The sequence below is a fragment of the Cucurbita pepo genome, chromosome 1 (assembly GCF_057944985.1).
Source record: "Cucurbita pepo subsp. pepo isolate OVF chromosome 1, ASM5794498v1, whole genome shotgun sequence".
Taxonomy (NCBI): domain Eukaryota; kingdom Viridiplantae; phylum Streptophyta; class Magnoliopsida; order Cucurbitales; family Cucurbitaceae; genus Cucurbita; species Cucurbita pepo.
This window is the reverse complement of record NC_141798.1, coordinates 19,238,393-19,448,729: the sequence shown is the minus strand read 5'-3', so window position 1 is coordinate 19,448,729 and position 210,337 is coordinate 19,238,393. Positions and strand designations below refer to the sequence as shown.

At 36.0% G+C, this 210,337-nt stretch overlaps 42 protein-coding genes and 16 non-coding genes across 89 annotated transcripts; 18 read left to right on the top strand and 40 right to left on the bottom strand.

The window, feature by feature from the left end:
- Nucleotides 1–1,648: 1,648 nt before the first annotated feature.
- On the top strand, nucleotides 1,649–4,319 carry FZR3 (FIZZY-related 3). The gene is made up of 10 exons (XM_023686593.2): nucleotides 1,649–2,299; nucleotides 2,384–2,506; nucleotides 2,590–2,694; nucleotides 2,786–2,965; nucleotides 3,053–3,115; nucleotides 3,209–3,403; nucleotides 3,498–3,599; nucleotides 3,684–3,746; nucleotides 3,824–3,892; nucleotides 3,998–4,319. The coding sequence occupies exons 1-10, from the start codon at nucleotides 1,835–1,837 to the stop codon at nucleotides 4,049–4,051; spliced, it is 1,419 nt and encodes a 472-aa protein (XP_023542361.2). The 5' UTR covers nucleotides 1,649–1,834; the 3' UTR covers nucleotides 4,052–4,319.
- Nucleotides 4,293–6,274, bottom strand: LOC111802921 (FtsJ-like methyltransferase family protein). The gene is made up of 6 exons (XM_023687581.2): nucleotides 6,112–6,274; nucleotides 5,941–6,027; nucleotides 5,780–5,842; nucleotides 5,570–5,671; nucleotides 4,893–5,160; nucleotides 4,293–4,810 (listed from the first exon to the last, which is right to left on the bottom strand). Exons 1-6 carry the CDS (start codon nucleotides 6,187–6,189, stop codon nucleotides 4,692–4,694), a joined length of 717 nt encoding a protein of 238 aa, XP_023543349.2. The 5' UTR covers nucleotides 6,190–6,274; the 3' UTR covers nucleotides 4,293–4,691.
- A 637-nt stretch (nucleotides 6,275–6,911) lies between these two features.
- On the top strand, nucleotides 6,912–8,101 carry LOC111791651 (expansin-A4). Its single transcript, XM_023673079.2, has 3 exons — nucleotides 6,912–7,101; nucleotides 7,181–7,499; nucleotides 7,699–8,101. The coding sequence occupies exons 1-3, from the start codon at nucleotides 6,948–6,950 to the stop codon at nucleotides 8,006–8,008; spliced, it is 783 nt and encodes a 260-aa protein (XP_023528847.2). The 5' UTR covers nucleotides 6,912–6,947; the 3' UTR covers nucleotides 8,009–8,101.
- A 795-nt stretch (nucleotides 8,102–8,896) lies between these two features.
- Nucleotides 8,897–11,624, top strand: TAF7 (TBP-associated factor 7). Of its 4 annotated transcripts, none has more exons than XM_087118477.1 (6): nucleotides 8,897–9,138; nucleotides 9,352–9,491; nucleotides 9,703–9,836; nucleotides 9,928–10,047; nucleotides 10,400–10,471; nucleotides 11,223–11,624. In XM_087118477.1, exons 2-6 carry the CDS (start codon nucleotides 9,377–9,379, stop codon nucleotides 11,385–11,387), a joined length of 606 nt encoding a protein of 201 aa, XP_086974603.1. In that variant the 5' UTR covers nucleotides 8,897–9,138; nucleotides 9,352–9,376; the 3' UTR covers nucleotides 11,388–11,624. The 4 variants fall into 4 exon arrangements, with proteins under 4 accessions (XP_086974603.1, XP_086974596.1, XP_086974599.1 ...); XM_087118470.1 differs by having other exon boundaries at nucleotides 9,349–9,491; XM_087118473.1 differs by having other exon boundaries at nucleotides 8,897–9,235.
- Nucleotides 11,625–11,743: 119 nt separating this feature from the next.
- Nucleotides 11,744–14,193, bottom strand: LOC111780480 (uncharacterized). Of its 6 annotated transcripts, XM_023660905.2 has the most exons (8): nucleotides 13,788–14,188; nucleotides 13,596–13,712; nucleotides 12,806–13,524; nucleotides 12,627–12,726; nucleotides 12,485–12,544; nucleotides 12,329–12,412; nucleotides 12,137–12,241; nucleotides 11,744–12,052 (listed from the first exon to the last, which is right to left on the bottom strand). In XM_023660905.2, the coding sequence occupies exons 1-8, from the start codon at nucleotides 14,034–14,036 to the stop codon at nucleotides 11,744–11,746; spliced, it is 1,743 nt and encodes a 580-aa protein (XP_023516673.2). In that variant the 5' UTR covers nucleotides 14,037–14,188. The 6 variants fall into 6 exon arrangements, with proteins under 6 accessions (XP_023516673.2, XP_086974586.1, XP_086974581.1 ...); XM_087118460.1 differs by having other exon boundaries at nucleotides 12,329–12,544; nucleotides 12,806–13,518; nucleotides 13,788–14,192; XM_087118455.1 differs by having other exon boundaries at nucleotides 12,329–12,544; nucleotides 13,788–14,191.
- A 73-nt stretch (nucleotides 14,194–14,266) lies between these two features.
- On the bottom strand, nucleotides 14,267–14,338 carry TRNAK-UUU (transfer RNA lysine (anticodon UUU)). The gene has a single exon. It is a non-coding gene; the product is annotated as a tRNA-Lys (tRNA).
- A 1,877-nt stretch (nucleotides 14,339–16,215) lies between these two features.
- LOC111792130 (16 kDa phloem protein 1) lies at nucleotides 16,216–17,239 on the bottom strand. The gene is made up of 5 exons (XM_023673494.2): nucleotides 17,111–17,239; nucleotides 16,956–17,021; nucleotides 16,737–16,875; nucleotides 16,507–16,642; nucleotides 16,216–16,408 (listed from the first exon to the last, which is right to left on the bottom strand). Exons 1-5 carry the CDS (start codon nucleotides 17,178–17,180, stop codon nucleotides 16,367–16,369), a joined length of 453 nt encoding a protein of 150 aa, XP_023529262.1. The 5' UTR covers nucleotides 17,181–17,239; the 3' UTR covers nucleotides 16,216–16,366.
- A 1,412-nt stretch (nucleotides 17,240–18,651) lies between these two features.
- TRNAK-UUU (transfer RNA lysine (anticodon UUU)) lies at nucleotides 18,652–18,723 on the bottom strand. Its single transcript has one exon. It is a non-coding gene; the product is annotated as a tRNA-Lys (tRNA).
- A 2,339-nt stretch (nucleotides 18,724–21,062) lies between these two features.
- On the bottom strand, nucleotides 21,063–22,075 carry LOC147794931 (16 kDa phloem protein 2-like). The gene is made up of 4 exons (XM_087120970.1): nucleotides 21,923–22,075; nucleotides 21,550–21,688; nucleotides 21,307–21,442; nucleotides 21,063–21,208 (listed from the first exon to the last, which is right to left on the bottom strand). Exons 1-4 carry the CDS (start codon nucleotides 21,990–21,992, stop codon nucleotides 21,203–21,205), a joined length of 351 nt encoding a protein of 116 aa, XP_086977096.1. The 5' UTR covers nucleotides 21,993–22,075; the 3' UTR covers nucleotides 21,063–21,202.
- Nucleotides 22,076–23,602: 1,527 nt separating this feature from the next.
- TRNAK-UUU (transfer RNA lysine (anticodon UUU)) lies at nucleotides 23,603–23,674 on the bottom strand. The gene has a single exon. It is a non-coding gene; the product is annotated as a tRNA-Lys (tRNA).
- A 1,075-nt stretch (nucleotides 23,675–24,749) lies between these two features.
- LOC111792221 (16 kDa phloem protein 2) lies at nucleotides 24,750–25,763 on the bottom strand. Its single transcript, XM_023673607.2, has 5 exons — nucleotides 25,636–25,763; nucleotides 25,481–25,546; nucleotides 25,261–25,399; nucleotides 25,031–25,166; nucleotides 24,750–24,932 (listed from the first exon to the last, which is right to left on the bottom strand). Exons 1-5 carry the CDS (start codon nucleotides 25,703–25,705, stop codon nucleotides 24,927–24,929), a joined length of 417 nt encoding a protein of 138 aa, XP_023529375.2. The 5' UTR covers nucleotides 25,706–25,763; the 3' UTR covers nucleotides 24,750–24,926.
- Nucleotides 25,764–26,689: 926 nt separating this feature from the next.
- Nucleotides 26,690–26,761, bottom strand: TRNAK-UUU (transfer RNA lysine (anticodon UUU)). Its single transcript has one exon. It is a non-coding gene; the product is annotated as a tRNA-Lys (tRNA).
- Nucleotides 26,762–27,669: 908 nt separating this feature from the next.
- LOC111806697 (16 kDa phloem protein 1) lies at nucleotides 27,670–28,606 on the bottom strand. Of its 2 annotated transcripts, none has more exons than XM_023692112.2 (4): nucleotides 28,451–28,606; nucleotides 28,261–28,326; nucleotides 28,035–28,173; nucleotides 27,670–27,955 (listed from the first exon to the last, which is right to left on the bottom strand). In XM_023692112.2, the coding sequence occupies exons 1-4, from the start codon at nucleotides 28,515–28,517 to the stop codon at nucleotides 27,811–27,813; spliced, it is 417 nt and encodes a 138-aa protein (XP_023547880.1). In that variant the 5' UTR covers nucleotides 28,518–28,606; the 3' UTR covers nucleotides 27,670–27,810. The 2 variants fall into 2 exon arrangements, with proteins under 2 accessions (XP_023547880.1, XP_023547890.1); XM_023692122.2 differs by having other exon boundaries at nucleotides 28,035–28,167.
- Nucleotides 28,607–29,454: 848 nt separating this feature from the next.
- On the bottom strand, nucleotides 29,455–32,030 carry LOC111779154 (receptor-like cytoplasmic kinase 176). 2 transcript variants are annotated; one of them, XM_023659258.2, is made up of 6 exons: nucleotides 31,879–32,030; nucleotides 31,302–31,624; nucleotides 31,070–31,205; nucleotides 30,852–30,994; nucleotides 30,642–30,765; nucleotides 29,455–30,175 (listed from the first exon to the last, which is right to left on the bottom strand). In XM_023659258.2, the coding sequence occupies exons 1-6, from the start codon at nucleotides 31,928–31,930 to the stop codon at nucleotides 29,742–29,744; spliced, it is 1,212 nt and encodes a 403-aa protein (XP_023515026.2). In that variant the 5' UTR covers nucleotides 31,931–32,030; the 3' UTR covers nucleotides 29,455–29,741. The 2 variants fall into 2 exon arrangements, with proteins under 2 accessions (XP_023515026.2, XP_023515009.2); XM_023659241.2 differs by having other exon boundaries at nucleotides 30,852–31,205.
- Nucleotides 32,031–35,004: 2,974 nt separating this feature from the next.
- On the bottom strand, nucleotides 35,005–36,916 carry LOC111809027 (putative serine/threonine-protein kinase PBL10). The gene is given in 7 exon segments (XM_023695346.2): nucleotides 35,005–35,211; nucleotides 35,214–35,515; nucleotides 35,594–35,717; nucleotides 35,787–35,923; nucleotides 36,013–36,148; nucleotides 36,224–36,543; nucleotides 36,760–36,916. Coding segments are annotated over 7 exon segments (1,167 nt in total). The 5' UTR covers nucleotides 36,809–36,916; the 3' UTR covers nucleotides 35,005–35,112.
- Nucleotides 36,917–43,806: 6,890 nt separating this feature from the next.
- Nucleotides 43,807–46,042, top strand: LOC111788641 (uncharacterized). Its single transcript, XM_023669064.2, has 3 exons — nucleotides 43,807–44,353; nucleotides 44,841–45,057; nucleotides 45,199–46,042. The coding sequence occupies exons 1-3, from the start codon at nucleotides 44,132–44,134 to the stop codon at nucleotides 45,681–45,683; spliced, it is 924 nt and encodes a 307-aa protein (XP_023524832.2). The 5' UTR covers nucleotides 43,807–44,131; the 3' UTR covers nucleotides 45,684–46,042.
- A 2,625-nt stretch (nucleotides 46,043–48,667) lies between these two features.
- On the top strand, nucleotides 48,668–49,775 carry LOC111792157 (uncharacterized). The gene has a single exon (XM_023673495.2). The coding sequence runs from the start codon at nucleotides 48,718–48,720 to the stop codon at nucleotides 49,468–49,470; it is 753 nt and encodes a 250-aa protein (XP_023529263.2). The 5' UTR covers nucleotides 48,668–48,717; the 3' UTR covers nucleotides 49,471–49,775.
- Nucleotides 49,776–51,298: 1,523 nt separating this feature from the next.
- TRNAK-CUU (transfer RNA lysine (anticodon CUU)) lies at nucleotides 51,299–51,371 on the bottom strand. The gene has a single exon. It is a non-coding gene; the product is annotated as a tRNA-Lys (tRNA).
- A 211-nt stretch (nucleotides 51,372–51,582) lies between these two features.
- TRNAK-CUU (transfer RNA lysine (anticodon CUU)) lies at nucleotides 51,583–51,655 on the bottom strand. The gene has a single exon. It is a non-coding gene; the product is annotated as a tRNA-Lys (tRNA).
- A 211-nt stretch (nucleotides 51,656–51,866) lies between these two features.
- On the bottom strand, nucleotides 51,867–51,939 carry TRNAK-CUU (transfer RNA lysine (anticodon CUU)). Its single transcript has one exon. It is a non-coding gene; the product is annotated as a tRNA-Lys (tRNA).
- Nucleotides 51,940–52,148: 209 nt separating this feature from the next.
- On the bottom strand, nucleotides 52,149–52,221 carry TRNAK-CUU (transfer RNA lysine (anticodon CUU)). The gene has a single exon. It is a non-coding gene; the product is annotated as a tRNA-Lys (tRNA).
- A 211-nt stretch (nucleotides 52,222–52,432) lies between these two features.
- On the bottom strand, nucleotides 52,433–52,505 carry TRNAK-CUU (transfer RNA lysine (anticodon CUU)). Its single transcript has one exon. It is a non-coding gene; the product is annotated as a tRNA-Lys (tRNA).
- A 208-nt stretch (nucleotides 52,506–52,713) lies between these two features.
- Nucleotides 52,714–52,786, bottom strand: TRNAK-CUU (transfer RNA lysine (anticodon CUU)). Its single transcript has one exon. It is a non-coding gene; the product is annotated as a tRNA-Lys (tRNA).
- A 211-nt stretch (nucleotides 52,787–52,997) lies between these two features.
- On the bottom strand, nucleotides 52,998–53,070 carry TRNAK-CUU (transfer RNA lysine (anticodon CUU)). Its single transcript has one exon. It is a non-coding gene; the product is annotated as a tRNA-Lys (tRNA).
- Nucleotides 53,071–53,281: 211 nt separating this feature from the next.
- Nucleotides 53,282–53,354, bottom strand: TRNAK-CUU (transfer RNA lysine (anticodon CUU)). Its single transcript has one exon. It is a non-coding gene; the product is annotated as a tRNA-Lys (tRNA).
- A 267-nt stretch (nucleotides 53,355–53,621) lies between these two features.
- LOC111807415 (uncharacterized) lies at nucleotides 53,622–59,321 on the top strand. Of its 4 annotated transcripts, none has more exons than XM_087122032.1 (10): nucleotides 53,622–53,806; nucleotides 53,918–53,966; nucleotides 56,499–56,605; nucleotides 56,908–56,953; nucleotides 57,691–57,825; nucleotides 57,947–58,036; nucleotides 58,132–58,251; nucleotides 58,338–58,421; nucleotides 58,532–58,596; nucleotides 58,860–59,321. In XM_087122032.1, exons 1-10 carry the CDS (start codon nucleotides 53,694–53,696, stop codon nucleotides 59,044–59,046), a joined length of 996 nt encoding a protein of 331 aa, XP_086978158.1. In that variant the 5' UTR covers nucleotides 53,622–53,693; the 3' UTR covers nucleotides 59,047–59,321. The 4 variants fall into 4 exon arrangements, with proteins under 4 accessions (XP_086978158.1, XP_086978164.1, XP_086978167.1 ...); XM_087122038.1 differs by having other exon boundaries at nucleotides 58,752–58,997; XM_087122041.1 differs by having other exon boundaries at nucleotides 58,719–58,997.
- Nucleotides 59,322–60,185: 864 nt separating this feature from the next.
- LOC111787537 (actin) lies at nucleotides 60,186–62,422 on the bottom strand. Its single transcript, XM_023667563.2, has 5 exons — nucleotides 62,221–62,422; nucleotides 61,695–61,765; nucleotides 61,203–61,596; nucleotides 60,508–61,121; nucleotides 60,186–60,438 (listed from the first exon to the last, which is right to left on the bottom strand). Exons 2-5 carry the CDS (start codon nucleotides 61,752–61,754, stop codon nucleotides 60,373–60,375), a joined length of 1,134 nt encoding a protein of 377 aa, XP_023523331.1. The 5' UTR covers nucleotides 61,755–61,765; nucleotides 62,221–62,422; the 3' UTR covers nucleotides 60,186–60,372.
- An 855-nt stretch (nucleotides 62,423–63,277) lies between these two features.
- Nucleotides 63,278–66,055, bottom strand: LOC111778892 (very-long-chain enoyl-CoA reductase). Its single transcript, XM_023658896.2, has 4 exons — nucleotides 65,704–66,055; nucleotides 65,477–65,516; nucleotides 63,770–64,524; nucleotides 63,278–63,547 (listed from the first exon to the last, which is right to left on the bottom strand). Exons 1-4 carry the CDS (start codon nucleotides 65,770–65,772, stop codon nucleotides 63,479–63,481), a joined length of 933 nt encoding a protein of 310 aa, XP_023514664.2. The 5' UTR covers nucleotides 65,773–66,055; the 3' UTR covers nucleotides 63,278–63,478.
- A 1,361-nt stretch (nucleotides 66,056–67,416) lies between these two features.
- Nucleotides 67,417–68,587, top strand: LOC111778900 (uncharacterized). Its single transcript, XM_023658905.2, has 2 exons — nucleotides 67,417–68,274; nucleotides 68,367–68,587. Exons 1-2 carry the CDS (start codon nucleotides 67,992–67,994, stop codon nucleotides 68,471–68,473), a joined length of 390 nt encoding a protein of 129 aa, XP_023514673.2. The 5' UTR covers nucleotides 67,417–67,991; the 3' UTR covers nucleotides 68,474–68,587.
- A 37-nt stretch (nucleotides 68,588–68,624) lies between these two features.
- Nucleotides 68,625–69,538, bottom strand: LOC111788777 (CASP-like protein 4D1). Its single transcript, XM_023669281.2, has 3 exons — nucleotides 69,334–69,538; nucleotides 69,134–69,254; nucleotides 68,625–69,059 (listed from the first exon to the last, which is right to left on the bottom strand). Exons 1-3 carry the CDS (start codon nucleotides 69,495–69,497, stop codon nucleotides 68,853–68,855), a joined length of 492 nt encoding a protein of 163 aa, XP_023525049.2. The 5' UTR covers nucleotides 69,498–69,538; the 3' UTR covers nucleotides 68,625–68,852.
- Nucleotides 69,539–70,351: 813 nt separating this feature from the next.
- On the bottom strand, nucleotides 70,352–71,168 carry LOC111803504 (CASP-like protein 4D1). The gene is made up of 3 exons (XM_087118315.1): nucleotides 70,942–71,168; nucleotides 70,738–70,858; nucleotides 70,352–70,657 (listed from the first exon to the last, which is right to left on the bottom strand). The coding sequence occupies exons 1-3, from the start codon at nucleotides 71,103–71,105 to the stop codon at nucleotides 70,451–70,453; spliced, it is 492 nt and encodes a 163-aa protein (XP_086974441.1). The 5' UTR covers nucleotides 71,106–71,168; the 3' UTR covers nucleotides 70,352–70,450.
- A 4,623-nt stretch (nucleotides 71,169–75,791) lies between these two features.
- On the bottom strand, nucleotides 75,792–77,315 carry LOC111805542 (dof zinc finger protein DOF3.6). The gene is made up of 2 exons (XM_023690654.2): nucleotides 77,114–77,315; nucleotides 75,792–76,999 (listed from the first exon to the last, which is right to left on the bottom strand). The coding sequence occupies exons 1-2, from the start codon at nucleotides 77,165–77,167 to the stop codon at nucleotides 76,013–76,015; spliced, it is 1,041 nt and encodes a 346-aa protein (XP_023546422.2). The 5' UTR covers nucleotides 77,168–77,315; the 3' UTR covers nucleotides 75,792–76,012.
- A 3,692-nt stretch (nucleotides 77,316–81,007) lies between these two features.
- LOC111794831 (heat shock 70 kDa protein 4) lies at nucleotides 81,008–83,842 on the top strand. Its single transcript, XM_023676994.2, has 2 exons — nucleotides 81,008–81,459; nucleotides 81,952–83,842. The coding sequence occupies exons 1-2, from the start codon at nucleotides 81,246–81,248 to the stop codon at nucleotides 83,682–83,684; spliced, it is 1,947 nt and encodes a 648-aa protein (XP_023532762.1). The 5' UTR covers nucleotides 81,008–81,245; the 3' UTR covers nucleotides 83,685–83,842.
- Nucleotides 83,829–87,366, bottom strand: LOC111794839 (uncharacterized). 2 transcript variants are annotated; one of them, XM_023677005.2, is made up of 9 exons: nucleotides 87,155–87,366; nucleotides 86,976–87,037; nucleotides 86,745–86,835; nucleotides 85,637–85,723; nucleotides 85,376–85,429; nucleotides 84,634–84,818; nucleotides 84,468–84,550; nucleotides 84,265–84,365; nucleotides 83,829–84,159 (listed from the first exon to the last, which is right to left on the bottom strand). In XM_023677005.2, exons 1-9 carry the CDS (start codon nucleotides 87,203–87,205, stop codon nucleotides 83,944–83,946), a joined length of 930 nt encoding a protein of 309 aa, XP_023532773.2. In that variant the 5' UTR covers nucleotides 87,206–87,366; the 3' UTR covers nucleotides 83,829–83,943. The 2 variants fall into 2 exon arrangements, with proteins under 2 accessions (XP_023532773.2, XP_086983420.1); XM_087127294.1 differs by having other exon boundaries at nucleotides 87,160–87,366.
- A 273-nt stretch (nucleotides 87,367–87,639) lies between these two features.
- PGGT-I (Prenyltransferase family protein) lies at nucleotides 87,640–91,335 on the top strand. The gene is made up of 11 exons (XM_023660720.2): nucleotides 87,640–87,935; nucleotides 88,560–88,635; nucleotides 88,713–88,771; nucleotides 88,962–89,101; nucleotides 89,533–89,588; nucleotides 89,674–89,750; nucleotides 89,852–89,897; nucleotides 90,060–90,184; nucleotides 90,411–90,478; nucleotides 90,562–90,649; nucleotides 90,855–91,335. Exons 1-11 carry the CDS (start codon nucleotides 87,732–87,734, stop codon nucleotides 91,002–91,004), a joined length of 1,089 nt encoding a protein of 362 aa, XP_023516488.2. The 5' UTR covers nucleotides 87,640–87,731; the 3' UTR covers nucleotides 91,005–91,335.
- A 1,078-nt stretch (nucleotides 91,336–92,413) lies between these two features.
- On the bottom strand, nucleotides 92,414–94,590 carry LOC111808574 (Putative membrane lipoprotein). Its single transcript, XM_087128050.1, has one exon. It carries the CDS (start codon nucleotides 93,881–93,883, stop codon nucleotides 93,005–93,007), a length of 879 nt encoding a protein of 292 aa, XP_086984176.1. The 5' UTR covers nucleotides 93,884–94,590; the 3' UTR covers nucleotides 92,414–93,004.
- A 949-nt stretch (nucleotides 94,591–95,539) lies between these two features.
- LOC111801969 (serine/threonine-protein phosphatase 7 inactive homolog) lies at nucleotides 95,540–104,497 on the top strand. Of its 2 annotated transcripts, none has more exons than XM_087124022.1 (14): nucleotides 95,540–95,791; nucleotides 96,363–96,438; nucleotides 98,633–98,790; nucleotides 98,884–98,934; nucleotides 99,009–99,170; nucleotides 99,255–99,800; nucleotides 100,385–100,858; nucleotides 101,046–101,186; nucleotides 102,814–102,918; nucleotides 103,203–103,262; nucleotides 103,607–103,801; nucleotides 103,885–103,956; nucleotides 104,026–104,120; nucleotides 104,219–104,497. In XM_087124022.1, exons 1-13 carry the CDS (start codon nucleotides 95,555–95,557, stop codon nucleotides 104,077–104,079), a joined length of 2,331 nt encoding a protein of 776 aa, XP_086980148.1. In that variant the 5' UTR covers nucleotides 95,540–95,554; the 3' UTR covers nucleotides 104,080–104,120; nucleotides 104,219–104,497. The 2 variants fall into 2 exon arrangements, with proteins under 2 accessions (XP_086980148.1, XP_023541991.2); XM_023686223.2 differs by having other exon boundaries at nucleotides 96,363–96,459.
- A 299-nt stretch (nucleotides 104,498–104,796) lies between these two features.
- Nucleotides 104,797–107,522, bottom strand: LOC111793900 (heat shock cognate 70 kDa protein 2). The gene is made up of 2 exons (XM_023675969.2): nucleotides 107,213–107,522; nucleotides 104,797–106,724 (listed from the first exon to the last, which is right to left on the bottom strand). The coding sequence occupies exons 1-2, from the start codon at nucleotides 107,424–107,426 to the stop codon at nucleotides 104,980–104,982; spliced, it is 1,959 nt and encodes a 652-aa protein (XP_023531737.1). The 5' UTR covers nucleotides 107,427–107,522; the 3' UTR covers nucleotides 104,797–104,979.
- A 1,830-nt stretch (nucleotides 107,523–109,352) lies between these two features.
- On the bottom strand, nucleotides 109,353–110,067 carry LOC111806977 (dolichyl-diphosphooligosaccharide--protein glycosyltransferase subunit 4A). 2 transcript variants are annotated; one of them, XR_015423319.1, is made up of 2 exons: nucleotides 109,873–110,067; nucleotides 109,353–109,637 (listed from the first exon to the last, which is right to left on the bottom strand). XR_015423319.1 is itself a non-coding variant. In XM_087129558.1 (2 exons), exon 2 carries the CDS (start codon nucleotides 109,635–109,637, stop codon nucleotides 109,524–109,526), a length of 114 nt encoding a protein of 37 aa, XP_086985684.1. In that variant the 5' UTR covers nucleotides 109,638–109,671; nucleotides 109,873–109,993; the 3' UTR covers nucleotides 109,353–109,523. The 2 variants fall into 2 exon arrangements, 1 of the variants encoding a protein (XP_086985684.1); XM_087129558.1 differs by having other exon boundaries at nucleotides 109,353–109,671; nucleotides 109,873–109,993.
- An 838-nt stretch (nucleotides 110,068–110,905) lies between these two features.
- On the top strand, nucleotides 110,906–114,569 carry LOC111798947 (UDP-glucuronic acid decarboxylase 6). Of its 2 annotated transcripts, XM_023682313.2 has the most exons (14): nucleotides 110,906–111,095; nucleotides 111,385–111,464; nucleotides 111,623–111,723; nucleotides 112,115–112,201; nucleotides 112,407–112,494; nucleotides 112,585–112,676; nucleotides 112,802–112,866; nucleotides 112,949–113,037; nucleotides 113,232–113,309; nucleotides 113,403–113,496; nucleotides 113,617–113,683; nucleotides 113,793–113,856; nucleotides 113,940–113,980; nucleotides 114,091–114,569. In XM_023682313.2, the coding sequence occupies exons 3-14, from the start codon at nucleotides 111,634–111,636 to the stop codon at nucleotides 114,274–114,276; spliced, it is 1,041 nt and encodes a 346-aa protein (XP_023538081.1). In that variant the 5' UTR covers nucleotides 110,906–111,095; nucleotides 111,385–111,464; nucleotides 111,623–111,633; the 3' UTR covers nucleotides 114,277–114,569. The 2 variants fall into 2 exon arrangements, with proteins under 2 accessions (XP_023538081.1, XP_023538074.1); XM_023682306.2 differs by lacking the exon at nucleotides 111,385–111,464 and having other exon boundaries at nucleotides 110,907–111,095.
- An 88-nt stretch (nucleotides 114,570–114,657) lies between these two features.
- Nucleotides 114,658–119,373, bottom strand: OVA1 (methionyl-tRNA synthetase / methionine-tRNA ligase / MetRS (cpMetRS)). The gene is made up of 12 exons (XM_023682295.2): nucleotides 118,914–119,373; nucleotides 117,933–118,076; nucleotides 117,669–117,818; nucleotides 117,299–117,466; nucleotides 116,878–117,002; nucleotides 116,618–116,711; nucleotides 116,356–116,454; nucleotides 115,895–116,075; nucleotides 115,680–115,795; nucleotides 115,278–115,433; nucleotides 115,022–115,150; nucleotides 114,658–114,928 (listed from the first exon to the last, which is right to left on the bottom strand). Exons 1-12 carry the CDS (start codon nucleotides 119,232–119,234, stop codon nucleotides 114,767–114,769), a joined length of 1,845 nt encoding a protein of 614 aa, XP_023538063.2. The 5' UTR covers nucleotides 119,235–119,373; the 3' UTR covers nucleotides 114,658–114,766.
- Nucleotides 119,374–120,208: 835 nt separating this feature from the next.
- On the top strand, nucleotides 120,209–130,588 carry LOC111776452 (zinc finger C3H1 domain protein). Of its 6 annotated transcripts, none has more exons than XM_087124933.1 (11): nucleotides 120,209–120,437; nucleotides 121,002–121,098; nucleotides 121,631–122,578; nucleotides 122,684–122,811; nucleotides 123,268–123,399; nucleotides 123,498–124,521; nucleotides 125,024–125,530; nucleotides 125,632–125,909; nucleotides 126,777–126,869; nucleotides 126,952–127,077; nucleotides 127,976–130,588. In XM_087124933.1, exons 1-11 carry the CDS (start codon nucleotides 120,303–120,305, stop codon nucleotides 129,752–129,754), a joined length of 5,247 nt encoding a protein of 1,748 aa, XP_086981059.1. In that variant the 5' UTR covers nucleotides 120,209–120,302; the 3' UTR covers nucleotides 129,755–130,588. The 6 variants fall into 6 exon arrangements, with proteins under 6 accessions (XP_086981059.1, XP_023511666.2, XP_023511658.2 ...); XM_023655898.2 differs by having other exon boundaries at nucleotides 120,210–120,437; nucleotides 121,661–122,578; XM_023655890.2 differs by having other exon boundaries at nucleotides 120,210–120,437; nucleotides 121,661–122,578; nucleotides 125,602–125,909.
- Nucleotides 130,589–131,120: 532 nt separating this feature from the next.
- Nucleotides 131,121–131,192, bottom strand: TRNAC-GCA (transfer RNA cysteine (anticodon GCA)). The gene has a single exon. It is a non-coding gene; the product is annotated as a tRNA-Cys (tRNA).
- A 183-nt stretch (nucleotides 131,193–131,375) lies between these two features.
- TRNAC-GCA (transfer RNA cysteine (anticodon GCA)) lies at nucleotides 131,376–131,447 on the bottom strand. The gene has a single exon. It is a non-coding gene; the product is annotated as a tRNA-Tyr (tRNA).
- Nucleotides 131,448–131,824: 377 nt separating this feature from the next.
- Nucleotides 131,825–131,896, bottom strand: TRNAC-GCA (transfer RNA cysteine (anticodon GCA)). Its single transcript has one exon. It is a non-coding gene; the product is annotated as a tRNA-Cys (tRNA).
- Nucleotides 131,897–133,113: 1,217 nt separating this feature from the next.
- Nucleotides 133,114–136,164, bottom strand: LOC111796365 (actin-depolymerizing factor 2). The gene is made up of 3 exons (XM_023679036.2): nucleotides 136,002–136,164; nucleotides 133,663–133,928; nucleotides 133,114–133,581 (listed from the first exon to the last, which is right to left on the bottom strand). Exons 1-3 carry the CDS (start codon nucleotides 136,002–136,004, stop codon nucleotides 133,428–133,430), a joined length of 423 nt encoding a protein of 140 aa, XP_023534804.2. The 5' UTR covers nucleotides 136,005–136,164; the 3' UTR covers nucleotides 133,114–133,427.
- Nucleotides 136,165–136,620: 456 nt separating this feature from the next.
- Nucleotides 136,621–138,053, top strand: LOC111796349 (40S ribosomal protein S15a). Its single transcript, XM_023679035.2, has 4 exons — nucleotides 136,621–136,779; nucleotides 137,278–137,415; nucleotides 137,503–137,663; nucleotides 137,771–138,053. The coding sequence occupies exons 2-4, from the start codon at nucleotides 137,283–137,285 to the stop codon at nucleotides 137,867–137,869; spliced, it is 393 nt and encodes a 130-aa protein (XP_023534803.1). The 5' UTR covers nucleotides 136,621–136,779; nucleotides 137,278–137,282; the 3' UTR covers nucleotides 137,870–138,053.
- A 4,301-nt stretch (nucleotides 138,054–142,354) lies between these two features.
- On the top strand, nucleotides 142,355–148,722 carry LOC111796263 (WAT1-related protein At2g39510). Of its 6 annotated transcripts, none has more exons than XM_087128764.1 (11): nucleotides 142,355–142,501; nucleotides 142,595–142,778; nucleotides 143,538–143,834; nucleotides 144,939–145,028; nucleotides 146,381–146,498; nucleotides 146,582–146,644; nucleotides 146,723–146,839; nucleotides 146,926–147,166; nucleotides 147,250–147,411; nucleotides 147,481–147,632; nucleotides 148,150–148,722. In XM_087128764.1, exons 5-11 carry the CDS (start codon nucleotides 146,383–146,385, stop codon nucleotides 148,334–148,336), a joined length of 1,038 nt encoding a protein of 345 aa, XP_086984890.1. In that variant the 5' UTR covers nucleotides 142,355–142,501; nucleotides 142,595–142,778; nucleotides 143,538–143,834; nucleotides 144,939–145,028; nucleotides 146,381–146,382; the 3' UTR covers nucleotides 148,337–148,722. The 6 variants fall into 6 exon arrangements, with proteins under 6 accessions (XP_086984890.1, XP_086984894.1, XP_086984891.1 ...); XM_087128768.1 differs by having other exon boundaries at nucleotides 142,372–142,501; nucleotides 144,950–145,028; XM_087128765.1 differs by having other exon boundaries at nucleotides 142,372–142,501; nucleotides 144,942–145,028.
- A 3,448-nt stretch (nucleotides 148,723–152,170) lies between these two features.
- On the top strand, nucleotides 152,171–155,519 carry LOC111796252 (WAT1-related protein At2g39510). Of its 2 annotated transcripts, none has more exons than XM_087117052.1 (6): nucleotides 152,171–152,291; nucleotides 152,418–152,494; nucleotides 153,535–153,778; nucleotides 153,848–154,009; nucleotides 154,986–155,137; nucleotides 155,209–155,519. In XM_087117052.1, exons 2-6 carry the CDS (start codon nucleotides 152,445–152,447, stop codon nucleotides 155,339–155,341), a joined length of 741 nt encoding a protein of 246 aa, XP_086973178.1. In that variant the 5' UTR covers nucleotides 152,171–152,291; nucleotides 152,418–152,444; the 3' UTR covers nucleotides 155,342–155,519. The 2 variants fall into 2 exon arrangements, with proteins under 2 accessions (XP_086973178.1, XP_086973175.1); XM_087117049.1 differs by having other exon boundaries at nucleotides 152,378–152,494.
- Nucleotides 155,520–162,403: 6,884 nt separating this feature from the next.
- LOC111796242 (WAT1-related protein At2g39510) lies at nucleotides 162,404–165,236 on the top strand. The gene is made up of 7 exons (XM_023679008.2): nucleotides 162,404–162,637; nucleotides 162,708–162,770; nucleotides 162,859–162,975; nucleotides 163,544–163,784; nucleotides 164,301–164,462; nucleotides 164,538–164,689; nucleotides 164,776–165,236. Exons 1-7 carry the CDS (start codon nucleotides 162,444–162,446, stop codon nucleotides 164,978–164,980), a joined length of 1,134 nt encoding a protein of 377 aa, XP_023534776.2. The 5' UTR covers nucleotides 162,404–162,443; the 3' UTR covers nucleotides 164,981–165,236.
- An 897-nt stretch (nucleotides 165,237–166,133) lies between these two features.
- On the bottom strand, nucleotides 166,134–166,775 carry LOC111796233 (hexose transporter). The gene is made up of 2 exons (XM_023678995.2): nucleotides 166,514–166,775; nucleotides 166,134–166,411 (listed from the first exon to the last, which is right to left on the bottom strand). Exons 1-2 carry the CDS (start codon nucleotides 166,589–166,591, stop codon nucleotides 166,328–166,330), a joined length of 162 nt encoding a protein of 53 aa, XP_023534763.1. The 5' UTR covers nucleotides 166,592–166,775; the 3' UTR covers nucleotides 166,134–166,327.
- Nucleotides 166,776–167,226: 451 nt separating this feature from the next.
- Nucleotides 167,227–169,692, top strand: PNSL1 (PsbP-like protein 2). 2 transcript variants are annotated; one of them, XM_023678986.2, is made up of 8 exons: nucleotides 167,227–167,404; nucleotides 167,471–167,570; nucleotides 168,189–168,272; nucleotides 168,345–168,415; nucleotides 168,510–168,632; nucleotides 168,713–168,784; nucleotides 168,884–168,980; nucleotides 169,427–169,692. In XM_023678986.2, exons 1-8 carry the CDS (start codon nucleotides 167,348–167,350, stop codon nucleotides 169,528–169,530), a joined length of 708 nt encoding a protein of 235 aa, XP_023534754.2. In that variant the 5' UTR covers nucleotides 167,227–167,347; the 3' UTR covers nucleotides 169,531–169,692. The 2 variants fall into 2 exon arrangements, with proteins under 2 accessions (XP_023534754.2, XP_023534746.2); XM_023678978.2 differs by having other exon boundaries at nucleotides 167,229–167,404; nucleotides 168,342–168,415.
- Nucleotides 169,693–169,989: 297 nt separating this feature from the next.
- On the bottom strand, nucleotides 169,990–179,066 carry LOC111796191 (ABC transporter B family member 6). Its single transcript, XM_023678937.2, has 11 exons — nucleotides 178,401–179,066; nucleotides 177,395–177,449; nucleotides 177,123–177,298; nucleotides 176,806–177,006; nucleotides 175,424–175,683; nucleotides 175,028–175,338; nucleotides 174,687–174,907; nucleotides 174,238–174,578; nucleotides 172,812–173,605; nucleotides 172,451–172,692; nucleotides 169,990–171,747 (listed from the first exon to the last, which is right to left on the bottom strand). Exons 1-11 carry the CDS (start codon nucleotides 178,767–178,769, stop codon nucleotides 170,518–170,520), a joined length of 4,200 nt encoding a protein of 1,399 aa, XP_023534705.2. The 5' UTR covers nucleotides 178,770–179,066; the 3' UTR covers nucleotides 169,990–170,517.
- A 1,321-nt stretch (nucleotides 179,067–180,387) lies between these two features.
- Nucleotides 180,388–186,892, bottom strand: LOC111796201 (SET domain-containing protein). The gene is made up of 16 exons (XM_023678949.2): nucleotides 186,712–186,892; nucleotides 186,479–186,608; nucleotides 186,255–186,391; nucleotides 186,100–186,163; nucleotides 185,897–186,007; nucleotides 185,705–185,764; nucleotides 184,847–184,954; nucleotides 184,376–184,445; nucleotides 184,175–184,215; nucleotides 183,936–184,016; nucleotides 183,576–183,611; nucleotides 182,700–182,783; nucleotides 182,297–182,430; nucleotides 181,881–181,969; nucleotides 181,646–181,794; nucleotides 180,388–181,043 (listed from the first exon to the last, which is right to left on the bottom strand). Exons 2-16 carry the CDS (start codon nucleotides 186,590–186,592, stop codon nucleotides 180,903–180,905), a joined length of 1,419 nt encoding a protein of 472 aa, XP_023534717.2. The 5' UTR covers nucleotides 186,593–186,608; nucleotides 186,712–186,892; the 3' UTR covers nucleotides 180,388–180,902.
- A 2,308-nt stretch (nucleotides 186,893–189,200) lies between these two features.
- On the bottom strand, nucleotides 189,201–193,915 carry LOC111796821 (uncharacterized). 3 transcript variants are annotated; one of them, XM_087123182.1, is made up of 4 exons: nucleotides 193,576–193,914; nucleotides 192,693–192,818; nucleotides 190,752–192,586; nucleotides 189,201–190,638 (listed from the first exon to the last, which is right to left on the bottom strand). In XM_087123182.1, the coding sequence occupies exons 2-4, from the start codon at nucleotides 192,717–192,719 to the stop codon at nucleotides 189,486–189,488; spliced, it is 3,015 nt and encodes a 1,004-aa protein (XP_086979308.1). In that variant the 5' UTR covers nucleotides 192,720–192,818; nucleotides 193,576–193,914; the 3' UTR covers nucleotides 189,201–189,485. The 3 variants fall into 3 exon arrangements, with proteins under 3 accessions (XP_086979308.1, XP_023535366.2, XP_086979305.1); XM_023679598.2 differs by having other exon boundaries at nucleotides 192,693–193,915; XM_087123179.1 differs by lacking the exons at nucleotides 192,693–192,818; nucleotides 193,576–193,914 and having other exon boundaries at nucleotides 190,752–192,684.
- Nucleotides 193,916–195,021: 1,106 nt separating this feature from the next.
- Nucleotides 195,022–199,979, bottom strand: LOC111796777 (uncharacterized). Its single transcript, XR_015420654.1, has 2 exons — nucleotides 196,448–199,979; nucleotides 195,022–196,375 (listed from the first exon to the last, which is right to left on the bottom strand). It is a non-coding gene; the product is annotated as an uncharacterized LOC111796777 (transcript).
- A 1,889-nt stretch (nucleotides 199,980–201,868) lies between these two features.
- On the top strand, nucleotides 201,869–204,842 carry LOC111796768 (ABC transporter G family member 6). The gene is made up of 2 exons (XM_023679526.2): nucleotides 201,869–202,200; nucleotides 202,436–204,842. The coding sequence occupies exons 1-2, from the start codon at nucleotides 202,033–202,035 to the stop codon at nucleotides 204,503–204,505; spliced, it is 2,238 nt and encodes a 745-aa protein (XP_023535294.2). The 5' UTR covers nucleotides 201,869–202,032; the 3' UTR covers nucleotides 204,506–204,842.
- An 877-nt stretch (nucleotides 204,843–205,719) lies between these two features.
- LOC111796759 (ankyrin repeat-containing protein ITN1) lies at nucleotides 205,720–208,902 on the bottom strand. Its single transcript, XM_023679517.2, has 4 exons — nucleotides 208,686–208,902; nucleotides 208,043–208,552; nucleotides 207,525–207,934; nucleotides 205,720–206,665 (listed from the first exon to the last, which is right to left on the bottom strand). Exons 1-4 carry the CDS (start codon nucleotides 208,705–208,707, stop codon nucleotides 205,835–205,837), a joined length of 1,773 nt encoding a protein of 590 aa, XP_023535285.1. The 5' UTR covers nucleotides 208,708–208,902; the 3' UTR covers nucleotides 205,720–205,834.
- Between the last annotated feature and the right edge of the window lie 1,435 nt (nucleotides 208,903–210,337).

Below are 210,337 nucleotides of genomic sequence, written 5' to 3'. Positions count from 1 at the left end.
CCAAGTAAATGAGAGATATATGAATAAACTGATATCATATTTGAAAGAGGAGGATGGTAAAAATATAATATCAGATGACATGATTGGCGCCTTACCATCACATGATTTTCTTGGTACAACACGAACACTTTGGTTGTATTTCGTAAAGATATTCATACCCTAACAAAAAGTGTAATCTTTTGAGGTAGAACAACATGATTTATGAAACATTTTTTAATTGAAGTATAGCAAAAAAAAACATATATGTGATAAAGTATGGTCTTAGAAATCTTTGGGCATCATGTCACATGATTTTGTTGTCTTTCTCAAAGATATATTCATTTATAATAAAAGTTGATACCAATATTTTTATTACAGTCAATTTGAACATAGTTTAACTGCTAAAAATATTATATTTGAACTTTTATCGGGTAAATGTAGGAAACCGTCATTCTGGAGTAGGGGACCGTCATTGATGATCTTTATTCATCATCTCACTCTATACCATATTTGGAAATTAAAGATCTTTGAAAATACATTTGGTACCTTTATCTCTTTGGGATGTTATTCGCCTTCCTATTTTAGAGAATAAAGATTTGAAAAATCCCTCTAATTCAACTAAGAATATTCTTTCCGACTCACAAAGTTAAAATTTAAATGGTAAAAATCGCAACACTTTTTTAGATTTAAAGTTGAGCGGATGGAGTTTGAAACTAGATCACCAGTTCTCCCAACACAATTAACAAAACATCATATAATTGCTTGAATTAAGGTTATGTGTCACCCAAATTTTTTTTCACCTAACTAAGGTTGTCAAGTAGCTCTCAAATCAAACTGACAAAAAGAAAAAGAAAAAAAGCAATTATATTTGAATCGTACATGATGCCCTTTACAAGAACACACTATAGAACAATTAAGATTGGAAAAGGAAAAAGAATCATGAACGTATCTGATTGAAAGGATGTAAGTTATTAGAGATGGAACCACCAAATAACCCACCAATCAATAGAGTGAATCGAAACTAAGGAATATTAAATGTTTCGAATTGGTTACAATATTAAACCAAAAGTCGAACATGTCGTGAAATCGTTCTTTTACATTTAATTTAAGTGTTGTTGTACCCTAATGTCCATTTACCAAAAGTTTTAATGAACCAAATCTTGATGACAATTTTCAACCAGTGTCTCAGCTACCATCATTTTATGATGGTATTTGAGTCTGTGGAAACTCAATATCCATTTTTGGGTGGACTTTAACCTTTGCCGGGGCGGTGGAATCCGACAGCCACTGTGCTGGGCGTGGTACAGCCTGTATTAAACCTATATGAATCCACATTTGAATGATTAATTAAGAGTTTATAATAAGATCTAGTAGTTTAAAATGTGGGGAAATGCGATTTTGAAGAATGGGCTTTCCAGCTAGTTTTGGGCCAGACCAGTATCGAAATGGGCTTATTCCATTGGGCCGAAAGCCAAGCTAGCGTACTCTGTACAAAAGCCGATGAAGCCAGCTAAGCGAGAGCTTGGATTATACACATTACCGTTGCGAACTTTCCAAAAAGAACCCCAAATCTTAAAATATTTATGAAATTTTGTATTTTTTTTTTAATTTTTTAATTTTTCCTTTTCAGCCCGCTCCCCCTCTGTATATAATAAATCGTACCAAAATTTGACCGTTATCTCTTCCAAACTGTGATCAGAAACAAAGAAGAAGCCCACTCTGTTTGCAGAGAAGAGAAGAGAAAGAAAAACAGAGGAGACTCCTTATTGGTTTTCTCTGTTGTATTGAAATTATCAGTCCTCTTAGTGATTTTCCCTTTCTTTCTTAGAACGAAGGAAGAAGAAAGGAACAGAAAATGGATTCACCTCAAGCGAAAAAAAGTGGGCTAAATCTTCCAGCTGGAATGGCTGAAAGGTCACTTCGGCTCGAGTCGTCATCGGGTTCCTTTCGAGCGATATCGAGCTTGTCGTCACCTTCGAAAACCTCGACTTGTAGTGATAGATTCATACCGTGTAGATCGTCGTCGAGGCTACACACATTTGGGCTGATTGAAAAGGGTTCCCCTGTGAAAGAAGGCGCAAATGAGGCGTATTCCAGGTTGTTGAAATCGGAGCTTTTTGGATCTGATTTTGGTTCTTTTTCCCCTGCAGGTTCACAAGGCCAAGGGTCGCCTATGAGCCCCAGCAAGAACATGCTGAGGTTCAAGACTGAACATTCTACCCCAAATTCCCCTTCTATTTTCGGTCAAGATGCGGGGTATTCCTCTGAAACCTCAACCCCTCCAAAGCCACCTCGAAAGGTTCCCAAGACCCCACATAAGGTTTCCTTTTGAACTCTTTAAAATCTGCTCTCCTTTGATGTGGAAACAAAGACGTATTCAGGTTCCTCCTTGATTCTGCTGCAGGTTCTGGATGCTCCATCGCTTCAAGATGATTTTTACTTGAATCTTGTGGATTGGTCCTCACAGAATACATTGGCTGTGGGACTTGGAACTTGTGTTTACTTATGGAGTGCATCAAATTGCAAGGTGGGTTTACTTCACAGATCAACTCGTATTATATCAATTTTGTTTACCCATTCTCATGGTGTGTTTGTTTATTCCATTTTCAGGTGACTAAGTTATGTGATTTGGGACCCAATGATGGTGTATGCTCAGTCCAATGGACTAGAGAGGGTTCCTACATATCGATTGGAACCAATCTTGGTCAAGTTCAGGTACATAAAAGAACATAAAGATTGGTGTTTGAGCTCGTGTTTCAGGAAAAAAAAATCATATCTTTTCATATTGTTCCATTGTAATGAATAGATATGGGATGGAAGTCAGTGCAAGAAAGTTAGAACCATGGGAGGACATCAAACAAGAACAGGTGTTTTGTCGTGGAATTCTCGGATTTTAGCATCTGGAAGCAGAGACCGTAACATTCTTCAACATGATCTCCGGGTTTCTAGTGAGTTTGTGAACAAGCTCGTCGGCCATAAATCTGAGGTGAGAATGAGAAAATTTCCCTGCAGATTGAATAACTGGACTAGAAACCTTGGAAGCTTTTATCAATTCCTGTAAGCACTACTGCAGGTTTGTGGACTTAAATGGTCAAATGATGACAGAGAGCTTGCCTCCGGTGGAAATGACAATCAGGTATAGATAGATATATAGATATCCATCCTGCAAAGAGGCCTCTTTCTTTGATCTGATCATTTAATAACGAGATTTCTTGTTGGGTATCAATAGCTTTTGGTATGGAATCAGCATTCTCAGCATCCTGTGTTGAGACTAACTGAGCACACAGCTGCTGTTAAGGCCATTGCTTGGTCACCCCACCAAAGTGGTCTTCTTGCATCAGGTGGTGGAACTGCTGATCGATGCATTCGTTTCTGGAACACTGCAAATGGACACCAGTTGGAGTGTGTCGACACTGGAAGCCAGGTTTTTCCTTGAGCCCTGTGAAGAATTGTAATGATGGGTGTTAGTTTGTTTTTACCACAACTTCAACTTGATAAAATTGTCAAATTTTGTTCAGGTTTGCAATCTGGCATGGAGTAAAAATGTTAATGAACTTGTGAGTACACATGGGTATTCCCAGAACCAGATTATGGTGTGGAAGTATCCATCAATGGGAAAGGTTTGTTTTCTAACATAATTCCAGTATGACAAATGTAAATTCTCAGCCTTAGATATGTTAACTTTTTCCTTCCTCAATCAATAGGTTGCTACACTAACTGGACATACAATGAGGGTGCTGTACCTTGCAATGTCTCCCGACGGTCAGGTATTTGAATATGCTTTTAATGCTACTTGTTTCATATCGATGGCCACTTTTAGAGTCTCATAAATGGCCTCTTGCAGACAATAGTAACAGGTGCAGGAGATGAAACTCTTCGTTTCTGGAATATCTTCCCATCAATGAAAACACAGGTAAATAAGAAGACATGGTTACTTTATTTACAAGAACTTACAGATTCTTCTTTAGCTTGCGCAAACACTTAATGTTGTGTGTCTGTCTCTGGTTTGGTTTTTCAGACACCAGTCAGAGATACGGGCCTGTGGTCTCTGGGACGAACGCAAATTCGGTGACAAAATTCTCACATGGGATGCTAATTTTATTGATTCTCTCATTCATAATTCATATTTGTAAATGCAGTTTGATATGTGATCGTGTGCAGTCTCTGCAATTCTTTCCACGCACGTAAAGTGTATGTGTTGTGTGCAAGAGAGTAGTCTGAGTGACATGTTCAACAGAGAATTATTTTGATTCAGATATGTCTAGAGAGTGTGTGAGAATAAGAGTGTTTATTTTTGTTCTTGATCAACACAATTTCAATGAAGGCCACATTTCTAACTAGAGAGCAGTGAATAAGAGTATTTTTGTTCTTGATCAACACAATTTCAATTCAATGAAAGCCACATTTCTAACTAGAGAGCAGTGCATTGGTTCACCCAATCCCAACAAGTGTTATTATAGCAAACAAACTAATTTACTCAACAAATCTCACAAGTAATTCATTCGCATTGCAACGAGTGAAAAAACGTAGTCACTCCAATGCAAGTCTGGTCGAGGTTTCTATGTATGTGGGTTCAAGAACTCCACTACAAAATCTATAGTTACCTTCTTTGATTGATTGATATTTGGATCTTCGAAGTACTCTGGGATTGGCTCGCATCCCGTATACTAGTTGTAAATGGAGTACGGTTGCAGTCAGCTCAATTTTGAAATTTATGTCTTTGCCTGCAAGCTTTGACATATAAGATAAATCTCTCTTGATGACGATCTAGTAGCCTTAGGCCTCAACCAGGATGCCTTTTTGAAGAGTGGTTTCAACATCCGGCTGAATTCTGGAATAAAGAATGTAAAGATAAACCAACTATGATCTCTACAAACGAACTATAGTCTTCTTATGTGGAAATAAAATTCTACCTTGGGTATCTTCACTCTCCAAAAGTTTTATAACGAGGTGGCCTCCTTTTTGCAGCACGCCATCGTAATCTGAGACTGAAGCTGAATCATCCACATTGTCCTCCTTGTTCTTCCCATGCATAACATCATCTCCATGACTTAATGCAGCTTCTCCGAGAGCCAAATTAACTGCCTGCATCCCTAATTCAACTGATAAACTTGCATCTCTAGTGGTGATTCCCGAAACCGAGGGGCACATATCGGAGAGTATTACGGAGAATCCTTTCTCCTACAGAACCAAGCAATAAACAGAATTTAGATTTCAACAGCGTGACTTGTTTTCTGCAACTTGTAAAGTTTCCTTACCCAGCCACTCCACATTCATACTCCTCGCATACAGGAGTAATATGTTTATGTTTTTTTTTTATCAAACAAACTTCAATTTTCTAAGGTACAGAGCAAATATCATATCCCCTAAGCCATACAATTGTACAATGCTTGCACTTCCATTGAATGCTATCAAAGATGGTTTGTGCAAAAACATAGAGAAGGTGATTGGGTGATATTAATAACGCCATTCAAAGAGGAGATCATGCTTGTACAGGAATATTACCAGTGAACCAATTGAGCTATGTTAATGACATTGGTATAAATAATACTACTATAAGAAATTTCCGATTTTTTATATGTCCAGTTACCTTAGGAGATAGTGCCTTCAATTTGTTTTTGGGAAGGTTCATTACATCAGCACAAACAGTTTGAACCCTTGAGTCACAATGCACATGAGGAACTTTTACCTTCTGCTCTGCAAGACCCACATTTCTTGTTATACATTACTACTATCCGAAAAATAAGATCAGCAGATTGACATCACAATTAAGTAACCCAGAAGAAGATAAACAGTTCACCTTGAGATCAATACCCACGACAGAGCCTCCACTTTTCAGAGGCCCCAGACTCTGGCATGCTACCTAAATTCAAATGGCATAATCAATACATTTCACCCAAAAAAGAAAATATTTGCGAAGTCATTGTGAAATGGATGTGAAGGATGATGCAGTATTGAGACCTGAAGCCAGGCACCGGGAGCACAACCAAGGTCCAAAACGGAGGAGCCTGAAGTAATCAATTTGAATTGCTTCTGAATCTGAAGCAACTGTCGATAAACACATTTAAACAAGATTGGCGAAGCTTGAAGGTTCTAAGGAGGCGGAAAAACAGTGAGACGAAGGGTTTTTACCTTGAAGGCGGATCTTGCGACATAGCCAAGACGTTGAGCTTCTCTGTAGAAGAAATCGGGTGCTCCGGCTCCACTCATTTCTTTCTTCCCCTAATCCTTCCTCCTGGGAAAGCTCAAAAATCTATCTGTATCTAAACCCCTTCTCTAGGGTTTTAGACCTTCTCGGTAGGGCCGACTCGACCAAGGGATGCGGAATTTTAATTTTGCAAATAATAAAATAATCCGAATTTTTTAATTTACAGATAATTTTTAAATTTTTTAATTTTTTAAAATTCATTCACTTTTTTTTTTTTTTTTTTTTTTTTTTTTTTTTTTTTTTATGTCTCTCCATATATATTAATTATTTGCCTTTTGCATTATTTATTTATTTCACGGAATTTGAAATTGCATGTGTAAAGCATAAATAATTTAATTTTCTGGAACAGAAAGAAAGTTTAGGTTTGGGATGGCAAAAATAATTCACATAATCACATGTGGAAGTCAAACTAATCTAGTAGGTTGGTGAATTGTCGTTGGGAAGAAATAAAACTAAAAAGAAAACCCCTTCCCCCTGATGACGTGGACGATCTCATAGATCTTGTTGGTGGATTGATTAAACGGTTTGCCACGTCACTCAATAATCCTTTATGTTAAACCCGTAAAGCGCACCGTCTCGTGCCGTCCCAACCGTGCCCAATTCAACTCCCCCCCCCCCCCCCCCCCCTGCCACCTATTTTGTTCTTTTATTTCTCTTAAAAAAAAAAAAAAAAAAAACACCCATAATTTAATTTCTTCATATAAATACCCCTTCGCCCTCTTCGTTTTCCTCAGAGTAAAATCCTCCACTCCTCTCTGTAATGGCGGCAACTGTTTCAACAGCATTGCTCTCTTTCTTGCTAATAATGTCGTTGGCCGTGGAATGTAGACAACATAACGGAGTTTACGGCGGCGGCCCTTGGCAGAGCGCCCACGCCACATTCTACGGCGGCAATGACGCCTCCGGCACTATGGGTATTCAAAATTCAATTTCTTTTTCAGTTAATTTAATTAATTTTTTTTAATCTTATTAATATTTTAGCTATGGTTACAGGGGGCGCGTGTGGTTACGGCAACTTATACAGCCAGGGGTACGGCGTGAACACGGCAGCGTTGAGCACAGCTCTGTTCAACGACGGGTCCAGCTGTGGAGCTTGTTTCGAAATCAAGTGCGTGAATGACCCACAATGGTGCCACGCTGGAAACCCCTCGATTTTCGTGACAGCCACCAACTTTTGTCCTCCCAATTATGCACTCCCTAATGACAACGGCGGGTGGTGCAATCCTCCTCGCCCTCACTTCGACCTGTCCATGCCCATGTTCCTCAAAATCGCCCAGTACCGCGCCGGGATCGTCCCCATCTCGTTTCGCAGGTAAGTACGGCCAAAACATAAATTTTACCGTCGTTTAGTGACAAATTGTTGATGAGATTATGTATGTTAGATGAACACGACTCTACACAATAGTATAATATTGTCCACTCGTAAAATGCCTCATACTAATAGAGGGAATATTATTTAATTATAAACTCACGATCATTTTATAAATTAATTGATGTATTTATGATTGCAGGGTGGGATGCAGGAGGGAGGGAGGGATGAGGTTTACGATGAATGGGTTCAAATATTTCAATCTGGTACTGATAACCAACGTGGCAGGCGCTGGGGACATTGTGAGTGTGAGCATCAAGGGGTCGAAGACAGGGTGGATGAGCATGACACGTAATTGGGGTCAAAACTGGCAGTCAAACGATGTGTTAGTGGGTCAATCACTGTCGTTTAGTGTTAAAGGCAGCGATGGAAGGGTTTTGACTTCCTCCAACGTTGTTCCTTCTCATTGGCAGTTTGGTCAAACCTTCACTGCCAACAATTTCAGATTCTAATTGCTCCATTTTGGCTCTCAATTTTTCAGAAATTTATAAACTAAAGTATGTATGTATGTATGTGGGTAAGTTTTAATGTTAAGTTTGTGGTAATGATGAAAGAGCTCCATCTCTACTTTACGCATTACCAACTTATTTATCACTACATGATGTATTAAACTTTACTCTAAAAACTTAGTATAAGAATGTTTATATTAATAAAACTAAAATTTAGTTGGTCGTGTTATTTATTATGTGTACTACTATATTGATATGAGCATGATTTCAAATCACTGATTAATGATGATCATTGGATAAAATGAAAAATGATTAATTTAAAAAAAAATTAAGAGATTAGAATACATATTATGAAAATTTATGGATAAAATTTACTGGTAGAGAATAAAAATTAAATTTAAGCCAAACATGTAAGTTTCTATTTACTTACTCAATTTCAAAATACATTTTATTTTATAGTTTTAAGTTTAATTTTGATTTAGTTTATTTTAAAAAAAACATTATGCTGTATTTTATTAGTAATTAAGAGGGAGTGAAAATTAAATAAAAACCAAATTAAGTAATAAGAAATTAATATAAATATTCAAAATAGAGATGTCCACGAGCGGTGACGGGGACGGGGACGGGGACGGAGACGGAAACGGAACGTCTTTCTTGTCCCCCTCCTTGCTACTTATTTTACTTGTACTTCCTTTGAGAACTTGTGGAAATCAAATTCTCATTTTTATCCGTCTATTATTCTTTTTTTAAAGAATATTTATTTTTTAATATAATATTTATTAAAAAATGGTAAAAGAAATCCTAAATTAAAAATTAAAATGGTAATAAAGCAATCAAAGGTAAATTATCTACAAGAAAAAAAAAGAAGAAGGTATTTTTCAGTTTATTAAAATGGTTTAAATAAGATGGAATTTTCTGGATTTTCAGTATCTCTCGACTCTTTCCCCCGCGCTATCGGTACCCCTCGATTTCTCTCTTTCGCAGCTATCCCCTCGATTTCTCCCTCGCCGGCGGCGGCAACCGTCAATTGTGGGGGACGGCTTTTGTATCCTTGATTTTGTACAAGGGCTGTTAAAAGCTCATAGCACAGGATACAAAAAACCTGACACCAACACACCCTTCAAGAATACAAGGTAATCCAAGATTATGTTTTCAAATTGAATCAACCAGATGAATTGAACCAATTTTCGTTTGGAAGCCCATTTCTTTCCAGATTTGATTACCCAAAAGGCACTATTTCTAGAACCCTATTTCTTTTTCATTGCCGAATGATGATTTTGTTTATCAACCTTACAAAGAATAAAAATGGTTTTCGTTTACGATGGTTGATCTTCTTTGTGCAGCAGTTTTATTGATTTGGACTCTGAAGTCATGGAGGAGCAATTTGTACTGAGGGTTCCACCTTCTGTTGCTGAACGAATTGAACGTCTACTGAATGAAAATGCTTCTTCATCTGAAGATACTTCATTGGATTTGTCTTTCTCTGGTAAAACAAACTTATGCACTCATCTTCTGGTCCAATCTCCCTGTTCTGTGCTTTTTTCATTACATTAACTGTGATGTTGGATGAATAGATTAACTTCTAGACTTTTGGACTGATTAGCATTGGAAATAGATGAAACTGTGCAGTATGGTTTTATCTTAATTTTGAGGGTTGGCCTAATTGCCTATTTATGGCCTCTTAAATTGTCACACAGAGGATGGGAGAAGTGGCACTTTTGCCATTGGTGATGACCATTTTCCAGCATCACTTCTGGATCTCCCTTGTGTAGTGGAATCATATAAAACATACGATGATACTGTGCTAATCAAAGCTGCAGACATTGCCCAGGTAAAATTGTATCAAAATCGTTAGACTATACATTTCAGGTGATATCATCTGGCTGTTTCTTAGATTTTATGGGATGCTATCATTTTAACAGATGATTATGGTCAGAGAACCAGGCGACCCTGCGCCAGATTCAACCGAGTATAGACATGGCCTGACCCCTCCTATGAGGGATGCTCGAAAACGTAGATTTCGAAGAGAGCCGGATTTAAATGTATGCCATTCTTATCCCTCTTACTGCTAGCTTGATAGTAAACTGCTGTACGACATGATAATCCATTTAGATTCCTACTTGTAACAAGGAGTAGGTTGTTGAGGACAAATTATTGGATGAATATAGTTTATGCTTGGCGTGTGTGTCTCATATATAAATTCTAAATTAACAATGATCTCTTAAATCTATAGGGAAATAATGATATCTTAAGCGTTTTCATTATACGTGACATATCTTCTCAACAAGAGAATTAGTTCTTTATTTTCTTCTGTTCTTCACATCAAAATTTGTTGCATTTAGAAAGTGTCTTTTGATTGTTACATACTGATTCTTTCTCTCTTCTTTTTGGCAGCCTGAGCTTGTACGACGGGTGGAGAAAGATCTACTAAACATCATGGCAGGAGGAACTACCGAAAATGCAGATATCCTTGATAATTTATGTGTTTGAAACTCATTACCATATTAGTTTATGAAACATGTACCCATCCCGTAACCTGTAACCGCCCAAGTTCATCATTAGCAGATATTGTTCTTTTTGGGCTTCCTCTCAAGGTTTTAAAACGTGTCTGCTAGGGAGAGGTTTCCACACCCTTATAAAGAATGTTTTGTTCTTCTCCTCAACCGATGTGAGATCTCACAATCCGCCTCCTTCGGGGTCTAGCGTCTTCGCTGGCGCTCGTTCCCTTCTCCAATCGATATAGGACCTCCTTACCCCCCCCCCCCCCATCCACCCCTCTTTAGGGTCCAGCGTCCTTGCTGGCACATCGCCTCGTGTCCACCACCCTTCAAGGCTCAGCCTCCTCACTGGCACATCGCCCGGTGTTTGTGTCTAATACCATTTGTAACAGCCCAAGTCCACCATTAACAGATATTGTTTTCTTTGGGCTTCCTCTCAAGGTTGTGTCTGCTAGGGAGAGGTTTCCACATCCTTATAAAGAATATTTTGTTCTCCTCCCCAACCAATGTGGGATCCCACACATCCCCGCATCATAAACATTGTTTACATCTCAAAATTATGGCGGACTGAGACTTATTTTAATTAGCACTCATGAAATTCTTGATTGAAGGGAACTGAAACTGACAATATGCATTTTTGCTCCTCTTCTTCTGACATAAAGTTATGATCTTATGCTACATTTTAACCTTAGAGGTTCCTTAACTGAGCATTCTCACATGTTGGAGTGGCTGAACATCAAGATGATAGACACGAGAATTCTCATCATGCAAGTGCAAAGCCTGCATCCACCCCTGCAGCGAAGCCTGATGTGATGGAAACTGAGACAACTGTTGGGGAGCCTGAAAGGAGCGACTCTGATGACTCTGATCATTCAATTGATTAGGTATATTATTATGCTGTTCAGACCAAACTGTTTGCATCTCTGATGAAAGTTGTATCAACCTGGTTGTATATGAAAAGACATGGAGACTGGTTGTCTGTACCCCAACTCTTTAGTGTTTACAAGTTCATTTATTGTCCCTAGCGTTTAGAAACAGAACACTGGATGATTTCTTTGGTGCATAATTGTAAGAACGATTTGAATAGAGTTTTATCTAATGTGGAAATGCTTTGAACACAATGGGTAAGAGATGGTCATTTGTTTGACATAACAGAAATGAAGATTACATATGGCTGCTAAGCCTTTCCTGAGAGAATGAATAGCAAATCCCCCTCACTTGCATCTGCATACGACTTAGATTAGATGGGCAGCAAGTATCGAAACTTGGATTCATAAGGTTGAATTTCCACCATTTTATGGATGGGAGATTTAGTTTCGCCGTTTAAACACTCCATTATCGACCTCTTCAAGCTTGCAGAGCGAGGAAGTTGGCTATAAATCCACTCCAACAGTGATTCCATATCGTCTGCAAAATCTTTCATGTGCCATTGAAGAAGCTTTGGCACCATTATCTTCTTCTTGCTCGTCATCCCCACCGATGCTTCCAGATACTCGACTTTTGCCATCCCCAACTCGTTCACCACTTCCTCTGGCGTATACACCCTTAACTTCATAAAGTTTCAACAGTCCGTCAATTTCTTTCAAAGATTCATTGATGCTCATAAAATATGCAGAAAAAGTAAGATACTTACTGCAGGAGAAGACCAACTGCCTCTGCAGAGAGCAAATGTCACATTTGGTTCTGGATATCCTAAGCCATAGGCATGTCGAAGCAGCATTTCCTTCTCATCCACAGGCTTCAAAGGGAACAACATATTCAATGAACCATCGTCATGTACTGATAGTAGTTTTGAAGTATAAACTACAAGACAGGTAGCGCTTACATATTTCGTTTCATTTTGATGCCGAAGAATGAAATGTTCAATAGCCAGAGCATTGAGAACTACCCCCCCAACGTTAAGAGCAGCCTGCAGGACAGAAGAATCACATAAAGCTTCAGAGTTGTTTTGGTATTTAGGACTTGGGACATTGGCATATACCTTGTTCATCAAAGCCAAGAGTTTATCAGTTGTCGATGGCAGCCCATGTTCAAGAAATGCCTGAAATTTTGGTGATTACAGTCAGTATATTCAAATAGGATCATAGCTGCAATTCATCCGTGTCTTACATGTCTTACAGTACATGCATTATAGAGGAGTTATAAATGTTTATCCAGAATGCCAACTTCTGTTTGTACGTCAAAAAGGTCAACTCCACATTGCTCAGCTTATGAATAAGAATCCTGCAAAGATCAGGAAGCAAAAGAACAATTTGAAGTTTCAACGCTATGTGGCGATCTGGTTAAGCAGGCTGCTACTCACCTCAACTTTCTGATTGACGTTGAGCACTCGGGCAGTCTACCGATGTCGAAAGACGTTCTCGTAATGTGGATGAAGTTCTTATAAGGGCCAACGTTCCTCACACCGCCTTCTGAGTCAAGCAGCAGTATACTATAAGGATTGGGATTGGACGAGGTATAATCAAAAGACAAGGTGAGCTGAGGCGCTTTGCAACTGAAGCTGGTCTTTGCAATACAGCGCTTTGAGCTGATGCAGGAAAGGCCATGTTTTGGTATATTGGGTGAAGTTTTGCTGGTGTATGAAGGCTGATTTAGATCAACATAAATGCCTATGAGACACTTAATCAACTGCTCTGAAAGCTCATTTGGTGTCTCACTGCAAGTTTCTTTCTCTAATTGGCTCTGCTTTCGGCTTCTCGTTGCATTCTTCCTTGGTGGAAGACACTGGATGTCAGAAGCAGCACTTGAAGAGAATCTCCGCTCACTCAGCATTATATCTTTTCTAAGTTCATCATAATGGTGGGATCTGGATCGCTGGCCAGTAAGAACAGAGCTGTCATTAATTTGAGGTCCATTCAAGAGCAGGTTGTGCCGCCAAAGGCATCTAAGCCTCTGCTGAATTTCCCACTCCTTATTCTGTTCCCTCTCCTTGTACAAGTTCAACTTCAGCTCTTCAACCTTTCTTTCTAGCCGTTCAATCTCTCTCTCCACAACTCCCAATTCTTCCATGAGCAGCTGCATCTACAAAGAACAGAGAATCAAGAAATCCCTTAGGCATTACTATTGCTTAAACCAATGCAAAGTGGACGTACCTGAGGTGGTAAAGAAGAGGAAACATGGGGATGGGACAAGAAAGGGCCGTGAAGAGCCCAATGCAGAGCCTTATTGAGCTGTTGTTCACCATGCAATTGTTCCTCTAACTTGAGAACCTGAAGAAAAACCAGATTAGTGTGTGCTTGTGATTGAAAAGAGAGAGGGAGAGATGGAGAAAGAAAGAATCTCACTTCACCCTGAAGGTCAAGTTTGCGCTGATGAGGTGCGGTTGGGTCCATTAGAAAGTCTTCAAATTTCATGATTTTTGGGATTGAGAGGAACATATAGAAGAAGATAGCAGAAAGTTGAAGAGGGTTGTATTCAAAATGCGAGAAAGGGAGAGGGGTGTGATCGTGGGTGGCATTAAGGATGAAATGGGGGAAGAGTTGACTAAAGATTTGAGCTTTAAAGACAAATTTGAAAGGAAATGAGAGATGCATGAGATTGTTTTTTTGTTTGTGGATGGAAATGGACGGTTGAGATTGGAATTCTCATGAGATTCTTGATGGTGTTCTTGGAAGAAATAAGAATGTGGATTTCATTAATATGAGAGGTGTGGGAGGTGAGGAAGGTGAATTAAATGAATGAATGAATACAGACACAACACAAAGCTTTCTGTTCTAAAAAATTTGACAGAACAAAAAAGTCAATATAAGAAAAACACAATAGACGCCGTCTGTGGGGATCGAACCCACGACCACGTGGTTAAAAGCCACGCGCTCTACCACTGAGCTAAGACGGCTTTGTTACTATAATACAAACAATAATATATTGGTTTAGATTCCTCTATAATTTTTTTAGTTTGATAAATATTCAATTTTTTATTTAATTTTATGTTTTTTTTTTTGTTATTTATCTTTTACGAAAAATAAAAAATAAAAATTTAAGTCAAATTTTGAATATTAAAAAATTAGTTTTATTTTATTTTTTAAATTTGTAAGTACAATAATTTTTTTAAATGAATAATGTTCCAGTCAAATTTAATAAAGTATAATATTCCATTTTCATTTTTGTTATGGTTGATCTAAAATGAAAAGATAAATAAATATCACTCTTTTAATTTATATTCTTTTCTTATATTATCTTAAATACTCATATACATGTGAAGTAAAATTATAAAATACTAAATATATATTTTAATTTTAAGATTATTTTTTGTTTTATTTATTTATTTATTATTATTATTATTATTTTTTTTTTTTTTTTTGCTAATTCCATGAAATATGTCAATTATCATTGAATAATACTTTCAAGTTTTTAATTTTAACCATTCATATTATACATCTTCACATTTTTTTTTTTCGAATTTAATTCTTAATACTACAAAAGTTTAAATTCCATACTATCACCCAAAATTACTTTTACAATTTAGCCCGAAAAATTTAAAATTTTAATTTATTATTTAAAAATATAAAATTTTAACCCATTAAGACAAAATTGGACAAAGAATCCAAAGAAAATGTATATGTAGATATATATATATATTCAACCAAATATAAAATTTGGATATTATCAAAGTAAGGTATACCAATCCAAATAAGAATACAATATGTCCATTTACATGTGGTAGCTTACACCTTTTCTGCTACTCGCAACTCTAATCGTGGGAGCTAGGTCGATCACTCATTTCTACACAATAGATACATGTAATATCTCCTCTTCAATTGTATTGGAATAGATAAGAAACTATTCGTCTTGTGGATGTCCGTGAACAAAATATGTATAATGTGTACTATATTATTGTGATATTTGTACATGTACATTATCAAAAACTAATAAGCAGTTGTAATGGCTATGATCATTTTTATTAAGTCTTTTGTGTGTGAATGTTTGCATAATCCACCACGCCTAAACTGTGAGAAAGTTATCTTATTTATAATAAAATAAATTATAAGAATATGAAAAAAGTAATAAATGAAAATAAGAGAAACCTATGATAGGAAAACAAATATTCATATATTTGCCTTATAATAAAATATGTATATATGGTAAATTATAATTTAGTACTAAATATGTTTAACACTGTGTCATACAAAAATTGACGATAAACGAACTGTTCCATATCTTCCATGGTTAGAAATTTAATTATCTACAACTTTTTCTGCTTTTATAATTTAAAATTAATAAATACACCCAAATTTATTAAGAATATATTCAAATGGGCACATTAAAAAATTTATGTGGGCTTTTTGCTAATATGCTCGTGATAAAAATGAAAATGTTAATTTATAACGTTGTCGATGAAGATCAAACCTACAAAACCACATGGTTAAAATTCGCGTGCTCAATCACTAAACTATATAAACGGTTAACTAAATTTATAAATATGAATAAACTATCCATTAAAATGACTTCATTTCAATTGAAATAGTTAACTAAAAGATATATTTGTATGGATATTCTATACAAATAAATAAAAGAGCGGCGAGGATCATACCCATAACATTTAACCATAAATAAATAGGCGTTATAGTAAATATTATTTCATGTACAAGAAAATTGGTAGTCGTAACGCTGTATATGGGAGTCACAAACCCATGACGATATGGTTAGAGCGATATACTTTATAATTGAGTAAAATCGGGTTGATGTTATAATATCATAAATCAAATTAGATAATTATTTAAAAAGATAGCCTTTATTTTATGTTAATTCATAGTAGTTTGACATTTAGAATCTGAATAACTACCAAAAGAGGTAGGAATTCAAATTGGTTCAAAGCAACAAGTTTGCACACATTTCCCCAATGGTTTTGAAGAAGCCAAGCCACTTAGTTTTCCCATGGGTTACATCCTCCACATCCCCCGCCGCCCTGTTTCACCATTAAATCAAACTAAATAAGCTTAACCTTATATACAAGTGTTTATGTGATTTTGAGATCACATTCAAACGCTAAACATGTTCCATTACCTGCAGCTTGAACGACACTCCAACTTCAATTTCTCCCTTGAAGTGGATTTTGTGTGCTAAGACATGGTACATTCTAGGCGGTATCTCCGACCATCCTTTTCTAACTCCTTCCGCTAATAAATCCTTGACATCTATTCTGCAATCATCATTCAGTTCTATCGTTAGTAAACTTTGAATGTGGTGGTGATAATAATAGTAGTAATTATGTAAGAGAAGATCAATGATCTTACTTGACATCGCCAATGTAATCATCACCATCTATAGCGTCATGGTCCATGACTTTGAATAAGATATGGAAGTCACCACCGCTCCCAGGGTACTCTGCTAGGAATTTAAATTTCTCATCCCATAATGGATTTGGTCCTCCATCTGCGCTATTTAAAATCATACAATCAAGAATATATTAATTTATAAAAATTTTGAAGTTGGAAAGAAAACGAGAGACTAACTTTTAGCAACTCCGCTCATGCGTTCTTGGCCCTTGTAGTTTATATCAACATAAGGGTCAATTGGTTCTGTGAAATGGGGAGAGAATGAATAGGTTAATAAGTAAGTAAGAGCATAGGCGCCATGAGAGCAACAGAAACCGCAGATTGGAGCTTACTATTAAGAGGATCATGGGCTTGAAGTCCTTTACCACTAATCAAGTGGACCTCCAACATTCCCATCCCCATCGCTTTGCCTCTGTCTGTCAACCTTGAAGATGAAGTTGAAGGAATACAATGGTGCAGTGGCTTTAAATATATATATATATATATATATATATATATATATATATAAGGATAATACCGGATCAAATTTAATAAAGTATAATATTCGATTCTCAAAATAAAAAAGAAAAAATATCACTTTAATTGTTATTCTATTTTAGTATTATCTTAAACATGTGTATTAATTTTAAACTATTAAATGTATGATTTAATTCTAATATCATTTTACGCCTATGACTAATGATGTATCTCAATTGTTATTAAATTATGATCACTTTAATATTTTTAATTAATTTTAAGTTTTGATATTTTTATATATATTGATTTTATTTTTATATGTTTCTTTTTGTTTTAGAATCTGGTTCTTCCAATCACATAGTGTCTAACCGTTATTCATAAAAGATGATTCACTGAGAGTTTACGACTGAAAATTACTTGTGACAAAAAAACTTGACCTATTGATAGTGTTATAAAAAAAAAGCATAAAATTAAAAGAATATATTCAGTCAAATATAAAATTTAAGTATTCGTACCAATCAAAGTAAGCAGCCATGAGATATAATATAATAATGAATTAATTAATTATTATTATTATTATTATTTTGGGTAAAAAACAAACAGTTTTATTGAGGCCAATTAAAAAAAGATTACAGGATATTTAGAAAAAATAATAGTTATTTTGGATAGAAGATTATTTACTTTAAATGTCAAACGATGTACATGTTGAGGTAGTTAGTTAGTATTTTTCTTTGTTATTAGTTAGTTTGTTAGTTACCTTTTCTTGTTATTAATTTTTGATGAAATTCTCCTGTAAAAGGGATTGTACCCTATCAATAATAAATGATCATTTTTTGTATCTTTGCAAAGTTATTGAAATTTACAGTACACCACCCTGTAATCTTTTAAATTTTATCTTAATTTGTTTATAAAATAGGTAGACAATAAATTCATATAATTATTGGACTTGACCGTACTTGGATGATTTTTTAACAGTCATGTCACCATCCGTCCTCATTCTTTGTACTTGTGATCATATATTCAAGAGCTACATAGTCATATGTTCCCATTATCCTAGTAGAAACATAGCTTGTTAGAAATTACGACTTCCATAATATGATATTGTTCACTTTGACCATAAACTCAAAATCATTGCTCTTGTTTCTATGCAATTATGCCTGCTCGTAATTTTAGGCGGAACAAACAACCATTATGATATTGTTCACTTTGACCATAAACTCAGGATCATTGCTCTTGTTCCCATGCAATTATGCCTGCTCGTAATTTTAGAACAAACAAACATTTTACTATTTAGATGTTAAAAGCCAACCAGATTTATAAACCCAAATCATTCTTTTATTGGTAACTTTAGGAAGAACCAATTTACTATTTTAGATATTAAAAGCCAACCAGATTGATATTGAAAAACAAAACTAAACGCCGTCTGTGGGGATCGAACCCACGACCACGTGGTTAAAAGCCACGCGCTCTACCACTGAGCTAAGACGGCCTTGACGTTATAACGTATACTGAAGCAGTATAAAACCAATATCTATGGTTGAGGGATGTTTTCGACCCAACTCTCTATTTTCAGGTTGTTAAAATGAAAAAATTAGTTTTTTTTTTTTAAATTATTTACCCATCTTTATAATTATTTATATACAATCTACATAAATTATATTAAAAATTCAAAAACAAATACAAATCAATCTATAATTATTAAAAAAAAATTAATGAAGAACAACAAAAATTGTAACATATTAACATAATACAATATTGTCATAAAATTAAAGACAACTAAATACGGACACTCCTTGAGAATGGGTTAAAGTAAGAAAAATATAACGATAAATCACAAAATTAAAAATATAATAAAAATCATTAGTTTAAAAATACTGTATATAATAATAAAAAAAAAAAATTAGAGAACACTCAATCATTATATATATAAAATATGATATAATAATGTTGCAATAAATAGATAATCAATAATTAAAATTTAGAATTATGAATTTTATAACGGAACTTATAAATCTATGTAAACTAATTTTCAGTGTTTACTCTCAAATCTTATAATAATAAAAAAAAATTCCACTTAAAAAATACTCTTAATAATTGAAATATTTTGGGCAACTTCTCTATTTAAATTTATTTACTTGGTCCAATAATAAATAAAAATGATGTATTTAAATTTATTTACTTGTCCAATGTAAGATGGAGAGTAAAAAAATTCTTTTATGTCTTTGCAAACGCATTTATAGAAATTTGTATTTAAAAAATTCATTTTATATATCGTAACATAAAAGACCACTTACTTCAAAATTGTTCAAATATATATATAATAACATTGAATATTATACGCCTTTGTCTCAAAATAACTAAAATAACCTAAATGTATGTATAAATCATAATTAATAAACTGCCTTTGTTTCAAAATAACCAAAATAACTTAAATGTATGTATAAATCATAATTAATAAACCTCTTTTGTTTCAAAATAACCGAAACATCTTAAATGTATATATAAATCATAATTAATAAATCTGTTATAAACTATATTTTTAAATTAAATGATTGTTTATTAATTTATTATTTATATCCTAAACATATACCTCATCATTAAATCTGTTATAACTATATTCTTAAATTATAAATTAAAGGATTGTTTATTAATTTATTATTTATATCATAGTATAAAAGGTATGAATAGTTATATATTAGTTTATTTATAATATGTTTTAAAATAGTATGAAATATTGAAATATTTTTAATATATATATATATAAATTAAACAAAATAAAAAAAATAATAATGTACTTGATTGCGTTAAACTTGAGCGTGAGAGTCTTTAATTAGATGGAACCACCATTCTAATAAATACATTATTATGATTAATTTATTAATATATTTTATATATTTTTATTTGACTCGGATCAAATCGAAAATTTTGTTCCATGAATATGAATCGAACCATTCAGTTCAGGTTCCAAAAAATGAACCCAATTCAATTCGAAAGGTTAACTCAACCCAACTCAACCTTTATAGTTCGGTTGGATTGATCTGAATTATCGAATTGAATGTACACCACATTTTCAAATGAATTTAAGAAAGGTTGTATGATCATAAATAGGAGCGAGTAAAGACTAAAAACGGTTTTTCACAGACTGAGAATTCGAATTCCTTCGTTTTTATTTATTAAATGTAGAGGAAAAAAAAAACATTTTATTTTTTTTATTTTTTTATTATTGGTCACTCAAATACAATAATAGTATAAGTTAATAGATAGACTTAGAAAGTTAAAAACAATTATATAAAAATGTTTAAATGGGTCCATTACAAAAAAAAAAAAAAAAAAAAAAAAAAAAAAAAAAATTATATATTTAAAATTTTGTTGCCATATTTATTAAATTTGTAATATCAGTAGACTATGAATATTTTTGTTGGTCACTATCAAATTTGTAAATATGAATAAACCATTTATTAAATTTTTTCATACATAAATAAAAATCGACATAATTTCAATTGTCATGATAAGAGTAATTAGAATTTTTGTCGCTAAATGATCATGAAGTTCTATTCAAATAAATAAAAAATGTAATTGAAATTTGGTTTGTGAGAATCATACCCATAACATTTAGCCGAATTATAATAAATATTATTTCACATATAAAAGAATTATTACTCATAATGTTGTATATGAGATTTATGAACTCATGACCACATAGTTAGAGCGATATATTTACCAACTAAGTCGTGTCTTGTGAGTCAAGAGAGATTGAGGTTGGTAAGATTAATTAGACAATTATTAAAAACATAGTTTTTTTTTTTATTTTATTTATGTTAATGCTTAATTTAGAATTTGAATAACATACCAAAAGAGGTAGAAATTCAAATTAGTAACAAGTTTGCATACATTTCGGGAATAGGTTTGAAGAAGGCAAGCCACGTAGTCTTCGCTGTGCTTCCGTCCTCCCACTTATTCTTCCTTGATTACCCCTATTTCACCATTAAATCAAACCAAATAAGCTTAACTTTATACACAAATGTTCATGTCATTTTGAGCTCACATTCGAACACTAAACATGCACCATTACCTGTCGTTGGAAGGACACTCCAACTTCAATTTCTCCCTTGAAGTAAAGATTGAGTAATAAAACCTGGTACATTCTAGGCGATATCTCCGACCATCCTTTTCTAATTCCATCCGCTAATAAATCCTTGACATCTATTCTGCAATAGTCATTTAGTTCCATCCCTTTCGTAAACTTTGAATGTGGTGGTGGATAGTAATAGTAGTAATAGTAGTAATTATTGTAAGAGAAGATCGATAGTCTTACTTGAGTTCGCCAATCAAATCATCATTATCTATAGCGTCATGGTCCATAACTTTAAAGAAGATTTGGAACTCACCACCGCTCTCAGGGTACTGGGCTAGGAATTCAAATTTCTCATCCCATATTGGATTTGGTCCTCCCTCTGAGCCATTTAAAATCACACAATAAAAAATGAGTTTAATTTATAAAATTTAAGAGGTTGGAAAGAAAAAGAGAGACTAACCTTTAGCAACTTTGCTCATGCGTTCTTGGCCCTTGTAGTTTATGTCAACATAAGGGTCAATTAATTCTGCGAAATGAGGCGAAAATGAATAGCTTAACAAGTAAGAGCATAGGGCAGCATGAGAGCAAGTAGAAACCGCAGATTGGAGCTTACCATTAATAGGATCATAGGCTTGAAGTCCTTTACCACTAATCAAATGGACCTCCAACAATCCCATCCCCATTGCTTTGCCTCTGTCTGTCAACCTTGAAGATGAAGTTGAAGGAATACAAAGGCGCAGTGGGTTTATATAGATGACCCGCCACTGCCGCTGCTACTGTCGCACACGCAGCTCCACGACAAAGATGTCTGGCTGCCTTCTACTTGTTGGATGATGGAAGTTCCACATCGACTAATTTAGGGAATGATCATGGGTTTATAAGTGAGGAATGCTAACTCCATTGGTATGAGGCCTTTTGGGAAGCCCAAAGCAAAGCCATGAGAGCTTATGCTCAAAGTGGACAATATCATACCATTGTGGAGAGTCGTGTTCGTCTAACATGGTATCAGAGCCATGCCCTAAACTTAGTCGTGCCAATAAATTGGTAAATCCTCAAATCCTCAAATATCGAACAAAGAACTCCTAAAGAAAAGGAGTCAAGCCCCTCCTCGAAGGCAGTCAAAAATGACTAAGACTCCAAAGGAGTCGAGCCTCGATTAAGGGGAGGCGCACTTTGTTCGAGGGGAGGTGTTGGATGATGGAAGTCCCACATCGACTAATTTAGGGAATGATCATGGGTTTATAAGTGAGGAATGCTAACTCCATTGGTATGAGGCCTTTTGGGAAGCCCAAAGCAAAGCCATGAGAGCTTATGCTCAAAGTGGACAATATCATACCATTGTGGAGAGTCGTGTTCGTCTAACACTACTAACATTTTAATTTAGATTAAAGTTTTTTTACCTGTCTTCTAATAAATATATTCTTTTTTTATAATACATGCATTTAAAAGGAGAAAACCCGATCAAATTTAATAAAGTATAATATTTGATTCTCTTTTAAAATAGAAAACAAAAAATATCACTTTAATTGTTATTCTTTTTTAGTATTATCTTAGACATGTGTATTAATTTTAAATTATTAAATGTATGTCTTAGTTCTAATTTCATTTTTTTAAAATCATAAATATTATTAAATTAGGATAACTTTAATATTTTTAATTTGTTTTAAGTTTGGATGTTAGTATATATTTTGATTTTATTTTAGAATCAAATCTGATTCTTCTTGCACAAAATGTCAAAAGTCATTCATAAAATATGACTTGACCAAGAATTTATGACTGAAAATTACTATTTTACAAAAAAAAAAAAAAAAAAAAAAAAAAAAAAAAAAAAAAAAAAACTTGACCTATATCAAATACTAACCATGTTTTGCATTTAAAAAATTCATAGAATTAAAAGAATATATTTAGTCAAATGTAATTTATGTATAGTATGCATATTTGAAATTATTTTGATACAACTTCTATAGATTTTCAAGTATCAACTCTATTTAATCTGTGGTTGTGTTGTGAAACAGGTTACTAAAGCTGGTTTTTGGAATGCAGCGCTTTGAGTTGATGCAGAGAAAGGCCATGAGCAAAATGGATATACCTGAGGTGGTAAAGAAGAAGAAGAAGGCATGGCGATGGGACAAGAAAGGGCCATGCAGAGTCCGAAATGAGATTCTTTTTTTGTTTTATCAATGGAAATTGACGGCGGACATTGGAATTCTCATGTTCTTATTGGTACTTTTGTCAGAAATAAGAATGTGCATTTCATTAATATTATGAACTGTTTTAATGATAAAAAAACGAACGCCGTCTGTGGGGATCGAACCCACGACCACGTGGTTAAAAGCCACGCGCTCTACCACTGAGCTAAGACGGCCTTGTTGTGTTAATTCATTCTAGAACTAATATAAATAATATATATTATTGGGTTGAGGGATGTTTTTAACCCAACGGTCTATTTTCAAGGTTAGACATTCCCAATAAAAATTGTTTGTTCTTGTTAAAAAAAAAAATAGTTTTTTTTTTAATTTATTTATCCGCCGTTTATAATTATTCATATACAATCTAAAATATATTAAAAGTTCACAAACAACAAAAAATGATAACATATTAACATAATTTAACATTGTCATAAAACTAAATATAAACACTTATTGAGAATAGATTAAAGTAAGAAAAATATAAAGATAAATCATGAAATTAAAAATTTTCTATCTATCTAATTTTGTGTCATTTTAGGTGTTAATTTATAAAATAATTCATAATTTTTTCACTTATAGGAGATGTTGATCCAGAAACTACAGAAAATATTAAAACGATCAGAAACTTTTGATAAAATTCGATAATTAAATTCGTTTACTTGTCATTAATAGGAGTACTAATTTAAGAAATGCAGTATGAACTTAAATAGGAGTGAGTAAACAATAAAAACGGTTTTTCACACTACTCTATACAAAATGAATTCGAATTCCTTGGTTTTTATTTATTTATTTATTTATTTATTAAATCCAGTGAGAAAAAAAACTTCTTTCTATCATTACAGATTGTATACGTTAGAGATAGACTAGAATACAATAATATAAGTTATAGATAGACTTAAAAATGGTCACGGTTTATTTATGATCTCAATATTGTCGAAGTTAAAAACTATTATATAAAAATGTTTAAATGGGCCCATTACAAAACAAAAAATTATATGTTTAAAATTTTGTTGACATATTTATTGATATAGACTTTAAATTTTTAGTGATAATTATTTTTAACACATGCTAATTTACAATGTTCTCAATAGGGATCAAACCCATACAACTACATGATCACTAAATTATCTAATATCAAATTTGTAAATATGAATAAACCATTCATTAAAATAAAAAAATGTAATTGAAATCTAGTTGGTGAGAATTGTTACTCGTAATACCGTATATGGGATTCACGAATCGAGTCAAGACTTAAAAAGATAGGTTTTATTTTATTTATGTTAATTCATAGTTTAGAATCTGAATAACATACCAAAAGAGGTAGAAATTCAAATTATAACAAGTTTGCATACATTAGGGAATACGTTTGAAGAAGGCAAGCCACGTAGTCTTCGCTTTGCTTCCATCCTCCCACTTATTCTTCCTTAATTATCCCTATTTCACCATTAAATCAAACCAAATAAGCTTAACCTTATACACAAATGTTCATGTCATTTTCAGCTCACATTCAAACACTAAACATGCTCCATTACCTGCCGTTGGAAGAACACTCCAACTTCAATTTCTCCCTTGAAGTAAAGTTTGTGTGCTATAACCTGGTACATTCTAGACGGTAACTCCGACCATCCATTTCTAATTCCTTCCGCTAATAAATCTTTGACATCTATTCTGCAATCATCATTCAGTTCTATCGTTAGTAAACTTTGAATGTGGTGGTGATAATAATAGTAGTAATTATGTAAGAGAAGATCAATGATCTTACTTGACATCGCCAATGTAATCATCACCATCTATAGCGTCATGGTCCATGACCTTGAATAAGATATGAAAGTCACCACCGCTCCCAGGGTACTCTGCTAGGAATTTAAATTTCTCATTCCATACTGGATCTGGTCCTGCATCTGCGCCATTTAAAACCACACAAACAAGAATGATATTAATTTATAAAAATTTTGAGGTTGGAAAGAAAAAGAGAGACTAACTTTTAGCAACTTTGCTCATGCGTTCTTGGCCCTTGTAGTTGATCTCAACATAAGGGTCAATTGGTTCTGCGAAATGGGGAGAAAATGAATAGGTTAATAAGTAAGTAAGAGCATAGGCGCCATGAGAGCAACAGAAACCGCAGATTGGAGCTTACTATTAAGAGGATCATGGGCTTGAAGTCCTTTACCACTAATCAAGTGGACCTCCAACATACCCATCCCCATCGCTTTGCCTCTGTCTGTCAACCTTGAAGATGAAGTTGAAGGAATACAATGGTGCAGTGGCTTTAAATATATATATATATATCTATATATAAGGATAATACCGGATCAAATTTAATAAAGTATAATATTCGATTCTCAAAATAAAAAAGAAAAAATATCACTTTAATTGTTATTCTTTTTTAGTATTATCTTAAACATGTGTATTAATTTTAAATTATTAAATGTATGTTTTAGTTCTAATATCATTTTACGCTTATGACTAATGATGTATGTCAATTGTTATTAAATTATGATCACTTTAATATTTTTAATTAATTTTAAGTTTTGATTTTATTTTTATTTAGAATCGGGTTCTTCCAACCACACACAATGTCAAAATCGTTCATAAAACATGACTTGACCAAGAATTTATGACCGATAATTACTTGTGACAACAAAATTTAACCTATATCAACTATACTATTGACAATGTTATAAAAAAAAAAACTATTTAAAAAATTTATAGAATTAAAAGAATATATTCAGTCAAATATAAAATTTAAATATTCGTCCGTATCAAAGTAAGCAGCAACCGGATAGATAATAATGAATTAACTTTTTGCTCTTTTATCTTCGGGTTAAAAATCAAACTTTTACAAGGATGTGATATTGTCCACTTTAACCATAAGCTCTCATGTTTTTACTTTTAGTTTCACCTCATATTAATAGAGATGTTTTTCTTATAAAATCAAGATCATTCTCTAAATTAACCCATGTGGGACTCACTTCCAAAAATCTTGAATTATAATTATAAAAAAAAAAAAAACGAAACTTTAATGCTGGTATCTTGGATTTTGGCTGTGGGTGAAACCTGTAACTGAGGCATAAAAGAAATGAAGATTACATAACGCGAAAAAGAAGGCAAAAGAAGAAGAAGAAGGCATGGGGATGGGGAGAAGAAAGGGGCATGAAAAACAACAATATTGATATTGAAAAATGCAAGAACGCCGTCTGTGGGGATCGAACCCACGACCACGTGGTTAAAAGCCACGCGCTCTACCACTGAGCTAAGACGGCCTTGTTGTAGTAAAACAAACAACAATATATATATTCTAATAATAAAAAAGCTTAAATTATTCTTGTACTTTGAATATGTTGTTTTGGGAACAATAGATTATGGTTTATGACATTAATATTTAACCGAATGAATTTAAGAAAGGCCACATTAACATAAATATGAGTGAGTAAAGACTAAAATCCATTTCTCACACCACTCAAATACTAAAAGAATTCGAATTCCTTCATTTTTTATTTATTTATTAAATTTAGTGAAACTAAACTTTTTTTATTATTATTTTAAGACAAACAAATAATATAGATTTTTTTTTTTTTTTTTTTTAATGTTTGAAAATTAAGTCCATGAATGTCTTTGTTATCTCCATTTTATAAAAATAATATATATATAATTTGGTTAAAATAATAGTTTTTATTTATTTTTAAAATAATTTGGTTAAGGATTCCATGCGTCAATGAGATTAAAAAGAATTATATCATAGTAAATATATAAATATAGTTTTAAGAAAAAAAAAAAACTAAAAACAAGAAATCTAATTTTATCTTGTTGCTAGTTGTTACCGTATTTACTAAAATTGAATTGAATGTAACACCAACTTTTATTTATTGAAATTCTCTGTAAATAATAAAATTGACGCAACTCCAATGATGGTAATAAAGTAATTAGACTTTTTGTCACTAAAAGTTTACGCGTGCCGATGTTCTATATAAATAAATAAATGTTAATTGAAACGCTGTTGGTGAGGATCAAACTCATAACATTTGACCACGAATACAAGAGAAATATTATTTTATGGATCTACTAACCCAAAACCATATAATTAAAGTCATGTGTTTTACCAATGAATTATGACGGGTTGATATTATATTATAATATCTTAAAATTTGAATCACCAAGATGTTCATAAATAAAATTATAAAATACTTAGCTTCTTATTTTACTTAGTTTAGACTATTTTGATTACATTTTATTAAAAGAAAAACAAAACAAAGTACAATTTGGTTAGAGCAGCAAGTTTTCACTTTGGTTCAGATTTTGAGCGTTTTCTTGATCAATGACCTTCAAGGGTGAAGGTCACTCCAACTTTAATTTCTCCATTGTACTTAAGGTTGGCTCCTACAACGCTGTACTTTTGTGGCCACATCTCCGACTTCCCATTTTCAACTCCGAAAGCTAATAAATCCTTGATATATATCCTGCCACAGTCATTTAGTTCTATCTCGTAAATCAGATCATTCAATTCGAATATGAGCGTTCTTATTATAAGGGTCTTACGTGGCTTGACCGATGAAATCATCAGCAGATAAAGTGTCTTTGTCCATGACCTTGAGGATGATCTTGTAGTCACCACCGCTCCCCGGATACTCTGCTTGGAATTTAAACTTCTCATTCCATACCGGACTTTCACCTGCATCTACGCCATTTAAATTCACCCAAATATGCTTCCAAATAATAAATGAACTAATAATTGATGAGCTTTAAAGAAAAAAAAAAGACTAACTTTTAGCAACACTGCTCTTTTGTTCTTGGCCCTTATACTGAATCAGAACATAAGGGTCAATTTTACCTACAAAATGAGAGGAAGATGATTAGCTTAATAGCATAATCAAATTAGCTTAATCACAAAGTAAATCAAATCTAGAAAGAATTTGAAGAAGACAGAGAAGAATGACAGGTAGGATTATTATTACCCAGGATATCTTTGCCTCGAAATCCTTTACCATTTACCAAATTGACCTCCAATATTCCAATCGCCATAGCTTTGTTTCTCTCGCTCAAGCTTGGAGGATTATGAAGCTGCGGTGGGGTTATATAGATGAGCAGCCGCAGCGGCAGCCGCTGCCGAGTCGTCAACATCGATGACTCAACCAACCTCGCAGACACGGGCCCACGTCAAAGAGCCAACATGGGATGCGTGGGGGCTTGGAACAAAGGAAGACGGTTTCAACTCTTGGCGGCATAATTATTATTATTATTATTATTAAAATTTTAAAATTTTATTTACCTGTTTTCTAATAAAAAAACAAAAAAAAAAAAAAAAAAAAAAAAAAAAAAAAAAAATCTTGGTAATATATAATTTATGTATTTAAAAGGATAATGATCCAATCAAATTTAATAAAAGTATATTATTCGATTCTGATTTTTGGTATCGTTGATTAAAAATGAAAAATGACAAATATTATTGTCTAATTTTTATTCTTTTTTTAATATTATCTTAAATGAAATATATACTTTAGTTCTAAAATAATTTTCAAAAAATGATAATATTTTATCCAAGAATTAAAAGAATATATTTAACCAATATAAAGTTCAGATATTTGTACGAGTCAAAGTAAGCAGGCATGTGATATGATATATACGGAATTGATTTCATTTTGATTCTTGAGAGAGCTGCAAACACAATCTCGTTGTAAAGTTCTCTACATCTATTCTTTTTATAATCAAATCTGCCCCAAAAGAAGGATATTTGCATCTTGCATCTATTGTAATTTTTAAACTCAATTCCAACAAATATCTCCGATGAATTACCACTCATATTCCAGCAAAAATAAATGAAAATTTTCACTAGGTGGAGGAGATGGGGACGGAAAAGGCTTCTCCATCTCCGCTCCACCTTGTAGACATAGTAAACTTGGTAGCTACGGTATTGATACATGCACAATGCACAATGCACAATTTTTCTGCTACACTCAACTCTAAAAAACACTATATATTTTCAATTTTGTTAAACCAAATGTTTGAAATAAGCGTTTTAAAAGCTTATAATGCCTCATCTTAGTGGAATCAAATCTTATTCTAATCAAGCCAGAACAGAAAAACACAAAAGGGATGGATGGGGGAACTGATTCTGGGGACAATTGAGCAAAAGGAAACTGTACAGTGTTTCAGTACACAATGAGTTGGTCATCCAAATACCATCTTTACCTTTCGGGTTCGGTCGAAATGTTAGCCGGTTCACCAGACGTTCTTTCGTCTCGGTTTCTATAGATTTAGTATTGAAGCAGATGGTCTAGGATAAGAAACAGCTTTGTTATTTGTGGCGTCACTGCCTTGACTGGATTTGTTTACGGGTTCGGTTATAGGACCCCCCTTGGCTCCACTTGTTTCAATGGAATCCTGAAGTTGTTCCAATGCTTTCACCACTGAGTTCATGTTTGGTCTTAACTTGGGTTCGGTTGATATGCATTGAATCGCAAGTTTAGCTGCTTTCAGTGCTCCTGCAGTAGAATATTGGCCTTCGATGCGTGTATCCAGCATTTGGAGAACTCTTCTTTTGCTAGTGAGGTAAGGTTTGGCCCATTCCACAAGACTGTGTTCTCCCGATGGTCGGTTTTTGTCTATAGCTCGTTTCCCTGATAAGATTTCGAGAAGAACAACTCCAAAACTATACACATCGCTCTTGGCAGTCAAATGACCTTCAAAACAAGAGAATGAATCCAGGCTTGGAAATTTAATAACTAGTACTCAACTCATAGTCACACATCATCATGTTTTTTAACATAACAGCACAAGTAGATAGGCTTGTTGTAACAGCCCAAGGCCATTGCTATTAGATATTGCCCGTTTTGGCCCGTTACGTATCACTGCCAGTCTCACGATTTTAAAACATGTCTACTAGGAAGAGGTCTCCCCACCCTTATAAGGAATGTTTCATTCTCCTCCAACCGATGTGGGATCTCACAATCCACCCCCTTGGGGTCCCAACGTCCTCGCTAGCACATCGTCTAATGTCTGGCTCTGATACCATTTGTAATAACCCAAGGCCACCGCTAGCAGATATTGTCCGCTTTGGTCAATTACGTATCACAGTCAGCCTCACGATTATAAAACGCATCTACTCAAAAGACTGATTTTGAACAAACAAGGCAAAATGAAAGATACCTGTGATCATATATTCAGGAGCTGCATAGCCATATGTTCCCATTACCCGAGTAGAAACATAGCTTCTATCACCGGTAGGCCCATCCTTAGCTAATCCAAAATCAGAGAGTTTTGCATTATAATCCTGTCATTTCAAGGTTCAACACAAATGAGATCAAACACAAATATTTCAGAAACATAGTTTCGAAAAGGTCGAATCGTTTCAGATACCGAATCGAGCAGAATATTCGAGCTTTTGAAGTCCCGATATATTACTTTCGCTTCCTCACTGTGTAGAAAAGCTAGACCTTTAGCAGCACCAAGGGCAACTTTCAATCGGAGGCTCCATGATAGAGGCTGAAAGTGAGCACTCCCTGATACCCCAAACAAATAAAATGAGAATCTAAGTAAACAAGTAGGTATACAAGTAGAATAAGTGAATAGCTTACTCCTAAATAGATGATTTTCTAAGCTGCCCCGAGGCATAAATTCATAAACAAGAAGTCGATGTTCATCCTCTAAGCAAAATCCAATCAATCTCACAAGATTAGGATGATGCAGCTGTCCTAGGTAGTCAATTTCTGTCTGTAAATTCAGACATCCACAAATCAATCCTACATTACAGATGATTGAAGTATAAACCAAAAGCTATAATTTGGTTAGCAGATGAAGTGAACTAACCAGCCATTCTCTGTGACCCTGAAAGCCTTCCTGGTTGAGCCTTTTTACAGCAATGACCAACCCAGTTCCTGGCTTGGTAGCTGCAAAGGACTGCTCGTCAACCCACCCTTTAAAGACAGAACCAAACCCGCCCTCACCCAGGACACTGTCGGGGCGGAAGTTTCGGGTGGCAGTTTTAAGGTCATTGTAGGTGAAGTTTTTCAAGTTGGAGGACTGCAAGATCTCGCCCTCTGTTCGAGGAGTCCGAGGAGTGGAGACAGATGAGGACTTGCTGATTGAATTGCCCTTATCATTTCCATCTCTTGCAGACTTGAAGCTCAACCCTGTGCAGAAGCCATTATTCAAAGCTCTAGTTAGATCTATAAATGATTCCCTCATCAAAGAACACACAATCAACCCAATGCCCACTTTAGTTTTCCATCAGAGAGACATGAAAAGAGAAAAATCCAAATCCGAATCAAACCATTTCAGGAAGTAACCAAATCAAAACCAGAGAGAACCCAGAAATAGAAAACAAAGAAGAACAGAAATTGGAAAACCTAAGTGAAGTAAAAGAAGGAAACAAAAGGATTCAAACCAATGTGAAGAGGGCTCTCGGCTTTAATCCTGGCACTAAGGCAGGACCCCATGAACAGTTAGCTCAAAAGAAGGCCTTCAACTGAGCGGCTGCAGAACAGGGAGAATGGGAATAGGGAAAAGGGGGGGGGGGGGGGGGGGGGGGGATAGAGAGAAAATGGCGAAATGGGGAGGTAGCGGTAGGGAAGTGGATTTGTCTTGCAAGTGTGAAAGGTAGAGGGGTTTCCATGACCAAGCTGTCAAGGAATCCCCAATTTGAATGAGTTGGACCAAAAAAGAAACAAATTCAGATGGGGAAAGGAAAGGAAGACAAAGTTTTGGGGCTTTGGGGAGCGGAATTGAAGTAAAATTTTGGAGTATCCGCGTGGTTTAGCTTTGGGTTATGGGGAAATAGCTTTATTATTGGTTCCCATTAAGAAAGGGGGCAAGGAGGCTAAGCTTAAAGGGGTTGACCTGGCTTTGGCCTACACTCACTGACAGTGTCAATCAACAAGTGGGGAGGGAGTTGCAAGTTGGAAGAAGTAGATTCAAAATGGCATTAACTCCCTGAAACTGAGAGCTATTGGGCGAGCTTTGAGTTATCCTTTTTCTCCCTATGGATTTTAGTACGGTTTGTAAGGAACAATATGCTCCTACAATCCTCAAATGGCTAGTTGGGTGAGTTTGTGGCTATCAGTACACCGAAAATTTAAAGACTAAACCCGATTATGCCCAAAAGAGTTGGCCTAGGCACATTTGTCAACCTCACATGGGGTTAGCCAAAAGTCGATTAGGGTCGACCAATAGGCATAAGTGGTCAACCCCTCAATATCTATTTGTCAATTCGGTTCATCCTTTTGAGAATTTGACCTTAAACAATTTAGCCCCAATCCTTCAAGGGTCATCTTAGTTTGTTCATTCAAACGGTAAGGTTGACCATGACTTTAACCATCTCTCACAAGTCAACTGAGAAACCTTAGAGCTAGACTAATCTTAAAAAATGAGGGAGAAAGCCAAAAGTTAACTGGATTGAATAATTATCCAACGGATTCCATAGAATTTTAATATGCTCAAATATATACATATAAAATATAAATTCCCACCACATTCTAAAAGTACACCACCAATACATATATTTTTTTTTAAGATCTAAGCTTTCTAATAAAATTTGATTCATATTTCTAATTTGACAGATATATTTTTGTTTTAATAATATAAATTAATTATTTTTTTAAAGTGGGAGATTCCAAGTTATGATCTTTTAATAATATTCTTATTTTTAATTAGTTGAAAAAACAGTTACGCAAATTAAACTTTAATTTTAAATAACTATTTCAATTTTCACTTGTGGTTGGGAATTTGTTACATTAATTTCCTAACAATCAATAATTTGAAAAAAAAAAATAATAATAATAATAGATGAGACCCCATTCAATCAATGCATGATATTAATTAATTATTGAGTAAATGAACTAATATGATCGCAATTGTCAATTTTACCCTCTTAAAATAAAACGCTTCCAAAAGTGCGGCCAGTCCCTTAAAAGACGAGAATTGATTATTCAGAATAATTAATTTTTATTTTTAAATATTATAAAACATGACTAATTGCTATTCATTTTTTTTATATATATATAAAATTCAGCCGATAACATTGACCTGTTGACCTATTACCTGTCATGTGGGTTACAGCAGATAGTTTGTTCCAAATAAATAAATAATATACATAAGAAGACAGATTTGTTTTTTTCTTTTTTTCTTTCCCATCTATTTATATAATAATAAATTTCATTTTATTTAATAAAGGAATTATAATTGTGTATTTAATTTTCACCACCGACGAGATTTATTCTTCTTAGTCAACCAATAGCTAAATTTAAGACATTGAAATAAACACAAAGTCAATTCATGTATTATTTAATTTTTTTTAATATTTTAATTCAATCTAAATATCAGTTTATAGCTTCCTAATAATCAAGATTAAATTAATCATGAAGGGTTCCAGTAATATCTTTTGTCTAAACATTACTTTACCTGCAAATGTTTCAATATATAAACTTAATAGTATGAACACAAGAAAAAAATACTATAAATTTGATTATATTCTTTAATTAGGCGTAATTTGTATTATTTTAATATGGTATTTTCCTTTGATAGTCTGACATTTCCAAAAGCGTTACATGATATTTTAGCTGACCATTGGTTGACTTTTAATATCTAAATAATAATTATTTTATTTTATTTTTTTGTTTAGTCAATTGTGGAAAAATAAACTCCCAACAGTATTTAGTTTGGTCATTTATGAATCTTTGACTTCATCAAGACACGATATTTGAGAAATTATATGATATTATTTGAAAATAAAGATCTTTTAAAAAAATCTTGAAATTAGATCATAATCCAAATATTTGAAGACTTGGGTTTCATTATTATTATTATTATTATAGTTTTATGGCGTGCATTTTTTGTCTTTAATGATTAGAAGCTGAGTTTTTTTTTTTTTTTTCTTTTTTGACTTTTGATTTAGAAAAAACTAATTGTTTTTAATTAATTTATATATGTTGCAACCCAACATTATACAGCTATGATCCGCTATACAAATGAGATCTATCTGTTCCAATGGCTAAGCTAGATGTTGTGTTTATGTTGTTGTCTTCATGTTTGGAAGCTAGCATGGTCGAGGTCGTCCGGGATGAGTGGTGTCTCATACGTTTCTTCAATTTGCGTTCCTCTGTAACTACATATGCTCAAGATTCGACACCTAATGCTTCGGACATTCCTCTGGAATATGGTTACGTTACCTACCTCTCGCTTTGAAGAGTGAAAATTATCTCCACGTACCAACAAAAGTCATTTTAACATGTTTTGTTTTAGAATACATGTGAGTGAGAACAAAGTATACTAAAATGACATATGTTGGTCTGTGAGGATAATTTTAATTTTTAGAAGCAAGAAGTAGGTAATGTAACCATGTCGTAAGAGAATGCCGAGGTCATTAGTTGCCGAATCCGTATTTCGAATTCTAGACATGAGTCATTACATTCACTCGAGAAATTAATTATGTATACCAGACATTATAGGAAATTGAATTTGCTTCATTTTATACTATACTATAATGTAATATAATACAAAATGAAAGCTTCAAAAGTAGCATGGAAAAAAGGAAGCAGATATCCATAAATGGAATAAACTGCATGCTCTAAAACACATTTCATCCAGATTTACATGCAATATTTCACATGTTGAACCAAACAAACTAAACAAAAACCAAAAAATGCAGAGAATAATGATATTGTTTCTGCATTTTCATGATGGTGAACGATGATCCTACTCCTTTGCCACCTCCATCGCTCATTCCAAGTCCTGAAGTTCCTCCAAATCCGTCACTACTTCATACATTGAAGGCCTGTGTTTGGGGTCTTCGGACAGGCATTTAAACGCAAGCTTAGCTACTCTAAGTGCCTTCTTCACCTCACACTGCCCCTCTATTCTACCATCCATAATCCTCAATACTCGTCTGTGGTTAACACAAGGCCTTGCCCAATCTACCAAGTTTTGTTCTTTCGGAGGCTTCGTCGAGTCCAACGCTCCTCTACCGCATAAAATCTCAAGTAGAACCGCTCCAAAACTATATACGTCGCTCTTCGGCATCAAATGACCTAATATTCCAAAACCAAACTCAAAGTTTAGAAAACTATACTAGAATAGAATTGAAAGTTCGAAAATCTATTAAATACCTGTGGACATGTATTCTGGCGCTGCATAGCCATAGGTACCCATGCATCGTGTCGAAACGTGGCTTTGGTTGCCTATCGGTCCGTCCTTGGCTAATCCAAAGTCTGAGATTTTCGCGTCGTAGTTCTGTGGATTAAAGTGTTATTAGACAACAACAAAGTTATTGATGTATTGTGTGTATATATATGTTTATACCGCATCAAGCAAGATGTTTGAGGATTTGAAGTCACGATGGATGACTTTTTTGCTATGCAAATATGCCAAACCCCTAGCAGCATCAAGAGCAATTTTCATACGTAGCTTCCATGAAAGAGGTTGAGACCAAGATCCTCCTGAAAATTTTTAATTTTTCCAATTTTCCCATTTAGATTTAAGAAGCTAAACTCAAAATCAAGAAGAATTTAGAAGCTAGAGGACTCACTCCCAAAAAGATGATTGTCCAAGCTGCCACGCGACATGAACTCATAAGCAAGAAGCTGGTCGTCATTCTCCAAGCAATATCCGACAAGTTTCACAAGATTTGGATGATGCAATTGTCCCAAATAGTTGATTTCCGCCTATAATGAATTCCCACAACACTTAATAAAAAAATCAAAACCATATCTAAGCTTTTGTATTAATGAGATACTGACCAACCATTCACTGTGTCCTTGCATGCCATCTTGATTGTGTCTTTTGACAGCAATAGCTATGCCAGTGCCGGACTTGGTGGCGGTGAGCGAGTGGTCATCGATCCAGCCTTTAAACACACTCCCAAAACCTCCCTCTCCCACCATGCTCCTTTGACGGAAATTCCCAGTGGCCCTTTTCAGCTCATTAAAGCAAAACCTCTTCAGATTTGAAGACTGCAAAATCTCATCCTCCGTTCTTGGACTTGGATGAACCGACGCCGACGAACTCGAACCGTTCGATTCATTGCTTCCATTTTTCTCATAATCACTCGAATCCTTCCCTATATACACAAATCCCCAACAGCCAAATTACTCCATATATCCCACACGGATCATCAAAATGATTCCTTTACAATGAAATTCACTCAAAGATTGAACTTTTTAAACACCCTTTTGAGATTAGGCATTAATTTCATGAATTTCAACCAAAACACACAAAAAAAAAAAAAAAAAAAAAACAAAACAAAACAACAGCAAAGAACAAAAGAAGAGCATACCATGATAAGGGCTTCCATTTTCCATGGCAAGACTAACACAAGATCCCATCTTGTTGGTTTGTTTATGAAGGATGAAGAAGAGAAAGTGAAGAGCTCATAAACCCAATAACTAAGGAGGAGAAATATATATAAGACTGAGGGTGAGGGTCTGCAAAAGGGAAGAAACAAAACAGTGGGGAAAACGGGGTTGACTTGCTGAGTCGGCCGCCAGATCATACGTTATATTCAATGTGCAAAAAATCACAGGCGTGTGTTCAAAATCCTACGCATACAAACCACAATCAAATGGCAATTACTCGGCACAATCATACGTCACATCTAAGTTCGCACAATCGCCACGTGGGTCGGTAACAAAAATTCCCTCCACCTAAGCTTCAATAATATAAAATGGACCTTTAATTTATTAAAGCAATAGCAACTTTTTTATTTAAAAAATTAAATTTTATTTAGGTGGGTTCCATGAAAGTATGAGGAAGAAGAGCAGTATGAATAAGGTAATTTCGGTGTAATCTAATACATAGGATATGCTCCATGATTTCATAATCAATAAATTTTGTATGGGTGATATTACACCTAATTATCCGTGGACTTATAATATTGTAAATATTATCCATTTTATTTTCATTATTTTCTCTCAATTTTTTTACCTTTTTACTTTTTTTTATTTTTTTATTTTTTTACTTTTGTGTGAAAGTGGAACTTATGATGGATGTCTAACTAAAGTGTAAATCCCATTTGGGATAATGCTTTCCCTTTTCTCCCTTTTCTGATTTGCCAATCCCCATCATTCCAACTTAGATTTTATCATCTTTTTAATTTCCACAAAAAATTTTAAATTAATTTAGCCATCTATTTAATTTGTTTATAGCAAAAGTTTTTGAAAATTCGAAGAAAAAAACACTTTTGAGTTATATTTATACTGCTAAAAATACTCTTAATTCTATTTTTTATTGTAATTAAATATATTTTATTTAGTTAGGTAGGTTTGGAACATTATTATTTTTTTTTTATAATGATTTTAAAAATATACCATTGGTTGAATTATTTGTGAGATTGAAATATGTTATAATTATTATAATTATTAGGGGGAGAAAATATGTGTGGGAAAGAGAGGAAGAAATTTTTGTCAAAGAAAATTAGTTTGAAAAAGTGCAGATACCTACAGTAATTAGGAAATTAAATGTGTTATATGATTAATATGGGAGATTAAATATCAACTCTCTTTTTAAGAAAAAAAAAACACTAATAAATAAAACTTCTTTCTTTCCCATTTTAGTCCATTCCTTTTTTTTTTTAATTTAATTTTGTTTCTTTTATTATAATTTTTTAAATGTAAAAATTCAAATTTTTTAACTTTTAGTGAAAAATATAATATCTTTCGAACAAAATTAATATAGGAAGAGTGTGATAAAGAGTCTACTCCTTCGAAATGGCCATTCATGCTATTTAGGACCGACAATCGGTTCTGTTTATCATAAATCTCTTTCATTATTTGATTTTTTGTTGTCGTCTTTTAAATATCGATTTTTTTGAAACCACTAAAGTTGTTAGAATAATGTTTTTATTTCTCTAACTACAATATAATTCATAAGCGACAACGAAGCCGGTCATATCATCTTTTCTATATTAAAAACCTTAAAGAATAATGATTTTATCATTCGTTTGTTTTTCCGCTTCAAGTTTTTGAGAAATAAGTGTAAAATTATAAAGGAAAAACTACGATTTAATTATTATTATTTTTTTTTGTTGACTTTACAACAATATTATCCTAAAAATTCATATAATATGGTGATTAAACATAATTGCATTGATTTCATGACTATAATCTTTTTTTTTTTTTCTTAATGTGATTAGGTCATAAACCACCATAGCCTAAGTTCCACTCTTAATTAACATAGTTAGGTGCATCAAGATTGACTTTAATTTTATTTTCAAAAATACATTTTGTTTTAAGCATTTCTTATAAAACCAAAAAACAGTATCTTTACTTATATTTTATTTTTAAATAAATTATATATAAAAAAATTTAATTTGTTCCACGGCTCAAAATGTTTATATTAATGTCAAATTACTAGATCGAATAATTATTATTAATATTAAATACTAGATATCGTTGAAGTGATTATCGGAATAAGGATGCCATTAACAATGATTGTCGATAATAAGTGATGATATTTTAGAGATTTTTGTAGGCTTAAAAATATTTTATAAAATATTTTATAAAATAATTAGAAAGATAGGAGTTAGTTATTTGATATCTTATTATTATTATTAATATCTCAGTTTTGAATATTAAGAAAAGGGTAAGTATGTGATAATCATCATTAATTTACACGACCTCTGTTACTTTTCATATTTTTCAAACACATATTCATGAAGTCATACCAAAATTAAGTAAATTATGTGCAGATCGGATTTGGTAAAATCTTTTATTATTATAGATTAGGTCAGATAATCTTGGAACTCTCAACAATCTTAATTCCACCTATACCCAACTTCTCTAAATTTTATGGATAATATATTATTCAAAACCATAATTAACAATCTTAGACTTAGAATTTGGATTCAGCCCCGGATAGCTCCAATATTTACCTGCTATATAGTCACGTTACTTACTTCACGTAAAACTGTTCAAAACAAAATACGTTTAATTTTGGAGTTTTTATGACTGAGACACGAAAGTGCACATTAGTGTTATGGATAGTATTTTTCAAAATTTTAAGTCTTTTTCAGTCATTTTATTCTTAAGATTACTCTCATTCGTATATGGTCTCGATTCATTCATGTACCCCTCATTTTCCTTGAGTGTCACATACCCACTAGCTTTCACCTTGGTTTGTCCACGAACCACGTCTTACTAGAAATGATATCACTCTAATACCATTTGTAACAACCTATGCCGCACTCAACCACGTCTTCCTCTATTTTTCATATATATATTTAATTCAAAAGAAAAAAAAATCTTGTAATAAGCTATTTCAGTATGATTTTGAAAGAAGAAATTGATTTAGGTGCAATTTGAGACAAATTTGATAAGCTATGAAAGTTTAATTTATTTAGTGAAGTTGGTGTTAAACTTAATATCATTATTATTTAATAAGAGTTAGATATACTTTGCGGGAGGCAATATAATTCCAATCTATCTTTATTATTATTATTTTTTTAAGGTAGTTGACCAATTATTTTCCACATTCGTGGCCACCAGCTCAATCAATTTTGACAACTCGACAAAAAAAGATCATCGTATCTTCAGTTTTATGCATGGAAATAGCTTCCATAAAATCATTTACAAAGCTTTTTAATTGAAAATATTAATCATTTTCCCCAAATCAAAATTATACAACATATTTAGAACAAACCAATTTATAATATTTATGGGCAAAGTGTTTTTTTTTTTATATGGTTTGCGTGCAATCTCGTGTAACACCCTATGTACCTTAAATACTTGTTTTATAGTTTGTTATTGAAAAATTGGGTTCCCTTGGTCGCCGACCATTAGCTCATTTTTCAATTCTTCTATAAACTATTTTTAAAGGGATAAGGGGAACATGCCTAACACATAACCTAATATATCTTGGACTTCACACCCTCCAACCTTTTGTCTTCTCCATTGTCTTCTAATTTTTTTTTTTTTTTTTATATTAAACTTATCGTTTCATTTCTGGTCAGAGCTACACTAATCAATAACTAAATATTATATCGTAGTCGGTACAGAAAATAAATTAAAAAATACAATGTGGAATAAAAGTTGGGTCAACATATAAGGATCGAGCCATAACACAAATGATTATATAAGAATTTGGGTCGAACCCCAACTCAACTCCTTGCCTCTCAAGAAAGCACGAGCTATTTATATCTTGACTTGTGACATCCTGGTTCAGTTTAGTCTAACCATTTAGGCTAAAAAGAAAAAAAGAAAAAAAAGAAAGAAAGTAATAATGAAAGATGGGCTTGGGTGGGGCAAGTGAAGACGTGACCCAAGTGAATCTGAATCCAGGCTCAGTTGGGCCTTTTGGAAACACTGTGTATGAAAAAGCCCAAGCCCACTCCAAACACGGGTAGGAGGAGAGGAATATTTGTTTACGTCACCTGTGGGTGTGTTAATTTTAGTGAAAGCACAATCCTATAGGCTAACAGGCTAAATTTCAAACCCTTCTAATTATTAGGTGGACAGGAGTTTACATTCAGGAACACAAAAAGAAGAGACACTTTCCCATATTCTTGGGATGACAAACTGCTTTTTCCCATAACTCCATAATTCTAACTGCCAGCCTATCAAAATTCCACGTCAGCATACTAATTTTGCTTTCAGAATTACTAATGTTTTTGAATTGGAAGAAAAAGGTTGAAATGTTTTTATTTTTTAATTTTTAATCAATAAATTAGAAAGGCACATGGGGTACATGCAAAGAGAATAATCATTTTGATTAGTTTTAAAAGGTCAGAAAAGGGAATTATTTTCTCCCTATTTACAAAATGAATTAAAATTAAAATGCTGACAACTAGACATAAATAAAATATCATGCAAATTCTTATTCTTTTACATTTTTTTTCTTGTGGGGTCAGATTCCTTATGTACCCATATATATATATATTAACTTCGTGTGCAATAATTAGATTCCCGCATACAAAAAAAAAAAAAAAAAGGTTTAAATTGGATTTTTAAAATAATATGACATAAAATCATTATTAATTACCTTTAAAAATTAGTTTTAACGGGTAAAAAAAATATATCTAGCTTGAATAAACTAAGATTAAAATGATGGACTGAAGTGAAAAAGAAAATAATAATAATAATAAAAATAAATATCCGTGAAAAATATGGAAATGGCAGAGCCACAAATTTAATATCGTTGTTTGGTCCTTTTATTTGAAAATGAAATGAACGGTGGTCCCAAATTTGAGGGGATAAAGCACCACGTGTCACCGCTCCTGAATTGATTGATGACCTGTAGGCTTCAGCGGCTGCGCTCCTCCCTCGCCTTTCTCAATATTAAATTCATAAAAAGTTAATACGAATCATGTGCTTTGCGTGTTTATGTTATTTATTTTCTGAACTGTACTTTTTCTTTTCCCATTACTTTAACCATATATATATATATATATATTAACTTTCAAATATTTACCTGAATTTTAAAAACATGTTCACAAAATATACAACAAAACGTATAATTTTATTTTTATATAAATTAACTAAGGATACACCTCAAACATCATATCGATTCAAATATATATTTTATTATTAGAGGTGGTCGTTTTGAATTTCTCATCTATAAAGTATATACGAGCTTTCAACTTTATAACGCTTGACTTAACTTTTGCAACATCCCTATAATATTATGATGTAAAACTGATTTATGAACACGTGAGATTAGCCTGAACAAAAAAAAAAAAAAAAAAAAAAATCCAAATTCCACTCCTTTTAATGAAAGTTAGTTAGTTTTTTTTTTTTTTTTTCCTGACTGTAAATAAATAAATTTTCAGTCCACTTATTTTAATAAAAATTCTTTTAAATTTGGATAATCTAAAATTAATTAGAAAATAAAATTTTTAAATTTTAAAAATTTTAGCTATGACTTAAATAAAATTTTATTAAAGGTCAGATCAAGATTCAGAATATTTCCTACTATTTGCTTCTAAAACGAAAATTACACTCATACAATAATAGGACTTTGTCTTCGGTAGCATGCATCTCAAAAAAATTCTCATGAGATCACCTAATCAAGAATTGCTTCAAGCCAATCACGTTTGACTAATAACAAAATTCTTATAATTAAGCAACCGAAAATGAATATGTACTTTGTTGGTATAGATAATAATTTTAAATATCAGGCTCATCCGAATAGTTTAGTAGTTTGACAAAATAAAAAAATTTAGAATTAAAATTCATCCATTTTTAGTGTAATTTTTTAAATTATTAATAGTGTAAATATTTGAATAGCGATACACCTGTTTGAATGAACAAATTATTTCTATTATTAAAAAAAAAAAAAAGTATTTGCTATAAAACCTTATTTATTTATTTCAAGTTGCTTAATTGAATTATATAGAAGTTAACGGGTCATACAAATCAAGCAATTTAATTAAATATGGTAAGGAAAAAAGGAAGGATTTTTTGTAATTTGAATGTGACTTGGTCTCCAAGTGTTGATCCGTGCTAAATGACCATGTTGCCCTTAACCTTTGGTACAGATTAGGTGGCCAGGCTTTATTAAATGGAATATCCCATCTTTTCTGCTTCTATTATATTATTATTTAATGCAGAAAAAAAAATGTTTTTGTATTAATTGGCTTCATAATTACTCAATAAAACACGGTGGGAATTTCTTATTCAAAATTGAAAAATTCAAACTACGGAAAAACTTATTGGTCTTCATACATTTTAGTCAAATTTAATAGCGTATTAATTTTTAACTAAATAATTTTATTTCAAATATTCACTTTTCAACTGAACATATATATATAATTTAAATTAATTATGTGGTTAAAATTAGACATTTAATTAATAATATTTTTATATAAAATAAAAAATACCTCAAATTTGAAAAATTAGGATTTGGTGTAATTTTTTAAGACATGTTTGGCATTAATTTTAGTCTCTTTTGTCTTGTCGCATAATTTTTCTATAAATTAACATTTTTTTTAACGAAAAAATGACAAAACCAAAAAGAAAATCTAACTGGTCTAATTTTTTAATGTGCCTATTTTGTTTAACTGAAATTCAAGAATTAAAAAAAAAAAAAAAAAAAAAAAAAAGGAAGATTTAAACGTAAACTACCACAGACCACTGATTTTTATATCCGTAAGAAAACAAAATCTAATTCAGTTTCACACTCCATTTAAAGAAGAAAAGAAAAGAAAAAAAAAAACTGAAATTAGTGAGTAGAATTTGCTTAATTTACTACATTAAGCTAATTAAGTAGGAAATTAATTCTCTTCTTATCCACTTTGCGATATTTCCGCGTAATCGAAGAGATTTACTTGGTCTTGAAGAATATCATAGAATATTTTCGTGTTTTCCCTAGTTGTACGCGCCTTTATATGCACCTTCTTCCCCTTTCTTTGTTCCTTCCGTCCATTATTCTCTTCATCCTTCTGGGTTTTGCACAGAAATTAATAAGAGGGTTCATCTTTTTTCCTCTCCCCCTCTCTCCTTTTGCACCCATTACGACCCTATTTCAATTTATTTCTCCTTAATTCCAATACCCACAATTCAATTCTGCAAATTTTGAAAAACGCCCAAATTTGCGTCGGTCCCTCGTCGAAGACGATGATTTTCGCTCATGGGGTTGGGAATTTGTTGTAATCGGACGGCTGCGGGAGGCAGGTGGAGAGGTATAGAGCCGAAACAGAAGGTCTTTTGGGCGTTTAAATGGACTGCCGGGTATGCGTTGCGGGTGGGGATTTATGGGTCAAGCTAAGCGGAATCGGGGGTAGGGGTCAGATGGGTGGTTTTAGCCATGAAAGCGAGCATGATTTGGCTCTTATGGTCAGCGATTTCTTGGAAAATGGCAGCGGTGGGGCTGAGTCTCGGTGTAGCAGCGATAGCGATTCTGGTGTCTCTGATCTTGCTCATCTTGCCGACAAGATTCTGGTAATTTCCCTCTTCCAATTTGTTTATGGATATAATTGTATGATTTATGTTTCTGACTTGTTGATTGATATGCCTGTTTTATTAATTTAATCTCCATGGATGCAAATTTTGAATGGTTGCGCTTTGTTTGCTTAGAAGGAAATGAGAATTTTGTTCATATACTTGTTATGAAACATGAACAATTGTGAAGGCAAGCCTTTAAGTTTCAAGTGAAACTAAAACCATTTTGGAGGTGTCTAGTTGGGTGTTGGCTCTGTTGTTAAATTCATTGGAAGCTTGTTTTGGCTGGAGTTTCATCTTTTTGCCCGCTGTCTGTTAGTGCCAAGAGATGATTTATTTGTTCGTGTCTATGAAGAACATGTTTTTTGAGACAAGATTGCTATTGTACGATGTCTAATGTTCATATAGCACTGTCCTGCATTGTTGTTATGGTCAAATCAAGTGGAAGATAAGAGATATTAATCAATTTGTTGTCTGTTTTTGCCAGTTCTATAAGAATCCAGTATCCCAATACGAAAGCGATTTACTTTCGGTGGTTCATTCACTGACCTTGTCGATGAACGAGAAGGCCCTGAACGTTAACAAGTCGGGTCCCTGCAATGCCAGTTGCATCCGGTTTGCTTTAGTAAAGCTATTGAGACTCTCTGGTTATGATGCTGCTGTGTGCACAACCAGATGGCAGGGCGCTGGCAAGGTTCCTGGAGGTATCCATCCATCCCCTCCCAACCTTGTTCATTTACTTTTAGCGCTACAGAATTTTCTGCTTTTTTGGTAGTGCTTGAGGGTATAATTCTGGCACCTTTTCTTTATTTGTGCATAAGGGCTTTTGCTTTTACCATCTACAGGAGATTACGAGTACATCGATGTCGTTAACTACACCAATGGAAGCTCAGAGCGACTGATAGTCGATATCGACTTCCGAAGCCACTTTGAAATCGCAAGGGCAGTCGAATCATACGATAGGATATTGGATTCGCTTCCTGTAATCTACGTTGGTTCGTTATCGAGACTTAAGCAGTTCCTTCAAATCATGGTTGAAGCTGGGAAGTCATCGCTTAAGCTAAACTCGATGCCACTCCCTCCATGGAGATCTCTTGCATACTTGCAAGCGAAATGGCAATCACCATGCCAGAGAATGGTTCATCATCCAGAAGAACAGCAGCAGCAGTTGATGTTAAGCCACAAGCAGTGCATGGGACATTTGAAGAGACTTCAATCAGTACTCCAATCAGAAACCGAAATGGATCGGTTTCTGAGGCCGATGAACGGCGATAACATTAGGAAAATAAAGACCGAAAGGCGACGACACTCGTTGTTGAGAGGCATTTGAGATGTTGTAGAAATGAGAGGGAGAAGTTTTGGATTTGATTTGATACACCAGCAACAGACAGAGGGAGGTACTACATAAGTTGTGATGGATGGGAATTCAATTTACAAACAACCAACCATGGAGGAACCACTGCTTGGTTTGGTTGTTTTTTCTAATATATATTATATATATATATCTATATCTATATAAGTATATATATATTTATACAATAGAATTAGAAAGAAATTTTTATTTCCTTTTTCAATTTTCTCTCGGTGCCTGATGTTTTTGTGGGCGTTGGGAACTCTTCATTTTTATCTCATATGTTTGTATTCTAATTTATTATTTTTTATTTATCCATTATGCTCTCAAGTGGGAAATTTATGTTCTTAATTATTGACATTTATTATTATCTTTTTATTATTATTTCATTTGAATAAATAAATACCCAGAATTATTGTGTAATTCCATTTTTAATTCCAATTTTTATCATGATATCAGTAAAAATCTTTTTTTATTTACTGAATAAAATATTTGATTTTGGAGGTAAGCCGAGATTTTTTTTTTCTTTTTTCGAGTAATTTAAAATTTTCAAATTATGGCTAAATTAATAAAAATTTCATAAACTTAAAAAAAAATTAAAAAAAAATATGCTTTCAAATTTAATAATTTATGAAGTTAAAAATATTCTTGTATAAAATTTTTGTTATTATTAATATATAAAGAAAAATCATTTATTTACCCTTCTTTTAGTTTTGTTTATATTATTAATGATATGAGTATTTTTTTTAATTTTTAAAGTTTTTTAACTTTAAAAAAGTCTGACGGTTATGTTTTAAATACTTTCTAAAAGGTATCATTGAAACCGTTTTAAGATTTGGACTCTTTTTTAAAAAAAAAAATCAAGAGTATTATAGACATTTTTAAAAGTTCAAGAATATTTTTTTACGGACATTTTAAAACTATTTTATTACTTTTGTTTTTTATTAATAATTTAAAACCCCACTCTTGTGGAGAAAAAACAAAAAATTTGGAGACTTAGTTTTTACGTTTTAAAAAATGTAAATTTTGAAAAAGTTGTTAGCCAACAACTCAAACTTTATAAATATAAATCATTATCTATAGCCTTTAATTAGATGGAAATTTCATAAAGTTAAAAAAATATATATAATAAAATAATTAAAACAAATTTCCAACATACGAGGAGCATAAGAGCAAACATCTCATTAAAGACATTAAATGTTCAAAAAAAGTCTTGATTATTCAAAATTCAAAAACCAACCTCACCTTCTCACCATTATCATTGTTCAACAAACACCCTTTTGGTTTGGTTTGTGATTGATAATCATTGTTAGGTAATCTGTCTATTGCATACCTTTAAAAATCGTCCTTATTCTCTTTACATGTTTGGTCATAGCTAAAAAGTAGCGTAAGAATCTATAACAGTTCAAGCTTGTCTTCTTTAGTTCGTTATTTATCTTCGTTAGCCTCACAATTTTAAAATGCGTTTATTAGAGAAATATTTCGCTTCACTCTCAAATCGACGTGCAGTCTCAGAAAGTTGAAGAAGTGTTCTAAAGCTATTGTTTATACTCTACAATTAAGATTACGTAATGGGAATGGGATGAATGGGTGAACAAAGTTTTGGTGAGGGGCCATAATGTGTTCCTCCTTGCAAGGGTTAATTTATTAGGTTTTTTTCCTCCTTTTCGCATGATATGATTAAAGGCAACGGTGGCTTTAGAAGGAGACTACCTTTATATTGAAAGGACTAGTAGGTTTGTTCATTTGGTAACCTTCCCTTATCTCTCTCCAATAACATACAACCAAATGTGTTCGATACAATCTTCCTCCGTTTAAGGTTTTTCATTTCTAACGCGTATATACTCAATTCATATATTCTTCAAAATAAACTCATTAACAAAATTATCAAAATTCCGTTGTAATTTAGTCACAAACCTTTTAAAAGGTGAAAGGAGTTAGTTTGAACACCTCCTAAAGTAAGACGTTTCGTTTAATGAAATTAAAATTTTAAGATAAAGTTTGTCTTGTTTAGTTGTATGCACTTTAGACAGCTCCTGATACGATACTGATCGTATTTATTTTTATGATTTATTTCGATCTTACCATTATTTTTTAGAAATCATTTAAAACCTATTCGAGTAAATTAACATGCTGGTTGACCACCTCCTAAAGTACAATGCTTCCAATACTCTAATGGTAATGAAGGTTTTTAGGGTTCCAAGGTTAAGAAGTTGAAGAAATGGGTGTAATTATGAAAGTTGAGAAACAAATGAAGCTCTTGATTCAAGTAATTTTCCTTTTTAGGTTCAAAGTTTTGTGGTCCTCCTCCTCTGTAATTGTGCTCCTTGTAACCATATTTAGAAGTTCATGGGAACCTAAATAACTAGAATCTTCCAATTCTCTAACGCTTACATTTTTTTTAAAGAAAATTTAAGTTTATTTTTTAAAAAAAATAAAAAAAATTAAATTACAAATTTAGTCCACAAAATTTTTAAAACATTCAAAGATTTTAGAGTCTAGTTAGAAAAAAGAGGGTCGGTAGATTTATTGTGCATTACTTTAAATTTGAAGATCAAACAAATAATTTAAACTTCAAACTTGGAGCTGCTAATGGTTAAGATGAAATTCCAAGCAAACAAGATCTTGATAGCGACTTTATCCAAACTTTCTTTCTAGCTTTATGAGTTGTGATGTTTGTGAGTTAACAATTCATTGGTTAAGGATGGAATAGAACTCTTCATCATCATGATCATGAAGCTAAGTGGCTAAATAAGAATAAAGATAGTTACTCAACACCTTATATTATAATCCCCAAACCCAACCACTTTCAAAAATTAATCTTTTGATCATCCCATACCATTCAATTATACTAGAATTAAGTGTATTTTTTAAGAAATTAATCAAAGGGATTAGTGAAATGAGAGAATTTTGGCTTAACTTGAGGAAAATGAAATGATTTTTTTTTAAAACAGTGAACTCTTGAAACGGTGGAGGCCAAATAAAGGAAACATAGCACACAGTTGATCGTACCATGAAAAGCAAAAGAGAGGCAACAAAACCCATCACCGCCTCAACAGAGAAGAAAGAAGAAGACATGGACGAAACAGAGATGAACAAGAACAAGAGCAAGAAGAACAAGATCAAGAAGCAAAAACACCAACACCCAACTGACCAATCCACAAAATCAGCTTCTGATTTCAATTTCAAGCCAAGCTCTGATGTAAAGGGCCTCAGATTCGGCGGTCAGTTCATCGTTAAATCCTTCACAATCCGGCGAGCTAGGCCTTTAGAGCTCCTCCGCCTCCTGTCTTTTCCGGCCACCACCAGAAACTCCGGCAACAAACCGCCGTTCCCATCGGCCACAGCTTTCATTCCCACAAACTTCACAATCCTCGCTCACCATGCCTGGCACACCCTCACTCTAGGCCTTGGCACCAAAAAGTCCAAAGTTGTTCTCTTTGTGTTTGAAAATGAGGCCATGAAAGCAGCTATAGACCGTGTTTGGCCAACAGAAATCCCTCTTGGCGAAGTGAACAAGAAGATGATCAGAGGGCTATGTGGGTGCGAGATGGCTCGGTTCAAATTTAGAAAAGGGTGCATAACTTTTTATGTTTATGCAGTTCGAAGAGAAGGGTGTTTTGGGTTTTCTTGTGCTGATGATTTGAGAACCATTTTGGAATCCGTTGTTGCTCTCAAAGATTTCTTGGATCATACTGCTATGTTGGCTATGCCTCATCAGAGAACCATCAGCTTTGCTGCGCCTCCTGTTGCAATGGCTTATTAGGCTTCTAATTATATTGCTATTCATTTTCCTCTATTCTCATATCACCAAGCACAGAAGATTGATTGGTAATGGTAATTGGTTTATTTGTTCAAACCTTCCTTTTCTTTCTCCAAGATGAACATTTGTCCTGTAGAATGAATAACACTAATCGGACTACTTATACATTGTCTCTGTGCCTAAATCTGTCTTTGTTGTGATTGTGTGCACAGTTTGTTTCGTGAAAGGTGAAATTGAAGAGCTTCCACTCTTCAACTACATGGAATTCTGTGTGTAATAACAGATAAATTATGATGATTTTGCATCTACAGACCAGAAATTCTCTCCCCTTTTCTCCTTTCTACTTATTTTTATCTCCAAATTCTGTTCTTCTTCCTGCAGTTCATTAGTAATTGCTTAAAGATCTCGAATTAGCTATAGATTGCATTGGATGTCAACACAATGTGACTCCAATCCCAGAAGATGCAAAGAATGGAATCTGCAGAGTCCCAGAACTTCATTGTTTTTTCATACCAAGAAGTGTCAAACCCAAAATTGATTCAATCAAACACCAAAACCATACCATCCATTTCATAATTCAGACAGAACCCATTAATGAAATTCGAAAAATCCAACAAATTTTCTCATTTCCCATAATTTTTTTCTGTGCGGCATTTCATCGAACACTTGATGCATGTGAGGGCTGGTACAATTAAAACGGCAGGTCAAAATCTGCACCAACACCGCCACCTCCGACTTTGTGGTCTAAGAAATTAAAGAAAGGGGAAAAAAGAAAGAAAGAAAGAAAGAAGACTTAGCTTTTTGTGATTCCCCGAACGGCCATGGCATTAATCATGTCGAGAGAGAGGGCCCATTTTCAGTCAGCTTTATGACACGAGTCATCATGATCAAGAAGGCTACTACCCCCACTTGAATGAAATGGAAGCCTCTTTCATGTGTATGGTTAACCTTCTTTTGCTGCCATCTTCTTTTATCACTATGGGGTTTCCTGATTTCGCTAAAATATGAAGAATTTTCAATGAATCATGATTTGTCGTATTGATTTGTCTGCTTCAACTTGTTCAAGTTTTTCCCTTTTTGGGTTTGATTCATTATTTGAAGGAGATAAGGAGACAACATTATTTTGAATTGAGAAATGGTAAAGAGATGCTTATCGGAGATGTGTTGTCCATGATCGCATGCCGTTTCCAAACCCTTTGTACATGCTTTCATCTTAGATAGACTTTCACTAAAATTATGTCTACACTTAATAAAACTAAAATGACCAGAAATGTACTTTTGGGATATGACTAATTGTCACTTCTATCTCCTTAACTTATATGTCATTAGAGAGTTGTTATTGTCCACTTGCTTTTAACTTGTAAAATTGTTTTCTTTCAAATTGTTTTTAACCGATTTCTTCACTCACGTTTTCCAAAACATTTCTCTTGAACGTGATTCGAGACTCGAGTATACCCCACGTTGTTTGCAAAATATAAATTTTTCACGAATTCATTGAATTAGAACAAATGTCAAATAGTCATTTTCTTGCTGTCGAAAAGTGAGATTGTGATACTTGGCATGACCATTATCACGTAACATAATATGGAGTTTGGTACTCATTCCATTAGCTAGACGGGCTGGATGTTCAGAGCCTTGCGCTCTACCAACTGAGCTAGACGGGGCTGGGCCGATTGGGCCATAAAAACGGATTGGGCCGATTGTCTACACAGTCCAGAATATGCTTATGGCCTAATATGTAGATCAACTAATTGGGCCATGAAAACGGATTGGGCCGATTTTCTTCGGCCCGCAATTGAAAATTTTCATAAAAGGAGAAAAGGGTTAATCACGCCCACCGTGGGGTTCGAACCCACGACCACAAGGTTAAGAGCCTTGCGCTCTACCAACTGAGCTAGACGGGCTAGATGTTTCATGGCCTAGTATTGGCTCAGGCCTGAATACGAAGATATACTAATTGGGCCGTAAGTGTGGATTGGGCCGATTGTTTACACAGTCCAGAATAGTATTTGGGCCAAATATGTTCATATAGTATTTGGGCCATAAAAAAGGATTGGGCCGATCTTCTCCGGCCCGCACTTGAAAGTTTTCATAAAGGGAGAAAAAAGTTAATCACGCCCACCGTGGGGTTCGAACCCACGACCACAAGGTTAAGAGCCTTGCGCTCTACCAGCTGAGCTAGACGAGCTCGATGTTTCATGGCCCAGTATTTGCTCAGGCCAGAATAGGAAGATATATTAATTGGGCCGTAAGTACGGACTGGGCCGATTGTCTACACAGTCCAGAATAGCATTTGGGCCCAATATGTTGATATAGTATTTGGGCCATAAAAATGGATTGGGCCGATCTTCTTCGGCCCGCACTTGAAAGTTTTCATAAAAGGAGAAAAGAGTTAATCACGCCCACCGTGGGGTTCGAACCCACGACCACAAGGTTAAGAGCCTTGCGCTCTACCAACTGAGCTAGACGGGCTCGATGTTTCATGGCCCAGTATTTGCTCAGGCCTGAATAGGAAGATATATTAATTAGGCCGTAAGTACGGACTGGGCCGATTGTCTACACAGTCCAGAATAGCATTTGGGCCCAATATGTTGATTTAGTATTTGGGCCATAGAAACGGATTGGGCCGATCTTCTTCGGCCCGCACTTGAAAGTTTTCATAAGGAGAAAAGAGTTAAACACGCCCACCGTGGGGTTCGAACCCACGACCACAAGGTTAAGAGCCTTGCGCTCTACCAACTGAGCTAGACGGGCTCGATGTTTCATGGCCCAGTATTTGCTCAGGCCTGAATAGAAAGATATATTAATTGGGCCGTAAGTACGGACTGGGCCGATTGTCTACACAGTCCAGAAAAGCATTTGGGCCCAATATGTTGATTTAGTATTTGGGCCAGAGAAACGGATTGGGCCGATCTTCTTCAGCCCGCACTTGAAAGTTTTCATAAAAGGAGAAAAGAGTTAAACACGCCCACCGTGGGGTTCGAACCCACGACCACAAGGTTAAGTGCCTTGCTCTCTACCAACTGAGCTAGACGGGCTCGATGTTTCATGGCCCAGTATTTGCTCAGGCCTGAACAGGAAGATATATTAATTGGGCCGTAAGTACGGACTGGGCCGATTGTCTACACATTCCAGAATAGCATTTGGGCCCAATATGTTGATTTAGTATTTGGGCCATCAAAACGGATTGGGCCGATCTTCGGCCCGCACTTGAAAGTTTTCATAAAAGGAGAAAAGAATTTATAACGCCCACCGTGGGGTTCGAACCCACGACCACAAGGTTAAGAGCCTTGCGCTCTACCAACTGAGCTAGACGGGCTTGATGTTTCATGGCCCAGTATTGGCTCAGGGTTGAATAAGAAGATATACTAATTGGGCCGTAAAAACGGATTGGGCCGATTATCTGCACAGACCAGAAAAGCCTTTGGGCCCAATAGGTAAATATACTTTTTGGGCCATAAAAACGGATTGGGCCGATTTTTTTCGGCCCGCACATGAAAAGTTTCATAAAAGGAGAAAAGAGCTAATCACGCCCACCGTGGGGTCCGAACCCACGACCACAAGGTTAAGAGCCTTGCGCTCTACCAACTGAGCTAGACGGGCTCGATGTTTCATGGCCCAGTATTTGCTCAGGCCTGAATAGAAAGATATATTAATTGGGCCGTAAGTACGGACTGGGCCGATTGTCTACACAGTCCAGAAAAGCATTTGGGCCCAATATGTTGATTTAGTATTTGGGCCAGAGAAACGGATTGGGCCGATTTTTTTCGGCCCGCACATGAAAAGTTTCATAAAAGGAGAAAAGAGCTAATCACGCCCACCGTGGGGTTCGAACCCACGACCACAAGGTTAAGAGCCTTGCGCTCTACCAACTGAGCTAGACGGGCTCGATGTTTCATGGCCCAGTATTGGCTTAGGCCTGAATATGAAAATATACTAATTGGGCCGATTATCTTCGGCCCGCACTTGAAAATTTTCATAAGAATAGAAAATTATTAACCACGCCCACCGTGGGGCTCGAACCCATGACCTTAAGAGCCTTGCGCTCTACCAACTGAGCTAGACGGACTCGTTTTTCTAAGGTAACATCGTATCTTTATATTTAAATTCGAACATTATTATTATTTTTTTTTTAAAGAAATGATTTCTATGAAGTCCATTTGTTGACTGCTGAAGGACGGAGTAGCGCAAACCTCTCGGCTCCCGCTGCAATTTTGAGCTATACAATGGATTATCCATGGACGATACTGTTCATTTTGATTAGCCTGGCTCTTAGTATTGTAGCAGCTTTGATCTCTGCTATAATCCTTGAAGCTTATAGGAGGAGATTCAATCACGGGTACGCTACGCTACATTCCCCATTGATTTGATATACGATTTTGTTTTCCAAATTGTCATATTTCTGTTTAAATGAGATTTTCGTTGTGCCCATTCGTTTGGTTTGTTTCAGCCACATTGAAGCTCCTGCAATCTTCGAGGACCCAAACTCGTTGAAACGGGTAACTTTTTATCCTTTTTCTTTGAGCTTCTATTTGGAGTTTTATATGTCAGAGGTCACGTTTGATCGCTTGAAAGATTAAACAATACTTTTGTTAATATCGACTCTCGAGCTTGTGAGTATTTCCATCGCTCCAAGATTGTCTTTGAAGAAATATAATTGATAGGCAGCTAGAGGTTTAGTCACACAATTTGGAATTTGATCGTAGAATGTATGTACGTTTGCTATTGTCTTTTTCAACAATTTTATCTCTTATCAAGTGTGAGATATAGCTCTACATCTTTGATCCTTGCATGGTAGACTGGGTGTACGGCCAGCACAAGCACTAGTGATATGACACCAAGAGATAGGAAACGAGTACGGATCAATGTGAAGTTCTTTGAGAATGGACTTCATCCAAGTTTATTCTAGATCGCAGTAGCTAGAGATCTATACTCTTGATTCTTTATTTGACCTAGACACAACACATTTCTTCTTAGATCGCCATGAAACTAGATTTTTAACAAGACAGACAATTTATCTGTTGATTCTTCCAACTTCCTAGCTGTGCTCAATTGGCCTCTAAGAAGCTGGACACAAATGGAGAGTCTCACAAGGTTTTATATAGACGCTTTGATTTTGGGTTCCTCTCAAGTATGAGAGGATTCTCGTGACCCCTTACCGATGATGAGTGTAGTTATTTGGAATGTTAACATCCATGTTATATTGGTTGTCTCATAAGTTAAATTTTTGTTGAGCCCCTATTACATTTCTGAACTTAGCACAGCAGCGGTGAAACAGCCCTTTAAGTGTCGACTGTTGTTCAATTTACTCAAGATATCAGTGACATACTTGCATTGTTATGACTTATAGATAGATCTCTGATTTTACTCTTCTTATAATCCGTACTGCATACCAAGATGATTCAATGCAAAGAGTTTGTTCAAATCTGTAACTAGCTATTTTATCTTTGCTTTGCTATTTTCTATGATTAGTATATCATAGACATGAATGAGATATAGACAAGAGTTATACCTTCTTTGAACACAAATATGGAAGAATTTGATTTGGAGTTATGAAGCCCAAACTTAATAGAAGTCGTTCTTAACTTTTTGAGACTATAAAAGGCCTTGGGTAGCTTGCATTTATGTTTAGGTTTTTTAAGGTTCACGTAATCATCTTCTTTAAACTATCCAACCAAAAAAGAGTTATTTATATCCGATTTCTCTTTTATGAAACGTTTTTTTTTTTTTTTTTTTTTTTGTATTCGGTAGAATGAATGTTGCCAATTGTTTCAAGTCACAGCCTCACTTATTATTAAAAATTAAATAAAATAAAAGAAGAAGAAGAAAGAGAAAGAAAAAAGGTCTCGGCCTCCTTGTTGCTGCATGGTAATTGGTGGGGATGATCCTGACAGTTAAAGTTTTAACCATGGTTAAGCTCCCCATCTTTTGGAGATGCCCTTGGTCTTGTTGAATTCTGTTTGAGGGTACCAACTGTAACCTTTAAGCCCTTCTGAAGTCATTGAATATTTGTGTTGCAACCTCAAAGTAACTTGCTCAACCAAATCAAGGAGAAGTTGATCACTAGCAACCCTCTGATAGTCATAATTACGGATCACCTGAGTTGAGGTTCATTATGCAGTTAATCATGGGCAGTATTTGGTTCCTAGGATTTTGATTCATATTGCTGCCACTGGATGTTCTGTTGTGGATTTTAGTAGCTCCATGATTTACGGGATTTGAGGCGTCTTATGTGCCTGATCGACATTCTGTATGCCTTTGGAAGGCTCTGATACTCAAAAGATAACAAGGGAAGAAAAAATTCTTGAATGTTTTTTTTTATTGAATTATTCTGATAATGAGTACAGTGATATATAGGCATGCAGTCTTACAGTTTTCCAGCTCTAGCAGAAATAGTCTGTCTCATAAATCATCTAAAGCAACCTCAGCTAACCAAACAAACATACTCTATTACAATTTGCAATTACTTAACAACCACTGCCAACACCTACTGGGTTCTCTGCACACCTTCGCAAGCCAATAGTGGTTGAAGACCAGACAATGAGCTTGATTTTTAATTGGTGAAAATTCAACCAGGATAGTGGCTTGGTTAGGATGTTGCAATCTGAGTTGAAGAAGGCAGAGGTTGAACACTGTATTACTTTTCAAGAACTAGATCACTTACAAAGTAAATGTCAATCTCTACATATTTAGTCCAAGAGGTAAAATAGGATTGAAAGTAAAACTCTTCTATTTTATTTGCATCGGGGGGAAATATTTTTTAAGTAAAATTAATAATCAATAGTTTTTCACATTGGAATAAATTGATGGATTATGGGAAAATAAACTTTCATTGAGAAACATGAAAGAAAACACATAAAAAAAAACTGCTGAACAAAAGGAGTCCTAGTAGAAACTGGCTAAACAAGAAGGAACTCCAAAATTGATGGAAATCTTAAGTCATATGATGTTTATGTTTGGAATGTTGGGTCAAAATTGGTACCCAGTGTTATGTAGAATGAATGATATCAAGTTTGTTGAACTTTTTGCAGGTTCCTTGCCCTTCAATTTTTGATCCAGCTGAGAAGTATATGTCCTTGATCGTTCCTGCTTTCAATGAAGAGTACAGGCTTCGTGGAGCTCTCGAGGAAACCATCAAGTAAGCTGAAAAACGTAAAATTTTCATTTTTTCCATATAAATATTTTTACTTGTCTCTTATACCCAATTGCTCTCTTTGACCTTGGTTTTCTCTGTATACCAATCCTCTGTTCCTCTCGACTCAGATTTTCCTAATTCTTGGATTTTTCAATGTTCTCCTCATAGTCTCTACATTGCTAGATATGACGGGCAAAATAAGACCCCAAGAGAATGTTTCTCAACTTTTAAAGGCCACAATCCTTTCCTAATTAATGGTTGAAAAGCTACGAGACAAAGTATAATTTCATTCCTTTGCTTTTTAGTTATCTTCGACAACGTGCAGCAAAGGACAAGTCATTTTCCTATGAGGTATTTCCTTTGTCCATTTGTCCCCTTTCTTCTTGTTCCTGATCATGGGCAACTCTCAAGAAAATTTGTATAGTTGGTTTGTTCTTATGAACTTTATATGCCAATATTTTCTTGCTTGTTAATTGTTATTCCTTGATATAATCTTCTTTATTGTTTTTATAAGAAACCTGGAGATATGAATTAGGAGAGAGAAGAAACCTACGGGCCAGGGGAAAAGGACTTCCCCTCCAAAATATAGCTACTTACAAAAACACCTTCTAATCTTGAAGAATCATGGAATGTAGTTAAAAAAAATTTGCTATAATTATAACATCACAAAGAAGCAGTGAGCTGTACATTGTTCCAAATATTCGGAAATCATTAGACTTAACTTCAAACGTTTTGTTGTTCCATTCCAACCAAATATCCCACATTATGGCACGAGAAGTGAACTTCCAAAAAACCCTTGTTTTTCCTTTCAAATTCCAACCACTGACAGCACAGCCTCATGTCGCCGGTCATCTACTTGTCTAGGTATGCAAATATGAAGGTCAAACAAGTTTATTCTAAAGGGACCATTGTTTTTCCTAACCACTCACTCTTACGGTTTAAGAACAAAGTAGAAACTTATATAAAAGATGTAACTGCTCATTGGTATGTTTGGTGTATGTAATGCATGATGCTGAATCAATCATATACCGACCTGCTTCGGATTCTTTGCCTTCAATGCTTAACATTTAATCATCCGACTTGTACAGGTGATAATAATTGATGACGGGAGTGTGGATGGAACAAAAGGAGTAGCCTTCAATTTTGTTAGGAAGTACTCTGTAGAAAATGTGAGGGTAATACTTCTTGGAAGAAATCATGGAAAAGGGGAAGCTATTAGAAAGGTGAGTTTGGACTTGCCACTTTATTTGTAACACTTGTATGATTATTGTTCTCTCTACACCACTTTATTTGTAACACTTGTATGATTATTGTTCTCACTTTCTAAAATGCATTTTCAAGCAGGGAATGCTTCACTCACGTGGTGAGCTACTTCTGATGCTGGATGCTGATGGAGCAACAAAAATTACTGACCTAGAAAAACTTGAAAACCAGGTTTGGACAAACCCAATCTATTTTCATGTGCAATTTTTTCTATGAAGTTCTAAAAATGTGAAATAGTTATTCAAGACGAATTTTCTCTCCCCCAGATCCATGCAGTAGCAGTTGTTAAGAAGGAAGGTTCAAGAGATCCAAGCATTAGAATATCTGATATTCCAATCACTGCATTTGGTTCTCGCGCTCATCTCGAGGAGAAGGCTCTGGCTACAGTTTAGTGTTGGTCTTGCAATTGTCTCGCTTATTTATTTTAGCTTTTCTTTTTCATAAAAATATGACAGGTTCTTTCACTTTTCAGAGGAAGTGGTACCGCAATTTCTTGATGAAGGGTTTTCATCTTGTGGTTCTTCTAACTGCTGGTCCTGGAATTCGGGATACACAGGTCCTTTTTTAGTTTGTATCACATGCTCCTTCATGTACATGTGCCATACCTCTGTGCAGTAAAAGCTTCAAATTTTAATCCTTATTTTCCATTTCCGTGATCATATGCAGTGTGGTTTTAAGATGTTCACGAGATCTGCTGCAAGGAAGCTGTTTACCAACATTCGTTTGAAGAGGTAAGATCCCCTCTCCAATCCAATATTTTCTCTCTTTGAGGTTTTAATTCGGACAATCTGAGCGCAAAACCATAAGAATTGAAATTTGTTGGCTTATTTTGTTTTCCCATTCTCTTTCATAGTCCTGATGCTTGTCGTCGGTGAACTCTTTTCAGCAATAGTACTTGTTCATCTATGATTTGAGCTTCCATGAATTGCTGAGTATGATCACTGGATCAACTAAGCAACAAGAACCTGACCGACTAAGCATTCACTTCCTGCAGGTGGTGCTTTGATGTCGAGTTGGTTTACCTCTGCAAATATTTTGGGATTTCTATGGTTGAAGTATCCGTGAACTGGTCTGAAATACCCGGATCCAAGCTAAGTCCACGGAGCATTTTAAACATGCTTTGGGAGCTCGCACTCATGTCTGTGGGATACAGAACCGGAATTTGGAGAATTTCAACCTGAGCTTCCTTCTGACTGAATTTCTCAGACACAAAGAATGCGAAAGATGATCAGTTCACGAATACGGTATATATATTTCACCCGCAATAGTTCGTGGTGTGCAAAATTTAGAGCTGAACGAATTTTGAATAATTTTGTATGCCAATGTGATTATTCTGTTTTTTTTTTTTTTTTTTTTTTTTTTTCTTTTAATTATTTTGTATGCCAATGTTTTAACATCTCAGCCATGCATGTGGCTGGCTAAGTTATTCTATTGCAAAAGCTTATTTGGGGGATTACATCTCTGGCAATTTCTTTGAGACCCTCTTGATTATATTGTGCAGGCTGATATACAACAACTCAGCCATGTTTCGGTTCTGTTCATAGATGAAAGCTTTATTTCTTCTTGTTTTAAACACGTCATATTGTGTAGGCAGTGGTGTTTAAAAAACTCGATCACCCAACCTATTTCTTTTCGTTTGGGTTGGTGGGGTATAAACTTATTTAAATTGGATTAAGAAAAAATGAAAACTTTATATAAATTGAGTGAGATTCATGGTTTCTCCTCTCAAATAATAAAAGTCGATTAAATGAGGGGAACTTGATTATTTAAAATAAAGAGCTCGAATAATTGAGTTAAATTTTAAAAATATTATAGTTGAACTCTATTATTTAAAATAAAGAGCTCAAATAATTGGGTTAGATTTAAAAAATATTATAATCCAACTATGTGCCGAGTGGATAACCCAAGATTAGTGCTCTCCTATTCTCACTTCTCCAGAGCCTTCGGTAACACAGGATGGGTTCTCTGCCCGGCACAGCCGAGAGTGATGGGTTCTCTGCCCGGCACAGCCGAGAGTGATGGGTTCTCTGCCCGGCACAGCCAAGAGTGATGGGTTCTCTGCCCGGCACGGCCAAGAATAGAGCGACAGAAGTTTTGAGAAGAGAAGGTCACGACGGGTTTTCTGCCCCTGCGGGGCCGGGGATGGAGCGACAGAATGCTCACGATAGGTAACGATAGGTAAGTGGAAGTGAATTGATGTATGCTGAAGTATAATGCTCACGATAGGTAGGTAAGTGCCTCTATTTTCAGCTCATTTATCCCAACTATTATTAGGCAAACACTTTTTGTAATCAATGATGTTTAGAGTCTTAAATTATGATTAAGAGTCTCGGCAACCAACTCCAGTACCTTCTTGAAATCAATTATTTCAATATTAGAACAATAGCGAAGGACAAAAATGCTAAACAAACAGACAAACAAAAAAAAGGCTACAAAGTTGCCTTTCATTCCGACACATAAAACAGTACACTCCCATATGTCTTGACCCTTCTGCTTCTTCTTGTCTTTTAGAAGCACTTCCTGTGCACAATCGATGGCCCAGACTCATCATACTCTGCCTTTGCAATCCACATCTGCACCAAAAACACAAGGGGCACCCATTAGTAAGAACAAAACTGAATGCTTTTAATAATAATGTCTACCTGCTGGAAGGTACTCAGAGAAGCCAAGATGGAGCCACCAATCCAAACACTGTACTTTCTTTCTGGAGGTGCCACCACCTTGATCTTCATGCTGCTCGGCGCCAATGCAGAGATTTCCTTGCTCATTCTATCGGCAATGCCTGTAAACATGGTCGAACCACCGGAGAGGACGATGTTACCATACAGATCCTTCCTAATATCCACGTCGCACTTCATGATGGAATTATATGTAGTTTCATGAATGCCCGCAGCTTCCATTCCGATCATGGATGGCTGGAAGAGAACTTCCGGGCATCTAAAACGTTCGGCACCGATCGTGATGACTTGTCCATCAGGCAACTCATAGCTCTTTTCAACTGATGAACTGGTCTTAGAAGTTTCAAGTTCCTGCTCATAGTCAAGTGCAATATATGAAAGCTTTTCCTTCATATCCCTCACAATTTCTCGCTCTGCTGTGGTCGTGAATGAGTATCCACGCTCCGTGAGAATTTTCATCAAGTTATCAGTAAGATCACGGCCAGCAAGGTCGAGTCGAAGAATGGCATGTGGGAGAGCATACCCTTCATAAATGGGGACTGTATGACTCACACCATCACCAGAATCCATCACAATTCCTACATAATAGAACAAGAATTCCCTAAGAACTTCAATCTTCATAGTTTTACAGCAATGATGAACTTATAGTGAACTCTTACCAGTTGTTCGACCACTGGCATATAGTGAGAGGACAGCTTGAATAGCTACATACATGGCAGGAGTGTTAAAGGTTTCAAACATGATTTGGGTCATCTTTTCACGGTTAGCTTTGGGGTTAAGAGGGGCCTCAGTTAGGAGAACAGGATGCTCCTCTGGGGCAACACGAAGCTCATTATAGAACGTGTGATGCCAAATCTTTTCCATGTCATCCCAGTTGCTAACAATACCATGCTCAATTGGGTATTTCAGGGTCAAAATACCACGCTTGGATTGAGCTTCATCACCTACATAAGCATCTTTCTGGCCCATGCCGACCATCACGCCGGTGTGACGAGGTCGGCCAACAATGCTAGGGAAAACTGCCCTGGGAGCATCATCACCAGCAAATCCAGCCTAAAACAATGGCACAGGAAGAAATGTTTTAGGCACAGGAAGAAATGCATTAGCCATAGCCATAGCCATACATAAAAATCACAGGAAAGGCAGTCTACCTTAACCATTCCTGTTCCATTATCGCATACAAGAGGCTGGATGTCCTCTCCATCTGCCATCTTTTATATAGGCTGCTAGAAAAGTTGGAATTAGTTGACACAAGCATCATTGGAACTCAAAATCCAATGATCAATATAAATGACACTAACTGAAAAGTACAAACAGGGAAACAAACAATTCTCGGACATTATTTCTGAGTATCAAACTGTGCCATTGCAACAAAATATGCTGTTCTTTCTTGGATTTCATAATTCTTGGTTCATACACTATAATGAAATTGATTGACAATTAGGTATCAGCCTCAGTCTAACGGATCATTATCGAGTAACATGCACTCAAAAAATTGCTTACTGTATTGAATCTTGATAAAACAGCCACGATACAGTGAGATTAAAAAAACAATCAGGTAGAACTTAAGAACAAACAACGATATAATCAAAAAGAAAGAACAAGAATCGACAGAAATGCAGATATAAAGAGATGCATATGAGAAAATAACAAAAATCGATGCTGGGAAACAAGAACCTTTGAGGATTGAAGGTGAGGAGTAGGGGAGAGAGGTAGAGAGAGAGAGAGGGTTCCAAGGGAGGAATGAAAATGGGGAAATATAAAGAAGGAAACTGGATTGTATTCCATTTGGAGCGTCGGAGTTCATCACAGAGAGAAACGGGAGGTTCTTGTGGTACTCACGCACTTGATTTGCGACAGAGAGGGCGACTTCGTTGGGCTGGGCATCCCATTTCGTGGGGGTCGTTATTACTTTTCATTTTCTTTTTCTTTTCTTTTTCTATTTTACCATTTTGCCCTCCCATCTCTTTCTTATTACCAATAAACTCTTCAAATTTTCTTACACCACTCATTTTTATCCCCAAACTTAAATCTTTTTTCTTTCCCCATTTTTAATTACATTCAACAATTTTATATTATAATTTAACTTATTAAAATATTATATAATCGAATATAAACTCGTAAGATCAAGTTAATAAATCAACAATTTGAATTTTACCAAATAAAAATATAATTCAAATTTATAATTTAATCCTAAAAAGACAGCTGGCATGAGTAACAATACACACTTACTCCTCCGTTATTGTCATCTATATTTTACATTTATTATAATAATAATAATAATAATAATAGTAATAATAAACTCTAATCTTAATTTATTTATGAGCCTATAAATAAAATAGCTGAGTTTGATGATATGAAAAATGTAAATTTTGATTTAATTTTTTATGTACGTTAAATTAGATTTTTTAAATTTTATTTTCTAATCAATCTTAATAATTATTCTCGAATAAATGATATAATAAAATTGTATAAATTTTTAATTACAAATATTTAATACAATTTATAATTCAATCGGAATAAATTATATCAAATGAGATGTAAATATAAATCCTATACAATTATAATGATTTATTAATAAAACAATAAAAAGAATTCAAAAAAGATTTATGCATTCACAATGGAATACTTAATTAATTCTTATTAATTATAGCTTATTATTATTATTATTATTATTTACAATTTTAATTTGAATAAATTAATTATACTTCAAAATTATGATATATCAATCAGCTAATAAAAATGTCCCAATAAATAATAATTTATTTTGATTCCCATACAACACAAAGAACAAGGCAAAGTACTGTTAAGACAACCTCATAGAACATCAAATACATTGAGAAAATGATATCTTGTGGTGTTCTTCAAGGGACATTTTAAACTTAGAGCTACCAACTCGGTAAAATATGGATCTGAGGCCGCCCAATCAATCCTTCTACAGAAATGGAGGAAGTATCACCCATCTGCGTGGGTACCTTGGCCTTCCCTCCTTCCCATCAAACAGCTGCACGTAGGGACGGAAAAGTCATTATGTGAAAGAAAAATAAACGTGAGTAAGTAAGGGGTCGATCATAGGTGTATAAGTAAGGAATACTATCTCCATGGGTCTTCTGGAGTAATCAAAAGCAAAACTACATGTTCAAAGTGGACAATATCATACCATTGTGGAGGTTCGTGATTCCTAACCTTAAGAACAACTAAGAGAAATAAGTTAGATATACTATACCTTCTTGAGGCGACGGTGCTTTGCAAGGGCCCAGTTCGTCATGATAAGAGTAGCAACCACAAGAAAGATGTAACCAGCGACAGTCTGTGTAGCTATATTGAAGCCTACCCACTGATATATTTCTGTTGTGTAGTTTGCACATGTCACAATGTTGAACAGAAACCCCTTTGGGATTTGATATCCCCCATTCCCCTCAGGGCTCCGCAGTTTTCTCAGCAAAATATGACAGTAGAAGTTACACACTTGACACAGCAAACCAAATGCAAACCCAATCTTCATTTGAAGGTCACCAACAGGGCTATAAAGTGGGTGATTAACATAATATGCAATATACGAACCAAAAGACCAGTAGTAAGCGCAGTTTCGAAACACATTTGAAAGCGGTGAGGTCGCGTGGCTGAACCTATGCACGAAAAATGTTTCCATGATTCGTTTGAAGTAGTGAAAACACCAGTAGTACATTGCATACGTCTGAACCGGATGGATGACACGTTCGGCCTTGTAGCCAAAGAACTGATAGACAGGGAAGTAGTAAAAGATGGGGTAGAGGATCAAGGGGCCCAAGTATTCAAAAAAGAAGAGAGTACGATAAGAAACTTGTGGACCCAAGTCCTTGAAGACAACAGTTATGTTGTCTGAGTTGTTGCTACAATACTCTCTGAGGCTTTTCTTGTAGTTAAGAACAGTAGGCCTCTCCTTTGAACCAGGTTGAACTGGAAGAGTTAACCGCTGCCTAGCAGGGTAGAACTTTTTGGCTGTTTCAATGAAACAACGAAATCAGGTAGCTGCACTTTACATAACAATTGATATCGACTTACATGTATGCATGCTAAAAGACTACCAATTTGCTACTGCTTAAGAACCATTTAACCATTTTACAGTAATGAAAGAACTAATTTTCAGGAAGGATAAGATAGAAATACTTTATTATGAAGTAGTGAAACATATTTTGATTCCTCACCTGTCAGCCGTGCAGTTTTTGCAAAACATTCTTTATAAAAGAGTAGAAACCTCTTCCTAGTCGATGCGTCTTAAAACTTTGAAGGGAAGCTTTGAAGGAAAAGTCCAAAGAGGACAATATCCAGTAGGTTTGGACTGTTACAAATAGTATTAAAGCCAGACACCAGGGCGATGCGCCAGTGAGGAGGTTGAGCTCCGAAGGGGGGTGGAAACGAGGCGGTCTTCCAGCAAGGACGTCGGGCCCCATAGAGGGTGGATTGGGGTCTCTCATCTATTGGAGAAGGGAAAGAATGTCAACAAAGACGTTGAGCCTTGAAGGGGGGTGGATTGTGAGATTCCACATCGGTTGGGGAGGAAAACGGAGGTGGATTGTAAGATTCGTTGGCCCAAATGGGGGTGAATTGTGAGATCGCACATTGGTTGGAAGGAGAACGAAGCATTCTTTATAAGGATGTGAAAACCTCTCCCTAGCCGACACGTTTAAAACCTTGAGCCAAAGCCCGAAAAGTGAAGCTCAAAGAGGACATGACAATATGTCTGCATAGCTGTTACAGTTTCACACCCAAAAGCTTAAACTATTGTGCTAGGCTAAACTTAATCTTTAGATTCATCCGTTTAACAACAAGTCCAGTTCTATCACTCACTCCAACAAAAATGTCAAATCTAAGCTAAGATTTCTAACAATTCTAAGCTAAAAAGAACATGTATGCAACAATTAAAGAAAACATTCTACCCTCATGTACTCACTTCGCTTGTAAATCGCATCCTGCAGATCCGCCACCGAAGCCTGCAAAGGATTAAACAACAATGTCCATGAAACTTAAGATCCCATCAGCTACTCAACCGTAAGAAGCCAAATTAATAGGTCTAGAAACAGAACACGGCCACCAAAACAAGTTGTACTCTTATCATCTTTTCTTGTATTCCAAGAATCGAGAAAGAAACAGTAATTGAATCAAAATCCGAACACTTACAGAATCGCTTAGTTGAATGCCGCCGTCAACAACTTCTCTCCCACTGCGAGAAACTACCGAGACCTTCATCTTCACAGCCAAATTAACCCCACTGTGATTTCAACCCAGATCCTGAAATAGCAGAATCAGAGGACCCAGAACCCAGAAATGGTTATATGATGAGATCTGCTCAGGGATTTTATTAAAAAATGGCGAAAGCTTTCTGGGTTTGAAGTGGGTTTTGAAGGGGGAGGTTGGGAAGTAGGCTTATTAAATGGCGTGCAGTTGGGGTAGGAGAGCTAATTCCAACGACGGATGCAGCGCGTTCCTCCTAGTCATCTCCTCAGTACAAATTTACAATTCGACGCATTCAAAATGTTAAAACATACTAAATTAAATATTTAACCCAAAATCGAAAATGTAACAAAAACAAAAAAAAAAAAAAACAACGGGTTTGCGAAGCTGAAGCCGGGCCGGAGCCCTGGACCGGTTATTTAAAGGGCAGTTGGCGGGCAGATTGAATAATGAAACCTTTTTAGGGTGAGAAATTGATATCTTTGTACGGTGTTGAGCTGAATAATGGCTCAGAAATTCGGTGGTCGGTTGCTCCCCACTGGAACCCCCTCGGTGGGTTGGTCCTTCGTCGTCATCATCTCTTCGCTTCTCGCCGGCGCCTCCGTCGTCCACAACATCTACAAACCAAATCTTGTATTCTCTCAATCTGTTGTGTTCTTAAATACGTAGAGTCACTCTCTGATGATTATTCATAGTCGGAAATATGGTCATGTATGTGACGATTGCTGGGTGCAATTTATCTTGATTATGCCTATAACCTGTTTGATGAAATGTTCACCTTTTATTTTTTGCCTATTGTCTTCTTATTTGAGTATAGGACTTCCATTTCTGTTTCTGATCAATGAGATTATGAACAATTGTCTAGCTATGTTCTTGAAATCAGATATCAATTTCAGCTTCTCCTTTTTCCAGAAATTAGGTGTGTGTGCCGTGTGCAATTTAACTTGACAATGCCTGCAACCTGTTTGATGAAGGCACATCTTATACTTTCTGCCTACTGTCTTCTAATTTGACTATCTCCTCGGATCAATGGGATTCAGAACAACAGCCCTTAGTATATATTATATATATTGCTTTGGGCTTTCTCTTTCGGGAGAGGTTTCCACGCTCTTATAAAAAAATGTTTCATTTCCTCCCAACCGACGTGGAATCTCACAATTCACCCTCCACAATTCACCCCCTTCAAATCTCAGTGTCCTCGTTCGCATTCGTTCCCTTCTCCAATCGATATGAGATCCTCCCAATCCACCCATTCAGAGCCCAACCTCCTTACTAGCATACTGCCTCGTGTCTACCCCTTCGGGACTCAACCTCCTTACTGGCACATCACCCGGTGGCCGGCTCTGATACCATTTGTAACAACTCAAGCCCACCGACAGTAGATATTATATTTTTTGAGATTTCCCTTTTAGGCTTTCCCTCAAAGTTTTTAAAATATGTTTGCTAGGAAGAAGTTTCTACACTCTTACAAAAAATTTCGCTCTCCTCTCCAACAGATGTGGGCAAGATTCTTTATATAAATGAAAATTCCAGCTTATTGTTTTTTAAGATAGGATCATATTGTATGATCAGCTAATTTAGAGTGTGAGAGGCATTTTAGAGAAACTTAAAAGTAAAGTCATGAAAGCTAAAGTCATGAAAGCTAATACTTAAAGTTTGGGGATATGTTATTCCTAACTTAACCATGAGTGCAACCTTGAACTTTATTCCGATTGCCTTCTTATTTGAGTATAGGTGTGCTGTTTCCTGTTTCTGATAAAAGGAATTCAGAAAGACTGTCTAGTTGTGCGCTTGAAATCAGATATCAATTTCAGCTTCTTCATTCTTCTTCTTCCTCCCTTTTCTTTTCCAGAAACATCTTGGGATTACTGACCCATTTTCTGTTTCTTGCATTTCTCTTAGTACCTTTTCATAAAATGTTTGCAAGTTTGTTCTGTTCATACATTTATGCAATTGTATTACTTTATGGTTTAGCATATAGTTTGTCCTTCCAGATAAATGTTTTTCTCATCGTTCAGCTCAAACACTTTTCCACACGCTTTGATGTTGAAGTTCTCTATTGTTGGGAAAGGAAAAAAAAAAAGAATCTTTGAAAGATTGGCATACAGTAGGGTAAAAGTACAAATTCTTAAACCAAACCGCAACCTCAAGGCAGGGATCGAACCCCTGACTTAAATCGAAGCCATTTAAAAACCGAAACGTTGAAAAAAATAAAAAATTAAGGGACATTAGAGATGATTCGAGTGGTGTTCAACCTGGTATTGACCGAGATGGCCTTGATTTTGGTTTTACTGTTCAGAACTCCATTCAGAAAGCTCATAATCAGTGGATTGGACAGATTGAAGCAGGGGAGAGGGCCTTTGGTGGTCAAGACCGTTGCCGCCACCATGCTGGTGCTCTTCGCCTCAACTCTCTACAATGCGGCGGAAATCCGCCGGCGAACGGCGGAGGCCGGCTTCCTCAGCCAGACCGACGAGGTTCTCATGGCTCATCGCCTTCTCGAAGCCTCCATGATCGGTGAGCTCTGTTCTTTTTAAAGATTTTGTGTTCAATATATTCATGAATGAACTGTTTTGAAATGGTTTTGATTTGGGAGTGTTTGGCAACAGGATTCTCGCTATTCCTCGTGCTGATTATAGACAGAATACATAATTACATCAGAGAGCTTCATCGACTTAGAACCAATTTGGAAGCAAGATCTGAAGCACGCACATGAAAAACATCGAAAAATCTGAAATTTATTTTAACTTTGCTTCCTATTATCTGTAAATGCAATATATTAATTAATAATGATTGATCATATTGAATATACAAATTAATTATTATAAAACTCAATTATAATTAATTATAATTTCAAATTACTCTAAAAAAGGCCTATACGATGCCTCATTGGGCTCAACGTTTGGGCCACAATGTTATTGGGCTATGTAGAGAAAGCCCAATAAGCAAACGAAAATGTAAAATCGCTCTCCTGAAAAAAGGAAAAATAATTCATAATTTATATAATATGAGATTGTTCCTATTTTTTGTTAAACGAATATTAAAAACTATATTTTATCAATACAAAGCAAATATGGAAGACCAACACTATATTTTCAAGGCTTCCTGATGAGGGCCAAGGAAGAGAGAATTGAGACAACCGCAGCGCAAATAAACGCAAGGAGAAGAACAGCCGCCGAAGCATTTCCCTTGTCGAAAAACGAGTTTAAAAGGTTGCCAACCAGCTCTTTAAGACCGACTCTCAAATCGATGCCAGCGCCTAACCCCGCTGAGGCCCCCGACAGTAGAAGATACGACAACAGCTACATGACACGACATAACATAACATCAAACATCCTTAAATCTCAAAAGCTTAAACAAATATTACTGTACTCACCTTGTCACTGAACATATCGAAGAGGAGAGTTCGATGGCTTTTGGTAACGACGTTGTAAATGTTGAGAGCGATTTGAAGTAGACTCAAAACAGCTCCAATAATCGTGGTTGATATCAAATATCTATACATAAACCGAATCAGATTGAATAAAAAATAGCTGAGAATTCTAAAAGAAAAAACATATTTAAGAACACACTTACCGATAAGAATAAACATCTTTGAACTTAAATTTTGTTTCATTTTGAGCGCCTTTGTTGAAAGTTTTGGAATTGGTGGCGTTGATTATGAGAGAAATGAAGATCAAAATGAAGGTCAGAATTCTTAGAATCAGTGAAGCAATTCTTGAGCCCTTTGACCCTTCCATCTCCTCCTTCCACCCTTCTAAATTTTGCTCTTCAACTTTTACTATATACACACACATATACTTATACATATATATATATATATATATAAAAGCTGGACTTGGTATTTTCTTGGCCAATTTTTTATTTATTATGTTCATCTCAAGATTTTCAAAAAATAAATAAATAATGGAAATTATCTATAACTTATATTCTATAATATTTCCAAATGGATTGAGAATCCATTTTTTTTTTTAATAAAGTATTTAACTTATGGACTATGTCATTAGAATTCAATATTTAATCATTAATCTTAGTTCATAAAATTGGAAAGTAAGGTGAAATTCTCTTCATCTGTCTTACTCTATACATTATTTAATTCTGTCATTATAAAATTCGCGATGTTTTCTTTAAATATCTTAGAATATGTGCATTAGTCATCTTTTTAATAATTGAATATAATTTTTTCGAATTATCGTGCACCCAAAGTTATATTTTGGACTAAGTTAGTTATGGAAAGAAGTACGCTATTTCAAATTCATAAGCTTCTTTCAATAACCGCTCAAGTCTACTGTTAATAGATATTGTTTGTTCGAACTTTCTTTCCCTCGAAATTTTTAAAACTTTGTTGACCAGGAGAGGTTTCTACACATAAAAATGGTTAGCTTCTCTCTCCAACAAATATCAGATCTCACAATTCATCCCCTTTCAAACTGAGCATTCTGGCAAGCACGCGTTCCTCTTTCCAATCGACATGAAATATTCTTTTGAAAAATATATTAAACATCGATGATGTATGATGGTTGAAAACAAAATTATGTTGAATATCGGGTGATTGAGACAGAATTAATTCGATCAAATTAGATATTCATTAATCTAAATCACATATTACAGATTAGAAATGGAAAAGGATACACACATACAAAAGGTAAATAAAAATGATCATAATTTATCAGACAAAGAAACCATCACTGATTCAAGGCTTCCTGATGAGGGCCAATGCAGAGAGAATTGAGACAACAGCAGCGCAAACGAATGCAATAAAAAGAACAGCAGCTGCACCACTCCCCTGGTCGAAAAACGAGTCGAAAAGCGTTCCAAACAGCTCCTTCAAATTAGCTCTCATATCGATCCCAGCTCCTAACGCTGCCGACGAGCTCGATAACAACAGATACGACAACAACTACATACAATAACATCGTGTAAGATTCATCGAAAACAAACTTTTCAAGTTCTTAAAAACACTTTTTTGCATGCACTTACGTAATCGCTGAACAAATAAAAGAGCGGAGTTCCTTCGCTTTTGGTAACCATATGGTAAATGCTGAGAATGATTTGAATCAAACTCAAAACACCTCCAATTACAGCCGCTGCTATCAAATAACTGGAACACATACATCCCCAAGAACATTAAATCAAAAAAAAAAAAAAAAAAAAAAAAAAAAAAAAAAAAAAAAAAAAACTTACCGATATGAATACACGTTCTTAAATTCAAGCTTGGCTTCATTCTCAGTCCCTTTGTTGAGAGTTTTAGAATTGGTAGCGTTGATTATGAGAGAAATGAAGATCAAAATGAAGGTCAGAATTCTTAGGATCAGTGAAGCAATTCTTGAACCCTTTGAGGCTGCCATCTTCCAAGCTCTTGCTCTTCAACACTTACCACAAATCCAATTGCTTCTATATATATATACACACACATACATATACAATACTTGGTGTTTTCTGGGCCAATTGTTTATGTAGCCTTAGAATAAATATCCCGAAACATTATTAAATTCTTTTGATAATACTGAACGGACTAGCAACTCACGTAATCGTTGACCTCCCTCTTGCAAGTTGGTTATGATTAGCTTTATCGAGATGAATTGTGAAAAGGCTCCTAATTCTAAAATATTTTAAAATTGACTCTCCACAATGGTATGATATTGTCCACTTTGAGCATAAGCTCTCATAGCTTTATAAACCCATGATCATTCCCTAAATTAGCCGATGTGGGACTTTCATCATCCAACACCTCCCCTTGAACAAAGTACGCCTCCCCATAATCGAGGCTAGACTCCTTTGGAGTCTTAGAGTCTTAGCCATTTTTTACTGCCTTCAAGGAGGCTCGACTCCTTTTCCTTTGAAGTCCTTTGTTCGACATTTGAAGATTTACCAATCTATTGGCACGACTAAGTTTAGAGCATGACTCTGCTACCATATTAAACGAACACGACTCTCCACAATGGTATGATATTGTCCCGTTTGAGCATAAGTTCTCATAACTCTGCTTTGGACTCCCCCAATAGGCCTCATAGCAATAGAGATAGTATTCTTTGCTTATAACTTATAATCATTCCCTAAATTAGCCGATTTAAGACTTTCATCATCCAAAAGTTACTACATTTTTTTCGATAAAATATCTAAATTTTATTTTTAAAGATTAATCATACAAATATTAATGGGTTCTTTTTTTCTTATGTTTTAAAAAATTAATTTAGACTAAGAATAATAGTTTTCTTAAAATTATTTTTTATATTATGATTGATGTTTCTTCACTATTGTACTATTGGAGGTATTTGAAAAAGAGTTGTTGGATTTAACGGAACAAATGAAAACCGACACCACTTGCACTGTCGGACCACCCGCCGGAAATGGCGGCAAAGTCTTCTCTCTAATCGAATTTTTATGTCAACTAATAAGCCCTCAAGTCGTCGTCTTAACTCTATCTTGATTACCTTTGACTTTTTCTTAAGTTTGACCTAGTCTTATCATTCATTTTAAATATTAATATGTTCTTATTAATTTTATTTTTAATCAACTTGTAAATAAAAAAGTATAAGAAATGGTTGCTATAGTTAAGATATAAAATTCAAAGTTTTAAAATTTCAGAAAATTGTTAGAATTTTATTTAATAATTAAAAGAAATTAAAAATATTTATATAAAATTAAGTTTATCATAATCATGGACTTAAATATATAATTTTGTATAAATCATATTTTAAAGATTATGATAAATTTTTCTATAATTTCAGCCAAGCATGAACCAGGTCAGTTGATTGGGGGTTTTCTTGCAGTTCAAGTTCGTATTGACCAAATTCACATTAAAATTCATTTAATTCTTTGATCTCATCCTTTTTATTTTATTTTAATAATTCTAAGTGGAGTTGAAAATAATTAAACCATAATGAGCAATTAATTAGCACTTTAAACCGTGATTAATTTAGTTTAGTTGACCATTTACATCATTCTTAAGAAACATGAAATTTTAAAAAATTAAATAAAATAAAGAAAAGAAGGAGATTAATAAGAAGAATTAATAAGCTTTTATTTAATATTACATCGCGTTTACTAAGTCATAAACCCTACAATTTCTAGAAAAAAATTAATAATTTTTTCTTTCTTACAAATGAAATCTTGGTGTAACCTTCCAATCCTTTTTTTTCTCTCTCTTATAAAAAAAGTTAATTATATTTTTATTTTCGAGTCAATCGAACTTATCATGAATCAATACATGGTGTTAGATGATGAAACTCTCACATCGGCTAATTTAGATAATAATCATGGATTTATAATCAAATAATACTCTCTCTATTGGTGTGAGGGTTTATGGAGAAGTCCAAAGCAGAGCTACAAGAGCTTATGCTTAAAGTGGACAATATCATACCATTGTGGAGAGTCGTGTTCATCTAACATGGTATCAAAACCTAATAGATGGGTAAATCCTCATAAAATATTTTGAAGGAAAATTTCAATGATAATTATTTTAATTTTTTTTTTTTTTTTTAAATGGCTAACCTTCATGGCCCATTCGAAGCCCGTTCTGTGAAGTGTTGGATTTGGAGGCCCATTGGTAGCAGCCCATCGTATTGGGCTTACTTTTCTTATAATTCTTTGACCTAGTCTCCCTAGGCCCCACTAAGTTGAACCTCTACAAAAGATAGATTCTTTCTATATATTGATTAAAACTATCTAAACTTTAAAATATGCATAAATTTTTAATTATTTTTTTGTAATAATAATTTTTTTAATTTTCAAATTTTTATTTAATAAATCATTTCCATATTTAAATGAATTTTTTAATTCACAAACCAACAGAAACATAAAATTAAAAATTTTGAGTGTAGTATTCAAAGTAATTTTATATAATAAATCTATTAATTTTTAAAATTTTTGAATGTATGTTATGTTACATACAAAATTTAAAATTTTATTAAATATTTTTAAGGAATGCAAACAAAAGGGTATGATTTAAAAAGAAATTAAATGGGAAGGGGTGGAGGTTAAATAAATAAAGTTGGAGGACCTTACTTTAATAAGACTCCACTAAGTGTATGGTGGGATGTGACAAAGATGAAAGCCCCACATAATTTGTGGACTATTTTTATTTCCAAACTTAGTCAAAAGCTAATTCCTCTCTCTTATACAACCCAACAATTAATACAAAAATCAATGCCATTTCATTTTCTTTTTTTATAATTATTATATTTGTTGAATATTTTACCCAAAAGGAATTCATATTAATTATTACTAACACATAATTCTCTTCTTGGCTCCACATTCCCGCTCTTTATCTCTTCCTTCCATTTAATATTTCATCGATCCAATGTTATATGAACACGACTCTCCACAATAGTATGATATTGTTCAGTGGCTAGGACCCGTTATTTTTTCAAATATATGTTCGTATAAGCTCGTAAATTATAATCTAAGTTTATAACTGTTTAGACCCATTATTTTTTATTTAAAAAAAAAAAAGAAGGAAACTTCTAAAAATGGGAAAGAATCTTAAGTTGCATATGATTGAGCACATATGGAAGAACGTGAGGGGTTATAAGGTGAATAAACACATGCATATTGGAATCTCTCTCTAATTTTAAGCTATCTTTTTCTTTAATTTCTTGGCATAGATGAGATGAGATGAGATGAGATGAGATGAGATGAGATGAGATGAGAGAAAGTAAAGGAAAAAGGAAGCAAAGGACATGATAAAGGTAAAGCTGCAATGGAAACAGAGAGAACATCTTCACGCCTATGCATGTGGCCATCAACCCACGACAACAACATCAACACCACCTTAAAACACCCTTCCTATCTTACCTTGGAATTCCGAGCTCCCCTATTCATCCTTATAAAATAACCGACCAAATTAGTATGTATGGTAATGACTTGAAAAGACGTAACAGTGCTAAGCACAGGTCGAAACGTCGCGTATTTTGTTGATAGTAATGGGTCGGTTTTGCATTATGTAATTGTTGATCCCAAAAGAGGATGAATTCCATGAGTAGAATATTGGGTTTGTGTAAAAGAAATAATCCAAAGTAAGATTCCATTCAAAGAAAAAAGAATAAAATCTTAAGAACTAAATGATGGGAAGTACTGACATCATAACCCATCATGCAAAATTCCATCCACCCCTTTCCTTTTGCTTTGATTTCACTTTTGTTTAATCACAATCAATAGGGAAAGTAAGAGAAGTAATTAAACCAACCAAAAATGTTATGTGGTAAAGAGGAAGGGTTTCTCCCTTTTTCTTCTACTTTTGACCAATTTCAACCAATTTGAATAGTGTTTATGTGCTCTTAGACCCCTCTAGACTCCCTTTTTGAACCAATTTGTAATATAAATGAACCCGAGATCTGTCTTAAACTTAATGATTGTTCTGTTAATACTATCTAAACGAGCATACTACTTGACATATACTCGTTCTTTTGAGCTTAGAAGTCTATTTCGTCATATCCCATGTAAGTTGTACTCGAATCGTATCATCTGGGTTTGGTTCCGTTTCCCGCTCCATATGAAATCACCAAGATAGGTTGTGACATATTTAATTTTGGACATTATTGGCTAAAAAAAGGGGGTTTGTAGGTTTGGTGTGAGGAATATATTAGGGTTTAGGGAAGAATCTAAAAGGAAGAAGAGGCACAAATTTAAATGCATTCAAACTGCAGTTTCTTTTCAGGAAGCTGAAAAAGAAAATCATAGTGAGCCATTAAAACATTACCCAAAAAATACGAGACTAACCTTTAAGATGGGACCTCTGAGATATTTCTAAAACGAAGATTCAAGAATGACGCCCCAAACATGCATGTATCTAATTAAATGAAAGAACAAACTCGAACACATCTTGAATCTTCGTTTATATGGATGTGAAAACCTCTCTCTAGCAGAAGTGAAAGCCCGAATAAGGCAATATCTGTTAGGGGTGGGATTGAGATATTAAAATTAACCCGTTAAACCATGCTCGAGCTTGTATTGTAGTACGAAAAAATGGTAGGTTATTATCAATAATCGATGGTACGTTACGTTTTCGAGAGGATTTGTTATGTTCTAAAAAGAGCAGTGGATCATGATTCATTTGATTTCACAAAGAGATTATACAATATTAGCTCTCTTCTCAAGTCAGATAATACCAAACTTTTGAATGCACATATTACAAAGTTCCTAAATTAAACCCCAAATTTGAATGAATCAAGAAAAAAAAAAAAAAAAATATAGCCTATCATACTAATTTTTGTTCCTAATGCTGAAATTCATCCACCTTCTTCCCCTTCCAAAATCATAAGAGATGGGTAGTGGAAGAAGTTGAATTGAAATGATCTGAAATTTGATCTGTCCAAGCAATGTTCCCAGGTGTTGTGCTTGTAATTGAATTCCAGAACTGATCATTTGGTTGAATTCCCAGAAAATTTCTTGACAAATTGTTAATCCCTTGAGTATCCTCCATGAGTTTCATGCTGCCATTTGTGGTACCCAACAGATGAGTTGTGGTACTAAACCCATTGTCCAGTAATGGCTTTGAGATATCAGCTGGTTGTTGTTGATGATGATGATTATGATGATCTTCAGCCATGAAATTTGAATACATCCCATTTTGTTGATGTAAATTTGCAAAAAAGGGTATTTTCCATTGGGTATGATCCGTGATTCCACTTGATAAAATTGTTGATTCTCCTCCTGATGAATTGGGGATTTGAAGGCCTTCAAAGTTTAACCCAATGTTCCCAAAATCACTAAGATTGTGTAAATTTGGAGCCAAAAATGGGAAATGGGTTGGCGGAGGAGGACCCAATTGATGGCTAATGATATCTGTTGTGCAACTGTTTGATGACACCGTGCTCGTTGAAGTACTCGAACCCGCCGGAGATTTCGACCGGTTACTCCCTCCTTTGCTGCTTCTCTTACTCGACCGTCGACACCCGCCCCCAACTGGTACATTCCTCATCGCCCCACCTCTCGTCCAGTACCGACGACAGGTCTTGCAAAAATGGCGCGGTTGAGTGAGGCTATAGTTGTTGAAGTAACAAAACTTCGTGTTGGTTGACTCACATCTAGGGCATTTTAACCCCGCTTCCGGTTGCGGTATCTTCGCCAACCTAGCTCGATCCGTCATCGACCCAGGTCGGATCGAGCTAGGTACACCACCTCCACCACCTCCATCCCCACCCCCACCTCCGCCACCGCCAGCTGCAGCTGGCGGTGCCGTCGGCGGAAGGTGTTGGCCGTTATTAGTCTCACAGCCACTTCCTTGGAGGTGATTTGGTTGCTATAAGCACAAAACCCCAAATCAAAATGTTTGGTATATTGAAGAAAGAATTAGGGTTTTTCTAAAATCTTTTGTAGTGAAGAAGCTAAATGAAGAACAAAGAAGAAAGCTTACCTGAGAAGGCCAATTGGGTGGATCAAGAAACACAGGAACTGAAGAGAAAACCATGGAGATAAGTATTCAAAAGAGGAAAAATCAAAACTTGCTGATCACAAACGAAAATAAAGAACACAGTATGATGAGAGTTGAGTGGGAGAGAAGAAAGCTAAAGTAGAGTCTATATATATATATATATATATATATAGAAATGAAGTTAAAAATTATATCTTTAGGGTTTCGAAAGAGAGAGAGAAGAAGAAGAAGAAGAAAGTATAAATATGGATATAATATATTTTGTTTTGGCCATGCATGCTCATCAGTACACACAATAAATAAATAAATAAAAAATATATATATATATATATTTATAGAAAGAAAAGGTGAAGTTATGGTGGAATGGTCTTAAGTGGTCGTGTCACAATCCAATGTCCTTTTGTTTCTCTTGTCTATTTCACCCTTTAAAAAAAATAAAAAATAAAAAATAAAAAATAAAAAAAATGTAATTTTCTCATTCTCAATAATAAAAACGTTCTAACATTCATTAATCTAATTCCATAATAAAAAATCTATTTTTCTTTGTGGTTAGGTTAAGAAAATTGACAATTAACTCCAAAACAAATAACTTAAATAGTTTTATTTTTTATTTTTCTTTCTATTAGTCATGGGAATATTGAATATATGTCATTAAAGTGAATATAAAAAAACCATGATGTATGTATGTATGTGTGAAGTGAAAGGGACATGCATATTAATAATGTATAATTTTTTAATTTGAAGTGGAGTCTTCTTGGCTAAAAGACCCACCATTATTTAACCATGCAAACCCGATAATATTAAGTACCTTCCACTTTTTCCTATATATATATATATATATATATATATAAAGTTTTCCATTTTTAGGTTTGAATTATTTTTATTTTTTCAATTTAGCAATAACATCCAAATTGTTGGAAAATAAAATCAAATAAATAATTAATTAAATTTCCTTGATTTCTTGTATTAAAAAAATTAATTTTAGGATCGAAATTGAAAAAAAAAAAAAAAAAAAAAAAAAAAAGTGGATTTTATGCGTTGTATGTTCTAGAAGAAGATAAAATTGGTTCATGTCCATATTGTGAAAAAAAAAAAAAAAAAAAAGAATTAAAATAATAAATAATAAACATACAGAGAGTAGAAAAAAAAAAAGGATATTTTTGTCCCAACATAATAATGAATGTGAGTTTTATTTTCTCGACTTTAATTATTAAAAGAGCATTTATTGGTTGTATATGTACAGTTCAAAACCGACCAATTTTGTTACTGAAATTCTGAGTCAGTTGTTGGAAGTACACATTTTCGTCTTTAATCATTAATCTCTTTTGCCTAAATTAATATCTAATGAAAGTTTTTTTTTTTCCCGTATTTCTTAAACAATATTATAATAATTAAACCGCATTCATCGTATTAGATTCCCCGACATTATTATCAAGTTTAATTACATCATAATTATTTTAATTTTTAATTTATTCACACGTAAACATCACTAAATTAATTCATATCATATACATATATATTTTAACATTATAGTTAAAATGTCAATTAATTTCTTTTTCCATAAATTAAATCCAAGCAAAAAAAAATTAAAAGTCGACATGGTAGGCATACTAGGTTATGAGCACAAAAATGTTGGGATCTCGAGCATGTGACTGACTTTAACAATTTAAAAAATAAAAATAAAAAGAAAATAATTTAAAAAGAAAAAAAAAAGTACGTGTGTATGTTTTGGGAATCTAATTCCCTCTCCATCCAATCAAATCTTTGCCGGAATATTTCTTTTATCTCATTTTCATGCACCCTCCGAACCCCAATAAAAAAAAAAAAGTATATAAATATAAATATAAATACAGATACAAATATATATAAATATGTAAATATATAAATATAAATAGGGAAAGATGGGAAAGCAAAGCGTATAGCTCCATGCAGCTTTTGCCTCCCTTATCGCATACCAAGTATATTTCTTCATATCTTTTTTTCCTTTTTATTTATTTTTTATTTTTATTTTTATTTTATTTTATTTTATTTTATTTTATTCAGGATATTACTTCGTATCATTGCTGACACGCCCATCCCTCTTCGCTTTTTTTTTTATTTACCAAATACCGCCACGTGGATTTTCCTTTTATTTTCTAATTTATAAAATGTGGAGTGATAATTTTATGATGATAATAAGGATCACGTGCTTGTTACGAGTAATTGCGAAGGAGACAAATGTAACCGTGGATCTTGGTCACGTGCTTTTTTTTTTTTTAAATAATTATTGGTTATATATTTGCATTTTGTTAATTACTATTCTACCCCCACTTTGCTTTTTCTTGCACACACGCAACTCGTCTTAAAGTGGAAAAAAGAGTGGTCCTCTTTCTCTTCTTCTCCTTTCTACGTCTACGTTATTTGATTGATAACAACAACCTCTCCTTTTTTTCAAATAATAATAATAATTAATTAATTATTAATATACGTAACAATAGTTGTTTATCGGTGTCTCGTGCAATGTAATAATAATTATTTCGAGTCATTTATAAAAATATTTTAAAAAACCTTTTTATGTAATTAATTAATTATTTACTTATATTTTGTGCCATTGGAATCTAATTGTTTCTTTTTATACTAGTAGTAATCAGTTAGGTAATGTTTTAGGGGATAGTCGTTAAAATATATAAATAATAAATTAATTTAAATTTTGAATTTTGGGTTGGGCTTTTAGTTGAACGTGTATGGGCCCCTGTTGGGTTAGCCTCCCTATCTAGGGTCGACTCATTGAGTACTTCACCGAATCCGCGAAATGCTTTAAGAAAACCGGCCCATTGAAGTTGATGGGCTGGGCTATAAACCACAAAAGTAGCCCAATATATTTTTAACTTTTAAATTTTTGTTCTAATTAATACGAAAATATTTTTTTCGACCTTATTTTAAAATTAAAAAAAAAAAAAAAAAAAAAAAAAAAAAAAAAAAACCAACAAGTTTAGACCAGAATAGATTTTGACAAAGATAGTAATTTTTACCTCGAATGTTATTAAATATTCAAAATTTTAGTTTTTACCGAACTTCCGTTCAAAATTATTTAAAAAATATAAGCTTACCTGTCAAGTAGTAATTTGGATATTTTAATTTCATTAAACCTAAGTAAGAAGAGTGGTTTTTAAAAAATTAGAAAAAAAAAATAATGCCATAATAGAAAAACACTAAAATTCTATTTTTATTAAATTTGGTGTGTTTCTAAAATATATTAAAAATCCAACAAACTTATAAATTAACAAATATATTAAGAATTAGTTTATATGATGTCCCACATTGGTTGGGAAGGAGAACAAACCATCATTTACAAGGTGTGGAAATCTTCCCATAAGAGACGCGTTTTAAAGTCTTGAGTGAAGCCCGAAAGAGAAAGCCCAAAGAGGACAATATCTGCTAGCAGTAGATGTAGGGTTACAAATGGTATCAGAGCCAAACACCAAACAATGTGCCAGCCTTCTCGTCCAAGTATCAGAGCCAAACACCAAACAATGTGCTAGCCTTCTCGTCCTTCCTCGAAGGGGGTAGACACAAAGCGGTGTGCCAGTAAGGACGCTGGCCCCGATGGGGTGGATTGTGATGTTCCACCTTGGTTGGGGACAAACCACCATTTACGATTCTTTCACAACAATTTTGTTTTTGTTTTTTCATTATTTAATTAACAAACAATTTTTTTTAATTTAAAAAATAGATAACATAATTAATTTCCTAATAATTCAAATTCGGAAGGAAGAAAAAGCAAAATTGTGGAGTGAGGTGTAGTATTATAAATTTAAAGATGGTAATAATTTAGGGGGCTTAACCGCATGAAGAAATGGCGCGGGGATTACACACGTCGAACCCCAATTGAAGCATCTCGAACCCTGTTTTTTCTGCACGGAACATTCCAGACATGGTTCTTCCTAGAACTCTCCAGATTTTACCACCAGTTCCCAACTTCGTATATATTCCACTCACCTTTCCGATCTCCTTACAGATTGTTGAATATACCTTCTAAGCATTTCATTTCTTCCATTGCAATTCAATCCTTTTGTTCTCCAGTTCTTTTCTCAAATTCTATCGTTCTTGAGCTGATTTGCTTTGTAATTTGTTAATGGCGGGAAAGGGTGAGGGTCCGGCCATCGGTATCGATCTCGGTACTACTTATTCCTGTGTTGGAGTTTGGCAGCACGATCGTGTTGAGATTATCGCCAATGATCAGGGGAATCGGACAACGCCGTCGTATGTTGCTTTCACTGACAGCGAGCGGCTTATCGGCGATGCTGCGAAGAACCAGGTTGCCATGAATCCTCTCAACACCGTCTTCGGTACGTAAATTTCTGGATTATTTTACTTCCGCTTGCTTTTGTGAAATTTGTTGGTTCTTTCCTGTGTTTGGGTGGTTTGATCTTGTGTGAATGTTAACTTAAGGTGTGGTTTGCCTTCTCACACTGTTGCGTCTAGAATTTATGATTTCTTTGGCTCTGGTTCTTAGGAATGATTTGTGCAATTCTGTTTTTAGCACTAATCTGTATAGCAAGTATGAGCGCTTGTATGACTTAAAATTGTTGTAAAGCTTAGCACAACTTCCATTTTCATTGAAAATATATTGGAGAAACAAATTGTTACAAAGGTTTACATATCAGAGAAAATTGATTTTCAGAACTCTTCGAACAACTGGCCCTAGGTTCCAGGAACTGTTCCTCTGTAGTTGTGTTGTTTTCTCGACAATTATCGTTGTTGTTCGTATCCTTGTGTTGCGTTACACATGTTTTCTAAGTTCCATTTTCTAAATATTTACTATGATTCGTACTCGACAGATGCGAAGCGGTTGATTGGAAGGAGATTCACCGATCCCACGGTCCAGAACGATATGAAAATGTGGCCGTTCAAGGTCATCGCCGGTCCAGGTGACAAACCCATGATTGTTGTCAACTACAAAGGCGAAGAGAAGCAGTTCGCTGCTGAGGAAATTTCATCCATGGTCCTCACGAAAATGCGTGAGATAGCAGAAGCTTATCTCGGTTCCTCCGTGAAGAATGCTGTCGTTACTGTCCCTGCTTATTTCAATGACTCTCAGCGGCAGGCCACCAAAGACGCAGGTGTCATTGCCGGCCTCAATGTTATGAGGATCATCAATGAGCCCACTGCGGCAGCTATCGCTTATGGACTAGACAAGAAAGCATCCAGTGTTGGCGAAAAGAATGTACTCATATTTGATTTAGGTGGAGGAACATTTGATGTCTCTCTTCTCACAATTGAGGAGGGTATTTTCGAAGTGAAGGCAACTGCCGGTGACACCCATCTCGGAGGTGAGGACTTCGACAACAGATTGGTTAACCATTTCGTTCAGGAATTCAAGAGGAAGCATAAGAAGGACATCAGTGGAAATCCAAGGGCTCTGAGGAGATTGAGGACTGCTTGTGAAAGGGCGAAGAGAACCCTTTCATCCACTGCTCAAACTACAATCGAGATTGATTCTTTGTATGAAGGAATTGATTTCTACACAACCATCACTCGTGCTAGATTCGAGGAGCTCAACATGGACCTGTTCCGAAAGTGTATGGAGCCAGTTGAGAAGTGTCTGAGAGATGCAAAGATGGACAAAAGCAGTGTCCATGATGTTGTCCTTGTTGGTGGCTCTACGAGGATTCCTAAGGTGCAGCAGCTACTGCAGGATTTCTTCAATGGCAAGGAGCTCTGCAAGAGTATCAATCCTGACGAGGCAGTTGCTTATGGGGCTGCTGTTCAAGCTGCTATCTTGAGTGGTGAGGGAAATGAGAAAGTGCAGGATCTTCTTCTTTTGGATGTCACTCCTCTGTCTCTTGGCTTGGAGACTGCTGGAGGTGTGATGACAGTTTTGATCCCAAGGAACACCACCATACCCACAAAGAAGGAGCAAGTATTTTCCACATACTCAGACAACCAGCCTGGTGTTCTTATTCAGGTCTATGAGGGTGAGAGAACAAGAACCAGAGATAACAACTTGCTGGGCAAGTTTGAACTTTCCGGCATTCCTCCAGCTCCAAGAGGTGTTCCTCAGATCACTGTTTGCTTCGACATCGACGCCAATGGTATTCTAAATGTTTCTGCAGAGGATAAAACAACTGGACAGAAGAACAAGATCACCATTACCAACGACAAAGGAAGGTTGTCCAAAGAGGAGATTGAAAAACTGGTTCAAGAAGCAGAGAAGTTCAAGGCGGAAGATGAGGAACACAAGAAGAAAGTTGAATCAAAGAATGCTTTAGAGAACTATGCATACAATATGAGGAACACAATCAGAGATGAAAAGATAGGTGGTAAACTTGCCCCAGCAGACAAGAAGAAGATTGAAGATGCAGTTGAACAGGCCATTCAATGGCTAGACGGCAACCAGCTTGCAGAGTCCGACGAATTTGAGGACAAAATGAAAGAACTCGAATCTATTTGCAACCCCATCATAGCCAAGATGTATCAGGGTGGGGCTGACATGGGCGGCGGCGCAATGGACGATGATACTCCTCCATCAGGCGGCAGTGGCGCTGGTCCTAAGATCGAGGAAGTTGATTAAACATTTTACTGTCTTCTTACCCTCAAGTTTCTCAAGCCTTTAAACTATTATGTGATTGCTATTCGCGTTTCGATTTAGGCTTGCCTCTTGGTTTTCAATGTAATTCTCGTTTTGCGTTTTTACCATGTTTTGCTATTATAAAAGTTGTTTTTGATCAATTATTGCACTAAATTGCTGCAGTAGAAAAGACTCAACCGTATGAATTACGACAAAATGTGCCTAGATTTAAGGCAGTCCATGGCAATTATTTGCTGGAAGGCTACCCAAGACCACTATAATTGGTAATTCTCTTCACAACTTCCTCCTCCATTTCCATCAATTGTTGGCAAAAATCTCCAATGTTCGTCGCTTCATTCTTCAGTGTAAATCTGAAATCTTTCCACTCACACTGACCGAATCCATCCCCCGCAGTGAGGCTTGGAACTTTTCCCAGCATATCAAATCCCTTGCGATCCACTCGTAATATGTATGCGTCCTTCAATATGGGCAAAACAGAGTTATGCTAACAATCGTGGCAAAAAAGTTGCCATAGATCTGTAGGGAAACACGTCCAAAAAATTGCAGAAGGGTGTTATTGTACCTTTGCATTTGCATTGAAGTACACATGACAGAAAAGCATCAGGGCTCTACGTCTTGCGTCGCTTTGGTTTATTCCATCAATAAGCGCTGCCGAGAAAGGCGCTAAAGGAAACAACAAGCACAATGGTTAGCACACTTGAAGTTAACTTAAGGACGCATTTGCATCGAGTAAATAAACAGCGGAAGGATGAGCGATGTGCCTACCTAATGAGTCTGCTTTCGAGGTGCCGAAGTCCTCTGCATCGACCTCGTGCATACCTCCTTTACTATCAATAAACATACTCGATCTGGCGAAGAGAATTGTCAACTCGAGTACATACTATTCGAAGACTGGAATGCATTTTGGAGTAGGAGGAGAAAAATCCCATACCTCACATCAAGCTTATAGACCACGTGTTCTTCGTTCCCTTCTAAGAACTCCTTGAGGTGTTGGCTGCGTGATGTATATTTAAGGCTGGAGGATTTCAAGACATTGGAGACTGTACTTCCAAAGTCTTCAATGGCTTTCTGTTCAGACAGTATGGCCCCTCTAAGCCTTTCAACAGCATCCTGAGCCTGTAATTAGACTACCTAATAAAGTCGAGATCAAAACATAATACTTCAAGAAACAGCTTGTAGTTAGGAACTTCCAAAGCTGACTAAAATTCCTAGGCAAACTAAACCGCAAGATTCAATCCCATCTAGTCTTTCAAAATAAGATGTGGATACATTTTTTGTAAATCTAGCTGCTTGACCTCTTACTTCTCTTGTTAGTTTATAATCAAAGACGGGCGTGGTTTGTCAACTAATCAATTACCAGAGGACCGTACCGAGTTGATAGAACTCGAAAATCTAAAATGATATTAGCATATAAAAGATAGTGTTCGAGGTATTTGAAACGTCCCCTCTTAAGAATTTTCACTCATCAATTCACCAACTAAGCTATCCACTAATTTTATCTCTTCCCATTACTTCTACTTGTAACCAATTCCTTCCCTCCAATTCTCACAAGGAACAATGTCAGCCATACCCTTCATAGTATTAAAGCATGGCAACGTTGCTGAGGATCTTTACATGTGCTACATAACAATCGGACTGCAAAATGTAAATTCTAAGGCAAAAGGATGCATTACCTTTTCGCTCTTAAGACGTGTAATGTCCCCGGTAAGTGCAACCCGTGGTGGCAACTGCAGGATGACAAAATGCATAAGTATTCAGGGTAGTTGCTCTAATTTAAGCTTGAAGTTCTTTCCTTAAGAGTCACAGGTTCCTTCCAAGAGAAAGGTACATTTACAAATTGAGAGATAGAGGTACCGCTTAGCGACATATTACGTCTCCGACATCAGAGATATTTTATAGCTGTAAATTACGAGATAGATGTATCTCGAACTCACCTTTTCCAGGGATCTGAACAAGTAAGCTAGAGGACCCGGGAAAGGACTGGCCACAGAAAATGAACCTCGCTCATCAATGATTGTATTCTGGGGGAAAACATAATAATGTATGTTAACAACCTAACAGTGCCATATACAAGGAATTCGAGTTACTTAGGATCCACTTAATCTTCTGGTCTTTTGTTTTTCTGTTTTTCAATTCAATGATTATAGATCCATAATCTCCTTTGAATGCTATCAAAAACATTTCTGAAATCCGCTTAGTTCAACTAAAAACAAGCAAACAAGTGTTTAAGTTGTCTTTATAAGCTTAATCTTTAAAGACTAGAAAACTAAAAACAAGGTCCGCTTAGTTCCACATATCACATTTTGAGGATCAAAAGAACTAAGATACTGTTTTTCATCTTTTCATGGGTGGCACTTTAAGATCAGAACTCAAGCTGACACTGCAAGTGAAACTTGAGGGACTAATTAAGGAAACGGGGGAATTAAGAAAAATGCCTCAAGTGCATAAACTACTCCAACACTATGGAATGATCAGGGTATTCGTTATTTAATCAATTCTCAATTTCTCATATATTGTAACAGCTCAAGCCAACTGTTAGCAAATATTGTTCTCTTTGGGCTTTCTCTTTCGGACTTTACCTCAAGGTTTTAAAACGAGTTCACTAGGAAGATGTTTCCACATCCTTATAAGGAATGCTTTGTTCTCCTCTCCAACCGATGTGAGATCTCAAAATCAACCCCCCTTGAGGGGCCAACGTCTTCATTAGCGCACCACCTATTGACTAGCTCTGATACCATTTGTAACAGTCCGAATCCACCACTAGCAACACATAGAACACATAGATATCTTCGAGTGATTGAATAAATTGGCAAAAAGTCATTGCCACTCAACAAAGCGATACAAACATCAAAACACCTAATAGTAATTTGACAAATAACAACGCTAGATAGGACAATTCAATATAAAATGAAGTCAGGAAATTCAATTGAAATCAGTTAAACCCGGCTTTAGAGTAATGGGAGCTTCAAAGAACAAATTCAAAAGTTTTGTGGTTCTTTCCCTTCCTAGAAATGTGGCAGAGATGTTTAAAGAAGACCATACCACATTGTGCAAATCCTTCTCAGGAACCCAAATGTATGGCCTTCCTTTCCTGACCATGTACATAACTTTTGAGGTGTGAATGTCCTCCTTGCTGAGCCAAACATAATCAGTTTAAATAAATTTTGTTAATATAATCTTCAGCAAGTCACAATCCCATTCACCACAACCATTTTTTGGTTCACCAAATGAAAACTCAGAGAAGAAAACACGACTATTAGAACAAATGGGTACCTTCCTTTGGCATCAGCTTTGATAGTATTGAGACTACCGATCCAGTTGGAAGCAAGAATATTCTAAAACAAAAAGAAAACCACAACATTAAACTTCTGCAGAACGAACCCAGATATCATTCTTACTGTAAATCAAGTTTCATTATACTGATTTCAGGAAAAAGTGATAAAGGTGAGCACCTTACACCTCTCAGCAAATGTTAAGAGAGCCGTTTTGTTGGCCTTCTTCATGTCCAGACCGAAAAATATGCGATATTGCACGCCAAGTGCTCGATTAAATTCCTGCTCTCAAAGCAGCTCTTGTTGAACAAACGGGTTCGCGCTTCGCTAGAGAAGAAAGAAAATGAAAATTAGAACGAGGGTTCTTGAGCGGAGTTATTGGGCTCGCGCTCCTTGTAGCCCAAAAGGTCATGAGTTATTAGGGTTTTAAATGTGAATTAAAAAAAAAAAAAAAAAAAAAAAAAAAAAAAAGAATTGATTTTCAAGGATAAATTTGTAATTTAACTTATTATATAATACGCTCATTTATCTATTCATTATTCTAACACTTTTTTCTATTTTTCATACAATAAATAATGTTATTTTGTAAATAAAAAAGAAAATATTATTATTATTTATTATAAATAAATAAATCGCTAATTAAAGCATAAATTCCAGCAAGAAGTAAAGTTAGAAGTTTTGCAAAAATGCGAGAAATAAAATGGCGAAGAGCCAAGAGCCAAAGACAAGTCTTTCAATCATCTAGAAAGGTGTCGCCATGGATTCAGAGTCGAAACTGTTAGAAGAATCATCCGCTTCGTCTTCTTCTTCTTCCTCTGGTTTCGATAGAGATCGCCATGTAACGTTCTTGGAGTTGATGTACCAGTTGTTACCTAGTCAGTATCAGACTCAAGAGATTAACCACCTTACACTTGCTTACTTCGTGATCTCCAGCCTTGACCTTCTTGGCGCCATGGATCGTGTGGGTACAATTTTCAATTTCTCTTTGTATCGCGTTGTTCTGATCCGAGTACACATTGAGATAGAGATTTGTGTTATGATTGAATGTTTAGTTTTCCTCATTTCCGCTGATTTTTCATGTTGAATATCTATCCCTTTGTTTATCCCCAATGCCGACTGTGAAATTCTTGATTTAGACTGATTAGAAATTTGAAGCTCGTAATTTTTTTTTCTATCTGATTATGAATTTGACTTTTGGTAATCGGTTGCGGCTTAGAGGAACCTATGGTAATTATGTGAGCTTGTTAATTGTTTGATTATGGACATGAAAAGGTTTTGATTTTGAATTTGAGGGGTGGGGGATGTTGGGAAGAGTTTCTTAGCTGCTATTCGAGTTCTTGTATCTAACTTTTGATCTAAATTGTGCATTTTTTATTACGAGAATGAGTTTTTAACCAATTAGCTGCGGAACTCTTACAATGTTGACACTATGCTTGCTGTTATCTTGTGTCGTTTATGCACCTTTGTGCAGCTATAATCTCCATCCAAATATTGTAATGCATTGATTATTTCCACAACCACCGTATTGTGTTAAAATGCCGAAGGTTATTTGAAAAAATAACATTAGATGTTTGAAATTCTATAGGTCGACAAGGACATCGTTGCTAGTTGGGTCTTGTCCTTTCAGGCACTTCCTACAAAGAAGGCGGAAAAAACTAATGGTATGAACTTACTTAGAAAGAAAGTGTAAAATTTATATGGAGAAAGTGCCTGGTGATTAGCTTTTGGTTTGATGCAGGAGAATTTTATGGATTCTGTGGATCGAGAAGTTCTCAGTTTCCTCCAGATGAGGATGGGGTATGATAAGACATAGTGCACAAAGCTTCCTATTGAACCTCTTGAGATAGCATATTAATGTTTATTGATTTGTTTCCTTCTCGTCTCCAATATCTGCTTTCACTATTGGCACATACACAGTTAGTGCAGTGCAAATGAGAGCCATATGTTCTCTTTTATTCTTGTAATATTTGTCTGTTTTTTCTTATAGGATTTAATTCACAACGGTAGTCACTTGGCAAGCACTTACTGTGCCCTTGCAATACTGAAGGTCATTGGTTATGACTTCTCCAATATTGACTCTGAATCAATTGCAATCTCAATGAGAAACCTTCAGCAATCTGATGGAAGGTATTGTTGAAAGCTTTTATATCCATTGATTACTTATTCTAAAATCAATTAAAATTGATTCTTAAAATGTATCTTTATATGCTCGATCTATGCTACCAACTGGGCTATTCATTAATCAACAGTACCTCTCGGACCTATTCATTATTCAACTTTAAGTAGATATTATTTAATGAAGAAGGTTGGCATATATTTAAAACTTTATTATGAACCAAAACACAGGGTGTATGTACACGACTGCTACGAATGTTGGTGAACCCTCTGAAGTTAAATGTTTATATTCTTGTGGAAATTTAGACTGTAACGTTAGAATTGGTTTTTATCTTAGATTGTACATTCTTCATCATGTAAATGCTGACACGTTATCTGCAAATTTCTTTTTGTGTAACAATGTTGAATCCGATCTTCTTTGCCACAAATTTTTATCCTGACAGCTTTGTGCCTGTCCATATTGGAGCAGAGGCTGACCTTCGGTTCGTCTATTGTGCTGGTAAATAAAACTTGTTTGTGGCTTTATGCTTAAACTGTGGGAATATTAGTATAATATATTCGTGATGCCATTGATCAATTTTCAGCTGCCATCTGTAATATGCTTGAGAATTGGAGCGGCATGGACAGACAGAAAAGTAAAACCTACATATTGAACTGCCAGGTTTGTTTGAAGCATGCCACAATCTTGACTTTTGTGTTTATTACGTTGGCCTCCTGTAGAAAATAATGAATCCTAACGTTTTCATAATGACTTTCTTGTAGTCATATGATGGTGGCTTTGGGTTAACTCCTGGTTCAGAATCTCATGGTGAGATTGACAATACCGTAACTAATAAACTCAATACCCTTCCGCTTTTACTTGTAGTACTCACAAAATCATAACGTCTAGGATCTATTATAGTTGTTTGCCAATGTTGTTCATTTCATCAAGTTGATCATTATTTACGGATGATTGGGTTTAGTGACACAGGCGGTGGAACGTATTGTGCTATTGCATCTCTCCGTTTAATGGGTTTCATTGAAGATGATCTTCTCTCTAGAGATAATTCTTCTTCCATAATAAACGCCCCGTTGTTGCTGGAGTGGTGCTTGCAGGTTCATTTTCATCATCCTACCTTGAAAGAGTTTTCAATCCTTCTACGTTGTAATGCTTAGAAATTTGACTTCTACTACAAAATAAGGGCCAACGGCAGATTGGAAGCAAAGACATGTTTACAAAAAATAGTTTTTTCTTCCTTTGATTAGCTTCTTTCTCATTTTAACACGCTAAGCTATTATTATTCGAAGAGTAACCAAATATATTCTTGTATTCGGACTCCAGAAACAGGCAGCTGATGGAGGATTTCAAGGTCGACCTAACAAGCCTGCTGACACTTGTTATGCATTTTGGTAAGGAAAAAAAATGAATAAATGTGTGAGCTTATTCTATGACAATATGAGATTTATCTCTTGACTAAGTAATGTTGTGGTAGGATTGGATCTACCTTGAGGATTTTAGGAGGCTTCGATCTCATTAATAAGAAGGCTTTGAAGGGATTTCTGCTGACGTGCCAATTTAAGGTACTATCGCTCTTCTTTACCTTCCATTTGCATTTTTTTATTTATTTAAACAAAAATTCAAGATTTTCCCATTGATAAATCATGAAAGCACAGTTCTAGAATGGATATACGCCTACTCCCAATTTCTGAACTAACTATAAAAGGGGTATGCAGCTCAACATGAATTAGTGTGTTTGAAACTTTTTGCCATAATTTTCCTTGACAGTATGGTGGTTTCAGCAAGTTTCCGAGGGACTTTCCTGATTTATACCACACCTACTATGGATTTACTGCATTTAGCCTCTTGGAAGAACCCAACATCAACTCTCTGTTTGTTGAACTGGGAATAACAGAAGCTTCTGCCTGGAGAATTTAACGTGATAACGTCGATTAACATGGTACGAATCATCTTCACTGCTACACCAAATCGGGTATCATTTATTTGCCCCTTTCTAAATCCTTCACTTGGTCTACACAACTTATCACAACGACATTGATCATAGCTGTTCACAAGTCTAGATGGAGCTTCATCAGACTCCTGTTTGTAGTTTAATATTTCAAAGTGTTAAACACAAGATCTGGTTTTGATGCTCTGTTTCTTTAAGTTAAAGTAAACACATTTAGTTTCCACAGCAATTTATCAGTAACATTTTGTTCATTCTTCTGGATTTGCTGACATAAATCTGTGGTCATAGTGCATGAACATATATTCATGTTGTACCTTCTGATAAAGGTTGCTAATTTTCATTAAACTTGTTTCTAGAGCAAGAAACTACTGAAGGAGGACAAAGAAACAGCTCAAATACCTTTCCCCCCCTCTTTTTTAGTACTTCGAGTCTTATTATGTTTCGGATTTGGTACTTTATTTTCTTTCCATGTCTCTAAAAGGAACATTCTTGATCAAACATGATTTTTTTTTTTTATTAAAAAAATAAAAGGTCTACATAAAAATTAAATTATTTGAAAAACTGAAGCACAAGAGCGATTAGCTGAATTTTTTAAACATATAGTTGTAATTACTAAAATAATTTTCAGATCTACAGCAATTAAACAAAATCAGTTCTTAAAATAGGTCAGATTTAAGGTAGATACAGAAATTCATTATGGAATTCACTTTGTTCAAAGGAATGGTACAGAACCATGCTGAAGTTCAGTCAGTTAGCCTATTTGATTCATTATTGGCCCACCACAGTATGATTCATTGTTTGGATTAATTTATCTGTTCATTTTTTTAAGTAATAATGCAATACGATGGAAAGAATCGGATTCCTTTCTAGTCATTGACAGGGGTGTACATTCAACCCAACAATTCGACAACCTCACTAACCTAACCCAAATTATAGAAGTGGGTTAGATGGATTAGCATTTCTAGTCGAGTAGGGTTCATTTTTCTAAAATCCTAACCGATTCGGTTCGATTTTAGGTTCATGCAATAAAATCTTCGAGTTGATCCAATATATTAAGAAGTTTTGCGTGAATCTGGGTGAAATGATCCAGACCCGGACCAATTTATGATCTCAAAAAAATAAGCGAACACAAACATTTGAACTCATTGATCACAGAATTGAATTCCACCGTCATCTTCTGGACCAATTCATGCCAATAACAAAGGTTATAAAAATCAATTCATAGACGTGATGTGTGAAAAATTTAGTGTTGAAGCCTTTAGTTTTTGAAGGGCATGGATGGACCAAATATAGTATGATGAGTCCATGTGCCACAAAAGTTCAAAACTCATGATTCAGTTGAGGACATATCAAGCTTTAAAAATATAGAAAACACAGGTAAAGGCAATGGCTGTAATGATTCTTCTTCAAGGTGGGGGCAACAACAACCTATTCCGACAATACATTTTCACGGGCAATTTCCTACCTTTGTCGTTTTAAGGACAAAAAAAAAAAGTGGAAAAAAGCATCTAAAACCTGTCCAGCTCTTCTCCACCTTTGTCTCTTTGCTCTGAGTGGTACCTTTTCAAGCCACATACAGCTAAATACCCAAAACCCTTTGTCGATCCATCTATCTATGGCTTAACATAAAGTTGAAGAAGAGGGAAAGTTATTGAGTTTTCAACTTTGAAACCTCAAATTTACATGATGCACTCTTTCATGGTTTTGTAGTGTGGATTTGTTCATAGTTCATGGAGGATTTATAGGTATCAGACAAGCTTGGGAGACATGGAGATTGAATAAAACAAGCTTCCCACAAGTCCATTCATCCACTTGCATTAGGCCCACCTCCCAGAGAATGTTGTCCAGCAAATTTTTAAGGCAGATTAGAATACAGACTCTCTTACCCTTAAAACACTTCAAAAGCTACAAGTTTAAAGATAAAAATAAAAACCCATTTCGACTTTGGTTGGTAAATCAATCATAATGGTTAGATTGGCTTTTTGGGGATGGATGAACTGAAATTTGATGGTGAAGATGGCAAAGGAAGTACCTGTGAAGAACTGCTTGAATGATACTGATTCAGCTCCAAATCTTGGTTTCTGTCAACGACAATTGTAATATAAGATTTATCCTCCTCATCTTGAAGTAGCTTCTGCATGGTTGCTTTAGTTCTTGAATCTTCAACAGGTTCAATGGTGTTATTATGAACACATTTCTCAGCTTCTTCCTGTAATTTCCTCTTGAGTTTCTCCTCAGCTTCCTGTAGGAATTTGAACTTTGGAGGAGGAGATGACCTTATCTTGTTAAACTCTGCATCTGATACTGATTCAAAGAGAGGGTTGAATCCATGGGGCTTATAAGAATCTGCAGGAGTAAGAGGAGGTGTGAAAAGAGTTGGAGAAGCTAAAGGAGTCAAATATGGAGTTTCCACAGCAAGAAGCAGATCACTCAAGCTTCTACTTTTTGATTCCTTTCCATTCTTATCTTCAGACTCTAAATCTTCCTTGGTTTCTTCTATTATGGTGAAGAGGAATCTTGGTGGCCCTGAGAGGCTTTGGAGCCTCATAAACTCTGTTTCTATCCCATCTTCTCCAAAGGGTTTCAGCAAGAAATCATTGTTTGTGTGCATATTAACTGATGAACTTAGATCTTGAGGATTCAGAGCTGTGCGGGTTAAAGAAGATGAACTTTTCCAACAAAACATGTAAAATAGCTCTCTAGCTGGGCTACTGTAATCAGTTTCAACTTCTCTGTCAGTGAACCTCTTCTTCCACCATAACAGGTAATAAAGCTCAGCAACAAGCGCCAAGAAAAGGCACCCAAAAATCACACTCAAACCAAGTCCTACACTACTTAGAGATTTCATCTTAACTTCCTTACTACTTCAAACAGAATTTCCCATCTCACAAAGGAAAACAAAACCAATAATCTTCAAATTGTTGCTTGAAAGCTTACAAGCAAGCTCTAAAAAAAAGTAGCCTCAAAATCCTCCCACTTCTCAGGATGCAGCAGTTCAGCAGCAATTAAGAATATGATGAAATTTGACCAAAACTAGCATGAAACGCAGAGCTACATCATTGAAAAAAGAACACAGAAAGAAAAGCTTCTACAGAATCCACATAATCCAACTTTTTATGCCAAAATGACAGAAACATAACACTCCAATAACATTAAAATACACCCCCACCCGCAGCCCCCGCCCGGCCCTTTGTTTTTCCGAGAATCACACACTTCAATCATGAAATGTGATTACAGGCTTTTGTTTTTCCTTTTGAACCAATAATCTATTTAACATACCCACCATACTCGAGCTAAGAATGAGGAGGGTTCAGCCAGCGAAGAGAAAAGAAAACCTTCACTGCCCTAAAAAGGGAGAATTGCAGAGGAGCGAAAGATTCCTGCGCAACCTGTAAAACCACTATGTGTGTGTGTTAAAAACAAGGAGCTGGACAATGGGAAGAATCGGAGGCAAATAGCACAAGGGTGGGCAAATGCCGCGGTTGTTAATGGTTGGGCGGATGCGGCCTTCGAGGGACGCTCACATGGGAGAATGGGACCAAAACACATATATAATTCGCTCACCTCTTCCATTTATTGCATAGATACTACTGAAGCCCGCGCTTCTTTCAGCTTAATTTTAGGCCTTTTGGCTGCCTATGTTATGGCCCAATCCACTTTACACATTACTATAATTCTAAAGTTTAATATGCTCAATTTATAAATTTTTATTTCAAAATGTTTGAACTAAGAACTTTTTATCAGTTTAATTTGGAGTTTCGATCCAATTTCCATAAAATGGCCCAAATAACTTCGCTGCAATGTCCCACGTTGGTTAGGGAGGAGAACAAACCACCAATTATAAGGGTGTGGAAACTTCCCCTAGCAGACGCGTAAGAACAAAGTGCCAGCAATTACGTTGGGCTCCGAAAGGGGGTGGATTGTGATGTCCCACATTGGTTTGTTGGAAGGATAGAGTGCCAGGGAAGAGGGTGGATTGTGATGTCCCACATTGGTTTGTTGGAAGGATAGAGTGCCAGGGAGGACGTTGGTCCCGAATGGGGGTGGATTGTGATGTCCTACGCTAGTGCTTACCATCAATGACAACCTTTCGACCATTGCCCACCTCTAATGTCTACTTTACTACTAGTTACCATCCCATCTCCAATAATTGTTGCCACCTCTAGCGACCATCGAGACTATTCGTATTTAGAAATCACACACTTTACTACTAGTTACCATCCCATCTCCGATAATTGTTGCCACCTCTAGCGACCATCGAGACTATTCGTATTTAGAAATCACCCGCACCATCCTCCTGATATCATAATATTTTAATTATTTGGAAAAATGTGATCAAATATATAAATATTTTCACTTTAAAACATTTTAATAAAAATACTTAAAAAGAAAAATGCATTTTAAAAAAAGGAATTCCGTTGGGAACTATTGTTGAGGATGGAAACAAAAGGAGTAGACTCAAAAGTCTGACAGGGAAATATCAATGGCAGTGGCATAAATGTAATTTAATAGTTGGACCATGGACATCCATGTAATACCACAAACGCAAATCGATGACGGCCGTGCTTCAGTCAGCGTTCTTGATTCTGTAGTCTCGTCTCCAAACAACCCCCTCATTCACCTGCGGTTCGGCGGGAGAATGGAATTTGCCGACGAGCATACCGCCGGAGCCACCACCTCCAACTCTGACCGCCATAAGCCTTCCGACACCAGATACGGCGTTGACCTCTCATCCTCTGATAACGATACCGAAGATGTATCTTCTTCCTTATACTCTTCTCTTGTTTCGCTTTCCATTTGTAAATTTCATAGCATCTCATTTTGTCTTCTCTGTTTCCAATCCTCTCAAACGCAAACGATATAGCTCCGCTTTCTTTCTAGCTCTTGTTTTACGGAAACGGAGGCTTTCTGAGCTAGATACGTTGCTCCAGTGGAGCTCCATGCGTGTGTTTATCTGGATTCATGTTTGATTTTCTTTTTCCTCGGAATGAAAACTAGCGAGAAGCTGTGATACTTAGAAGCTAACCGATTACCATTTGCGTATGTCTTTGCAGTAGATTTATGATGCTCTACAGCGGTAGGGTTTAAAATACTTGAGTTGAGTGTATGCGTGTCTTTTTCTACTGATATACGTTCTAGTTATGTTCAGTTAATTATAATTCAAAATTGTGGACGTTTGCGAATAATTGTTATTTCTGGAAATCGGGATCGGAATGTTGTTCTTCTTCGTTTTGAGAATTGCATTTGCCTTTACATTAGGTTTTGCTGCAGTAATCGTGCCCTCATATTTTCAGTGTAGTAGGACTTACGAGTAATTTTTTCCCCAGGCACATCCTGTTTTCTCTAACATGCCTGCTTCACTTGCACCACCAGTTTCTCCGATCCTTCCTCTGCAAAGTAAATGTAATGTAGTAATTCAGGCTGGTAGGTATTTCTGGTCTTTAGCGAGTAGCATTTAGCTCTTGTTCTTTTCTTTGTGCATAACTTCACAGTAATTGAACTATTTGAAACTTGAACTGATCATAATCTTCTTAGCACCAAAATTTATGTAACGTGCTATTTTTGTCATGCTACTATCCTGCACACTTGCATTGTAATTATTTCGACTGTAGATGCCTGCATATTTGTGGTCAGTATTCTAAATTCAAGTGTGCATGGCTTGTAAAGTACACTTCAGTCAGCTAAATTGGCAGTGTGTATGGTTATCAATTTACCCTCGGGAGGACGGATCCTGCAACTCCCACTCCCTTTGAGATTGCTTTAGGGAATGGACACCATTGATCTGCTATTTTATAGCTGTAATACTTAATATGATTGCTGCATTGTAGGTTAGAATGTTTGGGATGCTCATATTCTACACTCTAATTCCCACTTTAAGTCTGTATGTTATGAATAACCATGTATGTTGGATCACTTTTTAAGAAAATTCTGATGAAACAATATCTTCAACTCACGCGGAACCCTGTTCCTGGAATTAATTTTTATCTGGACCCAACTGATGCCCACGGAAGTAGAAAAGTGTCTCTTTATTGTTTTTTTTTTCTTCAGAACTGAATTATGCAAAGAGGAAAACGACCTTACTTGAAAAAATTCATTCTATAGGCTATATAATTTTTTTTCCTCGTGTTCTGGAAGGGCTGTTGATGGGGAGAAAGCTTTCCTTGATTAATTATAGATTATTGGTCAAGAACTTATCTGGTACTTACTAACCCTTCTCCAATAGGCCTGTTAATGCTCCCACCTTGTAGAAGCACCTTCTTAGTCTCTATGCCACCAACCAAAACCGTTTTACTATCAGAATTGAAGTATTTGAAGAGATGTTTAATATTCTTCAACCAGTTGATCATGCCCTCCATGTTTATTCTGCCATTGAAAACCATTAAATGTAGGTTCATCCAATATGTTGTAGTTCATTATGGTAAGTAGGTTGATATCTCTTGATAACACATGCTGATAGCTGATAGGTTGATGTCCGAAGTATTCCCCATTCCTTCCTGGAAAATTAATTTTCTGCTGTAAAGGGAGTTCAATTACCCTATGCTTCGTAATTCCTTGTTTGTTTCATCGTTTATAATCAGCAGCTGGTGGATTTATCTTCCTCCCAGCCGTATAAGTGCCTCCCATACCTCTTCTATGCTCTCAAAAGTAGAGAGAAACCTGACTATATTGTTAGTGCTTTGGAACTGAATTATACTAAGAGGGAAATGACTTTGAATAGGGACTTACAAAAGGTATCTGGCCACCTGTACAAATATTGACAACCATCAATTACCCTGTTTCAGCCTACTTATCTAACCACATTATTAAGTCAACAATCATTCTGATAATAACTAATACTTAACTGTCACAAACCTGGCATTCCTGCATCAGGTGCTTCTAGAGAAGCCAATGTGAATCTGGTTAATAGGCATCTCTGCTGTTAGCCATCATAAACTGACAACTTCATTACTCACTAAATCAAGTAAGATCGCCATTCTAGAAACAAGTTTATGTCAAATAGACCGTCTTTTGAGTCACTCATTTGTAACATCAATCACCAAGACTCATGCAACAAATTCCATAGGTTGAGTACCCTCAGTTGAGAGCAGGGATTTAGAATCAGAAACTTCAATGCCCTTAATGAAAATCTATTAAGTCAAGGGGATGGAATAAAAATGATCGAGGAATGAACTTAGACTATCGCCAACTCCAGAATTTATGGGGCAGATAGCTATTTGGGAAAGCCAACTAAGTAGAATGTTAATCTTTTTACTCGAGTTTCTTGTTAAAAGTTGTATTTTCTTATTTCTTCTAATAAAATTAAGCTGTTTCTCTTATAAAAACTTGAAGTGCATTGTATTTAAATTTTAAAACTAAAAAAATATTGTGACAAGAAACTCTGTTTCGAACTTTAAAGTGTTTGAATATTTTTGGTGACCGTGTAAAACTCGTCTCCTTTTCTCTTTTTACAAGATTCTCCAATTCAGAAGTGTGCTAAGTGGCATGCCATGCATGATATCACAAAGCTTTATATATCTCAACAAATTATACTCTTGCATAGTCTTTTAGTGGCTTTCTATAACATAGTGTCACATAAAAATGCCCTAATTCATTGTAGATATGGATGATAAATTGGAGACCATACAAAATATATGTCAGAAAATTGTGGACACCACGAACTTATACTCATTTTCTAAATTGGATGATCATCAAGTATATTCCCTTATGAGGCTGAGGGAAATTTCTCATCGGGTTATTAATGACCGAGATTCAAGGGTAAGTGAAGATGCTCAGGTGGAATAATAACTATTTTCCTTTTAGGACAAGGCAATGGGATGTGAAATTAAAAGCATGTTTAATGTGTTGCAGGTGACAAAAAATGATGTGATTAGTGCTATGTGCTTTTACATCAACAGGATGGTAAGTTTTGCATGGTCAATTGCCTTAATGTAGATCTTTGTTCAACATTCATGGATTGACAAAGTATTATGCAGGCAGGTAAGTGCAAGGATATTGTTGACATTTTGAATAGGATATCATATAAAGACCTAGACAGCCAGCAAGTGCAACAGCTATTGAGATTGAAAGAGCTTCTATGTGGGATTGTTGATGGAGCTAAAGATGTGGAGATTGAACCTTCCCATATTGTTGAACAGGTAGGGTTATAAGAAGCAAAATTTTCTTATATTCATTCAAAATAAATTCTATATTTAAATACAAAATGCAAATTACATTAATAGGGAATTGCAAATGATATGTGGACAACAGAGAGTCTAGAGGTCGAGCCAATTGACTCCAGCAATGATGATGTACTTCTTGGAGATACACAAATTATAATGGTTGAAGTTGAACAGGCAGTGGCTGAGTCTAGGCTTGAGAATGAATATTGTGACCTGTCACATGTTAAGCACACTGTTAGTTGGCCACCACATGGTTGCTTAACCTTAGAGTGGGTTGTAGAGATGATGAAAACACTGGAACAGTCATCAAGAAATTACTCGCCTGCAGAGTTTCAACTTGTCATGCCAGTTTCTGTGGTAGATGAAATACTAGATATGGCTGCAAGCATCCTTCACAAGGAACCAAACTGTGTGGAAATTGACTGCCACGGAGAAGTTTCGAAAGTTGTTATAGTTGGGGACATTCATGGTCATTATCACGACTTACTTCACCTCTTTGAACTTGCTAACTTACCATCTAAGAGCCAATATTATGTTTTTAATGGCAATTATGTGGACAGAGGAGCATGGGGACTGGAGGTGTTTTTGGTCTTATTGGTGTGGAAGGTAAATTGAAACTATTTTACTTGTTATTAATTGTATAGAAGGCTAGGAGCAAACAATCATGCATAACATTAAAAAAAATTGAATGAACCTATTTGTGAAAAAATATTCATGAAGAAAATTTACAGTTAGAAGTATAACTTACAACCACTAATATATATTGCCCTTATGTAGAGCATACACAATTTTGAATCTAGCTCTTTGTTCACTGCATTTTCTTTTATTGTCTACACAACTGCACCCTTGAATGTGGTGCAGAAAAAAAATGGTGCGCTGTGAACAGGAATTGGATTGTTAGGATTTAGAGAAGGTAGACTTAATCACTTTTTTTTTTTTTTTTTTTTTTTTTTTTTGTTCTTATTGTCTACACAACTGCACCCTTGAATGTGGTGCAGAAAAAAAATGGTGCGCTGTGAACAGGAATTGGATTGTTAGGATTTAGAGAAGGTAGACTTAATCACTTTTTTTTTTTTTTTTTTTTTTTGTTCTGGAAAATGCACATCTATTTAACACCTAAGGGCCTCCTTTATTGATGAGGCTCACAAAACAGATATTGATGCCTTTGGTTTCTCGTTTAAAAAAAACAGATCTTGATGCCTGATAGAGTATGTCTACTCCGTGGAAATCATGAAACCAGAATCTGTACATCATCCTACGGTTTTGAGAAAGAAGTAAGGACAAAATATGGCGAGCAAGGTGAAAATGTATATCACAGGTGCTTGGAAACATTTAAGGAACTTCCTTTGGCTGCAATTATTGCTGGAAAAGTATATACAACCCATGGAGGTTTATTTCGTAAGCCATGCAATCCTGATGTGCAGAATTACGAGGAAAGGAAGACACGCGAGCTGGAGATTGGATCCTTAGAAGACTTATCCAAGCTCGAAAGGTTTTTTGTTGATGTTCCAACTAAAGATGAAGATCCAAATATAATTTTGGCAGATGTATTATGGTCGGATCCTTCTAAAGTCGATGGTTTAAGGAAAAACCAAACCAGAGGAGCAGGTTTATTGTGGGGTCCTGATGCGACTGAAGCATTCTTAAAGCTGTCTAATTTAAAGGTTATACTCAAACCTGTGGCTTAATGAACATGTTTGTTTATGAAAAACTTGTGGCATGCCATTATTGTTTACATCTTGGTTCCAAAAATCTTTGTTCCTCTTGAGTTGTGCTTGAAACCAACTTTAGGAGTTATAATATCGAGCTACATGTTTATTGATTTATTTTATTTTCTTGTAAATGTTGTAGTTGATCATTAGATCACATGAAGGTCCAGATTCAAGGGACGGCAAAATTGATTTTGATGATATGATAATGGGTTATAGCTCAGATCATGACCGAGAATCAGGGAAATTATATACTCTATTTAGCGCTCCGGGTTTCCCACAGGTATCCACTCTCTGCTCTCTTGTTTTCAGTTGTCTTGTCATTAAATCATATTTTATAGAACTGAACAAGGAAAACATATAGGTAGTTGGTAATGTAAGACTATGCCTAGATGTCTGATATGTGAATTTTATGTTGAATACGTTCTTAAAAATAAAAAATTGAGGAAAACTTTGCTAATCTGCCTGTTGATGTATTCTTTATCATATTTCAATCAAGTCTCTGTTAGCTCTTCAAGGTATGCATTGAATGAACTGTACTCCAAATGGCCGGGCTGTTTCTCAGGAACCTCACAAGCATCCAAAGTTTTATCTGTTTTATAATAACGTAAAATACATGATATTGTCTTTCCTTCTCATTTTTTTTATACTATAAATAATTCTGAAAGATGATTGTATTTTTATGCAAAATGCATTATGATTTGAATGTTTAATATCCCATTTACATTTGGTGGAAAATATATTTTGTTGAAGGTTTATGGATTTTTTCTGGATGAATATATTGATTACTTTAGATCAAAATTAATATAATTAATTATGAAATTTATTGATACAATATCAATTAAATCTTTTGGTTAAAATATCATTTGGGTCCCAATATTTTGATTTCATTTCATTTTAATATATATACTTCCCATAAAGCTTAAAATCAGTCCCTATTTTTAGTTTTGTTAATTTTTGCAAAATATATTTAGTCTCTCTACTATCCTTCATTCTATAAATTTTGAAAATACACGTGAAAATTATTACTATTATTTAACCAATTTTGATTAAATAATTGACTTCAAACTAACACTAGGGACCAATTTTAAGCTTTATTAAAAGTACATAAAGAAAATACAATGACTTGAATGGAATTAAGTCCAAAGTACGGGATCAAAATGGTATCTTAACTAAAAGTTTTTTAATATACAAAATGAATCATGCATCTGATATAATTTAATATAACAAAGATATTTCTGGAATCAATGTGTAACTATAAATTTGTGATATGAATGTAGCGAAAAAGCCCAATGGCCTCCCTCCTCTACTGGTTGTACCTTTGTATTCTTGAGTTCTAAAAAATATATCAAAATGCCCAACAATCACTATACGGTTATCAACCTCTCTATTTAGTACGTGTTTCCTCTCTATGTGCATAATGTCTTCACAATATCTTCTTATAGAAATGAATGTAGTAGTCATCCAAGGTGTCCTATATCTTGATTCTTTTGCCTGCGGTTGTTGAACATTTTAAAATTGCAACAAATAAGTGGCCCCTAAGGTTTGTGGTTAATAGTTGGGTGGCAATGGTGAAACAACTATAGATCCATCTTTCGCTCCTTATGCACTGAATTCATAGACAATTCATTCTCATCGTATGAAGTTTTTTTCCTTGGAAAAATTGTATGTTCCTCATAAAAAAGAAACAGAGTATATTCCTTTTGCTACCTTTTCTTTTCCTATCATCTTTGTGAATCTGATATGTCAGCATATTTGCAGTTTTTTTAGTTGTGGGCTCATGTTTTGTTTGCATGACAGAACAATTTTATGTGATACTGCATGCAGTTTATTATTTGGCCGTAAAACTGGCTCCTGCATTTGATATGAACTCAACTTCTGATAAATTCTCCCTTCTGGATGTTTTGCAGTTTGGTCGCAAGAGCTACAATAACGAGGGAGCATATGCTACTTTGAAGCATCCGGATTTTGAGATTCCAACCTTCCACACATTTAAAGCTGTAGATAAACCAAAGGTATAGTCATTTTTGCCTCTCTGAGGGAACAATTCAAATTTGATTGTGTAAGGCCAGAAAAGAGGAACAAAACAGATTTGTATAAAATTTCCACTCTGATTGGAATCTTAGTTCACGGACTTCAAAATACAACTATGCGTGCTAGGGCAAGGGTATATTATCCTTTTAGATTCTTTTAGGATACATGTCTGATTACAGTCTGGGGTGAATTTTTCAAGAAAAAATTTCAAAATTTTCTTTTTGGCTCCAGCATTTCTAATTCATTGCATGGTTTTGCTCCACAGATAGACGTTTGCTATTTTGGCTGTGAAGGACATGATGTAGATTTAGACTTGACATTAATGGTAAGTCAGTATTATATTATCAATAAGTTGTTTACGCATTCGGAAAAGTCGGGTTTTAGGTTCGATATGCATATGCTTATGCATGGAAGGATCTGGCCGTTCTCTATATTCATTACCGAACAATGCATTTTTAGCATGTTTATAAATTTTCGAAGTGCCTGAAGCTGTTAGTAGTCATTCATGTAGAAGATAAGTTACTTTTGAAAGTGGTGATTTTGGAGCTAATATGCTTTTGGAAACTCACGGTCGATATAATCCCTTCTGTTATTGCAATAGTATTATTCAAAACAATGTCCACAATATAAGCTTCCATCAGTTATTTTGTTTTCTTGTGTCTCTTATAGGCTCTGGCTGATGCCGTCTCTTCTAAAAACTCTAGTCCTATTGAGATTCACTCTGGGGTTGATTTTGAGGCATTGGGCATATTAAACCCACCCTCTTGGAGCGTTACAATGACAGATGATGCTACAGGTACCCAGAGTGTCAAGATTCCGAAGGCCCCCGTGGTAGAAGGGTTGCCTTTGCCACCAAGCATCGAGGTTACTATTCTCCTCCTAGGCATATTGTTATAGTTCTTGATCCACTTGTAACTAATGCAAGCTACTTCTCCTTCCGAATGTAGGAACCTCATAAGGCTGCGTATGAGTACTTCCTGGAGCTCATTGCAGGACTGAAGTTTATGCTTCAAACAACGGTTAGTCATTCAGATAACTTTTTCTGTAATGTTTTTCTGTCGAGAAACTAATGATATGATCCTAAGCAGGAAAATAAGGACAAGTTACCCATTCCTCATCGGAAGAGGAAGAAATGCAGTTAGACATACGAAGAAATTGAAGTTTTGTCATTCAGAAAAATCTGGTTATTATCTTTGAACTTTATCTACCAATTTATTTGTTTTATCTTAAAGTTCCCAAAGGGAAATATCTCTAAACAAGAAGTAACTTTGTCTTCCGCAGGTTGGGTGCCCAAAGGGAAATATCTCTGCTCTGTATAGCAGAGCGAATGAATTGACATAAGAGTGGTGATTTTAATAAAGAGTTGAGGCTTGGGTTTTTAATCCTCTCGGCTCTCGTTTCTTAGCTCAGCTTTTTAGAGATCTTCCTTCTTGTAATGTCGAAGGACAATGTGGCGAAGATCGTGATGAGATGTGTATTGTCTGAGCCTAATGATCAATTCAATTCTTGATTCTTTCTAATATTTGTACATTTCATCTCAAAGAATTTTCCTTTCAATAACACCCCAACTTCCTTCATTCTTCCACAAAATATGCTTAAATAGTATGTTCATATTTAGTAGCTTTTCTGTCTAGGATGGAGAATTTCCCCATCATCTACCTTCGTGATCATCTCTCGTTCGAACGGTACAATGAAAGTTCTAGGGAGATTGTTGTCTAATTATTGCAAAAGGTCAGAACGCACGAATTTTTAGGACCATCAATGCCAACCTGTTGTATATATTTTCAACTTAGAAAAGTATGAGCCGAGTTCTAAGAAATGCTTGGGAAAATTAAGCTTTAAATTTGATCAATAACAAATGGTTGTAAAGACGAAATTCGATTGCAATGGATATTCGTTCAAACAAAAACATTCTTCAATCGGTGGACGGAAATAAATAAGCCCATAATATATGTGATTCATACAACAAAATAAAACTCCATCGCTTCGAACCCGATGGATAACAAACAGAGAAAAAGAAAAGATGGGGATCTAAAGAAAATTTAGTCGACTTCCTCAATTTTGGGACCGGCGCCGCTTCCACCGGATGGAGGGGGGACATCGTCGTCATCCATAGCAGCACCGCCCATGCCAGGTCCACCAGCACCCTGGTACATCTTAGCAACAATTGGGTTGCAAATGCTCTCAAGCTCCTTCATTTTGTCTTCAAACTCGTCGGCCTCTGCAAGTTGGTTGTTGTCCAGCCACTGGACTGCTCCCTCGATGGCATCTTCGATCTTCTTTTTGTCCGCTGGGTCTAACTTAGAGCTGAACTTCTCATCCCTCACGGTGTTTCTCATGTTGTAAGCATAGTTTTCCAACGAGTTCTTAGCTTCAACCTTCTTCTTGTGCTCTTCATCGTCGGCCTTGTATTTCTCTGCTTCCTGCACCATCTTCTCAATTTCTTCCTTGGATAACCGCCCCTTGTCGTTGGTGATTGTGATCTTGTTCTTCTGACCAGTGGTTTTATCCTCAGCGGAAACATTCAGAATACCATTGGCGTCAATGTCGAAGCAGACTGTGATTTGAGGAACACCTCTTGGAGCAGGAGGGATACCGGAGAGCTCAAATTTACCCAGCAAGTTGTTGTCACGTGTTCTTGCCCTCTCACCTTCGTACACTTGGATCAACACACCAGGTTGGTTGTCGGAGTATGTAGAGAAAACTTGTTCTTTCTTGGTGGGGATGGTGGTGTTCCTTGGAATAAGAACAGTCATCACACCACCGGCAGTTTCGAGTCCAAGTGAGAGAGGGGTGACATCCAGGAGCAACAGATCCTGAACTTTCTCGTTACCCTCTCCGCTCAGGATGGCAGCTTGAACAGCAGCTCCGTAGGCAACAGCTTCATCAGGATTAATACTCTTGCAAAGCTCTTTGCCATTGAAGAAATCCTGCAACAATTGCTGCACCTTGGGGATCCTAGTGGAGCCACCAACAAGAACAACGTCATGGACGGTGCTTTTGTCCATCTTGGCGTCTCTCAAACACTTCTCAACTGGTTCCATACATTTCCTGAAAAGGTCCATGTTGAGTTCCTCGAATCTAGCACGGGTGATGGTGGAATAGAAGTCAATTCCCTCGTAGAGAGAGTCGATCTCAATTGTAGTTTGGGCTGTGGAGGAAAGCGTCCTCTTCGCCCTCTCACAAGCAGTTCTCAACCTCCTGAGAGCTCTCGGGTTCCCACTAATGTCTTTCTTGTTCTTCCTCTTGAATTCTTGCACAAAGTGGTTAACCAATCTGTTATCAAAGTCCTCCCCACCGAGATGGGTGTCTCCTGCAGTTGCCTTCACTTCGAAGATACCTTCCTCGATTGTGAGCAACGAAACATCAAAAGTACCACCACCCAAATCAAAAATTAGAACGTTCTTTTCGCCAGTGCTGGTAGACTTCTTGTCGAGACCATAAGCAATGGCGGCAGCAGTTGGTTCGTTGATGATACGCATCACATTTAGACCTGAAATGACTCCAGCGTCCTTGGTCGCCTGACGCTGCGAATCGTTGAAGTAGGCAGGGACAGTGACGACAGCATTCTTCACTGTTGTTCCCAGATACGCCTCGGCAATCTCCTTCATCTTTATGAGCACCATAGATGATACTTCTTCAGCCGAAAACTGCTTTTCCTCACCCTTGTAGTTTACAACAATCATGGGCTTGTCGCCGGGGCCAGGAATAACTTTGAATGGCCAGAGCTTAATATCGCTCTGGACGGATGAATCGCTAAACCTTCGGCCAATTAAACGTTTAGCATCTGTTAACATGCAGAAGAAACTTATCAATTAATAGTTCTACAGCATAGGACTACAGATTAGAAAAACTAAACTGGCCGAACGAGAAATCAAAATCAATATTAACAAAATAATATACGGGCATCCGCTTCACACTCAGCATAAAACTACAGATAAGGAAATCCAAACTAGCTTCAAAAATCCATGGAGGAAAGAGTAGATATCGTAAGACAACATCACAGATAATCAACTACTCGAGATGCAGTTCGAAAAGCAAAAACGACATAGACATGAGGTACTTTAAAACCCTGGACCCAAAACTATAATACTTCGTCAAAAAAATAAAAAATAAAAAACTTAGGCTCAAAAAACGAGCAACAACATCAGAACACGATCTACATATTGATTTAACTCTAAAAAACATGCTGAGACGGGTTCTAAAGCGAATACTATATCTGAGGAATCAACTCCCAGGAACTAACATCTAAAAGCAAAAGGAAAGAAGAGTTACCAAATACGGTGTTGATAGGGTTCATGGCGACCTGATTCTTGGCCGCATCACCGATCAAACGCTCGTTGTCGGTGAAAGCAACATACGAGGGCGTCGTCCTGTTGCCCTGGTCGTTGGCAATGATCTCAACTCGGTCGTGTTGCCACACACCGACGCAAGAATACGTCGTTCCAAGATCGATTCCGATCGCCGGGCCTTCTCCTTTACCGGCCATAGTTGCTCTTCAAAACGATTGCAAACAGAATCTGAACGAAAAATAGAAAGAAAAAGATGAAATTGGTGGCTGAAACCTAGGGTTAAGAAAATCAGAATGATAAGGAAGAGGAAGCAAAGAGGAGAATTTATATAGAAATTGTGAAGGGAAAAAAGGTTCTAGAGAGTTCGAATGGAAAAGAATAGGAGCGCTGAAAGGTTTTAAAAGAGTTCGGACCGCCAGCGTATCAAAATACGACGGTTTACTTTTCAAGTCTCTAGTTGGTTCTCGATGCTTCTTTCCCTGTTTTTTTTTTTTTCTTTTTTTAATCTAAATAAATTAATATAATAGTTTTTACTTTTTTTCTTTATATTATAAATTTTGAATTTTGTATCTACGTTAGCTTTTAATTTAATATTTTCAGATTATTTAACTCTCAATTTGGTAACTTATTTATTTTTTTTAATTATTATTAAATATTTTAAATATTCAAACATTAAAAAAAAAAATTTTATAGATATATTATATACGGATTTAAAATTTCATGGGCTAAAATTATAATTAAATGTTATTTTTATTTGTTTATCGGTAAATATATATAATTGTAATAAACGATTTGTACGCAGTCACGTTACAGATATCAAAATTAATTTTTTTGACCATCTTTAATATTGTGATATTTATTCCAAGTTGAAAATTCAACTTACATATTTTTCCTTAAATTTTTTTTTTTAAATATTCTTTTAACGTGATGTCCCACCTTGGTTGTGGAGGAGAACAAAATACGGGTGTGGAAACCTTTCCCTAGCAAACTCGTTTAAAGCTTTGAGTATAAGCCCGAAAAGAAAAGCTCCAAAAAAGACAATATCTACTAGCCGTGGATCTGTGACATTACCATTAAACTTTTCATTTTTATCATGAAGGCCCACCAAACTCAACATGCTCGCTTACATTTGTATTCACGAAACGACAACATCAAAGTTTATAGCTTCAACTCTACCGACTACACAAAAATGGCCAGAACGACGAGCACCATCTCCATCGCTCAATGCACCTAAGCTTAGGCAAGCTGCCTCGAAAAAATGTTCGGGCAGAAGTGTCTAATATTTAATAAATAAATAATTTTATCATATAGATACTAAACTATAACAGTAAAAACATATATATAAATAAATAAAATTTATTTTATATTCTTCAACAAAATTATAAATTAAATCATAGTTTGTATTTGTTTAATCTAACTATTAAAAGTGGATTTTTAATTGTGAATAATAAATTCTATTAGATCATTTTGAATTTTACTTGAAGCAAAATTGGAAGTACATAAAATTCATATTACATCCTTTAAAACTGTGAATATATTTATAAATTGATTAGATAAAATAAAAAATTAAGAACCACGGGTGACTGCAATGAGCAGAAATCTCACTCACCGGCCGTACGACGAGCAAACACTCGAACGTGAGAGTAAGGGATCACCCAAGGAATGGACGAGCTCCAAGGAGGGAGGCAAGAACCATGCTTTTTGAGACCTAACCCAACCCCCAGTCCGAATCTTATCTGAATTACGAAAATAACTAACTAAGCCATGCCTATATATATAGGCTCATTCTCCAAACGAGCCAAGCCTTTAGGTTGTTTAAGTAGATGGGGGTGACAAATTGACACGAAAAAAAAATACTAATAGGACAGGATCTGAATATCAGTACTATGCAAGTGTGCATTCTTTCCATACCACCATGGATAGTGCAGAACTTTTCTCGAAGAAATCTACTCTACTTGAGATGTTAAACCATTGAAAGAAGTGAGCGCTTGTGAAAAACATGTAAATGCAAGAGTAGCTAATATGAAAGAAGAAGAAGAAGAAGAAGAAGATTTTTTTTTCTTTTGAACGAATCCGATCTACTACAGAGCTACTGAAGCAATCGATCAAATAACCACGAAAAATTACGAGAATAAGTTATAATTGCATAATGAAATTGCTGTTAACATTGATTGTTGCTAGGAGAAAATTCTCATAGACGAAGAAGAAAAACCTGTCATATCAAGACGACCTACGTCTAACAGTAATGCATTTTTCCGATCAATCTAAGCATCGGAACAACGACGTCTCTCATCTCAGTTTCCTTCATACTTCGGATCAGCCGCCACGTAATGGTAGGCAATGACCAAAGCAAAGACAAAAATGCCGAGAAAATTGGCAAGCAACCCTAATGCCTGATCGTCAATCATCTGCGCAACGCAACAATAGGACGGAAATCAAATCCTTCCACAACAAACAATCATTTCAGATTCTTCAAAACTAGACATTGAAACGTAGTAATTCACAAACAGTTCGGAAGACGAATTTCCAGGTCCAGAGATTGAGATTCCATTTTTTTGCTAAGAAATCAAAATCCTAATCTTGAACTTATATTTGTTGAAATATCCAATCAAATTCCGAGAGGAACGAGAAAGATTAATGTACCTTCCGATCTGATCGATTGAGAGAAAAACACGCGGCCAACAAGAAGATCCGACGACAAAATTCTTCGAGATGCAGAGACTAGGGAAGAGACTTCCGATTCATTCTTTTATTTTCAGTGGCTTTCCAAACGAATATTTGGGCCCCGGTCCATTATTTTCGGGTTTAGCCTATGGCCTCATAATTGACCCAATTTTCAGTTGGCCCATAACTACCAAAATTACTATATATATGAGAATTACAAATAAATCTCTCATATTTAATATGACAATATAAAATAATAAATAAATAAAAAACTCCAATAAGTAAAACCCATGTAAACGTGTTTCACAATTTCCAATTTCAACATTTTTGTTAATAATTTCCTAAAAATAAATTAAATAATTTATTAAATAATTAAATATAAGAGAAAAAATATAATTTTACTTCGACAAAATTGTATTCACAAATTAACACAAATTCTCTTTTGGGCTTCCCAAAAGGCCTCGTACTGAGTATTCCTTCCTTATAAACTCATGATTATTCCCTAAATTAGCCAATGTGGGACTTTCATCATCCAACACCTCCTCTTGAACAAAGTGCGTCTCCCTCTAGTCGAGGTTCATCTCCTTTAGAGTCTTAGTCATTTGTAGACTGTCTTCGAGGAGGCTTGACTCCTTTTCGTTTGGAGTTCTTGTTCGATATTTGAGGAATTACCAATAGCACGACTAAGTTTAGGGCATAACTCTCGAATATGCTTTACTCTTAGTTACATATTTTGTAAGTAAATTCATAAAAAAGACACTAAATTTAAAATTACACACGTATAATTTTGATGTTTCTATAATAAAAATTATAAAATTAATAGCATATTGAGTGAATTTATAAAAATTTTAATATTGGTGTGGAAATAATAAATATTTTAAAGATTTATAGACTAAATGAAAAGGTCAAAATGACAACGTAAATGAAAAGGGAAATTAAGGAGGATGATTTTGAATAAGATTGGATAAACGAAATGAGGTGTAATCTACGGTACCATTAATCCAAAAAGACAGCTAATCTCCGTGAAACGTAACGTTCTTCATTTTCAACTCACTTCCGATTTTGGGACCCGCCATTTCGATTACCGTCGAAAAATCCCACACCCTCCCTGGTTTCTGCATTAATTTGTGCTAGAAACCTTAAATTCCACGGCGAAAACGAAAGAATCGAGGTCCTCAGATTTTGATTCGGCTACTCCTAAGGTATAAAATCTCTACATCATTCACTTTCTTTAGTTGATCGCAGGCTTAAATCGTTCATCAAATTTGTTTATTTGTTTATTTTCTTGAGGTTCAATGAGATTCTAGATTTAGATCTGAAATTGTTAGGTAGGTAAGTGCTCACTTCCGTTGCAGAAAAGCTTTCCACTTTTCGTGTTTTTGAAGTTTTTTCTTCACTCTCTTGCTCTCTAAGTCGTTGCTGTTTGGTCTAATGATTCTTATATTCAATTATTATGTTCATTTTTTTTTTAAATTCCCAACCTATTCATAGCTATATAAAAGGCATAGGTTGCTGCTTATATTTTCACACAGCAGAATCAAAGCCTTGATATTGGCGAATTGCTTTGAAGGGTTACTTCTTTCATTTTTTTTGAGTTTGACTTCGTTTGGTTGCATTTCCAATGCGATGCATTTTTCATTTGCATCAAATCCAAGTCTCTTAATCTCTTGATGTTTTTGGTTCGTTTTTTGGAATTCAATTGTGATGTTTGATAATGTTGATGATTCAGTATTTGAAGTAATGGCTAAAGAGGGTTCCAATGGAAATTCCCATGCTTCCACAAAGCCACCACCCACTCCATCTCCTTTGAGAAGTGCCAAATTTTTTCAGGTATCATTCCTTTTTTTTTTTTTACCTTAATGTGTCCGTTTTATGTTTTCTAGCATTATATGATGAGGCAGAATGGCCTTCGAGTGAGCATTATAATCTGTTGTTTTTACTTGTTTTGTGTCAAAGTTTGGCTCATTTCTTTTGTAATATACTACGGGAGGAGCCTGTTCTTTGTTTAGGGCTGTTGGGGATTTCTTTTGCATTTGTTTCATAATTGTGAACTACAAGATCGTTCTTATTAAAATGGCTGGTGTGTGTGAAATGGAGATTTTGGATCGAAATAAACTCGATCTTATTACGAGGCGTTTTGGAGCTTTAAACTCGTGGATTATTATGTTCTTTTCCTTGAAATATTGTTCATTTCCTTAACCAATGTTGGCCTTTACAACAGGCAAATATGAGAATTTTGGTGACTGGAGGAGCTGGGTTCATTGGCTCACACCTGGTGGACAAATTGATGGAAAATGAGAAGAATGAGGTAGTTTCTTCAGTACTTTAGCTGCAATCTCTGTACTTTTCAATTATTGATAGAACCCTTCTGAATATTCTGACTTGTGAGTTGGATTCGTATTGAAAAACGTCGGTATAGACGAGCCTAGATCATGATCCCTGTATTACATGTGTGGTGTTGGTGGGTTTGACATTTTTTTTTTTTTTTTTGGTTTTTGGTTTTGGGTTTTTAGGTTATTGTTGCTGATAACTACTTCACTGGATCGAAGGATAACCTGAAAAAATGGATTGGCCACCCTAGATTCGAGCTTATCCGACACGGTATTCCTTATTTTACGTTACTTGGAGGGCTTGTGAATTTTCTCTTTTTGTTTCCCTGATTAACACCGTCCCTCAATTTTTCTAACTCAGATGTCACTGAGCCACTGTTGATTGAAGTTGACCAAATATACCATCTTGCTTGCCCGGCGTCTCCGATTTTCTACAAGTACAACCCTGTAAAGGTATGTATCCAATTTGTATACGTCTTGGGTCGAAGATAATAATGTCATGATATTTGAAGATATCCATTGTTAAGAGGTTTGGGAATGAAGCATAGCTCATATTGTTCTGGTTGATATTCTCACAGACCATAAAGACGAATGTAATCGGCACGCTAAACATGTTGGGACTTGCCAAACGTGTTGGAGCCAGGTTTTCAAGACTGCCATTCTATTTCTCTCCCTCAATTCGTAAATACTTTTCTGTCGTGTTATTTACTGGCCTTGTCGAACAGGATTTTGCTTACATCCACGTCCGAGGTATACGGAGATCCTCTCATCCACCCTCAAGATGAAAGCTACTGGGGGAATGTCAACCCAATTGGTAATTTGGTTCAAAGATGCACTTAATGTCTCCTTTCATTTGCTCTAAGACAACACGATTCTCATATGAATTCGAAGTGATGTGAATTCAAATAGCATTCTCATATGTCTGTGAATCATGATTCTGTGATGCAATGAAGGTTGGGTCAGCTGGCTGCATTGTTGAATATTGATGTGTCTGTTGAACTTTTGTAGGTGTGAGAAGTTGCTACGATGAGGGCAAGCGAGTGGCCGAAACTCTGATGTTTGATTACCACAGGCAACACGGGATCGGTGAGTTTTTTTGGATTGCACATATTATTACAACCAGGACTCCATTTTCTGTGCAATTACTTATTGTCTTGAAGTGAATCTTTACAATTGTAGAGATAAGGATTGCAAGAATTTTTAACACCTACGGACCCCGAATGAATATTGATGATGGTCGTGTCGTCAGCAACTTCATTGCTCAAGCGATCCGGTAAGTGTAGTTGTCATCCAATTTTCTCGCCCTATTAGCGTTATCCTTCATCTTCAATGCTTGTTTAATTTCTTCACGACACATAAACAAGAAGCTACTGTGTACCTTTATATCGTGCAGTAGCGAGCCTTTGACAGTTCAAGCACCTGGAACGCAAACAAGAAGTTTCTGTTATGTCTCTGACATGGTAAGAAAATCTTGGTTCGGGTTCGTTCATGTGTAGATTCAAACAACTGTACTCATTATCAGCTTTTTATGTCCGGATCGATGTCCTAATTTTTAACTGACTAATGAAGGTTGATGGCCTCATTCGGCTAATGGAGGGTGATAACACAGGACCGATCAACATTGGAAACCCAGGTCTTCCTTCAATTTTCTGCTAGGATAAGTTTCTCCTTTTCGATTCAGACTAGTCCTAAACGCTTCTTGTTTCTGCGATTCAGGTGAATTCACAATGCTCGAACTGGCCGAGACCGTGAAAGAGGTAAAATTCTAGCAACTTAATATGGTTCTTTTACATTTGGGATTTATGTTACCCAAATGACAACATAGATTCATAGATCTCAACTGTGATTGTGAATGTCAACTGTTCAGCTCATCAATCCTGGCGTGGAGATCATCATGGTGGAAAACACACCCGATGATCCTCGCCAAAGGAAGCCCGACATCACAAAAGCAAAGGAGCTTCTCAGCTGGGAGCCAAAGATCAAGTTGAGGGACGGACTTCCTCTCATGGAGGACGATTTCCGAACCAGACTCGAAGTCCCAAGAAAAAACTAAGCTCGTAAGCTCAATATAATCATGCCGAAAATGACGTCGGATGGCTGGAGTGCAGAATTTTCAATAGATGAATGGACACGTTTGAGAGGAGATTCGTACGATTCGCTGTGTTGTGTTCTTTATTACCTCGTTCTCTTTATTTAGAATAAGTGACAGACAGAATTTTTGTTTTACCATGATATTGTTCTTAAGGAATCTCCATTTTGGATGTGGATTGTACTTGGTACAAGCTCACTTACATATACAGGTATACAGACATTATGGTCTCTTATATGGAGGCCAAAATTTGAATATTCTAAATTGTAGTGGCCAAACCTTAACAAATCGAATTTAAATGTTCTGTTCAATGTTTTACCATTATAAATTGGCTGAGAATTAGTTTAAATTGTCTGATATAATAATTGGTAAGCATTCATTTATGGAAAGAACAAAATTGTTAGAAGGAAAAACAGAAGGTGAGAGACAGAACTTGAAATTTTAAGGGCATGGTTTAGGCTTCTGCCACTTTTTGAGCTATTTTCTTCTTGCTTTTGACTGGTTTTTTGGGAGCTTCTTCTTCACCATTAACAATGGCTTGTTCAATCCTAGCAAAGACTGGGATTGGAGGAGCCATAACCTGACCAGCCTTCAGCCCTCCCCAGTTCGTCTCATTCTACACCCAAAAAGTCACATTATCAGTCACTAGTAATGAGCTGATATCAAACACAGAAAAGAACAAAACACAAGTATGAAATGAGTAAAAGACCCATGTTGCAGCTGCAAACTGGTCCTCAGGGAAGCCGAGCTGCTCGTATATTCTCCTGCTTAAGCGTGGCGTTACTGGGGATAATGCAATGGCTATGATTCGCATCGCCTCGAGTATAAGAACAAGGTCCTGTCGAGATAATTGAGCCAGATTGAATTCAGAGAAGGGGTTCTTGAATGTTGGAAGGAATCGTGAATCGAAAATTCATATCGAAAATCATGCGCATAAACAAAAATGGAGTCTTGAACTGGATAACCTTTGCAGCTGCGTCTGATGAGGCACCACCTTGTTTGAAGAGAGACCATGGTGCTCGCTCATCCATGTAGGAATTTCCAGCATTGCCAATCTCCAACACAGCCTCACAAGCCGATGAAAGGGAGAGCTCTTCGTAATGATTCCGAGCTTTCGCAACCTACAAGGCAGACTAATAAAATCGACACGGTTGCAAATACTCGTGAACTTATTGGTCATAAAGTCATAAACAGAGGACACACAACAGACAATATCCACGCCACAGTGGACTCAGTGACTGAGTAGCTAGTTACTGAATTGATCCTAGAAAAGATTTCAACGACAAAAAAATCGATATAGAATGATTTCGCCAACTCCGTGCCATCTCAGATAACAAATACCAATATAATTTCCAAGTCGACCTTACCAATTCCTCGACTTTTTCCTTGAAAGCATTTCCTACAGCTGCAGCAGAAGAATCAACCACCAAAGTAGATTGGCAGTTCTTTTTAAGGAGTCCGAGGGTTCGATTAAGAAGATTTCCTGCAAAAGAAACGTCAAGAATTACGCGGTGTCAAACAGAAGCCTCCATTGAAAAGGGCTGTAATTTTCCGTTCAATAGGGATTCCAGTTAAAATATACCTATCGTATTTGCAAGATGCGCATTGACAATATTGATGAAACGATCCTCAGCGTAGTCTCCATCACTACCAAATTCCACCTCTCGAAGGAAGAAGTATCGCACGGGGTCCGAGCCAAACTTTTGAACCAATTCATTTGGTTCAAGAGTATTGCCTAATGACTTGCCCATCTTCATACCATCCTATAAAGTCAAAACAAAAAGAGTTGGTGCATGAAATAAAGCTTAGGAACCAAAATACACCAGATTCACAAAGAAGCTTGAACCAGAAGACTAAAGTAATGGTGACTAGTATAATTCACAAGATACATCAATATTAACATTATACATAACGTAACGGTGACTAGTTTCGTCTTTGCAGACTTAATAAAATATTAACTCTCTTCTACGTCCTTAGCGTTAGACCGGTACAGTCGCCAACTAAATTCCTTTGTCGGTAGCAACTTTAGGAGGCCAAACATACCTTCGTCAAGAACCCATGACCAAAAACCATCTTTGGAAGCTTTAGTCCAGCAGACATTAGCATAGCAGGCCAATAAACTGCATGGAAACGTAAAATATCCTAAAAGAAAAGAATAACAAAGACATTAGATCAGCATCCAACCGACCGAGCTTGAACTAGATAGAAAATGAAAAGGGAAACAACCATTAGCACCTCCAGAATACAACAATAACACAGAATTTTGAGTTCATTAATGGTTGAATAACAGGAATGTATCTCTTACCTTACCAATCAAATGTAAAGAAGCAGGCCAACCCGAAGCAACGGCCGTTTGTAAATTCGGTTGCTCATCGTTCTCTGATAGAGCTGATATATAACTACATTATGGAATTCTCATATGATTAAGATTGAAGGCAATGGCTGTAGCATCCATTTCAATTTTCTTAGAAAATGGTGGAGAGTTGTTGCAAATTGACATAAACAACTAAGAGGTTCAGACAGTCACAATACACAAGGTTACAAAGAACATAAGGAAGAGATTACCCTAATAATGCATCAAACCAAACATAAATTGTTTGCTTTTGATCATTGGGTACTGGAATGCCCCATTCAACTGATGCTCTGGAGATAGAGAAGTCCTTTAGGCCACTTTTAATCCAACTTTGCACCTTGGAAGATATAGTGCTGAATTAAACGAAGGATGATTCGAGATCGGCAAGGTGGAAAAAATTGTAACAAACAATAGAATTGGTATTCGGTCGTTCGAGAAAAAAAAAAGGCTATATAAATACAATATCAAATTAGATCAACGAGATATGATGAGCGTTTACGAGACTTACATTTAGCTTTACTGGTAATGGAGAATCTAGAATGTCAATAGCTAGATAGTATCTAATGCAATACTTGTAATGGAAGGGGAACAATAAATTTCACACACAAGCGTAGAAAAATCGCCTATAGTCACCTCGTTCAAACGGAAGGCAGGCTGCACAAACCCCGGATTCTGTGTTAAAGTTTCTTCAAGTAATCTCTGGTATTTTGACAGTGCAAAAAAGTAATTGTCTTCTTTCCTTGAAGCACAGGGCTTCAGGTGTATAGGACAACAGTTGTCAGCAAGAAGTTCTTTTTCATCCTGCAGGGCCAGAAACGAATGTGCTTATAAATGTAAGAGAACTAATGCAGACTATTGGAAAAGCGATGATCGATTGATATTTTATCATAATTGCGGAGAGAATAATTGTTAATCGTAAACATGAAATTTGACGTGTGAATACCGTATGATTCGAAATACAGAGTTTTCAAATGGGTAGAGGGAGAAAGACAAGAAAGAACACCTTGTATTCCTCACAGTTAACACAATAAAGTCCCTCATAATCAGCTCTATAGATGTCTCCGTTGGCAAGAACGTTCGAGTAAAATTCCTTTACAATGGTCTCGTGTTTAGGATCAGTTGTCCGAATGAACTTATCATAAGCTATATCTAGCTGCAAAGGGAGGAAACCAGAAGGTAAAAAATAAGATATAATGAATAATGTTAAGTATTTGATAAACTAATTACAGCAAACTGAGAAGAAAAGCATGGAATGTGTTTGGATTACATCTTTCCAGAGTGTTTTGTATGCCTCTGAAATGTTATCACAATGTTCGCTTGGACCCGAACCCTGAGCAGCAGCAGCCGTGGCAATCTTCTCCCCGTGCTCGTCTGTGCCAGTAATGAAGATGACTTTCTTTCCTAGCAGCCTCTGTTATTATATTTGACACAAGGGGTTGAAATTTTAAGTTCATTGAGGAGCCATTGATGGTAAAATTGTATTCCAAAATTCAAATATTAACAAACTAAAACAGCAGGTATCAGAAAGAGAAAAGTGTGTAAACTGAATCCCTAAACCGTAACGGCCCAAGCCCACCGCTAGCAGATATTGTCCTTTTTGGAATTTTCCCTTTCGGGGCTTCCCCTCAAGGTTTTTAAAACGCGTCTGCTAGGGAGAAGTTTTCACTCTTATAAAGAATGCTTCGTTCTCATCCCCAACCGATGTGAGATCTCACAATCCACCCTCCTTCGGGGCCCAGCGTCGTTGCTGGCACGCCGCCTCATGTCCACCCCCTTCAAGGCTCAACCTCCTCGCTGGTACATCGCCTGTTATCTAGCTCTGATGGCCTAAGTCCACCACTAGCAAATATTATTCTCTTTGGGATTTTCCCTTTCGGGCTTCCCCTCAAGGTTTTTAAAACGCGTCTATTAAGGAGAGGTCTCCACATTCTTATAAAGAATGCTTTGTTCTCCTCTCCAACCGATGTAGGATCTCACATAAACGATCTTGCTCTCAGACATTGACTGGACTACATATGAGCATACAAAGAAAACAGATGGATAAGGCAAGTATGATAACAACATCTTCAATTTCAGCTACAAAGTGCCGACCAAAGAACACCCAATAATCGATAAGAGCAACAATTACTCATAGCTCATTCAAATCAAGCATTAAACAGATGCCCCACTAGTTACCAAAGCACTAACTAAACGAACAACCAACAAGAACTACATGTATGGAGATTCTAAATAAAGGGAAAAGATGAACCTGAAACCGCGCAATGGCATCGGCGGCAATGGTGGTATAAGCACTTCCCATATGAGGGGCAGCATTAACATAATAAAGTGGTGTTGTGATGACAAACGGGTCTGTTGCGGCTCCGCCATCATGGGAATTGAAATTGCTCGCAGAGGAACAGAATATGGCGCGTTTTGAAGAAGAAGAAGAACAAGAAGACGGGGCCGATAGCAGATTTTGATAGAATTTGAAGCGGGTTCTCAAATGGGTAGCTTTGAGATTGCGAGAATTCTGCAAAGGGTTTAAGAGCCAGAGAGAATTTTGTATGGAGGTGTTTATTCTAGCGGCCATTTTTTCGATTTCCCGAGTAGCAGAGGGCTGTCTCTGCTTGTAGCGCTTGGCAGTGAGCCAGTAACTAGCTACCCGCGAATTTGGTTTTCAGCCGTGACCATATCCGATTGCGGTTTCTCGCTTCCGACCTGTCGCACAATTTCTCGCTTCCGACCTGTCGCACAATTCTTAAACCATTACTTCAAAAAAAAAAAAAAAAAAAAGTAATTAATTAAATAACTATAATGACAATAATAACCTTGGGACTTCCAATTTCATATGAATTATATTACAACTTACAGCCTAAATTCAAAATTTTAATTTATTTTATTCTGTCCTAATAATTTAAAAAAGTTGATCTTATTCAAACCAATTATGGACGGTTTTTTTAAACTTTGATGGCGTGCATGAAAGCAATGATGTTCAGTTCACAATATTGGATGATGAAAGTCTCACATCGGCTAATTTAGGAAATGATCATGGATTTATAATCAAATAACACTCTGTATGAGACATTTTGGGAAACCCAAAGCAAACCCATGAGAATGAACAATATTATACCATTATGGAGAGTCATGTTCTTCTGGTATTAGAGTCATGCCCTAAACTTGTCGTTACAAAAGAAAATATTAATTTGTTATTAATTTTTCTAACATGGTACCATTAATTTTGTTATTAATTTTTCTTAAAAAAAATATTAACAAGTTTTTTTATTTTTATTTTTTATTTTTAATTTTAATTTATTTAATAAAATTAACTTCAAACTAAAATAGAAATTATTTTAGAGATTTTTAAAAATATAAAAAGAAAGCTAGAGTGTATTTATCGTCATTTCGGGGAGAATCCATCGAGATAAATGAAAACAGGTCACAGAGGGGACGGACCAGCGAGCCACGTGACAGTGGCACTGGCGTAATTTAATAGTCAAAGAGAGGGCATTTACGTAAAAGTAATGACTGCCTCACCTCCAGTCCGCCGTGTCGATTCTCTATTCGCGTATCCAAACAAACCCTTTCGCCCACCTTCGTCCTCAAACTTCCGTTTCCTTAGACCGCTTCTTCTTCAATCTCCCTGTCACTGAGCGGGAGGATGGAGAAGAACGATGCCGAGGAGCTCACCGTCAAAGCCATGGAGTCAAATCTGAAACCTACCAGAAGCAAAACCTCCAATTCCAGAGAAGAAGGAGAAGTATCTTCCTCCGACAACGACACACAAACACATGGCGTACTTTCTTCTTCTTCTTCTTCTTCTTCTTCTTCTTCTTCCTCAATCTTCTCATTCCGCTTCTCGTTTGTTTTTCTTAATCATCTGCTTCTCATGCCCTCTCCATGTGTTCCTCTTCGATGCTGAGAATGATCATACATTCGTTACAAATTTTCCTTCTGCCTTTGTTTTTCTTTGGACATGGAGGTTACGATTTTCTCTCTACCTCTGTTTTTCTTTGGAAATGAAGGCTCCCCCTAGCTTGATAGGCTATTATACTAATTGGAGTTCTAAGTTTGTGTTTATCTTGATTCTTGGTTGTATATAATAGAGAGAAGCTGTAATACTTAGAAGCTCAAAAGTTTGCTCTACGCGGTAGGGTTTAAAGGTTTTAGTCGTGTCTTGATGATTGCAATTGGATATCACTTTGGGCTTGTGAATTGGGTTTGTTCTCTGGCACGGCTGTTCGGTATCTGCAATAGGTTTTCTGATTCACCGTGATTCACTGGGTTCCTCTGTAGTCAAGATATTGTTTTCTTAGTTGTAGTTTCGTACGGCCTTTGAGGACTTCTTTTTACTTCTCAGGTTCATCATGTTCGTTCTGCTATGCCTGCTTCGGTCACATCACCAATATCATCCATTCTTCCTCCGAAGAATAAATGTAACGCAGGGATCCAGGCGGGTAAGTAATTCCGCGCTTATGGATGCGACACTGGCTTTTTTTTAGTACATTGCGTATAAGTTCATTAACACTCCCTTCTCACTTTGAAATCGGAGACGGCATCTAAAAGTTCCTTTTATGTTATTATCATTTTGAAGTTTTTGGCATACCTGCAATATAATCTCGTTGAATGTAGTGTAGTGTTTAGGCATATTATGAAACCAAGGACACTGGATACCTGGATGCATGATAACCTGTGGCGGTTACATGGATTTAGGTAACCTTGCCGAAATACTCTTCAGCTTTACTAAAAGTGAAGTGTGTACAATCAAGTGCTGAAAAGTCACACTAGCTGCGCCTCTTTGTAACTCTCATCTTTTATGAATATTTACTGCAATTAAGGTCCAATGCTTAAAGTTTTCCTGTTTTACTCTGGACTTTTGATGGGGTTCTCTAATTGTTGCCATTATAAATAAATTTTAGCAGTGCACTAATTTTTTTGGTGGTTTTGTTTTAATAGTATTTTATGATGTACAATATCTGCCACTGACAGAGAAGGCTGTTTCTGGAAATACATTTTCAGTTTCTGCTGATGTTTGCCCAAAAACATCCATACAAACTACTGCTCAGAAGATATGTGATAATGATCAAATTGTACATAAAGCTATTACTCCTTGGGTTGCTTCCAGAGATGCCAATGCAAATCTTGTGATAAGCTTCTCAGATGATAGTGGCAGTGACATGGATGAACGCAGTAAAGAAAAAACTTCAAAATCTCGTAGTAATGCTGTTGGACATTTTATCCCTCCAACTTCATTACTTGATAAATCGAATAAGTTACGCAGTATGACAAGGAACAAAGTAGTGGCAAACAAATTTTCTTCAAGTCAATCATTTATCACTTCTAAGACAATGACTCGGAGAGCATGTTCCAAGGGTGCTGCAGGGCCCTCGTTGGTTGAACAAGGATCTAGAATCAGAGCTTTCAGTGGAAACCTACCGAGTCAAGGGCATCGAAATGATCAAGGAATGAATTTAAAGAGTAGTAAGCTGCAGGATTTGCGGGAGCAGATAGCCATTTGGGAAAGCAAACTGAAGCTCAAGTCTGCCCAACAGAACAAGGAGATCATTTCAGCTACAAACCAGGGTTATATTGTCACAAATTCAAAATCTGATTTAGGTAGGAAAGGGAATGCTACCATCTCTCAGTTTCCTCCATCAGGGCCTACACAACCAGATGCAAAGCGCATGAAAACCATTGGTTCTTATTCTACCAAGCTGAGTTTAAGTGGGCAGCATCTATGTGCAACAAATGCTGTAAAATCTGTTTTTCGGCCACAAGAGCCTGGAGAAGAGACACAGAACATTAAAGTCACTTATAACCAGAAAGGGAATTCTATGAATAGAGGTGAGTCCAATGCGTTGAAGCAGAAGAAGGAAGATATCAAGCATGTGGCTGCTTCACCATCACCTGGAAGTGACCTTGGCAAAGTACATGATGGTGAATAATATGTTCATACTAAATTGAAAATTTAGATCTTACAGTTGGCGCCATCTTGCTAATCTATGGGGTGCCTGCCCAACTTGTTTGTATATTGCTTTGCAGGTACTGACATTGTTGCTAATGGCAATCAATCAGATTGGATTAGTAAGCAGGTGGATCCTCACCCTCTTGTTGTCTTGGGTCAAGCTTCGGTTCTCCCAAATACTGCATCCAATGTCCAAACTCTGTTTGTAAGTCAATAGTTGTACATGTGATTTGATGTTTTTCACATTGATGTATTTTTATCACATTGCTAAAATTCATTATACTACCCAGAAAATTCAGAAGTTGCTCCATTAAACCTTTGATTAACTTCCATTGTTTTATGTTTGACTATACTATCTGTGGAATCTCCTAAAATTGTGAAATTCACGGTGAAAATTACTTGAACTACATCAGTGTTATTGACAATGGATGATCAGATTCCTTGTCATATTTAGAAGATACTAATTTTTTTGTTTATGTGAATGAACTTCTCTTCCAAATTATTTTCCCGTTATCACTGAATGATCAGATTCCATGTCATATAAGATAATAAATTTTTTGTTTACGTGAATGAACTTCTCTTCCAAATTATTTCCCTGTTTATAATACGTAGTTTTTCCTCCTCTCCCCTTGAAGCATAATTTAAATATTTGTATCAACAGGATAATAGTGAGTTTCACAGTCCAAACGATGGCCTTCAACAATCTGCCTCAACTGCAAATTTTTCTGAAGGAACATGCCCTCAATCAGCATCCAATGTCAAGATACCAGAGTCATTCAGTAATTTCTTTAAGGTTTATCTTCAAGCCCAACTGTAACATTTTTAGTTTTCTTTTTCCTCCCCTTTTATTTTTAGTTACATGACCTCCCTCTGAATTTATTTCTATTGCAGTCGTTGATCAACAGTAAAAGCACTGGGACTGCGTTTGGTAATCCTTCAAGTTGCTTGGGCTTCAGCAATGTTGATCTCGAATCACTATTTGAAATGGAGGAGTCGCTAGACAAGGATCTGGAAGAAGCACAAGATTTCAGGCGCAGATGTGAAGTTGAAGAAAGAAATGCTTTCAAAATTTATTCTAGAGCTCAAAGGGCTTTGATTGAGGCTAACTCTAGATGTCTTGATCTTTATCACAAGAGAGAGCTATTCTCAGCTCATTTTCACTCATTTTGCATGAATAATCCTGGTTTAGTTAGTTCCTCAAGAGAGCAAGAAAACATGAAAATTGGTGTGGATCACTCAAATAGTATGTCTGGAAATGAAAATAGAGCTTCTCCTTTGTATCAGAAGCATTCTGAATATAACAGTTTTACTCAGCTACGGAATGACTTAAATATGCAACATGAAAATGCTAGTTCCATCAATACTTCGATCCTGCATGAAAATAGACAAAATTTGGGGTCTGAGCCTGAATCCTGTTCTGACTTATGTGGTATTACATTGAATCCAGTCCCTTCTAAGGGCAAGAATATTGCAGACAGAATTTGCTCCCCATCCATTGAGCCAAACGCTTCAGTGGATGGAGATGAAGAGTCATTTCATTCTGACCATGAAATGATTGATTCGTATGATGAATGCTACATAGGAAAGAAACGCTTTGAAGATGATCAAATGGAGGCATGCAATATGTCGAAGAAAAACCACTATGATGATAACACTGAGGATTCTTTGCGTCTTGAAGCAAAATTAAGGTCTGAACTATTTGCACGTCTAGGAACAAGAAATTCGTCACAGACTTGTAATCCATGCCATAACATTCAGACTTCAGTGGAAAAGGGGGCTGAAAAAGATGCCAGAGATGATAAAACTCAGCAAAATTATACAGAACCTACAGTAAGACAAGCAGTTGGAAATGACATTGACAAGACCAAGAGTGCTTTATTATCAGGAAAGAGAGATCAAAAGTTTGGTTTTGGAGGTAATTTTATCTTTAGAAATGAGATTTCTCGGTCTTCATCATATATGATCTTACAGGCATGTAGGATGTAGATTACGATTGCACATTCCAGCAGTCAAATTTATCTTTATGTTATTATGGTTCTTTTGGTTCTTGCTTTGATTTAACCTATATTTTCTTTTAATGACACCTTTTCAATGGCACCCCTTTTCTCCATGTTATTTTCGGTGAAAACTTTCTACCTACTAATGATCGTCACCCAAGGTCCTTACCTAAAGGCTGGTTTTAGATGTTGTCGTCTTTGAAGTGGAAAAATATAGGGAATTATGCTTATTAGTTAAACTGGGTCGGCTATTAACAATCTGGGTATTACATCTTTTTCGATTATCGATTTTGATAATTTAATTTTCTCTCATGTGTATGGGAAATCCTAAATGGGGAGATTCTTTCTTCTCTCTCCTCCCTTCCTGAAAACCCTAACCCAATTTATAGTTTATTTTTCTAAATTTAGTTCCTAATGCAGGCACAGACAGATGCAAGACCCCAGATGACATCCGTAGCCATTGTAATTTTGAGAACTTTCCATTAGAAACTCATGACGTTGCAGACTCTGATGTCAATGAACCATCCAATAGAGAAGGTCCTTGCTCTTATTTTAGTTATGCACCTCTGACTTTGAACAGTGTTTTGCAACATATGAAGGCCGTCTCTTCAGTTAGTACAGAAGTCTTGCTCAGTAAAACCCGAGAGAGTCTCTCTAATCTTGGTTTGCCTGAGGAAGGGGATTTGCTAGAAGTAGATAGAATCCACTGGAGAAAATTAGAAGAGAACCATGTACCTGATACTGTCAGTTGTATGTTTCAGAGTGATGGCTCTTATACTGATGATCTTTCCATTGATCCATCTTGGCCGCTTTGCATGTATGAACTCCGTGGAAAATGCAACAATGACGAATGTCCTTGGCAACACGTGAAGGACTCCTCTTTATCCAATAGGAGGCCATGTCAGGATAGCCAGAGCAACTATTCTGGTATGATAGTCTGATGTTTTCTTAATTGCATGGTTGCATTTTGTATTTTTTTTCATCTTCATCTTTTGCAGATTCTTGCAATGGACTATTGTTTTCTTCAGATGAAACAAAAGTCTTCAAGTATGAAGACCTTATGACTCCTCCAACTTACCTGGTTGGCGTAGATATTCTAAAAGCTGATTCACATTCATACAATCCCGTTTTAGTTCAGAAAAGTAGTAAATGCTGGCAAAACTTTTTTAGCATTTCTTTGACGTTACCAAATTTGCTCCAAAAGGATGCTTCTGCTGATGGGCTATTTCTACATGATGCTCGTATAGAGGCCAAGGGAAGTTGGAATAGACAGTCATCATATTTTCAGAGTGGAAGCACTACATTGGTTTGTTCATTACTCCTTATATATACCATTGGCTCAGTTTGCAGTTGAACATTTGTCTTTTCTTTTTTGACATGTGGCACATAATGACTATATTAGTAACTAATTCATATCTGACTCTGTCTCTCTTCTTCCCCTGCCATGCATGATTACTTGTCTTTTTCGTGTTTTTTGGTTAGAAATATCTTATTCAACAGTCTCGAAATGCTGTGATTACAGTACTTCATCAGTGTCACTTCAGTAAACTTCATTTCCAATAGATTTTTGTCTGAATTATGATAACTCTTTTCTTTGTGTAATTTAAAGTATAACATTATATATTAACCATCTCATCCTGGGAAACATGGTTACTCGTACCTTGCTCAAATTGCAGTACTTAGTATGAATATTTTAAACTGAGAAACATCATTTTTTTTTTTCATGTTTTAAAAAAAAAATAATATTTGGGGTGGGAGATTCAAACCTCAGACTTCTTACTTAGTTGTGGATGTACATGTTTTATGCCAGTTGACATATGCTTATGTTGACTTTTTTTCTTCTCCTTTTTGCACATTGTCATTGTGTGAAGATGATGCAGTTTCTTTTGGTATGCCTGTAGTTGGTGTTACATTCTTTTTTTCCTCTTTTCTATTTTAGATAGAATTGTCCCTTTGTGAAGTTACCATTATGCTCTTTGAAGGTTTCTGTCGCGTATTACTGATTACTTATCCTTATTCATCTTCCTGTTGTTTGGTCCCATGATCTCACTTGTACTGATTTTTCTCACAACGACCATAAAGTTTTCTGTCACTGATTATTGAATACAGACCATTAACCATCTTTCTGTTGTTTGACCCATGATCTCACTTGTGCCAACTTCTTACGAAGTAGAGTCAGCTGAAACAGGCTGATGAGAACCAAGCTCTGGAAACAGCTCTAATTATTATTAACCAGGAAATGAACAGTCGAGAGGGCATGAAAAGGGTACTTCTTTGTTATTCTTTCTTTAGTTGATTCTTGCTTATGTGAACTATGTTGCAACAGTTGAAAATTTTTGGATTTGCAGGCTCTTCCTATACTATCACGTGCTATAGAGAGTAATCCAAAATCTATAGCTCTCTGGACCATGTATCTTCTTATATTCTATAGCTATACAACAAACGGAGGGAAGGATGACATGTTTTCTTATGCGGTATGCATTATTGTTGTTCCTGCTCTACTATAGAATATAATATGGTAGTATGAATAGTACTGCAAAAACATCTTGAAAGATATTGATTAAATCTATGTATTAAATAGATATGATAAAGAGATAAAACAAGATTTGTGATGTCAAAGGTTTTTTCTTTCATCAGAATTTAATGAACACTGCTTAGTATTTTACCGAGCCTTAGTTATTCTTTTCATCTTTATCAACTTTATAAAGTGAGGATTTGAACACAATATGTTTTTCCTTTCACCTCTTGGTGATATGCTATTTATACAAGGTTTACAATATAGAAACTGATAGTTCAAAGTTCAAAGTATGAGGATTGGATGGTTTACGGTGATCCAAAGCACCAAATTTTTTTGTCACGCATCTCAAAGTTTCTTCCACTTGTGAAAACAGTCAGTGTTGAAGTAACGAAAAAGCTGACTCTTACCGGTACTTTATTGGGGGTACATACTGAAAGGCTATGTTGCTCAATCAAATGGTGTTAACAAAAACTCTCTAGGATGTCGAAATTAGAACTATAAATTGTTTTAGATAATGGGTTAGGAGATGTTATCTACTTTACTCAATCGTGTCTTTGTTGAATATACAATGTATTAAATATGAAAATTATTGTAGCGCAGCTGTGTACATATGTCATGCATCATAACAATTGATCTATGAAAATCTTTGATTTCGATTGAAGTATGGTTTTTGGCTATTATTTAGGTCTTTTCCTTTTAAAAGAAAGCTTTCTCCTTGTAATTGTATCACCTTTATTATTAAATGCAAACTTGTCTCTTCCTCCATGCTTGAGTTGGTGGGCTCTTCTGTCCATTACTTATTTTCACTCGCTTAATCATGCATTATGCGGAAACCCTTTGCTCTCGTTCTTCAGGTCAAGCACAATGAGCAATCTTATGAACTCTGGCTTTTGTACATCAACAGTCACATGAATCTTGATGCTCGAATAGCTGCTTATGATGCTGCACTTTCTGCACTCTTCAACAATATATTGAATCAAATGGATGAGAAATGTGCTAGTGCCCATATCTTGGACCTGATTTTACAGATGACAAATTGTTTGTGTATGTCTGGGAATGTCGAGAAGGCTACTCAGAAGATTTTTGGACTTCTTCGAGTTGCAATGGATTCTGACAAGCCTGGTTCTTTTATGCATTCTGATATGCTCACATGCTTAAATATATCTGACAAATGTATTTTCTGGGTTTGTGTTGTGTATTTAGTTATTTACAGGAAACTGCCTCATGCTGTAGTGCAGCAGCTTGAATGTGAGAAAGAACTGGTCGAGATTGAATGGCCTACCATTCATTTGACAGATGGTGAGAAGCAGAGGGCTTCTACAGTGGTCAAGAAAGCAGTGGATTTTGTCGATTCGTGCTTGAACAATGAATCACTTGAAAGTCAAAGCTACCAGAAATCTATTCAAATGTTTGCTGTCAATCATATTAGGTGCTTGATGGCATTTGAGGACATAGGTTTCACTAGGAACTTATTGGATAAATATGTTAAACGCTATCCATCTTGCTTAGAACTTCTTTTGCTTAACGTGTGGACAAAGAAACATGATTTTGGGGAAACGGTTGCAGCATTTGAAGAAGTGATCAGGAACTGGCCGAATGAAGTACCTGGGGTCCAGTGCATCTGGAATCAATATGCTGAATATTTACTTCAGAATGGGAGGATCAAATATACAGAAGAACTAATGGCGCGCTGGTTTGACTCTAGTTCAAAAATAGGTTCTAGAACTAGAACATTGGATAATAGTGATTGCAACTCCTTACACTTGCTAGATTATGCTTCAGGATCAATTGTACATGCATTAGATTGCAGTCCCAGCGAGGTGGATTTGGTGTTTTGGTATCTTAATCTTTCTGTTCATAAATTACTGCTGAATGACCTATTAGAAGCACGTTTGGCCTTTGACAATGCTCTGAGGGCTGCTAGTTCTGGGACTTTTAAATATTGCATGAGAGAGTATGCTATGTTTTTGCTTACCGATGAATCCTTACTGAATGAAGCTGGTTCTGTTGGTGGAATAAGGAGCATTTTAGAGGGTTATCTCAGTGATGTACGAGCTTTCCCTGTCCCTGAGACATTATCAAGAAAATTCATTAACGATATCAAGAAGCCAAGAGTTCAGCTTCTCGTCAGTAACATGTTGTCTCCACTTTCTCCGGATGTTTCTCTGGTGAACTGTATTCTTGAAGCCTGGTATGGGCCCTCTCTTTTACCCCCAAAATTTAGCAAACCAAAGGAATTGGTGGATTTTGTGGAAACTATCTTAGAAATGTTGCCTTCAAATTATCAGTTAGTGCTCTCTGTCTGTAAGCATTTAAGCAATGGCAACAACTCTTCCCAAGTCACCTCTGCCAGCCTCATTTTCTGGGCCTGCTCAAATTTGATCAGTGCAATTTTTTGTGCTGTTCCGATACCACCAGAGTTCATTTGGGTAGAAGCTACTAACATTCTTGTCAATGTGAAAGGTTTTGGTGCCATAACTGAGAGGTTTCACAAGAGAGCCTTATCGGTATACCCATTTTCTGTTCAGCTGTGGAAATCATACTACAACAAATGTAAAGCTAGAGGAGATACAAGCGCTGTTCTGCAGGCAGTAAATGAAAGGGGAATTGAACTCAGCTTGCCTTCTTTATGACAGGGTTTTATCTTCTTGGTAGGATCAGTTAACATACAGGAAAATTAGGATCAGTTTTAGTCATGGAAGCTGCCTCAATGTGTACAGATAGTTTACATTATACGGTTTTGTCATGCTAGGCACGGTAGTATTGCCAGTTTTGCTATGTCGTAGAGAGCTAGTTGCAGCAGCTAGGAATTAGAAAAATACTTGCACAGTGGAAAAAAAAAAAAAGAAAAACAATTGGTGGAAAAAGGTTTGTCTGCAAAGTCGTTGAAACTTGATTTATTGAGGCTGTCATCAGGTTTTTCAGCCAGATCCTCACTTCCATTCTTTGGCGGTTATAGAAAGGTGTATCTTCGAACGCCAGGTTTATCCCTATCTTTTTTGGCAGCTGACATTGTTTCATCTTGTTCTTCAACCTTCCCCGCATGCTAGAATCAATTTCTAGAATAAACCTTACCCTTTTTAATGCAAATACTAACCATTTTTAGGTTAGAATTTGATGTGGTTGAAATGCAATAGAACTTACTGAATGCTCATCGGTGAGTGTTCTTCTATGGCTGTTTTTGTACTATCTGCTAGCTTAGTTTGTTTGTTAAAGCCACGAGAAGATCAAATACAAGTTTGTGCTTCTATGGCTATAAACTTGATCACAAACTTCTTGGATGGCTTGTCTTTGGATTTGCCTACTGCGTCATCTTAGCCCCTCTATCAGTTCGTCAATGTGTAGATGGTAAGGACACATTTGATCACTCAGTTAGGTTTGTATAACAAACTTAGGAAGTGAGTTTGTATCTGATATGCAAGTTTATTTATTCAAACTTAGTTCATGCAAGAGTTAATATTTCCTAAGATTTTATGCTTGTGAGTCCACTTAAATTGGTTGGAACATTGTATTGATTTATTCTTATTTTTAAAAATTTTGTAATTGTGTTTTTTTAGTATAACAAAGGTTAAGTACGAATTTTTATCTAAGAGTAAATGTCAATTATTATTTAGCAATTCAACCTTACAGTAATTTTATAATTGTATTAATTCATGATCTAGGCTGTTCATAAATATTAAGGTTATTATTTAATAAATGACTATTTGTTAGATTTTTTTTTTTTTTTTTTTTTTTTTTTGAGAAAGGATGACTTCGATTGTTCTAAAAAATGGGTTGTCCGAGAAAATAAATAAATAGAAAATGCTTACTCTCTCTGTCTCTCTCTATGTCTATATCTTTTGAAATCCCAATCTTAAGTAGTCAACTGGTTATCGACAAACACATCTTTGGTGTGTGAGACACAAATGGTGGTTTGTAGCAACCTTGTGTTAGAAAATTATGGTCCCCTTGGTTGAGTAAATAAAAAAGAATCATGTGGATGGTGTGCAAAAACATAATAAGGTTCAACCAGGTTTGAACTGGTGACCTCTTGATCTGCAGTCAAATGCTCTACCACTGAGTTATGGACCCTTGATTGATATCAATGTGGCCAAGGCTTACCAATGAGCTATGGATCCTTGATTGATTGATTGATTAAATAAAAAAGAATCATGTCCATGTGGACATAGTATGCTTACGGCTTGAGCTATGGACCTTTAGTTGATTAAATAAAAAAGAGTCATGTGGATGTGGACGATGTGCAAAAATATAAAAAGGGCCCAAACGGGTTCAAACCGGTGACCTCTTGATCTACAATCAAATGCTCTACCACTAAGCTATAGACCCTTGGTTGATAAAATAAAAAAGAATTATGTTGATGTGGACATACTATGCTTATCAATGAGCTATGGATCCTTGATTGATGAAATAAAAAAGAATCATGTCAATGTGGACGGCGTGCAAAAACATAAAAGGGCCCAACCGATGACCTTTTGATCTGCAGTCAAATGCTCTACCACTGAGCTATGGACCCTTGGTTGATTAAATAAAAAAGAATCATGTCGACGTGGACATACTATGCTTACCAATGAGTGGCCGTGCAAAAACATATGCTCTACCATTGAGCTATAGACCCTTGATTAATTAAATAAAAAAGAATGTCCATCTGGACTATGCTTACCACTGAGAGCCATGTCGATGTGGATGACGTGTAAATACATAAAAGGGCCCAACCGGGTTTGAACCGGTGACCTCTTGATCTGCAGTCAAATGCTCTACCACTAAGCTATGGACCCTTGGTTGATTAAATAAGAAAAAACCATGTCAGACATAGTCCGTGCAGGAACATCCAACTGGGTTCGAACTAATGACCTCTTGATAAGTCATTGGCTATAAGATAAGAAAAAACCATGTCGATTTAGACAAAGTTTGTGCAAGAACATAAAAAGGGTCCAACTGGATTTGAACCCTCTTGATCTACCGTCAAATGCTTTACCACTTAGCTATAGATCCTTAGTTGATTAAATAAAAAAGAATCAAGTCAATTTGGACATAGTGCAAGACTAAGCCCAATTGGTGAGGCTCAACGGGTTTAGACATAGTGCAAGACTGGGCCCAATGGGACCTCTTGATAAGTCATTGGCTATAAGAACGGCAGTGATCACTAAGTCATGGATCCTTGGTTTTTAAATAAAAAAGAACCATGTCGATTTAGATGTAGTCCGTGCAAGAACATAAAAGATCACAACCGAGTTAAAACTAGTGACCTCTTAATCTGCAGTCAAATGCTTGGACATAGTACAAGAATATAAAACGGTGACCTCTTGAAATGTTATATCACTGAGTTATGGTTCCTTGGTTTATTAAATAAAAAAGAACCATGTCAATTTAGACGTAGTCCGTGCAAGAACATAAAAAGCCACAACCAAGTTAAAAATAGTGACCTCTTAATCTGCAATCAAATGCAGCTATGGGCTCTTGGTTAATTAAATTAAAAAAACTCACATCGATGATGTGGATAGTCCGTGCAAAAACATTAAAGGGCCCAAACCGGGGACCTCTTGATCTGCAGTTAAATGCTCTACAACTGAGCTATAGACCCTTAAATGATATTAAAATAGATAAACTATTATAATAACAATAAGTAACACATTACTTTTAAGTAAATAAATAAGTTTCCAAAAATATTGAAATTCGACGATTTGTTACAAATTATAAATGAATTTACTTGTTTGGATGTTCAGATGGATTTGCTCGGCACATGTATAAATTAGCAATTTTCAAACCAAATCCTAACTAGTTTATTCAAAATTCTAACGGGCATAAAACGTTACATTAAAAGTTCAATAACTTACTCTAGACATTAAACGAAACCTATTGAAATAAGCATCCCACCCTTAAATTCATGAACTGGAAGAGATCCACAGAAAACGTATGCCTACACAAGGATATAGCAAGTCATGACACGAAATCATGAAATGATTTGGATAAGAAAATATGGAACACATGAAACTCGAAAATCATTGCTCAAATTATTCCTAGTGGTTCTCTTCATAAAACCAAACTCACATACTCAAACGGGCATTGATCCATATTTACCCTGCATAAGTAATCGGCGGTATAACCCCACAGCCACATTTAAAATATCCAACCAACTAAATCCACGAAAGCCAAAAAAACCAGTCATCCTTACAACTCTTAGGTGAAACTTTTCAAGAACAAGCCAATATCATATAGCATAAAAGCAAGTTTCGAGCCCACAATCTATGAACATTTTACGTAATTAACATCAGCTCTGCATCACAATGACTCGCCGGCCAAATCCTCCTACAAGCCAGACCGACTTCTGATAACATCAAGCCCCATCTCAGTAGGATCAGTTGCTTGTAGCTCCACTTGAATACCGTCCAACTCCCTCTTGAACCTGTCCTTGGAGCTTGCGTATATCATCTTGCTTCTCACCCTTGATGTATCAGGAGACCTTCAAACATCGCAGTTGGTAGATGATGAGTTAGAATGCAGATTCATAAAATGAGTGAGGAATCGTTTGTAGTAAATTTACCAGGCAATGAATATAATCCTGCTCTTCTGGCAATTCTCTTCAGTCACAAAATCGAAATCATAGACCGCGTATCGGCATTCATCTGCAGGTAGGCTGGCAGCAAAGTCCTCATAACTTTGAGATGGCTCGCCAAGCTTTTCCACCACGACTTGCTTCTGCTTTTCCTCAATCTTGAAAACTATAAAACGGTAGGTTCTTTTTGCCTTCAAATCCAGAAACCTAAGCTTGCAATCATCATGCACAGCCATCCCTGATGCTGCATTTGCCTGTGATAAATTGATTTAGAAATGTAAATTATGAAGTCCTATTTTCTTCAGAAACCCTAATGAACATCCATTAGGATACTATCACCAACGGATTTAAAGACCCAAAGTCACTCAATGTTTTCCAAGCTTTCAGTTCTTTAAACGAAGAATCTGCATCAGATTTCCATAGAGAGAAATATGCATCCAAACCAGCCCCCTAGAAATAATCTTTTTCGTTGGTGAAATTTTCAGAAGTCTAATCTATATTTTTCAATCGTCGCATGAGTTAATAAGATGAAGTTTTATCTGTACATAATCTTTATTTCCTGCGGAAGTTAACTATATAAAACATCCTTTTCATAATTGAATAAGCTTTTTATTTGATGATAGGCATATCCATTTTTTTTTTTTCAAGGAAAAACAATGCGGGCCAAAGTTGACTTATAAGGTCTACAGATGTCCCATGAGAACTTTGAGATGGAATGTAAGGGGCTCTGGAGGCCTAGACTTCAAATCATTCCCCTACTCTTCATGATACACCAGTCCTTGTCATCAATTGATTTCTTCTTTGAGGATCTTTTCAGCTAATCCTTTTCACTTCGCCATTCTGTGGGGAATAGGGCATAACACTAAACATCAATCTCTCACCAAAGTGTTTGGGGAATCCCCTACCAACACGTAGGCTTGGGGGTCAAACTTTTGAGCTAGTTTTTTGGTTAGCTCACAATTAACTTCCACTCGAGTTTCCCCTACCAAGGAGTCTTCATCATTGTTGTTAATATCATGTTATTCTAATAAACACACACATGAAAATCATCTGAACTTACAGAGCCCCCAGAAATCAAGTTCATATAACAATGCACCTGCAAGAGGGATCTGATCCTAGTTTCTTTTTTATGGAAGTTCTATTACAGTATGAACAGCCCTTTGGTAAAACTCCCAACTCTTTTTTTCCCTATTTTATTCTTTTGTAAGAAACCTACCTTTATTAAAGTATGATAGGAGTAGGGAGAGAGAAAACCTAACTTTGAGATGGAATGCAGGGGGGATTTAATCCTCTGACCTTTTCTCAATACTCATTTCTTATTGCCATTGTACCCAACAGTGACCCTAGTCTCGAGTATTTAGGAGAACAATTTTAACCAGCTCCTCCCTGAAACTCTAGAGCCACAAGTTTTAACTCCGAAACAAATCACACCTTCAAATATGATGCTTAGCTCTATAGTCTATGCCAACAAGCGTCCTATCCCCATTTCCTAACAAACACACGCTAATGGTGATGGTGATAAGGGAGAAGCAAACTAAGAAATAAAAGGAAAATCACAAAGGATGAACAACATGAGGGAGAAGAGGGCGACTCATGGACTATCCCAAAGTGAAATAACTTAGATTCATGAAGGAGTTTTGACAATGACCATACCAAAATGAGATGGACCGATGATGATAAACCTCTATTTAAATAGTTAAATAGATGTTTTCCTTTCCAATCCAATACCCTTCAGTCTTCTTTTCCAACTTCGTCAATAGAAGGTTTCCAAATTATATAAATTTGTGATAAATCATCATACACTTTCAAGTAACACAATGCAAAGTATCTCAATATAAGAATTATATCCATCAACAAAAATGCCAATGTTTAAACCACTGAGATGAAGCAAACATCTCATAATTATCATCATTAACGGGCAGGGGAAAATATTAAAAATAATAATAAACTAAAGGATTTAAAGTGAAGTCACAACACAAGGTCCCAGTGAAAACAGGTATCAATGTACGAGAATGTACTAAGTCGATTTACATCAACGGTGGCCAATGCTTTTATCCACTCGCTAACAATGCATGGTATTCAATATAATCAACAATCTAAGGCCATTGAAACACTAAACAAGCGGACCAAAATGAACAACAAATCAATCGATGCAGCGATTTACAAGGATTCCGTTTCAAAACAGCCAAGAACTCCAAGGATCGAATAGAAAACCATAGAAGAGAAAAATAAACAAACAAATTAACTAATGGCAAAAAAAGAACAATAATCAACAAAACTAAGCCAGATAAATGAATCGAAAAGGGAAAAGAAGAGGAAAATCTCACCATTTTTCCGAGAAAGCGAAAGAAAGGGCGAGAAAAGTTGAGAAAATTTAGGGCTTCCACAGACGAGACGATAAAGAAGATAGAAGCGTGGGTGAAGAGAGGAAGACGATGGGATGGGAAACGAGGGCTGTACCGCGCAAGGCCTAAGAGATTCGACTGCTAATATTGAAAAAATAATTAATATATATATATAAATTATAAAATAATAATAATTGTGGAAGCCATTCACCCTGGGGGTGGGGGCGATTGATAATATCACCCAGACGGCTAAAAAACCGAACATTCCACCAATTATTTGGCTCCACATAATAGTAGCGGTCGGTATTGTTTGGGTCCCACTACGTGTTGCTAGTGAGTGAAAACTATCCGATTTTCCTTTGGAAAAAAATAAATAATTTTGGAAAATACCTTATAATTTATGCATCATTTATGGTAATAAATCATATACTTTTTTGGGGAATTTTTTTTTTATTTGCCTCCAATTTATATTTTTCCAAAATTTAAAAATAAAATACCGAAAATTATATTCAAATAAATTCGGGACGAGATATGGGCCTGGGCCTGGGCCCATAATTTGAAGATATACACGTTCGACGCTCGGGCCTAATTGACGAGACCCGGTTCGGAAAGGAGCCGAAAACCAAATCTATTTAATTAAACTTACTATAAATACGTTAGGGTTTCCTGCTTTCTCTCTTCTCTCCGCTTGAACCCTGGAAAGAAGCCCTAGTTCCCGCCCCTACTCGTCGGACTTCTCGAAGTCGCCTCTGCAATTGCCGTAAGTATTTAGAGTCTTTATTCATATCAATGTAGCTTTATATGCGCCAAGATTGATCTGCTAGTATATATATTTTTTCATGTTAATCGACAGGGTACTGAATCAGGAAGTGTTCTGTTTTTCATGATTTATACGCTAGAGAGTGGGAAATTTTTGCTGTTTCACTTTTAAAGTTCGAATTCTGCGAGTTTATGACTGTTCTGTATTTTTTGTTTTTGTTTTCGGGTTATAGACACTAGTCAACGCGCCTTTCTCCTTTCTTTACTGATGTAAGGGTTGCTTGGATGCTTGCTGTTTTATTTTATATCATTTTTTTTGGTATGTTTAATGATACTCATTAGAAATATAGGCGGCTGATAGTTTGTTTTTCGTATGTGTGTTGTTAGTTGTTATATATGTTTTTCGGATCTTAGAGAGGCACCTGATAGTTTGTCATGGACGATAATGTGATTTTATAGTCTTTCTTGCATTTCACTTTGGGGATTTTAATATTTGCAGTAACAATGGTTCGCGTGAGTGTTCTGAATGATGCTCTTAAAAGCATGTATAATGCTGAGAAACGTGGGAAGCGCCAGGTCATGATAAGGCCATCTTCTAAAGTTATCATCAAGTTTCTTAATGTCATGCAAAAGCATGGTAAATGTCAAGAAGTTCACACCGGTCCTTTTTATTTGCACCTTAAACCTGCATGACTTTATTTTGTTCAAAATTTTGTTGTTTTAGGATACATTGGTGAGTTTGAGTACGTTGACGATCATAGGTCAGGGAAAATTGTTGTTGAACTGAATGGGAGACTCAACAAATGTGGTGTCATCAGTCCTCGTTTTGATATTGGTGTCAAGGAGATTGAAGGTTGGACTGCACGGTTGCTTCCCTCGAGACAGGTATTCTACTTACTCTGAGACTGCTTATTTAATTAGTATTATGCTTACGATTTATTAGTTTTTGCCTAATCCAAACTTTTATGACAATTATATTCGACTGTTTACAGTTTGGCTTCATTGTGTTGACAACGTCTGCGGGAATCATGGACCATGAAGAGGCGCGAAGAAAGAACGTTGGTGGTAAAGTGCTTGGTTTCTTCTACTAAGCAATATTGTGAGATCGATTTTTCTTTTTTTTTTTTTGGTATTTTCAGCACTTTTTGAACTTTAGTGGGAAGCAGTAGTGAGTCCTGTTTTGTTTTATTTGCGCCGTTTTGGTTGGGAGGATACAGGATACCATCTGCATTCTTTTTGAAGACCTTGATATTGTTTAATGAGCCTTTTCTTTTATCTTCTGGGTTGTTTTTGGTTTGCCCCTTAAACTGAAATTGTTGTAGTAGTTGTCTAGCTCCGGAATTGATTCCAGTTTTCCTGGACCGCAATGATCTTCTTCAACCCATGAATTTGTATGTTGTACAACTTGTTTACGCTTGGTTTCAGTATCTACACATCTTGGTGGTTTCATAAATAGTTTTGTTCAACACTTGAGACCCATTTTTTCAGAAATACACACTAGAAGGGAAAATTTGTAGGCTCCTAGAAACTAGTCTTATAGTCACCTTGTGGTGGTCAGGTCTGTTAGAATGCTTGATAAATGTTTGGGTATTCCGGTGAGAGATTCTAGGTGAAAATGAAGTGTAAGGGCCAAGCATTAGTGTGGAAACCTCTCTAGTAAACGCGTTTTAAAACCGTGAAGCTGACGGAGATATGTAATGGGCAACAGCGAACAATATCTAGTAGCGGTAGGCTGAGTTTTTTTTAGTCCCTGATTGTTGGATTCCTTTCAAGATATGTATAGGCCAATTCCTATATAAAAACCAGAAGCCATGTGTTGGTCGTTTGGTTTGAATTTGAAGTTGAGGATTAAATTCTTCTATTTACACGTTAAATTAAAAGAATTTGCCATTTGCTGATCATTAGGTTCCATAATTTGCCTTTGATACAAAGCATGAGATTGCAGTGAAGGTGTTAAGTATGTCTTCCATCTCTGTTTGCGATTTGGATGTGATCATTTCTTAATTAAGAAACCCAATGTTTCAGCAACAAGAAAGTTAGTTTAGTTAAGTTAGAAACAAAAGAAGGTAAACGATTTTCATCATTTGTAGAACTGGAATATAGAGTCCTCCGGATCGTCTACAATGGCAACTGTTTAATTGCTTCCATTCCACGAGTTTGGAAGTTTGAAAAAGCGTTCATGAAATGTTATTGTCGTTGCTGATGTTCAAGAAACAAAGGATTGAGCCATCGTCATCTATGATCATGCTTAATAACGATTGAATCAAGTTTACTTGAAATGACATTATATTAACAATATGCACGCCAAATACACCTTATACTTAGGTGATTGAGTCATACAACTATGCAAAAGTATATGTGGCCGACCTAAATATAGTTTAAACATCATATTTTTTTTTGGTCGAAAGTTGAAGCTTTTAAATCCTCACTTTTCATCTATGTTTGAGCTTAAGAAAAATTAGATTTATAAAATATGTTTGTATCAATGTTGCAAGAACGATAACGGAGGGGATATTTTAGCTATTAAAAAGTATTAATATAAGACGAATTTTGTTGATTTGTTAACAAAAATTTATTCGACCATGGAAGTTTATAAAATTTTATATCAAAGAGTAAATTTTATATTGAAATTTAAATTTATTTATTTATGTTTATACTTTTATTCATTATTTTAAATAAATGACGTTAAATATTATAAAAAATAGGGGAGTACTAAGAATTCAAAACTTCTAATATGTCACTATAATATTAGAATATGACTTAATCCTTCCCATATTGAAATTAAATAATGTTTTTTTTTTTATTTAAATATGGATCATGAGTAAAATCATAGAAGTTGAACTACAATCGCCTTAATTTATTATTGAGTTTGCATTTAAATTTTATTATGCTTCTGAAAGTTAACAAGGATGCGTATATTAACTTTCGCGCGTTCCTGAATCCTGACATTGGGATTTGTTAAAACTCCATTAAAGTTTTAACAGGATATCACTGCACAAAAAGGAAAATGTCATTTGCTCATCGCTCTCTGGTAATCCTTCTTCCACTTCTCTTCTTTTTTCGTCACAGATTCTTACAGTTGCACGTTTCTTTTTTCTGGTGGTTGGCGAATTTCTCGTTCGCGATTCGGAGTTTATCTATGCATTTCAACGTTTCTTGATTTCTGTTAACTTGTTCTGAGGTTTTTCACTCTTCCTGATGCTATATTATTGTGGAATTCCATTACGAGAACCTTGTTTTTGTCGAATGTTTGTTTGTTTGTTTGTTTGTTAACTTGTTATTCTCAGCGTGTTACATGTTCGTCTTCGATCCGGTCCTTTTTGTTTGTTCGTGTTTTGAATGCATTGCAATCTGATGAACTCAACTTTTTCCAGACGGTTGCAGTAATAGTTTGTTCTTTTGTGTTCGTTCTGTTTCTGGTTTTATAGAGCTAATAGACTAAGTTTCTAATTAGCTAGTTTTTACGACGTTACTTTGACAGGACTGTTTTACATCCTGCAGAATAGTTTCTTCTGAACATCGTTTCATTATATCTTGATGCGAGAGTTCTTTTAGGAGTCTACAGATTATAGTTTATAGTTTATACTCCTTTCTAATTCTGTTTTGTTTAACTTTTATTATTTCTATAAATGATTGTAGTGCTCAATTTTTCTGCAGTGGGAGGAAGATCGTTCTGTTTTAGTTCACTACTTTGTCGTTCATGTTATTTTTTGTAAATCTTATTTGTCATTTCCCCCCCTCTTTTCAGCGTCTTAATTTGTTATTGTTTATGAGTTTTTTCGAACACAAATTTCTAGAATGTCATTCTTTTATATTTAGTTGCGTGTTCTTCTTCTTGCTGTTTTATTTGATTCTCTAATCCTAAGCTTTTGCTTTCTCATTAGTGAGAGAGGAATGATGGGTATCTTTGGGTATTATCTCCAAGAAGTTCAGATTTGACTCATTTTTCTGATAAACTAGTACGCAAACTTTGAGGAGGTTTAGAGCAAACTCTGCTGTAGCAAAACTTGCCATTAATTGAAGCATATTGCAGGGAGGATCATATGTTGGGAGATCAAGGATCAGTACATCTCAAAATCGATACTCCGATAACACACTTTTCAAATCAAGAGCTCAAGGCTCTCCAGGTCCACGTCTTGTTCCGCTTTCTAGGCTTACTGATAGCTTCTTAGATATAACTAACAGTGTCTACTTGGAGGAAGTTCAAAGAGCTTGGGATGCTGATACTACTAGTGTTGATGAGTCATGGGATAGTTTCTCAAGAGAGTATGCGTTTATTGTTGATTGTGAGAGTATATCAGGTTAATGGTCACATGAAATCCAAGTTGGATCCCTTGGGATTGGAAGAAAGGAAAATTCCTGATGAGTTGGACCTTGCACATAATGGATTCTCGGAAGCTGATCTTGATCGGGATTTTTTTTGGGGGTGTGGAAAATGTCCGGATTTCTGTCTGAGAGCCGTCCCACTCAGACCCTCAGATCCGTTTTGATCCGTCTTGAGCATGTATATAGTTAGTGAAAGGTAACCATGCCAGACTAAGTAGACAGAATGTTGAAAGAGGCACCTTCAGCCATAGACACACAGTTCTTCAGCCATAGACACACAGTACTGTCCTCTTTATCATGTTATCAACAGGTAATGGAAAAGATATTTACATATTTCACAAGCCATTTCTTTTGCGTTTCCATTTATCATCGATGACAATGCTCCTGCCTGATGCTCCATTTTTGAGCTTGACTTGTGGCTGAAATATGTTCATTGCTTGTTGTGATGGAATGAATACCAAGAAATTCTTGCCTTGTGATTTTGTTTATTGCAATATAGAATTTTACATTACTATGATAGCACTAAAGAGTATTTCCTACCGGGGGATATCCTTCTCGTTGTATTCTTGGTTTATGCATTCTGTAAATTTCCTAGCGCTAGTTTGCTGTCCTTTCTCACATTCCAATCCTGTCTGCAGCTCTCTTTCAAGTTTGGCGTTCTTGGATTTGAGTTGGTTATTTAATGGATAACCCCAACGCAATGGTAATGTAGGAAGCTCAATTTGGTGATTATGCTTATGGGGCTCAGGTATATTTGATCAGTTCTTAATTAGAGGAGAATCAAAGTGGCTGCGACAAACAGGACTTGTGGTGATGGCAAGATTGGAGCGTTTTTCTTCAGGTATTTCGTTAAAGAATTTCCTTTCCTCTTTACTTCCAGATCAGCACAATCTCTATCCATATTTTTTCTTTCTACTTTACTATTGCGATTGTTGTGAGAATCACCTTCTTTTATGTATGAAAGGTTAACTTGGTGCTTGTGACCTTCCAATATTTTTAATTGTTTTACCCTTTCTAATTATATAAAAGTCTGTTGTGCTTCCCCTCTCTCTTTTTCAGTTGGCAATTGGCTTCCTGAGTCACTGAAATTTTATGTTCTTCGTGGTTAAAATAGTGCCCTGAGATTTTTCGTTTTGGAGTTCTGAAAAATTAGCTTATCTTTTATTACCTCATTGGTGTATTCTTAATTAGGAACCTGCATTTTAAGAGTTGAGTTGGTTTAATTTGGATATTTGGCTGATATAGATTTCATTGAACATTGTGCCAGAAGAGTGATGACAACCCTTTGCTTACACCTGAGATGGATCCTACTCTTAGGAAGCAAATCCAAGAATGCAATTGGCAAGTTGTGAATGCTTCAACTTCAGTTAATTACTTCGATGTTCTGAGGCCGTCAAGTGAGTTAATTAATAAGTTATTAAAAAAATTCAAATTTTCTTGAATTGACTTGTTCAGCAGAATCTTTATTCAATTTTACGCTCTATCTCCAGATTCACAGGGAACTTTGAAAACCTCTCATTGTGATGTCTCCCCAGAAACCTTCTTCATCATAAAGATTGTAGATACAATCTATCTTAGTTTGATGATGTAAGAAACCACTCAGGTTTTGACAAGTAGGGGACTAGATTAAGCGCCTTATCAAGGACCAAAATCTGCACTCTGATCGTCAAGAAGGTAACAGGCGTTTGATACTTTGCTCTGGGAAGGCATGCTACATATTTGATGCTTATTTACTTTCAAGTCTTACTCATTGGCTTCTAATCGTTGGTAACTTCTAAGGGAAAAAAGTTACTTCCTTGTTGAAAACACAGACAAATGGTGACTCCAATATACATCTTAGTTGGAAACTGAGACTTACATTAGTAGTTCTTCAGTGTGACCCTATCACGTCTCCCCATTGAAGTCCCTCCGAATTCCTTTTGTAAGCAATTCACAACAAATCCAACGATTAAATGTAAACATTATATTGTCCTAAAACCTGTAGTTTCTATGCATTTTTTCTGCATATGTTTCTGTTGAGTAACTTGTTATGGGAGGCTGTATGCAGTCTCGGTGCATTCTGCTCAATGCAATAAAATTAATGATCAACGTAAATTTGTTAGAAAATAATTCTCACTCTTGGCCGTTCTCACCAAAAGTTATAATTTGTATCTGCTGTTCGGATTTCTTGACAAACAAAAATTATATTCTCATATTCTGATTTGCATCTGCTGTTTGGATACGAACAACTTCTTTAATCTCTCATATTCTTGAAAGCAGTGCTGAGGTAAGACTTCTTTTTTTGAATTTATTTTGCAGATGCAGACCCACTTCCATTACTTAATGTTGTTTTTCATGCACTTTATCAGGGCTATCTGTCGTTTTCATCCACACAAAATACCTACCTGTTGATTGTAATGGGATGATTTGATAATGATGTTTTGTTATCTACAGGTCCATTTAGAGAGTCTGAGATGGATTGCAATTATAAAGGCCTTCTACGCTTTCATCAGAATTGGAATTTCCACAGAATGCCTGAGGAATCACACGTCCCCTTGTGGAAGCTGAGAGGGATTGCATTTTTAATTTTCAATGCTCATATTTTCATTTTCTCCTCTCTTTAATTAGGTGATAAATGGAAATGAACTGTATCTGTTCTCTTATTATATTGATTTTTGACTTCGCCAGAAATTTCTGATTCCACAGCGGCACTTTCTCCACTCAAAGGCTAATTTGGGATCAACTTGCACTGTGAGTATAAAGAATCTTCATGTATGTAATATTTATGTTCTCACACTAAGCCAAAAGGAAAATTGCTTGCTTCACTGCAGAAGATGATATTTCACTTCACCTAATGCCCTGCTACTGTTCTTTGTTGGGGGGTTTTGGGATCTTATATTGTAGAGTATCCATATTTATAGTCTATAATATTGGAGCATCTTGTTTGTTTATTTTTAAACTTAAAAAAGTTTTATCATGTCACCCAATTTTGAATTATTATTTTATTGAATCATTATCATTGATATGTTTAATGGAATAATGGTCTGACATGTTCGTTCAACTAAGACAATATGAACATGTCATTTCAGTATTTCATTAATAATATTATAAAAATGATTTAATAGAAGCATAATTCAATGGCTAGAGATTTAATTGAAATTATCCAAAGTTTTGAGAGTAACTCTTTTCAAAACTCAAATTGACTGAATTTATAATAGTTTAGTTGATAATATTTATAAAGGGTTTGAACGTGCATGTGATTTTAGACCTTTTTCTGCCCCTTCTGATTTCTAGAGTTTGAAGATTTCATTGGGATCATTTTGATTGTTTTAAATGATTATTTTTTGTTTTTCTTTTCCTCGAAACTGTTCAAATCTGAAGATTTAGAGATTTTTGGTTTGCTTGTTTGTTTTAGTGCTAAAAAGTTGTACATAGGACTCAATTGTACCAAACGGTTAAAATCTTGGTAAGAGTTTGAACAATAATTTTAAGCCATTAGAAATATTTTTGACTTTACTATTTTTACTTATAAATTTCGTTATTTTGTTTTTGTTTCCTTATGTGTTTTCAAAACTCAACCAAAGTTTTGATTTTTCTTTATTTTTATTTTTTTTCAATTTAATTTTTGTTCGTGAAAATTTTGTTAAGAATTTAAATATATTTGAGAAAAAATAAACAAACTGTCTGAATTTAAAAAATAAACTTTGATTAGACCGTGAGGAAATGGATTAGTATGGTTTCTTTAAAATACTATAGTTTTCCACCAAACTATTTGCCCATTTTTATCTTAAAAAATGAGAAATTGCAGGAAATGATGATATAATAAATGAATTTTTTAACAATTTTATTTTAAAGTAGAATTGCAGGAGATAGTGGCAGTGTGGCATATTTTAAAAGTGCAGAAAGAAGTTTCATTTTTGCAGAATATGAGAAAAAGCTAACAAGGTACGAGCGAGTTTATTTTAAAAATTGAGGTTTATCAAATTTTAGGTGGGTTTATCTTAATCATAATATTTGTTAATTTAAAAGTGAACTCAAAATACTTTGAAGTTGATCACTTCAATTATGGTGGCTATTTATTATATAAAATATTAAATTATCCCTATGTTAAATATTATAGGATTATCCTTGAAATATAGAAGGATAAGTTGGACATATTTCATTTGTACTTTGGTTTCTTTCTTTCATTTTAAATCAAAATTACCGTAGGTAAAGTTAGGCTATTTAGATGTTATCTTCGATCTACGGAATCAGAAATCTTATGTTTAAATTTTTTATGTGATATTTTGTACTAGTACTTATGGTTTTTTATATTAATTTTTTAAAAAGTTTTTTCAACTTTATGTCACATTTATTCTCAATAAGCATCGAATAGCCAGTTATTTTCCATCCACTTTATTACTAGCTATTAAGAAATACCGAAACACGAAATTATTCTCAAAATTATATATTCCTATTGTTCCTATTTGTAATTTTTATTTGAAAAGTTTAATAATTATGCCCCTTCATCACAATCTTGATTGAAAATAAATTTAATATGCACGAACATTTTTAAGAAATCATTTTGAATATCTAGATTATATATGGACATTTTTTTTCTTTTTACATTTTGAATTAGCATATTTCATTTTCTTTTTATTTCCCCTCTATTTTAATAAAGAAAATAGCTCGTTTTTATTTTTATTTTTAATTATGCATGCAATTTTTTGTCGTAATTATTCTTTGTGGACAGTTGAAGACAACTCAGTAGTTTAAAATATATCGAGCTTCACCTCTTTGTCAAATTCTTATACTTTTACCATTACCCACCATATTCAAATACTTGAACTAGATGTGATTCTCAAGAACATATCTATCTCCTACAGTGTTTACCACTCTCAACATCACAATGTTGATTAAAAGGTGATTTTAATATAATACGATTATGATGAACCTTTTTCAACACTACTGTTGGCAAATTTCATTTTGATTCCCTTGTTTATTTAACTGATAATCTCAACTCAGGATAAATGCTTTATCTAGAAGGATATTGATGATGTGATTTACGAAGTAATTCTCCAAAGAAATATAAACTTAAAACAAAGAGGCTATTCCAAGACATTTAATGTTTGATGATGACATAAATCCATTATAAAAGGCATGCTGAAACTTCTGCTTTTGTTGTGAATCTTTCCTATTATCACACACTTAGAGAGAGGGAGAGAGGGAGAGAGAGGGAGAGATGGGGCAAGAAGGTCAAATGTTTGAGAAGGTAAAGCCATATTTGGGAGCAATTGCACTAAGATTCGCTTCTGCAGGAATGTCTATTATCTCCAAGGCTGCTCTAAACCAAGGAATGAACCAACTTGTTACCATTGTTTATCGTTACTCTATTGGTGCCATTGTTGTTGCTCCTTTTGCCTTTGTCTTGGACAGGTATTATTTTCCTCTCTCTCTCTCTCTCTCTTTATGCTATATTTTGTTTAGCCTTTAATCATTATGACCCCATTCAATGGCAGGAAAATAAGACCAAAGATGACTCTTAGGATCTTCGGCAAGATCCTTCTACTGGGATTGCTCGAGTAAGAATTCGACCGCAATGTGACTATCCTGCATAACTATTATAATACTGAAACTTAAGCTCCATTTCTCTCTCACAGGCCTGTAATAGCTCAGAGCTTGATTTACTCTGGTACTAAATACACCACTGCAACTTTTGCAACTGCCATGTGTAATATTCTTCCTGCCTTTGCGTTTCTAATGGCTTGGATTTGCAGGTACTTATCTGTACACAAAAACTTAATACACGCACATACATCCATTTTTTTTGTCTAATTTGTGATCATTATGTTCTGTTTTCAAGAATGGAGAAGGTGAATATTAGAAGATTACGAAGCCAGGCGAAGATTTTAGGCACTTTAGTGACAGTAGGAGGAGCAATGATGATGACTCTTTTAAAAGGACCCATGTTGAATTTGCCTTGGACAAAAGAGAACCACATCCCTCACTCTTACTCCACCCTTGCAAACAAGCAAGAACCTGTTAAGGCTGCCATTGTTATTACCATTTCAAGTATCTGTTCCTCAGCCTTCACCATTCTTCTGGTACAACTCCCTTTTGCCAATTGTTATAGCAATAATTTGTCATAATTGAGAGACTAAAATTCTCGTTCCATTGGTTCTTACAGGCGCATACAATAAGATCATACCCAGCTGAGCTTACACTAACAACTTTCATATGCTTGGCTGGAGCTGTGGAAAGTACTATTTTAGCTTTAGCATTTGAATGGAACAATCCAGCTGCATGGGCCTTACATGCAGATTCCATACTCTTAGCTGCCCTCTATGGTGTAAGTTTTCATTTCTCAACTAAATTTTCTCATTTAAAACTAAAACTGAAGCCCATGTCAATGTTGCAGGGAATAATATCTTCTGGAATTGCTTATTATATCCAAGGAGTGGTGGTGAAGCTAAAAGGACCTGTGTTTGTAACTGCATTCAATCCTCTCAGCATGGTCGTAGTTGCTGTGATAAGTTCATTCATATTTGCCGAGAGACTGCGCTTAGGAAGGTAATCTACCTCCGGAATAACATTTTCTCCTCACTTTTTAATATCTGATATCCTAATCCCATGTTTCTTCTGCAATAACAAATATAAAAAGGACACTGTATTGGGTCCCGTGTGAAGGATTGTCAGGAGAGAGTCCCATATTGGCTAATTTAATAAATGATCATGGATTTATAAATAAGGAATACATCTCCATTGGTACAAGGCTTTCTGAGAAAGCTCAAAACAAAGTCATCTCCATTGGTACAAGGCTTTCTGAGAAAGCTCAAAACAAAGTCATAAGATCTTAAGCTCAAAATGGACAATATCATACCATTGTGGAGATTCGTGATTCCTAACATCTCACCCACTAATTCGGATGGTAATTAAGGTTTATTTTATTAAACTTACGTGAAGATTCGTAAGTGTTATTTTGAACGGTATGCCTTTATCCAACCAAGAATTTATTGGGTAGATTTGAGTAGGTAGGCAAATGAAATGGGTTTCTACAAAGAAAAGCAATTAGAAATTTCATTTGCAGGGTTATTGGAGCAGGTGTGATAATTACAGGCCTTTACTTGGTTCTGTGGGGCAAGAGCAAAGATCAGCTTCCATTAAAAGTGGGGAATGATGAATTACCAACTTCACACCAAAACTCAGCCACCACAAACCAGCAGCAGCTTCCAAAACCGGATGCCCCAACAGCAGCAAGCAACTCCAGTGCTTGAATTATTGGAACACAGCCCTCCAAAGGAGAAACAATTGATATTATTGGAACTTCCAAGGCATGGTTCCATGAAGCCCAATTGATTCTTTCTTTTTGCAAGAGTTTTATTAGAGATTGAATTAAACTTTTCATTTATTAATCCCATTAATGGCCTATCCAGTCCACTTGATCCCAAGTTTGCAACACTTTTTTAAGAATGAAAATGGATAAGAAATTGCAGTGGCTGGCTGGCTGGCTGTGTTCTAAATCCTAGTCACCTCATATTCCCCACCCTCTTTCTTTATTGAAATATGATGTGGATGCAATTTCACAATGGATATCCAATATGGAAATGGAAATATGAAATGGAATACCATTGCAGCAATAAATATAAATTTTTCTTTCATTCATTATAGACTTTATTAATCTTCTTGCCACCTCAAATATTAATGTCCGCCATTGTCATTTCCTAGTCATCACTGATTCGATAAATTTCTTCCTATGAAGATTTACACCCACTAAATTGAGGCCAGAGACTCAAGCATGTAAGAACGAATTGGCTTAGCTCACTTGTCGTTGGAAAGTGAGTGCCGCACAATTGCAAGTTCGCTGCCATCAATAGTGCAATTGTGACAAGTAGTATCAGACGAACACGACTCTCTACAATGGTATGATATTATTCACTTTGAGCATAAGCTCTCATTGCTTTGCTTTGGGGAATCTACTTTGAGCATAAGTTCTATGGCTTTGCTACTTTGCTTTTGGGTCACTATTCTTTGATTATAAACTCATGATCATTCCCTAAATTGACTTTCATCATCCAATACAAAAAATTAATCAATCTATTATCTCTTGAGTAATTTTATTTATGTGTGAAGACTCTCCATTCGACACCATTAGATCATTAAAGCTAACTTTCAATTAAAAAATTAGACATTCAAATCTCGCTCGGTTAAGAAAAAAAAAAATCAGTAAGTATTGAAAAAATGAATTTGATTATTAGGTCAGTTTTTGGTAGTTTGTATTAAAAAAAATGGTGGGTAGCTGGAGCCACCATTCAAATGGATGAGTATATAGCTTTTGTTTGGGTAGAGTTCTAAGCTGCTACGAAACTTATATCGACACCATGAAATTTATGGTCATCCATTCAAAAGCAAACATTAAAAATTCAGCCTTATGATTTCTTTTTCTTGTGTGTTATTATATTTTATCGATAACCTAATTAGCTTTGACTTTCATGTCTTTTTCTTTGACTTTTCTTTGTACCAAATCAATCCTAGATCCATGCATCTTACTTTATTTGTTACCATCTACATATAAAGTGACTCTGAATGTCATTCCTCAAGCTTTATATCCGTTCATCTAATGTTCGGTATTAGCTCTGATACTATTTATAATAACTCAAGTTCATAAGGTTTTAAAATGAGTCCGCTAGAGAGTATTCCATACTCTTATAACAAATGTTTTGTTCATTTCTCTAATTGATTTCTCCTACTTTTCAAAGAAAAAAAAAAAAAAAAAAAAAAAAAAAAAAAAAAAAAAAAAAAAAAAAAAGCTCACAATTCACTCAACAAATCACTCTCAAAACCTTTCAATGGAGGTTGAAAACATCCTTTTCTGTCACTGCCCACGAAACAACTTCGCCAACAGCACCTTTTTCTTTGACTTGCGACAATGCTGTGGCCGCCTACAGTGGCACCATGGCGCTCCGTGCTAAGAATTTTTGGCTCTACAACGTCCAAAATTTTGCCATGGCTTGAGCCGAGTGTCACAGTTTTACTTGTTTAAGGTGTGTTGTCTATGGTCGCATATCGGATGCCCCAATCATGCTTATCTAAGACGTCATGCACATTCCAAATCACTTTCACATGCTTTCTTCCTAGTTATGTTTTTACTATTTCATGTTTTGTCAATATGATGGTGTATGACAGTTCACCTAAATCATGTCTACTCTTATCAGGGTTATAATGCTCCAAAATATACCATAGGTAATATGACTAGTTGTCTCTTTCTCCTACTCGGGTTATATGTTATCAAAGTCGTCGTTGCCTAATCACTTTTAGCTTATAATATTGTTTTCTTTCAAATTGTTTTTAACGTATTTCTTCGCTCACGTTTTCTAAAATCATTTATCTCAAACATGGCTCGAGACTCGAGCATACACCAACGTTGTCTGTAAAGTTTGAATTTCTTAAGGCTGACTTGTTCACTGGGTTAGAACAAGTGTCGCACAATCGTTGTCCCGCTGTTGCAAGTGTAGGATTGTGACACCGAGCAACACACGCCTACATTCTAAATAAGAACTCCTAGTGATGCTCGGTTCAAACTTAACCTAATCTTAACCTAATCTTATTACATAGCATTACCCTTTATTCAAATTTATCATGAAAGGGTGATTTTTGTCGTAATGAACTCAAATTCAATTTCCCTACCTCTTTCTTCACGGAAAAATGAGATGGATTTGCATAGTTTCAAAATGGAAATATGAGATGGACACCATTTTAATTCAATTTATTCCCAATTACCATTTCATTTCAAGCACGTGGCCTCCATCAATCCAATCCAGACAAGTTGACCAATGTCTCATGTGTTCTAGGTTGTCTCATGTCTCCTAGGTTTCCTCCAATCAGCACAGGTTGATCCATGTTCCACGCCACCTTTCATGATGTCATGTGTACGAGGAATCTCTCTCCGTGTTTAACAATATGGTCGGGTTTTCGAGGTCGGTCAAAATCAAAATTAATTTCTCTAATCTTTTTGTCGATAGTACATGTTTTATACCAATACCTACAAATCACGAGCTTCTTTCATGTGCTCCTCTAACATTTCCATTCTCAACCCGAAATCTCACAGCCAAAGCACCCTAAACCGACAACAGTAAGACCAACCAACTAAAGAAAGAGGAATAGAAAACAGAACTCGATTGAACGTGGGTAAGCAAACTGGAATAAGATATCATGGTATGGTTCGCCCAACCACTTTTGACATTCTCAAGGCTCTGTTGGCCCAAAAGAAAAGCGTTCACCGAACTAAACCCTAATTAATCGTATTGATCCAAATCGGTTCGCCCAACCACTTTTGACATTCTCAAGGCTCTATTGGCCCAAAAGAAAAGCGTTCACCAAACTAAACCCTAATTAATCGTATTGATCCAAACCTATAGATCATTATCTCTATCTTACAAAGTATAGTGGGATAAAGGGTGAAATTTTTACTTTTTTTTTTTAAGAAAAACGTTGACCTGTAAGAACAAGAGAATCCATGGCATAATATCGTACGAGCATAAGGTCTCATGACTTTGCTTTAACTTCCCAAAATGCCTCGTACCAATTGAGATATATTTCTTTACTTATAAACTCATGATCATTCTCTAAATTAGCCAACGTGAAACTTACTCCCATCAATCTACAACCCTAATATTCCATTTATATTCATTTGGGCTAATTTTATTTAAATACAACATGCATTGATTTAAAAGATTCTCCAAACATAATAATCACATAAAACCAAAACAACCTTAAATATTTTGAGACATATCTGAACACTGTCAGAAAAAGCTCTAAATAAATAAACAAACAAACAAACAACCAAACTTTCTTGAAACATTTATCATTTGAAACAAACAATCATTTCCTTAGAACAATTTACACAAAGCCCTTTATGAAGGAACTAAGTGGCGCTTTGAAGCAGGCAAAGCCATATTTAGCTGCCATCCTTCTAAGATTTATAGCCGCTGGTTTGATTGTGATAGCCAAGATTGCGTTGAATGAAGGCATGAGCCCACAGGTGTATTCGCTCTATCGTTATTGTGTTGCTGCCATTGTTGTAGCTCCATTTGCCCTTCTTTTTTAGATCTGATCTGTTCTGTTCTTCCTTTGGGAAATGGCTTGAGCTGATGAATTTATTGGCAGAAGAAGAAGAAGACCAGAGATGAGTTGGTGCATGTTTGGAAAGATTCTGCTGCTGGGCTCTATGGAGTAAGAACTTGTTTGTTTTTGGTACTAGATTTTTTAAGATTGTGTTGTTATGTTTTTTTAAGGTTGTTGGAATGATGGGAATGCAGCTCTGTGGTTATCCCTAACACGTATTTCACTGGTTTGAAGTTTGTATCTCCAACTTTCTCCATTGCTATGTCCAATGCTGTTCCTGCGCTTTCCTTCTTCTTCGCTTGGATTTTTAGGTATATTACTCTCCATCTTTCATAAAATGTTTGAATTTTAATTTGTTCCTGTGTGAGATCCCGCATTTCTTATAAGTGTGTGGAAACTTCTTCCTAGTAGACGCGTTTTAAAACCGTGAGGCTGATGGTCATTTGTAACGGGCCAAAGCGGACAATATCGGATAGCGGTGGGTTTGGGCTGTTACAAATGGTATCAGAGTCAGTCATTGGACGATGTGAGACATTGGTCGGAGTAGGGCTAGACTCTCTCTATAGTAGACGTATTTTAAAATCTTGAAGGGAAAGCCCAAAGCGGATAATATCTACTGGGGTGGGCTTGGGGTGTTACAAATGGTATTAGAGCCGGACATTGGGCGGTGTGCCAGCGAGGACGCTGGGCCCCCTGAGGGTGGATTGTGAGATCCCACGTCGGTTGGAGAGAGGAATGAAGTATTTCTTATAAGGTCGTGGAAACCTCTCCACGCGTTTTAAAATCGTGATACTGACGGCTATAGGTAATGGGCTAAAGCGGACAATATTTGTTAGCAGTGGGTTTGAACAATTACAAATGGTATCAGAGTCAATCACTGGACAGTGTGGGACACTAGTCAGAGTAGGGTTAGACTCCATAGTAGACTTATTTTAAAACAAAAGTCCAGAGCAGACAATATCTATCCACGATAGGTTTGGGTTGTTACGAATGGTATCAAAGCCATACACTAGGCGGTGTGCCAATGAGAATGACGGGCCCCCAAGTAGATCCCACGTTGGTTGGAGGGGGGAACGAAGCATTTCTCATAAGGATGTGTAAACCTCTCCCTAGTAGATGCGTTTTAAAACTGTGAGGCTGACGGCGATACGTAACGGGCCAAAACAGACAATATCTATTAACGGTAGGCTTGGACTGTTACACTAAGCAACAAAATCGAGACATTTCTCAAAACAAATAGACGTCGTTGGGAATATTGTAAAGAAACCGACTCTTTTCGTACCCGCGTACCCCGATAAGGCTTACGTGCATGTTTGTAGTGGTAAAAACTGACGTTTTCTTGTTTGTTTAGGATGGAAAAGGTTGATATTAGGAGAGTTTCATCTTGGGCAAAGATATTAGGAACTGCAGTGACAGTGGGAGGAGCAATGACAATGATCTTTGTCCGACACCCAACCTCAAGCTTTGGTTGGACAAAAGGAGCTGACTCCCAACATCACTCATCAACTGATTCAAACAACCAAGATTATCGTTTCAAAGGTGTCATTTTGGTCACAATTTCTTGTGTTTCCTCTTCACTTTCATGCGTTCTTCAGGTAATTTTAAAATTAAGAACAGACAATGCAAGCTTAAGCTGTTAATTAACAAACAAAATGTTGTTTCAGGCAATTGTGTTGAAATCATATCCTGTGGGGCTGAGTCTCACTGTTTTGGTGAGCTTAGTGGGAGTTGTGGAAGGCAGTGTGATAGCTTTGGCAATGGAATGGAACAATCCAGCTGCTTGGTCAATTCATTTTGATTTTCAACTCTTGGCCATCCTTTATGCTGTAAACTTCATTTACTTCTTCCTTTATTCTCTTTCTAGTTCCTTAATTCTAGAGATGTCCATGAAATCGAGATCCCGAACCGGGATGGAGAATCCCTGTTTAAACGGGAAATGGGGAGGAAGCAAACAGAGATTTCTACGAAGAATGGGGATTGTGAGATCCCACATCGATTGGGAAGGAGAACAAAACACTCTTTATAAGGGTGTGGAAACTTCTGTGTAGCAGACGCGATTTAAAAATCTTGAGGGGAAGCTCGAAAGGGAAAACTCAAAGAGGACAGTATTTGCTAACGGTGAACTTGGGCTGTTACAGATGGTATCAAAGTCTGACACTGGACGATGTGGCAATGAGGAGGCTGAGCCCTGAAAGGTGGTGGACACGAGGCGGTGTGCCAACAAGGATGTTGGACCCTAAAGGTGGTGGATTGTGAGATCCCACATCAGTTGAAGAGGAGAATGAAACACCCTTTATAAGGGTGTGGAAACCTCTACGTAGCAAACACGATTTAAAAATCTTGAAGGGAAGCTCGAAAGGGAAAGCGCAAAGAGGACAATATATGCTAGCGGTAGGCTTGGATGGTTACAAATGGTATCAAAGCCTAGATAATGTGCCAGCGACAAGGCTGAGCCCCGAAGGGGAGTGGACACAAGGTGGTGTACCAACAAGGATACTGGACCTCGAAGGGGGTGGATTGTGAGATCCCATATCGATTGGGGAGGAGAACAAAACACCCTTTATAAGGGTGTGGAAATCTCTCCATAGCATACGCTATTTAAAAATCTCGAGGGAAAACTCAAAAAGGACAATATCTTCTAGCGGTGGGCTCGAGCCGTTACAGGAATTGAGATTATATTCTTCATATCCGCTCTTGACTCCGCTCACCGGAGTAATTTATTATACATATTTGTTTCTTTAATTATAATAAAATATAGACATATTATTCATTAAAAATTTGTTTGAAATGAATGTTTGGCAGGGAATATTAATCTCAGGGCTTTCGTACTACGTTCAAGGAGTTGTAATGGAGGCTAAGGGAGCTGTGTTTTTGACAGCATTTTTCCCTCTAAGCACAGTCATTGTTGCAATCATAAGCTCATTCGCAGTGTCTGAGATATTGTCGTTGGGAAAGTAAGTGACTTAAGCGACAACTAATGGTTACCTTTAATGGAAATTAACGGTATTAATTGAGGGTTTTCCAGGATTGTGGGAGCACTCATCATAATTCTTGGTCTTTATTTGATTCTGTGGGCCAAAACCAAAGATCAAGCCCTTGACAAGGCAGCTAATGCAGTCAATGATGTTGCTCGGTCAACGACGAACGGTTCCGTTTGAATAACGAGTCCTCGTTTGATAACCATTATGTTCTCGATTTTTGTTTTGAAAGAATTTATGTTCGTTTTCGAAAGTTCTTTGCGTAGAATCTCAACCCATTGTAATCAATATACAAAAGTTGACCATCACGTACGAGTGAACTACAAAAATATTTTAAATTTTCGTGAAATGGAGTTATGATGTAGAAGAGATGCAAGTAAGAGGACATTGCAAAACTATGGGATTAAACCCTAATTTTGAAAGAATTGAAAGTCACTAACTATATCAATACGGTGCACCTTCTTTTTCGTTAGTTCAATCATAAGAATTTTATGGTAAAACGTGTTTTGCTTGGGGCAATTCTATGCTCGATGACCTCCTAAAAATTTTCGTGTGATGCAGGCTCGTGTTATTTTCAAGGGAGTCTTCACTCAGCGAGAAGTAGGTAATATGATCATGTCACAGGGGAATGTCAGGTATCACAGTCTTACTTTTTCAACCGTGAAATGTCATTATTTTGACACGTTCACGACCTCCTTTAAAGAAAACTCAAGTTGCATGTATATTTTTTGCCTGGTTTTGTGGCTTCGTTGAACCTTAAGCGAGACAAGTGCTAAATTCATATTTCGAATTCTGATATGAATCCTGGGTATTGAGCGTTACAAGGTGACCACCACTTTAGGATGTTACGTACAACCATAAAGCTACAAACGACCTAACCACGAGTGACCTCGTTGTAATGTATACCAAGGCAAAACCACGAGTGACCATTGCTATAGGATGAAGATGCATAGTAAGATATTATTGTCTACGAATTCAAACTTATCCATTTATAAAATTATAATGTAAAACCTTTGGTATAAAAGTTAGCCTGTCGTCATTTTAATTAAGAAAAATAACTGTGCCTGCCAGCTCATTATAGACAGTTTGACTATTTTTAATTGTTAATTATTAAACTTGATTAAGAACTAATTCAGCTAAAAAAAACAAGTGAAAGCTGACGTTAAAACACTTGTCCCAAGCTAATCAACCATAAAACAAACAAATTAGTGTTAAATGTTTCCATGTTAATCCTTGGTCGTGTTTTTTTTTTTTTTTTTTTTTTTTTTTTTTTTTAAATTTATGGATGACAAATAGGGATTAAAAAATGTTCCTTCAAGATCAATATCTTATAGTAACGTTTTCGACCATAGAATTCAGCTGGAGGGATCAACTCAGTGGCTCCTATGAGTAAGACCGTGCAAAGGAAGTATCAGAGATCGCGTAACACTTCCCGTGGAGGTTCATGCAAACCATCAAACCATTAGGTCGAGTAATTCTTAACGAAAATGTCTCATACCAATAGAGAAGACGTTCCTTACCTATAAACTCATGATCTTCCCTTTAATTAGCCGTGAGACCATTACTTCTCTTAATAATCCTCAACAATCCTCCCCTTGAACAAAGTGCTCCATAGAGTCTGTGAGATCCCACATCAGTTGAAGAGGGGAACTAAGCATTTGTTATAAGGGAAAGCCCAAATAGGACAATATTTGCTAGCGGTGGGCTTGAGCTGTTACAGAGCCCCTCCATAGGCTTTCTTAATTCTTTGAAGCCCTCGAACAATCTCCCCTTAATTATTTTTCAAAGGGTTTTATTATTATAATTTAAAATTTGGAAATTGAGAATAAGTTAATAAATAAATTCATTGTTTTTTTTGGCCAAAGTATGATGAGATGGATGGCAATTGCAATGGTTGTCTCCTAATCATTCCCCCTTTCATATTTCATGGAAATATGAGATGGATGCCATTTCTCAACTTGTTAAAATATCAATAAAATATTAAATTTATTGTAATTTAACATTTTAATTACCACATTTTAAGCCACAAATTCTAACAATCTCTCAAAATATATATATATATACATATATATTGAAATGTTTTGTGTCACAACCAGTTTTGTGTAATGTAAAACAAACAACACCATTATTACTGTGATATCCCACATTCGTTGGGGAGGAGAACGAAATACTCTTTATAAGAGTGTGGAAACCTTTCCGTAGCATATGTGTTTTAAAGCTTTGAGGGGAAGCCCGAAAGGGAAAACCCCAAGAGGATAATATCTGCTAACGGTGGACCTGGGCCGTTACAAATGGTATTAGAACCAGACACGAAGCGATGTGCCAGCGAAGAGGTTATTCCTCGAAGGGGGTAGACACGAGGCGATATGCCATTGAGGACGCTGGGCCCTGAAGGGGGTGGATTTGGTGGGGATCCCACATCGATTGGAGAAAGGAACAAGTGTCACCGAGGATGCTGGGGCCTGAAAGGGGTGGATTGTGATATTCCACATTGGTTGGGGAGGAGAACGAAACATCCTTTATAAGGGTGTGGAAACCTTTCCCTAGCAGACGTGTTTTAAAGCCTTGAGGGGAAGCCCGAAAGGGAAAACCCTAAGAGGACAATATCTGTTAGTGGTGGACTTGGGCCGTTACAAATGGTATTAGAGCCAAACACCAAGTGATGTGCTAGCGAGGAGGTTGTTCCCCGAAGGGGGTAGACACGAGGCAATATGCCATCGAGGACATTGGGCCCTGAAAGGGGTGGATCCCACATTGGTTGGGGAGGAGAACGAAACACCCTTTATAAAGGTGTTGATACCTATCCCTAGCAGATGCGTTTTAAAGCCTTAAGAGGAAGCCCGAAAGGGAAAGCTCTAAGAGGACAATATCTGTTAGTGGTGGACCTGAGCCGTTACAAATAGTATTAGAGCCAAACACCGAGTGATGTGCCAGCGAGGAGGGTAGACACGAGGCGGTGTGCCAGTAAGGACGATGGGCCCCAAAGGAGAGTGGATCTGGTGGAGATTCCACATCGATTGGAGAAATGAACAAGTGCCAGTAACGATGCTGGGCCCTGAAAGGGGTGGATTGTGATTCCACAAAATTGATTTCCACTAACTCTCCCTAGCCATTATTGCATGTACATTTGTACAAATTAAACAAAAAATTAGGGTCAAACAAGTTTGGAACTTTCTTGGCCACAAATTTATTATTATTATTTTTGGTACAAATTAAGGTATATTTAATGTTTCTTTCTTGATTTCCAATTATTTTAGGCCACAAAATGAGATGAAATTACCTAAAAAAAGCAATTATTTCTTGGCCACGAATTTAAGTGGGTTTAAATTTGGTATATGTTTGGCCACAAAATGAAATAATTATTCGATATAATCATCATTAAAACCATATAGTATAAAAAATACATGTAACAATGTAAACGAAATTGATAATTAATGGAAAATAGAAAAATAATTAGTATAATAGGACAATAATTGATGAAGTGGGTTAGTTGAAAAATTAAAGCAAATTCACTGAAAGGTAGAATTAGTCGCTGTTAAATGTACACCCATCACTTATTGTTCCCAATACGCCAACACTACTTTCTTAATTTCCCACCTTAAACACCAACCCCTTTCTTTAATATATAATCTTGTACCCTCTATTATGGGTACCACCTTCCCATACATTCATTTCATACCACAATGATATGATATTGTCCACTTTAGGCATAACCTCTCGTGGGTTTGCTTTGGGCTTTCCCAAAATGCCTCGTACCAATAGAGATATTATACCATTGTAGAGAGACGTGTTCGTCTAACACAACGTATTCATGTTGCAGAAGAATACTAAAGCCATCAAATGTCAACGTATTCTTTTTTTTTTTTTTTTTTTTTTCTTTCGGGACCATATCAATATTTACATTTATAAATTAAAATTTTATATATATGTAAATTATTAATAGTATCTATTAAAAATGTAGATAATCATGTAAAAAATTATTATGGTCTAATTCATCACCTAAGTTTTAGAATTTAAAATATTATATTATATTTAAAAATATTATTATTGTTAATTAGTATACATAAACATATTCTGAGAATATTCATTAACAGTTAATATCAACCTCATACCAAGATATTCTTAAGAATATTCATTAACAGTCAACATCATCATCTTTTTCATGATTTAAATAATTTTTTTTTTAGCTTTATTATTTTTGAAATTGGCATCAATTTAGACCAAATGTAAATGTTTTTTTTTTTTTTAATGAATCTTGCTCGGTGAATATAATCATTTTGACTCGTACTACTAGTTCCAATAGAATCATTTTGTCTCGAGATTGAAAATGTCACATCTTTATGTGATTCATTTATCGAAAGTCTAGATTTTTTGTCTGTATTTTGCATATTAGACTTATTACGAATGTTGATTGTGACATCTGAGTAAATGAGAGGTACATAAATGTACCGAGACTACATGTAAGTGAGAGCGATCTTGATAATAGGATGATTAAGAAACGTTCAAAGAAAAAGAATGACTCGTGTTGGTCTGTGATGATAGTCTTCACTCTTAAAAACTATTTTATTTTTTTTTTAAATTTTCAAAATATGAATTACTTTTTGAAAACATTAATAAAAATGAAAGAAAAACAACTTTTATAACATTAATTTTTTAAAACTAAAATTGTTATGTTAAATTTTTAGCAAATTATGAACAAACTTACTAAAATTGATTTTGGAATGCCTTTTAAAAAGATGAAAAGACCTTTTAGCCCATCAAAATCCATTGTTTGGTCCACTTCCTTGAACCGCTGAACCGCTCATGTGCTTTTAGAAGAATCTCTTACGTATATTGTAATAACTTTTGAGAAAAAATTATTATTTTTAAATAAAATTTATAGAACAATAATACATATACATATATATATATATATATACATATAGATTATATATGTACACATATACATATACATATACATATATATACATATACATATATATATATATATATATATATATATATATATATATATATATATATATATATATATATATATAATTGGTTAATACCTAATTTATATTTAATGATATGTACTAAAGCAACGTTGGATTAAATTAAAATTTAATTAAATAAGCCAAATATAAATATCTTACTATCTAAAAAAAGATATAAGGAGGATAGTCATTTTTTGGACTAATTTTTTCGAATGACATTATATAATTCCATATATGTCCCTCTTTTAATTATTTAATTATTTTCCAATGTAACTAATTTATCTTTTTTAGTTGAATTTATTTTTTAAAATTTTATAACTTTTTAATATGATGTGTATAAAAAATATTCAAATTTGTAATTAATAAGTCTTCGACTTTAAATTTAAAATATATAAATAAATATATATTGAATATATTAGGGATCTATTACCGACATAAAAGCTAAATACAAAATTAAAAATCTAAAAAGTATTATTATTTATTAAATATTTTTATGTTTTTTTAAATTATTTATGCATATTTTAGTCTAATAATTAAAAGGGGAAAAACTAGAGAAAGGATTTTAAAAGTAAAGTGTATATATATATATATATATATATTCATAGAAGACAATTAAACGGGGCCCTTTTTATTATTGGCTCCTCCCACTACTCATTTAAGACATTTATTAGCTTAATATTTTTTAAAAAGAATCTATTAGCTTAGATTTTTTTTTTCTCTTTTTTCAACTTTATATATTTACGTTAAAATACAATTAAATTATATATTTGTTCCCTACACTAATAATAATAATAAATAAATAACCTTAAAATAGGTCACGGAACTTTCAACTTTGTGTCTAATAAAATTTTTATATATTTAAATTTTTTAAAAATAATTAATTTATTTGATATAAAATTAATTAATTAATTTTTTTTTTTTTTTTTTTATAAATTTTGTGTATGGTATGTTAGACCTTAAAATTTATATCATTAAATTTATAGAATTTTTTTAATTAAACCCAAAAGTTAACAAATTAACAAATTAATAGTAATATAATTTAATTAAAACAATTTTAGAAGAATAATACTCAAATTTTGCATACAAATTTACCAAAATTTCACAACAAATCCATTAGAATTAGCTCAAATTATTGTGGGTGGTCCATTGTTTTTTTTTTTTTTTTTAATTTATAAATAAATAGAATATATATTAAATTAAAAAAAATATATATCTGATAAAAGAAATGGGGTTTTGGTGGTTTGTCCAATGTGCATCTTTATGGAAATGAAGAAATAATTGGAAAATGAGTGCATGTAAAGATCAGCAAATTAAAGATTAAAAAAAAAAAAAAAAGGTGACAATGAAATAATGGATTTGATTAAAGTGAGTAAGGACACTATGTTTTTTTTTTTTTTTTTTTTTTTTTATAAATAAATAAATAAATAGTTGAATTTATTTATATAATTTAAAATATATTATAAAGCAACCGCACACAAGGCTAATTCCTTTAAATGTTGGAATTTAATTAACTTGGAGTATACGCAAAAAGAATAGGGTTAGTGATGATAATGGTCTAATTTTAATATCCAAAAAATGGAGACTTGGAATTGCACTATGGTTTCGTGGAATCGTAGATGTCGTCTACATCTTTTGTTCTAACCACTTCGTTTCTAGGAATCCAATTCAGAGTTGAATATTCGTAGACGATGATTAAGCTTTTTCCAGAAATTTTACTATTGACTTTACGAAATCGATATATTCTCGAGTGTGTGTTAATATGTCTGTTATAGAGAGGTTTCCATACTCATAGAAATACACAGACCCTTTTTGGGTGAATGGGGTGATTAAGAAGACACATTTATCCTCCACTATGTGCTTATGGCTCTGAAAGTTGGTGGAGAAAGATCGATGCTAGTAGCTTATGTAGTTGTCGGGCGGTAGAAAGTTTGCTTCTTTCTCCTCGTCTTTTTTTCAATGAAGTGGAAAGGCTTTCGGTCTCTTTGATTGGTAGGGGCGTGAAGTTCGAACAGTTAAGTTATATTTAGGTTGACAACATGAATAGAGACGTAAGTTGATATTAGAGTTTGGAGTGTAATTTAATAACATCTTAAAAAAAATTAGGTAAAAGGAACAAGGTTGGATTTGAGCCACGAATGCACGTACCTGAAAAAATAAATATTACATGCTTCTTCTGCTGTGATGTGACCCTTACGTAGTGGTGAGTTTTAGTGGACATGTTTTGTTTGGAAATCCCTCACTATAAAAGGGCCTTTCACCGAGCTGAAAATGGATATCAACTCATTGTCTCCGACGACACCGCCGGAATGGAGCATCCCACCGGAATGTGGACTCAAGCCAGGCCATTTATTGCAGTGATTCTTCAGCAGTTCATCACTGCCGGAATGGTCATCATTTCCAAGTTTGCTCTTAACCAAGGACTCAACCAACACGTTTTAGTCGTGTATCGTTACGCCATTGCCACTGTTGTTGTCGCTCCTTTAGCTCTCGTCTTCGAAAGGTCTCTCTTCTTTCTCCTCTCTCCTCTTTACCTCTCTTTGAGAGAGTTCTGTTAACGGTGTTAATAACAGGAAAGTGAGACCCAAGATGTCTTGGTCTGTTTTTTGGAAGATTGTCTTGCTCGGATTATTGGAGTAAGAACTTTTAACCCTTAATCTCAACCGAGCGAAATATTAAATTTAATGTAATCTATCAAGTTAAACTTTTGAGTCTGTATCACAGGCCTGCACTCGACCAAAACTTATATTACACGGGCATGAAGTACACTACAGCAACTTTCGCCTCTGCTATGACCAACATGGTCCCTGGTCTTATCTTCCTCCTAGCTTGGATTGTTCGGTAATTTAGTCAAAAGCTTCAATTATATGATTGCGTATTAAATGTTTTGATATTTACTAACCGATATTAAAAACGAAAAAACCTTTTATAGTTATGAAATGGGTAATTTCTTATTCTATTGTCGGATATGTCTATTTCATCATATTAAAATACATATGTCTAGCTCAATTAATAAAGTATATGGTCATGGAATCACTTATAAAGAAACACTAAAATATAAATATTGGAATTGAAATATTTTAAAGATTTAGAGACAAATTAAAGATACAATCTGTTAAAGCATATACAAATGACTAAAAGTTCAGCTAACCTAATGTAAGGATTTAAGTTCACCGCTAACAGATATTGTCCTTTTTAGGCTTTTCCTTTCGAGCTTTTCCTCAGGGTTTTTAAAATGTGTTTGCTAGGGAGAGGTTTCTACACTCTTATAAAGAATATTTCGTTTTTCACTTCAATCGATGTGGGATCTTACACCTAAATACTAATTAAATGATATATTATCGACTAAGAGCTAAGAGATGAACTATAGTTCACATAATGAATCCCATCTGTTGTATGTTTTGTTTAGGCTGGAGAAGGTTAACGTAAGGCAGTTGTCAAGCCAGGCAAAGATATTAGGGACAGTGGTAGCGGTGGGAGGGGCTATGATAATGACTATGGTAAGGGGGCCAATTGTGAGCCTGCCATGGACAAAGAACACCCTCCTCCATCACTCTTCTGCAGCTGCAGTCAGCCAGCATGATTTTCTCAAGGGTGCTCTCATGATCACTACCGGCTGCATTTTTTGGTCTGTTTTTACTGTTCTTCAGGTAAAAGTCAATCTTCCATGATATTCAATTCAATCTATGATGACTCGATTTGTAACAGCCTAAACCCACCGCTAGTAGATATTGTCTTCTTTGGGCTTCCCCTCAAGATTTTTAAAATGCGTCTACTAGGAGAGGTTTCTACACTCTGATAAAGAATGTTCTGTTCTCCTCCCTAACCGATGTAGGATCTCACAATCCACCCTCTTCGGGGTCCAGTGTCCTTGCTGGCACACTGCCTCGTGTCCACTCCCCTTCAAGACTCAGCCTTCTCACTGACACATCGCCCGATGTTTGGCTCTGATACAATTTGTAACAGCCCAAGCTCACTACCAGTCGATATTGTCCTCTTTGGGCTTTCCCTTTCGAGCTTCCCCACAAAGTTTTTAAAACGCATCTACTAAGGGGAAGCTTCCACACCCTTATAAAGAATGTTTGATTCTCCTCCCTAACCGATGTGGAATCTCACACGATTCAACACAAATGAGTTTTGATTTCTTAATTTCTTCAATCTTCCAGGCGATTACAGTAAAGGTATACCCTGCACAGCTCTCCCTAACAGCTTTGATATGCTCCACCGGCGCCGTGCAAGCCTCAGTGATAGCTTTGGGAATGGAAAGGCACAATCCTGCTGCCTGGTCATTACATTTAGATTCCACCCTCTTAGCTCCTTTGTACAGTGTAAGAAATCATCAAATGAACACAGAATCGGTTTCAAATAGTTTCATACAATTCACAGTCCCCTGTTTCTTGTAGGGAATCATGTCTTCAGGGGTCTCATATACTATTCAAGCAGCGATAATGAAAACGAAAGGGCCAGTTTTTGCAAGTACATTTAGTCCCCTAAGCATGGTCATTGTTGCAATCATCAGTTCATTCGCATTATCTGAGATATTATACTTTGGAAGGTAATTAACCTGACTATTCCACAGCCCACCAATGCAGAGATCAGAGTTTGGTGATAATAATCTAAATGATCCTAAATATTTTGCAGGGTTCTTGGAGCAGCTGTAATTATTACAGGTCTTTATCTAGTTCTGTGGGGTAAAATCAAGGATCAGGCTCCATACAAGTCGGATATTGAGAAGATAGCCCCATCCGATCAGAAACGGACTGCCATAACCGACATACCTAAGACTTCAGATAAAGAACTTGTAGTTGATCTTGCTAGAATAAAGACAGTGGATGGTTCTGTTTGACACGAGCATCAAAGAGCAATCATCAAAACTTTCATAAAGCCACTGATGGGGTTAGGAAAGAGTCCATGCAGCCAATTCTATTTCTATCTCTGTTTCATTTGGGTGAATTTGGAAGGATGTCTAATATGCTAGTGTATAAATTAGTCAAATTGTAAGGTAGACCCAGGGTCAAATTATTCTGAAGTGGACAACTCCTGATTCTTCATTTGTAATATAACTGAGCTAAATTCCAAAATGCCACTCATATGCCAACTAATTTCTAACTACGGTCCAAGCCCACCCCTAGCAGATATTATTCTCTTTGGGCTTTCTCTCTCGAGCTTTCTCTCAAGGTTTTTAAAACGCGTCTGTTAGGAAGAGGTTTCCATGTCCTTATAAAGAATGTTTCGTTCTCCTCCCTAATCGATGTGGGATCTCACATCCACCCCCCATCGGGGCCCAACGTCCTTGCTGGCACTTGTTCCCTTCTCCAATCGATGTGGGACCCTCTAATCCACCTCCTTCGAGGGCCAACGTCCTTTCTGGCACACCGCCTCATGTCCACCCCCCTTCGGGGCTCAGCCTCCTCGCTGGCACATCGTCCGGTGTCTGGCTCTGATACCATTTGTAACCGCCCAAGCCCACCGCTAGTAGATATTGTCCTCTTTTGGCTTCCCCTCAAGGTTTTTAAAACACATCTGTTAGGGAGAGGTTTCCACACCCTTATAGGGTGTTTCGTTCTCCTCTCCAACCGATGTAGGATCTCACCAGAAGAATTTAATAAGGATACTTTCAGAAGAAAAAAAATTGTAACTAAAACAAGCACATGAACTTTGTTCTATGTCAGGGACTGTCTGATGCAGAAAGCAGTAGACAATCCGCACCAACCATAGAGAGAGAGACTCATTGAGGTCTAAATCTTATCCTAATAATCAGCTGAAAGTTCCATTCAAGTCAGGTATAAACAAGCTAATCTTGGGAAGCAAGCTGAATTAAACGTAGTTGGAAGAACCAAATGAATTGGAATCCCTACCCAAATGTCATCATCATTGGGTACACACACATACAAAAAAGACCAAATAGCTGATCATCCAGATAAGGCGGCATTTCATTCAACAACTACCATCAATATGAGATCGTATGTTTCATAAAACAGCTAAATTAATAAAGCCACTGAAGAAAGAACACCAAATGTACTCATTCATAGAGATCAAAATGACCAAATGTATTGCATTTCTATCAAAACTTAGCAATAAATTTACACATACGGATCCAGCCTAAAAAATTCATTACGAGGAATTAACCCCCGCCGATGCAGCCTCTTTAATGGCAATAGAACTTACAGGAGAAATATATGGAAATGGAGCCTCATTTTTCAGGATCATTTTCTTGATCGGAAGTTCCAAACTTCTGCTTGAAAGAATCCTGCCTCTGCAACCACATCATGTGTCCCTGTACCATAAATTATTCCCCACGCTCAAATCAGCTGAGAGTTCAAGAGGGAAAAGAAAAGCGGTGAAGATAAAAGTTAAACCCTAAAACAGGGAATTGCACCTGGAGAGCTGCGGCCCAAGCAATAAGGAAGGAGGCGAACCAGAATTTCTTGTCCTTGAGAAGATTCTTGACTTCCATCTCTTCAAAACCCTAATCCTGAACCAATTGAGATGTTGGACTGAACTCTCTTCCTTCTTCCACCCGGAGAATTTAGCGCCCACCAGATTTACCTCGCAATCTGAACGTCGGTTTGTCGAGTCGACTCTTCATGATTTTCTTCACAGTCGACATGTCGTTTTCTCCACTGAACGTCGTATTTAGTGGATCATCGTAATTGCATCAAATTTAGATAAATACGAGATGTTTTATCGGTCGGGTCGGGTCGGGTCGGGTCGAGTTTGAGAGGAGGAGATTTAGGATCATCTTCCAGACTTGGTATCTATATATATGAACTAAAAAATTATAAATATTTTGTAATATATATTAAAATTAATTTTTTAATTTTTTAATTTTATTTTTGAAAGTTTAAAAGTATTTTTTATTTTTTAATTTTATTTTTGAGAGTTTAAAAGTATTTTTGATACACAGTATATTTTTTAATTTTTTAAAAAAATTAAGAGTGTTTTAAAGTTTTTTTTAATAATTTAGTAAAACAAATATTTAATTTAAAATTGGTATTGATTTAATAAATGCACAACAAATAAATAAATAAATAAATAATAATAATAATAATAATAAAAAGACTTTATCGGTTTAAACCTTACAAAATTCGGAAAGGGAGAAAGAAACAACAGAAGAAGAGTGGTCAAGATGACCACAGAAACCCAACCCGATCAGATAGCATTCTAAGTTTCCATTTTTTTTCCATTTCATGAGAGCTTCTTTGGATCAGATATGGCAGTTTCAACCTCATGCTTGAGTTGGGTTCCGACGTCCGCATCTAATTGGAAGGTTAGTAATTTGATTGACTGATCTTACACAACCCAATTCTTGAATCTCATTGTGCTTTAATTCCAGCCGAGGTTGCTTCCTTTCAATGAGACATCAACAGCTACTTGTTCGTATTCTTCCTGTACTACCGTCATTTGCTCAACTGAGAGAACTTCCCGTGTGGAAAGTAAGACTTGTAGTTTTAAGTTCTTCGGTTGTTTCCAATGCTTGAGGTTTTGGTTTTGCTTCTTATGCGATGAAAATGCTCGTTTGGTAATTAATCTGATTGCTTATTGGTGGATATTTGTTTCAAATTTAGAGAACTGTGGAATTATATGAGATTTGTAGCTTGCATGCAAGGTGTTTGTAGAAATGTCAAAAACAAAAGGGGCTTCGAAGATATAGGTTCAAACATGGTGACAACCTATCTAGGATTTAAAATGATATGAATTTACTTAGCAATCAAATGTAGTAGAGTTTGGTAGTTGTTTTTTGAGATTAACCAAGGTGTTCGCAAATTGGCCTAGACAGACATTGATGTTTGAAAAAGAAAAAATCGATGATAACTTCTATGTGACTTCTATGGTTTTTAATAGTGGGATTGTTCTCTCAATAAGTATTTGGATTAAGTTCTTCTTGGAATTTTAGCAAACTTATGACTCACTTCTATGGTTTTTATAGTGGGAATGTTCTCCTAAAATGGATTTTGATTTGTTCTAATTGGAACTTTTCTTTTCTTTCGCTGTTTTCTCAAGCCTAGATTTCCGTATGACCGTAATATTGTGATGTTGAATATTAACATTAGGTCAATGCAATAGAAGGCCGCTTCTGTTGGGAGTTGGAGCTCTAGCTACAAGTTTATTTGCTGCAACTCCCCTATTTGCTGAAGGTATAAATTCACTTCTCTCTGATAATCTAATGTTGGATTCTAAATTAATTTCGTGGTCTGTATGCGCAGAAGTCCCGAAAAATTATCGAGCATTTGTAGATTCTACAGATGGGTATTCCTATTATTACCCTTCTGATTGGAGGGTAAGAAAAATTCATCCAGGAGAAACATGAGATTTTTCTGTATTAAACCAAAGAATATACTAAAACAAACAATTTTGAAATGTTCCCTGTCCAGGAATTTGATTTTAGAGCACATGATTCGGCATTCAAGGATCGATACCTGCAACTACAGAATGTTAGAGTGAAGTTCATACCAACAGAGAAAAAGGATATCCATGAAGAAGGTTCATTAGATGAGGTAAAGGAATCTTCAATTAAAATCATATTTGATATACTGGAAAGATTTCTGAATAATTAACTCGGACTTGACTCGAGCAGGTTGTTAACTTTTTGGTAAAACATCGATATGCTGCACCAAATCAAAAGGCTACCATATACGACATGAAGGAGGTTTGCATCTTTATCAGGCTCTCCAAATCCATATTTCTATATAGTTATCTTGAGGTCTGTTTATGGACATCTGGTTGATCTTTTATTTACCTGTTTCAGCGAACAATTGATGGGAAAAATTATTATACCTTTGAGTATAAACTTAGTTCTAGAGCATACTCCCGCACCTCCTTTGCAACCATAGCCGTTGCAAATGGTAAGCTCATATTTTGTACCTTTAGAGTTTTGGACCCTTCCATATTTTGATTTACCAGCTCTAAATCCCTTGCTTGTTGCCCTAGGATACTTTTTTACCCAAGAGATGTTTGGAAAAAATTTCATTCCAACAGAATCAAAGTTAACCAAACTCATTTGATCGAGTTGTATTCTGCAATCTTAAACTAGTTCATAACTACCCTATATTTTGTGAGTTGAATACAATTTGATTCGTGTTAAAGTCCCCGATCTTGAGCTGAATTAAACCTGTATTTATCCCTTGCACTTGTATATTCTGATGAGTTAATAGAAGCATTGCAAGTTTTTTTCCTTCTTGAATTTAACACGTGGGAGAATCAAATCTCTAATCATTTAGTCGATGATATATGTCTTAACTGATTGCTATCCTCAGGTTCGGGTTAAAACATTCCTTTTTGTAATATGCAGGTAGGTACTATACTTTGATAGTTGGGGCAAATGACAGAAGGTGGAGAAGGTATCGTGACATGCTTAAAGTGGTTGCCGACTCATTCAGAGTGTTGGATATCTGAGCTGTTTCTAAAGGTCGTAAATCACTCAGTTTCTCTATTTTAAAATTTCCCCTTCCATTTAATATGTAGCACTATTGGATATTGTTGTGTATATAGTTGGTATATAGCTATCTCCCTTGTAAGGTATATCTTTTCAGAGCCAAATTACTTCCCATTTGTCCACAGATGAAACAAAATTAGAATGCATTAGATTCCATGGGTTTAAAAATTCTGAAACATTCAATAATTTCAAGATCTCAAGAAATAGTAAGATGGTTCTAAAAATTTCCTGTTGATCAACCAAAATACTTGAATGAAAAGGAAACGAGTTCGTTGGGTTAAAACACAACCAAGATACTTGAATGAAAAGGAAACGAGTTCGTTGGGTTAAAACACAACCAAGATACTTGAATGAAAAGGAAACGAGTTCGTTGGGTTAAAACACAACCAAGATACTTGAATGAAAAGGAAACGAGTTCATTGGGTTAAAACACAACCAAAAAACGAACAGCTATTGATTAATTGTAAACGACGTATTTACAAAGGTTACAGACAGACGTATTCTTCCTCTTCAGCTTCCCAAGATTCCTACGAAGATTCATCATACACAAGAGAGAGGAGTCTTTGAAGTGAAAAATAAAATTTAGAAAATGAAAACCACACCTAGAATTTGAACCCACCCCCTATTCTAATCATTCAATAAACAAATCAATATACCATGGAGACAAACCCAATGGGATTGATGCTTGCCTCCTAAAGAATATGGATCTCTGGCCCCAAGAGAAGGCCCTCTTCTGTCAAACTCCAAAAAGCTCCTAATTCTGTACCCTACTACGTCTGAGCAAAGAAACTACTATTTCTTCTGTCCGATCTGATACCCCTAGCTATGCATGATGAGCTACAAAATCTCTCCGAGGAGTTCTCTTTATCAGAATCTCAAACAGGGCAGATGGAGCTAACGAAGGCAAACGAAAACGCAATGTGTTTTGAACAATCAGATTCCATAACTTAAACAAGTCGATGCTGTCGTAAACCCTTACCAAAATGTGGCTGCATCAAGCGGACGTATAGGCCGTTCTTAGCAACCAAGGAATCGTGAGTACCCTCCTCCACTATTCGACCACCATTTAGTACCACGATATTATCAACGTGCCTCATCATTGCAGCTCTATGGGCAATCAGAATGGTTGTTTTGTTTCCCATGATTAAAGTGTCAAGAGCCTCTTGCACGACCCGACTTGACTCAGATTCGATCGAGGAACTTGCCTCGTCCAACAAAAGGATAGGTGCGTTCTTCAATACTACCCGAGCTATTGCAATTCTCTGTTTCTGCCCTGGGGTTAGATCCACACCCCTCATTCCTACATGTGTGTCATAACCATGAGGCAGGCTACTAATGAAATGGTGAGCATTTGCTATTCTAGCAGCCTCTTTCATTTCAGCTTCACTAGCATTGTGCCTTGCATATATAATGTTTTCCCTTATTGTTGTTGAAAAGATTATAGGTTCCTGCTGAACAAGACCTAAATGATTCCTCAACCATCTCAAGTTATAGGTCTTCAAATCTCGACCATCCAACAAAACTTGACCCGCAACGGGGTCATAGAATCTCTCAATCAACGATATTATCGTGCTCTTTCCCGATCCAGAAACACCCACCACTGCCACAGTCTGCCCACCATTAACTTTAAGACTGAAATTGCTCAATACCAAAACTTCGGGACGAGTAGGATAACAGAAATCTGCATTTTTCAGTTCAATGCTTCCATAGACGTTAGGCGGCTTCAATGCCGAGTTATCATCTGGGTCAATCTTTGGTACACGGTCTATGATCTCAAATACCGAAATGAGCAACTTGCGTCGTTTAAGAATATACGGAGCCAACCCAAAAGGTTCCACCAAGGCAAATGTTGCAAAAGAGAACACCATGTACACTTGAAGAGCAATAGGCAGCTCCATAAACCTCTTTTTGACAGCAAATGCAGTGTACCAAAGAAGAAGGGCATTACAGGCAAAGAGCAGAAACTGTGAAAAGCCAAATGCAAAACCAATTGCCATCCCATGAAGGAAGCTCTGCTTAAAAATTTTGTTAAGTTGCAATCTGTAGAGTTCCATAACCTTATTTCCAGCACAGAATGCTACTACGGTGTATATGTTTCTTACTGCATCTTCAAGAACCAAGGATGCTTTCCGGTGCATCTCCTGGATGCCCCTTGAAAATCCAGCAAGCCATAACTTCTGCAGTATTCCACAAAAGAAAAAGGTAATCTTATGTTGAATATGTAAATAATTTTTATTAAGGAAAAATACCTTCTTGGTCCTTAATCTTTTACTATACTTACCATTTACCATTTGGTTCCTAGGTTTAATTTAGTTCCATTTGGTCCCTATGTTTCACACGATTTTACATATTTTACATATATACCCTTGAGTTTTTATTAATACTCATTTTTTGTAATTTATGTTAATTTCTTATAAATTAATTATCGGTGCCCAGCGTCCTTGCTGGCACACCGCCTCATATCTACCCCTTTTGGGGAACAGCCTCTTCACTGACACATCATTCGGTGTCTAGCTCTAATACCATTTGTAACGGCCCAAGCCCATCGCTAGTAGATATTGTCCTCTTTGGGCTTTCTCTTTCGGGCTTACCCTCAAGGTTTTTAAAACGCGTCTGCTAGGGAGAGGTTTCCCTACCCTTATAAAGGGTGTTTCGTTCGATCCCACATGAAAACCCTATCAATTCTATTTCTCCTTTCTTCCTTGGTACTTCCCTCTTCTTTCTTTCTTTTTTTTTTTTTATATAGTGCGGATGGGTGGCAGATAAAATATCCATGTCCATGAAGTTCACTTAAAAGGTCTGGGCTACCATAAGCTAGCATTTCCTTTGGAAGATAATTTGGAAAGCAAAAAATTGAACTAAAAAGAAAAGAATTCACACCTGTGCAAAGGCAGAAACAGTCAACACTGGCAACGTTGCCAATGCCACAAGTGCCAAACGCCATTGTAGCACCATTCCAATAAGAAGTGCAACAATAACAGCAGCACTATCTTGAATAAATATGGAAAGTCGGTTGCTAAAAGTAGCTCGTACGAATGTAGCGTCATTTGCCAAACGCATGGATAGAGTGTCTGCACTGTTTTCCTCTTCATCAAACCATCCGACTTCATTTCGTAGCATTGCTGTTATTTTTTGGGGACAGAGTATTAAAAAGACATAAATCAACGTTAACTGAAATGCATAAACAATTATATTCCATGTAGGGAAAAACTATACAGAAACTAGAAGATAAAACACTCACCTGAAAACATCATTCTCCGAACTCGCTCAGTCATTTTCTCCCCCATTATTCCGAAGTAAAAATGTTGAAGAAAATTGGCAATCACTGTGACAAAGCCCATGCAAGCAATGATCAAGCACCATTTGTCTACTTCATGCTTTAGGCTATGGCCTTCATCCCTTTTGTAATATGCTGTTATTATCAGAGCAATTACATATGCGAGAAGAGGATTGAAAGATCCAAAGATGGCAGCACCAAGACCTCCTAAGACGGCATAAAGCCACTCTGCAAAGCTAAGTTCAGCAAGCCTCCAAAAGGATGGTGACTTTTTATGCTTAGTATCCTTTTCGTCCTTTGCTTTCATTTGAAAGTCATCTGATCGACTGTGCAGTCTACTGAAAGTCTGTGAATGAGAACGTTCACTTTTGGGATCAGATGTTAAGAGAGGTGAAATAGGTGACTCAGGGTCTGAACCATTTGACATTTGACGATTTGTAGATTGAACATCAATCTTTGGTAACTCCGGGAGTCTCATTTCGAAACTATCCTGCCGCCTGATTGATGGTTCCTTGTCAACAGAAGAATCCAAGGTCTGACCATTTTCAGATATCTTTTCAGGAGGGGGGCTAGAAACTTTAGGTGATTCATGAGAATTGTTATAAACACCATCTGTCGACCGTAAAACACCAGGAACCCTCTGAAGAGAGGGTGACTTCATAAATTTAGGGGATGATGGTTCTTGGACACTGTGACTCGCAGAAGAATCTTTTTCAAATTGGAAAGCTGAAGTATCCTTGTAATTTCTGACTGGCATCCTGAATGAAGTCATAATATAGAAGCAATTCAGAAGAAATAACCAAGAATTTCAACTATCCAAAGATATGCAGCAATATAACCTTTAAATTTCTTTTTCCAGATAAGAGACATGACTATCGTTAAAGGATGAAACTGGTAGTATGTATGAAAAGGGAAGATAAGAAATCCAACCCGCCAAAGAGTTCTAAAAAATGTCCTCCAATTGGAATTCTAAAATAGCAGAATTACATTTACAATTAACAACTATCTTGATCAGGTCTTTAGGTTTATTTTGGCTCTATCATTTTTTAGTGGTATCTTTGTTTGCACTTTTGCATTATTTCTATCTCTTATCAATGAAAGCTTGATTTCTATCAAAACAAATAAACAAACAATTAACAATCGTGCTCATCTGAGGAAATTTTGGAGAACTCGGCTAAAATTTCTATTTTAGTCGATAGAGGTGAGGGAGGGGATTTAATCCCAAGATGGGGGTTGCATTCTAGTAGGTGATTTTTTCGAGTTGAGCCATCAATAGAAGAAAATTTTGCTGCAGTTGATCAGAAGACTCCTACAGCAGAAAATAAAAGGCTGGATTTCGAAAGAATATATGACAGATGGAAAACATATAATGCTGGACTCTTAATTATACCTTCTGGGAAGCTTTGCCGCTTCTTCACACTTAAGAAGTTCGGTGTAAAGACCATCAAGGCTCAACAATTCATCATGAGTGCCCATTTCAACAAGTTGGCCCTCCTCCATCACAGCAATGTAGTCTGCATTCCGTATTAGGCTAAGCCGTCGAGCTATAATTATTGTTGAACGTCCCAGCATGAGAAGATCAAGAGCAGCTTGCACAGCTTTTTCAGCCTCAAAATCAAGACCACCAGTTACCTCATCAAGCAGCAGAATAGATGGATTTAAAAGCACCGCTCTAGCAATTGAGAGTTTTATTTTCTGCTCCTCCATCAGTTCGATTCCAGCCCTTCCTACCTGATGATTGAGTCTTTAAAAAACTAAAGAACAATGGAGGAAGTTGGAACTCGTAGGACAATAAATGAGAGAACTCGTAATCATATCTTCACATGACTTTTGGTTTACCTGTGTGTCATATCCTTTCTCAAGAGAGCTAATAAACGTATGTGCATGAGCTATTTTAGCAGCTTCTTCAATTTGGTCAAGAGTTGCATTTCGCCCATATGCAATATTATCTCGAATGCTCAAACTTAGTAAGGCAGGTTCTTGTGTCACTAATCCTATCTGACTTCTTAGCCACTCTAATTTTAGGCTTTTTATATTTTCTCCATCCAAAAGAACTTCTCCTGCAGCAAAAAATAAGTTGATAGTTTGAGGAGCTAAGAAACATCTCAAGTTTCACTTTCATTAAAGTCCAAGGAAAGGATTATAAGGAACCAAGAGAAGCAAGAACACAAATTTTGTACCTAATGTTGGATCATAAAACCGCTCCATCAGTGGGATTATACTGCTTTTTCCAGATCCATTTCTCCCAACAAGTGCCACAGCTTTTTTTGCAGGCACGGTAAGGTAAAATCCACTCAAGATGGGAATTTCAGGGCGAGATAGATAGCTGAAATATACATTACGAAATTCAATATTCCCTTGAATGGAAGATGGAGTGACTCCATCCTGATTACTTCCAGATGACGATCGACTTATCATCTCAAAAAGTCTATAAGCAGCTATTCGTCCTTGGTCAAATGAATAAAAGTTCGTGGCAGCTTGGTTTAGCCCTCTACAGATAAATAATATACATAAGGAGAAGTGGGAGGATGAGACGAGAATTTCAATTTTGAAGAAAAAATGAAAACCACACTTACAGGCCACTCAAAATTATAGAAAATAGTGCTGTTATAATCTCTCCTCCATGAGCTTTCTGATGTGTGACCAAGAACCTCCCAACCCAAAGTTGCAAAGCACAGGAACATATTGCAAGCCCATATGTGAATCCAAGCCCAAGACCTTGCACAAGGCTGATCAATATACCATATCTCAGAGTTGCTTGTAACGATGTTGCATAAGAATACTTGGCTAGTGTTTCATTTGTGAACGCATACAGCGTCCTGGCATAAGAGACTGCCTGCATAACATAGGTTCAATACTCATTTCAAAACAATGGAAATCACACATTTTCCCAAATTCTACCCAATATGTAATATTTAAATGAAGAAAAGGATCACAGTTTTGCAGAGCATAAAATCAAGTCTTGCACCTTTTTTTCTAAATTTCCACACATACTTCAAAAAGTAAGAAAGATTATTTGCTACATTGCAGTCCTCAAAAATGTATAGTATCTCACAAGAAGCCCGGAAATAGAATCTAGAGCGCCTTGTCATCCACTATCCACTTCCTAGATGGCCAAAAGCTTCAAAAAAAATTATTTAACATGATCTATTCCAGTCCTATAGCATTTTTTTGCTATAATAAGCGTCTGGCCTTTGTTTTAAAGAAAATCATGGAATAATTTGGTTTACTTCTAATATTCTATTATGTCTATCTTTGGGGGTATGCAAATGAAGGTGTTGATGCCTTTTGCATCAGCTGATCGAAAACCATTTTTTTTAATCTATGCCACAAGAAGAAATGGATAGCCATCTAAATCCTCTCTCCACAATTTTTGCATATGTTTCTTCCTAATAATATATTTTCTCACCCTCCGCCTTCAAACTTTGACTGTTCTCTCCCATGATACCCTTTTACCCAACTCCCCCTTGCCCCCTCATCCCTCTCCTCCATCTCATGCTCCCACTATACCCCCATTATAGGTGTAATTCGTAGTATCCAAGCTGAGAATAAATGATATCTATTACTCAGCTTGAGGGGAGTGTCGAAGGATATTTGTGGAATCCCATTAAGTAAAGGAAGTAGTTGACCTCCCAATTTATCTAGCCTAGATTTATTTAAATTTTAGTTACCTAGTATCTAGAGATTATTATTTAGATTTAGTTAGATTTATTGTGAACTAGTAACTGGAGATTTATTTAGATTTATCTTATCTTGTTACCTATTATCTAGTATCTAGGGAATTTAGATTATCTATCGATTTAGATTCTATGAAAATAAATAAGGAAGACAGTAGTCTAATTTAGACTTGCAACAGTATTAACAATATTAGAAGTGCAAAATACTATAAGTTTCCTGATATTGTAGGGGGTAGGAACCATATCCCCTGAAACAATGAAGGAAAGAAAAAATAACGCACCTGCTCTGCAATGCTAGCAGCTTCAGCATATGCGTCTTGAATATTTTCAGCAAGCCTGTGAAGAAATATATTTGATATTCCTCCAGCAGCAACTATGAAAGGACCAGTGCCTAAAGTTATGAGAGCAATCTGCCAGCAGTTAATAAATCCAATGACAAGGCCACTGAAGAATGTAGCCATATTGTGTATATAGTTTCCAACCTGAAAAGAGTGCAAAAATGACAAGGATGGTCATAAAAATCCCATTGAATACATAGAAGAGGAACAAAATAACACAAATTATAATTCTCAAGCCCTAATGGGAGTCCAGAACATACTTTTTCACTGAGAGCAGACTGAATGAGCAGCACGTCACTCAGTACTTGGCTCACAATATCCCCATTGTTGCCATATGTATCAAAGAAACTCATATCTTGATTAAGTAACACTTGAACATATCTGGATCTAATGACAGCAGTCTGCCTTTCACCAGTCAGAATCCAGCATGAAACCTCTATCACACAGACAAGTTAGTTGATTGCCAATAAAATCAACTTAAATATGATAAGGAATTTCGGATAAAGCAACATTCAATAATATTAGATCTTACCAATCCAACCAGCAACAAAAACACCAATTGCAATATAAACAACTCTTAAAGCAAGCTGCAAAGAAATGAAATCCAAACAAAAATTTTAGCATTTCTCACTAATTCTGACACGGGCATGAAATTCCAGAGACTGAAAATTTTCAAAAAAAAAAAAAGGAGGTCATGTACACAATTACACTCAACTCCATAATTTTCGTCCTCCATTCTCAAACCAATCATCAAAGAGAATGAGATTAACAAAAGTAGAATATGAATGCAAGCAAAAGGAATGCTTCTAACACACGTTAGTCCCTACATACGCCATGTCTTTAATATATGTAGAGTCAAGCACCTAAGTTACAAGTTAATTAGCCTTGGATCCACTACAAGGCGTTCCCATAAGAATGAGCTGAGCAATTCAGCATTTATACTTCAAAAGTAGAAGGTAGATAGATATACTCCAATCAACTGATTGTGATGATGGAACAGAATACGAGGATTAAGAATACACCTTAGACATCTAACATAGCTTGAATTATTTAACATTCCTATAAATTGTGCAATAATTGAGCTAGGAACGGAGTAAATGCACGAATTTTCGTGCCACTAGAATTGAAAATGAAACAATTTTGGTCATTAATTTACAGCTACATCAAGATTTAGCTTGCTGGTAATATTCAATTCACTTTGTAATATTCAGAACACCCAGCTAGTTACACAAGTGAATAGAAAAGGAAATGGTATATCTAAAAATGGGAACTATTATTTCTAGTAAAAGAATAAAATTTCCAAATGAAGGATTCTCTTAGTCCTACTACGAACGCAAACCAATCAAGAACAAAAGAGAACCACTCCGGAACGTATATTCTAAGCCCAGCCACCTTGACCAAGAAAATTGGCTCTGAAAAAATCCATTTCCGGCACTTCAACCTTCAAATTTAGCAATTCCGGCAGAAACAAACACAGCAATCACCACATGCACACAATAAATCCCCAGAAGGAGGTTTTTCGAGAATCAGTTACTGACCTCCCTAAATCTTTCATACTGCTGTTCGTGAGGAATCCTCTGCACATGGACAATCTTAGCAAAGTAATGAAGATAAATGACCAAAGCAGTACCATGTGCTGCAGCGGCAATCGATCCAACAACCATGAGAGTCCAATCAAGCCGGTCGGCACACGCAAAGAGCCGCGAAAACGGCACAGCAGCAGGAGGCGGCTCAATCTCCTCAGGCTCCTCCATCTCTTCCGACTCCTCAATCCTCTCGCCAGTAGGGTCATTACCCGGGTCAAGGTACGGAGACGGAGATTCCGGCGGCTCCGATACCTCAGAGACAGGAGTCAAGGGTTGTATATGAGGTGGAGACCACCCAAACAACCCCCGAGAGATCATCATCTTGAAGAAGAAACTTAATCCCCTCCCTCACCCTCCGTCAACTCCAAAGCAGAGAAAACAAAAACCCTGATTCCCCCTAAATTTAGCCACAGATCTGCTAAATTCAGAGGAATTTTTCCGAGTCCCAAAGAAATATACGAAGAATTGTTCCTGTTTCTGTGATTTCAGTATCTCCCTCACCTCTTCTTCTTCTTCTTCTTCCTTCGTTCCCCTCCTCCGAGGAAGTGTTCTTGTTTCCTTTTTCTTTCAGTTTTTTTTTTTTTTTTTTTTTCCTGGAGAGCACAAAAAAATAGTTGTTGCAGGTGGGTAAGACTGAGTCAGATATGGCGGAGATAGCAGGCAAATACTTGACTCACCCAAAGTATCACCAAAATAACAAACTTTAATAATAATAATTATTATTATTATTATTATTTCCCTTTTGCCCTACTTTTAACGGTCAAATTTATCCTCATTGCCGTTTGTTTTAATTTTGCTATGAAATTATTAAAAAAAATTGATTCTCATGTGGCTTAGGTTAATTTGGAATTTAGCCCCTTCAATTTTTGTCCCTTATCATTTTGAAATGTCTCTTTTGTCCCTTTTGTCCCTTTTAATTTAGCCAAGTGGCAAAAATTCTCTATGTTATTTACACTATAAATATATTTACTAGGTTAATTAAGTGCATTCTGGTTTCAACCATAGTAAAATGTAAAAAGAAAAAAATGATTTTCGTAAGAGTATATTTATGAAATTTTATCACGTTATTGAAATTAAATTAACACGTTTAGAACACAAAAAAAGCATAAGAGACTCACCTTAGATCATTATAACCAAATTTAAATTTTAAGACAAAATAATGAAATTGAATTAAGGTAGGTACAAAATGACCTAGAGGTTCTAATCTTTATCAACACATTAATTAATTATATAACAATTAAAAACAAATTTAATTTTGTAGGAAGATTCGGTATTTCAAAAGGATATTTATGAGCCCAAAAGAAAAGGGAAAAAAAACGGTATATCACTTTCAAATTGTCGATATGAAATCCAATGAACTTGTAAGGTGATGACACGTGGCAAATTGGTGAAACCAGTGGTGAGATTAGCAAGAGGGATGGAGGGAGACATCATTGAACTTTCTCTCTCTCTAAAAAAATGACAGACCATTTTCCCTGTGTTCGCCATTTTTTATTGAGTGATTAAATTATGGGTTTGTGGGTTCGACCAAGTTGTTAATATGTGTTGGATTGGGTCTTTAATAAAACATTTTAAAATTTAAAAGGAAAAAGGAAAAAAGAAAAAGGCAAAAGTGGGTTTTTTTCACCTTTTTTTTCCTTCTAAAAAAATGAGGAGGAATGGATAGTGACATGTCAATTTTTAAAAACAAGAGAAGAAATAATATTTTGTATCTAATTGAATTCAAACTATAGAAAAAATGGATTAATCGAAGTCATTGTTTAATTGAGTATTACTTTTTTTGGAAAATTCAATATTGTTTATACTTAGTGTGTGTGTGTGTATATATATAATTGATGTAGACAAAAAAAATTAATTATACAAAGTTACCATAATAATGATCAAACATATACTTTTGAAATTTTTTTTTTTTCTCAAAAATGAAAAAGGAAAATGGAACTCAAGGGCAAAATTGTCTACTCAAAGATGAATAGAATAACGTCGGTATATATTTACAAATGATAAAAATATAAATATAGTTATCTAAATATGTACAACATATTCTCGAGATAATCAATCAATCAATTATTAACCAAAAAATAATATATATGAAAGGAAGACAATTATAAAAAGCGAAATGAATACTAATTAGCATATGAGCAAATAAGTAAGAACAATGAAAAGATTATGCTAATTAATTCTACAAGGAATTAAAAAGATTAGGCTTAATTAATTATCTAGGGAATTAAACCAAAAAAAAAAAAAAAAAAAAAAAAAAAAAAATCGGATTATTTGACCATTTATTTTTCTATAAGCACTTTTCTTTTTCCTATAGCTTTTGGGTATGTTGAAAGTGATAAGGGCTCCACCTAAAAATACTCTGTTTCAACTAAGAACACCTCAACATATTAAAGCTCTTAGGTACCAATAATAAATAATGCCTCCATTATAATATACTTTTAGTGGTGAATCGATCTAAATGGTGTCGCAATAATTGTTCAGCCAAGCAGTAGCAGACTTAAGGATGCGAAGCTCACCAGTCAGGAGATGTTGGGCCATTAGCCTTCGTTGTGCCATCTTTTTGCACGAACATGGGGAATCAACAGGCCACAGTGCCTACATGCCCGAGATACAAGAAGATTTAGATAGCCCAAGTAGTACACAAGAACATAATAACCGATCATTCATATTAGTATCTCAATCTACAACATGTTGAGGATTGTTGGAAGTGAGTCCTACGTTGGCTAATTTAGAGAATGATCATGAGTTTATAAGTAAAGGAATACATTTCCATTGAGATGAGACTTCTTGGGGAAGCCCAAAGCAAAGCCATGAGAGCTTATGGTCAAAGTAGACAATATCATACTATTGTGGAGAGTCGTGAATCCTAACCCAACAAAAAGCAATGCAAGAATATGATAAACATTTGAGAGAGAAGAAAAACACTTAATTAGAGAGATTTTTGCCAATATTCTGACCAAGAAATTGGAATCTAGTACGATACATGTGTTGCATATTATCACATAGCCCATTTGCAAATAACAGATTGATTTATAGGTTAGTTGTTCTTGTTACTCAGATGAGCATGAAGAGGCCAAAATTGAGAAGATACTAATTGTTAAAAAGAGGACAAATGGTTAGATGAATTACATTGGGACTAAGCAATGGAATTTAGAAGAACTTTCAGATGAACAGGTTCATATTAGAGCGCAAGTTACCTCAATAGATGCCTCATACTCTTCAACATGTTGTTTGAATTGAGAGAGCAAGATCTGATGTGCTTCAACCTCTCTGTTGACGTTCTTCAATGGAATTCGAGCCAGCCGACCGTCGCCATTAGCAGCTTCAGTACACAAGTCATTTAACTCTACATGTTCAACAAGGACAAAAAAGATATCATACCCAAGCCATGCCGATGCAGAAATGGGAATTAAGAAAAGGTGAGGTACAAACCCTGAGGACTAGTGCAAGATAAAATACGAGCAAATGCACGAAGTGATTGCGGAAGACCTCTCCCTTTCCCAGTGGCAGATCTCACTTCCCTGATGGTACATAAAAGTTACCGAAGTTATAGTAGCTATGGTCAAGATACTAAATATGTGTTTGTGTGTGCGTGCGTGCGTGTATATATATATCTATGTATGTATGTTTCAGTCAAGATACTCTAGTTATTATGCATATATAAATTTGTTTGTGTGTGTTCTGAAAAAATAAATCTTTACTTCTTACAGCCACGCAAACATGATGTAACAAGCACAAACAAAAAAGTGAAGAATTAAGAACCATTTAGATCAACCTAGTCGATGAAAAATATGAAAAATAGCCATGTCCTATTTTTCAATGCGACTAGTTTTTTATAAGATACCAACCTGATAGTAAAAGAATTCCCAGGGAAGTAAATGCCGTTAACGTATTTAGTAGTTGAGGTGCAACTTCTTTGCCAAAGTTCCAACTTTCTTCTCGCCAAAGGATCATCTTCAACTGTTTTAACCTGGACCAGGACCTGAGTATGCCATATTTCCATGTAAACTATGGAAAATTCAACATTCAAATAAGCCAAAAATAACAAAGAAGATTGTCTGGGTTTGTTGTTTTTAAAATGAAAGGATCGTCAACTAAGATCACACTAGATCATAAAAGGGAATTCTAATATGTTGAAAGTATCATCATAATGGAATTATAATAATGCTTAAATTTTTTTAAATAATAATACAACAATATTGTTTCTCCATTGCATTGGTAGCTTCCTTCTATCTAAATTGCCATACAAACCTTATCGTGAATGTTGTAGGGAAGTGCAAACCCAAAGTCCAACATCAACGTAGAATTTGAATATTTTCCGTATCTTATTAGCACCTAGACGATAGCACAAGTGAATTGCAGAGCAACAAAGTCAAAAGTATTATATCAACAAGGAATGTATCATTCTGGTTTGCAATTACATAAAATCGAAGCACAAAAGCCAGTAAAGCATGTAACATTGTGTGTCATGTATGGATCATATAGAACCAGAAACAATGTGCAAACAATGAATTGACAATTAGAGCTCAAACAGAAACTTTCAACAAAGAAATTTGTAGATCCATGTTTCCAACTTCTCCAGTGCACGTAGATTTCATAAGTACATGTAATTAACAATGATAAGCTAGTGCATGTCAAATTTTAGCTTATTTTAAACTTTTGGAATTTTTATTACTTATTTCTAATAAAATTATTGATATTATGAAGTTTCATTAATTATTTTATTTTTTAAAGTTCCTTTTATCGGTTTCTAACACTTAAAAATCTTTATATTAACTAAAAACTCTGATATCTAAATTATAGAAAATATATTTTAAAAATATTGAAAAATCTACTCTTTTTAATATATGAAAACTATATATATATGCTCATACATAGTTCGGTTGGCTCAATAATAAGTCTATTGGACCGGCACAACGAGCGGAACCAAATCTAGCTCAAGGCCGGCTCAATTTCCAAAATGGTGATCCATATCCAATCAAATGAATAAATGGGCTAGGTTGGACTAGACTGGTCAAACTTTGACTTTGGGTCAAGCTTGGGTTGGGCTTGGACTAGCCTTTGGACTCTGGATCCATTGATGAGGTTGATATTTATTTGAAGCTGAAAATAAAAACGAAAACTTACATGTTCTCCAGGGGCATAATCACGATCAGCAATGACCTAGACAGAAATGTCGAAACTTGAAAGTCAGAAGGAATTTAGTTGGGAAAAAAACTATAATAAGTAACCAATAAAACAAACTAATGATGTCTATTACAAAAGGAATTGTTGGCTTGAAGACAGAGGTTATTACAAAGCCAGAGCATATATCAAAGGCACGGTAGTTCCGTGTTAACTAAGAGTTTAAGAAAATTTCATGATGTCCAGAAAGTGTACAACTTCCACAAATGTAGTACATCTCAAGTTCAATCTCTTATCTTCCGGAAAACAGGATGTATATATATATATATAGATATATATATAGCAAGAGAAGGAGAAGGGGACCTCAGAGAGCTGTTTGTCATCATCATTCAATACCAGTGATTTTGATGCACCATCATGATTTAAAAAATCTGCAAATGGAATCTGTCAAACATATTAAATTACAATTTCAATTACAGTAAGTTCCTTTTTGTAGTACAAAAATTGCTAGAGGTCACTAAGAACATATGCAACCAAATAAAAACTCTAGATGTACTATATAGAATAGAAAAGAAATGTCATGTCTTCGAACAAAAGAATACCAGAGAGTCACCCTTTGTGCTTCTCCATGCTCTAGAAGTAACTGTGGAAGTCAACAGGAAAACAGTGAAAAGTCGTAATAATTCTTTTAAAAAGAATTGCATACTAATAGTATCCCAAACTGTTTGACTACACTAGAAGGGGCATTAAAAAAGGAAGACATCACCACTGATATAGCTTCCTTCTCAACAGAATTAACATACCAAGAGCATAAGCATGCATGAAATCATCGCAATTGATGCTATCAATAATTTCAGGGAAGGTTTCCAGAGCCTGAAATAACATTGGGGAGTAAATATAGTTAACAACATGGTCTAATAAAAGGCTCTTTTGTATGCAATAGGAAAAATATTTACAGCCTTCTTTTGTTTTCAACATGTCATATAATATCGAAATTCCTAGACTAGGATGCCATTTTCCAAATTTGTATCTTAAAATCACCAACAAAGTTCATGCCATAAAATAAAGAACTTATTAATGAAATGATATGATATACTTGGTTTTATCAGGATAGACTAAAAAGTTTATCACGTTCGTAGTTAATTGAAAGTTAATTATTATTGAACTAGTTAACAAATACCTTGAATATAACATCCCAACAGCAAATCAGAATTGCAATCCGGTTTTAAAATTCCAAGCTATACAAAAATTATTAGCTGAAGCAAAGCACTAACTTGCTTGATTGCCAAAAACTCCCTTTCAATTTGTGATCTTTGATTAAGTGATTCCTCGTACAAAGAGCTTTTACGAATCATCTCCAATTCTCTTTCGCTCCAAAAAATCTACAAGAACTCAAAAGACATAAGAGTTAGAGCTAAGTCGTTGTCCATGAATATTTTCTATTGAATGTCAAACGTTATTAAATTGAAAGCTTAGAAATTTTCATCAGCTCATTGCTCAAATAAAAACAAGCTAAATGAAGAAGAAGAAAAATGGCTGCCGAATCCCCTCCCCAAACTACACTCCCCCCCCCCCCCCCCCCCCCCCCCCCCAAAAAAAAGGAAGCCATGATGACCAATATTGTAATGTAACCTTTTAAGAGAAGGTGTAGAATAAAATATAAATGAATTGATGTTATATGAGGAAGAACATACAAAACAGAAAATGATTTAAGGTAATGTTAATAAATTCTTGCATGCCCATAAAGAATAAATTCATTCAAGAACAAGTAAGCAAAAGTGTCTTTCCCACTACATCCACAGAATAGCCGCAAAATCTTTATCCAGAGAATTTTTAACTTCGCCATATGGATAATTGACGCAATTTATTCCACAAGTCACGTTCTTTTTTAGTTTAACAATATTTTGGAGTGAGAGGATTCAAACCTCTGACCTCTTGGTCAAGATTACATGTCAATTATCGCTGAGCTATGCTCACCTTGGCCACGAGTCACTCATTTGATCTAAAATAAAATAACATTTGGCTCAATACTTACCCAAGCTGAGTAAACATGTAATCAAATTCATTCTATCAACCACGGCAACATGAAATTGGTTGTTTCTGCGCATAAAAGGAATAGGCAGAGTACTAACTGTGTTATGCATTTCCCATGGTTTCGGAAGTCGGATAATGTAAGGAGCCCATTTAGAATCCTACCAAGAAATAACAAGTTTGAATATCAAAACAAAAAATCTCAATTAATTTTCTTGTTCGAGCTAGTAGCAAAGTTGAATGCAAAGATAGCTCTCATCTTTAAAATAACAAACATAACCCCGAATCCTTACCGAACCCAATTTCTGTTCAAGTAGAATCACAAGAGCAACCTTGGCAACGTTTCCAATCTCATCGCCTAACAGATCTCTAATAGGCGAAGGAAGCATATCAGGTGAGATTTGCTGCAAAGAAGAATGAAAGATATCAATCATCTATATTCTAAATACTTTCCAAGAGTACTATGAACTTCATCACGAAGCAATTTACACTATACCACATTGAAAGGAACCTTCAAAATGCAATCTCCAGCCCGTATAGTCTCAGACGCGAACAAAAACCTGAACTAGCAAAAGAAGAACGATCTTGGATTAAATTGATTAAATCTCATATGAATGTAATGGCTGAAGTCAAAGAAGCCTGCTGAATTACCTGCCAATCTCAGATTTCCCAATAGAAAGCACTGATGAAATCCTCGTATTTGATTTTCTTTCCAACCACGGTAAAAACACATCATCAGTTTCAGTAGTACTCAAAACGTTATCCACAAGAAGACTGTTCGATGATATCTAATTTTGGAATGAGGAAGTGACATTAGAAAGCGTTCAATATTCCAGGTGCACATGCTCAACATATCAAACGCAATAACAATATACCTCAAGTTGAGAAGAGGTTAAAAAGCGGGCATTGAAGTGGAAAGCATGAGAAGTAGAAATCGTTGGAGATGTCCACCATCGCCATACATTGGTGAATCGAGTTCCCAATAGCATTTATGAACTCGAATGCCTGTATTAGTACAAACACTCACAAATTTTCAATACATATTGTCTAAACTTCACGAATTTCATCAAATCATAACTCGCAATTAAGAGTGATTGAACTGCATTACCTCGCACAAAAGCTGTGTTGCTCCGATGGCGGCAAAAAATGGTCGAAGAGTGAAAGAGAAGCTCTGCAACTTCCAGTTCCAGCGGCAAACTTTCAATTTCACTTTAGGGATTTCCTTTTTGAAGGCGTTCGAATTTCATATTGGAAATTTCCTTGTCGAAACTACAGAAATTGGTCCGCCATGACTAAATCTTGAACAAATAACAAAAAAAAAATATATATATATATATATATATATATACTTTTTAATTTAATCCGAGTCTTATGCGTATTAATAATTATCATGATTATTATTATTATTATTATTATGATTAAAAAATTGTCGTACTTTTTAAAATAAAATTATATAACGTATCACTTACATAACAATCATACTTAGAGGGCAAAAAATCAAAGAGAGCCAACGAGACGAAAATAGCATTAACCCACGTCGGCGGCGCCGCCACCATCTTCAACTTAAAAATTAAAGATGTCGATAGATATATTTTTATAAAAAAATTAAAAATTAAAAATAACAAAATTCAGAAATATATTTAAATTAATAAATAAATATGGGTTTAAATAATTTGTTGTTATTTTCTTATAATATTTAATCAATATTATAATATATGTCAAACTATGCACGTGCGTAAAAATGTGAGGTAAATATGAACGAATCGACAAAAGTTTAACACCATGTAATCAACTGCTCTCACTCTCATCTCAGTATCGGAAGGCACGGGTCTTATGAAGCGGTATCTTTCTAAGGGTTTTTATGTGAACGAGAACATTCTATTAGATATAAGATTTAAATTTGATTGACACAAAATTATGGAATAGAAATTAAGATACAAAAATATCTAATTGGACGGTTGGACGGGTTTTTCGAGCATCGATTGTAGTTACCCAACATTACAGCAAATCAAGTTATAAGCACGACCTTACAAAAGAATTTGAAGGGTTTTGAAATAGTAATGGTTCCAATTGAGTGTCCATTTCATTGGGATGGATACTCACTTCTGGACTTCACTAACCTTTGGAGAGCATCTTTTGGTGAGGAATCTGCCCCTCTTGGTTGTTTCCTTCCACGACACCGATTCTCGTTCCTTCTCCGAGCCCCCCATGTCGGCCATGACTTCGACTTTGAGTATGATGAATGAGTGGAAAGATCTTTATAGAAGTTCCCTGTCCGATCCGATCCAACCAAAGAGTTAGTATCTAAAAAATTATATATATATATATATATATATATATATATAGTGGGTTAGAAAAATATCACTCCTGCCAATAAGTTCAACAATGGGAGCTTGAAAATGGAAATATATATATACAGACCAAATGGTTATGAAGAAATCTTCGGAGATTATTTATCTTATGCCTACCCGAACATCACCAAGTTCATACTCCCAATCTTTTAAAGCCTGGACAGCACTCAAATCTATACAAGTGACGTGCTTGCTGGCATACCGCTCGGTCACTTGCTCTGATACCATTTGTAACAGTCCAAGCCCACCGCTACCAGATATTGTGCTCTTTGGACTTTCTCTTCTAAGCTTTACCTTTCTAGCTTTCCCTGCTGGGATTTACCTTTCGAGTTTTCCCTTCCGGGATTCCATTCAAGATTTTAAAACACGTCCACCAGAGAGAAATTTCTACAGCCTTATAAGGAATGTTTTGTTTCTCTCTCCCGCCAAGGTAGGAAGGTAGGATCTCACAAGTAAAATCTAGATTTCAACTTCTTCATAGCACATACAAGTCAGTGATAAGCTTGTACATGTCCAAGGTTTAAAAAAATTGTTCAGAATCCACATCACACAAGCAGGTAAGAATAAAGAACTAAACTGACCTAGACTATTAGGTAAACAAACAATAAAATAAACTAAAGATATCTATTGCAGAAGGGATTTGGGGTTTGAAAACAGAGGTAACCAAACTACACTGCCAGAGCATACAGCCACTTCATGATAATGCCAAGTCAACTAAGAGTTAAACAAAATTTCATGATGAACAGCATTATTGTACAACTTCCTGAAAATACGATTTTATAGCTAGAGAGGAAGAAAGGGACCTCAAAGAGCTGTTTGTCATCGTCACTCAGTACCATCGCTTTTGAAGCGCATCATCACTATTTAGAACATCTGCAAATAGAATCTATAAAAAAATAACAATCAAATTAAACAGTACAACTAAAGTAGAGCTCCTTTTTTTACTAATAAATCTGCATGAGATCAATAAATCATATGCAACCAAATAAAAACTTTTAGACAAGAATACCGTAGACATACCTTTTGTGATTCTCCATGCTCTAGACGAACTGTAAAATTCAACAGTAAAGCAGTGAAGGCACGTGTACTAAAAGAAAGTATTGCAAACTGATGGTATTTCGAACTATTTAGTTTCACCTTATATTGGCATTGGAGAGGGAGAACAACTCCACTGAATTTACCTACTAAGAGCTTAAATTGCCTATCAAGAGCATAAGCATGCACTGTATGCAAGTAATCATCGCAGTGGACAAGAAAGATCTTAACGATTAAGAGAACAATTTTTGCATAGTTGTTTAGTCACTTTGAAGTCACAATAGCACTTGAGAACCATATACTCTTCTGCATGGAGAATGGAATTTTTTACAATTGCAATTATGAAATAAAACAAAAGAGAACATAAAAATTTTCCCCCTTTGCACCATAAAATATCATCTATGAACCATCTAAGTTACACTAACAGAATGGCCTAGTCTAAAGCAATCTCCACTCGCCTGGTAAAAGTTCTCAACTCATTTTCTCTCCCAAAAAGCTACCTTCTCTTCCATGAAATTCTTGAGTCATTCTCTGCACAAAATCTAAAAGGCCTAGAACAATCTTCACCGTTGTTTCGAAATCTCTCACCATCAGAATCATCATATGGATGCTTAAAAGAATGGACAGGTTCATGTCTCTCATTAAATCTTCTTTCATCGTCCTCATGTTCACCACCATTATACCCACTCAATTGACCCGAACGTACAGGACCATCAAAAAGTTCGTCGCTCTCAATCCTTCCTCTGGGATCTATAGCATCAAAACTTCTGTTTCTAAGTGGTAATCTTTCATTCTGATTCCTATTAGGAATAAGAGACCTTATGGGGCCATGATCGGGTGCAGGACCCACGTCCCTCATCATGTCGTCAGATGGCGAAAGGTAACGGAATCCTTGTCTTCGGCCTGCCATACGCCCACGTATAGGAGGCTGATCAGGAGATCTTATCCTGTCCATCCTATAACTTGGAGGTCTTCGATGTATCATGTCGGAACGTCCACAAAACCTATCAGATCTTTTTGAAGAAAACCATTGGTTAGGAGAACGAGCTCGGGATCTCACTGGAGATTTGGAATCGATTCTGGGAAAACTCTTTCTTTGGAATGAGAAGTTCCTTCTTTCCCGAAAGAAAGGTCTGTCTACCTCATATGGAAGTTGAGGTCGAGCATATAATGGATCCTCTGTGTCATCAGCAAAATTCCTAGTGAACTTTTCACCATGTTGTCGATCAAAGGAACCGCCCTCATCCATGCATCTATTTGGACTAAAATCTCTAGGAATTCTGTTAACCATTTTGCCACCATGTACACCGGGCCCATGTCTTCTTCCAGGTGACTTCCTCCTTGAGGGTCCATGGAAAAAATAAGGCCCCTCATCATCTGGCAATTGCCTACCACGATGGTTAGCACCACCAAATGGACCATCTGGTATAATTTTATATCGGTTTTGATCAAGACCAGGAACATGGTAATCAATCTGTTGGTCGGTGTATGTTTCGGGAGAGAAGTTGGGACCAAAATCCCATTCCCCAGGTCGGGTATCCAACCTATTAGTACTTCTCCCTCTTCTATGACTAAAATTCTTCCATTGTGATTGATCCTGGGATCTGTCTACTGAAAATTTCTTGGTAGTATCACCATAAGCGTCATCTCTGAAAATAAAAAATAAAAAATAAAAAAGGGATAAAATAAGGAAGGCAGAAGTGCAGTTAAAACAGGTTTGAGAAGAACAACAGATAAAAGAGATCAAGTAACAGATGATCACCTTTCTTGAGGTTGCACATTTGCTCCCTCAAGTGCCATGCTGGGTACAAACTCTCTATCAGTACGAGATAAAACTGACCTGACAAAACCAGATTTTTCCTTACAAGGGGTTGAATCAGCAGAACCTCGATTAAGATTAATTATCCGGCTATTTTTAGTGCCACTATAAATATCCTTCACATCATCACTACTTACAGACTCCTTGACACTAGGCAAAATTAAATCCTTATTCTGCACTATATCTACTGCTATAGCACTCTCCACCTCACCCTGAGAAACTGCCGGAATCAATTCCTGAATTCCATCAATGGCTTTATCAGCAGTGTCCTGGCCCTCAAAGTTATCCCTTTCATCATATTGAGACAATTGGTTTCTTCCTGCAGCCTTCACAGGCCTGTTTACGTCCTCTATACTAGTATTATCTACAGCATGTACTTCTTCCACACAACGATCTTCATTTTCCTGTTCAGAAGATTTACTTATAGTTGTAGTATGAACATCGTCTTCACTTCTAACATTCAGATTTTCTGGTTCAGTTTCCTGTTCTAGAGAGCCTAAAGTGAAACCCTCACGATTAGGCAATCCAACTGAATTGATCTTCTTATCATCACAATCAGCATGATCAAAAGTCTCAATTCCTCGTTTCTCACACATATGGACCTCTACTTCAGTTTCAGGCATTGTTTCCCGAACCTCACCATCTTCATAATCTTCTTCTATATTATTATCATCATCATCGACAGACTCAGCAATATCCCAATTGCCATCTGATTCATATTCAGAAAGATAAGGATCTTCTTCAAGCATAGGCTTTGGATAAGATAAATTGAGACTTAAATGAAGATGATCATTTGATGGTATGCATTCATTAATAGAGTTTCCTTTATGTTCACCATCTAAAAAGGTTTGCTTTACACATGGATTGTCACTTTCAACCATTTCAGATGAGCATACATTTGTCTCAGCAGCCGTATTTGTCTGAGTGGATGATATCTGCCCTACAGGTGCATCACTAGTACAACTCTCCCACGAATCAATTGAGGTATTTAGATCCCAATTTTCCCTGTTTGAATGCAAAAGAGAACCATCATAATCAGACCCTGCATTACCTTTGACACAGTGGGTGCCACTTTCCTGCTTGTTTAAAGACAAGTCCAGTAACACATGTTCCTTAGTGTTCTGCTTCAGGAAATTCATATCACTCTTTTCAGGAACCAATTTTGGTTTCACATCTTCCTTCAACCCTACAGGTACTTCAGCTCCTCCTTCAACTTTTACATCAATTTCTTCCTCTTTGTTACCAGCATGAGGATCGGAGTTGAGGCTAGTTGATGATAACTTCAGCCCCCCACAGATCTCTGTTGATGCATGAACAGTGTGTTTTTCGGTTACCAAGGACTTGTCTTCACATTCAACATAACCATTCAAAGAAACATGCCCTCCCAAACTAGATTCCTGAAACTTTACTACTGGCATTCCAGAATCACTCTGGACCACATCTGCATAACATGAATCAGTTCCAGATTCGCCTTTATTTTCGTTAGAAATGCAATCCTGGTTCTTGTTCGACAACCCAGAACTTGTGACTGCACTAGAACTTGAAACTATTGTCACAGATAGACTCGGCCTTTCACTCGTTAAATTTGCATCGATATGAAACAACTCATCTTTAGGTGGAGATGGCTGTTCAATCTTCATTAAATTTCCATCTGGATGAAATGAAGATATATCTTTAGATGGAGAGGGGGGAGACTGCACAACCGGAAATCTCCTTTTCTTGATAGGAAGACTTGCACCATAATCAGTAGCTGACAACCCAATGCGCTTAAAACCAACCTGCCAAGTGCCAATAGAACATTTACTGACAATAATTATAACCATATAAGAGAAACCTAGCACGATCTTCAAAATCCAGAAAACAGCAAAGAAAAATATAGTGCACCTCTTCACTTTCTGGTACGGCCATCATTATTCCAAGAGCTCAGAGGCTTAAAAAAGTATCTTGGTCTTTTATCACTTTATTCCAACACCAAATTCTCACTAACTTCCCAGGAGTCACTCTCAAATTCTGCACCGTATGGATACTAATACATTAGTAATCTTCAAAAAGATTCAATATGCAAGATAGCATATGACAGACATTATGTGGAAACAATCATTTAATCTGAAAGCAAAAACTACAGAAATTAGCGATGCAGAACGTTTCCATCGTGAAGATATCGTAAAACCTGCACCCAAATCTTAAATTCTGCATGCCCATCTTAGCATATGAAGTTCCTGTGTTCAAACTTCAACCACAAAAGCTTAGACGATCCATGCCTTGAGATTGGATCAGATGAGACCCAGCACAATTAACTCTATATCAAACTCCAGCAGTGAACTTTTGGGCATAATGTTATTAAATCTCAGAGCAACAATGCACAATCTCATACTTCCCCGATTTCCCTAATAATTATTCTCACATCCACGCAAAAACTTCTCCATCCAGCTCATAAAAGAACAAAAGATGCCAGATTCCTAACGTACAATACAAAATTGATGAAAAACATTAAAAGGAACACAAATAAAGAAGCATAAACCCCCCATGTACGCAAGCATATTCCACATCTAACCGACCAGAAAATCGTCATAATCACTTGATAAGGAATTCGATTGAATTGCTAAAAGACATCCCAGTATTTGAACAGCTTCTCCTCAACCAATAACTCAAACTTCCACAAAACTCCCCTCTGCCTCGAAAGAAACATGCTCGATAACAGATAAATCTATCTTACTCAGCCGATTCAAAGAGATTGCTATCCTAAAGGCAGAGATGCGAAAAATACCGAAACGCAGATCTAATACGCGCTTGTATGTCTGACGGTAACGAGAGAAACTAAAAATCGAATCAAGACAACAACATGAGAAACCCAAATCGACGATGGCATTGACCCAAATCGACGATGGCGAGAGAAATAGTATTCGCAATCGGCAAAGGATTAAGATTGGGAGATGGAGAATTTGCGTGGAAGGTGGAGATTCGGCTCCACGCAAACTTATAGAGAAGGATCCAGGAAAACTAGGGCTTTGGTTATTTTCCTTTTTTTTTTTTCTTTTTTCCTTTTCCTTTTAAATTATATAATATAATATAACTGAGAGAGAGAAATTGAGAATCTCCCTAAGATGTAAAAGTTCATCCATAGCGTGGAATGGAATATAGACCTTATAATTATTTTCCCTTAAATTTTTTAAACTTTATAATTATTTATTATTTATACACTATTCATTTTTTTTTTAAAAAAAAATTACAATTTGTATTTCAACTTTGTCAAGTTAATTAAATTCTTTTAATTATTACGCAAAAAAAAAATTTTAAAAAAAATCTTAGCCGTCATTATTTCCTATCATTTACTATTCTCAAATATCGTGAACGATCTTTGTCTGTCACTAACAACTACAAGATTATGTTACTATCTACTCTTTTCTCACTGTCCGTAACAGCTCAAAACCTATTGCCCTAGTTTTCTCTAAAGGTTTTTAAAACACATTTGAGAAAGAGAGGTTTCCACAGTCTTATAAAGGATGTCTGTAACAGCTAAAATCCTATTGCCCTAGTTTTCTCTAAAGGTTTTTAAAACACGTTTGAGAGACAGAGGTTTCCACAGTCTTATAAAGGATACTTCGTTCCCAATCGACGTGGGGATCTCACAGTTCACCTCCTTTAAGAGCTCAGCGTCCTCACTTATTCCACTCTCCTCTCTAATTGATGTGGAATTTCACACTTCACTTTGCTGACCACTATAATACTGTATATGTATAAAAATACTATTTAAAACATTTAACCATTTATTTTAAAATATATTTTATAAAAAGTATTTAAAATATATATTTTTAAAATTTGACAAAATAAATAGTAAACACATTTAATTTATATTTTTCAAGATTTTTCGTTTTTTATTTTGAAATAATTATAATTTTAAGAAAGTAATGTGTCTAATTTTTAATAATTATAACTTTTTATTATGTGGAAAAGCATTATTGTCCACAACCTAATGAGTGGGAATTTTTGCGTTGGCGTTCTCAAATGGCAACACGTGGACAGCTCAATAGCGTCGCTTTTGACTATTGACACCCTGGCCCACACCCTTTATTCCATTACCAACCATTTTTATTTATATTTGACTAAATTATTGGATTGAACGGAATCTTATTCACTGATTAATATTTATTTAATTTCATAAATATTCTAAATTATTATTCTCCATCTAAATTTGAAAAAAGAACTTGGGAAGGATTAAAATGTAATTTTACAAATTATAAATCTCAATTCAAATTTTGGAATTTGAAAATAAATAAATAAATATTTTATTTATCTAACATGTTATTAAAAAACGCTCCCCACAACTCAAAACAATCGAGTTGAGTTTACTCAATAATTATATTGGGTCTAACAAATATTTCAACCCGACCGACCTGAACCTAGTATGTTCATTCCACGACTGTCGAGCATGTCTATAATCTTCAACTCCATGCTCTTCAATCATCATCCCTGTCCGTCATGGTAAATCAAATTCCCTCTCCCTAAACTTACCTCTTTCATGAAACTCTGGTAGTTCATCACCAGCACGGTATCGGAAAGGCGTCCATAATACCGTCATGATAATTTTCACCATCAGAATTGTTACATTGCGGCTGCAATGGGTACCGATGTTCGGTGTCTTTGATGTTCATATCTTTCATGAAACCTTCTTCGATCGTCACTGTTGTCATCACAAGTCAGTTCAACAGACTCATCAAAGTATTCACCGCCCTCTATCCTATCTATCTCGAGGATCCATATCTTCAAACCTCCTGTTTCGAAAGGAGATTCTGTCAGTTCAGTTCCTATGTTCGTGGTCACGAGCAAAATCCATACCAAGGGAGTGGCGAAACTAAGAAACCCCGTCTTCGAATTGGCTGATCTCGATCAATAGGTGGAGATTGATCAGGAGATCTCATCCCGTAACCTGTAGGACTTCGACGAGCCATTTCTGAATGTCCAAAAAACCTGTCGGACTTTCTTTTGGATGGAAACCAATGGCCAGGAGGGCGTATCAACTCTAGGAAAACTTTTCCTTTGAATAGGGAAGTTCCTTTGGTCTTGGATAAAAGGAGGCCTATCTACTTCAAATGGAGGTTGAGGGTGTGCATATATTGGATCCAAGGTCTCATCTTCAAAAGTCGTCGTAAACGTTTCACCGTGTCGCAGTCCAACCAATTCGGACGCAGGTTCACGAATGCATCTACGAGGTCCTTCTCTTATATCAGGTGACCTCCTCCTAGAGGGTATATCACAAAGGGGGGTTTCATCATCTATAATATTTGTCTACTCCGTTGACGAGCACAACAACATGGACCCTCGGGTTTAATTTTATAGTGGTTTTGATCAATGCCACCATCAGAAACAGCAGGCATGTGTTTACTTCTACAGGCATCAAATGGTAGGGTAGAATTTGATCATTGTGAACTCCTGGATTAAAATCCCAGTCACCTTGGTTTATCCTAATAGTGAATCTACCTCTTCTACGAGTAAAACTCATTCGGGCTGATAGATTCTTACGTCTATTCACATAAAATTTCTGGGAAAAGTCACTGTATGGGTCATCTCTAGAAAATGAAAAGAAATCAGCAATGCTGAGAGTAATCAGTGCAATTTTAGTGCAGTTAAGAAATAATTACCTTCCTTGAGATTGTAATTTTCCCCCTTCATACGCCAGGTCGGGTATTTGTTCCCTATCAGATTGTGTAAAAACCGACCTCGCTAAATTAGATCTTGTTTCACTCGGAGATAAGGAAGCTTGTCACGGATTAACCAACTGGCTATCTCCGCTGCAATGAGTAAAATCATCGGTCACATCATCATTACTTAACGACTTAACGTTTGGCAAAGCTAGATCGTCGTTTTGTACAGAATCTACAGGTTTAACATTCTCTGCATCACTAAGAAAAATTTTCACTATTGGTTCTTCAATTCCATTAGTAGCTTTCTCAGAAGCAATTTCCTGGGCCTCCAAGGCATCTATTTTCTCACACTGAAAGAATTGCCTTGTACCTGTGGCTTTTGTAGCTTCGTTGGCCTTGCTCAAGCACACCCTACTGGTATTCTCTTCAACAAGTCCATTATCTAGTGCTTTCTATAGACACTGCTTTCTACTTGAGTTTTAAATATCGGTACCCGAATCTCTCCGTCTTCATAATCTTCTTCTATATCATTATCTAGTGCATTCATCGCCTCGTTCACATCCCGCTTTCCATCTGATTCATATTCAGAACTATAAGAGTCTTCTAATGAATAGGCTGATATACTGATCTTTTCCTCATTACTCACAGAACTTCCCTCACCTCCCTGCAAACTAGCGTACTGTTCTTCCACAACTTTTAAGGGATGCTGCTGAGGAATATTCTGATTTTCATCTTCAATAACGGATAGTTTATAACCGAACTACTCGAATCTTTGGAACCTGAATCCTTGCTTACATACATCGTTTCAGAGTTAACAAGTCGACCACTACAAACACATTTGTCCTGGGGCAATTTCCTATTAAGTAATCAAATCAGTTGAACAATAAGGATTTTCAGCTGCTTCTGGCATTTCTGCCGCAAAAAGCGTTGCTATAGGACAAGAATTATCTACTGGAAAAACTTCCTTACCTACTAGTTCTAATCTACTCCCTAATGCCTCGAGTGCTCTCTGTTTGCTTACATAAACTGATTCAGATTTAGCCTTAACTATGTTCATTGGACTACTAACGCGTTGGGAATTTCAAGACTGCATTGATCATCTAATTCATGCTTCATTGCAGCACCATCTGATAGTCCCAGTCCATTATCTTTATCACTTCTAAACTCAAGTTTGGAGCCCTCGGCAAATGGTTCTGGCTTAACAACTTTTAGTGCACCATTAAGATCATCAAACTGCATACCTCTGCCTGGTAAGCATAAAAAAGGATTTGATTTCCTAATGTCTAACTTAGCAAGTGGACTTTGTTCTTGACGCAATACATACCTAAGATTAGATGAACTAAGACTTAGATGAAGATGATCACCCTGATCCGAAGGGGTTAGTTTTCCTGACGGAATATCAGTTATCACCATTTCAGTTAAGCATCTGCATGTAGAGACAATTGTGTCAGCATGAACAACTGGAAGCTGCACTCGACGGTCATCACTTGCACAGCCTTCCCAAAAACTCCATTGAGGTATTCAGATCCCAATTTTCCCTAATCGACTGCTGAAGAGACCCATCATAATCAGACCCCACAGTACAATCGGTATTACTTCCTTGTTTGTTTAAAGACAAGTCCAGTAACACAGGTTCCAAAGAATTCTGCTTCAGGAAATTCAAATCACTCTTTTCAGGAATCAATTTCAGATTCATATGTTCCTTGAAACCTACTGATACCTCCTTCAACTTTTACATCAATTTCTTCCTCATTGTTAGCAGCAAGAAGGTCAGAGTTGAGGTTAGTTGATGATAACTCCAGCCCCACACGGATTTCTGTTAATGCATGAACTATGTGTTTTTCAGTTATCAAGGACTTGTGTTCACGTTCAACATAACTATGAAAACAAGCACGCCCTCCCAAACTGGGTTCCTGAAACTTCACTCCTGTTATTCCAATATCATTCTGGACTATAGCCCCATAACATGAATCAGTATCAGATTTTCCTTCGTTCTCGCCACAAACACAATCCTGGTTCTTGTTGGACAACCTAGGACTTGTGATTGCACTAGAACTTGAAACTATTGTCACAGATAGACTTGGCCGTTCACTCTTCATTAAATTTTCATTGGTATGAAACAAAGATACGCCTTTAGGTGGAGATAGCTGTTCAGTCTTCGTTAAATTCCCATCTGGAGATATATCTTTAGATGGAAACGGAGGAGGCTGTATAACCGGGAATCTCCTTTTCTTGATAAGGAGACTTGCATCATAATCACTACCTGACAACCCAATGTGCTTAAAACCAACCTGCCAAGTGCCAATACAACATTTACTGACAATAATTATAACCATAAAAAAAACTTGCACGATCTTCAAAATACATAAACAGCAACGAAAAAATATCATGGCACCTCTTCACTTTCTGGTACGGCCATCATTCTTCCAATATCTCAGTGTCTTAAATAAATTTTTCATCTTTTATCACTTTAATCCAACGCAGAATTCTCACTAAAAGCTCAGGCATCACTTTCAAATTCTGCACTGTATGGATACTAACACATCAGTAATCCTCGAAAGGATTCAACATACAAGATAGCTTACACCAACATTGAGTCAAAATAATCAATTAGCCAAGACTAAAGAAATTAGCAATGCAGCAAGCTTTAATCGTGAAAAATATAATAATACCCGAATCCAAATCTTAAATCCTGCATGCGCTATGAAGTTCTTGTGTTAAAAATTTAACTACAAAAGTTTAGATGGTCCACGCCTCGAGATTGGATCAAATGACACCCAGCAAAATAAACTCTATCAAACTCCAGCAGTTAACTTTTGGGCATAACATAGTTAAATCTCAGAGCAACTATGCAGAGTCTCATACTTCTTCGATCTCCCTAATTATTACTCTCATACCCACGCAAAAACTTCTCCATCCACCATAAACGAACAAAAGATGCCAGAATCCTTATGAACAATACAAAATTAATGATAAAATTATTCCCCATATATTCAACCACTTCATGAGGAATTCGATTGAATTGCTAGAAGACATTCCAATATTTGAATAACTGCTCCTTGACCAAAAATTCAAACTTCCACAAATCTGCCTCGAAAGAAACATACTCGATAGCGGGTAAAGCTATCTTAGTCAGCCAATTCAAAGAGATTATCATCCTAAAGGCAGAGATGGAAACAATACCGAAACGCTGATTAATACGCGGTCGTCTTGCCGATGATAACGAGAGAGACTAACAATCGAATCAAGTCAGAAACATAAGAAACCCAAATCGACGATATCTCTAACCCAAATCGGCAGAAAAAGATTGAAATGGAAACAACGAATAAGATTACCTTCGGGAGATGGAGATTTTTCATGGAAGGTGAAAATTCGGCTCTTCGCAAACTCAGAAATGGTCCAGAAATTAGGGCTTTTACCTTTTTCTTTTCTCTTTGTCTATGCCTACCATCATTAAATTTGTGTTGATTCGTATAAGTACGGGAGAAAATTGTACGAGATCGTTCTTCGATTATTTGTCTTATAAAATGAAAATTTAGGGTTTAAATATTCGGGTTAAAGAGGAGCCCTCTATTTATAGAGTTTTTCACGGCTCATTATGGGCTTCAAGGTTGCTTGTGGATTGGGCTTGACTGCTTTTGGATCTATCATTGTGGCCCAACAAGCTTAATGGATATGGATTTATTTGAGCCCAATATCATTTACTATGTCCAACATAAACTAATTTGGGCCTTAGGCCCAAATATAATCCATTATCAAGACTTGATCTTGCTACGATCGGATCGGATGGTCATAAGAAAGACACGTAACAAATGACGTCTAAGTTACAGTACCAGAATAGCTTTTTTAATAATAATGGTCCGTTGTGAGATTTCACATCAATTACTGAGGAGAACGAAACATTTCTTATAAGGGTGTAGAAACTTCTCGCTAATAGACGCATTTTTAAAACGTGAGGCTAACGACGATACATATAACAGACCAAAGTGGACAATATTTACTAGCAGTGAACATAGGTTGTTACAAATGGTATTAGTGCAAGACACCGGGTGATGTGTCAGCGAGGACGCTAGTCCCTGAGGAGGTGGATTGTGGATTCCACATTAGTTGGAAAAAGGAACAAAATATTCCTTACAAGGATACGAAAACTTCTCCCTAATATAACGTTTTAAAACTGAGGCTGACGGCGATACATATCAAGCTGAAGCAGACAATATCTACTAGCGGTGGGCTTGAGTTGTTGGCTCCCTAGAGGGGTGGAAACATTCCTTATAAGGACGTGGAAACTTCTTCTTAGTAGACGCGTTTTAAAACTGTGAGGCTAACAACGATACGTAACGAGTCAACATGGACAATATCTACGAGCGATGGGCTTGAATTGTTACAATCGTCCTCTCATTTAGATATGATCTAGGTTCATATACGTTTCCCTCTTTTACGTGTCGATATTTATAGATATTCGAACAATCCCAATAAAGGTCGGAAAGGCGTTTGAGACGATATGGTTGTGAAGTGATGAAAAGAAAAATTTAGCTGAAAAAGGTTGAGAAAGTTTGAACAAACAAAAGGGACTCCGTTTGGGAAAAGCATGTGGGCAAGGTAAGAGAGAGAAAAACGTCGACGTTTCCATTTAAGATTGGTGTCCCATTCCGTGCGGTAGCCCAACAACATTATCCACCAACTTCACACAATTTCAAAACCCCAATAGCTAAGTTCTTGCATTCTCATTCACACCATTTCAAAACGTCGACTTTTCATTGTTAGATGAACACGACTCTCCACAATAGTATAATATTATTGTTCACTTTGAGCATAAGCTCTCATAACTTTACTCTGGACTTATAAACTCATGATCATTCCCTAGATGAGCTAATGTGGGATTTTCATCCAACATTCTTCATAGCACACCACGCTCTTCGTGATTATGTTTGGCTAAGTTTTAAACACGACTCTAATACTATCTTATTCATAGACGTCTCTGAGCTACTGAGCTAGCTCATATTAGTACTTGTGTTTCATTAAAAAAAAAAAAATAATAATAAATAAATAAATAAAAGTTAATTTGTTTTAGATAAATTAAAAGTTCAAGAAATATTTAATTCAACAAGTTTGCTAAACTTACCTGCCACGCCCTAACTTCCAAGCAATCTCCTTCATATGCGGTCTGAAATTTTCTTCCTCAGGGCGGCCCGTGCAGTGCTGAATAAACAATAATCCTTTATATTACTTCACCAAGTAGATCAACACCCAACCTAAATTTACAAGCATAAAGTGTGAACATTAAGAAACCCCAAATAATGCTCATTACACGTGGCAAATCCCCATTTGTCAGTGCCTTTCTCTTGTAAAAATATCCATATTGTATATTAATTTTTAGGCCACCTTTTTTTCTTCCATATCTTTCTTCCTTGTGAAACTGTTCCAACTCTAACCTAACTATGTAACCACACTCTCCAACCCCCTTCTCTTCTCATTATATCAGCTTTATTGTGTTTTTGCAAATCCTTAAGAACCCATTTTCTTACAAAAGTGCTTTTTTTGGGATCGTATTCGGAGAGCGTTTTGTGATTAAAAGCTTATTTATGGTCGAGAATATGTCACCCACTAGAGATACGGTTGCGTTTTTTAATGATGTGGAACTTCATGATCGCCCACGCTCATTTGTTGGTATATCTCCTACTCTTGGTCAGCTTTTCAAACGGGTTGGTGACATGCGGCGGGAAGCGAACGGAGATGGAAACGAGACGCCGGTATGTGTTAAATAACTACTAAATTCAAAAGCTGAAGTTTTCTTATGTATGTTTTATGAATGGATAATCAATAAGAAATCGTTTGAATGTAAGATAGCAGCCTACTCTTAAACTAATCCTTTATTAGGAGTTTCATAAACCAAATTTAAGGAAAATTTGATGAAAAAACCAGTAAATTAATCTGTAATTAGCTCAAAGATTAGACTCAAAATTTGAAGGAATGGATTATGGTCAGGTTCATGATCAGGTGGTGGACATCGACGGCGTGAATTTGGAGCCGAGGTCTCTGCCATTAATGCTCTCCTTCAACAATCTCACATACAGCGTCAAAGTTCGTCGTAAGCTTAGTTTCTCGTCGGTTTTCCGGCAACGGGGGAATAGACTCGGCGGTTCTGCGGCCGATGAGACAGTCGTTGGCGACAGCCTATTCACGAAGACGAAGACTCTGTTGAACAACATCTCCGGTGAGGCTCGAGAGGGCGAGATTTTGGCCGTTCTTGGAGCGAGTGGCTCGGGGAAATCGACGTTGATTGATGCATTAGCTAATAGAATTGCTAAAGGAAGCTTGAAAGGAACAGTGAGATTAAACGGCGAGGTGTTGGAATCGAGATTGTTGAAGGTAATCTCTGCTTACGTTATGCAAGATGATCTGCTCTTCCCGATGCTTACGGTGGAGGAAACTCTAATGTTCTCGGCTGAGTTTCGATTGCCTCGAACGCTTTCGAAATCGAAGAAGAAATTGCGAGTTGAAGCGTTGATTGATCAGTTAGGGCTACGGAATGCAGCGAAGACTGTGATTGGCGATGAAGGACACCGCGGCGTCTCCGGCGGAGAGCGGAGACGAGTCTCGATTGGAATCGACATAATCCACGATCCGATCATTCTCTTCCTCGACGAGCCGACATCGGGACTGGATTCGACTAGTGCGTTCATGGTGGTGAAAGTTTTGCAGAGGATTGCTCAGAGTGGTAGCATCGTCGTCATGTCCGTTCACCAGCCGAGTTATCGGATTCTCGGATTGCTAGATCGACTGTTGTTTCTCTCTCGTGGACAAACCGTTTACAGTGGCTCCCCTGTCAATCTACCGATGTATTTCGCAGAGTTCGGTCATCCGATACCGGAAAACGAGAACAGGACTGAGTTCGCGCTCGATCGGATTCGAGAACTCGAAGGCTCTCCAGGAGGAACCAAGAGCTTGGTTGAATTCAACAAATCATGGCAGAGTATGAAGAACATTCCAAAATCAGAGTCAGATCAGCAGAGCACGTCGTTAAAGGAAGCCATCAGCGCAAGCATTTCAAGAGGAAAATTAGTCTCTGGCGCAACAAACAACGACGCGAGCCCTAGCTCTATGGTTCCAACCTTCGCAAATCCATTTTGGATCGAAATGGCTGTTCTCTCAAAGCGATCGATGCTAAACTCCCGCCGAATGCCAGAGCTCTTCGGAATCCGACTCGGCGCCGTCTTAGTCACCGGTTTCATCCTCGCCACCATGTTTTGGCAACTAGATAACTCACCAAAAGGCGTTCAAGAACGGTTAGGTTTTTTCGCATTCGCCATGTCCACAACCTTCTACACCTGCGCCGATGCTCTTCCAGTGTTTCTTCAAGAACGGTACATTTTCATGAGAGAAACAGCCTACAACGCATACAGGAGATCCTCCTACGTTCTATCTCACTCTCTGGTAGCCTTACCAGCGCTGATCTTCCTGTCCTTAGCTTTCGCAGCGACGACATTTTGGGCCGTCGGACTGGACGGCGGAATCACAGGTTTCTTGTTCTACTTTCTGATAATTTTCGCTGCGTTCTGGGCGGGAAGTTCATTCGTCACTTTCCTTTCGGGAGTAGTGCCTCATGTAATGCTTGGCTACACCATTGTCGTAGCGATTTTAGCCTATTTCCTTCTCTTCAGTGGATTCTTCATCACTCGCGATCGAATTCCAGGTTACTGGATCTGGTTCCATTACATTTCGCTTGTGAAGTATCCTTACGAAGCCGTTTTACAGAACGAATTCGGCAATCCGACGAAGTGCTTCGTGAGAGGCGTGCAGATTTTCGACAACACGCCGCTAGGAATCGTGCCGACCGCCCTGAAATTGAAGCTTCTGGAGAATATGAGCAACACTCTGGGGATGAAGATCACGAGATCCACTTGCTTGACGACGGGATCTGACATTCTGCAACAGCAAGGAGTGACGGATTTGAGCAAGTGGAATTGCTTGCTGGTGACTGTGGCTTGGGGATTTTTGTTCAGGATTCTGTTCTACTTTTCGCTTCTGATTGGAAGCAAGAACAAGAGAAGATGAACAAGAAAAAAGGAAAAATCAATGGCGGCGGAAATCAGGATTGTTTGGGTTCGAAGGAATGTTCAAATGGGTTCGTTTTTTTTTTCTTTTTTCTCTAAATCTTCGAAATGCGTTCATTTCTCCTTTTTCTTTTAATTTTTAATTTATCGTATCATTTTACGGCTCTGAAACATTGAAACTGTTATTAATTTATAATCCTTGTGGTAAATTTTTTAAGGGATAATTCTAGTGTGATTTATTTTAAATCTTTGGGACTAAAAAAATAATTAAAAATATAATTGTTCGTTTTACTATGCTTTTTTCTTTGTGTATGTCATTGTCATAACATAATTAATTTCATTCCGGAGTTACTCCAAACTCTAGTAATATCTCTAATCTAATCAATTATCTTTCTTGATTTCCTCCACACCTCTACAACTATGGATTAACGTGCACGACCCAGATCCACCGCTAGTAGATATTGTCCTCTTTGAGCTTTCCCTCAAGGCTTTAAAACGCGTTTCTATACTCTTGTAAATGGTGATTTGTTCTCCTCCCGAACCAATGTGGGACATTACAATCTACCTCACTTCGGGACCCAACGTCCTTGCTGGCACTCTTTCCTTCCTCCAATCGATGTGGGACCACCCCAAAATCCACCCCCCTTTGGGGCCAGCGTCCTTACTGGCACACTGCCTCGTGTCTACTCCCTTCGGGGAACAGCGAGAAGGTTGGCACATCATCCGGTGTCTGGCTATGATACCATTTGTAACGGCTCAGATCCCCCTTGTAAAATTGGTATCGATAAGATACCTATTGACTTTTTCGATTCCATCCACTCCCACTATAACTATGTAATAACATGCATCCTATCATCTCCCACTATAACTATGTAATAACATGCATCCTTCATGTAAAATTGATGACCATAAGATACCAACCGACTTTCTCGATTTCAGCCACTCCCCTACAACATGAATTAACATGCATCCATCATGTCAACACCAATTGACTTCCTTGATTTCGCCCACGCCCCCACATTTATGGATTAACATGCATCTTTCATGTAAAATTGGTATTGATAAGATACCGACCAACTTTCTCGATTTTATCCACTCCCCTACGACAATGGTTTATAACATGCATCCTTCATGTCGACACCAATCGACTTTCTCGATTTCATCCACACGGTTATAGCTATGGATTAACATGCATCTTTCATGTAAAACTGGCGCCGGTATGATATCAATCTTATTGAAACAGCGAATTGAGCTTAGGCATACGTACATACAAACATTTGAGCTTCACCAAAAACTCGGACAACTTCAATGTCTTGTCAAATTCCAGTTTCTACAGAGCGTAAATTCGATCAACTTCTGAATTTGAGAAGTCAGAGTGATGCCATGAGTTCGAGCCACTCCGTCTAGCGCTCTTTTCCTTCTTCCTGATCGACCGATTTCTCTTGGACTTCACAACATAGTAAGTCATGGTACCAAGAACACCTGCCATAATCACACCTCCAACCACAGTGATCACAACTGCAGCCCATTCATATTTACGCCCAACCACGATATAAGACGACGCCATGAATGCGACCGAAGTACAAACAGAAGCCAGCCACATAAGTTTATTAATAATCTCCACGACTCGTCGTTCTGCTTTCGTCTCACCTCTGACTAATGTAATCTGCACCACCACGACTGCTAACGACGTAAACAACGCAATTGCGTTGAAGATGAAGAAGATTTTAAAAGAACCAGAGCCCACGACAACAGCAGTTCCTTGCTCCGTGTCGCCACCGGGTACCGTAAAGATGGCTGCAAAAGCAACTGTGGCAAAGAGGACAGCCACCACGGTGACTGAATTGGTTGCATTGTTGATTCCTTCCCTGTGCAGCTTTCTTAGCTCTTTGGAGATGTTGTGTACATTTTTGTTTGTTTTTCTGGTTTGTTCAAGTTGGGTATGAACATCTTTCTTAATTTGAGTCACTGTATTCCGCAATTCGTCTCTTGGTTGGTTCAGTTCATTGGCTCTGACAGCACCGTAGCGAGAAAGACAGTCCTTAATTTCTGATGACTCTTCTGAAAGAGGAAGCTCCTCCGCTATGTCAAAAGCAGTTTTGTGGTCTCTGGATAATGCATTCACATTGGTATCTGGGAGGAGCAACAACTCCTGTACTATCTGCAAGTGAAAATAGTGCTTATAAGCTAAGCTTAATACTCAAAACCAAAGGTTGACTATCACAATTGCACCCCTCGAGACATTTATAAGCAATTGTTGCGGTACTCACTCTCAACACCGAGTGAGTCAGCCAACTCGAAATCGCCTTGCCAACGGCCGGACTACGTAGGCTCAAGCCTCTAGCCCTAAGAAGAAGATTTTTAGAAAACGGGGCAGGGAGATTTTTGAAGGAGAGTTTGAAAGCAAGATTAAAAAGAAAGTTGAAAACAATGTTATAAGCTATAAGCGAGAAAGGGAACGCAAATAGCAACACAATGACTTAGATAACATATAACTCAGTGTGTCCCTTAGATAGCATATATCTCAGTGTGTCCCTTAGATAGCACATAACTCAGTGTATCACAATCAGGGCGAGCGTTCCATCAATTGGACCTAAAATGATGGACTTTTCATTTCAATGCCAGAATTCCAACATACCAAACCATTATATCCTCCTTTATCACGTATTCCCAACCTATTAGTACTGCACACTCTAAACACAGTCTAATTTTCAACAATCTAATTTCCGAACATCCCATTTCAAGACTTTTCATTTCAATGCTAGTTCTCTAGATTTTCCCGTAAACGATCGGTACGAGAGAGTTTTAAAAAATGTCTATGTAGCAGCCCAAACCCACCGCTAGCCGATATTGTCCTTTTCGGGCTTCCTCTCGAGTTTTTAAAACGTGTCTGCTAGGAAGAGGTTTCCACACCCTTGTAAAGGGTATTTCGTTCTCCTCCTCAACCGATGTGGGATCTCATTGTCTAAGTTATCGAAGATAAACAAGGCAACATCCACAAAAGCAATCAAGTTAATTACCTCCACACGCTTTTTCCTCGTAGCGACGTGCAGCGCCGTGTTTCCAAACTTATCAGGAAGCATAACAATGGCAGGATCTGCATCAAGAAGCAACTTCACCACATCACGACTTTGCCCTTTGACAGCCATGTGCAGTGCCGTTTGGCCTTTCTTGTCATTTCTTCTTGCTAGCTGTTGATCTTTGCTGAGCAACAATCTTACAATTTCAGTATGCCCAGGACGCACAGCAAAATGCAATGCATTTTTACCATTAGATCTACAAATCTCTAGCAGGCTACGATCTTTGTTAAGCAATTCCTCGACTACGGCTGTGTGGCCTCTTGCTGCTGCTGTAATGAGTGGAGTTGCACCCGACGGTCCAATTGTTTTGCTTAGAGAAGGTTCATGATCAAGAAGCTCCTTGACAATTGCTGCAATTCAAATTAGCTTAGTATCATTCCCAGTTTTCCAAGTGGAGAATATGAGATCTAATCGTAGGATCTTTGTTACCAAACAGAAGATGAGATCGAGATTCTTACCATGGTGTCCTTGACTTGCAGCAATATGCAACGGATCGAAAGCAGACCTGTTCTTCGTTGTGAGAGTCTCTTTATTGGAGTACTTCAGTAGCTCCTTAACGACCTCTATGTGTCCTCTTTCCGCGGCAGTGAACAGAGCCGTTTCCCCCAATTCGTTGACCTCGTTCACCACTAACGACCGAACCTCAGCAACCTCCGCATCGAAATCGGCGCCACTAAGAGTTTTCACCATCTGTGAATCAATATCATCGAGAATCTGCTTCACGGCGGCCAGATCTCCCCGCTGCGCCGCCAGATGAAGCTCAGTATCGTTGTGCCGTCCGGTCACTTGCTTCACGTACTTCTTCTTCCCCGCTTGGTCTATCCGCTTCCCCGAATTAGATAGAACCAGAGCCGGAGCCGTCGCAGTCGACGACGGAGACGGCGTCGGCGAGAGTTCACCCAGAGGGTTTCGATTCGATGATAGACTCAATATCCCCTTCTCTAAATCTCCAACACCATCCACTACCACTGAAAATCCAAAAAACAAACAAAATCACTCCACGCCTCCAAAAGATCATACACAGCACAGATTTCAATCCAAACAGCAAATACCAAATCACAAAAATCAAACAAAAAATCCACAATAGCAGATTAACTTCACCTTGTGCTGAAGAACTGCCCATCTTCAACCGAGAGTGAACAAGAACTCAAACAATTATCCTACTCCAAAACTTCAATAGCGGAGATTCCGGCTGCGAAGTCAGTGAGAGAGATGGCTTCTGATAAAGTAGCGGAAAGATAATCAGATAAATACAATCGACAAGAAAAAAGGAGATCAGAGGAAAGCACTTGGAAATTATGCCGAAGAGAACAAAAAAAAGAGAATATATATATATATACTTTTCAGTTTTTTTTAATAAAATAAAATAAAGGTCCATTTCTTTCAACTCCACTGTTCCTCGTCGTACTATTCATTGCAGTGGTTGCCGCAAAAAACTTTACCGGTTGCCGGTTAGTGGAATTATCGTTTTCTTTAATTAAAGAAAATGAGTATTTATTATTTTCTGTATAGCAGCCCAATTGAATGAACTGCGCTTAAATAATATTAGATTCGGTTCCTGGTTGACCAAGAGAATATTAATATCTCAAATTCAAAATTTTGTCCAAATAATTAATATAATATAATATAATAAAATATAATTTTAATGACGCCATAAATACTTATAAATTGTTTTTATAGTTTGATAAAAAAATTATAGAGGAGTTTTATTAAATTATAAAACTAATTCTAACATTTGAAAATGTAAATATTAAATTATATATTTTTTGAAATTATAAAGATTAACTTTATAGCTTAATATATTTTGTCAAATAAACTGTGGACATTAAATTAAGGGGCATTCCTTAAAACCATATAATAATTAGGCTAAATAGAAAAATATTTTGAATATAAATTTTAATTTGGAAAATGTTAATTTAAATTTCAAACATTTTGAAAAATGTTAAAAAAAAATATTTAAATTTTAGTATGAAAAATATTAAAGTTTCTTCGATATCCCTTTAACCTTAAAAAAATGAAAAATACTTTGGTCAAAATTTATTCTTTTTCTAAGTTACTTACCAAATAAACAAATTTTGAAATTGAGCTTTCCCTTTATAGGGGTAAAGAAGATGGATTTATAGAAGGGTAAAGAAGATGGATGATGCTATTTGCGTATCAGTGGTTGTTGGATCATGGTTTTTCTCTATTTGTGTATAAGTGGTTGTTGGATGATGCTATTTGTGTATCAGGGGTTGGTTGTTGGATGATGGAAGCTCCACAGCTAATTTAGGGAATGATCATAGGTTTATAAGCTAACTCCACTAGTATGAAGCCGAAAGCCAAAGCAAAACCATGAGAACTTATGCTCAAAGTGGACAATATCCTACCATTGTGAAAGTCGTGTTCATCTAACATGGCATCAGAGCCATGCCCTAAACTTAGTCGTGCCAATAGATTGGTAAATCCTCAAATCCTCAAATATCGAACAAAGAACTTCAAAAGAAAAAGAGCCAAGCCCCTTCGAAGGCAGTAAAAAATGACTAAGACTCCAAAAGAGCCTCGATTAAGGGAAGGCGCACTTTGTTCGAGGGGAGATGTTGGATGATGGAAGTCCCACGTCGGCTAATTTAGAAAATGATCATGGGTTTATAAGTGAGGAATATAACTCCATTGGTATGAGGCTTTGGGCCCCAAAGCAAAGCCATAAGAGCTTATGCTCACAAAGTGGACAACATCATAATGAATTTGTGGTGAAAAAAAAAAAGAAGCTA

What these genes read in the sequence shown, in the direction of transcription:
- FZR3 (XM_023686593.2), top strand. Translation starts at nt 1,835, where the DNA reads ATGGATTCACCTCAAGCGAAAAAAAGTGGGCTAAATCTTCCAGCTGGA. An exon ending in AGTATCCATCAATGGGAAAG is followed by an intron (nt 3,600 to 3,683) that starts GTTTGTTTTCTA and finishes CTCAATCAATAG; the next exon opens with GTTGCTACACTAACTGGACA. An exon ending in TCCCATCAATGAAAACACAG is followed by an intron (nt 3,893 to 3,997) that starts GTAAATAAGAAG and finishes TTGGTTTTTCAG; the next exon opens with ACACCAGTCAGAGATACGGG.
- LOC111802921 (XM_023687581.2), bottom strand. Translation starts at nt 6,189, where the DNA reads ATGAGTGGAGCCGGAGCACCCGATTTCTTCTACAGAGAAGCTCAACGT. An exon ending in CTCCCGGTGCCTGGCTTCAG is followed by an intron (nt 5,843 to 5,940) that starts GTCTCAATACTG and finishes ATTTGAATTTAG; the next exon opens with GTAGCATGCCAGAGTCTGGG. An exon ending in TCGTGGGTATTGATCTCAAG is followed by an intron (nt 5,672 to 5,779) that starts GTGAACTGTTTA and finishes CTTGCAGAGCAG; the next exon opens with AAGGTAAAAGTTCCTCATGT.
- LOC111791651 (XM_023673079.2), top strand. Translation starts at nt 6,948, where the DNA reads ATGGCGGCAACTGTTTCAACAGCATTGCTCTCTTTCTTGCTAATAATG. An exon ending in TGACGCCTCCGGCACTATGG is followed by an intron (nt 7,102 to 7,180) that starts GTATTCAAAATT and finishes CTATGGTTACAG; the next exon opens with GGGGCGCGTGTGGTTACGGC. An exon ending in GTCCCCATCTCGTTTCGCAG is followed by an intron (nt 7,500 to 7,698) that starts GTAAGTACGGCC and finishes TTATGATTGCAG; the next exon opens with GGTGGGATGCAGGAGGGAGG.
- TAF7 (XM_087118477.1), top strand. Translation starts at nt 9,377, where the DNA reads ATGGAGGAGCAATTTGTACTGAGGGTTCCACCTTCTGTTGCTGAACGA. An exon ending in ATTGGATTTGTCTTTCTCTG is followed by an intron (nt 9,492 to 9,702) that starts GTAAAACAAACT and finishes ATTGTCACACAG; the next exon opens with AGGATGGGAGAAGTGGCACT. An exon ending in GAAGAGAGCCGGATTTAAAT is followed by an intron (nt 10,048 to 10,399) that starts GTATGCCATTCT and finishes TCTTTTTGGCAG; the next exon opens with CCTGAGCTTGTACGACGGGT.
- LOC111780480 (XM_087118447.1), bottom strand. Translation starts at nt 14,036, where the DNA reads ATGCATCTCTCATTTCCTTTCAAATTTGTCTTTAAAGCTCAAATCTTT. An exon ending in ATAACTCCTCTATAATGCAT is followed by an intron (nt 12,545 to 12,626) that starts GTACTGTAAGAC and finishes CCAAAATTTCAG; the next exon opens with GCATTTCTTGAACATGGGCT. An exon ending in ATCAAAATGAAACGAAATAT is followed by an intron (nt 12,242 to 12,328) that starts GTAAGCGCTACC and finishes TTCCCTTTGAAG; the next exon opens with CCTGTGGATGAGAAGGAAAT.
- LOC111792130 (XM_023673494.2), bottom strand. Translation starts at nt 17,180, where the DNA reads ATGGGGATGGGAATGTTGGAGGTCCACTTGATTAGTGGTAAAGGACTT. An exon ending in AGCCCATGATCCTCTTAATA is followed by an intron (nt 17,022 to 17,110) that starts GTAAGCTCCAAT and finishes CCCATTTCACAG; the next exon opens with AACCAATTGACCCTTATGTT. An exon ending in GAGTGTCGTTCAAGCTGCAG is followed by an intron (nt 16,409 to 16,506) that starts GTAATGGAACAT and finishes ATGGTGAAACAG; the next exon opens with GGCGGCGGGGGATGTGGAGG.
- LOC147794931 (XM_087120970.1), bottom strand. Translation starts at nt 21,992, where the DNA reads ATGGGGATGGGATTGTTGGAGGTCCATTTGATTAGTGGTAAAGGACTT. An exon ending in AGCCTATGATCCTATTAATG is followed by an intron (nt 21,689 to 21,922) that starts GTAAGCTCCAAT and finishes TAAATGGCTCAG; the next exon opens with AGGGAGGACCAAATCCAATA. An exon ending in GATTTGATTGGCGAACTCAA is followed by an intron (nt 21,443 to 21,549) that starts GTAAGACTATCG and finishes TGACTATTGCAG; the next exon opens with AATAGATGTCAAGGATTTAT.
- LOC111792221 (XM_023673607.2), bottom strand. Translation starts at nt 25,705, where the DNA reads ATGGGGATGGGTATGTTGGAGGTCCACTTGATTAGTGGTAAAGGACTT. An exon ending in CATGAGCAAAGTTGCTAAAA is followed by an intron (nt 25,400 to 25,480) that starts GTTAGTCTCTCT and finishes TAAATGGCGCAG; the next exon opens with ATGCAGGACCAGATCCAGTA. An exon ending in GATTACATTGGCGATGTCAA is followed by an intron (nt 25,167 to 25,260) that starts GTAAGATCATTG and finishes TGATGATTGCAG; the next exon opens with AATAGATGTCAAAGATTTAT.
- LOC111806697 (XM_023692112.2), bottom strand. Translation starts at nt 28,517, where the DNA reads ATGGCGATTGGAATATTGGAGGTCAATTTGGTAAATGGTAAAGGATTT. An exon ending in AAAGAGCAGTGTTGCTAAAA is followed by an intron (nt 28,174 to 28,260) that starts GTTAGTCTTTTT and finishes TAAATGGCGTAG; the next exon opens with ATGCAGGTGAAAGTCCGGTA. An exon ending in GATTTCATCGGTCAAGCCAC is followed by an intron (nt 27,956 to 28,034) that starts GTAAGACCCTTA and finishes TGACTGTGGCAG; the next exon opens with GATATATATCAAGGATTTAT.
- LOC111779154 (XM_023659241.2), bottom strand. Translation starts at nt 31,930, where the DNA reads ATGGGGTCCTGCCTTAGTGCCAGGATTAAAGCCGAGAGCCCTCTTCAC. An exon ending in CGAATATTCTGCTCGATTCG is followed by an intron (nt 30,766 to 30,851) that starts GTATCTGAAACG and finishes TTGAAATGACAG; the next exon opens with GATTATAATGCAAAACTCTC. An exon ending in TCCTGAATATATGATCACAG is followed by an intron (nt 30,176 to 30,641) that starts GTATCTTTCATT and finishes CTTGTTTTGAAG; the next exon opens with GTCATTTGACTGCCAAGAGC.
- LOC111788641 (XM_023669064.2), top strand. Translation starts at nt 44,132, where the DNA reads ATGGACTGCCGGGTATGCGTTGCGGGTGGGGATTTATGGGTCAAGCTA. An exon ending in ATCTTGCCGACAAGATTCTG is followed by an intron (nt 44,354 to 44,840) that starts GTAATTTCCCTC and finishes TGTTTTTGCCAG; the next exon opens with TTCTATAAGAATCCAGTATC. An exon ending in CGCTGGCAAGGTTCCTGGAG is followed by an intron (nt 45,058 to 45,198) that starts GTATCCATCCAT and finishes TACCATCTACAG; the next exon opens with GAGATTACGAGTACATCGAT.
- LOC111792157 (XM_023673495.2), top strand. Translation starts at nt 48,718, where the DNA reads ATGAAAAGCAAAAGAGAGGCAACAAAACCCATCACCGCCTCAACAGAG.
- LOC111807415 (XM_087122032.1), top strand. Translation starts at nt 53,694, where the DNA reads ATGGATTATCCATGGACGATACTGTTCATTTTGATTAGCCTGGCTCTT. An exon ending in ACCCAAACTCGTTGAAACGG is followed by an intron (nt 53,967 to 56,498) that starts GTAACTTTTTAT and finishes AACTTTTTGCAG; the next exon opens with GTTCCTTGCCCTTCAATTTT. An exon ending in TAGAAAAACTTGAAAACCAG is followed by an intron (nt 58,037 to 58,131) that starts GTTTGGACAAAC and finishes TCTCTCCCCCAG; the next exon opens with ATCCATGCAGTAGCAGTTGT.
- LOC111787537 (XM_023667563.2), bottom strand. Translation starts at nt 61,754, where the DNA reads ATGGCAGATGGAGAGGACATCCAGCCTCTTGTATGCGATAATGGAACA. An exon ending in ATGGAACAGGAATGGTTAAG is followed by an intron (nt 61,597 to 61,694) that starts GTAGACTGCCTT and finishes CCATTGTTTTAG; the next exon opens with GCTGGATTTGCTGGTGATGA. An exon ending in CTCTGAGTACCTTCCAGCAG is followed by an intron (nt 60,439 to 60,507) that starts GTAGACATTATT and finishes TTTTTGGTGCAG; the next exon opens with ATGTGGATTGCAAAGGCAGA.
- LOC111778892 (XM_023658896.2), bottom strand. Translation starts at nt 65,772, where the DNA reads ATGAAGGTCTCGGTAGTTTCTCGCAGTGGGAGAGAAGTTGTTGACGGC. An exon ending in GCATTCAACTAAGCGATTCT is followed by an intron (nt 65,517 to 65,703) that starts GTAAGTGTTCGG and finishes AATCCTTTGCAG; the next exon opens with GCTTCGGTGGCGGATCTGCA. An exon ending in AGCACCGTCGCCTCAAGAAG is followed by an intron (nt 63,548 to 63,769) that starts GTATAGTATATC and finishes CCCTACGTGCAG; the next exon opens with CTGTTTGATGGGAAGGAGGG.
- LOC111778900 (XM_023658905.2), top strand. Translation starts at nt 67,992, where the DNA reads ATGATTCGAGTGGTGTTCAACCTGGTATTGACCGAGATGGCCTTGATT. An exon ending in TCTCGAAGCCTCCATGATCG is followed by an intron (nt 68,275 to 68,366) that starts GTGAGCTCTGTT and finishes GTTTGGCAACAG; the next exon opens with GATTCTCGCTATTCCTCGTG.
- LOC111788777 (XM_023669281.2), bottom strand. Translation starts at nt 69,497, where the DNA reads ATGGAAGGGTCAAAGGGCTCAAGAATTGCTTCACTGATTCTAAGAATT. An exon ending in AAAGATGTTTATTCTTATCG is followed by an intron (nt 69,255 to 69,333) that starts GTAAGTGTGTTC and finishes GTTTATGTATAG; the next exon opens with ATATTTGATATCAACCACGA. An exon ending in TCGATATGTTCAGTGACAAG is followed by an intron (nt 69,060 to 69,133) that starts GTGAGTACAGTA and finishes CGTGTCATGTAG; the next exon opens with CTGTTGTCGTATCTTCTACT.
- LOC111803504 (XM_087118315.1), bottom strand. Translation starts at nt 71,105, where the DNA reads ATGGCAGCCTCAAAGGGTTCAAGAATTGCTTCACTGATCCTAAGAATT. An exon ending in AAGAACGTGTATTCATATCG is followed by an intron (nt 70,859 to 70,941) that starts GTAAGTTTTTTT and finishes TATGTGTTCCAG; the next exon opens with TTATTTGATAGCAGCGGCTG. An exon ending in TTTATTTGTTCAGCGATTAC is followed by an intron (nt 70,658 to 70,737) that starts GTAAGTGCATGC and finishes TATTGTATGTAG; the next exon opens with TTGTTGTCGTATCTGTTGTT.
- LOC111805542 (XM_023690654.2), bottom strand. Translation starts at nt 77,167, where the DNA reads ATGGTTTTCTCTTCAGTTCCTGTGTTTCTTGATCCACCCAATTGGCCT. An exon ending in CACCCAATTGGCCTTCTCAG is followed by an intron (nt 77,000 to 77,113) that starts GTAAGCTTTCTT and finishes TTGTGCTTATAG; the next exon opens with CAACCAAATCACCTCCAAGG.
- LOC111794831 (XM_023676994.2), top strand. Translation starts at nt 81,246, where the DNA reads ATGGCGGGAAAGGGTGAGGGTCCGGCCATCGGTATCGATCTCGGTACT. An exon ending in TCCTCTCAACACCGTCTTCG is followed by an intron (nt 81,460 to 81,951) that starts GTACGTAAATTT and finishes CGTACTCGACAG; the next exon opens with ATGCGAAGCGGTTGATTGGA.
- LOC111794839 (XM_023677005.2), bottom strand. Translation starts at nt 87,205, where the DNA reads ATGAAGAAGGCCAACAAAACGGCTCTCTTAACATTTGCTGAGAGGTGT. An exon ending in AAAGCTGATGCCAAAGGAAG is followed by an intron (nt 86,836 to 86,975) that starts GTACCCATTTGT and finishes TGTTTGGCTCAG; the next exon opens with CAAGGAGGACATTCACACCT. An exon ending in GTCTATAAGCTTGATGTGAG is followed by an intron (nt 84,551 to 84,633) that starts GTATGGGATTTT and finishes TCTCTTCGCCAG; the next exon opens with ATCGAGTATGTTTATTGATA.
- PGGT-I (XM_023660720.2), top strand. Translation starts at nt 87,732, where the DNA reads ATGGATTCAGAGTCGAAACTGTTAGAAGAATCATCCGCTTCGTCTTCT. An exon ending in TTCTTGGCGCCATGGATCGT is followed by an intron (nt 87,936 to 88,559) that starts GTGGGTACAATT and finishes GAAATTCTATAG; the next exon opens with GTCGACAAGGACATCGTTGC. An exon ending in TCCTGGTTCAGAATCTCATG is followed by an intron (nt 89,898 to 90,059) that starts GTGAGATTGACA and finishes TTAGTGACACAG; the next exon opens with GCGGTGGAACGTATTGTGCT.
- LOC111808574 (XM_087128050.1), bottom strand. Translation starts at nt 93,883, where the DNA reads ATGAAATCTCTAAGTAGTGTAGGACTTGGTTTGAGTGTGATTTTTGGG.
- LOC111801969 (XM_023686223.2), top strand. Translation starts at nt 95,555, where the DNA reads ATGGACATCCATGTAATACCACAAACGCAAATCGATGACGGCCGTGCT. An exon ending in AAGCTGTAGATAAACCAAAG is followed by an intron (nt 102,919 to 103,202) that starts GTATAGTCATTT and finishes TTTGCTCCACAG; the next exon opens with ATAGACGTTTGCTATTTTGG. An exon ending in AGTTTATGCTTCAAACAACG is followed by an intron (nt 103,957 to 104,025) that starts GTTAGTCATTCA and finishes GATCCTAAGCAG; the next exon opens with GAAAATAAGGACAAGTTACC.
- LOC111793900 (XM_023675969.2), bottom strand. Translation starts at nt 107,426, where the DNA reads ATGGCCGGTAAAGGAGAAGGCCCGGCGATCGGAATCGATCTTGGAACG. An exon ending in CCCTATCAACACCGTATTTG is followed by an intron (nt 106,725 to 107,212) that starts GTAACTCTTCTT and finishes GCATGTTAACAG; the next exon opens with ATGCTAAACGTTTAATTGGC.
- LOC111806977 (XM_087129558.1), bottom strand. Translation starts at nt 109,637, where the DNA reads ATGATTGACGATCAGGCATTAGGGTTGCTTGCCAATTTTCTCGGCATT.
- LOC111798947 (XM_023682313.2), top strand. Translation starts at nt 111,634, where the DNA reads ATGGCTAAAGAGGGTTCCAATGGAAATTCCCATGCTTCCACAAAGCCA. An exon ending in GCCAAACGTGTTGGAGCCAG is followed by an intron (nt 112,867 to 112,948) that starts GTTTTCAAGACT and finishes CTTGTCGAACAG; the next exon opens with GATTTTGCTTACATCCACGT. An exon ending in GATCAACATTGGAAACCCAG is followed by an intron (nt 113,857 to 113,939) that starts GTCTTCCTTCAA and finishes TCTGCGATTCAG; the next exon opens with GTGAATTCACAATGCTCGAA.
- OVA1 (XM_023682295.2), bottom strand. Translation starts at nt 119,234, where the DNA reads ATGGCCGCTAGAATAAACACCTCCATACAAAATTCTCTCTGGCTCTTA. An exon ending in TGGTTTGATGCATTATTAGG is followed by an intron (nt 116,712 to 116,877) that starts GTAATCTCTTCC and finishes TCCATAATGTAG; the next exon opens with TTATATATCAGCTCTATCAG. An exon ending in CATCAGACGCAGCTGCAAAG is followed by an intron (nt 115,151 to 115,277) that starts GTTATCCAGTTC and finishes TTATCTCGACAG; the next exon opens with GACCTTGTTCTTATACTCGA.
- LOC111776452 (XM_087124929.1), top strand. Translation starts at nt 120,303, where the DNA reads ATGGAGAAGAACGATGCCGAGGAGCTCACCGTCAAAGCCATGGAGTCA. An exon ending in TAACGCAGGGATCCAGGCGG is followed by an intron (nt 121,099 to 121,630) that starts GTAAGTAATTCC and finishes TGCCACTGACAG; the next exon opens with AGAAGGCTGTTTCTGGAAAT. An exon ending in ATGACATGTTTTCTTATGCG is followed by an intron (nt 127,078 to 127,975) that starts GTATGCATTATT and finishes CTCGTTCTTCAG; the next exon opens with GTCAAGCACAATGAGCAATC.
- LOC111796365 (XM_023679036.2), bottom strand. An exon ending in AGGATTATATTCATTGCCTG is followed by an intron (nt 133,582 to 133,662) that starts GTAAATTTACTA and finishes CGATGTTTGAAG; the next exon opens with GTCTCCTGATACATCAAGGG.
- LOC111796349 (XM_023679035.2), top strand. Translation starts at nt 137,283, where the DNA reads ATGGTTCGCGTGAGTGTTCTGAATGATGCTCTTAAAAGCATGTATAAT. An exon ending in TAATGTCATGCAAAAGCATG is followed by an intron (nt 137,416 to 137,502) that starts GTAAATGTCAAG and finishes TTGTTGTTTTAG; the next exon opens with GATACATTGGTGAGTTTGAG. An exon ending in GGTTGCTTCCCTCGAGACAG is followed by an intron (nt 137,664 to 137,770) that starts GTATTCTACTTA and finishes GACTGTTTACAG; the next exon opens with TTTGGCTTCATTGTGTTGAC.
- LOC111796263 (XM_023679026.2), top strand. Translation starts at nt 146,305, where the DNA reads ATGGGGCAAGAAGGTCAAATGTTTGAGAAGGTAAAGCCATATTTGGGA. An exon ending in CAGCCTTCACCATTCTTCTG is followed by an intron (nt 147,167 to 147,249) that starts GTACAACTCCCT and finishes TGGTTCTTACAG; the next exon opens with GCGCATACAATAAGATCATA. An exon ending in GAGAGACTGCGCTTAGGAAG is followed by an intron (nt 147,633 to 148,149) that starts GTAATCTACCTC and finishes TTTCATTTGCAG; the next exon opens with GGTTATTGGAGCAGGTGTGA.
- LOC111796252 (XM_087117049.1), top strand. Translation starts at nt 152,245, where the DNA reads ATGAGTTGGTGCATGTTTGGAAAGATTCTGCTGCTGGGCTCTATGGA. An exon ending in CACTTTCATGCGTTCTTCAG is followed by an intron (nt 153,779 to 153,847) that starts GTAATTTTAAAA and finishes ATGTTGTTTCAG; the next exon opens with GCAATTGTGTTGAAATCATA. An exon ending in TCTTGGCCATCCTTTATGCT is followed by an intron (nt 154,010 to 154,985) that starts GTAAACTTCATT and finishes AATGTTTGGCAG; the next exon opens with GGAATATTAATCTCAGGGCT.
- LOC111796242 (XM_023679008.2), top strand. Translation starts at nt 162,444, where the DNA reads ATGGAGCATCCCACCGGAATGTGGACTCAAGCCAGGCCATTTATTGCA. An exon ending in CTCCTAGCTTGGATTGTTCG is followed by an intron (nt 162,976 to 163,543) that starts GTAATTTAGTCA and finishes TGTTTTGTTTAG; the next exon opens with GCTGGAGAAGGTTAACGTAA. An exon ending in GAGATATTATACTTTGGAAG is followed by an intron (nt 164,690 to 164,775) that starts GTAATTAACCTG and finishes AATATTTTGCAG; the next exon opens with GGTTCTTGGAGCAGCTGTAA.
- LOC111796233 (XM_023678995.2), bottom strand. Translation starts at nt 166,591, where the DNA reads ATGGAAGTCAAGAATCTTCTCAAGGACAAGAAATTCTGGTTCGCCTCC. An exon ending in CTTGGGCCGCAGCTCTCCAG is followed by an intron (nt 166,412 to 166,513) that starts GTGCAATTCCCT and finishes TTTATGGTACAG; the next exon opens with GGACACATGATGTGGTTGCA.
- PNSL1 (XM_023678978.2), top strand. Translation starts at nt 167,348, where the DNA reads ATGGCAGTTTCAACCTCATGCTTGAGTTGGGTTCCGACGTCCGCATCT. An exon ending in GAGAACTTCCCGTGTGGAAA is followed by an intron (nt 167,571 to 168,188) that starts GTAAGACTTGTA and finishes TATTAACATTAG; the next exon opens with GTCAATGCAATAGAAGGCCG. An exon ending in AACCATAGCCGTTGCAAATG is followed by an intron (nt 168,981 to 169,426) that starts GTAAGCTCATAT and finishes TGTAATATGCAG; the next exon opens with GTAGGTACTATACTTTGATA.
- LOC111796191 (XM_023678937.2), bottom strand. Translation starts at nt 178,769, where the DNA reads ATGATGATCTCTCGGGGGTTGTTTGGGTGGTCTCCACCTCATATACAA. An exon ending in CTGCTAGCATTGCAGAGCAG is followed by an intron (nt 175,684 to 176,805) that starts GTGCGTTATTTT and finishes TATGTTATGCAG; the next exon opens with GCAGTCTCTTATGCCAGGAC. An exon ending in CTGTTTCTGCCTTTGCACAG is followed by an intron (nt 171,748 to 172,450) that starts GTGTGAATTCTT and finishes GGAATACTGCAG; the next exon opens with AAGTTATGGCTTGCTGGATT.
- LOC111796201 (XM_023678949.2), bottom strand. Translation starts at nt 186,592, where the DNA reads ATGCTATTGGGAACTCGATTCACCAATGTATGGCGATGGTGGACATCT. An exon ending in GGGAAATCTGAGATTGGCAG is followed by an intron (nt 186,164 to 186,254) that starts GTAATTCAGCAG and finishes TTGCTAGTTCAG; the next exon opens with GTTTTTGTTCGCGTCTGAGA. An exon ending in GGGAATTCTTTTACTATCAG is followed by an intron (nt 181,970 to 182,296) that starts GTTGGTATCTTA and finishes ATGTACCATCAG; the next exon opens with GGAAGTGAGATCTGCCACTG.
- LOC111796821 (XM_087123179.1), bottom strand. Translation starts at nt 192,631, where the DNA reads ATGGTTATAATTATTGTCAGTAAATGTTCTATTGGCACTTGGCAGGTT. An exon ending in AATGTGCAACCTCAAGAAAG is followed by an intron (nt 190,639 to 190,751) that starts GTGATCATCTGT and finishes TTTTATTTTCAG; the next exon opens with AGATGACGCTTATGGTGATA.
- LOC111796768 (XM_023679526.2), top strand. Translation starts at nt 202,033, where the DNA reads ATGGTCGAGAATATGTCACCCACTAGAGATACGGTTGCGTTTTTTAAT. An exon ending in GAGATGGAAACGAGACGCCG is followed by an intron (nt 202,201 to 202,435) that starts GTATGTGTTAAA and finishes GATTATGGTCAG; the next exon opens with GTTCATGATCAGGTGGTGGA.
- LOC111796759 (XM_023679517.2), bottom strand. Translation starts at nt 208,707, where the DNA reads ATGGGCAGTTCTTCAGCACAAG. An exon ending in TGCAAGTCAAGGACACCATG is followed by an intron (nt 207,935 to 208,042) that starts GTAAGAATCTCG and finishes TTTGAATTGCAG; the next exon opens with CAATTGTCAAGGAGCTTCTT. An exon ending in CGAGGAAAAAGCGTGTGGAG is followed by an intron (nt 206,666 to 207,524) that starts GTAATTAACTTG and finishes TTTCACTTGCAG; the next exon opens with ATAGTACAGGAGTTGTTGCT.